We start from the raw sequence: 288,358 nt of genomic DNA, 5'->3' as shown, positions 1-288,358 counted from the left end.
CTGGCCGCGTCTCATTCGCAGACAGGTCAATTTCGCAGACAGGTCAATCTCGCAGACAAATCAAATTTTCCTTAGCTCTCGTTTCGCCGACCCTCAGTCTCGCTGGCCGCGTCTCATTCGCAGACAGGTCAATTTCGCAGACAAGCCAATTTCGCAGACAAGCTATTTTCGTCCGGCCATCAAGGCCAGTCTTTTTTTATTCCCGTCTCGCTGACCCTCAGTCTCGCTGGCCGCGTCTCATTCGCAGACAGGTCAATTTCGCAGACAGGTCAATCTCGCAGACAAATCAAATTTTCCTTAGCTCCCGTTTCGCCGACCCTCAGTCTCGCTGGCCGCATCTCATTCGCAGACAGGTCAATTTCGCAGACAGGCCAATTTCGCAGACAAGCTATTTTCGTCCGGCCATCAAAGCCAGTCGTTATTGATTCCCGTTTCGCTGACCTCCAGTCCCGCTGGCAGTGTCTCATTCGCAGAAAGGTCAACTTCGCGGACAGGTCAATCTCGCAGACAAATCAAAATTTCCTTAGCTCTCGTTTCGCTGACCCTCAGTCTCGCTGGTCGCGTCTCATTCGCAGACAGGTCAATTTCGCAGACAGGCCAATTTCGCAGACAAGCTGTATTCAACCGCCTTCCCAAGGCATCATTTCCAAAGTCCCCTATGGCATCCTTTCCAAAGTTCCCCGAGGCATTCCTTTCATGAAATTAATCTTCACAAAATCATTTCCTTTAATTTTTCCATCTTTAACCAAGTTTTCGGGGCAGGTCAAAATGCGTTGTCCTTGTTGGCTTTGGCATTCGTGTGACAAGCACCCTCTGCCAAAGAGGGGCATCTGTGGACACCCCATTTTTCCTGGCTTTAATCAACAAAGAAATTAGTGTGTCGTTGTCGGCTTCTAGTGTTTTCCATTTTCGTGTCCGTCCCTTATGCTTTCTTGATCTTTTCAATCATTTCCGCCATGTTTCGCATTTTTTTCCGTTGAGTGTTGAGAGTGGTTATTCGCGAGAATCAAAACAGGAGAGAGTTTGGACCTGTCGGTGGGCTCGCATTGAGCATTTGTTTAAATTTGGATCAAACGGGGGGGTCCGCATTTTATTTTGATGAAAGGCATAAACGAAACCAATATCCATGGAGGGCATAGCGTATTTCGTCTGGCATGAGCCCATTATTATGAAAAATAAAAATCTTAAGATGGCAGCCCATCAATTGGACAAGGTGGATCATTATACGGAGATAATTTCAAGGGTACAACTAATCACATCGCAGCCCACTATTTGAACGGTCAAGATCATCAATTGTGGCCCATCATTCGAACGGTTTGGATCGTCCTAAGGGGCTGATTTCTAGAGCTGCAGCATATTTACATTAAGGGTTGTCACTTGTACGGTTCGGATCATTCCATGACAATTATTTTAGGCGACTACGGATTGAAATGTGCATGTTTTGTTTTACAAGAAAGAAAGGATTTGAGAATTGTTCTAAATTGAGTTGGGCCCACCATGCATTCGGTCATTAGGATGGCACTCAATCTGGTGGGGTCTAATTCCTATTCTCTGTGTATGATGATAGTCAAAGGCAATTATTCCGGTTGGTGGATTATTTAAGAGAGTGTGGAGTGCCATCATGATGAGAGGCAAGTGGCATTTTGGGGTGGCCTACTTTCTCATACTCGGCAAGAGAAATGAATTTTTAATTTGTTTTCTTTATTAGAAGGCAATGATGATTTTAGCAAATAATTAAGAAGTTTGGGGGGACAAGGGGGGGACAGCAGCTCATGACTCCCCTCTTCATCATCACCATCCCCAACCTCTTAAACAGAGGATTCATTTGCAAGGGAGAGGGGACTCATTCTCGTAGGGAGAACCAGAGGGAGAGGAAAAAAAAGAAAAAAACAGCAGAGGAGGGAAGGGGAAAAAAAAAAGAAAAAAAATAAAATAAATCAAAACCATCATTTCCTCCTCCACCATTTCCACCTCCTCCGGGCACCACCGCACCTCCACCAACCTCCGGCCAGCCCACTCTCTTCCAGCCGCCTCCTCTTACCCTCTCTCAGACCGAATCCCTCTTCTCCATAAGTTTGCGTGGAATATCTTCTACAGAAATGTATGCCTTTTAGAATTTTCTTTTCTTTTCTATATTTGTATGATTGAGTGTTGTTTTGCGTATATTTTGATTGCTATCATGTTTAATTTCGTGCCGGTTTGGCCTTTGTCATGTTCTCACTTATGCTAAATATAATTAATGTGTTAGGGTCATTAGAACCTATTTGCGATGGGATTTTGAAATCATTGGCTTGTTGTTAGGGAATTTAGATTTGTTTTGGAAAAACAATTCAATAAAAAAAATTTTAGACGTATAAATAAAGGAAAACTTGGATTTCACATGAATCATCGAATCCCATTTAATTTGGCTTACAAAACCTCCATCTTTCAATTGATAACAACAGCCCCCACTCCAATTTGATAACAACAGCCCCCACTCAATCTCAAGAACCCAATATCCATAGCCCACCTTTTCAATTGATAAATACAACCCCTTTTCAAATCATCCCCAAACATCCCATTAGAATCCAATCACAACAATAAAGCCACTTTTGATAATAACAGCCCTCATTCCAAATTGATATTCACAACCCCATTCCAAATTAATAATAACAGCCCTCATTCCAAATTGATATTTGCAGCCCCATTCCAAATTAATAATAACAGCCCTCATTCCAAACTAATAAAAGTAGCCCTCATTTCTAATTGATATTCACAGCCCACACCCTTTTGATAACCCATTAATCACAACAACGACAACAGGAGTTATTACAAATAATAGGGCAAAACGTGGTAGTGCCAATATCATTCCCGCCATAGTGCTGGCTGCCCCGTCTTGTGACCCTATTTCTAACCTCTAAACCACAGATTCATAGAAAATGGTAAACTACAAAGTTGAAGCCCTTTAAAATATCTTTCCAACGCATATTTGTATGTTAGATTTGGCTAAGTGGTTAAAGAGTTATGACAGTTTTAGTGGGCTGGATTTGCTAAATCTTTAAATGGTTAAGGTTTTGTCGAATTTGTGCAATTGTCAAAACATTTTTGTGTTAATATAATTCTCTAAACCAAAATTAAAAGACATTAATTTAAAATATACCTAACCTTAAAGTCACAAATCTAAAATTTACCCATGTAAAAAACCATCGCTCTAAATCCATTAAAAGCCATTAAGCAAAAAACCACTAAAAATCTCAAGTGAAACTAAAACCTTGTAAATAAACAACTTTAAAAGCTACCAAACACACTAAATACCTTCAGATAATAAAAGCTTCAAGAAAACTCTAAAAGTTTCCACAAACCCAAAAGAATTCGAGATTCCCAAGAGCCGGTGGATTCAAAATTTCTTTAGGAACCCTTAGAGCCCAATTTAGGAACACTGGTGTCGTGTCGTGTCCTAAGTTTTAGGGAGTCCTAGAGTTAGGAGTCCAGCCTCATCACGGACGTTTGCTATGTATAGCAACCGTACCATAGGTCTAGTTACACTAGTCACCCAATCTTTCCCTAGGACAAGCCTAGTAAACCAGGATGTAGGCTAACCTGCATTAGTCTAAGGGACAACTTGCATTTAGATAAGAATCATATAGCATCTTAGATGAAATCCTAAGATAATAAAATCCTCAACTTGAATTAAATAACTTCTCTTAAAATTGTTGAAACAGTCATTCCCGTCTAAGTCGGTGTCTTAGTTGAGTTAGGCATAAGTAGCTTAGCTTAGGTGCACCGAACTACGTCGACTCTGATCCCAGTGAGGCTTGGGTACGTAGGCAGCTTGGATGTCTGACGGCATACCAACCGCGAGTCGGCACCACAACAAATTGTGGTGTTTTGTATATTAATTTTCTTGTAAATACTTAATCAAATCACTTAGGACTTTCCATGAAATTAGAATTCTAGGAGAACTGTCACTTAGATTGAATCCAGACAAATTAAGGAATCAAGACACACATTTAGGATCCACAATGAAATTAGATCATAGGATGCATGTTACTTAGTTCGCACATTAACATAGAGTTGAATGAGCCATTTAAAATAAATTTAAAAGAGTTAGCTTTTGGAATCGAAGACCGATTATCGGGCAGGAATGATGCATGTGGTGGATAACTCCCCATACCTTCCATTCTTGTAACCAGGTAGCGAGTCTAGATTTCTGGTTAATTACGGGTCCTAGATCCCACATTTAGGTGGCGACTCTGTCAGTCTCTTTCGTGTGGAATTCGGATTGCCTTAGTGATCCCAAGTTCACGGGAAAGATGAATTCAAATCAATATTAAAATGCACACGCCAATCGCGTGGGTACGAGAGACCAAGAGAGAGAGCGTGGCAGCTCGCGCCCCGCCCCCTCTCGCGGGATCGGGTCCCACAAGCGGGAATGGTCCTCCACGGCCCAGAAGGATTTACACTGGAATACGCCCTCAGGTTAGATTTCAAAGCCTCAACAACGAGGCCGAATACGAAGCCTTACTAGCAGGACTAAGTCTAGCCGCAGAACTCGGCGCGGGAAAGTTAAAAATCCATAGCGACTCCTAGCTCGTCGTCAACCAAGTAAACGGAATATACGAAGCCAAAGGCCCCAGGATGAAGAGATACCTCCAGAAGGTAAAAGAAAAGCTGCAAGGGATGGGAGAGGTAGAGATCCTCTAGGTACCGCGAGACATGAACAATCGAGCGGATGCATTATAAAAAATGGTCGCCGAAGAGACCCGTGACTTCGGCACCGTGCTCACAGAAATACTGCCCCACCCCAGCATCGACGAGGTGCAAGTTTTGGAGATCCCACCCGGACCAAACTGGATGGACCCCATCATGAGATACTTAAAAGACGGTATACTGCCCGTAGATAAACTGGAAGCCCGACGCCTAACCGCAAGAGCCGCCCACTACGGGGTCCACGGGCCCAGGCTCTACAAATGATCGTACACATGGCCGTACCTCCGATGCCTGGTGCCCTCCGAATCAGACTACGCGCTACGAGAAGTACATGAAGGGATCTGCGGGGACCACGGAGGCGGCAGGACTCTGGCTCAGAAAATTGTAAGGCACGGCTACTTCTGGCCCACGATCCTCAGGGACGCCAAGGAGTTCGTCAAAAAATGCAGCCCATGCCAAAGGTACGCGACCACCCCCGCCAACCGGCCACACCATACACCGTGATAGCAGGACCCCTGCCTTTCGCCATGTGGGGCATGGATCTGCTCGGACCCTTCCCGAAAGCCTCCGGGGGGCATACAATGTTATACGTCGCCATCGACTACTTCACCAAATGGGTCGAGGTCAAAGCTGTGGTAAAACCCAATTCGAAAGCAACGGAGAAGTTCTTCTATCAGGACGTGGTATGCCGCTTCGGCATTCCAAAGACACTCGTAACGGACAACGGTCCCCAGTTCACAAGCGCTGAATTCGGCAGATTCTGCGATAACCTAAGCATCGAGCACCGTTTTGCCTCCGTTGCGCACCCGTAGGCCAACGGGCAGGTAGAGGTAACTAATAGGATCTTGCTTCAGAGCCTCAAGAAGCAATTGGGAGAGGCCAGGAAAAACTGCGTAGAAGTGCTACCTAGTGTCCTCTGGGCTTATTGAACGACGCCACGGACCGCGACTGGAGAATCCCCTTTTAGCTTAACCTTTGGGGCCGAAGCGGTCATTCGGCTAGAAATTGGCCTCCCCAACTTCCGCACCGCGAATTATGACGAGCAGGGAAATTCCGAGCTCCTCCGGAACACCCTCGATCTCGTGCTCGAAAAAAGAGAGCAAGCCCTCCTCCGGACCGCCACCTACCAGCAAAAGGTGGCACGGTACTACAACGCCAGGGTAAAAAAGCGCTCGGTAAAACCCGGAGACCTGGTACTACGGCGTACTGAAAATCCGATATAGGGGGTCCCAAGTTATAATAGAAATGGCAACTATGAGGAGGGAGAATACGGTTGTTTAAGAAAACTAGAATTTACCAATTTGAAAAACTTAAACCGATTAAGAGATCAAAAACAATATTTTAAGCATACAAGTTAAATCTAATGGTGCAATGCAAATGAAAGAGCAAAGAGATAGAAAGAGTGCACCCGAGATTTAAAGTGGTTCGGTCCTCAAACTCGAGGCCTACTCCACTCCACCAACCAAACCCGTTGATGGCTTCACTATTTGATCTTCTTAACCTTGGCGAAGATCGGTGCCAATTACAATTGCTTTAACCTTGGTGGCAATCCTCACCACGGAGAAAAAAGGGCTCCGCTTCTCCGAATACTCGCCCGAATACAAATCTTGAAAGATGAAAGAAAGAACTAAAAGATCCCTTGACAAGGGTTACAAAAGATGTACAATTGAGAGCCTATGATCCAAATCCTAGAGTTGGTGATGAGAGGCACAATTGAAGCTTGATTCACTCTTGGGTATTCAAATGAAGTTTAAGAGTGTTAGGATTCATGGTTTGTATGTTTAGAACACTCATATTTATAGGAAAACCAAAATATGACCGTTCAATGGCATTGAGGTAATTCCAGCAACATTCCAAACGGCTCTTTTTCAGACCGTTGGAGTGTTCTCGGAGTTCCGAGAATAATTCTCGGAGTTCCGAGAATTCTCGGAGTTCCGAGAAGCCTCACAGAAATTGGAAAAAGTCTACTGGACCATTTCTCGGAGTTCCGAGAATAATTCTCGGAGTTCCGAGAAAACCTCTCGGAGTTCCGAGAAGCCTATGCAGAGCTGATTTTCAATTCTGTTTTTTTGGGCTTCCAGTTCTCAATCAAGATGGGATTGCTATGAGGGTTCCAAGGTGTTGGAACTCCACAAGTACAATCACTTGTTTATTTAGGGTGTGTGAGATTACTTTAATTATGCCTCTAATAACCTAATCTAGGTTTGGATCAATTACATTAAACAATAGTCTTCAAGATTAATTTCTTCATGTCTTCAAGTCTTCATGACTTCTTGCTTGATGACTTTGGCCTTCCAATTAGTGGTCCAATGTGGGCTTCTTGGCCTTCAATCCAAGCATCCTTGATCTTACTTTATCAAGATCTACAACTTAGACAAACAAACACATTAGTGATAAATGATCACTTGTGTTATTGGAATCATCAAAACAAGATGGGAATGCCAAGGTAAAAACCATTGGGCTTACAATCTCCCCCTTTTTGATGATGACAAGCACAAGAGATTTACAAATCAAAGCATATACTCTTTTCACATTTTTCTTACACTAGAGACTTTACTCTAGATTCTTCTCCCCCTTTGTCATCAACAAAAAGAAGGGGTAAGAAAAACAAGGGTTTAAAATTTACAATTTTAAAGCTCCCCCTTTTTCAAAGAAAAAATTCAATTTTAACTCCCCCTAGTTAAAATAATTTTACAATACAAGAGGGGTTATCAAACAAAACATACAAATGAAATATATTCAATTTTAAGTTCAAAAACCCCTAATCTACACAATATGAATATCATCATATGGGGGTTTTGGGAACCCAAGATTTCTTGGTCCCACATCTAGCCCTACTCTTGGATGCACATTGGAATTGGTAATGACCATTCATTCCACAAAAATGGCATCTAACAAGAGGGTTAGATACACTAGTCCTATCATGATAAGCATGTTGAGGTCTAAGACTAGTTTTACTTAGGATTATGTCAATTATTTTATTTCCATTTAGAAATCCATGTAAACATAATCTAAGTCTTTCATTTTCATTATGAAGATGGGATGTTTGAACTAAAAGCTCATTTCTTTCATCTTCATAAGAGTTGGAGGAGCTTGCCATATTTTGAAATTTTAAAAGTTGGCAAGTTTTCTCATCCAAGCTACCCTTAAGGGTATTAATCTCAAGTTTATGATTTTCAAGTGTAACTTGTTCTTGAGATATGGAAGAAGATAAATCACTTTTCAAAAATTCAAGTTCTTTTTCTAACTTTAAAATGGATTTTTTAAGAACTTTGTTTTTGGAAATTTGGGTATGCAAGGTTTCACATAATTCATCATAAGGTATACTATCACTTTTGCTACTAGATGAAGAATATGAGGGGTTAGAGTTTACCTCAACTTCATGGGTGATTGTCATGAAGCAAAGATCATCTTTTTTATTTTCTTCCCCTTCACTTGAGCTTTTGCCCGATGTGCTTAACGCATCCCAACCGGCGGCAAGAGCCTTATGCTTCTTCCAATCCTTCTTACCCTTGTACTTAGAGGAAGTTGATTTTAGAAGTGGACAATCCGGTCTTTTGTGTCCAATCTTCTTGCAATTGAAGCATCTTAAGGCTCTTTCAACATCACTTTCCTCTTTCTTCTTCTTATCTTTCTTATGCTTCTTTCTCCATAAGCTCTTGAATCTTCGTAAAGCTTCTTCTTCGTCACTATCCGCTTCACTTGATGAGTCTTCCTTGGAAGCCTTGAGTGCTAGGGATCTAAATTCCCTCTCCTTCTCCTTTGGCTTCTTTTCCTCTTGTCGGCTAGTAAGGAGCATCTCATGAGTGATGAGAGATCCTACAAGCTCCTCTATGGTTAGCGTCTTGAGATTTTTTGACTCTTGAATCGCGGTCACCTTTGGATCCCAATGGGGAGGAAGAGACCTAAGTAACTTACTCACAAGCTCATCGTTAGGATAAGATTTACCAAGATTAGCTAGTTCGTTAGAAATAATAGAAAAACGAGTATACATTTCCGAAATACTCTCGTTTGGACTCATTCTAAACATTTCATACTTGCTCTTTAACAAGTTTATTTTGGAATCCTTGACTTGTGATGTTCCCTCATGGGTAGTTGCAAGGGTATCCCAAATAGTCTTGGCGGAATCAAAAAGAGCAACTCTATTAAACTCCTCGGTAGCTAAGGCACAAAACAATGAATTTATTGCTTTGTAGTTCAAATTAGCTTGCCTTTTCTCTACCACATTCCATTCTTCAAAAGGATTGGAAGGTACATTGTATCCATTTTCAACAATGTACCAAAGTTCCACATCTATCGAAAGAAGATAGATGCGCATCCTTGTTTTCCAATGTCCATAGTTTGACCCATTGAAGAAAGGAGGTCTAGTTGTGGAATGGCCTTCCGGAAGTCCGGTTCCAATTTGGTGTGCCATTTCACAATTAGAAGTTGCCAAAATAAAATCTTTCCCTAGTTAGATTTTGAAATAATTTTAAAAAAAATTTTAAAATCTTTTAAGAGCCAAGGCTCTGATACCAAGTGAAAATCCGATATAGGGGGTCCCAAGTTATAATAGAAATGGCAACTATGAGGAGGGAGAATACGGTTGTTTAAGAAAACTAGAATTTACCAATTTGAAAAACTTAAACCGATTAAGAGATCAAAAACAATATTTTAAGCATACAAGTTAAATCTAATGGTGCAATGCAAATGAAAGAGCAAAGAGATAGAAAGAGTGCACCCGAGATTTAAAGTGGTTCGGTCCTCAAACTCGAGGCCTACTCCACTCCACCAACCAAACCCGTTGATGGCTTCACTATTTGATCTTCTTAACCTTGGCGAAGATCGGTGCCAATTACAATTGCTTTAACCTTGGTGGCAATCCTCACCACGGAGAAAAAAGGGCTCCGCTTCTCCGAATACTCGCCCGAATACAAATCTTGAAAGATGAAAGAAAGAACTAAAAGATCCCTTGACAAGGGTTACAAAAGATGTACAATTGAGAGCCTATGATCCAAATCCTAGAGTTGGTGATGAGAGGCACAATTGAAGCTTGATTCACTCTTGGGTATTCAAATGAAGTTTAAGAGTGTTAGGATTCATGGTTTGTATGTTTAGAACACTCATATTTATAGGAAAACCAAAATATGACCGTTCAATGGCATTGAGGTAATTCCAGCAACATTCCAAACGGCTCTTTTTCAGACCGTTGGAGTGTTCTCGGAGTTCCGAGAATAATTCTCGGAGTTCCGAGAATTCTCGGAGTTCCGAGAAAAAATCTCGGAGTTCCGAGAAGCCTCACAGAAATTGGAAAAAGTCTACTGGACCATTTCTCGGAGTTCCGAGAATAATTCTCGGAGTTCCGAGAATTCTCGGAGTTCCGAGAAAACCTCTCGGAGTTCCGAGAAGCCTATGCAGAGCTGATTTTCAATTCTGTTTTTTTGGGCTTCCAGTTCTCAATCAAGATGGGATTGCTATGAGGGTTCCAAGGTGTTGGAACTCCACAAGTACAATCACTTGTTTATTTAGGGTGTGTGAGATTACTTTAATTATGCCTCTAATAACCTAATCTAGGTTTGGATCAATTACATTAAACAATAGTCTTCAAGATTAATTTCTTCATGTCTTCAAGTCTTCATGACTTCTTGCTTGATGACTTTGGCCTTCCAATTAGTGGTCCAATGTGGGCTTCTTGGCCTTCAATCCAAGCATCCTTGATCTTACTTTATCAAGATCTACAACTTAGACAAACAAACACATTAGTGATAAATGATCACTTGTGTTATTGGAATCATCAAAACAAGATGGGAATGCCAAGGTAAAAACCATTGGGCTTACACGTACGGAGGTATCCGACCCCCGCAACACCAGTAAACTCGCACCTAAATGGGAAGGACCGTACAGGGTCGTTTGAGCGCTCCGCCCCGGGGCCTACCAACTAGAACGCCTCGACGGGACCCCAGTCCCTCGAAGTTGGAGCATGGACAACCTTTGAGAATTTTACCAGTAAAAAGACAGGGTAAGTTCCGTGTTTTTCCTAAAGGCATAACGAATGTTTGTTTTGTTTCTTTTTGTCTACTAGAAGCTGTAGACACCCCATTTTTACCGTGCCCTAAACCTTCCAATTTTGTGCAAAACCCCATCAAATCAATGAGTTAGGGTCCCAAGCTTCACCCTTAGCTAGGTCAGGGTCCCACCAAGGTTCCTGTAAAATTTCATCAAAATCCGAACGCGTTTGCCTAGCGAACGAGCCGAGAGAGTGCCGTAGTATAAACCAGAAGGGGTGTGCATTGTCCTGACCAGGAGGTGGCCTGGTGGGATTAAAGCGTGGGTATTTTGCAATAGATGGGTGTTCCTGGGTAATTAAAGGGGCATGAAATTTGTCTTTTATTTTCATTAAAAAAATTCTTCTTGTGGGCCACCGCATCTATCTAAAAGCAAGTTAGGATAATCCGAAAGGGGGTTGTCCCGAGCACATTTGGGGGTCGAAAAATTACCGAAAAAAAAGAAGCTATAGATAGAGACCGTGGGTCTCATTTGTAGAGATTGATTTTTTCGTTGAAAACCTTTAGAGAGAGAGAGGAGAGAAAAATTCCCAAATTAAAAACCCAAACCCTAGCTTAGCTTTCATCTTCTCCGGCAGATCTACCGGCCGGAATCTGAGCTCCGACCGCAAGATTCTCTGTTCAAAATAATTCTGATTCCGACGGATCTCCGGCCAGATTGCCATCTTCAGCAAGCTCAATCTGCAGGTGAAGTAGATCTGAGAAAAAGAATCAGAACTGAGAGAGAGAGGGAGAGAGAGAGAGAGAGAGAGAGAGAGAGGATTTTCTTCCCCGGTCAAGCTTGCCAGAGCTCCGATCATCCATTTCGTTGCATAATTTCTTCATCTTCTTCACCCTAACTTCTTCTTAGTTTTATCCTTGGATTTTACAAACCCTAATTACAGATCCAAATTTCTAATCCATCGGTCTGTTATTTTTCTTCTTTAAAATTTTCAAAAAACTTAGATCTAGGGTATATTAGCTCCGATTAAATCATTTTGAGCTCGGATCAAAGCTTTTGGGTGAAGGTTTTGGTTATTTTTCTTTATTAGCTTCATCTGTTTCATAGGCTGTGTTATGTTCATCTTCTCCGATGGAATTGCCGGAGCTCCGGCAGGAATCTTTGCCGAATTTTCGTTCTTAGAACCTTGTTCATCTTCTAATGCTTGTTTTCATTAGATTCACCTCTTGTTATACATCTTGAAACCTCGGATCTGACCTCCTCTACCTCCAAATTCCGTTTCAAGGTTTCTTCTCCGGTCGTATTTTCATGGGATTCCGGCTGTATCTTAAATCTCCGATCCATCTTGATAGAAGCAGATCTTGGCATAATACCTTTGCAGAAGAAAGAAAAAGGCTTGGATCTTCACAGAGGTAAAAGAAATTTCAGGTTTTTAGTTTTCCTCTTTACCATTAGCATTACAAGTTACATCAGGTTCTACTTGGTTTGGGGAGTAGCAATGACTTTGCTTGAGTCATCAGAGGAAAGGTTTTCGCTTAAATTGTCTGGAGCATGTGTTTGTATGTATAGATAGTATCTGTCGAAGTCTTCAAAAGCTCATTCCTACAAGAGGCATGCATTGAATGTTTAAGTAATACAATGGTACATGCACAACATCTGATTGTTATCATTTTAGTCTTTTCATTTGGTTTTAAATATTTTCATGGCTTGTGCCTTAAAATTATAATCGGGGCTATTATCAGTTTGAGTGTTTGTAGAATTTATCCACAGGTAAGGTGAGTTAGCATAGCTTTAGAAATTATCAGTGAAATCTTTCTAGAGAGTAAGTGCTTGTATGTCCATGTGTGGGTCCATCTGTGGGTAATTAATAATAGTGCCGACTTGCTATTTTCTCCTGTTTGAGTTTTTAATGCCAATTCCACATCTAATATCAAATGGTTAAAGGGTATGACTGAGAAGGGTCGTAGATAGTTAATAGAAATTTGTTTGGGTTACTATCATTTAGGTTTCAATGATATTTCTTTACTTCCGTTTTGTTTCAAAACACAATAAAAGCATATAACCTGTTAGATTTAAGACCCTTTTGAAATTGCACACAATCAGGTGGACCTAGGATTTTGAGTTGCGTCTAATTTGATGGTTTTAGACGGCACTATCGTATTTGCTCTTATCTAAATTTTGAGATGAATTCTTGGTTCCATATGTTGATGATCCAAATCTCAATTGTTTTCATCTGTTGACATGGTCTCTATTGTAATGATTGCTTTAAATTCTTTTTTTAGATTATGATAATTCCCACATTAAAGTTAATTCCAAAAAATTCTTTCCCTGTGCTATATTGTTATATAATAATAGTGATTTGAGTGTTGGTTAAGGAGCCAGGGCGATGAAGGCGCTAGCCCAAGCCCATCCTTAGGGGACTTGCTCAGTCCAAGTAGCATACCCCTCCTTTGTATATAGGAGACTTACCGTCTCATCAGAACCCTTGTTTACGTCATTTGTCTCAGAGGCAAGCCTTGTCTCATATAGAGAGTTTTCCCTTTAGAAGGCTTACCTAGCCTCATGTTAGAGCCCTCCTTTTTAGAGCGAGTCTTTGACTCATTTTCCCTCTCTTATAGAGCAATAGAGAGTCTTGGACTCATTTGCTTCCCATTTAGAGTTGGTTATCCTATATGGTAGGAGTTTGCTCCGTAGCTTTTTGGTTCATCTGTTAGATAGGAGTTTATCCTTTAAGATGTTTTTACCTACTAGGGATCTTAGATTATTTTCATTGTTCTTGGGGCACCAGTTACTTGTTGTAGGTCGTCTCTTTGAGGCGTTAGTTGCTTGTTCGGGGTTTCCCCTTTGGATTTAGGGCTTTGCCCTAGTTTGTGGTGTTACTTGCGTGTTCCCTTTAAGAGTGAAAACATTTAAAGGTCCGAAGCATTGCAAAAGCTTTAAAATAAAAAAAAAATATTAGAAATTTGAAACTCAAAAACATTTGAAAAACATTAAAACCGTTAAATCATTTGAAGTGTTAGGAGAGTTTGTTTCGAACTACGTTGGCTTGATCCTCTTCCACGAGGTACGTATTGCAGCTTGGGATTCAATCCCAAGTCCAGCCAAATTTTGTAAAATAAATCATTCAAACATTTTTAAAAAATACAAATTTTTTTTATACAACATGTTTTCGAAAAGCTCTTCCTCTAGAGTTAGGAGTCAGCCTGAAATCTCATTCTCCCTCTCTCTCTATATTTCTATTTTTTTTTCAAAACTCCATCTAACATCATCTCATTCTCTCTCTCTCTCTCTCTCTCTCTCTCTCATTTTTTAGGATATGAAAGGTTTTTTTGCTTGAAATGCACAAAATTAGACCCATCAACCTTCTGCCTAGTCAAATCTTTCTCAAAAAGGGTTTCGAGATCTCCCCCTCTTTTTTTCAATGCAAAAACAGGTACTCGAAGCGAAAACAGGATATTTGAAGCCAAAATTTACTTGATCGAAGCCAAAAATCACTTGGTCGAAGTGAAAAATGTGTTTCCTGTAACATTCGCCGTTGTGTTTTTCACTTCGATTATATTTTTTTAGGCTTCGAATAACTGGTTTTTTTGCTTCGACTAACATGTTCTTTGCTGCGACTAAAACTTTTGAATTCCAGTAACATTTGGAACTTTTTTGTTGGCTTCGACTATCACGTTTTGGGCTTCGACAAACTTCTTTTTTCACTTTGACTAACACGTTTTGGCTTCGACTAAATTTTTTTTATCTTCGACTTCTTTTTTTGGCTTCAACTAACTTTTTATTTGCTTCAAGTAACTTTTTTTGCCTTTGAGTAATTTGTTTTTTGGCATCGACTAGTTTTTTGGCTTAAGGAAATTTTTTTTGCCTTTCACTATAATTTTTTTTTGCTTCGACTATCATTTTTGGCTTTGAGTAACTTTTTTTTGGCTTCAACTACTATTTTTGGGCTTTAACTATCATTTCTGCCTTCAAATAATGCTTCTTATTTTGGCTTCGACTATCACTTTCTGGCTTTCAGCTATCGATTTTGGATCCGAATGAGTTTTTGCATTTTTGGAAAGTTTTGACAAATTTATTTTTAAAGGTTTGGCTGGACTTGGGATACAGATCCCAAGCTGCACTACGTACCTCGGAAGAGAATCAAGCCAACGTAGTTCGAAACGAACTCTCCTAACTACTACTTCTAAAAACACTCAACACTTAAGATTTTTTCAAGGTTTTCAAATATTTTTGATGTTTTAAATTTCTAATGTTTTTGAGTTTTATATGTCTTAACATGCTTTTGAATTCTAAGGTATTCAATGTTTTTTGGATTTTAAAACTTTTCAATGTTTTTGGATTTTGAATTTCTGATATTTTTGAGTCTTTTAAAATGTTTTAAGTATTCTTGGATTTTTAAATGCTTTCATCCTTTGGTCAAAGACCTAAGGGAAAACACAAAGCAACCCCCTAGGGCCAAACCCTAGGGCCAACAGGGGAAACCCCTAAACCAGGTAAGCTAACTAACAAAGATGACGAAAGGATCTAAGCTCCAGAAGGTAAAGCTCCAATGAGACTGGGCAAGTCTCTAACAAACAAGAGCGACGACAACACTAAGGAGAAGCTCTTAAAAACAATTAAAGGGATGGGGAAATGAGTCAAAAACTCTCTAATACCGCTATCAAGGACGAGCGAGTCAAAGACTCTTTAACAAGGACAAATGAGTCAAAGACTCCCTAATAAGAACAACTGTGGACCCTGATCCGAGATAGAGGTGAGGGAACGAGTCCCTAACACCCTCTGGATCATCCACGTGAATGAGAACTCTGCCAAGGAACTCTCGAAACGGATGCCACCCTCATAGCATAGCACGAGTGGCGATATAAAAAGAAATAGATATGTCTCGATCCGGAGCCGAGACTCGAAACCAAGACATACCTGAAATAAACTCAGAGTCGCCATCCATGGATATGCCATGGAACCCTAAAATCAAATCCTCTGTGCAATGGATAACCAGAAATATATATGGGTTCGTGCCTGGTTACGAATGGGGAAGCTCTGAGAGCACCCCCGATTCGTCCGAGTGCAAGCACTTGGTCTCTTATGCCATTTATTATTAACTCCAAAGAAATTTGGGTAAAAATCAAGTGAAATGGGAACAATCCTCAGGAGTCGTCTACCTCAGCATGCATTTCCTGAGGATAAAAATAATAAACACATATAAAATAAAATGAAAGATGTGTCACCTAAGCATAGCTAGGTTATGAGTGACATGCCTAATATGTGTCTAAGTTCTAATGTGCGAACACATGCATGCTACACCTAAAAGTATAGGACCAGTACAAGAAAGTAAGAAAACACATAAAAAAAATACAATAACAACACAATAAATCCTAAGACTTTAAAACATTAGCCCGAGTCCTCGGATGGTCTGGTATTCATCAAAGAAGCCTACGTATCCCCGCCTCCATGAGAATCAAGGCAACGTAGTTCTTCGCGCCTATTCTAAGCTAGGATGCCTAAGACACCTAGACCTCTATCCTAGACTCGATCTAAAAGACCGGACTAGTTATTAAAGTTTATTGTACGATTATTTAAATTCCAGTGAATTGTGGATTTTAGGACACCCTATATGCCCTAACTAAATGCAGATTAACCCTAGGCTAATGCAGGTGATTTCTACAACCTATGTGTGACTAGGCTGTATTTCCTAAGGAAAACAAAGGGTGGACTAACGCATCATATTCTAGTCATCAGTCGGCGATGTGAATCGCCCACTGACCGGACGGAGGCGCTCCTATAACTCTAGGACAGACCCCTAACTCTGAAACAAGCACACAACAAACAAACAAACAAACAACCTATCAAAAGAAAAACCCAACTCTTAAACTCTCTATCTAGGAGAAACTCCTAACTCTAGAGGAAGAACTTTTGAAAATGAGGTTTTAAAGGTTTACTTATTCAAAAAGATTTAAAATGTTATTTACAAAAGTTTGGCTGGACTTGGGATATGGATCCCAAGCTGCACTACGTACCTCGTGAAAGAGGATCAAGCCAACGTAGTTCGAAATGAACTCTCCTAACTAAAATTTAACACTTCAAATGATTTAACGGTTTTAATGTTTTTCAAATATTTTTGATATCTTTTAAAGTTTTCAAATGTTTTTGAATTTCAAATTTCTAATATTTTTGGATTTTTAAATTCTTCAATGTTTTAGGACCCTTAAATGCTTTCACTCCTACTGGGAACACGTAAGCATAACCACAAACTAGGGCAAAGCCCTGAAGCAAAAGGGGAAACCCCTAATAAGCAACGAGTGTCAAAGACACACGAATAAACCACAAACAAGTGAAGAAGTATCCCAAGAACAGAGAAAACAATCTAAGATCCCAAGCAAGGAAGGCTCTATTTGACTGAGTTAGTCTCTAATGAAAAAACTCCTAGCTAATAATACTAGGGAGGGAGTATAAATGAGTCAGAGACTCTCTAATAACACTACCAAGTCAAAGACTCGCTCTAAAAGAGGAGGCCACTCTAACATGAGGCTAGGTAAGTGTAAGCCCAAGGGTTCCCCATGGGTTCATTCAATCACCTTGTTTTGATGATTAACAAACACAAATTGATTAGTCGTTTATGGACTGATCAGTTGCCTTGAGTGTTGTGTCTTAGACAGGAACTTGACATGCTTGACATGTCATATCGCCATTACACAATGCAACACAACACATGCTTGAGGATCAACATGCAAAGGAGCTTGAACACATTAGTGGCATCATCCTTGGAAGATGTTAAAGCAAGGAGCTCAAGTGAAGATCCCACAAACAATCCAAGAACCACATTGAAGATCAAATGAAGATTGGCTCAAGAGTTCATTCAAGAGAGTGTTCAAAAGGGTAGTATGTATCACCTTTCTCTCTTGTGTTTTCTCTTGATCAAGGCACATCTTAAAACCCTTAAAAATATGTTTTTCAAAGAGACTAACACACCCTTTAAGGACTTAAATGGATAAGTGAATGGCCATGGTGGTGTACCAACATGTTGGGACCCATATGGCATTCAACACAAGAAAGAACAAAACAGAGTTCCGAAGCAACAACCTGGACCAGCAACTAAATCCTATCAAAACTTATTTAAAACATTTTCAAATATTTTTGAAAATATTTTTACCAGATAGCTCTCATTTTTCTCATATCCGTAGAGTATAAGAACGTCAAAATCCGACGAGAAATGAGGGAGATATGAATTTTACAAGTTAGGAACATCCTGCTGGAAAACCAGTCTCGGAGCTCCGAGAATTTTCTCGGAACTCCGAGCTCGGAACTCCGAGAAATCTCTCGGAGCTCTGAGAAAACAGTCAGGGACAAAAAATTATAGCCGTTGCGGCTACAACGGCTAGTGGATTTTTTGACCCTAAAAGTACCACTTTGCCCCTCAAACGGTCATATTGAGTTGGGAACCTATATATACAAGTTGTATGGTTTCAAAACATTAAGATGAACATTGTCCAACTCTAAGAAACCCTAGAAACACACTTGCAATCATTTTTGGGTTAATTTCTCTCAACCAAACTCATTGTGCCTTGATTAGTGAAAATCATTTGAGATTGGTTTAGACTTAAACTTGTTTATTTCTTAGAGAACATTGTGAGAGCTTCATTGTGCATTGTAGCCTACTTAGAGGCAAAGCTATCTATCTTCTTCGGAAAGCGCTTAGATCTCGGCGGTGTAGGAGAGACAAGAAAGGTGGAAGGGCATCCGGTGTTAATTCCCTTGGGTGGAGCGCTTAGAACTCGGCGAAGTAGGAGAGTCATTGTAAAGGTGGAAGGGCATCCTCATTTAATTCCCTTAGAGTGTAAAAGCCTCGGAGCCGGGCGTCGTGGAGGTTTCAATAGTGGAAATCCTCAAGTGCGACCTTGAGTAGAGTGGAGTAGGCCGTTTGCCGAACCACTATAAATCTTTGTGTCACTTGTGTGATTGGTATTTCTCTCACTCCCTCTCACTCTCTTATTTATTTGTGCTTGCATTTTTACATATTTAGAATTGAGTGAGTAGTTAGCATCTTGATTTTAATTAAATAATCTTAACCTTGCTAACTAGGCTATTAAATCACCTAATTAAGTTTGCTAATCAAAAAGGGTTTTGAACTTATATTAATTTGTATTATTGTTTTAAGTTCAACCATTTCAAACTTAATTAAACAAGGGATAAAACTAGGGTGAAATTAGTAAAAGTTTTTAAAAGGTAAAAGTTTTATAAACATCCTATTCACCCCCCCTCTAGGTTGCCAAACCGAGTCACCCCTCGGATTTCAGTTGGTATCAGAGCTTGGGCTCTTAATTAAGACCCTAACCGGTTAAGAGTTAAAAGATCAAACTTTTTGGCAACTTAAAAGATGGGATCTAGACTACCTATTTTGGATGGTTCGGATTATGGATCATGGTTGATCCATATGAAGACATACTTAAAAGGTCTAGATAAAGATATGGTAAAGATAATTGAAAATGGATTTATTTTAAATGCTAAATCTAAAGGATTAAATGAATATAATAAAAAATTATCTTTATTAAATACAAAAGCCCTAATTGCAACATGTTGTGCATTACCACCACACATTTATGAGAAGGTATCCTCATGTACTAATGCTAAAGAGATTTTAAACAAACTTGAAAAATCTTGTCAAAGTAAAATCCTATGCTTAAGTGGAATAATTGAGAAATCTAATGAAAATGCTTTGGAAAATATTGATTTTACATTTGAAGAACTACATTGTGCTTTTCAAGATTTGAATAAGAAACTTGAGGATCAACTAACTAAGAATTCAAACTTAAAAAATAATTTAGCTAGTATTCACAAGGAGTTTAGGTCACTAAAAATAGACCATGCACATCTTAGTGAAGAGAATGAAATGTTTGAAAATAATTTTATCGAACTAAGTGAAACCATTAAATCACTAAGAGAAGAAAATGAACTCCTTAAAGAAGAAGAAGATAAAATCAAGAATTCCTCATCTCTTGAAACAAATAACTTCAAAATGGAAATCAATGATTTGAAAATCAAGAATGAGAAACTTGAGTTGGAAAATTACAAACTACAAGAAAGTGTAAAACATAATTGCCATCATGACCATTCTTGTAGATCATCATGTTCATCCCGTCCATCTACCTACTCATATATGTCTTGTGATTTTTGTGGTAGATTTGGACATTACAAATCTAAATGTATGTTTAGATTTGTAAAAAGCAGTAAGTTTGTTTGGGTTAAAAAGGACTTATCACCTAGAGCAAACTTGCTTGGAACCAAGATAGTTTGGGTTCCAAAAACCCCAACATGATATGTATTGTGTTTATCTTAGATTAGGGGATGTGCTTTAATTTTATATCATATGAAAATTTGTTTGGATACAATATACTTGTCTTGCTTGAATGCCATGTATCCATATTTTGTGGTTCAAATGATCATCCTTGAAAATCCAAAGTCTTTATGCTTGAAACTTGATAAGGCTTTGATATCTTGCACTAAAATGTTATATCTATTGGAAAAGGTCCCCTAGATATTTTATGTTTAATATCTAGTTGATGTGTGCTTCATGATCAAATCATTTGTGACGAAACAACCTATATATACAATATACTTATATTGTTTGACTTGTATGTATCTATATGTATTTTTGCTAAGTGCACACACTATGATTTAAATCTTATCACACTTAGAATATGTCTTTCATCCACATGACAACCACAATAGAGCATTAATGTGAAAACCATAAATTGTGCTTACAGGATATTCAACCACACCTTTGTGCCCTTGTGTTCAAATTGTACTCACAAGTATATCATCATATTTGAACATTATTTTGGTAGTTGCTAGAAGCTAGGTTATACGATCTATCACATCTCTCTAGCAAAACCAAAAAGAGAAGAAACCCATAGGTTTAAAGACTTGAACTTAAATGGAAATTTTTTTTGGCAATTAAATAGTTTTTGAGTGAAAGTTGTGAATATGCCAAAATATTATTCTTTAAACTCTATTTTCCTTGGATCTTTCCCTAGAATCACAAAATGATATAATATGTAGAGAAGTTGAAACATGAATCTAGATTCAATGTATGACTTGAAATGACAATATCATAGATATTTAGAATCATATTTGGGCATTTACTCACTTGAGTAAAATTAAAATTCATTAAGGTGGTTGTATACATTAGATTGTGATGGGAACATGTGCCTCCCACACATTTTTGGTTTTCAATAGGGCTTATGCACCTTGTGCCTAATGCCTTGTCATTTTACATGTGGTTGTGGATGTAGATGTAATGTTTGGACCATGCACATTATGTGTTATGCCCTTTGTGTCCAAACATGGTAGATTATCCATGGAAACCTTGATGATCATATCTTTCTCATAAGGTATACTCTCACCTTCATGAATCATGGATGTCTCTCTAAGACATGGTATTTTATTGACCATTCTCACTATGTCTTAGTCCTATAGAATTAAACTCAAATTGGTATATATATATATTCTATAGTTATCACCCCTTGTTTGATAATATCTACACGTATGAGATGTTAAACCTTAATCCTAAAAGTCACTCAATTGGTGCCCTTAGCCTTCTTAGATTCTAAGAGGGAGATGGTACATTCACCTTAATTAAAATATCTAACAAATTGGCCTTGTGCCAACATCTCAAACATGAATAAGTATACATTTATATGTGATCTCCCTAGCTAGTTATGTATGTTACATACTTAGGGAAGTAAAGCGTGAATTTGAGAATATGATATCACATTTAGGGAGAGCATGAGCCAAAGATTGAAAATCTTTTGTGCTATGCTTGTTTATCATGATGAGCTAGACTATGGCTATCATTTTATCATGATAAACTGACACTTGGAGAGCAAGTGTCATTGTAGCCCAAGGGTTGAGTTTAACTTGGTATCTTTTAAAAAATATATCCAAAAACCTTTGGAGTCTATGCAAGGACATCCCTTTGGATTCATGCATTGCATGATTCATTTTCAAAGGGGGAGCTTAAAGGTAAATTTGTCCTTAGTTACTTATCATATGATTCTTAATGTGGTTATCACCTCACATATGATAAGTACACTCATTTGGAGCATGATTGCTCCACATGAGTTGTTCGGGCTTGTCTTGTGCTTTTATGTGTGTTTTAGAGTTTAAGACAAGAAGCCCATAGCCTAGGTCTTAGTGACATATTCTTCTAGGCTTTTTGACTTATCTTGGATGGTCTAATATGATATCATCTATTCCAAGAATAAGTTTTGGTGGCCAAGTATTTCATTGTCATATCTTTGGCCTATTAGGTCATGTCATGCCTTAAATCTTAGGTTTATCTAAGGCCAATGACAAATACCAAAGGGGAGAGCTAATTATTGCTATCTTTATGTTTATATGGATCATTGTAAGATGCTTACACTATCCATTCAAGCATTTTCTCACTAATTATGCTAAAAATTGCATATCATTAAATTTAAAAAAAAAGAAAAAAAAAAAAAAGGGGGCTTATCATGCTAAACTTTAAACTTGCTTGTTTTCTTTCATGATAAGTAAAATATAAGCTTTAACTTGCTAATCTATTATTATATTACGGGTCATAGGGTAGAATTATATTGGATATATATATATATATATACTAAGATATACCCTAAAAAGTTGTGCTAAATTTGGAATGTCTCTTTGTTTTTCCAACATAGGCTTGATTTGTTTTGTGTCATTCCTTTCCTATGATTGATTATCTCTTATCATGCCATATATACATTAATTTAATTGGTAAATCATGACAAGAAACTAGGGGGAGCATCATATTCTCATTGTATATCTTGATGCTTTATGTATTGTGCTTAAGTGCTTAATTCTTCCTTTTTGCTTATGCCAAAAGGGGGAGAATTTGTATAATTGATTAGATCCATTATCATATGCATTCTTGTATTATAACTTGTTGAATATATCTCATGCATATGTTGAGGGGGAGTAGTCATGATTAAATTGTCCATCTAATCCTCATAAGAGGTTCCTCCCACCTATCTAATCAATTTGGTTTGTCATCATCAGAAAGGGGGAGATTGTAAGCCCAAGGGTTCCCCATGGGTTCATTCAATCACCTTGTTTTGATGATTAACAAACACAAATTGATTAGTCGTTTATGGACTGATCAGTTGCCTTGAGTGTTGTGTCTTAGACAGGAACTTGACATGCTTGACATGTCATATCGCCATTACACAATGCAACACAACACATGCTTGAGGATCAACATGCAAAGGAGCTTGAACACATTAGTGGCATCATCCTTGGAAGATGTTAAAGCAAGGAGCTCAAGTGAAGATCCCACAAGCAATCCAAGAACCACATTGAAGATCAAATGAAGATTGGCTCAAGAGTTCATTCAAGAGAGTGTTCAAAAGGGTAGTATGTATCACCTTTCTCTCTTGTGTTTTCTCTTGATCAAGGCACATCTTAAAACCCTTAAAAATATGTTTTTCAAAGAGACTAACACACCCTTTAAGGACTTAAATGGATAAGTGAATGGCCATGGTGGTGTACCAACATGTTGGGACCCATATGGCATTCAACACAAGAAAGAACAAAACAGAGTTCCGAAGCAACAACCTGGACCAGCAACTAAATCCTATCAAAACTTATTTAAAACATTTTCAAATATTTTTGAAAATATTTTTACCAGATAGCTCTCATTTTTCTCATATCCGTAGAGTATAAGAACGTCAAAATCCGACGAGAAATGAGGGAGATATGAATTTTACAAGTTAGGAACATCCTGCTGGAAAACCAGTCTCGGAGCTCCGAGAATTTTCTCGGAACTCCGAGCTCGGAACTCCGAGAAATCTCTCGGAGCTCCGAGAAAACAGTCAGGGACAAAAAATTATAGCCGTTGCGGCTACAACGGCTAGTGGATTTTTTGACCCTAAAAGTACCACTTTGCCCCTCAAACGGTCATATTGAGTTGGGAACCTATATATACAAGTTGTATGGTTTCAAAACATTAAGATGAACATTGTCCAACTCTAAGAAACCCTAGAAACACACTTGCAATCATTTTTGGGTTAATTTCTCTCAACCAAACTCATTGTGCCTTGATTAGTGAAAATCATTTGAGATTGGTTTAGGCTTAAACTTGTTTATTTCTTAGAGAACATTGTGAGAGCTTCATTGTGCATTGTAGCCTACTTAGAGGCAAAGCTATCTATCTTCTTCGGAAAGCGCTTAGATCTCGGCGGTGTAGGAGAGACAAGAAAGGTGGAAGGGCATCCGGTGTTAATTCCCTTGGGTGGAGCGCTTAGAACTCGGCGAAGTAGGAGAGTCATTGTAAAGGTGGAAGGGCATCCTCATTTAATTCCCTTAGAGTGTAAAAGCCTCGGAGCCGGGCGTCGTGGAGGTTTCAATAGTGGAAATCCTCAAGTGCGACCTTGAGTAGAGTGGAGTAGGCCGTTTGCCGAACCACTATAAATCTTTGTGTCACTTGTGTGATTGGTATTTCTCTCACTCCCTCTCACTCTCTTATTTATTTGTGCTTGCATTTTTACATATTTAGAATTGAGTGAGTAGTTAGCATCTTGATTTTAATTAAATAATCTTAACATTGCTAACTAGGCTATTAAATCACCTAATTAAGTTTGCTAATCAAAAAGGGTTTTGAACTTATATTAATTTGTATTATTGTTTTAAGTTCAACCATTTCAAACTTAATTAAACAAGGGATAAAACTAGGGTGAAATTAGTAAAAGTTTTTAAAAGGTAAAAGTTTTATAAACATCCTATTCACCCCCCCTCTAGGTTGCCAAACCGAGTCACCCCTCGGATTTCAGTAAGCCTCCTAAAAGGGAAACTCTCTATATAAGACAATGCTTGTCTCCGAGACACAAATGACGTAAACATTTGATGAGACTGGGTAAGTCTCCTATATACAAAGGAAGGGAGCGCTACTTGGACTGAGCAAGTCCCCTAAGGATGGGCTTGGGCTAGCGCCTTTATCGCCCTTACAATGAGAAGGGTTCTAATGCTTAAAAGGCGTCTAAAAGACTACGCAAGTTTACTCAAAGAAAGAGGGGTGTACCCTTTTTGGACTGTGCAAGTCCCCTAAGAATAAAGGGCTTGGGCTAGTGCCCTCATCGCCCGCGACAAATGATAAATGGTCCGAGAATTTACAAAAGACAAACGCAACCATCAGATCAATGTTGCTGCTATTATGGCTATGACGTGGGCGTATCCCATTAGACTTAATCCATGGGCCCACTAATGATTCCATGCCGCTAGTGCTTCCAGGTTCCATACAATTCATGGAGAAATATGAATCCTCAAAATTCAAAAAAAAAATGGCCACATTTCGAATGGTGTAGTTCCAACTGAATTTTGTAACCAGAATCTTTTGGGAGAAGATCTAGCAAATGCTGTGTGCAAAACAGGGACCAGCACAGCTTCAGCTGGATAAGCAAATGTCCTCTCAATAACTGGAACATGATCTGCTAAATCCCCGATGGTATCAGAATCTGAGGGCAACCCTTTATCTCTTCCCATGACAGGACAGCCAAGAATAACTTCAACATAGCAATTTTGCCCCCTCAGTTGGCAATTAGAAGATTGGGCAACATGGAATGGAATACCAAGAACACTGGACTCATTCAAAGCTTTATTGACTTTGCTAAAATAAACGTGCTTCACAAGATCACTTGGACAACAACTAGACCATGAATCAAATCACTGATTACTCTAACATCCGAGAAGATGTCGGTATGATCAATGAGATCAAGATTCTGATTACTGGCACTTCTCACAAGAAATTAATAAAAGTCCAAGTGAGATTGAAACAGAACTTGGAATTCAAAACACTTATTCTTATCACACACCTCAGAGGAAATTAGCAAAGAAATTGTTAAGATCAAAATCAGGTCATGAAATTGAACCATTAATTACTGTCTTTCCTCACCACATCATAAAGAAAATCAATATCATGCATGAAATAAAAGTAAGATGGATCATGGATTCAAACTTCTGATTGCTAACACTTCTCGAAAATCATTGAGACCAAAACAAGGTTTGCAAAATCAAACACCAGCTCATTACAATGATAGCAGAGATCAAGCAAATCAATCCATGGGAATCAAAGTAATATTTGTAAAAATCCATAAAGAAGCTTTCAATCCATCTAAGAAAAGAAATTCAGAGATCAAGCAAATATAACCAACACATTCTACATTCTACATAAGAAATCAACAACAATGAAAATTACCTGACAATGACGATTATCTAGATCCAAAGAGATGGAGTCAGATCTTGATTTAAACCAGCTGAATCTCAGATTGGATAGAATGAACTGCAGAGATCTCTCTTTCTCTTTGATCTTCTCACAAATCTCTCTCTATTACTCTTGCATTTTTAGAAAATGAAAGGACTCTCGGCGATCAAAGCTCGGATTCTGACCGGTAGATCTGCCGGAGAAGGAGATCGGAAGCCGTCTGCAATTTTTCTCCCTCTTAGACCTCTCAAAATTTTTCTGATGAAGAAAATCCTCTCTTCTCAGATCTGAGATTTCAGATCTCAGGTCTGAAAAGAGAGATGGCGATGGAGGGATCGGATTCCGATAGATGATGAGGGACGGTGACGGTGACCGGAATCGCGTAAGGTTGGGGATGACCAAGCTCTCCTCCTCTCTTCTTTCTCCCAAACCCTCTTCTTTCTCTCAAACCCCCTTTCTCTGTGTATCCCTTACAAAAATGAGATCGATTTGAAGTGGGTTTTAATGGTATTTGGGGAAAGAAATGAGGTGGCAAGAATGGGGTTTTGAGGGAGGAGATGGGCGGAGATGGGATACTGGTCGAAGAAGATGGGTATCGGCCGGAGAAGGAGTTGGGGAGGTGATGATGGCTGCTAGGGAGGTGAAGATTTGGGGAAAAAGAAGAAGAAGAAGGTGGAGGTGGGAGATATGGTGGTGGCGGTACGATCGGAGCTCCGGCACCGTTGCCGGAGGAGAAGAAAACCTTCCCTCTCTCTCTCTCCCTCTCTCTCTCTCTCTCTCTCTCTCTGGCTCTCTGCGAGAATCCGATTCCCCTTTTTTTGTTCTTTGATTATTATTTTTATATATCTATTTGCAGGCTGCTGATATCGACACTACGATATTGATGGGCGCACAAAAATGCGCAAAATTTGATAAGCGCACGCCCGAATTTTGTCCTATTCGGATTAATGCAAGCTTTCTCCATTTTAACTTCAACCCCCCTTTCATGATAAATTCACCCCCCCTTTTGGTCTGCATTGCGCTCATTCTCTCGGTTCGTTCACTGAGCAAACGCGCTCGGATTTCAATGAAATTTCACGTGGATCTTAGGGAGACCCTAACCTATCTCAGGGTAGAAATTGGGGTCCTAACTCTTTGATTGGGTAAGGCTTCGCACAAACACCGCGAACCTGGGTCCGGTCAAAATGGGGTGTCTACACAAACGAAACAAAGACTCTCTAATAAAACAACTAAAGAAAACAATGGAGTCAAAGACTCCCTAATAACGACAAATGAGTCAAAGACTCCCTAATAATACTAACTAAAAGATGAGTGAGTCAAAGACTCTCTAATAGAAAACACCCGAAAGGAGAATGCTAACGAGACTAAGTAAGTCTCCTAAGAAAGGCTCCTAGTACTTCCATCATTGTCTTGGCAATGATTAAAGACTAAGGCAACTAACAGACCAAATTGGTCTCCAACTAGCAAGGGTACAAGTTGGGATACAACTTGGAAAAGAACCCTATAAATGAGGCAAGGCATGCCTCCTACGGGTATACTATCTATCAAGATCAAGGTGATTTCCCCGAGGGGCATACTCTAAACAACAAAGCTCGCCTTCAAGGGAGGATCGTCTGAATGAGACAAAGCATGTCTCCTATGGGGAAAACATCTATCATTAACGAGGCAAAGCATGCCTCCTATGGGGGACTCTTCTAATGAGACGAAGGTTGACTCCCTAAAGGGGGAGGCTCTAAGCAACGAGGCTTGTCCTCAGAGGAGAGCCTGCCTAGCGAGACAAATCATGTCTCCTAAAATGGAGGGATTAATGAATAAGGGTGTCTAAAAGACTAAGTAAGTCTACTAGTTGAAAGATGGGAGTGCTGCTTAGACTAAGCAAGTCGACTAATTGAAAGAGGGGAGTGTTACTCAGACTAAGCAAGTCCCCTAAAATAATGGGCTTGGGCTAGCGCCTTCATCGCCCCCATAAACAAGAAAGGCTCTACTAATCTCTAAGAGTAATTAAAAATAAGCAGCTAGACTAGAGAAGAAAGATTCTCATCTAAGGAACCTTCCTACAAATGAGAAAGCACTGACCTGGCTCACACTCAAATGAAGACTTAATGTTAGACAAACATTAACACAAACAAAGTAAAAATATTCTTATAGTACCATTATGAATATGAGGTAACAGCGCCCCAAAGAGGCCAAACCAGAGAATGACATAACAATGTCAAAGGATAACTGATACAACAATATGATTCTTAACCCAATCAAAACACATTTATAAGGCATAAACCTATAGGACAGCAGTTACCTTCCAAAGGACAGCAGATATGAATTTTGACCTCAATCAAATCACATTTATAAGCATAAACCTATAGGATAGCAGCCATATGAGAATGGACAGCAAATATGAATTTTGAACCAAGTAAAAAAAAACAAATACGAATGCATAACCTATGCCAAACAGAGACAGACTTGTGTGCGTGCACCGTGTTAAACAGGGACAGATTTGTGCGCATGAATTCGTGCTAAACAAAGACAGATTTGCGTGCATGCACTGTGTTAAACAGGGACAGATTTGTGTGCATGAATTCGTGATAAACAGAGACAGGCTCATGTATGTGCACTGTGTTAAACAGGGACAGATTTGAGGACAAAAACTTAGGAACAAACGGGGCAGATTTTAGTGCGTAAGTAGGGCGGGTTTGTGCTTAAAACAGGGACAGAATTTGTGCTTAAACCTGTGCTCAAATGGGACAGATTTGCTTAAAACAGGGACAGAATTTGCGCTTAAACCTGTGCTCAAATGGGACAGCAGATATGTACATTCACACATGATAAATTCCGGCTAACCCTGTGCAATAATCAAACTAATTAGGATCCGATGCTCTGATTATATATCCATCATTCTATCCAAATAGTTTGAATACCACCAAAAATGTATACATTAAATATATTATTATATGAACATGTAAAATTTAGTATTAACTACCAACAAATCTATCATAAAATACATGAAGATGGCACCAAACTATCCAAAAAAAATTTATAATTTAAACAGAATTATCATCCAAAGGTTCGCTATGTCTGTCATCTTACCCAATTTCCCATATATCTTCATCACAAGCATAACAGTAAACTTGCTGGATGGGGATAATTCATCGAGCATACGGAGGATAACAATGACGTAACAAAACTAAAATATTTCAGTAAGCGCTTATAGGATGACAAGGATATAACTGAATTGAGAAATTAACACATAACCACAAGTAATACATTATTCCTTTCAATAATAAAGAAAATGATATTACTCTTCCAAAGAAATTAATCCGACCCAAGAAAAATCCCCAGGGGCCAAAATTGTCAAAGATTGACTTACTCTAAAAGCTTGTAGTCTTATTGATTTAATTGGTTTGAATATCACAGCTTTTCCTATGAACCAGTTAAAAAAAAAAAAACCGAAATTCTAAACTATATTGAGCACCCTATAAAAATCTGATATGAGAAATTGGTGGATGCTTTTCCAAGGAACCCTCAGTGCACATATGGATGTTTATACAAAATATAACATCAGAGCTTTTCAAAACAGTGCAAATGTTAAGCTCAATGTAGATATTGCCCCAACATATGCTAATTACTGTATTCATTGAAGTATACAAGTAAATAATGAAATCAAATTTCCTTTTAAAAACTACTTACTACAGGTCTTAAATCCATGCTCATAATATATGATATCCATTAAAAACCCCCTACAGAATGTTCATCGAAAACAATGTTCAATATGATATAATATTGACATTAATTAAAGAAACCAATTATTTCTAAACCAGAATACCTTATTTGCTTATAACATTTGATCATTCACAAGATATGTAGAAAGAAACAATCACCGGCCTATGAATTATGAAAGTAATTTTCTTTGAAATAAATATGAGAAGGGCTGCTATAAAAGAGGAGAAAGCTGCTGCTGGTCACTACCCTACTCCATATAACAAAAAAAATGAAGGCTGATGATATCACAGTGAAGTGAACAATATGAACATCCCAGTAATAACATGGCTAGACATATCGAAAATAAGGTGAAAGGTGTGAACATCGAAGTGATTAGTGAGATCTACATATCAAAATAGTGAGGTGGCTGCCAATCAAAGGTTCGAAGAGAATTAAGATCTCCCACACTCGGCCATTAAAAAAATCAAGAAAAGAAGAGATAACAGGGAGATCAAAACCTGAACATGTCATTTCCCAAAATAAATCGCAATCATTCAAATGCATGCAGGTTTAGGTTCTAAGCAATCTGTAAGCCCAATGGTTTCCACCTTGGCATTCCCATCATCTTATTTTGATGATTCCAATACACAAGTGATTTATGATCACTAATGTGTTTGATTGTCTAAGTTGTAGATCGCATTGGTGCTAAGACAACATTGCTTGGATTGAGGCCAAGAAGATCAACATTGGACCACATCATGAAGGCCAAAGACATCGAAGTCCAAGACAAATGAAGACTTGAAGAATCCATTGAAGATCAAGTGATATTAGATTGTATAAAAGATCCAATCTTAGCTTTAGATTTTAGAGGCATAATTAAGTAAATAAACACACACCCTAAATATATAAGTGATTTTCTTTGTGGAGTTCCAACACCTTGGAACCCTCATAGCATCCCAACTTGGTGTTAAGTTGGAAGCCTAAAAACATGAAGAGAAAATCTGCTCAGCATAGGCTTCTCGGAACTCCGAGAGAAATTCTCGGAACTTCGAGAATTCTCGGAACTCCGAGAAATAGTCCAGTAGACTATCTTCCAACTTCTGTGTGTATTCCCGGAACTCCGAGATTTTTTCTCGGAACTCCGAGAACACTACAACGGTCGGAAAAATGGCCGTTGGGAATTTTGCTGGAATTACCACAATGCCATTGAACGGTCATATTTTGGTTTTTCTATATTTATGGGCATTCTAAACTTCAAGACCATCAATCCTAACACTCTAAAACTCCATTTGAACATCCAAAGAGTGAATCAAACTTGATTATGCCTCTCATCCTCTAAAGCTTAGGATTTGGATCATAGGCCAAATTTGTACATCTTCTACACTTCTTGTAAACCCTTGTGAGGGATTTTTTGTTCTTTCTTTCTTAGTCAAGAACTTTGTATCGGGCGAGTGTTCGGAGAAGCGTAGCCCACTCTCCTGGTGAAGATTGCCACCAAGGTTAAAGGTAGTCGAAATTGTAATCGGCACCGATCTTCGCCGAAGTTAAGAAGATCACATAGTGAAGCCATCAACGGGTTTGGTTGGTGGAGTGGAGTAGGCCTCGCGTTTTGAGGACTGAACCACTTTAAATCTCAGGTGCAATCTCTCTTACTCTTGCTCCTTATTTTGCATTTGCACTTTAGATTTAACTTGTGTGCTTGAAATTTCTTTTTGATCTCTTAATCTTCAATTTAGGTTTGAGTTTTCAAAAGATTAAAACTTGTTAGAAACCTAATTAATTTTCACTCCTCATAAGTTGCCGTACTCGGGACCACCCTTGGATTTTCACTTGGTATCAGAGCAAAGGCTCTTAAAAGATTTTCATTTCTATAAATCTTTGGTAAATTTTTCTTTAAAAATTTCAAACAATGGAAAGATCATAAGATCTTGGCAACTTTCTAATTGTGAAATGGCTGATAGAAATGGAACCGGACTTCCGGAGGGCCATTCCACAACTAGACCTCCTTTCTTTGATGGATCCAACTATGGACATTGGAAGACAAGGATGCGAATCTATCTTCTTTCGATAGATGTGGAACTTTGGTACATTGTTGAAAATGGATACATGTTGCCTTCCAAACCATTTGAAGAATGGAATGTCGTAGAAAAAAGGCATGCAAATTTAAATTACAAAGCCATAAATTCTTTGTTTTGCGCCCTATCTACGGAGGAGTTTAATCGAGTTGCTCTTTTTGATTCCGCCAAGGTTATTTGGGATACACTTGCCGTTACCCATGAGGGAACATCTCAAGTTAAGGATTCCAAAATAAACTTGTTAAAGAGCAAATATGAAATGTTTAGAATGGATCAAAACGAAAGCATTTCCGAAATGTATACCCGTTTTTCTAAAATTTCTAATGAATTAGCAAATCTTGGTAAATCTTATCCTACTGATGAGCTTGTGAGTAAGTTGCTTAGGTCTCTTCCTCCACATTGGGATCCAAAGGTCACTGCGATACAAGAATCAAAGAATCTCAAGACGCTAACCATGGAGGAGCTCGTAGGATCTCTCATCACCCATGAGATGCTCCTCACTAGCCGACAAGTGGAGAAGAAGCCGAAAGAAAAAGAGAGTCGATCTCTAGCTCTGAAAGCCTCCAAAGCAAACTCATCATCCACTAGCGAGGCGGATAGCAATGAAGAAGAAGCTTTAAGAAAATTTAAAAGCTTGTGGAGAAAGAAACATAAAAAGGATAAAACGAAGAAGAAAGAAGAAACTTTAGATCTCGTAGTTTCGCTGAAGGAAATAACGTCCAACTTCTTCGATGATGAGAATTTCTAATCAGCCTTAGGATTTGCACACTTCAATCAAAAATCTAAACCAAGAAGAATAGCAGATGCAGAGATCTAAGATTTTTGAGATGAAATATCATTCAGATCTCTAGAGAAATGAAGGATCTAAGACTCTAATTGAAATTGGGAACAGATCTGAGATTTCTGAGCTTAGATTTGGAATTTTATCTTGAATCTCTTCAAATTTCAACTTGACATGAATAGATCAGAGAAGAAGGAAAGATTTCGGTTCAAAATCTGTAATGAATTTGGTTAAAATATAAAAATTAAAAAAATTAAAAAAAAAAAATAGATCCAAGTCACCACCGATCGGAGAAGGAAGATGGGGATGATGACAGTAGAACTTGAAGAAGAAGATACTAAAATGATTTAATGGGGGAAATCAACTGACCGGAGAGGATCGGAGATCGGAAATAACTGGAATCTGGCAGATCCGATCGGAGGAACGATCGGCGCAGGAGGAAAAAGGAAAGAAAACGCAAATCTCCTCTGCTCTCGCTCTCTCTTTCTCTCTAACGAAAAAAAATCTGAATGAATAGTGTCATTTTCTTTTTGATTTTCTTTTATATATATATATATATATATATATATATATATATAAATGAAAGCTGATATCCGCACCCTCACTTGATGAGGTGCGCGGAAACTGATGAGGCGCGCCCATCACAGGATAAATCGCCCTCCCTCTCAACCGGATATTCCCTATTGCGGATAAATCACCCCCCTCTTCGGATTGCATTGCGCGCACCGCCCTGGTTCGTTCACTGAGCAAATGCGCTCGGATCTCGACGAAATTTTACGGAAACCTAAGGGAGACATTAAGCTACCCTAGGGTTCAATTTGGGATCTCAGCTCAGGCTTTGCACAAGCAACGCGAACTCGGGTCCGGTCAAAATGGGGTGTCTACAGAAACCCCTGAGTCTGAACTTCATGACCATGGTTTGTAGTTGATGGGCCCTCTATGGGGACTTCTTCTACCCCATTTAAGGGCCAATAATACCTTCTTCAATACCTTGTAGAGCTCCCCTATATTGCCCTTCAAAACCCTCTTTAGGTACTAGTAACCCCACCTAGGTAGTTGAAAACCCTTTTCTGTGAACTTGAGGACCATGGTGGGCAGTTGATGTGCCCTCTATGGGGACTTCTTCTACCCCATTTAAGGACCCATAACACCTTCTTCAATACCATGTGGAGACCCATGTAATGCACTACAGAGTCCCCCTTTACCTACCAGTAACCTAATATAGGTAGCTGGGAACCGTTGAGTGTGAACTTCATGACCATGGTTTGTAGTTGATGGGGCCTCTATGGGGACTTCTTCTACCCCATTTAAGGACTCATAACACCTTCTTCAATACCAAGTAGAGCTCCCTTATATTGCCCTTCAAAACCCTCTTTAGGTACTAGTAACCCCACCTAGGTAGCTGAAAACCCTTTCTGTGAACTTGGGGACCATGGTGGGCAGTTGATAGGGCCTCTCTGGGGACTTATTCTACCCCATTTAAGGACCCATACACCTTCTTCAATACCATGTAGAGCTCCCCTATATTGTCCTTCAAAACCCTCTTTAGGTATTAGTAACCCCACCTAGGTAGCTGAAAACCCTTTTCTGTGAACTTGGGGACCATGGTGGGAAGTTGATGGGCCCTCTATGGGGACTTCTTCCACCCCATTTAAGGACCTATAACAGCTTCTTCAATACCATGTGGAGACCCATGTAATGCCCTACAGAGTCCCCCTTTACCTACCAGTAACCCAATATAGGTAGCTGGGAACCGTTGAGTGTGAACTTCATGACCATGATTTGTAGTTGATGGGCCCTCTATGGGGACTTCTTCTACCCCATTTAAGGGCCCATAAGACCTTCTTGGATACATTGTAGAACTCCCCTATATTGCCCTTCAAAACCCTCTTTAGGTACTAGTAACCCCACCTAGGTACCTAAAAACCCTTTTGTGTGAACTTGAGGACCATGGTAGGCAGTTGATGGGCCCTCTATGGGGACTTCTTCTACCCCATTTAAGGACCCATAACACCTTCTTCAATACCATGTCAAGCTCCCCTATATTGCCCTTCAAAACCCTCTTTAGGTACTAGTAACCCCACCTAGGTAGCTGAAAACCCTTTTCTGTGAACTTGGAGACCATGGTGGGCAGTTGATGGGGCCTCTATGGGGACTTCTTCTTCCCCATTTAAGGACCCATAACTCCTTATTCAATACCATGTAGAGCTCCCCTATATTTTCCTTTAAAACCCTCTTTAGGTACTAGTAACCCCACCTAGGTAGCTGAAAATCCTTTTCTGTGAACTTGGGGACCATGGGGAGAAGTTGATGGGCCCTCTATGGGGACTTCTTCCACCCCATTTAAGGACTCATAACACCTTCTTCAATATCATGTGGAGACCCATGTAATGCCCTACAGAGTCCCCCTTTACCTACCAGTAACCCAATATAGGTAGCTGGGAACCGTTGAGTGTGAACTTCATGACCATGGTTTGTAGTTGATGGGCCCTCTATGGGGACTTCTTCTACCCCATTTAAGGGCCCATAAGTCCTTCTTGAATACCTTGTAAAACTCCCCTATATTTCCCTTCAAAACCCTCTTTAGGTACTAGCAACCCCACCTAGGTAGCTGAAAATCTTTTTCTGTGAACTTTGGGACCATGGTGGGCAGTTGATGGGGCCTCTATGGGGACTTCTTCTACCCCATTTAAGGACCCATAACTCCTTCTTCAATACCATGTCGAGCTCCCCTATATTGCCCTTCAAAACCCTCTTTAGGTACTAGTAACCCCGCCTAGGTAGCTGAAAACCCTTTTCTGTGAACTTGAGGACCATGGTGGGCAGTTGATGGGCCCTCTATGGGGACTTCTTCTACCCCATTTAAGGACCCATAACACCTTCTTCAATACCATGTCAAGCTCCCCTATATTGCCCATGAGAAGCTCCCCTTAGGTACTAGTAACCCCATTTATGTAGCTGAAAACTCCTGAGTTTGAATTTGAGGACCATATTCTGGATTTGATGGGCCCTCCTAGGGTACTTCTTCTACCCCATTTGAGGGCCCATAATCCCTTCTGTAATACCATGCACAGTTCCCCTCCATTACCCCTGAGAAGCGCCCCTTAGGTACTAGTAACCCCATTTATGAAGCTGGAAACCCCTGAGTTTGAATTTGAGGACCATGTTCTAGATTTTGATGGGCCCTCCAAGGGTACTTCTTTTACCCCATTTAAGGGCCCATAATCCCTTCTGGTGTCATTTAATTAAGAAAATATTATATCCTTGCCAGATCTAACATGTTAAACTAAGTTCTGGTAGATTTCATCTTTAAACTAGATTTGGTACTGTGATCTGTATACTTGAAATGCAATGTTCACTTATGTGCAATTATTTGCATGCTTTAGGCTGGTATTAAATGTACTCTAAATAAAAATGTTTTCATCTTCTTCTCATGTTTAAGTCTTAACCATATCATATACTCCTTTTGTAGAGAAGTTCTCAATCAGGAAGCTCATATTTTCTTCTTTCAGAACCACAGTTGTCTGGTTCACCTCCTCAACGTGTGCCTCCCAAGGTTTTGGTTAAGCCAGCCTCTACTTATTCGCCTTGAGAAGCCCCCTTTACGTAGTGGTTCTTATGATATCTTGTCAGCCCTTTGCAGGTCTTCGTAAACTGGCACGCACAATGCTTTCTCTACTGTTACACTATGATGGCATACTGAAGGATGAAGTTAATTGGGAATATGTTGGTGGTAGTAAGAAGTTCTTATTGGTAAGTCCCCGAAAGAATCTTAAAGAATTGGAGGCTCTAATCCACAGTCGAATTGGGAGTACTGGAGGACGGGTGTCACTATCCATCAAATGTCGATATGTTGTTGATCCATATATATGCACTCTAATCGACGTCGATAGCGATGATATCTTCCAAACGTTGGTTAAGGTGCTTGAGAAAGATACTTTCAACTCTGTGATGCTATACATAACAAAAATTGACAATGGCCTAAACAATGTCATACCTTCTACTTCCTTTTCACCGCGAAATCCCTCTCATAACCTGGTGTGGACCTCGATCCGGGAGAGAGGTGGGGGACGAGCCCCCAGCGGCCTCTTGGATCATCCATGTGAAAGGAGAGCTCTACCAAAGAACTCTCGAAACGGATGACACCCTCATAGCATAGCACGAGTGGCGATATAAAAGAGATATCTCTCGATTCGGGAACAAGTCCGGATTCGAAACGTACCTAAACAAACTCAGAGTCGCCATCCATGGTATACGGCCATGGATCCTCAAACAAAATATGCTCCGTATACCATGGATAACCAAATATATGTATGGGTCCGTGCCTGATTACGAATGGAGAAGGTCTGAAGAGCACCCCCGATTCGTCCGAGTGCAAGCACTTGGTCTCTTATGCCATTTATTATTAACCTCAAAGAGTTTCGGGCGAAAATCATATGAAATAGGAACAATTCTCATGAATTGTCTACCTAAGCATGCATTTCCTGAGGATAAAGAAATAAGCATACAAAATGAAATGAAAAATGTGTCACCTAAGCAAAGCTAGGTTATGAGTGAATACCTAATGGGTGTCTAAGTTCTGGTGGACATACACATGCAAGCTACAGCTAAAGGTATAGTATCAGTACAAGAAAGGAAATCTAAAATTAGCAGTTGATCATGAATAGTAAATGAAATAAGGAACAAACAAAAATGCCAGGCAAATAATAGAAGAATGAAATAAAACCTATGGCGTGCACATAGCGCCTATCTACAATGGGGCGAATACATAACGCCTAATATAAAATCATAACACATCTCATCTAGAAAGCAGTAAATGACAGATAGCAATTGCAGTAATAAAAAACCTACGGCGTGCACATAGCGCCTATCTACAATGGGGCGAATACATAGCGCCTAATATAAAATCCTAACACATCCCATCTAGAAAGCAGTAAATGACAGATAGCAATTGCAGAAATAAAAACCTACGGCGTGCACATAGCGCCTATCTACAATGGGGCAAATACATAGCGCCTAATATAAAATCCTAACACATCCCATCTAAAAAAGCAGTAAATGACAGATAGAAAATGCAGAAATAAAAACCTACGGCGTGCACATAGTGCTTATCTACAATAGGGCGAATACATAGCGCCTAATATAAAATCCTAACACATCTCATCTAGAAAGCAGTAAATGACAGATAGAAAATGCAGAAATACCGTAAAGTGTTACAGCTAAGAAGATAAACCAAAGCATGAGCATTCATAAACCAAGCTCACGTCTCCTGGAGCTCTTCTTCCTCATCCTCATAATCATCCTCCTCATCAGCTGTTGCATCCTGGTACTGCTGATATTCCGACACTAGATCGTTCATGTTACTTTCAGCCTCTGTGAACTCCATCTCGTCCATCCCCTCTCCCGTGTACCAATGCAAGAAAGCTTTCCTTCTAAACATGGCTGTAAACTGCTCCGACCCTCTCCGAAACATCTCTTGGATTGAGGTCGAGTTTCCAATGAAAGTCGAAGCCATGGAGAGTCCCCTGGGTGGGATGTCGCAGACACTGGACTTCACATTGTTGGGAATCCATTCAACAAAGTAAAATGAGTTCTTGTTCTGCACGTTGATCATCTGCTCATCGACTTCCTTGGTGCTCATTTTGCCTCTTAACATGGCAGAGACAGTCAAGTATCGGCCATGGCGGGGGTCGGCTGCACACATCATGTTCTTGGAATCCCACATTTGCTGAGTAAGCTCAGGAACGGTAAGAGCACGGTACTGCTGGGAATCTCAGGCAACAAGTAACACCACTCATTGTTGCAGAGATCAAGTGATTCAGATCACCGAAGCTAGGAGTAGTAAGCTTGAAAGTTCTGAAGCAGATCTCATAGAGTGCCTCATTATCCAGCACCATACACTCATCAGCATTCTCCACCAGCTGATGAACAAAAAGAGTAGTATTGTATGGCTCAACCACTGTATCAGAAACCTTAGGCGAAGGAAATACAGAGAAAGTGAGCATCATCCGATCGGGGTATTCTTCTCTGATCTTTGATATCAGCAATGTCCCCATTCCAGAGCCAGTTCCACCACCAAGAGAGTGGCACATCTGAAACCCTTGAAGGCAATCGCAGTTCTCGGCCTCCTTTCGCACGACATCAAGAACCGAATCAATGAGCTCCGCCCCCTCAGTGTAATGTCCCTTCGCCCAGTTATTCCCGGCACCGGACTGCCCGAAAACAAAGTTATCGGGCCGGAATATCTGTCCGTACGGTCCAGTTCTTACACTGTCCATGGTTCCAGGCTCCAGATCCATGAGCACAGCTCGAGGAACGAACCTCCCGCAAGAAGCCTTGTTATAGTATACATTGACGCGCTCCAATTGAAGATCGGAGGTTCCTGTGTATCAACCAGTCGGATCGATCCCGTGTTCGTCGCAAACAACTTCCCAGAACTTCGATCCGATCTGGTTTCCGCATTGTCCGCCTTGAACGTGAAGGATTTCTCTCTTTTTTTTAAAAAAGATTACTAGAAAGAGAACAGAATTGAAGATTTCAGGTGATCTGGAGAGCAGATCTGGAAACTATCAGAAACGAGAACGAAATTGAAGATTTCTTGTGATCTGGATAACAGATCAGGAAATTTTCTGCGATTTGGAGAAGAGATCTTGAAATTATCTGCAAAAATGAAGGAAATTTCCAATGCTCGGCGAAATGCCGGCGATCTGAGTCCGATCGGAGAGAAAAAAAAAAGGGTTAGGGTTTGAAGAATTTGGGTTTTCTCTCTCTCATTTTCTCTCGCATTTCTAACGAGAATGAACAGTTTTTTTTTCTCTTGTTAATTTTTCTTATATATTTAAAATAAAAGCTGTTGATATTGGCACACCCTAAATTAATGGGCGCACAGAAATGGTGGGCGCCAATATTTGATAAGCGCACGAATCAAGCGCGGCCCCAGATGGGATTATGCACCCCCCTCTTTCATGTTTACACTACGGTCCTCTCCTGGCTCGTTCGCTAGGCAAACGTGCTCGGATTTCAACGAAATTTCGCAGAGACCTTGGTAGGACTCTAATCTAGCTTAGGGTGAAGTTTGGGACCCTACCTAGTTGATTTGATGGAGTTTCACACAAACATGGGAGGTTTAGGGTACGGTCAAAATGGGGTGTCTACACCTGGCCATACCTTTGACTTCTGTACCACCGATTCCCACTCAAAATCCCTCTCATAATGCATGTATACCTCCTACTTCCATTCCACTGATTCCACACCTAAGATATCCACCGGAACGAGTAACTGTCACTCCCGACTCTCGTTCTGAAGTAGACTTACAAAGAGAATATGAAACAGAATTGGGTAATACAAGCATAGGAGGTGACTCGGCACAATTTAGTTCAAGGTATGTCTCGTAGAATTTTATTTATATTCAAGTACTCAATCTACTATCATGATTTTATATTGTTGAACTGTGTAGGGTTCGAGTTGACCTAAATGAAAACTTCTCGGACGATATGTATGGGAACCATATCTCCGAAGATATCATTGTCCCCGGGAAGGATGCAGATGTGCCGTTGGAGCATATTAATGTTTTCGAGGATGATTTTCATGTCTTCGGTTGTGATTTGGAAGAATTTAGAACTAAAGATGACAATGATGATGATCCTGCAGAGGATGATGATGAGGATGATGACGAGGCTGAGGCTGAGGCTGAGGTTCAGGATGAGCAGGGTGATGAGGCTGCCCATGATCCTGAAAATTATAATGGAAATCAAAATCATGAAGAAGATTCTGGTGAAAACCTTAGGCCAACAGAAGTGGCTCCCCCTACCGGCAATGGTCGGCCATTTCTACCTGCTGGCACAAGTCGGCCAGTCGAAGTAGACGACACGTATGTTGGGGCTGATGAGGTAGATGCAGATAATCTTGAGTTCGATGAGTTAACTGTTGGGGCTATGTATCCAAATATGAAGCAGTTTAAGAAGGTCGTTAAGGAGTATGCAATTCGGCAGCGATTCATGTTCAAGAAGTCACGGTCAACTCCCAAGAAGTATGCCGTTGTATGCAAGGAACCAGGTTGCAAGTGGCGTATATCAAGCATTAACCGTATGACTTATGTGTTAGTGAAGAAGTTTGTCAGCGACCATACGTGTACATCTCACTTAAATGGCAATGATAATCATCTAGCTACATCACCATGGGTTGCCGAGACATGCTTACCCCTATTTGATCGTCCAGAAGATGTCGGGACAAGGATCATAAGACAGTACATCAAGTCGCACTGGGGTATAACCATGACCTACCGTAGAGCACACCTTGCGATGAACATCATCCTTGAAATAAAGTGTGGAAATGTGGAGGACTCGTACCGCTTGCTGCCTGCACTGATAGTTGAGATGATGAGAACAAACCCGGGCACCTACATGCGTGTTTTTCGAGCGAGAGATCTACGTCCAGGGGGAGATGATAAATTTGCTCGCTTATTCTGGGCATTTGGTCCCAGCATACGTTCTTTCCAGCGAACACTCAGATCGATAGTTTTGGTCGATGGGACGCATCTACGTGGAAAGTATCTTGGAATCTTACAGATCGCAGTTGGGGTAGACGGGAACAACGGATTACTTCCATTAGCTTTTAGAGTTGTCGAGACTGAGAACGAAGATAGCTGGTGCTGGTTCCTCTATTTGGTGAAGCGGCACGTATTGCCGGAGGGGATAGGCGCATTCACCCTATGCTCCGATCGACAAAAGGGGTTGATGCAAGCAGTGCCTAAAGTAATGCCTATTGCAAACCATAGCTACTGCATGCGTCACCTCGCCGCCAATTTGTACACCGACTTCAAAGACCCTTTACTTAAGAAATTGTTCTGGAGAGCTGCTAGGGCTTTAAGAGAGACTGTTTTCATAGACACAATGGAAAAAATTAAGGCAAGGAGTGAAAATGCACACAACTGGATAGCCACTATTCCGAAGGAAAACTGGGCTAGTTTCTACTTCAAGGGAGATAGGTATGATGTGTTGACCACCAATAGATCGGAGAGTTACAATGCAATGCTAAAGGATGCCAGAAAATTGCCGATTGCAGCTGCGGTGGAGCTGACTCGTTTTAAGAGCTCCGAATACATACAGAAACGTCAAGCGATGGGCCATGAATGGCAAACAAAGTGCACGCATTATGCAGAAAAACATTTGGGTCTGGCCAGGGAACAGGGTCGCGGATATGATGCTTATCAAGTAGGTGTGCAAGAATTTGAAGTAAGGTCCCGTGTTCATCATGATGTCGTAGACTTGCTGCAACAAACCTGTACATGTCGTGAGTTCCAAACGCTTGAGCTGCCATGCGGACATGCCATGGCAGCCATTGCCATCACGGATTTTGATGAGTACGATTATTGCCATAAATGGTTTCGTATAGAGATGTATCGGGAAACGTACTCTGAGGTGCTTCACCCTACAGTAGATCGCACTCAATGGGAAGTGCCTCCAGAACCTCTCAACACTGTATTACCTCCAATAGCAAAAAGACCACCTGGACAGCTGCGTACGAGAAGATCTGACCGCGAATTTCAGAGTGGAGTGCATCGCAAATGTACGATCTGTGGAAAACTTGGCCACAACAGAAGGACTTGCAGATAACCTCCCATGGAGAGACAGCTGCCTGATGAAACTGTCATTGGACCCTCTGCCCCCGTTTTCAATAGGTACGTGATACGTAATTTATGGAGGTCAATAAGTAATATAAAACATCCCCGATTCCATACTTATTCGGTGTGGTGGTGGTGTTTGTAGGTCGGGTGTACCTTGTGCAGCTCCTTTTTTACGTAATTACTCCGCGGACAATGCATTTGAGGCTCCACTCGGATGAAGGAGGAGAAGTAGATTAATTGAAAGTGTGCACAGTAATTAGTTCCTGTATTTAATTTTTTGTTACGGGAAACCCTTTTTTGGTATACTGTAATTAGTGGTGTGCATATATTTATCTTTTTTTGTGTACTGTAATTCAAAAATTGTACTTGAATCCTAGTTTATATTGGGTTTGAGTCTATTTGACAGGGAAGAATCCTAAAACAAAATATTCGATGTCTTCAAACAAAATATTCGATTGCTTCAGAGAGTTCCTCTCCCATGATGACTATATGGGTCAGGATTCTCCCAATTTCAGTGCTCCCCAGATGCCGACCCCGATGACACACACTTCATCGACTATGCAAAATATTGGTAGGTCAATCCCGCTTCAGTCACCAAGTCCAATGGAAACGAGTTTGGGCGGTGAGGGAAGTAGGTCAGGTGGACGCAAGAGGCGAGGTTCTAGTGATTTGAAGTCAACTTTAAACACTTTCGCTGCCAATGTCTCACAGATTGCGGTTGCTATTCAAGAGAATACGGCTGTTGTTAAAGAGAATAATCAGAAGTAGATTATTCTGTGTGACCAGATCATGGCGGCACTAGAAGAAATTGATGGTCTTGATCGTGCAGCGCTCACTGACATATCTGAGTATCTAAGCACACACCTGACAGAAGGGCGATCGTTTATTCGCTGTGCGAAGGACCTCCGAGAAATGTATGTCGCTCGATTCATTCAGAGCCGGTCAGTTGGGAGGGAGTGATAGATGGAGTTGCCTACTTCTAACGTCAGTGGTGTTTTGGTTGATTTGTTGTTGTGGTTGCTTCTATCTTGTTGTTGTATGCTTCTATCTTGTTGTTGTACGCTTCTCTGTGTTTGACTTCTATCTTGTTGTTGTACTACTGTTGTTGTACGCTTCTTTATGGTATGAGGACCACCCCTTCCCCCCTATTACTGATATTAATGTAATGCTTGGATGCTTTTTTTTCAATGGTATAATGCCTGAATGATCTTCTTTCAATAATTGCTATAGGTCCACTATTTATTAGCCTGATTAGTCTTGAATTGGAGAAGAGAATATATTGTGACAATTGGGTTTTCTGTTGGCTGAACTTCACTTTCAATAGCTCTTGGCTAAAAAATGCCTTATTCCAATTTGGTTTTATGTTTCTCTTTTCTAGGTCTTCTCTATATTGCATTTGCTTCCTTTTTATCTATATAGCTATCGTTTGGATTTGCGTTTGTGCAGGTGAATGGCAAAACAAAAGTTCTACGTGGTTTTTAAGGGAAGGCAGGTTGGCATATTTGACAATTGGCAGGAGTGCCATCTTCAGGTGAACAAGTTTAGTGGAGCTTGTTACCAATCATATGGGACCAGGCAAGAGGTAGATGTTGCCCTTCATGCCTATTTACATGGCAGTAGTGGGTGCATACAAAATGAGAAACAGGAGAGCAGCATTCAAGGGTATTCACTAGCGTCAACAAGTTCTGCCTCGTCAACTTCCTCTTCTACTTAGATATGGTTGTTATGTTTGGTGCTGTTCTTTTCATTTTACTGGACATCTGTAGTGGCTGTAAATATGCTTGGGATTGTAAATATGGATCAAAACTATTTTTTTCCGCTTCACTCTATTTATATATAAACAACGTTCTTATGGCGTGATAAAATGTTAACCCTTTACAGGTTGCAAATAATGCGTAGGCAACGCTTTCTATTACGATATGCGAATGTTTTGTTCGAAGCAATCAATGGCAGAATGTGAACCATATTTGGTATGAGGTTTAGATTGAAGTCACCACAAATAATGCATGGCCTACCAATTTAATTTTCCATTCTTGCAATTGATCTCATGCTTCCAAAATGGACTAAAAATACCGCACCATAGGATGATCCACAACCGTCCATTGATGGACCACAATGTAAAGAGGTTGTGCCCAAACTATCATTTACGTGGGTTGATCCTAACCTGGGCACTCAATTTCTATTTTTTTTTTGTTATGGAGTTCATCTAAGGTGGAGGGCTAGGATCAATCTATGGAATTGTCTTTTGCCACACAACCTATTTAAATTGTGGCCCATCAATTGGACGTTTTGGATCATCCTATGGTGTGGGGTGGACAGTCCATTTGGAAAGAAGGGGGTGGTTGTTGTCATAAATGGTGTTCAATTTATCAACAAGTTTGAAGAAGAATTTTTTTCTTCCCAACAGTTCAAGCAACCAAACAAAGCACCGGATTTTTTTTTTACCGGGATTTCTTTTTTCCCACCATAGTCCGCTCAACCAAACATGGGATTTTTATTTTACCAGGTTACTTCCAGAGAGTTTTTTTTCCCACCAATCTCCCAGGAAGATTTTTGTTCCACAAAAGTCCCAAGAACCAAAAATATTCCAGCAACCAAACAGAGCATGTTTCCAAAGACTTGGGGGCAATTTGGGGCTCTTTCAAACAAAGTCCTAACATTTTCACCTACAATAAAAATATAAATACCCGGAAAAGCACAAAAAACAGGGATCCCATTGCCAACTCTGAGGATGAAAATAAAAACTAGAGAGAATAACCACAATTAAATACAAATAAATCATATGTCCATCCAATACAAATATAAATTCCCCCAAAAATTTCTGAACAAATATTTGATGATTTTCAAAGTCCTTTACCATATTTCACAATGAACCCAATGCCACAACCACCATCACTTGACAGAACTTGATTTTTAATTACAAATACATAATTCTCAGTATGCTGAGATACAAACAAACCCTCCCTCTGTGTCTCTACAGCCTGGTTTCTGTCCTATACATATGCGCCCAACAATTACAAATAAATTTACCCCATTTTATCCCATTTTGCTTACAAATTCACACAAAACTTCACTGGAAAGACCATCAACATCCATCCTGTTTACACCATCCATGAGAACTTGACATAATTTACCCGAGGTGGATGAATAAATGTAAACCCGATATGCGAAAGACATAAGTTTCTCAAGCTCTAGAGGTCTTCTTCATTTTTCACTCATATATCCCCCTTAAGAAAATCGCCGTAGTCCCCGAACTCTCTGCGCAAGAATCTTTCGCACAGCTGCAGCCGATAAGCAGGAATGTCACACTTGCTGAAAGTGAATGGATCCTTTGCATGCAGATGCTCGGTCGCTTTAAGCACGAACAAACCACAGTCGAACCTGCATAACAACGGTTGTATTGAGTGAATCAAATTCATACCCTAGAAAAATAAACATTTAAATATACTAACCCATTGGCCTGTTGTGGGAAATTGTCCATCTGAGCATATTGAAAATGGTCTATATCACAGCCCCTTTCCTTGAAGTACTCCTTCAACAACGCTACCTGCAAGTGGTTAACATTGACAGGTTTAGAAAACATAAGTGTTATACGTATAGATTTATAAGTAGGAAAACATTGAAGATGCTAAGCCACTTACGGTCAATCCTGCTCGTTCCTGGAATCCATTCCTTTACATGAATTGCATTCGTGGAAGATTTTGGTCACCATATCGACAATGAGAAGAACCCAGTGGCTGTCTTCACATAATGGTAATAGTACCATTTTTACTGCTTCGAGCTGGTGGTCTATAAGTCTACCATGCAGAGCGTCCTTCGTCGTCTTCCACTTTTCTACCCTCTGCTCCTCGGTCACTTCGCTCCCCACTGCAGTCAGAGTTCCCTATAAAAAAAAGGAATTCAATGGGATACTACAGATATAATCTTATGTAAACTGAAATGTGGGATGATAGAAATTACACTTACATGTACCACCAAAGGAACGAAGACAATTCCACCCCTAGGATCTGCTAACCCATCCTCGTTGGAGGACTGTACGTGCTTCCCCTATATATCCACGATCTTCAAGGAAGAGAAGTAAATGTGAGATGTAGATTATTACCTATGGTAATGTAGAATTTATTGATAAAAAATGACACTTACAGTGCCAGTGAGGTATTGTCTGACATTCCAAAGGTGTTGTAGGTCTTCGGCTATTAGGTGTACATCATCCTTTTCCATGACAATATCACTGCAAAATTGTATTAAATTGTTAGTTAATAATTTTCATTTCTGATCACCTTAAATCATGGTCTAATATAATTCACATCTACTTGTCTTTTTTCATGCTTTAGAAGTCTCTCTATCAGAGCTGTTCTCCTTCCCTTAGGCAACTTTCCGTCATCCCCTTTCTTCTTGGGGGGTGGTTTAGGTATGTTAAGGTCCTCCCCCTCTTTCTTCCCTTCCTTCTGCCTCCTATTTCGGGTCTTCCCTGATAAGTAGGGGCTTTTTCTGGCTCTCCCAGGTTTCCTACTCCTTCCATCCATCTTCACACCGCTTACAATGCTCCCTAATTCGGAATCCACCATCTCATCCCTTGGACCCCTCACTTTCAGCTCAACTTCAGTAGATGGTGCCACTTCCTTGCTCACCTCCATTTCGAACAATCGTTGCAAAGGTTTAACGATCACCCCGTGTGTGGTGCCGAATCTTTCTTCATGTGACTTGGGGTACTGAGACGATACATCTATTAGGGTGGCGGCTGCATCCATGTCACATCCAAAGTCAGCTAAATCCGTCCAATCCTTGTACAGCTACGAAGATAATCGTGCACCTTGAGATGCATTTTCACCCTTCCTCTCCTCCTCAACCCCCTCCATTCTTCCCCCTGTCCCTTCATTTGTTCTCCGCATACGCTCCCATCCTTTTTTTCAATTCCTCCTCTATCTTTCCGACATCTTCCTCTCTTTTTCCAACATCTTCCTCTCTTTTTCTTATTTCTTCCCATGCTGCTCTAATCATCTGCGACTGTCTATCCACTACATCTCTCTCTCTCGTCAAAATTTTTATATGCTTCCAGTCATCTTCACTACTTCCTTTCTTCAATTCACTTTCTACTCCCAAAACTATCCCCTCGGATTCCAACTGTTCCTTATCGGCTTCCATTGTCTCCTCAACATCCTAATGTTTAAACATGACAGTCAATGATCAAATTTAAAATATCAACAAGTAAAATAAAATAACGTAGGCAACATAGTTCTGCTCGACTGTATTACCTCATCCTTTAGGTACTGTGACTTCTCTAACAGAGATACTTTCAATGTCACTAGCACCTGAATTTTTGGAAAAGATAGTCAGTTAACAAGATAGTAGTATTGATATATACATTAACAAATTTTTAACATCTCACCTCCGATTTCTTTATCTTCTTCTGCTCCACTAATCGATATGTCTTTGATTCGTTTGCTTTCCAGTCCCATTTAAGCACACGTGGACGAGCACTTGGTTTGGTGGGAATCCAAAATGTGGTATGCTCGTATAACCATACCTGCATACATATGAAACACCATGTTAATCATACTATAAACAACGCAGTTAGAATATTAAACGTCATGAGTCCAAATTACCTAAATTACTAACAAGCAGCCACCAAGGTACCTGCCACCCTTGCTGACTCTGTCTAGGTAATCTACCAGCCAGTCATACACTGCCATCGCCCAATTATACTTGCCAATCTTTCCTATGTTGTCGATGTAGGGCCAGAACAGCTCGTCAGCTCGATGTGCGCTTTTTGTGAAAAGGACAGACACAAAAAGATACAGGAGAACATATTTGAGGGTCTTCTCTATCGAAGCTTGATTTCGTTCTCTAACTATTGCTGTAATCTCATTCTCGATAACCGATGCCTTCACGTTGGCCTCTGGAAATGGCCAGCCAGGCACTTTAGGTTGAGGTTTTGTCCTGTCGAATGAGAGAACCTCACCACCTCCATTCTCTCTCCACTAAGTGGCAGTCCTAATGCCAATGCAACATCTCTTGGAAGGAAGGGGACATTTATACTCCCTAACGCGAACGTCTTAGTGGCAGGAGTCCACTTATCGTGGATAGCTCTTATCAGAGGCTTGTGCATGATAATGTCCTCCATGCCAAACAGATGTCGAAAATGAGTCTTTTCTATGGCATCAAAATGGATTGGCTTCAACTTTATCCTGTCCATTGCCGATTTGAAAGAAGCTGGAGAACATCGTGCTGGGACGTATGGAGCCTGCAAAACAAATTACATCGCCAAAATATATGTGGTAAATGAATTAACTTACTATGATTGATACAATTAACAACATACACACTTACATGTGTTCGTCTCTTCTTCACAGCTCCCGTTTTCCTCTCCTCCCCTTTTAAACTCCTATCTGACCTTCTTGGAGGCTTTCTTACTTTCAGTCTATCACTCTTTCGCATCAACATCTTTCAAGGCTTTGCAATGGCTCCTGACCGGATAAAAACTGTATGGCAATGAACAACCAAATCAAAATCACCGAGATCAATTCATAATCCAAAAACTCAGTTATATTGACCATCATTAAAATTCTGATCCTCATCATCTCTAAAAGAAATTAGCAAGAAAATCAATAAAATCCAACCCATAGTATAAACTCATATTCCCAATCACTACTATTATGAAGAAAAGCTAGCAAGCAAACCAACAATTATTACAATTCTCATACTAAGCTGAAAATATGTATCATGTCTGTAACCTCTAAGGTCTGGCTTCTTAGATATCAAGCAAAGCAACCAAGAAACAAAAGAGCTGACCAATAAGTGCAAAGATCAGTGTTCTATATGAATTTTCTCAAAACACAACAACAAGGACAAACCCCCAAAACAAATTAGGAGGTCTGTTAAAATTTTGATCCACATATGCATCAGGCGAGTATTAGCTGACATGACTTTAAAAAAAAAAAACTCATAGCATCAGACCTTTTGAGAAAGAAAGCAGATAAGCACTAGCTATTGGAATTCAATGACCACCATTGGACCAATAATTTAATAAATGAAATCCAAGATAAAACAAATGAACCATAACTGCTTCAACAATGAACATGGGTCTCCACATGGTATTAAAGAAGGCCCATCAACTACAAACTGTGGTCTTGAAATTCACACTCAGGGGTTCCCAGCTACCTATATTGGGTTACTGGTAGGTAAAAAGGGTTTTGAAGGGCAATATAGGGGAGCTCGACATGGTATTGAAGAAGGTGTTATGGGTCCTTAAATGGGGTAGAAGAAGTCCCCATAGAGGGCCCATCAACTTCCCACCATGGTCCCCAAGTTCACAGAAAAGGGTTTTCAGATACCTAGGTGGGGTTACTAGTACCTAAAGAGGGTTTTGAAGGGCAATATAGGGGAGCTCTACATGGTATTGAAGAAGGTGTTATGGGTCCTTAAATGGGGTAGAAGAAGTGTAATAACCGGTAAAATATATATATATATATATATATGTACAAATAAATAAAAATGGCCTCATAGGTGGGTAATCATCGGTCATTACTCATTTTTCCCCGAGTTAATCGGGCATGAGGACATCTGGCATAATGGGGCGTACGCGATTCGAACCCAACGCTGAGCGAGGATTGAACGGCTTCCTACCACTAAACCACCGTCCCAGATGTCAACTAAAAATGAGTAGATACTTACACATATTAAAAATTACCAATAGTCACTATTCATAATTACTATTCACAATAGTCATTATGCAAGATTACTATGCAGAAATACTACGTAAGATTACTATGCAGAAATACTATGCAAGTTCACTATTGAGATAAACTATTCAAAATTACTATTCACAGTAGGACCCACCGAGTACTATACACAAGCGGGTCCCACATCAGCGGGCCCCACACAAGCGGGTCCTACCACCAGTGGGACCCACAATAAGCAGGACCCACAATTAGCGGGACCCAACGCCAGCGGGACCCATCACTAGTGGGAACCACTACCAGAAGGACACACCGCAACCACTTTCATTAACTCATTGGTTAAGCGAGTCACTCCACAACCACTATCATTAATGAGTAGTTGCGCTTCACCGACGAAAATAATAATTAAATAATATTAATCATCCTGTTACTATTCAAGCAGCCTTTATTATTCATTTATTTATACCTTTACTATTCCTATATTTTTGTAAAAGCATTTAAGAGAGTAGTTGTGAATTTAAGACTGTAGTTGAAAAAAAATACCTATAAATAGAGGAAGAGAAGAAGAAGAAAAATATAAAAAAGGAGAGAGAGAGAAAAGAGAACGAGAGAGAAGAAAGAGTAAGAGAGAGAGGGAAAAAGAGAGAGATGAGAAGGAAAAGGAAATCCACTTCATCACTACCAAGGTAAGTCTTTCATAGTTAAAGTATTTATTATGGGTAATATGGTTGGTTCTACCACCTATGTAAATATTAGGATAAAGCATGCATAAGAGGCGATAACTCGCTATAGATTATGCAAGTTTTATCATCTTATTTGAACGGTGAAATGCTAACATAGTAACCGTAAAGTAAACTTTAATCAAAGAAAGGCGAACTGCTGAGCATAGTAGCCCATCTTATTTGAACGGTGAAATGCTAGCATAGTAACCGTAAAGTAAACTTTAATCAAAGAAATGCGAACTGCTGAGCATAGTAGCAAAGAAATAAACTAAATCAAAGAATGGTGAACTGCTGAGCATAGTAACCTGTGGGGTCCACATGAATAGTAACATGTGGGGTCCATATGAATAGTGCATGCTGGGCCCCATGATTTTAAAATTTTAATAGAAAGAACACTGAACACAGGAAACATTATTTTGGACATAGATGGACATTACCTGGACAGAAAGGACACTGCCTTAAAACATGAATTTGATAAAATTAGAATATATCTACAGGTTATCCACTCCGAGGTGTAAGCTCAAACAAACCTGTGATCGGAAAGCTATATGTAAGGGTTTTCTTCCATTGATTCTCTTTTGCTATATGTAAGGGTTTTCTTCCATTGATTCTCTTTTGCTATATGTAAGAGTTTTCTCCATTGATTCTATTTTGATATACTGGATGTGAATATTTCATATTCTTTGATTCTCTTTATACGCAATTGCTGTAAGAGTTTCTATCCTTCTAAGATCCACAACTGATGAGAATCCAAGGGGGATCCTTTCTTTCAAACCCCATTCCTTTCAGATAAATGATTTTACTGATAAAGCTATAATTCTATTTTGTATCCTCAAAACTTGTTTCCATGAGATACGTTTATGTTTAGAGTTTATCTTGTGATACCCTAATTCTGAATATGGACTGAGTTATGATATGATGACGGGTGGACGCGTTATAGTCCTCCATGTGCACGTGAGTAAAGACGACTCTAGAGAGTGTAAATCTAGATGATTATGAGCCGAGGTATGGCTATGAATGGGCCGAGATATGGCTATGAATGAGAGCATCTATGCTTAATGAAGTCTAGATATATAATTCTATATATAATTCTTGATATCAAGTTCTGTAAGTTTTCTCTATACGTTTGGAAAGTATGTTGTGCTTATTCTTTCTTTCCATGTTTATAATGTGAGATGTCCTATCTGCAAAATATCATGTTCTTATGAGCTTGACAATTCTACATCACTTGTTGTTTATACCCTACTGGGCTATTTGAGCTCACCCCTTTTTCCTTGTTTTATTGTTCCAACCCCCAGGTGAAGTATAGATGAGAGATGAGGAATGCTAGAGTTGAATGCAGAACTGTTCTAAAGGACAAATATGTTTTAAATATGTATCAATTATGTCTTGAATTAAGATGTAATAAGTTAGACCTAATTTCTGTAAACCCTCTAAACGTAGTTGTTGTATTTGAGATCTTGGGAATAATGAAAGTTTTTGAGAAATATGATGTAATATTCTTCTACGCACCGAGTTGGTATTTTCAAAAATCCGGGGCGTTACAAGAAGTCCCCATAGAGGCCCCATCAACTACAAACCATGGTCATGAAGTTCACACTCAACGGTTCCCAGCTACCTATATTGGGTTACTGGTAGGTAAAGGGGGACTCTGTAGGGCATTACATAGGTCTTCACATGGTATTGAAGAAGGTGTTATGGGTCCTTAAATGGGGTAGAAGAAGTCCCCATAGAGGACCCATCAACTTCCCACCATGGTCCCCAAGTTCACAAAAAATGGTTTTCAGCTACCTAGGTGGGGTTACTAGTACCTAAAGAGGGTTTTGAAGGGCAATATAGGGGAGCTCTACATGGTATTGAAGAAATTGTTATCGGTCCTTAAATGGGGTAGAAGAAGTCCCCATAGAGGCCCCATTAACTGCCCACCATGGTCCCCAAGTTCACAGAAAAGGGTTTTCAGCTACCTAGGTGAGGTTACTAGTACCTAAAGAGGGTTTTGAAGGGCAATATAGGGGAGCTCTACATGGTATTGAAGAAGGTTTTATGGGTCCTTAAATGGGGTAGAAGAAGTCCCCATAGAGGGCCCATCAACTGCCCACCATGGTCCTCAAGTTCACACAAAAGGGTTTTCAGGTACCTAGGTGGGGTTACTAGTACCTAAAGAGGGTTTTGAAGGGCAATATAGGAGAGTTCTACAAGGTATTCAAGAAGGTCTTATGGGCCCTTAAATGGGGTAGAAGAAGTCTCCATAGAGGGCCCATCAACTACAAACCATGGTCATGAAGTTCACACTCAACGGTTCCCAGCTACCTATATTGGGTTACTGGTAGGTAAAGGGGGACTCTGTAGGGCATTACATGGGTCTCCACTTGGTATTGAAGAAGGTGTTATGGGTCCTTAAATGGGGCGGAAGAAGTCCCCATAGAGGGCCCATCAACTTCCCACCATGGTCCCCAAGTTCACAGAAAAGGGTTTTCAGCTACCTAGGTGGGGTTACTAGTACCTAAAGAGGGTTTTGAAGGGCAATATAGGGGAGCTCTACATGTTATTGAAGAAGGTGTTATGGGTCCTTAAAAGGGGTAGAAGAAGTCCCCATAGAGGCCCCATCAACTGCCCACCATGGTCCCCAAGTTCACAGAAAAGGGTTTTCAGCTACCTAGGTGGGGTTACTAGTACCTAAAGAGGGTTTTGAAGGGCAATATAGGGGAGGTCTACATGGTATTGAAGAAGGTGTTATGGGTCCTTAGATGGGGTAGAACAAGTCCCCATAGAGGAGCCATCAACTACAAACCATGGTCATGAAGTTCACACCCAACGGTTCCCAGCTACCTATATTGGGTTACTGGTAGGTAAAGGGGGACTCTGTAGGGAATTACATGGGTCTCCACATGGTATTGAAGAAGGTGTTATGGGTCCTTAAATGGGGTAGAAGAAGTCCCCATAGAGGGCACATCAACTGCCCACCATGGTCCTCAAGTTCACAGAAAAGGGTTTTCAGCTACCTAGGTGGGGTTACTAGTACCTAAAGAGGGTTTTGAAGGGCAATATAGGGGAGCTCTACAAGGTATTGAAGAAGATATTATTGGCCCTTAAATGGGGTAGAAGAAGTCCCCATAGAGGGCCCATCAACTACAAACCATGGTCATGAAGTTCAGACTCAGGGGTTTTCAACTACCTACATTGGGTTACTAGTAGTAAAGGGGGACCTGGATATTTTTCATTGGAGCATTGCCACGAGCCACCTGGATATTTTCTTTGGCTATTTTGACTAAAGTGAACCGTAGACTTGGCTTCCTGAATCTCAAATGACTTGAATTACCGTCAGACTTCAAATCGTGATTTTCTCCTACACATTGAATCTGCTATTTTCCTCTTTTTAAATCGCCACATGAGACTTCTAACATGAACATTTACATCTACTTCACGCCATTTATATAAATTACCATTCCTTCCGGGCACAGAAAAGCATACAAAAAAATAATAATAGCAACATTTCTTCTGTCCACATCCTATATGAAATGAAATCCCATTTCTCCATTCCACAAATTGTAAAAATAAAACCCTAGCATAAACAAATAGCAGACGAGCATTTGAATTTATTTTACTCTGTAGGTGGAAATGCGGTAAGTGATATGTACATGAAATGAAATCACATTTCTTCATTCCACAAATTAACGTAAAAAACAAAACCCTAGCATCAACAAGTAGCATGCACCTCTATTTTACTCTGTAGGTGGATTTGCAGTAACATACGCATATATGAAATGAAATCCCATCTCTCCATTTCACAAATTAATGTACAAAATAAAACCCTAGAATCAAAAAACAGCATAACATTTCTCCATTTCACAAATTAATGTAAAACATAAAACCCTACCAGCAACAAACAGCATTTACAAGCATTTACGACTATTTTACTCTGTATGAGGAAATGCAGTAACTGACATGTATATGAACTGAAAAAAATAAAAAACAGATTGAATAAAAAAGGATTCCCCCCCCCCTTTTGCATCTCTCTCAACCTGATTTTCCTTTAAAAATATAAATAAAAAACAGATTGAATAAAGGAAGGGAAGGAAACGACGTACCAGGTAGGGTTTGCTGTTTTGGAGGTTTGATACGTGCTTCACCATCGTCCTCACCGTCGAGATCGCAGTCGAGATCGCTGTTGCCAGAGGAGAGGAGGAAAAGAAAACAGAGACGAAAGAAGAGAAGAGGGAAAACTGAAATGTATTTTTTATTTTCAAAGTCAAATCACTGTTAGCTTTTCTGTTTCTGCCAGAGGGGCATTTTCGTCATGCAAATTTTCATAAACCGGGTTTTGACCCCCATGTGTGATTTTCGAGAAACCCAGACCCCTCTGATATTTTATGTATTATTTGTCCCCCGTAAGTCAAATCTTCTTTCTTTTATGGTAGTGATATTGGCACTACTATATTTTGATAAGTACACAATCATGGCTTGTCTTTTCTTCTTCATGGGCATTAAAAAGCATTTTGAGGTGAGATTTTTTTGTTCCCCGCGGGACGGGACGGGGCGGGGCGGGGCGGACGGGGATTCCCAGTCATCGCCGAAGCAGGGACGGGGAATTTTCCTTCTGGCGGGGACGGGACGGGGAAAGCAACATCCACCCCGCCCCGTTGCCAGCCCTATTTGAGAGGCAGTACTTTTCACATCGCCTGAGGTGTTAAAAGCAATAATTGTAGCCTTAAGAGCCCCCCACCAATAAAAAAAGAGAACCGGTGTTGGGTCTTGGGCATAAAGTCAGGGGTTGGCTCTTCCGCATAAAGTTACAGGTTTGCTCCCAGGTACAGTGGAGCACGTGGTTTGTGGGCCACTGATATCTCCATCTCTTGTACGAGACTACGAGCTATTAAAGGCAGTAACAACAATTGTACCAGCTATCGCCTGGTTGTTTGTCTTCTTTCTGGCTTGGAGGACTGTCCAGGAGGGGCTCCCGTTCATCATCGGCATCCTCATCTCCCTCACTGTCCAGGAGGGGCTCCCGTTTTTCCCACTCAAAAGTCTAAATGTACAATTGTTGTTACTGCCTTTAATAGCTCGTAGTCTCATACAAGAGATGTAGATATCAGTGGCCCACAAACCACGTGCTCCACTGTACCTGGGAGCAAACCTGTGACTTTATGCGGAAGAGCCAACCCCTGACTTTATGCCCAAGACCCAACACCGGTTCTCTTTTTTAATTGGTGGGGGGCTCTTAAGGCTACAATTATTGCTTTTAACACCTCAGGCGATGTGAAAAGTACTGCCTCTCAAATAGGGCTGGCAACGGGGCGGGGTGGGGTGGATGTTGCATTCCCCGTCCCGTCCCCACCAGAAGGAAAATTCCCCGTCCCTGCTTCGGGGATGATTGGGAATCCCCGCCCGCCTCGCCCCGCGGGGAACAAAAAAATCCCACCTCAAAAAATGATTTCTAACGCCCATGAAGAAGAAAAGACAAGCCATGATTGTGTACTTATCAAAATATAGTAGTGCCAATATCACTACCATAAAAGAAATGTTTCCTGTTCACAAAAAAACACTAAACCAATACTAAAATAAGAGGGTATTAATAATATCTTCCATATTGAAACGGGGCGAGGCGGGGCCATCCCCATCCTCGCTCCGGGGAATTTTTAAAATCCCCGTCCCCGTCCCCACTAAGATCGAGGAATCCCCCGCCCCAAGCGAGGCGGTCCCTGTTTTCCTACTCTCAAAGGTATAATTACTTCTACAAATGTTTTTGGGTTTTTCTATCAAAACATGTGTAAAATTTCTTTTCCGAGGCACCTTAACGAGTTAGCAAAACCCTATTTTAAAAATAGATTTGCTAGTGTCTATCGCAGAAGGCATTTCACAGATGGTTTGTTGCATCTAGGGCAGCACAAAAAACCGGCAGAACCGAACCGGGCCTTTCGGTTTGGTTCGGTTCAGTTTTTCTAGGCATTGGTTTGGTCACAATTAAGTCTTTTACCAAATGAACCAAACTGATGGGAAACTGTAGACACCCCATTTTTTGCCACCCCTGTAGATGCATATTTTTTGCCGCCGCCCCCCTTAACTCAAAATTGCACCTCCTTCTTTTGTCTTATTAGAGGGCATTTTTTGCCATTTTGGGTAGTCTAGGGGGTAATTCTGTCATTGTAGTCACCCTAAGGGTATCAAACCTAGATATAAATGCAACATAAAAGCCTCATTTGAACCAAAAACCGGATAAACAGTGAACCAAACCGGTCAAAATCTGTTCAGTTTGGTTCGTTTATAACCCCCCATCGGTTCGGTTACGGTTTGGATTTTCTCCAAACCAATGGGATCAGTTCACCTCAAAAAACCTCCCAAAACCGAGCCGGACCGAACCGTGTGCAGCCCTAGTTGCATCTCACATCAGCCACCTTATAAATGAAGACAAAATCTACTGAAAAGTGAGCCTACGTGGCTGCTGTGAGATGCACTAGACCATCCTTGAAATGCCTTCTGCGATGGACGCTAGCAAATCCCTTTTAAAAAATATACACACCTTCGTACAAACACCATATAAAGTGTATTTTAAAAAAAAGCAATTGGGCGACCTTGTTAAAAGATCCAAACCGTTCATTTGTTAGCCTCAACATAAATAAGCGTGCCCATAAAATCTTCTCCATAGGATGATCCTAATCCTCTGATTTGTAGACGGACAACACCATATATAAACCGAAAAAAGTGGAGTCCACTCTATTATGTTCAGTTCATATATGTTGTTGGCCAGCAGCACTCTCTAACCTTCCCATCCGTAGAGATTTCAACACGATGTAGTAAGTTATGATATGTTAAAGTGTAAAAAGATTGAAGAACGCCTTCTCCAACAACTTAAGCTTTTGAAGTAATTGGTAGTTTCACATGGTATCAGAGCAAATGCCTGGGTTCAAACCTCCTTGATAGCAACAAAATCCACATGCAATGGCCGAACCCAAAAAGTGAGGGTCACATGTGCCACGTGTAGGTCAACCCAAAGAAAGAGGGGCCACACGTGAGGGGAGTGTTAAAGTGTAAAAAGATTAAAGAACACCTTCTCCAACAGCTTAAGCTTTTGGAGTAACTCGTAGTTTCACATGATCGTCCAATAGAAACGACTTTTGCGGCATGACTTAGTCACATTGGGGCCACCGCAGTTGAAGCACCTAAAGGAGAATTTGTTGTGTTTCTGGTCAGTAATGGAAGCAATCGTCCCTACCGTCCACCACTCATGGAGTTAAGAGATACAATCACTGCCGTCTTGTGCGCCGCCAATTCCAATGCATCGGTGTTGCCTTTCCTGTCCTGCCAGTACAGGAGAGCCATTGGGTTCAGGTCCACCACCGAGCCGGTAGGGCCCGATGCGGCAGCAGCGTTTGCGTCGGTGGTATCAGTTTTAGAACCTCTGGTTCTGCCCAACATATGAATGGATTGGTTCACCGACCATATTAGAGTGGACCCCACTTTGTTCGGCTTATATATGGTATTGTCTGTCTATAGATCGGAGGATTATGATCATCCTATGGAGAAGATTTTAAGGGCAAGCTTATTCATGTTGAGGCCGAACAGTTTGGATCTTTTAACAAGGTGGCTCAAGTGCGTTTTTTTAATACACTTTATACGGTGTTTGTACACTGGTGTATGTATTTGTTTAAAATACAATGAGGCCGACCTTCAAAGATTTGCACCATTCAATTGGTCGGCCACACCAAGGGAGGGAGAGAGCTGTTGGGCCCACCAAGAATATAAAGGAGGGAGAGTGTTGTTGGGCCCCACCAAGGGTAAGGGAGAGAGGGAGCGAGAGAGAGTTATCTTCTGAACCGGCTAAAGGATGGTAAAGAGAGTGAGTCACCTTATTGGGGTAACCGGCGGAGGTTAACGCTTTTCAAGGCCAAAGGAGGGTAAGGAGAGTGGGTCACGTTATTGGGGGTAACCGGCGGAGATAACGCTTTTCAAGGGGCGAATTTATCCTACAAGGGGTGAATCACCGCCAGGATAAATTCACCTACGTTTAGAGGTTGTAAAGTCACAAGTTCACAACTGTTACGACCCTACAGTACACATTCTGGGGCAATGATATTTTCACCCCACTAGAGTACACATTCGCTCCCTTTAGGATCAATTATTGTTGCATGCTGGAGAGTTGAAAAAATGACGAGAAAATGTTGAGTTTTGAAAAAACACTAATAAATGCTACTTTATTTTTAAAAAAAAATTTAGGACGAAAATACCCCTAACCTTACGTTATCTTTCTCTTCTTTGTTTTTACACTTTATCTTCTCCGGCGATAAAAGCCTTCTTCTCCGGCGAAACATCTTCATTTCTCCGGCATATGCTCATTTGTCTTGAGAGGTTAGAAGGAGTTCTCTAGAGACGCCCCTTTCTCATTTTCTTTTTCTTCCTCCAAATATCCAAAATCTCATTATCTTTGTAAGTATTTCCCCTTTTCTAATGGCTGTAACCAAAATCAGTTGCCCAAAGTGCTTTCACTAGGCAAAAAGGTAGTGGAAGCCAAAATGGTACTCGAAGCAAAATGTAAGTTAGGCAAAAATGATAGTCGAAGCCCAAAAAATGCTAGTTGAAGCCAAAAAAAAGTTACTCGAAGCCAAAAATGATAGTCGAATCCAAAAAATAATAGTCGAAGCAAAAAAAAATGATAGTCGAAGCCAACAAATATTTCTCGAAGCTAAAATATATTAGTTAAAGACGAAAAAAGTTCCAAATGTTACTGGAATTCAAAAGTTTTAGTCGCAACAAAAAACATGTTAGTCGAAGCAAAAAAACCAGTTATTCGAAGCCTAAAAAAATTTAGTCGAAGCAAAAAATACAACGGCGAATGTTACAGGAAACACATTTTTCAATTCGACCAAGTAATTTTTGGCTTCAACCAAGTAAATTTTGGCTTCGAATATCCTGTTTTGGCTTCGAGTACCTGTTTTTGCGTTGAGAAGAAGAGGGGGAGATCTCTGAAAATAACTAATCATTTGATGTCCATTGGATAGCACGAAAATGATGAACATATGACTTTGCCATAGCATCTCTTTTACAAGTTTAGAAGTTAAGAGAGGTAGTGGAGTTTTCCATTAGCCACAGTAACACAACAAAAAATTATCAAATGGGGTTTCTCAACATGTCCATAATCCAATTTCTCCTTCTCATCTTCCCATTCTATTTTATTCCTCTGCTCACATGACGATATAAACACTGATAGATCGGTGCTCTTAGCTTTCAAGAAAGGCATAGCCGTTGATCTTCAGAATCCCTCAGAACAAAGGAGCATCTGCTGCCAGAGAAATGAGATGTTTCGCCAGAGAAGAAGGCTTCTATCGCAAGAAAATCTCGTTGTTTCACACAAAATGCGTTGGAGTAAAACCTAGAAATGAAAGAGTGTAAAACCTGCAAGTAAAAGAGTAAGATGGTAAAACCAAGAAGAGAAAGATTAAAGTAAGTCGAGGGGTATTTTCATCCCTAGCAACATTTCTTTTAATAATGTAGCATTTGTTAGTGTTTTTTCAAAGCTCAACATTTTCTCGTCATTTTTTCAACTCTCCAGCATGCAACAGTAATTGATCCCTCCCTTTATAACGTGAACAGGGGGCAACTTTAACGATTTTTGACGTCAAATCATATTAAATGCGGGGCATTAATTCCTTGGGTTATTTACTGTTACGTGCCAGAGAGTTGCATTATTGACATAAAAATGTCACTTGTCGAGAAAAAACGAATAAATGCAGATTTATAAAAAAATCAAAATTTTAGGAACAAAATGCCCCTAAGTACATTTATTCTGCTTCCCTTCTTTTTACAGTTTTACTTTTACCCTGTTTTTAACCTAGTTGAAGTGCTTCTTCTCCGGCGAAACCTACTCCTTTCTCCGGCAATACGTAAGAAGGTAAGCCTGAAATCTCATTCTCCCTCTCTCTCTATATTTCTATTTTTTTTTCAAAACTCCATCTAACATCATCTCATTCTCTCTCTCTCTCTCTCTCTCTCTCTCTCTCATTTTTTAAGGTATTCAAAGGTTTTTTTTGCTTGAAATGCACAAAATCGGACCCATCAGCCTTCTGCCTCATCAATTTTTTCTCAAAAGGGGTTTCGAGATCTCCCCCTCTTCTTCTCAACGCAAAAACAGGTACTCGAAGCCAAAACAGGATATTCGAAGCCAAAACAGGATATTCGAAGCCAAAATTTACTTGGTTGAAGCCAAAAATTACTTGGTTGAAGTGAAAAATGTGTTTCCTGTAACATTCGCCGTTGTGTTTTTTGCTTCGACTAAATTTTTTTAGGCTTCGAATAACTGGTTTTTTTGCTTCGACTAACATGTTTTTTCCTGCGACTAAAACTTTTGAATTCCAGTAACATTTGGAACTTTTTTCGTCTTTAACTAATATATTTTAGCTTCGAGAAATATTTGTTGGCTTCGACTATCACGTTTTGGGCTTCGACAAACTTCGTTTTTCGCTTTCACTAACACGTTTTGGCTTCGACTAAATTTTTTTTATCTTCGACTTCTTTTTTTGGCTTCAACTAACTTTTTTTTTGCTTCAGCTAACTTTTTCTGGCTTTGAGTAATTTGTTTTTTGGCTTCGACTAGTTTTTTGGCTTAAGTAAAAAAAAATTTGGCTTCGACTATCATTTTTGGCTTCGAGTAACTTTTTTTTGGCTTCAACTAGCATTTTTTGGGCTTCGATTATTTTTTTTGCCTTCAAATAACTTACATTTTGCTTCGAGTGCCTTGCTTCTTATTTTGGCTTCGACTATCACTTTGTGGGTTTGAGCTATCGATTTTGGATTCGAGTTACATTTTTTTAGCTTCAAGTAACCTATTTTTTTGCTATGAATAACCCGTGCGAGTACCATTTTGGCTTCCACTACCCTTTTGCCTAGTGAGAGCTCTTTGGGCAACTAATTTTGGCTACAGCCACCTATTTTGGCTACAGCCACTAGAAAAGGTAAAATACTTACAAAGATAATGAGATTTTAGATATTTGGAGGAGGAAAAAGAAAAGGAGAAAGGGGCGTCTCTAGAGAACTCCTTCTACCCTCTCAAGACAAATGAGCATATGACGGAGAAATGAAGATGTTTCGCCGGAAAAGAAGGCTTCTATCGTCGGAAAATGGGCCGTTTCACACAAAAAGGGTCGGAGTAAAACCTAGAAATGAAACTGTAAAACTTGAAAGTAAAAGTAAAAAAGTGTAAAAACAAAGAAGAGAAAGATAAAGTAAAGTTATGGGTATTTTCGTCCTAAAAAGTCATTTTTTTAATAAAATAGCATTTCTTAGAGTTTTTTCAAAAGTCAACATTTTCTCGTCATTTTTTCAAATGTCCAACATGTAAGAGTAAATAACCCTAATTCCTTCAGCCTTAATCTTTGAAAGCCAAATAAAACAATCTCTTTCCTACAGTTGGCGGCTGAGTTCTCAATTTGCTATCAAACTGACTGGTCATTCTACAAGATTTGATGATCAGGAAAAGGATAGCCTATCAGTGGAACAAAATTCTTTATTTTTGGTTGTAAAATATTACTGGAACGAAATTCCTAAACAGTCGGACAAGATAAACTTGTCTCATCACGAAAGTCGATCACTTTATAGAAAATGATTAGGTCCATTATAGAAATATGGCAGTGCGGATAACAGTCCCCTGTTAGATTAGTGTAAGGTAACATGTCTATTTGGTTGTTGGAGACCCACCTTTAATATTCTTTCTCCCCTTATCCAAATGTAATGCAATACATTGATTTGTCATGGTGGGCCCACAGGCCGCATTTAGTGCATCAACTACCTGCCAATATTAGCCAGTGTATGATGGAAAACTACAACTCGTCCCGTACGTTTTTTTTTTTTTAAATATATTAGGTGCAACCTTGTTGGAAAATTCAAACCATTCATTTGTGGGCCCCAATGTAATTATGCCATGTCAAATATCATCTCCATAGGATGATCCCAACCCTCCGATTCAGTGTGTTTGCCTCCGCCAAATGTGCACAAGGTCCCTTTTCTTTGTACTTGTGACCTACCCCTTGTCCGATTTGCTCTTGTCTTGCGCTTGCTTCCAAGATCCTCCATGGCTTGATAGGCCCGGACCGGCTTTGTCTTGGCTTGCCATGGCTTTCCAGATGCTCGGTGATATTTTGTATAAGTCTGATGCTGCTAAGAACATGTTTTCGTGTGCATAATCTTTGAAAGCCAAATAAAACAGTCTTTTTCCTACAGTTGGTGGCTAAGTTCTCAATTTGCTATCAAATTGACTGGTCATTCTACAAGATTTGATGATCAAGAAAAGGATAGCCTATCAGTGGAACAAAATTCTTTATTTTTGGTTGTAAAGTAGTACTGGAACGAAATTCCTAAATAGTAGGACAAGATAAACTTGTCTCATCAGGATAGTCGATCACTTTATAGAAAATGATTAGGGCCATTATAGAAATATGGCAGTGCGGATAACAGTCCCCTCTTAGATGAGTGTAAGGTAACATGTCTATTTGGTTGTTGGAGACCCACCTTTAATATTCTTTCTCCCCTTATCCAAATGTAATGCAATACAGTGATTTGTCATGGTGGGCCCACAGGCCGCATTAAGTTCATCAACTACCTGCCAGTATTAGCCAGTGTATAATGGAAAACTACAACTCGTCCCGTACGTTTTTTTTTTTTTAATATATTAGGTGCAACCATGTTGGAAGATTCAAACCATTCATTTGTGGGCCCCAATGTAATTATGCCATGTCAAATATCATCTCCATAGGATGATCCCAACCCTCCGATTCAGTGTGTTTGCCTCCGCCAAATGTGCACAAGGTCCCTTTTCTTTGTACTTGTGAGCTTCCCCTTGTCCGATTCGCTCGTCTTGCGCTTGCTTCCAAGATCCTCCATGGCTTGATAGGCCCGGACCGGCTTTGTCTTGGGTTGCCATGGATTTCCAGATGCTCGGTGATATTTTGTATAAGTCTGATGCTGCTAAGAACATGTTTTCGCGTGCATAATCTTTGAAAGTCAAATAAAACAGTCTCTTTCCTACAGTTGGTGGCTGAGTTCTCAATTTGCTATCAAATTGACTGGTCATTCTGCAAGATTTGATGATCTGGAAAAGAATAGCCTATCAGTGGAACAAAATTCTTTATTTTTGGTTGTAAAGTATTACTGGAACGAAATTCCTAAACAGTCGGACAAGATAAACTTGTCTCATCAGGATAGTCGATCATTTTATAGAAAATGATTAGGGCCATTATAGAAATATGGCAGTGCGGATAACAGTCCCCTGTTAGATGTGTGTAAGGTAACATGTCTATTTGGTTGTTGGAGACCCACCTTTAATATTCTTTCTCCCCTTATCCAAATGTAATGCAATACAGTGATTTGTCATGGTGGACCCACAGGCCGCATTAAGTGCATCAACTACCTGCCAGTATTAGCCAGTGTATGATGGAAAACTACAACTCGTCCCGTACGTTTTTTTTTTAAAAGTATATTAGGTGCAACCATGTTGGAAGATTCAAACCATTCATTTGTGGGCCCCAATGTAATTATGCCATGTCAAATATCATCTCCATAGGATGATCCCAACCCTCCGATTCAGTGTGTTTGCCTCCGCCAAATGTGCACAAGGTCCCTTTTCTTTGTACTTGTGAGCTTCCCCTTGTCCGATTCGCTCTTGTCTTGCTCTTGCTTCCAAGATCCTCCATGGCTTGATAGGCCCGGACCGCTTTGTCTTGGCTTGCCATGGCTTTCCAGATGCTCGGTGATATTTTGTATAAGTCTGATGCTGCTAAGAACATGTTTTCGTGTGCATAATCTTTGAAAGCCAAATAAAATAGTCTCTTTCCTACAGTTGGCGGCTGAGTTCTCAATTTGCTATCAAACTGACTGGTCATTCTGCAAGATTTGATGATAAGGAAAAGGATAGCCTATCAGTGGAACAAAATTCTTTATTTTTTGTTGTAAAATATTACTGGAACAGTCGAACAAGATAAACTTGTCTCATCAGGGGCCATTATAGAAATATGGTAGTGCGGATAACAGACCCTTGTTAGATGAGTGTAAGGTAACATGTCTATTTGGTTATTGAAGACCCACCTTTAATATTCTTTCTCCCCTTATCCAAATGTAATGCAATACATTGATTTGTCATGGTGGGCCCACAGGCCGCATTAAGTGCATCAACTACCTGCCAATATTAGCCAGTGTATGATGGAAAACTACAACTCGTCTCGTACGTTTTTTTTTTAAATATATTAGGTGCAACCTTGTTGGAAGATTCAAACCATTCATTTGTGGGCCCCAATGTAATTATGCCATGTCAAATATCATCTCCATAGGATGATCCCAACCCTCCGATTCAGTGTGTTTGCCTCCGCCAAATGTGCACACGGTCCCTTTTCTTTGTACTTGTGAGCGTCCCCTTGTCCGATTCGCTCTTGTCTTGCGCTTGCTTCCAAGATCCTCCATGGCTTGATAGGCCCGGACCGGATTTGTCTTGGCTTGCCATGGCTTTCCAGATGCTCGGTGATATTCTGTATAAGTCTGATGCTGCTAAGAACATGTTTTCGTGTGCATAATCTTTGAAAGCCAAATAAAACAGTCTCTTTCCTACAGTTGGCGGCTGAGTTCTCAATTTGCTATCAAACTGACTGGTCATTCTGCAAGATTTGATGATCAGGAAAAGGATAGCCTATCAGTGTGTAGACACCCCCATTTTGCTACGCTTTAAAAAGCCAAAGATTCGGTAGTATAATCGAGTCTTGATTCCGTATTTTACATTAGATTAGGCATCCATGCATTTTAGAGTAGATTTCATTTCATTATGGGAGTTTTGAAGTTGATTCGCGATCCTAAAGGTCTCTAGGGGAGTTCCTTTGGCCTCTGGAAGATGAAAGTTCAAGTTTCCAAGCAAATAAAAAAACCTGCTATTTTTGGAATTTTCAGGGTTTCCAACATTTTTGCATATTTTGCACTGCAGGGGTATTTTGGTCATTCCCGATGTGTCTCGTTTGACCCCCGAGTTATATTTGAGAAATCTTGAGTGATTTTATAAATTTTTAAAAAGCTGCTATTTTTAGAAACTCATGGGGTTTCCACATTTTCATCATCTTATGAATATTTCAATCATTTCTCATATGTCCAAAACCATCTCGAGGGTACGGCTGATGGATTATGAGTAATTTTGTAAGATTTGGGAAACCTGCTAAATTTAAATCTCTCAAGATTTTCTCTTAGTCTTGCACTTCGGGGGTATTTTAGACATTTCCAAACATATCATATTTGGTCCCTAAGTTGTGTCTAAGAAATCTTGAGTCCGTTCATAAATTTTCCAAAATCTGCTATTTTTAGAATTTCTCAGGGTTTTCCCTAGTCTCGCTAAATTCTAGCAACTCGGGGTAATTTGGTCTTTTCCTGTGTAATTCTTTTGATCCCCGAAATATGTCTGAGAGATTATGAATGATTTCCTGAATTTTGGAAAACCTGCTAAATTTAGAATTTCTCAGGAGTTTCGCTTAATTTGAAAATTCTAAGTGTTGAGGGCATTTTGGGTATTTTCAAGGGATACCAAATGTTCCTGTTTAATATTGCTCACCGAAAGGACCAAATTTTAAAAGTTTCTATTTTTGAAGTTTGACCACAAAGACTTTCCATTTTTAATTTTTTTCCTTTAGGGGTGAACGAATCTGAGGGTATTTTGGTCGCATTTGGATGTCTAACAGTCAAATAGGGGCATTTTGGTCCGAAATGTTATTTTCCAAAAAAATGGTCCGATCATGTGTGAGGGATGCACCATAAATGTCAAATGGGTTGGGTCCATATATAGAATGTTGAATTTAGAAAGATTTTATTGAATTTTTACAGAAAAACCCGAAACCCGTGTGAAATGGCCCATTGGGCTAAAGCCCGCAAAGATGGAGCTCATGTGGGTTCACCCATATGGGTCAACCACCATGGTGGGCGGCCCACACGGTTGACCCACATGAGTTGAGCACCCAACCTTGATGATCTCGCAATAGTGACATCATATTTGTTAAAAGAAAAATAAAAAGAATAAAAAATGAAAAGAAGGAAAAGAGGAATGATTGCTTAAAAAGGTTTTCTTCCAAAGAAGCAATGTGGAATGAGAATAGCATGTCTTGATTGACAAGAAATTAAAATTGGAATCAAATCCAATTTGGAAACAAGAAAGAAAGAAAGCAAGAGGGGAAAATTGGAAACAAGCCAAAAAGGGAACTCTCACATTGGAAATTACTATTTCTCTCTTAACTCTAGCTTTTTTTCTATAAAAATCAAAGCAAATAATCCTAGAAAAGATTGAAAAAAAATCCAAATTCGTCATTTTTCTCTCTCCTCCCAAGAAAAAAAAAAACCTCTTCTTTCTTGAAGTGTGTTCATATCTCTCAAGGGTTCTTCACAAAAGGGATTCTTGAAATCCCTTTTCTTCTTTAACAAATCACACATCAAGGATCTTTGGGGTATTCCTTGGGTCTTCTTCATCATATAAAAGGGTGCGACAAAGCGTATATCTCGGATCTACGCACCCTAGAGACAAGGAGCGCGATCAACGGTATGATCTTTATCTTTGTAATATCAAAAGTAGAAAAGCATGCTAGGGTTTTACTTTTGATATATCAAATCAATGAATTTTTTCTTGAAATTCCAGTATGTTATAATATAGATTATTAGTTTTCAAATTCAAAATTTCACCAAAAAATTAAATTTCCTCCATTTAATAATGATTTTCTTTCGTTTTTTATTTAATATGGATTTAAATCGGATTATCAAAGCAAGTGTTAGAAAACGTGGGTTTCTTTAAAAACTGATATTTTTTGGGATTCCTATAAAATAAAATACTACTGGAAACTTAATTTCCAATCGCGGTTTGGTCGTTTTATGCGTCAAATAGAAGGGAATTTTCATGTAGCTATGCAAAAAATACCATAAATCACCATAATCAAAGATCTAGTGAATGATACTATAGAAAAACCGAGAAATACCTTCTCGACAAGGATCAACCACGATGTGCAACAAAACACCAAAAGAACGATGCAAAGAAACACAATCACACAAGAAAACCAAAAAATACCACAAATCACCATAATCAGATATCTTTCCAATGGTATCTTTCATGCGTCAAATAGAAAGGAATTTTCAGGTAGCTATGTAAAAAATACCACAAATCACCATAACCAAAGATCTGGTGAATGATATTATAGAAAAACTGAGAAGACAAGGATCAACCACGATGTGCAACAAAACACCAGAGAACGATGCAAAGAAACACAATCACACAAGAAATACAAGATTTATGTGGTTCGGCACTGCCTACGTCTTCTACAGGGGGAAGATTTTCACTATTTCTGTCTAGGGTTACAAACTCTCTTCCTCTTGGCCAAGAAAACACAAAAGAAAAACCTAATCCCGTAACCCTAAGATGTGGCTTGTCTATCAATTTTCATTCTATTTTTCAAACAATAACCCGGAAAAGGGTTATTTCTTGATGAACGAATCCAAAATTATATCAAACTACGTCCAAAATTTGTGAAATCTTGTTTCCAAACTAATGTTTGGATTTCCAGAACACCCAAAATTTTTTGGATTGTTTTGAATTTGTTTAATCCGGTTTTAAATTATTTTAAATTTCGGCCATTTTTAATAAATATCAAAATATTTTAAAAATTGATGAAACTCTCCAGAATTAATGTTCAATAATAAATTGAATTTCTCAAGAAATGTTTTTTTGAAAAAAGATTTTTTTATTTGTTTTCTAATCGCTTTTTCTTTTTACGTACCGTAATTCTTTTTCGTATTAAATTAGTAAATTTTTGAAAATTTTCTTTACAAACCAGTAACTTAGGTTACTGGAATGTTAGATAAAAATTTTCAATTGGTTTTGCAAAGTTTTAATATGGTTTTGTAATTTATTTTAATAAATGGGTTTCAATTTCTAGGAAACAAATTCCCCTTTTCTATTTAAAAATCGATTTTATGGAGGAGATTTAATTTTTAAGTTTTGAAATTTTGATAGAAAATTTTATAATCTATTATATATCTACTGAAATTTTTTATTTGATTTTAGGATACTATTAGGTTTGCTTTTTAAGTAATTCTTTGGTTTCATCCGATTTTTTTGTGAATTTTAATTGACATTAAATCATAATAAAAGTCTATGAAAGTCATACAGTAGTCTAATCTCATTATTATCTTTATTTTTTGAAAGTTTGGATTAATTTGAAATTGATATGCTATAAGTTATTGTGTTAATATATGAACTGATTTGAATTTTGAGAAATTGGAAATTGATATCAAATCTTAATGAAAATTCATATAAGTTTTCCAGTAAGCTATAATAATTTAGATCTCTATTCTGTGAAAGTTAGGATTAATTTGAAATTGATATGCTACAAGTTGCTGTGTTAATCTATAATCTTATTTAAATTTTAGAAAATCAGAAATTGATATCAAATCCTAATGAAAATTCATGAAAATTTTCCAGTAAGCCACAATCATCCATATCTTGTTACAGGAAAAGTTTCAGCTGATTTGGGGTTTGATTGCTTTGGGTTTCTGTGTAATCCTAGCAATCTGGTCTTAATGTTAATAAATCAAATTTAATAGCAAATCAACACAAAAGTCAGTAAAAAACTCCAACAAATCTTAACTTTACATCATGAATTTAATCCCTAACTTGTTTGAAACAGAAACCTTAGGGTTCATAGATCCCCATTGTAAATTCGCTATACCGCGATAGTCCAACTGCCGAGATCGCAACTGTAATCTTATACTAATTGCGATTAATCCTGCATAATTGGAGTGCGTAAATTATAGTATGATATTGGCTCCAAGGTCCACTGTCCACAGAAATCCTGAGAAATATGTAAGGCAATAAGATACTATAATTTACGTGCTAAATTATACAATGGTTAAGAGCACGATTCCCTTCCATGATTGCGATTCGAGGCCGAAACTTGCGAACTATAGAACCTTTGGTATTCCTTAGATGTTTAGGAATCGAAAATCCTCAAAAATCAAAAATCATTAAGTTCAAGAAATCGAATTAACTCGATCCGCATCTTAGGAGCCGTTGGATTACGATCTCCTATCGTAGGAACCTTTAGGTCTCCTTAGGAACACTTATGTCACGTTGTATTCTAGGTTTTAGGGTGTCCTAGAGTTAGGGAGTTCAGCCTCATCACGAACGATTGCTATTATTAGCAATTGATTTATAGATCTAGTTACACTAGTTACCCCTTTTTCCCATAGGACAAGCCTAGTTACCTAGGATGTAGGTTAACCTGCATTAGTCTAAGGAACGTCGTGCACTTAGCTAGGACCATATAGCATCTTAGATGAAGTCATAGGACAATAAAATCTTCAACTTGAACTAAATAATTTCTCTTAAAGCTGTTGAAACAGTTAATCCAGTCTAGATCGGTGTCCCAGATGAGTTAGGCATAAGTAGCTTAGTTTAGGTTCACCGAACTACGATCGACTCTGATTCCAGTGAGGCTGGGATACGTAGACAACTTGGATACTTGAATAGCATACCAAGCCCGAGTCGGCCCCACACACAAATGGTGGGGTTTTGTACATTAATCCTTAAATTAAAAATAATTAAATCACTTAGGACTTCCCATGAAATTAGAATTTTAGGAGAACTTTCACTTAGATTGAATTCAAACAAATTAAGAAAATCAAGATACACATTAGGGAATACATTGAAACTAGATCTTAAGATGTATGTCACGTAGTTCGCACATTAATATAGAGTTAAATGAGCCATTTAAAAGAAATTCAAAATAGTTAACTTTTGGAATTGAAGACCGATTATCGGGCAAGAATGGTACATGTGGTGGTAACTCCCCATACCTTCCATTCTCGTAACCAGGTAACGAGTCTAGATTTCTGGTCAATTATGGGTTCTAGATCCCTCATCTAGGTGGCGACTCTGTCACTCTCTTTTGCGTGGAATTCGGATTGCCTTAGTGATCCCAAGTTTACGGAAAAGATGAATTAAATCACACCTTGCTAGGCTCAGCGGCTTATCCCTGCCCTTATGGGTACTGGGTTGCACGTTTGTTTTGTACCTTATGGCTTGGTTGCTGCCTGCTTGGTTGGGTAATTAAAATCAATAATAAAAAGCACACGTCATTCGCGTGGGTATGAGAGACCAAGAGAGAGTGTAGCGCCTCGCGCGCTCGCGACCCTCTCGCGGCATCGGGTCCCACACAGTGAAACAAAATGCTTTATTTTTTGTTGTAAAATATTACTGGAACGAAATTCCTAACCACTCGAACAAGATAAACTTGTCTCATCAGGATAGTCGATCACTTTATAGAAAATGATTAGGGCCATTATAGAAATATGGCAGTGCGGATAACAGTCCCCTCTTAGATGAGTGTATGATAACATGTCTATTTGGTTGTTGGAGACCCACCTTTAATATTCTTTCTCCCCTTATCCAAATGTAATGCAATACATTGATTTCTCATGGTGGGCCCATAGGTCGCATTAAGTGCATCAACTACCTGCCAGTATTAGCCAGTGTATGATGGAAAACTACAACTTGTCCCGTACGTTTTTTTTTTTAAATATATTAGGTGCAACCTTGTTGGAAGATTCAAACCATTCACTTGTGGGCCCCAATGTAATTATGCCATGTCAAATATCATCTCCATAGGATGATCCCAACCCTCCGATTCAGTGTGTTTGCCTCCGCCAAATGTGCACAAGGTCCCTTTTCTTTGTACTTGCGAGCTTCCCCTTGTCTGATTCGCTCTTGTTTTGCGCTTGCTTCCAAGATCCTCCATGGGTTGATAGGCCCGGACCGGCTTTGTCTTGGCTTGCCATGGCTTTCCAGATGCTCGGTGATATTTTGTATAAGTCTGATGCTGCTAAGAACATGTTTTCGTGTGCATAATCTTTGAAAGCCAAATAAAACAGTCTCTTTCCTACAGTTGGCGGCTGAGTTCTCAATTTGCTACCAAACTGACTGGTCATTTTGCAAGATTTGATGATCAGGAAAAGGATAGCCTATCAGTGGAACAAAATTCTTTATTTTTGGTTGTAAAATATTATTGGAACGAAATCCCTAAACAATCGAACAAGATAAACTTGTCTCATCAGGATAGTCGATCACTTTCTAGAAAATGATTAGGGCCATTATAGAAATATGGCAGTGCGGATAACAGTCCCCTCTTAGATGAGTGTAAGGTAACATGTCTATTTGGTTGTTGGAGACCCACCTTTAATATTCTTTCTCCCCTTATCCAAATGTAATGCAATACATTGATTTGTCATGGTGGGCCCACAGGCCACATTAAGTGCATCAACTACCTGTCAGTATTAGCCCGTGTATGATGGAAAACTACAACTCGTCCCGTACGTTTTTTTTTTAAATATATTAGGTGCAACCTTGTTGGAAGATTCAAACCATTCATTTGTGGGCCCCAATGTAATTATGCCATGTCAAATATCATCTCCATAGGATGATCCCAACCCTCCGATTCAGTGTGTTTGCCTCCGCCAAATGTGCACACGGTCCCTTTTCTTTGTACTTGTGAGCTTCCCCTTGTCCGATTCGCTCTTGTCTTGCGCTTGCTTCCAAGATCCTCCATGGCTTTATAGGCCCGGACCGGCTTTGTCTTGGCTTTTCATGGCTTTCCAGATGCTCGGTGATATTTTGTATAAGTCTGATGCTGCTAAGAACATGTTTTCGTGTGCATAATCTTTGAAAGCCAAATAAAACAGTCTCTTTCCTACAGTTGGCGGCTGAGTTCTCAATTTGCTACCAAACTGACTGGTCATTCTGCAAGATTTGATGATCAGGAAAAGGATAGCCTATCAGTGGAACAAAATTCTTTATTTTTGGTTGTAAAATATTATTGGAACGAAATTCCTAAACAATCGCACAAGATAAACTTGTCTCATCAGGATAGTCGATCACTTTATAGAAAATGATTAGAGCCATTATAGAAATATGGGAGTGCGGATAACAGTCCCCTCTTAGATGAGTGTATGATAACATGTCTATTTGGTTGTTGGAGACCCACCTTTAATATTCTTTCTCCCCTTATCCAAATGTAATGCAATACATTGATTTGTCCTAGTGGGCCCACATGCCGCATTAAGTGCATCAACTACCTGCCAGTATTAGCCCGTGTATGATGGAAAACTACAACTCGTCCGGTACGTTTTTTTTTTCAAATATATTAGGTGCAACCTTGTTGGAAGATTCAAACCATTCATTTGTGGGCCCCAATGTAATTATGCCATGTCAAATATCATCTCCATAGGATGATCCCAACCCTCCGATTCAGTGTGTTTGCCTCCGCCAAATGTGCACACGGTCCCTTTTCTTTGTACTTGTGAGCTTCCCCTTGTCCGATTCGCTCTTGTCTTGCGCTTGCTTCCAAGATCCTCCATGGCTTGATAGGCCCGGACTGGCTTTGTCTTGGCTTTTCATGGCTTTCTAGATGCTCGGTGATATTTTGTATAAGTCTGATGCTGCTAAGAACATGTTTTCGTGTGCATAATCTTTGAAAGCCAAATAAAACAGTCTCTTTCCTACAGTTGGCGGCTGAGTTCTCAATTTGCTACCAAACTGACTGGTCATTCTGCAAGATTTGATGATCAGGAAAAGGATAGCCTATCAGTGGAACAAAATTCTTTATTTTTGGTTGTAAAATATTATTGGAACGAAATTCCTAAACAATCGCACAAGATAAACTTGTCTCATCAGGATAGTCGATCACTTTATAGAAAATGATTAGAGCCATTATAGAAATATGGGAGTGCGGATAACAGTCCCCTCTTAGATGAGTGTATGATAACATGTCTATTTGGTTGTTGGAGACCCACCTTTAATATTCTTTCTCCCCTTATCCAAATGTAATGCAATACATTGATTTGTCCTAGTGGGCCGACATGCCGCATTAAGTGCATCAACTACCTGCCAGTATTAGCCCGTGTATGATGGAAAACTACAACTCATCCGGTACGTTTTTTTTATCCAAATATATTAGATGCAACCTTGTTGGAAGATTCAAACCATTCATTTGTGGGCCCCAATGTAATTATGCCATGTCAAATATCATCTCCATAGGATGATCCCAACCCTCCGATTCAGTGTGTTTGCCTCCACCAAATGTGCACACGGTCCCTTTTCTTTGTACTTGTGAGCTTCCCCTTATCCGATTCACTCTCGTCTTGCGCTTGCTTCCAAGATCCTCCATGGCTTGATAGGTCCGGACCGGCTTTGTCTTGGCTTGCCATGGCTTTCTAGATGCTCGGTGATATTTTGTATAAGTCTGATGCTGCTAAGAACATGTTTTCGTGTTCATAATCTTTGAAAGCCAAATAAAACAGTCTCTTTCCTACAGTTGGCGGCTGAGTTCTCAATTTGCTATCAAACTAACTGGTCATTCTGCAAGATTTGATGATCAGGAAAATGATAGCCTATCAGTGGAACAAAATTCTTTATTTTTGCTTGTAAAATATTACTGGAATGAAATTCCTAAACAGTTGAACAAGATAAACTTGTCTCATCAGGATAGTCGATCACTTTATAGAAAATGATTAGGGCCATTATAGGAATATGGCAGTGCGGATAACAGTCCCCTATTAGATGGGTGTAAGGTAACATGTCTATTTGGTTGTTGGAGACCTGTAGACACCCAATTTTGACCGGACCCTAAAAGTCCCCAAAATCGAATAAGAACTTAAAAAATCGAATGAAATTCCCAAATTCCGAGTCCCAAAATATGCTGAAATTAATCTCAAAAATTCCTGAAGGACTGGGCCCAAAATGAGAAGAAGGCTTGAGTTTTTTAGCATCTTATTGTGCGTATTCCTGGGTACAAATTCCCCAGGAGGTTGTTAGTACTCTCAGGGATACCCCTGCAAAATTTCATGGCAATCGGGAGAAAAATGTAAAGAAAGACAGGCGAAGTCTGTGCAATAATCAAAACTGGGTTGTGATAGGGCATGAATTATCAAAGCTTGGTTGTGTAGATATCACCCTCCTTTTTCTATAAAAGGCAAGATATTTTTGTTTGGTAAAATGGTAATTTGCCATCTTTAGAAGGGTGATGTTGTAATTATGATATTACTTTGGTTGTAAGCAACCCTTAGCAGCCATTGGATCAAATTAGAGGGTTAGGATCAGTTGAAGAGAAGAGAATTTTCGCCCAATTTTCTACCTGAGGCCCCCCTGGTAGTATAAAAGGGGTAGTCAAAATACACTAGGTGGTGGCTGTCCATGGAAGATGGGGGGAGGAAAATTTTATCATTTCCCTCTATATGTATCGATTTAGGGTTTCTCAAGAAAAGGGGAAGCCTCATTTTGCAAGAAAAAATCAAGAGAAAACCGAGAGGGAGAGGGAGAGAAAAGGAGGAGGAGTTCCATCTTCATTCCCCATTTCCGGCAGGCATCTCCACCACCCTCGACCATTTCTTCTCCACCCAGCCACCTTCTCTTCCATAGCCACCACCTTCTTCTTCCCCTTTCATCTCTGCAACTCCCGACCTCCGGCCATCTCTCTTGCTGTCGGCAAGCTCATCCCACTCCGGCCAGCCACCATTTTCCTCTTCATCTCCCCCATTCTATCCCCTCTATTTTCCACCATCCGAACCCCATCTTCACCCAAAACCCATTTCCAAGACCAAACCCACTTCGAAAAATCGCACACAGAGAGAGGGAGTTCGACCATCGAAGATCAGATCCGCCGCCACCATTACCTTCTCCGGCCATATTTCCGGTAGGAATCCGGCCATGTCTCCAATATTCTCACGGCTTCATCTCCTCTCGAAACCCCATCTTCTCCACCTCCATTAAACCCACTTTCCCCATTTCAACATCAGCCATAATCCCCATTCCAGCAACCCTCTTCTCTCCTCTCCATCACCATTTCCTTCTGAAACCCTAGAATCCGACCTCCAGCCCCATCTCCATCTCCTCCGGCAGATTTTGCCGGAATCCGGCACCCATTCCGGCCAAGCCTCCACCATAAACCCACTTCATCTCTTCTTTCAATTTCAAACCCATTTCAAAACCCCATTTTCTTCCCTAAGCCACCATCTCCACCCCAAACCCACTTTGGTTAGAAACAGGGGGATTCCCATTTCGTGGAAAACACAGAGAGGGGGAGGGGGTCTTTTCCCATCTTGGAGAAAATTAGAGGGAGCTAAGAGAGGTGGAGGAGAAGAGCTTTGCATCCGCATCTCCAGCCTCCATTTTCCGCCACCACCCGATCTCGGAACATCGACTCCGGCAAAGAATATTCACTCAATTTGGGTAATCTCTATTCCTTCCTTTCTATGTTTGTTTAGTGGATGTGTTGGTTATTCCCTTTACCCCTTTTTGGGTAATGTTGGTCTAGCTTGCTCCTCTTGATATCTAGATCAAATTTCTATTGGTGAAGATTTTCCTTCGAGCACTACTCAATTTATATTGAACCATTGTAACATTCTGTTTCTTTTGATGCCCATTGTTTTCATCTGAACTTTGTTTAGACCTTGTATTTCATAAAAAAAAAAAAATTGGTTAAATTTACATCCAGACCTTAGGCAATGGCACTGTAAGTTTTGTAAGTGTTGTTTTCATGTAACGAAAAGGAAAATCAGGTCTGGGAGGTAACTTGAAGGTCTTCTAGATATTTGTGTTAAGCTTTTAGAGGGAAATCAAATGAGATTTCTGTGGTTATTCGAATAAAGTGTGGTCCATAATCAGTTGCATTAGTTATCAGTCTCAAGGTTACTATGATTAGTCACTCTGGGTTAACTTAGATTTTCCTAAAGAAATGGCATCTATATTATCATTTTCTAAATAACTAAAGTGCGGAATATCGGCTGTGTTATAGCGTATAGCAAGGCAGTGCTTATGTCATTACTTGGTTTTGATGATGATAACACTCTCAAGCCCATCTCTTAATTGCAAGTTCTCCTTGTCTGCACGAAAGTTTATGGTATAGAGACCATCTTGGTAGAATAGCAGAGAAAAGTACAAACTTCCACTTGGTCTTATTTGGATTATTGGAATGATAGCATTTGATGTAGATGGAATGTACCAAATACCTTACTGGGAAGATTTTTTTTTTCCTTTCAGGGATATGTTGGAAGGGAAACATTTGAAGAGTTTAGCAGGTCCATTATGGTGATTTGTAACATTGGGGTCCATATGACCTTGCGTTTGTTTCACTTAGACCCACCTTTCTTAAATTTCAGTGAAGTGTGTTGTGATGACATGAGTCAAAATTTGATGCCATTCGTAAACTGTCAAGAGGAATCCTTCTCTCTTTTCCCTCAGGATCTGATGTTAGTATAACCCAGTATCTATAGGCGTGGGTTAATAAATTGCTGCCTCAATTTGGATTATTCTGAAGCTTTCCTTTTAATGACCCTTGGTGGTTGTCAATGCTCTCCTTTTCATTAACTATATCATGCCTTATTAATCTAGCTTGCATCCTGATGGGCTCATTTGGAGGATAAGGAATTGGGATTTGATTACTTAATTCAGTTTTCACTTCCAATGGTCTTCTCAAATATCTATTTGAATGATATGTGTAGCAATGATGACCCCAGTCCTTAGCTTCGGTCAATATCTAGTCTCATACTTTCTATGAATTCGCTTTGGGATTTCCTAGTGTGTGTGTGTATCTGAGCGATGTATGAATGGAGATGGGCTTCTTGAATCCATTTTATTACAGTCTTGATTCTTTTGGAGCCCAGGAAGAGAGAATGGCTTTGATGAGTCCTTTTTTTTTTCTTTCTTCTTATTCCCCTCCAGACTTGAATTTCATTTACGATTCTTTGAATAATTTTTAGTCATTAAGGGCTTTCATTAGAATCTAGAGTTCCACTGGTATTTGACTTACTCTTTGTCTCTCGAAATTTTCAGTCGGTTCAGGCTATGACGGAAGGCTTCTTGAGCCAACCCTTCCCTTCCTGCCTTAGAGTTTTCGCAGGATGAGGGGTCTCTTCCTCTTTAGGGAGAGGTAGGAGTCTGTCCTACCGTCATATAGAGTTAGGAGTCTGTCCTGCCTTTCATAGAGTTTAGGATTCTGTCCTACCTCTATAGTGTCATAAGAGTCTGTCCTAGCTTTATAGAGTTAAGGAGTCTGTCCTACCCTTATAGAGTTTAGGAGTCTGCCCTACTCTTTATAGAGTTAGGAGTCTGTCCTACCCTCAATGAGTTAGGAGTCCGTCCTGCTTCCTTAGCGTTTAGGATTCTGTCCACCCCCCATAGAGTTTAGGAGTGTGTCCTACTCCATCATAGGGTTTAGGAGTCTGTCCTACCGCCATCTTAAAGTTTAGGAGTCTGTCCTACCCCTATAGAGTTTAGGAGTCCATCCTAGCCCTGTAGAGTTTAGGAGTCCGTCCTAACCTTATAAAGTTTAGGAGTCCGTCCTAACCTTGTAGAGTTTAGGAATCCGTCCTACCCCTGAAGAGTTTAGGAGTCTGTCCTACGCTTATAGTGTTTAGGAGTCTGTCCTACGCCTATAAAGTTTAGGATTCTGTCCTACCTCTATAGTGTCATGGGTCCTATCCAACCTTTATAGAGTCATAGGAATCTGTCCTATTTTCATAAAGTCATATGATTCTATCTTACCTTTATAGAGTTTAGGAGTCTGTCCTAACCTTTTAGAATTTAGAATTTTGTCCCTCCTTCAGAGAATTTAGGATTCCGTCCTCCCATCTTTCAAAGTCAGTCTTTACATGTTCCTAGGCTTCGTAGTTTAGAAAATGTCCGAACTACGGATGGCTTGATCCCTAGCTGAGGGGTACGTAGGCAGCTCGGGCTTGCAGCTGGCATCCCGAGTTCAGTCACAACTTCAAAAACTTCTATAAGCTTCAAAACCTTTCAAACCTTCTAAAACTACAAAAATTCTTCAAAATAACCTTACCAACAATTTTTAAAATATCTTCCCATAGAGTTAGGAGTCTGTCCTGTTTGTGTTGATATGTTGAGTCTTGTCGTGTGAGTGTCCTCAGAGTTAGGAGGTCTCGAGTCATGGTCGGTTAGACACTTAGTCGAGCCGATGGCTAGACTAGAATGCGCTTAGATAGCCCATGGTTTTCCTTAGAATGCACAGCCTAGTCACACATAGGGTGTAGGGTCCACTTGCATTAGTTAGGGCATATAGGGAGTCCTAAAAATTACCATTCACTTGAACTTAAGTAATGGCGCAAGAAGCTTTAAAAACTAGTCAGGTCTAGTTGATCGAGTCTAGGATAGCGGTCCTAGAGGGTTAGGCATTGTAGTTTAGCATAAATCGTCGAACTACGTTAACTCTGATTCTTCCCGAGGCCGGGATACGTAGTGCAGCCAGGATGGATGGCCATCCTGGTCCGAGTCAAGTATTGCATTAGAGTCTAAGGTTTGTCATATTGTATGTTTTGCTGTGTTTTCTTACTTTCTTGTACAGACCTTATACCTTTAGCTGTAGTGTGCATGTGTTTGCCCATCAGAACTTAGACACCAATTAGGCATGACACTCATAACCTAGCTATTCTTAGGTGGCATGTCTTTCATTTTCTTTTGTGTGTGCTTCTTATTCATCTCCGAGACATGCATGATTAGCTAGACGTTATCTCGGGGATATTCGTTCCCATTTCGCATGATTTTCGTCCAAAACTCTTCAAAGTTAATAATAAATGGCATAAGAGACCAGGTGCTTGCACTTAGGCGAATTGGGGGCGCCTAACCCCTTCCCCATTCGTCATCAAGCACGGACCTTTTGTATCTCTGGTTATCTGTTGCGACAGAGCACAGCATGGGATCCAGGGCCTACTTCCTTGGATGGCGACTCTTTCCATGTTTAAGGTACGCCTCGAATCCGGGCTAGTCCCCGAATCGAGAGGTATCTCACTTTACATCGCCACTCATGCTGTGAGGGACACTCTTTCAAGAGTTCCTTGGTGGAGCTCTCCTTCACGTGGATGATCTAGGGACTTTCTGGGGGCTCGTCCCCCCGCCTCTCTCGGATCGGTGTCCACAAGACCCACCTTTAATATTCTTTCTCCCCTTATCCAAATGTAAAGCAATACAGTGATTTGTCATGGTGGGCCCACAGGCCGCATTAAGTGCATCAACTACCTGCAGTATTAGCCAGTGTATGACGGAAAACTACAACTCGTCCCGTACGTTTTTTTTAAATATATTAGGTGCAACCTTGTTGGAAGATTCAAACCATTCATTTGTGGGCCCCAATGTAATTATGCCATGTCAAATATCATCTCCATAGGATGATCCCAACCCTCCGATTCAGTGTGTTTGCCTCCGCCAAATGTGCACAAGGTCCCTTTTCTTTGTACTTGTGAGCTTCCCGTTGTCCGATTCGCTCTTGTCTTGCGCTTGCTTCCAAGATCCTCCATGGCTTGATATGCCCGGACCGGCTTTGTCTTGGCTTGCCATGGCTTTCCAGATGCTCGGTGATATTTTGTATAAGTTTGATGCTGCTAAGAACATGTTTTCGTGTGCATAATCTTTGAAAGCCAAATAAAACAGTATCTTTCCTACAGTTGGCGGCTGAGTTCTCAATTTGCTATCAAACTGACTGGTCATTCTGCAAGATTTGATGATCAGGAAAAGGATAGCCTATCAGTGGAACAAAATTCTTTATTTTTGGTTGTAAAATATTACTGGAACGAAATTCCTAAAAGGTCGAACAAGATAAACTTGTCTCATCAGGATAGTCGATCACTTTATAGAAAATGATTAGGGCCATTATAGAAATATCGCAGTGCGGATAACAGTCCCCTATTAGATGAGTGTAAGGTAACATGTCTATTTAGTTGTTGGAGACCCACCTTTAATATTCTTTCTCCCCTTCTCCAAATGTAATGCAATACATTGATTTGTCATGGTGGGCCCACAGGCCGCATTAAGTGCATCAACTACCTGCCAGTATTAGCCAGTGTATGATGGAAAACTACAACTCGTCCCGTCCGTTTTTTTTTTTTTTAAATATATTAGGTGCAACCTTGTTGGAAGATTCAAACCATTCATTTGTGGGCCCCAATGTAATTATGCCATGTCAAATATCATCTCCATAGGATGATCCCTACCCTCCGATTTAGTGTGTTTGCTTCCTCCAAATGTGCACAAGGTCCCTTTTCTTTGTACTTGTGAGCTTCCCCTTGTCCGATTCGCTCTTGTCTTGCGCTTGCTTCCAAGATCCTCCATGGCTTGATAGGCCCGGACCGGCTTTGTCTTGGCTTGCCATGGCTTTCCAAATGCTCGGTGATATTTTGTATAAGTCTGATGCTGCTAAGAACATGTTTTCGTGTGCATAATCTTTAAAAGCCAAATAAAACAGTCTCTTTCCTACAGTTGGCGACTGAGTTCTCAATTTGCTATCAAACTGACTGGTCATTCTGCAAGTTTGATGATCAGGAAAAGGATAGGCTATCAGTGGAACAAGATTCTTTATTTTTGGTTGTAAAATATTACCGGAACGAAATTCCTAAACAGTCGAACAAGATAAACTTGTCTCATCAGGATAGTCGATCACTTTATAGAAAATTATTAGGGCCATTATAGACATATGGTAGTGCGGATAACAGTCCCCTGTTAAATGAGTGTAAGGTAACATGTCTATTTGGTTGTTGGAGACCCACCTTTAATATTCTTTCTCCCCTTATCCAAATGTAATGCAATACATTGATTTGTCATGGTGGGCCCACAGGCCGCATTAAGTGCATCAACTACCTGCCAGTATTAGCCAGTGTATGTGTGGACCCCGATCCGAGAGAGAGGTGGGGGACGAGCCCCCAACGGCCTCTAGATCTCCACATGAAAGAGAGCTCTACCAAGGAACTCTCGAAACAGATGACACCCTCATAGCATAGCACGAGTGGCGATATAAATGAGATACCTCTCGATTCAGGAGCAAGTCCAGATTCGAGACGTATCTAAATAAACTCAGAGTCGCCATCCGTGGATAGGCCATGAAACCCCAAAACAAATCCTCTGTGCAATGGATAACTAGAAATATATATGGGCTCGTGCCTGATTACGAATGGGGAAGGTCCGAAGAGCACCCCCAATTCGTCCGAGTGCAAGCACTTGGTCTCTTATGCCATTTACTATTAAATCCGAAGAGTTTTGGGCAAAATCATGTCAAATAAGAACAAATATCCCCAAGTGGACGTCTACCTAATCATGCATGACTCGGGGATGAAATAATAAACACATACAAAATAAAATAAAAGATGTGTCACCTAAGCACAACTAGGTTATGAGTGACATGCCTAACCGGTGTCTAAGTTCTGGTGAACAAACACATGCATGCTACAGCTAAAAGTATAAGGTATGTGCAGGAAAGTAAGAAAACACAACAAAACACACAATATGATAACATAACAAATCTAGGACTCTAAACGATTTAACCCGAGTCCTTGGATGGTCTGATGTTCATCCAAAGAAGCCTACGTATCCCCGCCTCCCCAAGAATCAGAGTCACGTAGTTCTTCGCACCTATTCTAAACTATGATACCTAAGACATCTAGACCTCTATCTTAGACTCGATTTAAAAGACCAGACTAGTTATTACAGCTTTTTGTGTGATTATTTAAATTCCAATGGATTATGAATTTTAGGACACCCTATATGCCCTAACTAAATGCAGGTTAGCCCTAAGCTAATGCAGGTGGTTCCTACAACCTATGTGTAACTGGGCTGTGTGTCCTAAGAAAAATCATGGGATCACTAATGCATCTTAGACCTAGTTATCAGTCGGCGATGTGAATCGCCAACTGACCGGACGGAGGCGCTCCTATAATTCTAGGACAAACCCCTAACTCTAAACCAAACACACAACAAATCAAGGACAAACTCTTAACTCTAAAACTCTCTATCTAGAACACTCCTAACTCTAGAGGAAGAGCTTTTCGAAAACATGTTGTATAAAAGATTTTTGTATTTTTAAAAGGCTTAAATAGTTTATTTTATAAAATTTGGCTGGACTTGGGATGTGGATCCCAAGCTGCACTACGTACCTCGTGGAAGAGGATCAAGCCAACGTAGTTCGACAAAAAAACTTCCTAACTACACTCCTAAAACTTTAAGCTTTCAAAGCTTTTTTTGAATTTTTTTAATTTCTGATGTTTTTTGTTTTGAATTTAAAGTGTTCAAATGTTTTTTTTTTTTTTTTTTTTTTTTAGAATGTTTTCACCCTTTTGGTCAAAGACCCCAAAGGGAACACACAAAGCAACAAACCAGGGCAAAATCCTAAAGCTACGGGGAAACCCCGAACAAGCAAACTAATGTCAAAGACACTTGAACCAAACCACAAACAAGTAACTAAAATCCCAAGTAGAAGAGAAAGGATAAGATCTCAAACAAGTCAAACTCGAACAGGACTAAGCTAGTCTTTAAGAATAAACCTCTAAACCAAGCAACACTAAAGAGGGGTTACAAGCTAGAGAGGGGCTCTATAAATGAGGCAAGGCATGCCTCCTATGGGTACACAATCTATCAAAATCATGGTAACCTTCCTGAGAGTAGGCTCTAGACAACAAGGCTTGTATCTGAAGGAGATCCGCCTTACAAGACAGAGTGTATCTTCTAGTAGGGGCTCTAGATAACTCTTTCATTGCCCTTGCAATGATAGAGGAGATTTAGTATCTAAGGGTATCTAAAAGACTGGGTTAGCCTTCTAACTAAATAGGAGAGCACTATTAGGACCGAGCAAGTCCCCTAAAGATGGGCTTGGGTTAACGCCTTCATCGCCCTTGCAATGATAAAGGGCTCTATTTTCTACAGGTGTCTAAAAGAATGAGGCTAGTCTACAATAAAAAAAGTATTTTATCATACCCTATCATACCAACTTGATATAAAGAAAAAAAAATTACAAACCCTATAGCTGACTTTAATCGGCTATATGACCCATACAAAAGGTATTAGAAGAAGAACTCAAAAGTAATACACATGTTTTATGGTTAATGCCTTGCTATCTAGAAGTGAAATTACTGCATGCAATTCTTTTGTCTAAAATCAAGGAATTCACTTATTGGCATGAGGAACAAAATCATATGAAAAATTGAAATAAAATTATGCTTTTATGACAGGCATGTGTATATGCTCTAACCTGATGAGAAGAAAGATTACAGACTTATAGAACAAAGATAAAAACAATGAAGGACTAATATCACAGATGCCATAGCAAAATCTGAATGAATCAACTTATGGAAAGAAATATTATTCAGATAAAATCACTCAACACAAAACCTGAAAGGAATGAGAGTGTTTAAAGGAACTTCTACTCAAATCTTATGGCAATTTTCAAAGAGATTCTCAAATAAAAACAAGACAAGTTAGGTTAGTGCATTAATTGCATCATGATAGTGTCAACATCTAATGACCAAAACTCACATTCTAATGTACTAATGATATCATTTCTTTCTTTCTTTTTAAATCAACATGATCTTTCCTCACTTAATAATTAGTAATAAAAAATCACAATAGAAAAACTAAGTGAATCATGTCATCTTCCATTCTTTAACGCCATAACCATTTTCTGTTCATGCCTTAAGGAATTCTTACATAACAGATGTGATTGACATAAACAGGACAACTGGACAAGCCTCCACTATCAAGTGGTCAATATATGGCTGATCTATAATATTTGGTGACCCCAAACAATGCAATGCATATTATTTTACTCTTTAAACATACTAGGCCCATGTTACTTTGACAAATAAAACAGAGTAGGCTCACATCAACAGACGACAAAATGGATGACCTTACCTGACCTACCAAAGTGTGTTTTCAAGGCAATACATCATAGCATAATATTTTAATTGCATTGGCATCAAGGCATTAAAAAAAATCTAGTTCAGTTTCTCATGCCCTTATTTTCTTATGAACGCAATTATATTGCCATGATTTTCCTCAATATTCTCTAACAGAAATAAAACAATTCTTTACAAATACTAAAATTAAGCCATAACTACCTCCATGATTCAAGAATCCTCGTTTATATGATCAAATTTTGAAAACAAAGTTACATGCTCTATCATTTTTCCAAAAAATCCAATTGTGTAATTGGCGCTATCATTTTTCCAAAGATCCAATTGTGTAATTATCAAGCTTCTAGGGAAAAGAACACTTACTACCATCATATTCTTATCATGACATAATGCTACCTTACCACAGCATATAACATGAGTCTCATATATATATATATATATATATATATATATATATATATATATATATATATATATATATATTTGTATGGTAAAACCAAAGTTAATTTCAAATAGACAATTATATATTGAACGGTCAATATTCAACCACAATCGAAGAGGGGATAGAGGGGGTGTAATAGAAAAAGGGCTGGAAATATCAAAATGAAACAAAGGATGCGGTAAAAAAGCTGTAAATATCAAAATAAAGAGAAGGTTGCCAATACCGAAGTGGTAAGCGAGCTGTAAATATCAAAGTGTAAAAAAAAAAGCTGTCCATATCAAAAGTGATGAGGGCTATCCATATTAAAAAATAATAATAATAAGGGCTGTTGGTATCAAGAAGAGTGTGAGGGTTGCCATGGTATTGGAGTTTATAGAGGACTGTAATAGGAATGGGCTTAGGAGCTGTCGAGCATGAGTTCAGATTATAATATATGGGGAAGACTCTTTCTTGTCTTTTCTTTTGGTGGAATCACTCCCAATCATAAGTAACACTAAAGCATAGAAATAGGGAATAGTTCAAGTAGGATCCATAAAATCAACATGATGCTATTTGAACTGCCCAAACCAAAAGCAAGAGAGGTCTAAACACCATTTTCATTAAACTAAATTATAAACTACTAATGCTATTATTCACACATGGCTGCTCTACAAATTCCATTTTCACAAACATACACACAATCTGTTCTACTAGCAATGAGTATTCTTATTAATAAGCAATTGAAATAAAATCAAAGTTGAGACCTTTTCTTTGTAGCTTGAAGGAGAGAAAAAAAAATCGTAAGAGAAATTTATATTTGTATACCTTAAAATTCCATCAATTCAGTTTAAGGATACATAGCATATAACAATCTTTCTCATTTAATTCTACTCATCAGATTTTGTCAAATTTCCATGCCATTACCCAAACATATGCCTGGACTCTTTTTTTATATATATAAAATAAATGTACAGACCAATCCAAGCCAATATGCTGTCTTACTACTATCTCCTAAGTATATATATAAGAGAATGTTAACTACTCGAATGAGAACAGAAGTTCAAACCATATATTTCCAAAAATATATATTAAGAATACAAATGTCTGGAATATTTCCAAATGAAATAAATTCAACTATTTGCTAATCATTTGCAACAGTCACGCAACACTATACTATTTTGGACATATGACTTTTTAAAATAAAGAAAGACAAATTTGCTGTCACACCACTCTATTACACTATTTTCTCTCGTTTCTTATAATCCATGAAGCACTCAAATAAACTCACCCGGACTGAAAATCATATCCAATAACTGAAAAGCCAATTGAATTGAACAAACTGACAAAAACATTAGAGTATGTCGACTAAATTAGATTACTAACATAACTACCATCATAATTTAATGGTCGTTTTTTTTTATTTACTCAGTTATTACCATTTAATGACCATAAGAAAATGGACTAGCCTTTGTTTTAAAATTAGATCATTAGAATATATATATATTTTTTTTTAAGGACAACATTTATACTCCAAAACATAATATTTCAGCATTAAAGTTTCCCTTAGCAATTAAGCATAGGGTTTCAAAAGAATTTTTTTAGCTATTTATTAGCTATTTATTATGAAACAAACCAATCCTACTGCTCTTTTGACAATAAGATCATCCCGTATGAGTTTTCAAATAATAAGATATCACAAATCTAAAAGGAATTGGAAATTAGAATTAAAGAACATCCTTCCTTTTGTAAAAAAAAAATCACAACAGCAGACCTCTTTAGTTACAGCCATATTCAATGATCCTGTACACTTATTTCACTAAAAAGAGCCTAAAAAATTATAATTGAAATATTTGAGACTCAATCCTATGAAATTTTAAAGCATAGATCTACTCAAAATCAACCAACAGAGTTCAAGCATTTACAAATCTAACACAAATACATGCCTTTAGTAAAAATTAAACAGCTAATGGAACTTACCTTAGCAAATTATCTTATGCTCCTAAAATTCTAGCTTCGATCTTATCTAACTGCAAAAGGATCGGCAAAAATTCACTAATTGCAGAGTGATCGCCTGACTTTGGATCAGAAATTATAAAGCCTTCATCAAAACTGACAGATCTCCCCCAAGAAAGATTAAATCGAAGGTCTTTAGTATGAGGTAGGGTTTAAAAATTGCGAACGACAAAGCAAGGGTTTTAAAAGAACACGATGAAGAACATAGAAAGGAAAAGATGTGCTGATTTTCAACAAAAGAAGTAGTACTCAAAGAAGATCGATGACCGGCCGGAGCTTGGCGGAGAAGAAGTAGGGATAAGAGTTAGGGTTCAGAAAAAGTGAAGCTCGGTTAGGGTTTGGGTTTTTTTTAAAGATAACTAAAGGAGAAAACAGAGGAAGAAGATGAATATAATGAAGCTAATGGTAAAAATCATCACAACATAGCTGGATCCAACCGGAAAACTCGAATTTTCCGACGATTCTTCCGAAGAAGACAATCGGATCTACTTTCTCTCTCTAAAATCCTCTCTTTTCTCGCTCCTTCTCTCTCTAGAATTTTGAAAGAAAATCCTAAAAAATGAAAAGATCTCTGAAATGAAGGCCTTGATGTCTATTTATAGAGAATTTGGCTAATTTTCAACCCCTACAAGTTTACAAGACACCCCTTTTAGTATGTTTTAGCTTGATTTATTCCAAAATGGGTGTTCCTCAAGAAAAGCTTTAGTGAACAATTAAAAAGATTAATTAAGCCCTTCAGTTACACAAAGACACCCATCTACTGCGAAATACATTAACTTGACCATTCCCAAGCCGGATAAACCAACTCCCTTCTGCTACACTACGCTATAAACTACACTCGTTTTATTTGCCATTTCTTGTCGGATTTCGACGAAATTTTAAAGGGACCCCCATGGGATCCTAACCTACTCTAGGGTACAATTTGCGATTCTAATTCATTCATTTGACGAGGTTTTTAGTTAAACCACCTAATTGGGGTTCGGTCAAAATGGGGTGTCTACAGTATGATGGAAAACTACAACTCGTCCCGAACGTTTTTTTTTTTTAATTATATTAGGTGCAACCTTGTTGGAAGATTCAAACCATTCATTTGTGGGCCCCAATAATCATGCCATGTCAAATATCATTTCCATAGGATGATCCCAACCCTCCGATTCAGTGTGTTTGCCTCCGCCAAATGTGCACACGGTCCCTTTTCTTTGTACTTGTGAGCTTCCCCTCGTACGATTCGCTCTTGTCTTGCACTTGCTTCCAAGATCCTCCATGGCTTGATAGGCCCGGACCGGCTTTGTCTTGGCTTGCCATGGCTTTCCAGATGCTCGGTGATATTTTGTATAAGTCTGATGCTGCTAAGAACATGTTTTCGTGTGCATAATCTTTGAAAGCCAAATAAAACAGTCTCTTTCCTACAGTTGGCGGCTGAGTTCTCAATTTGCTATCAAACTGACTGGTCATTCTGCAAGATTTGATGATCAGGAAAAGGATAGCCTATCAGTGGAACAAAATTCTTTATTTTTGGTTGTAAAATATTACTGGAACGAAATTCGTAAACAGTCGAACAAGATAACCTTGTCTCATCACGATAGTCGATCACTTTATAGAAAATGATTAGGGCCATTATAGAAATATGGCAGTGCGGATAACAGTCCCCTGTTAGATGAGTGTAAGGTAACATGTCTATTTGGTTGTTGGAGACCCACCTTTAATATTCTTTCTCCCCTTATCCAAATGTAATGCAATACATTGATTTGTCATGGTGGGCCCACAGGCCGCATTAAGTGCATCAACTACCTGCCAGTATTAGCCAGTGTAAGATGGAAAACTACAACTCGTCCCGTACTTTTTTTTAAAAAAAATATATTAGGTGCAACCTTGTTGGAAGATTCAAACCATTCATTTGTGGGCCCCAATGTAATTATGCCATGTAAAATATCATCTCCATAGAATGATCCCAACCCTCCGATTCAGTGTGTTTGCCTCTGCCAAATGTGCACAACGTCCCTTTTCTTTGTACTTGTGAGCTTCCCCTTGTCCGATTCGCTCTTGTCTTGAGCTTGCTTCCAAGATCCTCCATGGCTTGATAGGCCCGGACCGGCTTTGTCTTGGCTTGCCATGGCTATCCAGATGCCCCCCCCCCCCCCCCAAACACACACTGACTCCACTCGGAACTCACCCGAGTCGAGTCCCTTTTACCTTAGCCACGTTCCGTATTGCATCGCATCCGCATTGTCTTCCATTGCACAAAGCCTTCAATCACAATTTAATCACATTTAAATTGCTTTAAACACTTTCTAATTATTGTTATTTTACTGTAAACTACCATTTTCGTTAGATAAACAACTATTTCACTACGATAAACCACTATTGAACGACCACTAAATGAGTGTTTATAAGTGGTTTATATAACTTCTGTGTTTACGCAACCTAAACCACTACTGACGATTATAAACCACTAAATGAGTAGTGGTTAAGAATCATCAGTAGTGGTTTATAATCTTCGGTAGTGGTTCATAATCGTCCGTAGAGGTTTATAGTCCCCAGTAGTGGTTTATTTAGGCTTAGTAGTGGTTTAGAGTGTTTATAAGTGGTTTATATAGGCTTGACAGTAGTTTAGAGTGTTTATAAGTAGTTTATATTGGTTTAACAGTGGTTTAGAGTGTTTATAAGTAGTTTATCCAGGGTAAGCAGTGGTTAATAGTGTTTATAAGTGGTTTATATAGGATAAGTAGTTGTTTAGAGTATTTACAAGTGGTTTATATTGGGTAAACAGTGGTTTATAGTGTTTATAAGTGGTTTATATAAGCCTAGCAGTGGTTTAGAGTGTTATAAGTGGTTTATACAGGGTAAGCAGTGGTTTATAATATTTGTAAGTGGTTTATATAGGGTAAGCAGTGGTTTAGAGTATTTACAAGTGGTTTATATATGGTAAACAGTGGTTTAGAGTGTTTATAAGTGGTTTATAGAGGATAAACAGTGGTTTAGTCTACCAGTGGTTTAGAGTGTTTATAAGTGATTTATATAGGGTAAGCAGTTGTTTAGAGTGTTTATAAGTGTTTAATATAGGGTAAGCAATGGTTTAGAGTGTTTATAAGTGTTTAATATAGTTTTTAAAATGAACCCAACACATAGGATGATCCAAACCGTCCATTTGATGGGTCACAAAGGTTGCATCCCGAAATATCATTTCCATAGGCTGATCATAGCCCTTCAATCTAAATAGAAACTACATATTATGCAACCCCCTCTCTCTCTCTCTCACCATACATCCAGTTTTTTTTCAAAATGGCCCACACCATAGGATGATCCAAGACGTCCATTTGATAGGCCACATCTTAAATAGGTCGTGTCCCAAAAAATCATTTCCATATCATGATCCTACCCCTTTGATATAAAGAGAAACTGCGTATTATGGAAACCTCTATAGATTGGAGGGTTGCGATCATCCTATGCAAATGATATTTTGGGGCACTACCGATTTACATTGTGGCCCATCAAATGGATGGTTTGGATCATCCTAATTCCTTCAGCCTTAATTATTATAAGGGTTATTTACTGTTACATGCTGGACATTTGAAAAAATGACGAGCAAATGTTGACTTTTGAAAAAACTCTAAGAAATGCTATTTTATTAAAAAAAATAACTTTTTAGGACGAAAATACCCCTAACCTTACTTTATCTTTCTCTTCTTTGTTTTTGCACTTTTTTACTTTTACTTTCAAGTTTTACAGTTTCATTTCTAGGTTTTACTCCAACCCTTTTTGTGTGAAACGGCCCATTTTCCTGCGATAGAAGCCTTCTTCTCCAGCGAAACATCTTCATTTCTCCAGCATATGCTCATCTGTCTTGAGAGGGTAGAAGGAGTTCTCTAGAGACGCCCCTTTCTCATTTTCATTTTCCTCCTCCAAATATCCAAAATCTCATTATCTTTATAAGTATTTCCTCTTTTCTAGTGGTTGTAGCCAAAATAGGTGATTGTAGCCAAAATCAGTTGCCCAAAGAGCTCTCACTAGGCAAAAGGGTAGTGGAAGCCAAAATGGTACTCGCACGGGTTATTCATAGCCAAAAAATAGGTTACTTGAAGCTAAAAAAATGTAACTCGAATCCAAAACCGATAGCTCAAACCCACAAAGTGATAGTCGAAGCCAAAATAAGAAACAAGGCACTCGAAGCAAAATGTAAGTTATTTGAAGGGAAAATGATAGTCGAAGCCCAAAAAATGCTAGTTGAAGCTAAAAAAAAGTTACTCGAAGCCAAAAATGATAGTCAAATCCAAAAAATAATAGTCGAAGCAAAAAAAAAATGATAGTCGAAGCCAAAAAAAATTTACTTAAGCCAAAAAACTAGTCGATGCCAAAAAAAACAAAGTACTCAAAGCCAGAAAAAGTTACTTGAAGCAAAAAAAAAAGTTAGTTGAAGCCAAAAAAAGAAGTCGAAGATAAAAAAAATTTAGTCGAAGCCAAAACGTGTTAGTCAAAGCGTAAAAAGAAGTTTGTCGAAGCCCAAAACGTGATAGTCGAAGCCAACAAATATTTCTCGAAGCTAAAATATTTTAGTTAAAGACGAAAAAAGTTCCAAATGTTACTGAAATTCAAAAGTTTTAGTCGCAGCCAAAAACATGTTAGTCGAAGCAAAAAAACTAGTTATTCGAAGCCTAAAAAAATTTAGTCGAAGCGAAAAACACAACGGCGAATGTTACAGGAAACACATTTTTCACTTCGACCAAGTAATTTTTGGCTTCGACCAAGTAAATTTTGGCTTCGAATATCCTGTTTTGGCTTCGAGTACCTGTTTTTGCGTTGAGAAGGAGAGGGGGAGATCTCGAAACCCTTTTTGAGAAAGATTTGACGAGGCAGAAGGCTGATGGGTCCAATTTTGTGCATTTCAAGCAAAAAAAACCTTTGAATACCCTAAAAAATGAGAGAGAGAGAGAGAGAGAGAGAGAGAGAGAGGGGGGGGAAGGAGATGATGTTAGATGGAGTTTTGAAAAAAAAAATAGAAATATAGAGAGGGAGAATGAGATTTCAGGCTTACCTTCTTACGTATTGCCGGAGAAAAGAGTAGGTTTCGCCGGAGAAGAAGCACTTCAATTAGGTTAAAAACAGGATAAAAGTAAAACTGTAAAAAGAAGAAGGTAAAAGTAAAACTGTAAAAAGAAGAAGGGAAGCAGAATAAATGTACTGAGGGGCATTTTGGTCCTAAAATTTTGATTTTTTATAAATCGGCATTTATTCGTTTTTTCTCAACAAGTGATATTTTTATGTCAATAATGCAACTCTCTGACACGTAACAGTAAATAACCCTTATTATAACAAACATACATCTCTCTCTCTCTCTCTCAAATGACGTCTGCATTCATTTGAGCAAGGATGACTAGAGGAAGAAAACAACATCATCCTAATGGTTACAGTGGGGCTTCTTTTGAGAACTTTTCAAGATGTCACTCTAAAGGGGTACTCCCTTGCTTCAATAATGGCATTCCACTCTATAAAAATAATGGAAACAGCAATTACAGTACAAATAGGGAAGCCACTTGTGCTGTTATCAATTTCAGGCCTATATGGAGTGGCCGAAAGAATAACACTTGCTTTCATCCGCAGTAGATACAATTTCTGTAACCTATATCTATACAAAAAAAAGAACCCAGATGGGGGTACATGAATCAAATTACAGCTATAAAATGATAAATGGATCTTACAGTGCAGATGTGGCGTCTGACAGGTGGATACTCTGACCGGACCAAGGTGTGACAAATGGGTTTCCAGAAGCATCGACGTCGATCATGGCGGTGTCACCAGGCTTGTAATCTCCGGCAAGCAACGCTTCACTTATGACATCTTCTATCAGGTGGGTGACTGCCCTCTTTAGAGGACGGGCACCATAGTTCCGGTCATAGCCCTGTTTACATACAAGATCCTTGATTGCTTGAGACACCTCTAAACCGATTCCAAGCGACAAGAGCCTGGCCTTTACCTCCCCTAGCATTATGTTCAGAATCTCAAGCATCTGAAACAATAACAATGGTAAATGTTATAATAACTGCAATGATGAGATTTACAGTAAAGAAGAGAAGTAACAATGCTTATAAAAGTGAAATAAACTTGGAAAGTCTGCTGGTTTCTGAGCTGAACTTGGCTGATTTGATTAAGAGTTGTAGACAGTGGGGAAAAAAAATTAACAAAAGGAAACATGGCGGCTCATATTCTTGGTTCCCTGGATAGGTAGGTTTAGCTATTCAAGATTCAGAGTGAAAATACGACTTTGGAACACAAGTTGTTGGATTTGGTTTGATGCCTTGCTGCTTCTATAGGTGTACCAAATATCCGGTCAATTAGATAAGATCAAGGGTGTCATCAATCAACTTTACTAGTAGTACTTTTATAAACCTATTTACAAAAACTTTCTGGGTAATGCAAGGTCTGTTCAGAAGATTATATCCCAAGATCTAACCATTGGATTTAGAAGTAAGATCAGACAACATTAGAAGTTGCTTAAAGTAAGGTTACATGAAAAGAGAAAGGAGAGAGTAACATTAAAGTAGTTGTTTAAAATTTCCATTCCCCAGAAAAGAAATTCAAGCAGAAACTGATAAGTGGGATTCCGATTTCCCCATTTCATAAAGTGAGATTTTGGCTAAATTCATAAAAAAAAAATGGCAAGCTGATTCCGTTGATTTTTATGACTCCTAAATGCCTCTTTTTATTGGGTGCTCAGTTTTCATACACTGACTTGGGAATGTGTCACTGCAATAACTAGCACAGAAATTGTTGCCTACTAACAACTAAAGTAAACGGGAGAAATGGTTCGGCAATTTCGCGGTCGGTGTGCTCCACGTGCGATCTGTTCCGTCCGCATATCAGATTCAAGGCGGGTCGTGGATCGGATATCCGTTTCTGGGTGGATCTCTGGATCAACAATTCTTGTCTATGTAATTTATATCCCGCAATTTACCGCTTGGCTATTGATCCTTCTGCTACCATTTCTGATTACCCGATGAGAAATAATGGCCTCGGGAATAATTTCTGGGATTTAAGACTAAGGAGGAATCTCAAAGATGAAGAAATTGTGAATCTATCGTCCTTACTGAATCTACTTCTTTATATCTGTCTCCTAATCTTCCGGATGAGTGGATATGGATCCCTGATCCCGAAGGTGGTTTCTCGGTGAAATCATTTTTTAAGACCATTACCGATGGAAGCAAACCTACCTCTCGTCGTTATCGCATATGGCACAATAGCATTCCACCACGGATACTTGTTTTTGCTTGGTCTGTAACACACCAGTGCATTAATACGTGCGACAGATTGAAGAAGAGAAAAATGATACTTGCCAGCTGGTGCGTTCTTTGTAGAAGGGTTGATGGAAACTCTTGACCATCGCCTGCTCCTTTGCCCGTAATCAAATTCTGTGTGGATGAGTATTTTCAGATTTTTCGGGATATCAACGGTTCTTCATAGGAGTATCACCAAGGTTATCCTTAACTGGGATGGAGCGTTTCATGGATGTTTTGGTAGATCTTTATGAGATGCTGTCCCTTACGCCATTATGTGGTTCATTTGGTGCGAATGGAGTAACCATTTCAGATAAGGCGAGGAGTTGGAATTATGTATCTTTGGACGTCAAACTTGCCATTATATTGTGGGCTAAATCAAAGGTGGGTATCCCTTACTCGGCATATGATATTTTGTGCAATTGGGGCACAGTCACAAATGAATGAATTGTGAAGGAAGTTCCGTCCATTGTGGGAGACGCCGCCGGAAGGAAGCTTCAAAATGAACTTTGACGGTTGCTCTGTAGGCAATCCTGGGATTGTTGGGATTGGTGGTTTAATTCGGACGGCGGATGAAACTATTTTTATGTCCTTTTCGGGGCCTGCTAGTATTTGCGACGCAAACAAGGCGGAGGCGACTGCACTTCTCTTTGGCCTAAGGTGGTATGAGAAGAAAAAAATCTTGGGCCTCTCATTATTGAGGGAGACTCGTCTAATGCTATCGCATGGGCATCAGGTCGTTGTTATGGTCCATGGCGACTCACCTCAATTCTAGATGAAATCTGAGACCTTGTTCGTCTCATTCGTCCTTCTCTCATGCATAGGCGTAGATCTACAAATGTTGAGGCAGACAGACTGGCTAAAGATGGAACCAGGCATGCATCGGTTTACATCGTGGTTGATGAGTCTTGCCTGGGGGCGGTTCGAATTGTCGGCTCAATACTGGGTTCTTATTAGGATGTAGCTGATACTGCCTTTCGGGGACATCTTGTCCCCTAAATCTTGTATTCATGCTACTTTGATTTAAATTAAAATAGTAACCTTTTAAAAAACAACTAAAGTAAACTGTAAGGGAACAAACCTGTGCCTTTTCAAGGGAGCGGAATACAACAACCTCGTCTATTCTGTTGAGTAACTCTGGGCGGAAATATGCCTTTAACTCTTCCATTACTAGAGCTTTCATCCCTAAATATGAACTTGACTCGGTATCATCTGCAATTAAGAAACCGATGGTGCTGCGTCGGCCCTTGGCAATGGCAGTAGAGCCTACGTTGGACGTCATGATAATCAATGTGTTTTTAAATGATACCCTCCGTCCCTGTTCAATCCAAGATTTTGAGTAAAAAAGTATATTTATAATCTTAAACCAAAAAATGGAAGAAGCGAGACAAGTGACAGAGCATAAGCTGCAGGAACACTGAACTAAAATCATGGCAAATGCTAAAAACCAAAACCGTACAGAATAACTTGTTATAGATGTACCCACCTGAGAGTCAGTGAGATGACCATCTTCAAAAACCTGGAGGAGTATGTTAAAAATATCTGGATGAGCTTTCTCAATTTCATCGAGTAAGACCACTGTAAAAGGTCGTCTTCTGACAGCTTCTGTCAGAGTGCCACCCTCTCCATAACCTACATATCCTGGAGGTGCTCCTATTAGCTTGCTAACAGTATGTCGCTCCATATATTCACTCATGTCCAATCTTAGCATGGTCGTCTCCTACAACAATAGCATGAACAACGTGTTAACTATGAAGCATTTACAGTGTCCAAATGAGGGTTAGTAATTATATAGATATGAAATGAAACAAAAACATCTATTGAAATTTGTAACCTTGGATATGCACCACCATGGCTATTCAGAATAAACCTTGGTTTAGAATTGCCTCATGTTTTGTATTATTACATAGTTGTATTGTATCTCTCTTTTATGCATATATTTTCCAATAGGCCATACCTTCATGAACTAATGTAAATCTAGAGATATATCTTCTATCATTACCATATAACAGTATGTGATTGATTCGTGTATCCATGTTTTTGTTTTGAAAGGTAATCAGGTTTATTAATAAATCAGAAACCATAACAGATACAATCCCACGGCACTATTACAACAACTAATCCCAGATATACAGGCCCAACTAGGCGCCCCACCCGCCCCACCCGCTCCATGCACTCAGGGGTATATGATGTCGAACTCCGTTCTTTCCACTCCGTCCTTTGCCAATCTGTCTGCATGATCATTTGGCAGATCGCTTTGTATGCACGAAGATACGGCGAATTTTCGAACAAAGGTCTCCCATTTCTGAAATGATGACTACCAATGTCCATAGACCCCTGACTTTTTACTAGCCCAAGCCAAAACATCTGGTCTTCAGTTATTAGGTACCCCAACCTATGAGTTGCAAACCACCTTAAACCCCATAAAAGGGCCTTTGCCTCCGCTTCATTAGAACCATACACGTAGGCCGGCCAGGGGAAATACAAGCGTGCATCCATTTTCGTCATGGAAAACTCCCCCAAAACCCGCTGTTCTAAGGTTTCCCTTTGGACTCCCGTCAAAGTTAAGCTTCACCCAACTGGCCGGTGGCGGCTTCCACTTAGGGGAAATCTTATCCCTATCCCCTTTTTCGACCATAACCGTTTTCCAGCCGGCAAGTGACTGCTGGTTTCTAGACCCATGGAGGAGTAAGGGAGGATTATATGGAGAGTGGTGTTGAATTGATGGCCACGATTTGGGCTATTTGGAAGGAAAGAAATCATATAATTTTTAGAGGCCTGGTAAAGATCTCGTATTGCCTGTACATGAAAATCATCTCCCTTACAATTGCTTGGGTGAAATTTCTCCCTAGTTTCAGATTCATTCCGAGTTCAGACTTAAGGAGACGTTGGAGGGAGATCTGAAATTCTGGGGAAAATAAGGAAGTTCTTGAACCTCAATGGTCCCATCCTGAGCAAGGGCTCTTGAAGTTATAAATTGACAGCTAGAGCTTGGGCAACCCAGGGCCACCGGCATAGGAGACCCCCTCAGAGATGACCAGGTCCGATTAGGTGGGCTTTCTCTGCTCCCCGGGATTACAAATTCCAATGAAGCAGAATTGAGAGCTTTCTTGCAAGGTATTGGAATCATTGAGGAAAGAGATATAAATAGGTTGATAGTAGAGCGACACTCGCTTAATATTTATCAGATGGATGGATGGTGGTCATCCCCACCCATGGGGATTTGCATACATGTTAGATGAGATCCAGGAGCGAGTGGCAGATTTTCATGTTCGCTTCTACCATGTGTAGAGATCAGCGAATAGTGATGCCGATAGGCTAGCCCGGGAAGGGGTTAACTTTGATCATCTTCCCCCTTGAGGGCCTTGTTTCGTTATCTTTGCCTTTTATCTTTCTGTTTTTTCCTTGATCTGACTATCTTGGTCGTGTATTCTTGTTTTCTTTTCCATTAATGAAGATTGCTTTACCATTTAAAAAAATTCCTTATATGTTGTAGTACAATAAAACTATCAACTTTGATTTCGCTTATTATCCTTCCAACCAACTTTAATTAGCATATCCATCTAAGTTGTGGTGCTTGAAAGGAATGCATAGAATGGTGAAAAATGTGAAACAAAAACAATAAAGCGACAGTAACGTGCTGACCTCTATTACCAACTTGGTTAATTACTATCCATTCTCTAAACAATAGAGAAGAAGGCTGAAATGGAAACCAAGCAATAGCAGGAAACAGGCTGACATCTATTACATATATATTACCAACAGTGATGATAATTGCCTGTTCTCTGACAGCATCAGTCCTCTGTTCTATGCGAAAAATAGCCATTTACAAACAGGAAAATAGCCATGTAAATACAGCATCATCCGATCAAGTGAATTGGATTACCCTCAGTCAGCAGAAGTGGCAGTAAGCAAGAGCAGGAGCGGTGAATAAAGGCAGAAAATAAACTATTTCAGCATTTTATGACTCAAAGCAACTGCAAAAGCAAGATTCTAATGGGAGTGGTACTTGATGCAGAAGATCCATGGAACTATAGAGCTGTTGTGAAAAAAAATTCTACTACTACTCCCACAAGTTCTCAACCTATTATAGCTGGTTTTTTGTTCACAATGCGCAAATTCATGCGACAGAATCTGCAATTTTGCAACAGCATCGGTTGAGGATTTATTAATCACTCAGGCCAGGCTTTCATTACTCTGTAAATGAAGAAAATGGAAAGGACATGAGGGGTTAAACTGGTTTGAGGATCAAATGTGACCATGTGCAGTCTATTATGTTTTGAATTTAGCTACTGGAAGAGGAAGAAGCCTCAGCAATTGAGAAGGTGCAGACGTATGATTAAAAGCAAGTAGAAAATTAGCAATTGTATGAGCTAGAGCCAGAGTGCATAGGAATTGAGGCAATGAAGTTGGAAAGACCCTAAATCGCAGTTTTGTGAAACTATATTTCTGGACATCTTGTAAGATAAATGGATTTTACTGAGAGAGAGAGAGAGAGAGAGAGAGAGAGAGAGAGAGAGAGAGATTAGAACTTACTGATCCAAAATAGCATGTTGCTAAAGCTTTTGTGAGTTCAGTTTTCCCAACTCCGGTTGGGCCACAGAAAATCATTGCTGCGATAGGTCTGTCAGGGTCCTTGAGGCCAATGCGGGATCTTTTCACAGCTCGAGAAATGGCAGTGATAGCATCATCTTGGCCAATTACACGTTGCCTAAGCTGCTCATCAAGACCAACCAGAAGCATTCTTTCATCCGCAGTGAGTTGCTGAATTGGGATACCTGACCATAATGAAGCAACGGCTGCTATTTCATCTGGTCCTACCATAACAGGTCTACAAGAAAAGAAAAGCAAAGACAAGAAAAAGGTGTCCAAATCAATGTTGAATCAAGACAAGAAATATTGGTTATTTACTTCATTACAAGCTTTGGAGGCTCGGTATCATACTCATTATCATCTAATGTAGAAGGGATAGGGGGCTCCAAGATGAGTTTGATGTCACCCTTTATGTCAGTAGCACCATCACCATCCCCACTGCCCTGATTGACAGAGTATTTCATTTTATTTGCCACCACCTGCACATAAAATGAAACGGATATCAATGACAAGTAAATAACTAAAGTGATTTTAACCCAAATACCAGGCAGTGTAAATCAAGAAACAAAGCCAATTACCACTTCATGCATTGCCCGAACAGCTCTTATTTCTTGCCAGTATTCATCTGGTGTCTTCGAAAGTATGCATGTTTGTTGTTCCTTCCTCTTCTTGAAAGCATCCATACGGGCTCTACTCCCAGCCTCATCAATGAGATCAATGGCTTTATCAGGAAGGTATCTATCAGCAATATATCTTGCAGAGAGGTACACTGCAGCATTTATGGCTTCCAAAGTGAACCTACACCTATGATAAGCTTCATACTTCTCACGTAGACCCAATAATATCCTTACGGCGTCCTCCTATGAAATGTAACAGGGAGAACAAACAGTGATTAAAATACAGAAATTGCACATAGAAATTAATAAATAACTATAATTTAGAACCAAGGGGGCTACCTGGCTAGGCTCATTTATGAACACAGGTTGGAATCGGCGAGCTAATGCTTTATCTTTTTCAAAATGCTTCCTATGTTCATCCATAGTTGTAGATGCAATACACTGGCCACAACATATTATAAGTACTTTCCAGATACAATAGATGACAACAATGGAGAAGCATAAGAACCTATTAATAATAAATACCAAATAAATATTGGAAAATCAAGTGAAGATATTTCTAAGGCCAAATTCCAGTGTTTGCACACTATCCTTAACGCAGATCGCGCTAAGCAGACTTCTAGATTGTTGAGAATTCCTTAACCATTTCTGAAATTTAGTTCTCTTAACAACAATAAAATGACCAGTTCATCTAAAAGATACTCAACTGACAACATCAGATACACAAGGGTTTTGCTAGAGGATGAACAATACAACATCCATACTATGCCGAAAGCATAAAAGCAAAACTAAAAAAGAAACAATATATGTCATCCTTCAATAATTCTTTCCCAAAGCCTTACTATTACCAACTCCTGTCATATTGACAATGAAAGGGGCCAACAGACTCTAACCAGTGACGTCTCAGTTATCTAATATTAAATACGATATTAGTAGAGAGTTTCTCGATGGGACCACTACCTGTAATTCGCCCCTCCCAAGTGCAGGTTTTATCAAGTTAGCAATGTCAAGACCTGATCCCTTGCTTCCTCTTCCAACCGTGCCAGATCCAATAAGTGTATGAACTTCATCAATAAACAGAATTATGTTACCTGCATTTTTGCATCACGTTATTATGGGAATGAGAAAAAGGACACACTTATGCGCAATCTAGACATTCAAGGAAACATGTTTGGCAACCTGCTTTTTTTACTTCACTGATTAAGTTAGTGACGCGGGCTTCTAACTCTCCCCTCTCCTTTGCTCCAGCCATTAATAAACCTATATCCAAGGACATTATCCGCTTTGACTGCATTTAGACAGTAAATGCATTTGGACAGTAAATTGAAATAAGTTTGCTAAAAATAACATCTTTCATATGAAACTGAAAGTAAAAATGGCCTTAGAAAAACATTACGTATAGAAAAAGGAGGTTAGATACAAATTTATAAGCAGTAAAGGAACATACATCATTCATAAAGGAAGAAAATAACACACCAAAAGAAAAAAAGGAACATCTCCATTCGAAATATTAATTGCTAGCCCTTCAGCAATAGCTGTCTTCCCTACGCCTGGATCACCCAAAAGAATGGGGTTATTCTTGGTTCTTCGGCAAAGGATCTGGACAATTCTCTGAACTTCAGTGTGTCGACCAATAACTGGATCAATGAGTCCTTCGCTAGCTCGAGCAGTAAGATCCACACAGAACTGAGCTAATGCACTTCTCTCTGAGGAAAAGATTTAAACCATCATCATTTGAAGCATTCTTATACTCTCCAAGTCAATGAGGAGGTACAATATAAACCTGAATAAATACGACGTTAAGTCACCAACCTTTCTTTCTATCAGGAGATTTTACGATGCTGGACTTTCCAGATGAAGATTTTTCACTTTTCTTACCAGACACTGCTGATGGTTCTCTGCCATCCTTGGCAAGCTCCCCTTGAAGTCTAAAAACTGCAATAGATGCTAAGTGATCTAGGTTCACTTCCAGTCTGCAATCAATGTTCACTTTACTTACATCATGGATGGATAAATGCAGTGATTGCTCAAAGTCTTTATCGCAAATACACAAATTAGTGCTTGCATATATAATGCCCTTTAAAAAAGAACATATAAGGTTTCAGAAAATTTCCAATCGGACATACATCTAAGACATGCTCGTGAGCTAATATTATTATAATGTTATATCTTTCACTGCCATCAAACAACAGTAGATGTGATAGCATGTTGCATTTCATGTTGTGTTTCCAGGCATGATGTTAGACAAATTGCGTATGTCAGATGTCAACAGGTTTATAATTATAAAAAACTTGGCACAAAATAAGTTTGCTAACCTAGAGAACCTTGTAGAGGCCTAGAGGGGCATGGTTCACATCCATGAAAACATAAATTAAATATTGCTTAATACACAAGGTTACTGATTGTATTAACAAGATTGAATGATTAACTATTCTAGTGGTAGCTACCTAGAGCAATTGGAGTGCAAAGACGTAGAGAGTAAGCATTGTTACAACCACAAGCTTCTAAGCACAGCTGTGGGCGCGTGGCACACGTCAGGCATAAAAGGGTATATTTAACCTTTGTTGCATATTCCATTTCCTGGTCTTATTTAGAAGTTAACTGGGTGAAGCTTCATAAACTCCTGATATTTTCATGAAATTAACACAAAATCTAGGGATAAATTCCTTGAAGCAGAAAATTACCTTTCTGAAAAGGTTCCTTCATATTCAATAGATTTCCTTCAAATGGAAAATCACCGAAACAAATGAACCAACTGACATTTGGGAATAACAAAGACATGTAAAGCACCAATTTGTCATGGGCTTCATGGTGAATACACAAGGCTGTGATGCTAAAGTTACAGGCAAATGGGATTGTAGAAACTTATTGATTACAATATTAAAAACAATCCCTGGGCTTCTCCAACTGCATTAATCAGCTTCATGAATCCATGATTTGCTTATGTGATACTGAATTGTTAGGATATGTGTCAATGTCACTTACATTTGTGTATCTTTGACCAAATGCATGTATGTGAGGTCTAGAATTTCCTTTCTAGTCTTTTGTTTCCTTTTTATGTTCGTTTCGCCTCTCATGAAATTACACTTTTTTTTTTAGAATGTAACCCGCAAAATTTTATTAATAAGAACAGTCAGAACAGTTACAAAGACAGGGGACAAGGAGTCCCATACAAAGTGAAAAACAGAAACATACACCCAAAGGCGCATAAACCACTGAGACCTACTACAGCCTAGAGAAACACCACTTGTTCCCTTTCTAGACCTTCTTTCGCCAACCTATCTTCCATTGAGTTAGTTGCCCAATTCATATGATTAAACTTTGGTTTCACTATCCGACAGAGATCACGAAATCTTCGTAATAATGCTGACCAGATTCCATGGTCCATGAGCTTTTGAAGCTGCCCAGGCAAGGGCATTTGTGGAATACCCTTCAATAATTAATGGACCTGAAAGTGCTTGGCTTCTGCCCCATTTGAATCACAAATTCCTGCTGGACCCGAGAAAGATTGGATAATATTCCCCGTATCGTCACGGAAAACACCACTAATTCCGGCCTTCCCGTGTTTTCCTTTTGAGCTACCAAAAGTTGAACTTTATCATTCCCAGTGTCAGCGGGGACCAACTAGGTGCATCTATATCTTTATCCTCTTCTCAAATAAGATTGATTTCCAATTACGAAGGATATCCCCCGTGTTGTAGCAAGTGAGTAGATTTCGTTGTCTTACCAACTCAACAAGGTCCGCCTTGATTTCTAAAATAATCCTTTTTTTTAATGGTATTTCTAAAATAATCCTTCCCATATGCTTTTCTTTGTCTTCAAATATACGCTTGTTTCGTTCCTTCCAAACGTGCCAAATGATAGCAAAAGGTAGAAGCCTCCATAGAGCACAACCCACCTCTCTGAATGGGTCACAAGTCTCCTATGAAATTACACTTTAACCCTTTTTATAGTAACAATTTAATTTTACACTTTTTATCTTTCTTTACTTGGATTAATGGTGTGATTAATGGGATAATAAGCTGAATGCTTATTCATTTATAGCCATTTTAGCCTTGATTGGTAAATCTGTTGCGTGGGTGTGAGTGTTTATCTTTGCAAAAGGAAAACACGGAAACCCTAAATTTCTATCTAATTCTTCTTTTCTTCTATTTATGTTGTTGAGCAAGTCGTGAACGATCAGTTAGCCATCATCTTGTGAGTGCACACCATTGCTGACAAGTAGATCGTTATATCCTGGAGGAGACAACTACAAGTGCTGTTGCACCGGACTTCAACCTATGGGGAGGCGATTTTGTCTTAAGGACAGCCTGTTCAAACATGTGCCTCGATCTGACTCACTATAGGCGTTCTAATCTTGTTGCTTTTACCTTGTTGCTTTATATTGCACACTTCAAAGTTTTCTATCATACATTGCTATACACCATTGTGGTTCAGGTTAGTCTCATTGCATCATTATTGGTTGTCTATAATTATCTCTGGTTTATATCGTAACACTCAATCAACACAATATATATTAGAAAGAGAACCCAATTTGCAATGTCCGAGAATATTAGAATATGTGAGATCCAATCATTGGACTGGGTGTAGATCTCACCATTGGATCATCTTAGTGGTAGATTAGGCTCGTTGGTTAAGTGAGGTAACCTAGCTAAATCAAGCAATTAGAGTGACTTAGAAATTAGGCTAGATTAGAATATCCTACTATCATCTCTTTCCATGTTTATCATGATCTACTTTCTATGTGCATCTGGTAAGTGCTCTACATAAGCACCATTGATTCACCTTGTAATTCATCCAATCTTAGTGGAAAGAATGGTGAAATGGCAAGATAAATATTAGAAAGAGAAAACCCAATTTCCAATGTCCATCATTCTATAGAAAGCATGGTGAAATGGGCATTGCAATCACATGATCTCTACCAATACAGCAAGGAATCATAGCTTACTGAATAAAATTGTAAGATCACAAATTATTTAAACAGGAACATGAGTAAATAATTTTCAAATGTCATCATTCTATACAAGAACGGGGAATTGGGTATCACCTCAGATGTTTCCTCTATGAATAAAAAAAGAACATCCAAACTACAGAGCAAAAGAATTAAGAACACCAAAATCTAACAATACAAAAAGTAACACAACATCCAATGCCATAATTCTACATCAAAAGCTTTGGCAACAAATCACAGCAAATAGAGTAGAATTACCTCTCAAGAACCCGACCAGCGCTCCCATCATCAACAGTAAATAGACCGATCGAAATGTGCTCTGGTGCAATATAATTGTGACCCATATTCCTAGAATACTCAACCGCAGCCTCGAACACGCGCTTACTGCTAACAGAGAAGGGGATGTCTGTAGCAGAGGTGGCACCAGACTTCGATTTGGCGTCCAAATCTTCGTCCTTCCAAATGCTCCGGACCGCATGGCGGGCCTGCTCGATTGTTATAGCGGACTCTAGGTACCCATTAGGAGAACGATCCTCAGCAATAAGACCCAGCAAAAGATGTTGGGTTAAAACTGTGTCTTTCCCCAAAGCCATAGCTTCTCTCTGAGAGAACACCACTGCCTTAATCGCTCGTTCTGTGAATCGTTCAAAGACAGCAGAAATGGGTTCTCTTCTTCGCCCTTTTCGACTTGGGAGAGAAGAAAATTTTCTCTGAGAGATTGAGAAACTGAGAGAAGATGACGGGGAAATGAAAGAACGAACAGGGTTTGTTGAAAGGAGCTTGCGGCGGCCATGGCAATCGATAGACGTCTTGAATTTGGCAGAAAAGATGGGATTTTGGAGAAGAAAAGGGGGTTTTGATCTGTTGTGGGTAAGGAGGAGGGATGAATCCATGAGGCGAATTGAGAAAGGGGAAGAAGAAGATACTGTTTCCATTGAGTAGTTTAGATTTTTATTGAGAAGGAAGTAAAGGCAAACACGGCAGAAGAAGAAAAGAAGAAAGGGAAGAGAAAGACTGGAAGAATCGCTGAGGCTGATTGATTTCTTCAACGGTAATTTAGGTGTGGATCTTTCTCTCCTATTTTCAGTTTCTTTCTCCCTTTCTTGTTTTGTACGGTGAAAGGTTCTCTTTTGAGTGGTTCTTGAGTTTAGCCCTTTTTAGGGTCTTTTGGACTACTAGGCTTTAATTTGAAGCCCAATTGACTCGTTTATCAAACTTTTACAAATTGAGGCCCAATCTTGGATCCGTAAATTGCATGGACCTCCAATGTTATATATAGAAGGCAATATATCTACTTGGTGCCTGAATATGACTCCTAAGGTAATCTTCATGTGCCATAAGCTGAATAATAGGAGTGTCAGCGGATCCAATTTGGATCGGATCCATCTATGCCTAGGATTAGGAGATCCCTTATTGGTTGGATCCTGTTTGGACTTATCTTCTAATCTCATTTTCAGAATCTTGGTCACGATCCATTTAAATTAGACCATCCATCAAAGTGTCCTATTAAGACATGTAAAAGTGAGTATAAATTAAAACCTTATAATTAATTTGATAATGTGCCTCGTATACAGGGAAAACTGATGCGGGTTTCACCACCGTTGTCACTGAGTGTGCCACCCAAAATTCGAATCCCACTATAGTAAACTAAACTCGGTGCGCTTGGTTTACGGGTGATTGCGCATCCATAGAGATTAGTCCGCCCTAAAATGGGGTGGACGGATAGCCTGTGAATTACAATTACTTACATGGTTGTATTGAGTGGAAGCAGCTTTCAGTACAGCCCAGGTCCAGCCTAACATTGGTATGAAGCCTACTAAGCCGTCTATGCCTATTATGAAAGTGTAGGCCCAAAAAGGCATGTGGGTTGTGGAGTTGAGCCCATTGAAACTTTGAAAGTGGGCCTGATGGGGATTGTTTTGACTTTGGGGAGTGGAATGGGATGGACGGAAGGAATCAAGAATAGGAGAAAGAGAAGAGCACGTTACGCACATATTTACCCCAGAAATGTGGGAATGATAATGATTGGCTTGCAACGTAGGACACTGAATTCCAAAATGCAGAGAAAGAAGGTCCAAACGGGTTCCCAAACTTAAGACCGCATGTGAAAAGCATGGGGGCGCCCTACGAACACCTTGGAAAAGTCGGCACCTACTTACTGTAGAAAAAAGAATAATGAGAAAGACTTAGGCGGAGAGCCACTTTTACAACCTCCAGTAATAAAATGTAATTTTTGGGTTGATTTTTTTCTGCATTAAATATCTTGTAATGTAAATTGAGAAGTGATAGACTGAAGGGCGCCCTTGAAAAAAATCAGCTTCAACGGCGCCCCTATTGGTTAGTTTCTGCAAAATGTGCGCCGAAAAAAGTGGATTGGGCCTAAAAGGGTGGAAACCTTGTTGACTTTGTAGAAATAAGCCAAAAAGAGCGCCCATTATTTTTGCCCCTTTGTTGTATCATTCCTCATCTAAATTTATTTAGGCTGCCACCTTGTTTTTCACATTTGCAAACACTTACGTTGTCTTTTATTATTTAACCGGCTGTCAAAGGTTATTCCAATTCCCAAAAACTTTTAGAAGCCAATTAAAAAAGAAAAAGACAAGGTGGGTTAGTGCAAATATCAAAACATGGTAGCACAAATATCAGTAGCCTTTATTTAATAGTTTCTTAAATATCTTGCATGAAAACGAAGCACCCCATGTTTAAATATGATTCATGATATAGTTTTAAAACTCTCCCACATCATTGCAAACTTAGAAAAAGCCCTACTTTTGGAAGTGAACTTAGAAACTAATCGTCTTCTATAGTCCGAAAAACCCCAATCAATCGCGGCGAAATATGCAATGCAAGGGAATGAGGAGAATAGGGTTTTAAGTGCTCCAAACAGCAACACCACCTACTTAGCTACCCTAAAATTCCACCTAAAATGCAAGAACATGATACAGGGGTTAGAGGAATGAGGGTAAGTTATGTGAGTTTACCCCTTAACCACCTCCCCCCCTCCACTCTCACTTTTCTTCCTTATTTTACTTTGATCAAATAATTACAACTACCCCTGATGGGCACTAACTGGCCATAGTGGCATGGAAATTAAAGAGCACCGTGAAAATAAAGTGCAACGACAGCTGTAGGTTGTTCGGACAAGAGAACCGTTAGTCTCAAGTCGGAACAACGTTGTGGTGGTTTCTAAAACGGGATCTTCCCGCTTAAATAATTTGAATATTACAAGCCCTTATTTTTACTCAAAACACCCCCTATATGCACTCAGCTGACCCTCTCTTTTTAACAGCCGAGGATTTATAAACCACGAGATGATAATCTATCGAGATCAACGGTTTTAAAATACAAACGTGTTTGATTGGGAATGTCGGTCGCTGTGCTCCACGTGGACCACGTGAGAGCGCTGAGCTGGAACGTAGAAGTTTCCTTTCTCATTCTTTCTCTTTCTCTATCTCTCATCGATTCCTCTCATTTTCCCTTCTTTCTCATTCCTTTTTGTTCTCTATGTCATAAAAAAATAACAGGGTGCGAATTATCCCCGAGGGAGTTGAATTTATCATCGTTTTCTGGCTTTTTAACCCATCGAAGAACAATCACAGCTTTCGTGTTGCATTTTCTTGATGCTCGATGGCAAATCAATACTATCAAGGTTCAATATAGCTTCGATTCGGCCAGTAAGGTATTCATCGTTTATTTTTCTGCAAAAAAATCCTATCTTGGTGGTTTTAAAGACAGAATAATTGCGTCAGCTCTTGATATCGTTGCCCTTTTTTGGTAATCTGGGTTTGAGCAAAAGAAACCCAAAATAAAATTCATGAAACCCATCACAAAATATATATATATTAATATTTTTTTAGGTTTTCCTAAAATCAATGAAGAAACCAAGCATGATCGGATACTCAAAGAATTGAAACTGTGAGCAAGGGTTTGCGAAAATGTGGGTCTAACGACAACCATAAAGCTTCAAGATTCAATCACCAGAGGTTCTGTGCTTCGATCCTATCACTATCTTTCCTTATCATTTTTTTGTTCTGTTCTTTTAATTTTCTTTTACAAAATATTTATCGTGAATTCTAGCCCCCTATCTTTATATTAGAAGGTCGAGTTAGGTAAAAGGTCAATTTTATTTTGCTATATCCCTTTTATTTTCTTTTATGCATCCAACAATAGCTTTGATGTCTCTCATGGGTTGAAATGCAAGCACCATGTCTACATTTTCTTTTCTTTTCATAATGTGTCAATGCATTTTTCGCTATGTTCCACTGTAAGTCATCTGATGATAATAGGGTTGTTTCTTACATGGGTTTGTGTTTTACTTCTTTGGACATGCCTACTCTTTTTCTTTCTTTTTATAATATGTCATTGCATTTTTCGTTATGCTCTGCTGTAAAGCATCTGATGATAATATGGTTATTTCTTACATGGGTTTGTGTTTTACTTCTGTGGATGTTCTCTCTGCTTTTATCTCTTTCTTTGCTTGTATCCTTTTCTCACTGTTGAAGCCTTTTTCCATCCATGCATTTATGTTTTCTGCTTACCCTTTTTTTTTTTGCCAAATAATTTTTTTTTTCATCACCTCTCTCAAAGATCGAGCTCTAGTACACAATAACTAGAATCATAAACGTCGAAGCCTGTTGGAAGCTTCCACCACCCAAATATGGCATTTTTTAGTCCAAACTGTTAAAGGATAATCTGAAAAAAACATAATGCATTTTTCCTTCCTCGGGTCGCAGCTACAAACCCTAATCTCAGGGTACTTTTTTTTGTACATAATATCCCTTTTTGGTATTTTGTAGAAACAAGTATGTTGGTAGAGTTTGAGTTGATCCTAGATAAGACAACTAGAGCAATCAAAGACCAAGGCCGATGCAAGATGGTCAATGTATATGGGAGAATTTGGATGGACTTAGCAGACTTCCACAGACAAATCGACATAGGTATTTACAAAGTGCAGTTCATAACAACTTTTCAATTTTTTCAATTGTTTCCTTTTAAGACTTGGGCTTAACCTTTCAGGCCATAACATATTGTTGAGGGCCTAATCCTTGACGGATTCTTAGGGAACGTGCAATCATTAGTATCAACGAAGCCCATTGACATCCTAAGTATTGTTGCCACCCTTCTTCCATTTGAAATTTCACAGAAACTTCCAAATAATCAAGTTTGATTGAGAGAAAGTAGGCAAGTTTTATCAAACTTGGATTTAAAGGAGGGATTTTGATTTTTTTGGCATATTGCTGTGTTGCGGCCATGAGGTTGGATCTCAGACATTCCCACCCTCAGTTTATCATCCCTTCCATTCATTCCAGTGTTTTTTGACAGACCCCAATTCTTAGTTTAGATTTCAAAGTGTATTTTTTAGTTATCAATCATACCGATTGTCCTAGAGATCAAGAAAGTTGATTAGCATATCCAATTCTCCATGTTGTTGTCATTCCTCAAACATACTTTGTACCGCAGAGGAAAAGAAAAAGCGGAGGAATTTGTTGTGACAGTTGCAACTTGCAACCAAAACAATCCTTCATGAATTACTTGGAGATAAAAACCGCATGCTACATGGCTCAAGGATGGCATAATTACTACCAGGGAGAAATATACAATAAGAGAGCAGTGGGCATCACACCGGAAAATTCTCATTATCAATTCTATTCCATATGACAGGAAAGGCTTTAATTCATGATAATTGCAAATAATTTCAAATGGATTTCAACTTACGGTTTACTATTCTGTTGACACGAGAGGAAGGGATCACCTATGGATTTATTTGGGTGCAATCAAAGATGGAATCTTCCATGATGTACTTGGGAAGAGATCAAAACTGCTAGATTCACCCATTATAAAAGTAACGGGGGCAAGTGCACTGCTAACAGTAGGATGCTGTCAAACTTTATTCAAAGCCATGAACTTATTTACATCCCAAAGGATAGTGTGAGATACATTTGGAGAAACAATCAGTTCTCTTCAATCTTCAATGGCTTGGACAGATTTTTGATCTCAAAGGGTTGGGAAGATCAATTCTTAGAGGTTGGAATGATGACACTCCCTAGACTTGTTTTCCACCATTGTCCTCTACTATTTTCAGAGGATCAAAACTTTGAGAGTAAACCATTCCTATTTAACTTTGCTTGGTGTGAAATCCATAGAATTGAGACTTAAATTGGTAACGAGGAAGATTGCAGAATTGATGGTTCAAATATTACACCCCATTGGCAAACAAAATTACTTTAAAGACAAGCTGAAATCCTAGAATACCAATTCATCTAAAGCTTGTACAAATCACATGGACGAGCTCTTATGCGTGATCAAGCATATTAACACAATGAGCGAAAATGTCAACACAATGAGCGAAAATAGAGACCTATCAGAGAGTGAAGCTCAGTTATACATGGAGGATTAGAAAATATGAATAGACACATCCTTACGTGGGAAGAAGTTAGTTGGACAAAAAAATCACATGCTACATGGCTTAAGGATGACATAATTATTATCTAGAAGAAAGATACAATGATTAGTTTAAAAAAAAGAAAAAAGATACGATGATTGCAGTGGGCCATCACACCAAAAAGTTCTTAGCACATATTCGATTCAAGATGTCAGGAAATGATTCGATTAAAGAAGATTACAAACAATTTCAAATGGATTCTAACTGGGGTCTGCACGAGAAGAAGGGATCGCCTATGGATGTAACTGTGTGCAGTTGCAATATGGAATTTTCTGTGATGTATTGGGGAAGTGATTAACACTGTCGGATTCACTCATGAGAAAAGTATGAGATACACGACTAGTAGTAGCAAGCAGTCAATCTTTATTCAAGATCAAAAACTTATTAACTTGCCAAAGAATGGTTTGAGATACACGACTAATAGTAGGAAGCAGTCAATCTTTATTCACGATCTAAAACTTATTAACTTGCCAAGGGATGGCGTGAGATACACTTGAAGTCTTGAACCTATAGTTAGTTACCTTCGATCTTCAGCGGCTTGGAGAGATTTATTATGATCTCAAAGGATTGGGAGGATCATTTCTTGGAGGTTGGAGTGATGGCTCTCCTTAGACTTATTTTTGACCAATTGGCCTCCATTATTTTCGAAAGAGCAAACCTTCAAGAGCAAACCATTTAGACTTGGCATGGCGCGAAATTCGTAGAATTGAGATTGGAATTGATAACTGGCGGAAAGAGTGCAGAATTGATGGTTAGAATGATGCACTTTATGGGCAAACTGAAATGCTTTAAGGAGAAGCCGAATTCCTGCTGTACAAATTCATTGAAAGTTCTTATAGATTGCATAGACGAGCTCTTAAGCATGATCAAGCATGTGAAACTACCATTACTCCAAAAGCTTAAGCTAAAGGAGAAGGCGTTATTTAATCTTTTATACTTCAACACTCCGCCTCACATGTGGCCCTTCTTTTTAAGGTTTGCCTACACGTGGCACATCTTGCCCCTCTTTTTGGGTTTGGCGATTGCATGTGGATTTTGCTATCAAGGAGGTTTGAACTTAGGACCTTTGCTCTGATATCATGTGAAACCACCGTTACTCCAAAAGCTTAAGCTAATGGAGAAGGTGTTATTTGATCTTTTAAACTTTAACAGAGCATATCAACACGAGTGATGATAGAGAACTATCAAAGAGTGAAATTCATCAAAGATGGAGGCTTAGACTACATACAAAGACACATGCTTAAGTGTGAGGAAATTAGTTGTAGATAAATATCGCCTAGTACATGACTTAAGGATGCCATAATTATTATCTTGAAGAACGTTACAATGAATGCAGTGGGCCATGCTCCCGGAAAATTCTAAGTATCTATTATATTCAAGATGACTTGAAAATGGTTTGATTCAAGGTGATTGAAAACAATTTCAAATGGATTTTAACCGGGTCCTCTTGACGAGAGAAGAAGGGATCTCCTATGGATGTATTTGGGTGCAATCCCAAGATAGAATCTTCCATGATGTATCATGGAAGAGAAACACTTCTAGATTCACCCATGAGATAAGTAATGGGGGCAGATACACCACTCGTAGTAGGAAGCTCTTGAACTGTATTCAACGTCATCAACTTATTAACATGCCAAAGGATGGTGTGAGTAAAACTTGGACCAACAATCATTACCTTTCAAATCTTCAGCGGCTTGGACCGATCTATGATCTCAAAGGATTGGAAAGATCGATACTTGAAGGTTGGATACATGGTCCTCCCTAGACTTATTTTCTACCATTGTCATATATTATTTTCGGGGATCAAAAGTTTGAGAGTAAACTATTCAGATTTAACTTGGCTTGGCGTGAAATCCATGGAATTGAGACTGATTTCATAACCGGTGGAAAGTGTGCGTAATTGATGGTTAAAAAAATTACACTTCAGGGCAAAGTTAAATATTTAAAAGAGAACATGAAATCGTGGAGGCTGGCTTATAAAATATACAAAGATACATCCTTAAGTGGAAGAAATTAGTTGAGGACAAAATCACATCCTATATGACCTAAAGATGGCATAATTATTATCTTGAAGAAAGATACAATGTATGCAGTTGGACATCGTAACAAAAAATTTTCATGAATGGAAATAATTCGATTCAAGATGATTATAAAAATTTCAAATTGATTGCAATTGGGCTGTACTGTCCCCTCTTGACACGAGAAGGGATAACCTACGAATTTAACTAGGTGCAATCCTAAGAGGGAATCTTCAATGATGTACAGGGGAAGAGATAAACACTGGTAGATTCACCCACGAGAAAAGTAATGGGGGCTGATACACCACTTCTAGTAGGAAGCTGCCAAACTTTATTTAAAATCATGAACTTTTTAACATGCCAAAAGATTGTGTGAGTTGCACTTGGACCAACCTTCAATCTTCACAGTGGCTTGGACGAGTTTATGGTCTCAAAGGATTGAGAGGAGAAATTATTGGAGGTTGGAATGGATGGCTCCTCCCTAGGCTTGTTTTCGACCATTTTCTGCTACTATTTTTGGAGGTTCAAAACCTTGTTAGTAAACCATTCAGATTTAACTTGTCTTGGCGCAAGATCAATGGAATTGAGACGGAGTTTGTAACCAGTGGAAAGAGTGCAGGATTGATGGTTAAAATAAATTCCTCTATATGGTCAAATTGAAATACTTAAAAGTGAAGCTGAAATCCTGAAATACCATTTCATTTAAATCTCTTATAGATCGCATGGACGAGCTGACGCAGGCCGGAGCCCACGTGGGATGGCTAAGCATGATCGATCCGATCAACACGACGAGCGAAGATAGAGACCTATTAGAGAATGAAATTCAATCAAAGATGGAGGCTTAGAGTCTTAGACAATGCACAAAGTCACATCTTTAGCCATAACACCCTTCTTCTGTTGACACGGAAGAAGGGATCACCTATGCATGTAAATGGTGCGATTCCATGATGGAATCTTCCATGATGTATTGGGGAATAGAAACATTGCTAGATTAACCCATGAGAGAAGTATGGGAGTCAGCTAATGTACCACCAGTAGGAAGCTCTCAAGCTTTATTCAACATCATGAACTCATGGACATACCAAAGGATGGTTTGAGATACAATTGGACCAACAATCAGTTCCCTTCTACCTTTAGCATTCTGGCCAGATTTATGACCTCAAAAGATTGGGAGGATCAATTCGTGGACGTCAAGATGATGGGGTCTCCCTAGACTTGTTTTCTACCATTGTCCTCTACTATTTTCAGTGGATCAAAACTCTGAGTAAACTATTCATATTTAACTTCGCTTGGCATGAAATCCATAGAATTGGGATTAAAATTGATAACTGGTGGGATGAGTGCAGAATTGATGGTTAAAAAAATTACGCTTCAGGGGCAAACTCGAATACTTAAAGGAGAAGCTGAAATCCTGGAATGCCAATTCATTTAAAAATCTTATGAATCACTTGGGCGAGCTCTTTAACATGGCTGAGCATATCAATGCAACGAGCGAAGATGAACCAATCAGAGAGTGAATTCAATGAAAGATTGATGTACAGATGACCCGACGGAAGTTTTTATTGCGGCGGGATTATTCAAGCTAGCTTTGAATGGAGTGGCCAATCACCTTGCAAGTGCATCTTACTGCTCAAATTTTTTTCATGGGCTAGTAGAAAGGTCACCTGCTGGGAATCTTGTAGGGGAGCTCACAGACCGCACATGTGGTTAAGCAGCCCAAAAATTATCATCTACTCTGATTTTCTAATTCTTCAGCATCCTGCCTTTGGAGTCTTTTGATTCTGGCGTGCAATTTCTCAAATTTGTCTCCCAAACTGATCTAAACCACCACTTGCATTTAAATTCTAATAGTGCTGTTCCTTAAACAAGGCAGTTCATGATTTAACCAAATCCTCAAAGGTTGGCAAGTCAACACACACTTTGACTTGAATAGGAAGACTATTCACTCCCACATTCTTGCAAATAGTTGGAGGGCTTTCCTTTCACAGTCGGTTCTCAGGATTCAAAGCACCACAACTAGAACTTAGATAATACCAAAAGAAAAACAACACTAACAAAGCATTAAATGGGAGATCAGCCCATTTGACCCAATTTGGCTCCCAAACAAATGAGAAGCAAGGCTAATATGAGTAACTGCTCAAACCTGTTCGGATCTAAAAATCCACCTTATCTATACCAGTTCCTTCGGATTTTCTTCTTCCCAAACTGACCTATAGCCTGTAACATAGTGACCGAGTGATTTAATTGCCCAAGTTCAATACCGATCCGGGAGGGTATGCTTATTAAATCAACTTTTTTTCAATTTTCACCAGCTTTGAAGGAGATGCTAATTCGAACCTGCAGAATTGGGAGTTCTCTTATAAAATGAGAGAATGTAGTAATTCCATACAATGAAGAGCTCTCTTTTAGGGTAGAATATCACGCTTTCATTAAGGAAAGGCCACACATCAATTTAACCACAAACCATGAAGCATTATATAAATCCATTAAATTGCTACAATAGGAGATAGAATTCAAACAAAGTTTGTTTCGTAGAGATGAAAAAAATCTGATTTCATTAACATGATGCTTGCTTGCAACAAGATAAAAGGGTAGATAAACTCAATGAAAAGAGGTACACGAGTTACGGGTTCCTGAGATTCATCCGTAGAGATTTTTGCTACTCGTAGTAGAGAAACTCTAGGTAGGATTTTAGCCCAGAACCAAATTACAATCTCAAAGTTTTGTTGGAGTCCTCTCTAAATGACAAGATATCCTCTACTTAAAACCCTAGTTACATAAAAGGACCAAAATACCCTAATTTGGACTATTACATGGAAATAATAAACAAAGAAAGCTACTCTAGAGATAATATTTCCCACTCTTTGGCTGGGACTTGCTCTACGTCAAAGATCGAGGCTTATAAAATATACAAAGATACATCCTTCGGATACTATGTTGCCTTCGGATATAATGTCGCCTCAAATACTATTTTGCTTTCGGATCCAAGGTCACTTCGGATACTATGTTGCCTTTGGATACAACGTCGCCTCGGATACAATGTTACTTCGGAAATAAAGTCGCCTTAGATACAATGTTGCTTCGGATACTATGTTGCCTTCGAATATAATGTCGCCTCAGATACTATTTTGCTTTTGGATACAAGGTTTCTTCGAATACTATGTCGCCTTCGAATACAATGTCACCTCGGATACAATGTTGCCTCTTATATAAAGTCGCATCGAATACAATGTACCTTCGGATACTATGTTGCCTTTGGCTACAATGTCGTTTCGGATACTATGTTGCCTTCGGATACTATTTTGCTTTTGGATACAAGGTCGTTTCGGATACAATGTCACCTTCAGATACAATATCGCCTCGGATACAATATTGCCTCGGATATAAAGTCGTCTCGGATACAATGTAGTCTCCGACAATATGTTGCCTTCGGCCTCAATGTCCCTATGAATACTATGTTGCCTTCGGATATAATGTCGCCTCGGATACAATGTAGCCTTAGAAACTATTTTGCTTTCGGATCCTATGTCGCCTTCGGATACAATGTTACCTCGGATACAATGTTGCCTCGGATATAAAGTCGCCTCGGATACTATGTTGCCTTCGGCTACAATGTCGCTTCAGATACTATGTTGCCTTTGGATATAATGTCGCCTTAGATACAATGTAGCCTCAGATACTATTTTGCTTTCTGATAAAAGGTCGCTTCAGATACTATGTCGCCTTCAGATACAATGTCGCCCCGAATACAATGTTGTCTCGGATACAATATTACCCTTCGGCTACCATGTCTCTTCGGATACTATGTAGCCTTCGGATATAATGTCGCATCGGATAGAATGTAGCCTCGGGTACTATTTTGCTTTCGGATACAATGTCGCTTCGGATACAATGTTGCCTCGGATATAAAGTCAACTCGGATACAATGTAGCCTCGGATACTATGTTGCCTTCGGCTACAATGTCGCTTCGGGTACTATGTTGCCTTCGGATATAATGTCGCCTCGGATACTATTTTGCTTTCGGATACAATGTCGCCTCAGTTACAATGTTGCCATAGATATAAAATCGCCTCGGATACAATGCAGCCTCGTATACCATGTTGCCTTCTGCTACAATGTTGCCTTCGGATATAATGTCGCCTCAAATACTATTTTGCTTTTGAATACAAGGTCGCTTCGGATACAATGTCGCCTCAGATATAAAGTCGCCTCGGATACAATTTTGGCTCGGACACTATGTTGCCTTCGGCTACAATGTCGTTTCGGATACTATTTTGCCTTGGATATAATGTCACGTCATAATGTCGCCTCGGATACAATGTTGGCTCGGACACTATGTTGCTTTCGGCCACAATGTCGTTTCGGATACTATTTTGCCTTGGATATAATGTCACGTCAGATACAATGTAGCCTCCGATACTATTTTGCTTTCGGATACAACGTTGCTTCGGATACTATGTCGCCTCGGATACAATGTTGCCTCATATAAACTCGCCTCGGATACAATGTAGCCTTGGATACTATGTTGCCTTCTGCTACAATTTCGCTTTAGATACTATGTTGCCTTCGGATATAATGTCGCCTTGGATGTTATTTTGCTTTCGATTACAAGGTCGTTTCGGATCCAATGTCGCCTCAGATACTATTTTCTTTCGGATACAAGGTTGTTTCAGATACTATGTCGCCTACGGATACAATGTCGCCTCGGATACTATTTTGCCTTCGGATATAATGTCGCCTCGGATACAATGTAGCCTCAGATACTATTTTCTTTCGGATACAAGGTCGCTTCGGATACTATGTCGCCTACGGATACAATGTTGCCTCGAATACAATGTAACTGGATATAAAGTTACCTCGGATACTATGTTGCCTTCGGCTACAATGTCGCTTCGGATACTATGTTTCCTTCGGATATAATGTTGCCTCGGATACAATGTAGCCTCAGATACTATTTTGCTTTCGAATACAAGGTCGCCTTCGGCTACAATGTCGCATCGGATACTATTTTGCCTTTGAATATAATGTCGCCTCAGATACTATTTTCTTTTGGATACAAGGTCGCTTCGGATACAATGTCGCCTCGGATACAATGTCGCCTTGGATATAAAGTTGTCTTGGATACTATGTTGCCTTCGGATACTATCTTTCCTTCGGATATAATGTTGCCTCGGATACAATGTACCCTCCGATACTATTTTTCTTTCGGATACAAGGTCGCTTCGGATACAATGTCGCCTCGGATACAATATTGGCTTCGGCTACAATGTCTCCTCGGATACAATGTTGCCTCGGATACTATGTTGCCTTTGGCTACAATGTCACATCGGATACTGTGTTGCCTTCGGATATAAAGTAGCTTCAGATACTATGTTGCCTTCGGTTACAATGTAGCCTTGCATACTATTTTGCTTTCGGATATAAACTCACCTCAGATACAATGTTGCCCTTCGGCTATAATGTCGCTTCCTATACTATGTTGCATTCGGATGTAATGTCGCCTCGGGTACAATGTAGCCTCAGATACTATTTTGCTATCGGATACAAGGTCGCTTTGGATACAATGTCGTCTTGGATATAAAGTCGCCTCAGATACAATGTAGCCTCGGGTACTATGCTACCTCCAGCTACAATGTCGCTTCGGATACTATGTTGCCTTCAGATATAATTTCGTCTCGGATGCAATGTTGCCTTTCGACTCCAATGTCGCTTTGGATACTATGTTGCCTTTGGATATAATGTCGCCTCGGATACTAATTTTCTTTCGGATACAAGGTCGCTTCGGATACTGTCGCCGTCGGATACAATGTTGCCTCGGGTATAATGTTGCCTCGGATATAAAGTCGCCTCAGATACAATGTAGCCTCAGATCCTATGTTGCCTTCGGCTACATTGTCGCTTCGGATACAATGTAGCATCGGTTATACGGTCGCTTCGGATACAATGTTGCCTCGGATATAAAATCGACTCGGATACTATGTTGCCTTCGGTTACAATGTTGCTTCGGATACTATGTTGTCTTCGATTTCAATGTCGCTTTGGATACTAGGTCGCTCCAGTTACTATGTCGCCTCGGATAAAATGTTGCCTTGGATATAAAGTCGTCTCGGAAATAATGTTGCCCTTCTGCTACAATGTCGTTTCGGATACTATGTTTCCTTCGGATATAATGTCGCCTCGGATACTATTTTTGGTTTCGGATACAAGGTCGCTTCGGATACAACGTCGCCTCGGATATAAAGTCGCCTAAGAAACAATGTAGCCTCGGGTACTATGTTGCCTTCGGATATAATGTCGCGTCGACTACAATGTAGCCTCCGGTACTATGTCGTCTTCAGATACAATGTTGCATCGGATACAATGTCGCTTCGGATACTTTTTTGCCTTCGGATATAATGTCGCCTCGGATACAATGTAGCCACGGATACTATTTTCTTTCGGATACAATGTCGCCTCTGATACAATGTTGCCTCGGATATAAAGTCGCCTCGGATACAATGTAGCCTCGGGTACTATGTTGCCTTCGACTACAATGTCGCTTCAGATACTATGTTGCCATAGGATATAATGTCGCCTAGGACACTATTTTGCTTTCGGATAGAAGGTCGCTTCGAATACAATGTCGCGGCAGATAAAATGTTGCCTTGGATATAAAGTCGCATCGGATACAATGTTGCCCTTCGGCTTCAATGTCGCTTTGGATACTCTGTTGCCTTCCGATATAATGTCGCCTCGGATACAAGGTCGCCATCGGATACAATATCCCCTAGGGTACAATGTTGCCTCGGGTACTATGTTGCCTTCGGCTACAATGTCGCTTCGGCTACTATGTTCCCTTCGGATATAATGTCGCCTCAGATACAATGTAGCCTCAGATACTATTTTGCTTTCAGATACAAGATCGATTCAGATGCTATGTTGCCTTCGGATACTATGTCGCTTCGGATACTATGTTGCCTTAGGATATAATGTAGCCTCGGAAACAATGTAGCATCATATTCTATTTTGCTTTCGGATACAACGGCGTTTCGGATACTATGTCGCCTCGGATATAATGTTGCATCGGATATAAAGTCGCCTCGGATATAATGTTGCCCTTCGACTAGAAAGTCGCTTCGTATACTATGTTGCCTCGGATACAATGTCACCTCGGATACAATGTTGCCTCGGATACTATGTCGCTTTGGATACTGTTTTGCTCTCGGATACAAGGTCGCTTCGGATACTAAGTCTTCTCGGATACTATGTTGCCTTAGGCTACAATGTCGCTTCGAATACTATGTTGCCTTGGATACAAGGTACCGTCGGATACTATGTCGCCTCGGATACAATGTTGCCTGGGATATAATGTCGCCTCGGATACTATTTTCCTTTGGATCCAAGCTCGCTTCGGATAATATGTCGCCTTCGGAAACAACGTTTCCTCGGCTACAATGTTGCTTTGGAAATAAAGTCGCCTTAGATACAATGTTGCCCTTCGACTACAATGTCGCTTCGGATACTATGTTGCCTTCGGATACTATTTTTCTTTCGGATATAAGGTTTCTTCGAATAATATGTCGCCTTCGAATACAATGTCGCCTCGGATACAATGTTGCCTCTTATATAATGTCGCCTGGGATACTATGTTGCCTTCGGCTACAATGTCGCTTCAGATACTATGTTGCCTTCGGATATAATTCAGCCTCGGATCCTATTTTGCTTTCGGATACAAGGTCGTTGCGGATACAAAGTCGCCTCGGATACAATGTAGTCTCCGACAATATGTTGCCTTCTGCCTCAATGTCTATGAATACTATGTTGCCTTCGGATATAATGTCGCCTCGGATTCAATGTAGCCTTGGAAACTATTTTGCTTTTGGATACTATGTCGCCTTCGGATACATTGTTAACTCGGATACAATGTTGCCTCGGATACTATGTTGCCTTCGGCTACAATTTCGCTTTGGATACTATGTTGCCTTTCGATATAATGTCGCCTTAGATACAATGTAGCCTCGGATACTATTTTGCTTTCGAATAAAAGGTCGGTTCAGATACTATGTCACCTTCGGATACAATGTCGCCCCGAATACAATGTTGCCTTCGATACAATATTGCCCTTCGGCTACAATGTCTCTTCGGATATTATGTAGCCTTCCGATATAATGTCGCATCGGATAGAATGTAGGCTCGGGTACTATTTTGCTTTCGGATACAATGTCGCCATCGGATACAATGTTGCCTCCGGTATAAAGTCGACTCGGATACTATGTTGCTTTCGGCTACAATGTCGCTTCGGGTACTATGTTGCCTTCGGATATAATGTCGCCTCATATACAATGTAGCCTCGGATACTATTTTGCTTTCGGATACAATGTCACCTCAATTACAATGTTGCCATGGATATAAAATCGCCTCGGATACAATGCAGCCTCGTATACCATGTTGCCTTCTGCTACAATGTCGCATCGGATACAATGTCGCCTAGGATACTATTTTGCTTTCGAACACAAGGTCGCTTCGGATACAATGTCGCCTCAGATATAAGGCTGCCTTGGATACAATGTTGGCTCAGATACTATGTTGCATTCGGCTACAATGTCGTTTCGGATACTATTTTGCCTTACGATATAATGTCACGTCAGATACAATGTAGCCTCGGATACTATTTTACTTTCGGATACTATGTCGCCTCGAATACGATGTTGCCTCATATAAACTCGCCTCGAATACAATGTAGCCTTGGATACTATGTTGCCTTTTGCTACAATTTCGCTTTGGATATTATGTTGCCTTCGAATATAATGTCGCCTCGGATATTATTTTGCTTTCGAATGCAAGGTCGCTTTAGATCCAATGTCGCCTCGGATACAATGTTGCCTCGGATACTATTTTGCTTTCGGATACTATGTTGCGTTCGCTACAATGTCGCATCGGATACTATTTTCTTTCGGATACAAGGTCGCTTCGGATACTATGTCACCTCGAATACAATGTAACTGGATATAAAGTTGCCTCGGATACTATGTTGCCTTCGGCTACAATGTCGCTTCGGATACTATGTTTCCTTCGGATATAATGTTCTCTCGGATACATTGTAGCCTCAGATACTATTTTGCTTTCGGATACAAGGTTGCCTTCGACTACAATGTAGCCTCGGATACTATTTTCTTTCGGATATAAGGTCGCTTCGGATACAATGTCGCCCGGATATAAAGTTGTCTCGGATACTATGTTGCCTTCGGATATAATGTTGCCTCGGATACAATGTAGCCTCCGATACCATTTTGCTTTCGGATACAATGTTGGCTTTCGCTACAATGTTTCCTCGGATATGAAGTCGCCTCAGATACTATGTTGCCTTTGGCTACAATCTCACATAAGATACTATGTTGCCTTCGGATACTATTTTCTTTCGGATACAAGGTCTCGGATACAATATTGCCTCGGATATAAACTAGCCTCAGATACTATGTTGCCTTCGGCTACAATGTCGCTTCGGATAATATGTTGCCTTCGGTTACAATGTAGCCTTGGATACTATTTTGCTTTCAGATACAAGGTCGCTTTAGATAATATGACGCCTCGGATATAAACTCATCTCAGATACAATGTTGCCCTACGGCTATAATGTCGCTTCCTATACTCTGTTGCATTTGGATGTAATGTCGCCTCGGGTACAATGTAGCCTCAAATACTATTTTGCTTTCGGATAAGTTCGCTTTGGATAGAATGTCGTCATCGGATATAAAGTCGCCTCGGGTACTATGCTACCTCCAACTACAATGTCGCTTCGGGTACTATGTTGCCTTCGGATATAATATCGTCTCGGATACAATATAGCCTCGGATACTATTTTGCTTTCGGATACAAGGTCGCTTCGGATACTATTTCGTCTCAGATACAATGTCGCTTTGGATACTATGTTGCATTTGGATATAATGTCGCCTCGGATACTAATTTTCTTTCGGATACAAGGTCGCTTCGGATACTGTCGCCGTCGGATACAATGTCGCCTCGGATACATTGTCGCTTCGGATACAATGTAGCATTGGATACACGGTCGCTTTCGGATACAATGTTGCCTCGGATACTATGTTGTCTTCGGTTACAATGTCGCTTCAGATACTATGTTGCCTTCGGATATAATGTCGCCTCGGATACTATTTTGCTTTCGGATACTAGGTCGCTCCGGATACTATGTCGCCTCGGATAAAACGTTGCCTCGGATATAAAGTCGTCTCGGATATAATGTTGGCCTTCTGCTACAATGTCGCTTCGGATACTATGTTTCCTTCGGATATAATGTCGCCTCGGATACAATCTAGGCTCAGATACTATTTTTGCTTTCAGATACAACGTCACCTCGGATATAAAGTCGCCTCAGATACAATGTAGCCTCGAGTAGTATGTTGCCTTCGGATATAATGTCGCGTCGACCACAATGTAGCCTCCGATACTATGTCGTCTTCAGATACAATGTTCCATCGGATACAATGTTGCCTCGGATACCATGTTGCCTTCGGATATAATGTCGCATCGGATACTATTTTCTTTCGGATACAAGATCGCTTCGGATACAAAGTCGCCTCTGATACAAGGTTGCCTCGGATATAAAGTCACCTCGGATACAATGTAGCCTCGGGTACTATGTTGCCTTCGACTACAATGTCGCTTCAGATACTATGTTGCCATAGGATATAATGTCGTCTCGGACACTATTTTGCTTTCGGATAGAAGGTTGCTTCGAATACTATGTCGCCTTCGGATACAATGTCGATGCGGATAAATTGTTGCATCGGATACAATGTTGCTCTTCGGCTTCAATGTCGCTTTGGATACTATGTTGCCTTCGGATATAATGTCGCCTCGGATACAAGGTCGCCATCGGATACAATATCCCCTCGGGTAGAATGTTGCCTCGGATACAATATAGCCTCGGGTACTATGTTGCCTTCGGCTACAATATCGCTTCGGCTACTATGTTGCCTTCGGATATAATGTCGCCTTAGAAACAATGTAGCCTCGGATACTATTTTGCTTTCGGATACAAGATCGATTCATATACTATGTTGCCTTCGGATACAATGTCACCTCAGATACTATGTTGCCTTCGGCTACAATGTCGCGTCGGATACTATGTTGCCTTAGGATATAATGTAGCCTCCGAAACAATGTAGCATCTTATACTATTTTGCTTTCGGATACAAGGGCGTTTCGGATAATATGTCGCCTCGGATATAATGTTGCCTCGGATATAAAGTCGCCTCGGATATAATGTTGCCCTTCGACTAGAATGTCGCTTCGTATACTATGTTGCCTCGGATACAATGTCGCCTCGGATACAATGTTGCCTCGGATATAAAGTTGCCTCGGATACTATATTGCCTTCGGCTACAATGTCGCTTCGGATACTTTTTTGCTTTCGGATACTAAGTCGCCTTGGATACAATGTTGTCTCGAATATAATGTTGCCTCGGATACTATGTTGCCTTCGGCTACAATGTCGCCTTCAGCTACAAGGTCGCTTCGAATACTATGTTGCCTTCGGATCTTAGTTATAAATTCCGTTCCGGTCGTCGTTCCGTTTTGGCTACTGGAATGAAACGTTCCGGTGTTCCGGCCGTTTCGTTCAGCGTTCCGGTCGAAACTTTCCGTTCCGGTTGAAAAAAATAGTTAAAAATATGAAAAAAATCCTAAAAAATTAGAAATTGTTAGAAAAATATAAGAAACACTTAAATGAACTAAAAGACATTTATTACTTAAAAACCAAAGTTTAATAACAAAAAGACGAAAAATGCCCTCCTAACAACTACAAAACGGTCACAAAATGAGGGCAAATGTGTAAAATACACTCCCCAACAGCCATAAATGAATTTATGTAATTTTTTGGATTTTTTTTTTTTGAATTTTTTTGGAAAAAGACGAAAAATGCCCTCCCAACAACTATAAAACGGTCATAAAACGAGGGCAAATCTGTAAAATACACTCCCCAACGACCTTAATAGCATTTTTGTAATTTTTTTGATTTTTTTGAATTTTTCCGCATTTCCGGCCGGAACAGTGAATTCCGGCCATTCCGACCGGAATGACCGGAACGGACCGGAATTCCTGCCGGAACGGAAAATATGCCCGTTCCGTTCCGGAACCGGAATTCCGGTCCGTTCCGGCCGGAACGGAACGGAATTTATATCTATGCTTCGGATATAATATTGCCTCGGATACAAGGTACCGTCGGATACTATGTCGGCTTCGGATACAATGTCGCCTCGGATATTATGTTGCCTTCGGATATAATGTCGCCTCGGATACAATGTAGCCTCAGATACTATTTTGCTTTTGGATATAAGGTTGCCTTCGGATACAATGTCGCATCAGATACAATGTTGCCTCAGATATAAAGTCGGCTCGGATAGAATGTTGCCCTTCGGCTACAATGTCGCTTCGGATACTATGTTGCCTTCTGATATAATGTCTCTTCGGATACAATGTAGCCTCGGATACTATTTTGCTTTTGGATATAAGGTCACTTCGAATACTATGTTGCCGTCGGATATAAAGTCGCCTTGAATACCTTGTAGCCTCAGATACTATGTTGTCTTCGGCTACAATGTCGCTTCAGATACTATGTTGCCTTCGGACATAAAGTCACTTCGGCTACAATCTCGCTTCGGATAATATGTTGCCTTCGGATATAAGGTCGCCTCGGATACTATTTTGCTTTCAGATAGAAGGTCACTTCGGATATTATGTCGCATTCGCATACAATATCGCCCCGTATACAATGTCGCCTCGGATATAATGTTGCCCTTCTGCTACAACGTTGCTTCGGATACTGTGTTGCCTTCGGATACTATTTTGCTTTCGGATACTATGTTGTGTTCGGGTATCATGTCGCCTCCGATACAATGTAGTATCGGATACAAGGTCTCTTCGGATACGATGTCGTTTTCGGATACAATGTCGCCTCAGATACAATGTTGCCTCGGATACTATTTTGCTTTCAGGGTCGCTTCGGATACAATGTCGCATCCGATACAATGTTGCCCCGGATATAAAGTCGCATCGGAAACTATGTTGTCTTTGGCTACAATGTTGCCTCAGATACTATTTTGGTTTCGGATACAAGGTCGCTTCAGATACTATGTCGCCTCGGATATAATGTTGCCTCGGATATAAAGTCGCCTCGGATAGAATGTTGCCTCGAATACTATGTTGTCTTCGGCTACAATGTCGCTTCGGATACTATGTCGCCCCGGATACAGTGTAGCCTCGGATACTATTTTGCTTTCTGATACAAGGTCGCTTCGGATACGATGTCGGTTCGGATAAAATGTTTCCTCGGATATAAAGGCGCCTCGAATACAATGTATCGTTGAATACTATGTTGTCTTCTGCTACAATGTCGCTTCGGATACTATGTTGCCTTCGGATACTATATTTCTTTCGGATACAAGGTCGCCTTCAGATACAATGTCGCCTCAGATAAATTGTTTCCTCAGATACAATGTTGCCCTTTGGCTATAATGTCGCTTTAAAAACTATGTTGCCTTCGGATATAATATCGCCTCGGAACAATGTAGCCTCAGATATTATTTTGCTTTCGGATACAATGTCGCCTCAGATACAATCTTGCCTTCGGATAAAATGTCGCCACGGATACAATGTAGCCTCGGGTACTATTTTGCTTTCTGATACAATGTTGCTTCGAATACTATGCCGCCGTAGGATACGATGTCGCCTCGAATACAATGTTGCCTCGGATATAAAGTCGTCTCGAATACAATGTAGCATCGGATACTATGTTGTCTTCGGCTACAATGTCGCTTCGGATACTATGTTGCCTTCGGATATAATGTCGCCTCGGATTCAATGTAGCCTCAGATACTATTTTGCTTTCGGATACTATGTCGTCTCGGATAAAATGTTTCCTCGGATATAAAGTCACCTCGAATACAATGTTGCCCTTTTACTATAATGTCGCTTCGGATACTATGTTGCCTTCGGATATAATGTCGCCTCAGATACTATTTTGCTTTTGCATACAATGTCGCCTCGGATACTATGTTGCCTTCTGATATAATGTCGCCTCGGAAGCTATTTTGCTTTTGGATACAAGGTCGCTTCGGATACTATGTCACCTTTGGATACAATGTCACCTCGGATACATTGTTGCCTCAGATATAAAGTCGCTTCGGATACTATGTTGCCTTTGGATATAATGTTTCCTCGGATACGATTTTTCTTTCAGATACAAAGTCGCTTCGGATACAATGTTGTCTTGGATAGAAAGTCGCCTCGGATACAATGTTGCCTTGGGTACTATGTTGGCTTCGGCTATAATGTCGTTTCAGACACTATGTTGCCTTCGGATATTTATTTTTTTCGGATACAAGGTCGCTTCGGATACTATGTTGCCTTCGGATATAATATCGCCTCGGATACAATGTAACATCAGATACTATTTTGCTTTCGGATACAAGATCGCTTCGGATACAATGTCGCCTCGGATATTAAGTCGCCACGGATATAATGTTGCCCTTCGGCTACAATGTCGCTTCGTATACTATGTTGCCTTCGGATATAATGTCGCTTATGATACAATCTAGCCTCAGATACTATTTTGCTTTCGGATACAAGGTCGCTTCGGATACAATGTCGCCTCGGATACAATGTTCCCTTGGATATAAAGTCGCCTCGGATATAATGTAGCCTCGGGTACTAAATTGCCTACGGCTACAATGTCGCTTCGGATACTATGTTGCCTTCGCCTATATTGTCGCCTCGGATACAATGTAGCCCCAAATACTATTTTCTTTCGGATACAAGGTCGCTATGGATACTATGTCGCCTCGAATACAATGTAACATCGGGTACTATGTTGCCTTCGACTACAATGTCGCTTCAGATACTATGTTGCCTTAGGATATATTGTCGCCTCGGATGCTATTTTGCTTTCGGATACTATGTTGCCTTCGGATACAATGTCGTCGCGGACAAAATGGTGCCTTCCGATATAATGTCGCCTCGGATACTATTTTGCTTTCAGATACAAGGTCGTTTCGGATACAATGTCGCCTCGGATATAAAGTCGTCTCGGATACAATGTAGCCTCGGGTACTATGTTGCCTTCGGCTACAATGTCGCTTCGGATACTATGTTGCCTTTGGATATAATGTCGTCTCGGATACAATGTAGCCTCAGTTACAAGGTCGCTTCGGATACAATGTTGCCTCAGATATAAAGTCGTCTCGGATACTATGTTTCCTTCGGCTAAAATTTCGCTTCGGATACTATGTTGCCTTCGGATATGATGTCGCCTCGGAAACAATGTAGCATCGGATACTATTTTTCTTTCAGATACAAGGTCGCTTCGGATACTATGTCGCCTAAGATACATTGTTGCCCTTCGACTACAATGTCGCTTCGGATACTATTTTGCTTTCGGATGTAGGGTCTCTTCGTATACAATGTCGCTTTGGATAAATTGTTTCCTCGGATACTATGTTGTATCGGATACTATGTTACCTTCGGATATAATGTCGCCTCGGATACTATTTTGCTTTCGGATAAAGGTTGCTTCGGATACTATGTCGCCTCGGATAAAATGTTGCCTCGGATATAAAGTCGCCTCGGATACAATGTTGCCTCGGATACTATGTTGCTTTAGGCTGCAATGTCGCTTCGGGTATAATGTCGCCTCGGATACAATGTAGCTTTGGATACTATTTTGTTTTCGGATACAAGGTCCCGTCGGATACTATGTCGCCTTCGGATACAATGTGACATCGGATATGAAGTCACCTCTGATACAATGTTGCCTCGGATACATTGATGCCTTAGGCTACAATGTCACTTCGGATACTATGTTGCCTTCGGATATAATGTCGCCTCGGATACTATTTTGCTTTCGGATATAAGGTCGTTTCGAATACTATGTCGCCTCGGATATAAAGTCGTCTCGAATACAATGTAGCCTCGGATACTATGTTGTCTTCGGATATAAAGGAAGTAATGCCACCCCCAAGGGGATTCCACGACTCACCCGCATGGGGAAGTCCCATGAGTCTCCCACCTCCTGAAAAAAAGTGCTGTGAGGAGCCATGTGTGACTAACACTTCCAAAAAAGAGGGAAGCAGTTAACTAGAGGGGAGGAGATGAAAAGAAAAAAACTAAAGGAAAAGAATTTAAGGAAAAGGATGGCTATGCACGTTCTCATTGGGAGTTTCACGTTTGTCAGTGGGGTTTGATAGTAAGATATCACACCATCGTCCACACAAACCAACCTTTGAGCTTCGTCGTCAAGGATGTCAAGGATCCTTAGGATGAAGATGTTGCTGAAGTCCATCATCATACAGTTAAGGAGGCCTCTTACGACGAACACTCGAATGGGCTTCAAGATGCTCTGCCTACCTTTGAAGAAGGGGGGCAAGCCACCATGGGCAAGCTCAAACAAGTCAACCTTGGTACCGAAGAAGACCCAAAACCTATCTCCGTCAGTGCCTTACCAACACCAGAAGAATAAGCCGAATACATGAAGCTTCCACTCGAGTACAAGGATGTTTTCGCTTAGAGTTACAATGAGATAACCGAACTCGGTCCAAAGATTGCAGTGCATAACTTGGCTGTTAAACATGGCGTCCACCCAATCAAGCAAGCTTGACACCGACATCGGCCAGATTTAGTACCACAGATCGAGGCTAAAGTCAGCAATCCTGAAGAAGCCAGCCTCATTAGAGAAGTGATATATCCCACGTGGATTGCACACAGTCCTATTTAAGAAGAATTGACAAATCCGGGTTTGCGTCGACTACCATGACGTGATTCAGGCATGCCTCTGAAACGACTTCCCTCTGTCGATTACAGAGCTCATAGTGGACGTGACTGCATGGCACGAGGCTCTCCTTCATGGATGGCTTCTCTGGTTACAACCAAATCCAGATGGCACCTGGGAGTGAGGGGCTCATCGCTTTTCGCACACCAAAGGGAATCTATTGTTATAAGGTCAAGCCCTTTGGACTCAAGAACGGTGGTTTCACAAGATAGTCGACGACCTTCTCCACAAGATAGTTGGGTGCTATGTTAACGACCTCGTAGTTAAAACCAAAAAGAGAGCGAACCACATGAGGGACCTTCATTTTGTCGATAGACTATGGGTGTACTGGCTAAAAATGAACACATTAAAGTGTGCATTCGTAGTTACCTCAGGAAAGTTCCTTGGATTCGTCGTACACAATCGGGGCATTGAGATAGATCAAGAGAAGATCGTTGGCATTCAAAATATGCCAGAGCGTAGATCTCCCCATAACTTGAAAGGCCTCTCAGGTCGGCTTGTATACATTCAAAGGTTTATTTCTAATCTGGCAGGTCAGCCCTTCACTAGACTGATGAAGAAAGCTGTGCCATTTGAGTGGGATGACGCCTGAGAGAATGCCTTCTGCAGCATCGAAGGAATATAATATTGCCGTATAAGAAAAATCCTTAAAAGCCCTTCTTGCTCAAACCTATGATGAGGGGAAGGAGAATAGATAAATAGCTTAGGAAAGTGGTGTTGGGTTTAGAGTTTCAAAGAAGGGTTTGAATTTGAAATAGGAGGGAAGTGGGAAGATTGAGGAAAAGATGAAGCAAACATGTGCGACATCAAGCAAGGCAAAATGACCAAATTGTCGTTGGAGGCAAAATTACATTTTTGTCCTCATTACATCCCTCAAAATAAAATAAAATAGAAACTAAATAAAATAAGCTTCCAAAAAATACACTTCAAAATTTATCACCCTTTGCATGCATGTGGGTGCATGGGGGCACCCTTGATGTGGCAGTGCAAAGCAGCACCTGGGTCCAGGTATGTCTGCATTTTTGTGGGTGTTTTTAAAGATTGTTCCACATATATGCACACTCATAGCTGTGTTGACTAGGGACTAAAAATTAGACAACAACATATTAACACATGAAAAAACTAAAGCAAAACATAAACACATATCTTACTAGACCTTGTTTATCGATACTGTCATATTTAGAACATAATGTAAACAGCACCAACATACTCCACAAAGAAAGGTTTTTGCTATTGTTTACGCTACCCTCTAGCGCTACACCACCACCGCCCCCACCCCCCCCAAACGGCACCCCCAGAAAAAAAAAAAAAAACCTTGGTGGCTGTTTTTTTCAACCAAATAGGCCCTTAACGGACATCTCTACCAAAATTAGTAAAAGATATAGAACATGAAAAATCAGAAGTGGATGGGACATACCAAAATAGATCATAACTTAGAAGAAGTAAAGAATACAGAACAGGAAAAATCAGAACTGGATGGGACATAACAGAATGGACCAGGGGTGATTTACAAGATTTGTTCCGCATATACGCACAAATATATTAGTATTGACTGTGGAATAGTCATTTTCATTTTTGGTTAGTAAATGCTGTCATGATAGTTGTCAGTGTGTTCTGTTTCTGTTTTGCTTCTGGAGTGGAACATTTAGGCATTATGCCCATTTTGGTGCTTAATTTTGCAAATGACGCAACATTTTTTTCAAAAATTTAGAAAAAAAATAAAAAACTAGCCAAACATAGAAGAGATGAGAATACTAGAAAAACCTACAGCAAAACATAAACATGTTGTTTATTAGTACCATGCTAACATCTATTTAAAAGTATCATCAACATGATCCACATAAAGAGAGGGTTTTGCTATTGATAAAACCCCAATTTGAACGAGATGTTTTTATCAACCAAATAGACCCTCAAGGCACCCAACTTTTCTAAAAAAAAAACCATAAAAATGTAAGAAAGGGGAGAAATAGAGCTGGCAGGAACATCCTGGAACGGGATCAGAACAATCAGAATAACTAGAACACGGGTTCAGTTGGCTGGAGAGCATAGTCTGGTTGGTGCAAAGGCATTTGACTGGTGAGGGAGTGCGTAAGGTTGGGTCTGCAGTCTACTCAGTATGAGTGGATCATCTAATGACAGTGGAACTAGCATGAGTTGAGTTGATGAAAGAGTATTTTGGTGCCCGTGAGCTTAAGTATGGAGACTTTTGGTGGCGGTAGAGGCTTTGAACTGGATTTGTGTTTGAAATTTATTGGTCAGCCTAATCTGTCCATTTATCCTACATTACAGTTCATGTTTTGAGGGACAGTTAATCGTTTCTTACTTCACCAATTGCATGTAACAGAAAAAAAAAAGCAGATATCATTTGTCACTCCTCATTTTCAAAAAAAAATAAAAAATCATTTGTCACTCCTCTGCATTGCTCTATCAGAGGACGGATCTAATCTTTTTGATCTTGGGTCTTGCAACATTGTTACTTAACATGAGAAATTCAATTGATGTGTAAGACGAAAAACCTAACAAGACTTGGTTAGACCTCAGACCATATGGGTGTTGATTTTCTCGCTCATACACAACCTGTCTTAAGCCCATGTTGTTAAGTAATGTCTATATAAGGCTGAATGAGTAGGTTATTGAATTATGTCAATATTCACTACAAATAGAGCTTCCCATGGCTCTAGGCCCAATTCAAATCTCCTTGCAAAATAAACTGGCCAAGAAAAATCAGCTAATGAAGCCTTCCAGCATGAAGTTTTCAAGCTGCTCAATGATCGTGGCATTTCTTAATTAAAATCTTAATATCCTGCTGTCATGGTCTAATGACAGGGTGGAAGATGCCATTGAGATATTGGAGTATGTCCTTAAGGTGAGAGACGAGAAACTTGGGACAGCAAATCCCGACGTAGATGATGAAAAGAAAAGGCTAGCTGAGCTCTTGAAAGAGACATGCAGAGCCAGGAACCGACAAACTAAATCGCTTGAAAATCTCCTCGATTCAAACTCGCAAAGGATGAAGAAAGTGGTAACAAAGAGATGGTCTGGCTTGGGTTTCAGAACCTAACAAAGAATCTCTCTCTCTCTCTCTCTCTCTAACATAGAAGAAGCATGTAAATATCTGGTTGGGAGTTTGGTTGATTTCCTATTTTTTTGAGCTTCTAATCCTCATTTGCTTTCTTTTTTCTTTTTCTTTTTTCTGATTGTTTATTTGAGTATTTGTGCTGTGATCGAAGCTCTTCATTGTCAAAAAATTCGGGTATGTTGGCAAATAAATATTTATATCTACTCCTTGTTTACCATTGTATATGTTTTCTTGTGCTGCAGTTTCCATGAATGAACAACTACAGCATTTCTTTTGAATGAATGACATTTAAGAACGATTCCAAATAAATGAATAAAATGTGAGACGCTTCGCTGGTAAAAACACAGTGTCTGTATATATCCCATGTATTTCACTACATTATAACCAGCATAATGGAACAGTCGGTGTTTCATTTCATTGGGTCGTATTACTCTTTTTATTGTGATGGTGAGATGGGGTTAGATGGGACCCCTATCTCATCATGTTCTCTAAGATCAATGGTCTGGATTGCACGTGCATATGCCCTTGCAGGACCCTAGAGTTGATAGTCACTATTGATCCCAACGGCATATTTTGATATTTTCACTTACCATCATGTCTTTTAGTATTTAAAGAGCTGTCTAGAGGTTATTACATTTCCCAAAATGCTCTCAGGAAGAAAAGACAGTTGGATTTGTGCAAATGTCAAAATATGGTGCTGATAACCTTTCCCTAAACGAAGAAGAAATTAAAACCTACATCCAGATGCTTTCATTTCAACCCAACATTAATAATCAATCATTAGCAGGAGTTCGTGGGGAAGAAAAGAGAAGGGATGGGTGAAACAATGAGTGAAAATGGGTTATATGATGAAAATGGGTTTCGATGACAGATGGTGTGGATGGGTGAAACAATGCATCTGCAGCCCATCTTTCTCGGTTATGATAAATGCAAGTCCGCGGGGCTACGTCAAAGCATCTAATGGGATTAGACAAGGAATTCCCCTGTCCCCTCTTCTTTTTTGCATCATTATGGAAATCTTATGTGGGATTTTATCTGAAGCAATCGACCTGGGCCACATTACTACCCCCTTTTCTAAGGGGAATATGTCAATCTCCCATCTGTTCTATGCCGATGATGTCATGTTATTTGCCGATGCAAATGTTGCTACTGCTAAAATGATCAGGGTATGCCTTGACAGGTTTAGTAGATGTACTGGTTTGGAGGCAAACATCAGGAAATCTGAGATTATATTTGCTGGATGCAACCACAGAGTTAAAGGTCAGATTACCAGAGTGCTGCAAATGAATGAAGGGGCTCTTCCTATGAAATATCTGGGTTTGCCTCTTACTTCGGGTAGGCTCACTAGTGTGGATTGTATCCCTCTGATTTCCAAAATTAGGGGGAAGATAGCCTCCTAGGCCAATAGGCTCCTTTCCAGAGCTGGCAGGGTGGAGCTTATAAAGACAGTTCTGAACTCTTTTAGCATCTACTGGTCCACTGCTTTCAGACTTTCGATGAGAGTCCTAAATGAAATTAACAGAATCATGCGCAACTTCCTATGGACGGGCTCTTCCCTGGCAAAATCCTACAATCCGATCAACTGGGCTAATGTCTGCTCCCCCAAAGATGAAGGTGGAATCGGAATTCGAAGTATTTATGAGGTCAGTAAGGCTCTCTCCAAATGAAATGCTTGTGGAGGATTCTGAATTCTAAAGGTAGCCCATGGGCAGATTGTTTCCATTGATAGTATGTTAGAACCAAGAACTTCTGGACAATCAAACCTCCCACGAATCCCTCCTGGGGCGCCAGAGGTATTTTCCAAATCAGGGATGAAGCAATGAATCATATCTGCTACTTGGTTGGGAATGGAGTTGGCAAGCCAACCATGGCATCCAGCTGGTGTGCTGAACCAAAGAAAGTTTTTTGACGCCCGAATCATCTCAATTCCCATCAACACCCCTATAAGCATTCTGATGGGGCAAGGAATTTGGAGCGAAAATTGTGCCAGGTCTGGGGGTGGTGAGCTTGATCAAATCATAAACTCTGCTCTCCGGGATGAAAATGAACCGTACCCTGTTGGGAAACCTGAACCCAATGGAAGGTTTACTCTCAAATCAGCATGGAAATCAATACGGCATCAGCGTCCAAGGGTTCCCTGGGCTTCTTCCATCTGGTTCAGAGGTCATATTCCCAAGCACAGTTTCTCTGCTTGGCAGGCCTTACAGAATAGATTGCTCACCCGGGACAGGATGCTCTTCCTTGGCAATTCAAGAGAAACCAGATGTGTCCTCTGCAATCCCGATAGAGAAACGGTTAACCACCTCTTCTTCAAATGTGCATTCTCTGCATGGATTTGGAGGTCAATCCTATGGCGCTTCAACCAGAGAAGAAGACCGAAGAACTCTCTTCTAGAGGAAGAGGAATGAATTAGAAATCAAATCTGGACAGAGCGAAATGCCAGAATCCATGGTAATCCCAATACTCACAAACAAATTATCCTAAGAAGGATCCTTGGCATCATTAGAGATAGAATTCTTCATCTGAAGTTGCCGGATGAGCCTTCACACTGGAACACTTGCTTTGCCACTCGTTTTAGATGCCCCCTGTTCAGTCCAATCTGTCCTCAACAGTTTTGCCAATGGGAAAAACCTGAGAGGAACATTGTTAAACTCAATTCTGATGCCTCTGAGGTTGGAGGTAATGCTGGAATTGGCGGAATTCTTCGGGACTTCACCGGAATTCTGATAGGATGTGTCTCCCTGAATGTTGATCCTAAACCTATTCATGTCCTTCAAATGGAAGCAAACCTTCATGGTTTGGATCTTGCTAAGAAGCGAAATATCAGCAATGTGTGGATTGAAGCAGACTCGTTGGTGGCTGTGAAGGTTATCAATGGCTACTGGGACTGCCCGTGGCAGGCCAAGCCGTTGCTTACCAAAATAGCCAAGCGATTGCAAACTTTTGAATGTTGGAAACTGACCCATATCTGGAGAGAAGCAAATCAACTGGCGGACTTCCTATCCAAGCCCAATTGCCCTTGCAAAGGTCTGGACATTGAAGCTATGGCTATTCCCTCGCCCCTCTCAGAACTCATTGTGCAAGATTCCTTGGGGACCCGATTTCTCAGAATGTGACTGTTAGGTCCCCTGGCATGTTCTGCAGATCTGATGCTATGTCTGCTGCTCAGTTCTCTGAAGCATTAGTTCCTCCTATTCTCTCGAGCTGCAATGGTGTCAAGAGGTCAGCCATCATCAATTCGAATGTTCTCTCAGATTATCCCCCTTGGGTTCAGAATCCTAGTACAGGGCAGTATGACTCTGTTTGTATCTTGTGTTTATCTCCTTGTTTGTTGCTTGTCCTGCCCTTGTGCCTCACCTATGTTCTCCGCTCTTTTTTTCTAATATATCTGGTAGGGGTCCTGCCTAACCCCAGCTTGCCCATCCAAAAAAAAGAAGAGAAGGGAATACAATGACCATGAAGAGGAAAAGATCCCTATGATAGAAAGTCAGCCGCCTTGTTGGTTTCTCTTCGATTTTGGGAAATTTCCAGAACCTGTCAATGTCTACAATGGCTGATAAATAAATGTATTACTTCTCGATAAGAGATAAGAGAACAATTCCAGATGCAAAAAAGATAGGAGTCGTTAACATCACAGAGCATATGTGATAGTAAATAGCTTTGACAAACCTAGAAATGTCGTACATTTTGACAGTTCATCCCAATCCAAAACTGAAATGCTCTACTGGCAACAAATTCTCAAACCTGAGCCTATGGCTTAATAGTAGAACAATCTTACAGTTGTTGCCTATTGAAATATCACCAAGTGCAGTTTTACTGTTCTAGCATTCACAATTTATAGTTCTTCTCTAAGATAAGTAGGCCCAGGTTTGAAGGGATCAGGTTCCATGTAAGCTTCTTCGCGGAAGAACCCAGCATCATTCACGCGGTTGCTGAGGACATGCAAGATGGCTTTCTTTGCCCCATACTCATCTCTGTTGTTCTCAACATACAATATCGCCTCCGCTGCCACTTCATTTACGAAATCAAACCTGTTATATTCCCTTAGCATCAGCCTCTCAATGTCCATTTTCAATAGCTTTCCCGAGTCCTTTATCTTTATCTTCCTCACTTGCTCTTCCAAGAAAGGGATTCGCTCCATCTTGTACCGTAACTTGTCATCTTTCTTTATCTGAAATAAACACAGATATAATTGTGCCCCTGGTTGATAATATAAAATAAATGTGCCACAGAATCTCAAATGCAAGTCCATCCTTAACAGTCTTACTAATGCAGCCAAGAGACAGGGTAAAAAGGTAAAAAAGAGCACAAGAATTATGCAATCTTAATTAAAGAAATCAGTAACAAGTAGCAAAAGCAAAGAGGAGGAGAAAGAGAACCTTAGCTGGTTTGTCTCCTTCAAAAGAACTGTTCATGTTTTTTCCTCAGTGAGAGGAAACTCCCCAATTTCTTTCACCTTCATCATGAAAATTTTCTAAAGGATTAATTAACTGACCCCAACAATCAAAATTACTGGACGTTGGCATTTCAATTTAGCCCCACTAGTAGACCTCGGATTAGTATATATGGATCATTCATTATTTTTTCAACTAGGCCCTCTTATATTAACTCATTATAGATGCCATTAATCATAGTATATCACTGAATATAATTGAAGTATTCATTTTCATTTTTCACGTAGCAATGATTCTAACAAGAGAAATGCCCGTTTAGGAAAAAGTTCTCCTTTTCATATTTATTAACCAAACAATGAAAATGGTTTTCAAGGAAAGTAATGGAAAGGATAAATTTTTCCGAAGAAAGCCCTTTGCTTCCAACCAAATGGACCCAAGAAAGAGAGAGAGAGCCCTTATAGAAAGAGATAGAGAAGGACCTTAGAAAGATCCCTTAGAGAGAGATCCCTTAAGGATCTGTTTCGTTGCACGGCATAGATTCAAAGAGTAGTGGAATAAATAGTCGGTAACAAGGAGACAGGCATTGGATTTGCCTAGAATTACCCTGGAGAATAGTGGCAAGTAGTGTTTGGTTGGGTGACATCAACTGAGAGAGTAGGGGAATAATTAGGGGTGTCATTACCTATATAGAGAAGCGAGCGATGTAGAGAGGAAAGAGAGAGAAAGAGAGTAAAAGGACCATTCCAAAGAATTTTCAAGCAAGATTCTACCTTTATGACTTAGATCTTCTGTGGGGATTGGAATGTCACTTGAGCAGACATGCAATAATTTCCGATGAGACATCTTGGGGAGTCTCCAAGAGTTTATGAGGGTGACATCTATACATGCAAGGAACCATTATTGGTGATTTGGGAATGTCATAGTGCAACAGTGCATGATGACATTTTTGCCATTTTTACTAAGAAAATTTCCTGTCAATAAGATGTTTGTGGTTTGGTCTAGAGGTTTTTGTGCCGAGTTGCATGGTCCAAATCTCCTTGTGGTTTGGTCGAGTGGTTTTTTGGGTCTTCCTTTCTAAAAATACATCCAGCCACAGGCCGACATCATATAAAAACTCTCACATCAGGTACCTAATAATTATTAAACAATGAACAAATTAACTCTTATAACTACATGAAACATTAGCCATACATGGCATTATTATTTTAATTGTGGACTTACCACACGTGGCACAGGAGCCCATGTCATCTCACGACATTCTCCTTAACACCACTGCTGTAATTTTGTATTTCTTCTTCGTTCTTTAATATATTTGGTTACCTTCTTCTTCTTCTTCTTCTTCTTAAAAATAATTTAAAAAAAAAGATAAGATAAAGAGTCAGCAGACCAGACTTTAGATTTTGCACTGGTACTTGCTATTCTTAGTGGGCTTTTTGACTTGAAGATAGATAATTGTACCCAATGGAGATTGAAGTATATTACTGGTTAGATTTCATGCTCTTTGTTCTGTTTATTTAATCCATCACTAGCTTTTGATGTTATCATCCATTTGGAATAAACAAGGATTGATTAGTAGAAGAACCCTAGCTGAGGTAGGCAAAATCCTTGATGAAGACTCCTCTACAATATAAAGGTTTAAGATGAATGATATTATATTAACTCAATCACATGCTACCTAACTAAATGAAAATCTTAACAACAAAATACTTTAAACTTTCAAGGTGTGCTATTATCATATTTTCATTAACTAAGCTCTAGGTCTCCCGATGCAGGAGAAATCCTAATCCAACTTGGATTAACTCAGCTCTTAGGTATCCCGATGCAAAAGAAATCCTAATCCTACTAGTTTCTCCTCGGTCGGAAACAAGACACAATCCAAACAATAATACCTGCACTACCAGCTTGTTTTGATAATGTTACTCCCCTCTTTTGTCAAATTTTATGATTGGATGATGATATTGTTTGGGACTTGAACAGCATGAAAGAGAACATTAGACAAGTGAGTCAAGAAAAAGAGTGCCAAGAGAGTGCGCTGATATCATTTTCCTAAATATATAGATTGAACACAATCATCCCACGAAAACACCATGTAGCCAAGAGGCACAAGGCATGAGTAAACAAAACCTCACCCAAAAACACAACAACTTCTTTCCAAAGGGAAGAGAAGCGTGGAGCCGATGGCAAGTCGAAAACCAAATGCAACACTTTAACGTTTTCCTACTTAACTTTCCCAACAAACCAACAAAACCTAATACATATATTGCATGGCCACTAGTTAAGTCTCCTGAAACAAACCCTCCTAACAAACCCAATACTTATCTCATGTACTTCCCTCTGCTACATGTTGCAATCTGGTCTCATGTCCAAACCTGAACTCTTTCCTTTTTTTTAATGACTATGAGCTAACAAATTAGGTCAAGAGCCCAAAAAATATTGAAACTTGAACTAGCTGTTTTTAACCTTTCATTACAGATGGATCAGATCTGGTCGAGAATCCAGTTGGCCCAGTTCATGTGGCATCTTGCTGAGAGAATACACGATATGACAAGAAGAAAACGAAAGTGTTTGGGGGAATTTGGCACGAGGAGGAACCATGACACCAATATTAACATTAATCAAAACCTGTAGGGGGGGGGTTGTTAACTCGGGTCGGGCGGGTTCGGTCTAATTTTTTACAGGAAAAAACCCGAGATTCATAAACCTGACCCTACCCAAGATAGTTTCTAGGGTTGGGTTGGTTTTTTATTTTTTTAAGGTAGGATTGTGACTAATTTTAAATATTGTAGAAAAAAAATCTTCACACTAAAAATCTCTAGATTTATGTCATCAAGTAGGGGTGCAAGTTTGGCCCTGACCTGCCCTGAGCCCGAACAGGGCCAGGGCTGGATTTTCCAACCCTGAGGGCGGGTCAGGGTTCATTTTTGTAGACCCTGACTCAGGTCAGGTCGGGTTATGGGTTAATGCCTCGGGTACCCTGACCAGGTCCAACCCTAAGTTTCTATTATAGAATTGAACCATCTGTGCATGTTTCTTTTGCTAATGTTTTCTATTATCTTGGATTGATGTTTCTTTAGATTATTATTATTACTTGTCTCTGTTGCCCGTCATGTTGTTGAATTCATATTGTCTTATTTTGTTCCCTTTCTCTGTTTATTGATCATTTTGTTCTATATGATAAGTGGTTGCTTTATTTTTGGCACTCTTAACAGGTATTTACACTAGGGTCAATTAGGGCCGGGCCGGCCTGGCCCTGCCCAATCAGGGCCAGCACTGAGCCCTGTAGGGCGGGCAATGGGTTGAGGTTTCTCGGCCCTGACCCTGGGTCAAGGCCGAGATAATGGGTTCCAGGGTTGGGTTAGGGTTTTGAAAAACCTGACCGTGTTGCAGCCCTATCATCAAGTGTGTAAATTTAAGAAGGAGACTATATTATTCACATAACAGATATGATCACTTCAATGAAAACAATTGTATCAATATATTGGAAAATAATTTTCTATGTTATTCAAGAGATATTTAAGATAGTCAAAGTACACTCATATGAGTCGGATCGGGTTTCGGTTTTTTATTCTTTAAACCAGAACCTACCCAAGATTGAGATGTTTCAATTTAAAACCCGGCCCTACCCAAGACCCATGATTTCAAAATCTGACCCATGTTATTTCGGGTCGGTCCGGGTCGGGTAACAAGTTGGAGAGAGAGAGAGAGAGAGAGAGAGAGAGAGAGAGAGAGAGAGAGAGAGAGAGAGAGAAGAAGTAGGTTAAAAGAGGCATATACAAAATATATTGAACTTTCAATTCTGAGGTGAGTTTCTTAGGTAAGACTCTTTTGGAAGGAAACACCACACCATCGAGACCTAATTACATCGCTTTCTACGAATGCAAGGAAAGGTCCGTGACAGAAGGACACCAACCACAAAACACTACGCTCCCAACTTACTTTCTGTCCACCTGGCAGCTTGTGAGCTCAACTACCTTGCCATTTTAGCATGGTTAAACCCTCCTTCCCAAATTTACCACTGATTAGATGGCTGAAATCATCTCATCTGATCATCATGATTTTTCGGTTAAAATCCATCCACTTTGTGGCTCATGTAGTCTTTCGTCTTAGATCTTATGTGGACAATCATTGATCTTAGCTCAATGGTCTAGATTGGCTAAGTTACTTCTTGAAATAACAGTAACTTGGGTAACCACTCCTGCTTCAGAAGGAAAGCCCACTAAACACAAATATATATTTTACACACACATATATATTTGATCTTTTTTATGAAAATTTTGGAGATTGATCTATAATTTTGTTGCGGGTCTCATGAGAATTTGGAACCTCGGCAATGCGTTGGGCCCACAATATAATAATATTACGCACATTATAGATAATTTTTTTTATATGTTAAATAAATCACTTCTAAATTTAAGGGAATTTTTAGATCCAATTTTTTCAAAAATTGAATATTTTCTAAATAACTTAGTGGGTCATGGGGTCAGTCGTCATAATCACGATACGGCGCTGTTTGTTTTGGATATTGAGAATGCAATTGTTAGAACAAAACTTACTATAATTCTAATTTAAACTAATTTGTATAACGGTAGACTCGAAGAAATTGAATTTCTAAAACCAAACATGGATAATATTAACATGACTTGTTAAGGTTTTTATATGATCTCTGTGAGTACCTAGTACCTACATGCACAGATTTTTTTAAAATTATGCCGGGTTCCTCCTTTAAAGATCCAAGCAATTCGTTTGGATTGCCCCGACCTAAATATGTTGTGCCCCAAATTTGATCTCAATAGGATGATTCCAACCCTCCGATCTATACATGTTCTACAATTTAACATACATCTACAGATCGGAGGGTCAGGATCATTTTATAGAGATGAAATTAATTTGGAGCACAAATATTTACTTGAGGCCAACCCAAATGAATGGTTTTGATTTTTTTTTGTAGGGCTCCACCGTACTTCTTGAAAAATACGTGCAGGACATCAGGTGGGGCCACGATCTGAGTGGGCAGTATCCCAAAGATGGTGGGATACTGCAATTATGTGATTGTAAGTAGAGTTCGACTTAAACTCGGTTTCACTTTTTTTCCCTCTATAAATTAAGGGGCGAAGCAACGTTTTTTGGGTGTGAGAAAGAAGTGTTAGCAGTTAGCGGAAATGAAAGCAAGGAAAGAGAAAGCAACGTTGAAAAGAAATGGTACCTAACTTCCTCCCCGTTCTTCAGCTACTTCTTCTATCTTTTATCTATGGCATTTTTTTTCTAGCTATGTGAATTTTACAATCAAACCCTATAAATTATTAAGGTTAATGGAAGAATGAAGTTAGACCGAGCTATGACCGTTTTGTTGGGACCCGGGTAGAATTATCCCTTAAACACCAGCAGTTAAGCGGAGCGTGCCCAAGTCCTTATCAGCCCATCCCCATCCATTCGCTTTCCAGGATTTTTTCTTTTGCGTGCAACCCCAAGGGATTTTCCCGTTCGCTTATCAGCCCATCCCCGGGTCTAATACCACTTATTAGGACCCAGGTAGAACTCATCCTTAATAGCTGGGCATTAAGGGGAGGGTGCCCAACTCCTTTTAAGCCCATCCACATCCATTCACCTTTCGGATGTGGCAGGGGTGGAGCCAGGAATTTACACTTGGGGGGTAGACTCATTTACATTTTGCCTGCACTGGTCTTCTTCTTTCTTTCTTTTTTGTGGTGGGGGTTCACTAACTTTCTGTAATAATTTTTGCACAAATCCTTTACTAAATACTTTCGCGATCCACCAACGGTCAATATACTTAGTAGCTTGCTTGTTATTTATATTTTATTGCACATCTACCCTTAATCCAATTTATGTTTCACTAGTTGTTCACATACCAATAAATCATTAGTTATGTTTCCTATCACAATTTAAATTTCCTTGTACTTTATCTTACCCCCACTTTTTATCGCATGTTCCCGTGCGTGGCCATCGGAGAGTACGCAATCCCTAGCCATTTCTCTTATAGGGCCTATTCACAAATAATCGTTGTAGAAATCCACATCTATCCACATTTCATGTGTTTTCGTGGTTGGCCAAACACACCCGCCACCCTATTCGGTTGTACAGCCCTAGTGAAGGGATTTTTCATCTTGAATTGATGCAGGCTATTTTGGTCATTTCATGAGAAGTGAAGATTGCCGGTAACAGGTACTTTTGTCAATTTAGACCATGCTCAAGGGTAGTTCAATATACTCACTGTTATTTGCCTCTATACCGAGGACATGTGGTGGCCTAAGTTTCTACCTAAAACTGCAGTGGTGTGGTCTCTTTTATTATTGATTTTGGTTTCATGTTGGCAGGAAAACTTTTTAGTCGGTAGTGAATAACATTCACTTGCTTATTCTCGGTTTTTACATTCTCACATATCAGGGATTCCCTCCATGTGGGATTTTTGCTTTCGCGTGAAACCCCAACACTTTTATCCAGACTGTATGACTTTTGAGTGAAAAAAACTAAGGGCCCGTTTGGATACCTTCCGTTTTGCATTTGGATTTGGAATTGAATTTTGAATACAAATTGAATAGATCCGGCAGCTCATGTAGAGGGAGACAGAGATGGAAGGGATACTTCTTAGTTGAGGGGAGAGAGGTTGAGAAGCAAAGAGGGTGAAGGAAACTCCCAAATGTGTGGATTTCCAATTTCTTATTTCCACTGCAAACTTAGAAATCTGATTTTTTTCATTGTCAGCTGCTGAATTAGAAATCCAAGAATTTGATTCGATCCAAATTACAATGCAAAAAGGGCTGCAATGTTAGAAATCCAAATCAAAATCTTCTCGGCATCCAAACGGGCCATAATTGGATTTTGAGGAATTCTAGACTAAAGGGAGCCCTTGCAAAAAAGAGGTGAAAGGGCTCCGCCAATGGGGCCTTTCAATTTAGACTTCCTGAAAATAATTGGTAAATATTTATATTTATAAATTCTTCAAAACATACTGTTAAACTGAAATTAAAAATTTTCTTTATTTTTTAATTTCCTTGAAGTTTTTCACTAGTACTTCATTTTTATTCTTCATTCACGAATAACTTTATTGTCAATTTCCCTCGATCCCATAACTTTGTAACTACGGCTGGGCATTTTCTGAATGATTTTCTGAATTTTTTAAAAACAAAAATGAGGGCGTGCTCTATCAAAACAAGGGGGTGCAAACACATTCCTTTATCATCTTATGATTCTTATCCTCCGTTTTTTATCGGCATATAAGTATAGGAGATTGGGAGTGAAGCTGGTCCGTCCAATTTCCCTTTTTTTAACTGAGTATATATTCCGAAAATTATATCGAGTACGTTCGAACCGACACGTGGCGGCCTGAGGGGAGCAAGTCAGGCAACTGCACTGAGCTGTGGATCGGTTACGTGGCGTCACGGACAGCGAGGAGGGTGGCCCGAAAGGCATCCGTGCAGAACCACATTAACCGCCACGTGTCTATATTTAGGGAAATTTCAGTCGTATCACTTGGAATGACTAAGATGCCCTTGCTTCTTTAACAGAATTCCCGTAGTACCCTTAACAAGTAAAAGAGAGAGACCTTGCACTTATTCGAGCGTGTTTAGAATAATGGGGCGGATATATCTCTTTCCAAATATCATTGATAAATATCGGGCAATAATAAATTCGCACCCTGTGTAGTACGATTCGTACCCCTTTATAGTGAATTCACCGTAAAAAGCGTTAGAGGCCATTTGGATACGTGGATTTTAGCTTAAAAACAGTGTAAATGAGGGTTCATGATCAAGCTTTGGATGTTGTCCTGACAGCATTTCTTGGATTTTATATAAGAAAACCAGGTTTTAGAAACTTCTCCCCCGTCACGAGATTTCTAAAACCTGGTTTTCTTACTTAAAATCCAAGAAATGCTACTAGGAGAGCATACAGCAGTTTGATCATGAATCATCTTTTACACTGTTTTCAAACTAAAAACTTGGATTCTAAAAGCCTTCCACATACCCCACGGGTGCAAATTATCCTGCAGTGGTGCAAATTTATCATCACCCTAGATATATCATTCCATTTTTTTTTCTTCGATCCATCTAAATACAGTGAAAGAGAAGCTTTGAAGGTGACATATTGAATTTTTATCAAAGAGAGGGCCAACAAAAATTATCACTTTAAAAAATGATTTGATATATTCGCCATTTTATACTTAGGAAAGCCTCCTCTAGTGTATTTTTTACTACTCTTTTATCAGAAGAGGCTGTCCCTAACTAAGAAAATGGGGGCGAATATATCATTTCCCTTTGGGTCCTATAAAGTGTGTTGTGAGGTGAAGACCATTGATCTAGTTGAACATGGGAGCTGGAACAAATGGTCTTGGTCCCATCCTAAATAGAGATCTCATGCATAAGAGTAAACTATTTAGCTTTTCTATGCAGGTTTGTAAAGGCAAACTATTTAGCTTTTCTAAGGGAACCTTAACCAAAGTTGATAGATCATGCACCTAATCTGCATCTTTTTAATCATTTTCCCTTTTAAAATTAGTTTTTTTTCTTTCATGGTAAGCGCTATTTTTATCATTTGAAACACAACATAATTAGGTAATTCATGACTTCGGCCCCACCCTAACTGTCTTCTAGGATGAATATAAAACTGATTTTGTTTTATCATTTTCCTTTTATCAAAATAGATTTTTTAATTCTCAGGGGTATTTTCATCATTTCAACTTCTGCCCCACCTTAACCTAACTCTAGCATATATTAAAAGGGAAAATGATATATTGTCCCCATGTCTTCCCTGATGGTGTAAAAATCGTAGTTTATAAATTATAAATACACTAAAGGGGGTGGTCTGGTGAAGACTAGCTAGGCGACGAATATATCACTTCCCATATTAAAAGTGCATGGGTAACCGGAGCCGTACATACAAAAGTGCAAAACCTAGTGGGCCCACTTCTTCTTTATCAGTGGATGCCACTTGGATATCCAGACCTTACCTCACCACCCCATATGTAGAAATTGTATGGTGGCGACAGAAGGGTAATAGAGTGGGCTCCACATATTTGGATGATCTAAACCATTCATTTCTAGGTCCCCTCGTGCCCTAAAAATCTTAACCAATTGATTTGTGGAGATTTCAATACGGATATCCTCTTTTGAATTTTCTGAGCCATCTATTTAAACCAAATATAGTGTATAGTTGCGATAATCTTATTCCCCATCTAAGGTGGGGCCATCAAACGAATGGTTTGGGTCATACAAACAGGTGGGGCCTACTGTACCTTTTCTGCACGCGCGGCCACTGTGTGAATATTCGAACAATTATCAAAGTGCTTAGAATTGCACCCCATCAAATTTGGTAATTCCACCCAAATCAGTTACAGATTGCGTATATAGGACTATAGTAGGATTGAACAGAGCCCGTATTCTCTCATTCTCTCACCTCCTCTCCTTTCCTACGCAATCCCGTCTCTCTTCATTGCGGATATTTCGCCCGAATCCAAAGGGATTGTGGGTTTTCATTCCTATATATATATACAACACAACAAAGATAAGGAGGAAAAAAAGAACGTAAAAATCAGTTAGAGGAGAAGAAAAGGAGTCTCCTTTCTTCCTCAGAACAAAATCCTCTCCAGATTCTTCAAAGTGACTCTAATACAGAGTCCTTTGCAGAGCCTGGAAGAGGGGGTGTTTTTAGATCTCTACATCTCTGAGATCTTTCGGTGTTGTTCTCCACATTTCTCCATAAAGAATCGATTTTTATTGTGTTTTTTTTTATAAAGGAATGGGGATGTACGAGCTTGTTAAAGGGGAGGAGAATGGGATCGTGGATCCGAACAAGAATTTTTTGATGATTGAGGAAGGGTATACAGAGAAAGAACTTGAGATTTCTCCCCCAAAATTCAATGCAGAGATCAAAATGGGAGAAGATGATCGTCCTAAGCAACGCCTTCGTTCGCTTGATGTTTTCCGAGGCATTACTGTTGCTGTAAGTTTTCTAACTTTACCAAATTTTTTATTTTCCTTTTTCTTGATTGGTTTTTTTTTTTTTTTTTTTAAAATTAAGATGATTATCTTTCTTTCTCTGTTATACGATCAGCATTGTAATGAAAAATGAAACATTCTGGGTTGTTCCCCAAATAGGTCTTTGAATCAATGGCTGCATTTTGTTGTCTTTGTGAAATTTTTTTTTTTCCATGCCAATAGATCGAAATTCTTCATTTTCTTTAAATTTTGGGTTGTTCCCCAACTGGGTCTTTGAATCAATGCCTGCATTTTGTCTTTGTGGAAAAAAAATTAAAATTTTCATGCCAATAGATTGAAATTCTTCATTTTCTTTAAATTTTGAATTATACATCTGAACATGGAAAGATTGCTCCATATGCCCTTTTTTATTTTCCTTTTTAGATCTTTACATATTTGGAATTTTTATTCTGTAAATTCCAGTTGTCTCTCACATCCAATACTTCTTTCTATTAGTACCTTATCATCGCCATTAAGATAAATTTCCTTATTTGACGTTTCTTTCCTCTTTTTTTGGCCTTTTGCTCTTTCCAAACGTAATTTTGAAGACTTTTCAGTTTTCAGAACAACCCATCTTTCAATTACTACGATTTTATTTATTTCCCTGTAATCTTTTGAATTGATTTAAATGCAGCTACTGCCAAAATTGTACATCAAAATGAAAAAATCTCTCTTTCTCTTTCTTCTTTATCTTTACCATTTGTGCATCGTATTCCATCTGTCTACGCATTAGAATTAGAGAACAAAACGTGCCGTTCCAATTTAAGAAGCTGTTTTGACCAAAATAGCCCCGGGGTTTTGCTAAATTTACAAAATGTACCATCTGGGGGCATTGATAATGGCCGGAGTATATTTTTTTTGTATCACATGCAGATGTAAATTTAGCAAAAGCCGGATGGGGCGGGGAGGGGGGGGGGGGTATTTTGGTCAACATGGATAATCAAGTTATATATGTCATGGGACGTATATACTTGCCTGGTTGACTCGGAAGTTGACGAGTCAATATGGTGAGTCAAGTTAATCCTGTGTTCAAACGATTCTTCAAAGCTTCGATTCTCTTACACTTCTAACAGGATAATAACAAAATAAAGAAAAATATTGGGTCGTCTCTTCTTTTTCTGTATGGAGTAGTTTTGCTTGTAGGTTTTAGATTTTCATTAAAAAATTAAATCATCTGAGTCAAACAGTTCAGGTTTTAGATTTTCATTAAAAAATTAAATCATCTGAGTCAAACAGTTCATGACTTTTCTTATCTGATTTATAAATTTCTTGGTTTGCGTGCAATAAGGACAACATGCGCTTCTTTTCATGTACTTGAATCTTACCTGAGGAGATGATATGACATCCATTTCTCTTGAAATAAATCACATTAATACCAACCCAAATACATCATTTACTTCCAAGTTCCAACCTGAAATCAGTTTCTCGTCCTTCCAGTTCTCTTCTGACATTTTTTCTCTCTTTAAGAAGGGTAGGTCTCTCTCTCTCTCTCTCTCTCTCTCTCTCCTCTGTAAGCTTTTCCAGTTTTTGTATTAGACAATTGGTAATCAAGTGCTGTTGGGCATCAGATCACATCATCTGTCTGTCTCTTTCTCTGTCCCTCTCTGTTTGTTTGTTGGGATTTACCACCTTGACGTGGAAGGCATATTGATTATGGGTGACCTTTATGTGGAAGGCGAAAATGCACGCCGAGTCAGTCTAATGAATGAGTGGAGAGAGAAGGGAAACGTGGAGTCTTCTTCTTTCAGCAATAAAATCTGAGATCTGCAACTAGTATCATCATATCTATAGACATTTGTCTAGTGTTCATGTTCGAAGAAGATACATCTGACATAAGTCCTTCTGATTAACCAAATACCATTTACACATTTAAACCAACATTCAAAAGAAATTGAATCATGGTGGGGGTTGAGTGTTCAATACCTATGTATTTCAGAGTACGATTACTGAATTTACGCTGGCTTGGTGAAATAGGCCATAAAGGTTGGGTTTTCATTGTATTGCACGCCACACCTTTCATGTTAGCTGCATTTACATTGGAGTACATGTTTATCCTGACTGGCTATGTTTAGGGCTGCAAATGAACCGAGCCGGATCACAAACATGTTTGGGTTCAGCCCATTAGAAGCTCGGCTCGGGCTCGTTCGTTTACTAAATGAGCCGAACCTGAGCCCAAAAATTAAGCTCGTTCCGAACTTGAGCTCTGTATAGTTCAGCTCGGACAAGCTCGTGAACTTTTTAGGCTTGGTTCATAAAGCCGAGCCGAGCTTAAAAGCTCGGATTATGTTTGTTATATATATATATATATATATATTACTTAATGGTATTTATTTGATTTTTTAGGCTCGGCTTATTAAAAGCTCGGCTCGGGCTCGTTCGTTTACTAAACGAGCTGAGCTCGAGCTTTGCTAAATTTTGACGAGCCGAACACGAGCCCAAAAAAAAAAAAAAGCTCATCACGAGCTGAGCCTCAAACTTAGCGAGCCGAGCACGTACACCCCAATGTTCGGCTTGGCTCGTTTGCAGCCCTAGCTATGTTGGTAGCATGGTTTTAAATTTCGGTTCCAGTACCGGTTTCGGACCCCACCGAAATCGAAATTTCGGCCAAAATCCGGCGAAACAAGATAAACACTATTTTATTCCATACAAAATTTATGCCGAAATTAGGTCGAAATTTCGCTAAAATATTTAGTTAATTAAAAAGCAGGTTTTTGGGTGAAATTTCGGGAAAAAACATTCCGAAATTTCGGACGAAATAAATTACCATGTCGGGTATATGTGATTTCAGTGTCGGTCTCGACCGAAATCCAAAATTTAAAACCAGGGTTGGTAGTGAGCAGAGGCAGTTTGTGTTTTAGTGCGTAACTAGTCTGCCCACGTTCTCGTAATCTACGAAAGGTTCAAATAAAAAGCAAGTGGTTGTTAATTCATGTTGGAAATTATACATCAAAATGAATGTGCAGAGGTTTGTGAAAAGTCATTGTAGTCTTCTAGGATGTTATTGTGTATGGAAAATATAAAGAGTCTTTTGTGTTTCCTAGAGTCTTTAAGTCTAGCCGATTATCAATGAGTCGAATGGTGAGTTCTTATGTAGTTGCTTAGGATGCCTAGATGGCTCATGGGAACTTCAACTTTGTGGTTAATGTATTTGCTATTTTTGTGTGTCTTTAGTCTATAAATATGGAGTCTTTGTGTAGAGATTGTGCTTAAGAACGTCAATGGAAAGTTTGGAGAGAAGTTTCTCAAGTGAAGGCTTAAGGGAGAACAAGTGTGGTAATCTCTTGTAAGTTGTTTTGATATATATATATATATAAAGAGTTCTTGTTTTGGTGTTACACTTGTTTTTTGGTGGAGCTCTACACATGCCCTTTGGCCGTGTATCTCCCAAGCTCCCTTACCTTGCTCTTTTGACCACAATACAGCATAATCGATCTATGTAATTGGGGCCAACAATTCAGCTTTCATGTTGTTGTTGCTGCTGGGAAAAATCATAACAGCCAATTTGCCTAGTGATAAAATGGACCAATTAGAACATGAAACCTGTTCGGATGTGTGGGAATGAAGAAAACCTCCTCTGATAGTGAGAATCCATTTATTAATAAAGCAAACCAAGCGTTGAAAATGTATTATTATGGTGATATTTTTCAGTTTGTTATATAGAGTGAGATGGGCAATTCAGACTATCAACATTGGAGCAGTATTAATGGGGAGCCTGCTATCTTGTGTTTTGCATATAAAATGCAGCCTCCTTATTGATTGAAGGCGTGAGAAATTCTGTTTCTCATCAATACATTCGTTCACAATATTCATTCACAATTTTCATGCTCATATCTACGCTAGGATTTTGATCATCTCTCATCCTGCCATGGTTGTCATTTCACTTTTCATCTAAGGATGCCCACAGGAGAAACATTGCAACCGATTGAGTTAAAATTTTATTTTAAAAGCATATGCTTTCATTTATTATCATGGAGATAACTGTACACATATTAAGCTATTGATCTTTAATCTGTAAAATTATCTTTTTCTTCTTCCTTCAAATTCGCAATGTGGAGGCCAGGGAGGTGTTTTTCTCACAGACAGACCTACTGTTAAACATTATAAAACACTAAGCTATGTCACAAATATCTCGGATATTTTCAAAATATCATGGTTTTATCATGACATTTTGATAAAACGACAAAATCCTGAAATAATCCCAAGATTTGAAAAATATAGCGATATTTTCATTTTTATTATAAAATATCGCAATAATATAACGATATTATTCCTATATTTTTATGATGTTTTTATTATATTTTTTCTTAAAATTTATATATTTTTATATATTTTTAAATAATTTTATTTTTATCATTTTTTCCCGATATAAACCCAAAATAATAATAATAATATATCCCGCTATTTTCCCTTGCCGAGAAATTCCCGAGAACGATATTTGTGACATAGACACTAAGATCCTGGTTTGAAGTACCAAAATTATTGGAATGAATTTCTGATATGTATTGTGCACCTCAAAATCTGATACATATCAGCTTTGTTGTGACCAACCTTGTCTTGGGCGACATGATATTGTCTTTTGGATGAACAGTGTATGTATGGGCAATATGCACTTTGTTTTTTGTATCATACACCTAAAATCTATGAAATATTGGGCAATATGTCTGGGGATCGGCCGAAACATTATACATACTATGAGTTCTTCTCCAATGAAAATCTACTGGCTGCAAATGAACTATTCTCTATTTAAAGTTGTTTGGAAAGGGGTTTTCAAGGCCTACTGGCTTAAAAAGATGATTTTTTTTCTTTGCTATCACAGCTATGAATATGTGAATTTTGTATGTAAGTGAGTTTACACACACACCGCACACACACACACGCACACTCTCTCTCTCTCTCTCTCATGATCATGACGAGGTAGTGGTTGTGATATGCAAAGCCTTTGAAAATGGCAATGAGAAAGTGCCTAAACTCTCCCATGTATATTATATTTGACCATGTATGTTGGATCGTAGGCGAGGTGGTGTTGCTAATCAATTATCATTGCATCATTTCTCATTTATTCTCCATCTCTTGTCATTCTTTGTCTTTGATAGTTATACGTCCTTATTCTTCACTGGATTTTCTTTAACAGTAAAGTTTGATGTGCCGACTCTCATGTATGTAACTAACTGTATACTAGCCGATGCCTGTTGGATTATCATTGTTTTGAGTTATAGTAATGTACACATAACTGATTTATCTGGTGTATTTCTTATGCTTTGTGTTATCAAGTTGAATTTATGGGTCTCATATGAGTAGACAGTATCCTCTGTAACAAAGAATTGTTATCTTATGACTTCCTTGTGCATTTGTTATTGCAGCTCATGATTCTTGTAGATGAGGCTGGTGGAATTTTCCCTGCAATAAATCATTCTCCATGGAATGGTGTAACCCTTGCAGATTTTGTCATGCCATTTTTCTTGTTTATTGTAGGAGTTTCACTTGCTTTTGCGTATAAGGTATATCATCCAATTATATATTTCCTTATTTTTTAGGATATTATATACACACACACAATATACATACTAAAATATTTTCATCCACACCACCCATTTTAAGATTTTATGCGATACATTGTGAGATTGGAAAAAAAGGGGAAGATGTACATTGTTTAGTATTCTGGGAAGAATCCTATCTTAGAATTTATAGATCATTTCAAAATTAGTTGTAGGCTGTGTTGCATGGATTCAGATTCACATGCCAGGACCTGACATGGATTTGAGGTGTTAGATTCGGCAAACCCCTAAAAGTAGAGATCTGTAGATTCGGTGATTTTTATTAAATTAAATAAAAAATTTAAAATTTAAAAACTAATATACACACACATGACAAATGTGAGGGTTAAGGTTCTAGGCGTGGGGATTTTTATTAAGAGAGTCGAACAAGGAGGGGGGAGGGAGGTCAATGTTCGAGGGTGGAGGGTCAAGGTGTTAGAGTTTTTATTAAGAGAAGACTAGCTGTGCTTTTTAAAAATAAATAAATAAATAAATAAATCCTAAGAAAACATGTTTAGCGGTTAAATGTATAAGAATTAGCATTTTAAAAGAAACAACGATGTATCAGATTCACCTGAAAAAATAGGATTCGTGTGGGGGCATGACTACAACGAGAATCTAACTGTGTACCGTGTGAATCCATGCCCAAATCGCGTGTCAAAACATGTTGGCACAGATTCGTAGGGGGCAAAGAATTCATGGAACGCAGCTTGTTGGGATTGAAAAACTTTACACATTGAAAAGTTACTGTGAGGGTAGAACCAGAGCTTTTGGGCTAACCACAATCTGTCATGTATATAGAACGTGTCAAACAAAGTTGTTGCAACTCGGACGGCTATACTTCGGGCACTGAAACTGTTAATCATTGGTCTTTTTCTTCAAGGTATAACTTGCTCTTCATTTTTACTAGAACCTGTGATTTTTTATTTTAATATTTATTTTCTTACATTCTAATTAGGACTTTTAAATCAATACAATATATTCCATGTGTAATCTCTTCTAAAATGCTTGATATTATATGTAATTCCCTTACTTTGTTATTCTTTCCGTGCACACAGGTGGCTATTTTCATGGCCTCAAAGATTTAACTTATGGAGTTGATATAGCAAGCATACGATGGATGGGTGTACTACAGGTATGCATTTTCAGAGGCATGTTTTATATATTTGTTTGGGTTAGCAATTAAATGGTATACTTACTATAGTCTTGGAAAGAGAAGCTGCGGAAGTGTCTAATTGGTGACTCTTAAAGTGTTGACTATATGGAGATTTATTTAATATTTCAGCCTTTGAGTGGCCTATAATCCAGGATGGAACTTTCCACAATTTCAATTAAATTTCCTTTTTGAAGGTTAAAGGCTGCATTTGGCAACCATTATTCGGAGCACTTTTTCTCTTCTTATCGCTCCAGAGAATACGTGGCAATCACGAATCTGAAATAGAAAATGGGAGAAGACATGGTGGTTCATTTGGGAGAACCGGTCCCTCGTACTATAGCACGAAATTAGGCTATAATCTTCTCTCCCTTTTCATTAAGAGATAAGAACATATAAACATCTACAATGATCTCAAGTTTCAACGCAACTAGGACTCTACAACCAATCAAACTAAAGAAAAAACAAAAGATAACTAAAAGATAAATATCAAAGATAGCTTAAACCTAACAAGCCACCGTCAAGAGTTGGTTATTGAAATCCCTAAAATCCGGGGATTCAACACTCCCTTCCCCTTGAAAATTGCCTTGTCCTCAAGGCAGATGCTCTTGTTCGCGAGTTTTTTCTTCTTCCTCGTCATTGCCAAGAACCTCAATTACCTGAAATGGGGGAAATTTGCACTTGTGGCCAAGAACAAAGCGTTTGTCACAATTGTAGCAAAACCCTTAAGAATGTCTCTCCTTCATCTCACTTATTGTAAGCCTTCAAGGAACCTTCATATCTGATGTTGGGGTACTCATATTGAACTCAATCGTTGTAGCCTTTTCAAATATTTGACTATGTTGGATTTTCTCTTCCATCATTTGTGCCAACCCAATAGCCTCATTCAATGTCTTTGGACGGAAGATTTGAACTTCACTCGCCAACTCATCCTTGAGGCCTCCCCAAAAGTCCTAATCAAGGCCTTCTTAGTAGGGGTGCAACTTGGGTCGGGCTCAACCCGAACCCGACGGGTTCAACCCGATTTTGGCTCGGGTTGGGTTGGCATTTTCTCGGGTTGGGTTGGGTTAGGGTTGGGAAAAGCCAACCCGATTTAAATTCAGGTTGGGTTAGGTTTGAGGCCTTGGCAACCCGACCCGAACCCGTCGTCCATCTTCCAATTCTATCATGATTTTCTCAAGATTGTGTTTTTCTTTCTTATATTTTTCTGTTTGGTCATAGATGACCTGATCCCAACCCGACTTAACCCGAACCCAACTGAACTCAACCCGACCCGATTTGGAGGCAGGTTGGGTTAGGGTTGGCCATCCTCAACCCGAGGCTTGGGTTGGGTCGGGTTAGGGTTGAGGGAATGCTATCTCGGGTTGGGTTAGGGTTGGCCTCAACCCGACCCAACCCGACCCGAGTTGCACCCCTACTTCTCAGTCCATCCTTCCACCGTATTTGACAATTTTTCGAACTGGGTCTGATGTTCTCTAATTCTACTTGTCTATCGCAGCTTACTAAGGGCTGAGTCGAAATCCTCAAACTCTCAGTAGGCCCAAATCTAACACATAAGGCTATCTTCAAGTCCTTCCACTCCATATTTTTGTGTACTTTCTCGTACCATTGGAACCATTGTAGCGCTTCAGTCTCCAAATGGAACAATGAAAGAGGTATCTCATATCTTCTGCAGTTTGATGGAAGCCAAAGAATTGTTTTGCGCGATATACCCTTCCTGTAGGATCTTCTAAACCATCAAAACAAGGAAACTCGAGTCTGGTGAACCTCGTTTCGATAGATCCTCTTGTTGTTCCAGACTTTGATGCATCTCTTCCTCCTAATTTCATGTTGGAAGAGGTACCCTTACCACGAGAAGCCTCATCCTCAACAGATTTCTGGTTTTGACTTTCATAAACTTGGAAAACATTTCCATCAGATTGTTAACAGACTCTTCCAAATTCTCCACTCTTGCTTGCATGGCTGATTTGTTCTTGGGTGGACTCCTTTTTGCCATGCCAAGATCAACCAAGCTTTGATACCAAAATGATAGGTACCGAGAAATAGAAAATGGGAGAAGAAAAAGTGGTTCATTTGGGAGAAATAGTCCCTCATACTGTAGCATGAAATTAGGCTAAAATCTGCTCTCCCTTTTCATTAAGAGATAAGAACATATAAATATCTACAATGATCTCAAGGTTCAACACAACTAGGACTCTACAACCAATCAGAATAAAGAATAAAAAAAGATAACTAAAAGATAAATAAGAAAGATAGCTTAAACCTAACAAGCCAACGCCGATAGTTGGTTATTGAAATCCCTAAAATCCGAGGATTCAACAGAATCTAGTTTGGAAACCCCGACCAGCTCGTCCCACTTCTGAAAAGACAAAAAAGCAGAAATCATGTGGCAAAGTGTAGTTGCTTCCACAAATCCTTTTAATCCAATTTGCCAGTTTCAAGAATCATCGAATGAGAACCACTGCCAACAAACCCTAAGGTTGTGTTCAGTAACCATTATAAAATGGACTTCCACCTCTTTTTTATGTGAGGAGAATAAAAAAAAGATAAGCATGGCTAAAATCTCATTCGGCTCACCCGGCCCATACAGCCCGTTTGGGTATTTCCTCATTTTACGTTGACTAAAATCATGGGATTCTTCGGTGCGACTCAGAGTCACTTCCATGATTCTCATGCTCCATTTCTGTCCATCCAAGATTCACATGCTCCATTTCTATCCGGCTTCTCCGGAAATAATGGGAAGCCTTGCCGAACACGCCCTAAGTAACCAGATTTTACACCTTTGTCATACTCTAAAGTTGGTTTGCTGACCGCGCAAAGAGGGTGGCCTTAGGATCAGGAGGTTAAGAGGGAGTGAGCAAGGAGTTACTTGGAAAATGAATTTGGAAGTATGGCGAGGATAGACCATAGAAATCTCCTGTGGAGAAGGCTGGTTTATACTAAATATCGTTCAGGACCGTGAGGTTGGGCATCGGCTGATGAGTATAGATATCAAGGGATTCTCTTTAGGATAGATTTGTCAAGGATTATATTTTGGGTGGACATCTAGTGTGGAGACATGGCTTTAGAGGACGATTTTCCCTCATTATTCAACATGGATACCCATAAGGAATTGAGTGTGGCTCAACTGTTATGAACAAATAACGACAGGGATTAATTGGGATTTTAGGTTCAGGAGGAGTTGGATGAAGTCGCAGCCTTTCTTGATAGAATCAACCCAATTTACATCCTGTCAAAAGGCGGTTGATTGGAGAGTTTGGATTTGGACACCGCTTGTGAATTTCCCTTTGAAATCCTTCTATAAGTGGATGGTTAGTATCCTTGCGTCCTCCACTGCTATGTTTGGTAAATTAAATCCCCTTTTAGAATTAATGACTTCTATTGTTCAGCTTGTCTAGATAGAATTCTCATGGTCGATCACCTTTGTAAGAGAAATATCAAATAAGCTTATTGTTAATCATTGCACCCTTTATATTTTCAATGAGTCTGTTAATCATCTCCTCATCCATAGCAAGTTTTCTCGTGAGTTATGGTCCATCGTTTTCTTCCTCTTTGAAGTATGTTGGGTTCTCCTTGAGAGTATCTTAGATCTTATTGAGTCATGGATTTCTCTACTTGGCCTCCCAGAGGCAGGATGCTGTGTTACCTCTTCTTATCCGGCACTGTATGAAGTACTTGGAAGGAGAGAATAGGAGAGTTTTCAAAGGCAAATTTTAGGAGTGCATGCGGTTCGGGGACAAATCTTACATCCTGTCAAAAGGCGGTTGATTGGAGAGTTTGGATTTGGACATCGCTTGTGAATTTCCCTGTGAAATCCTTCTATAAGTAGTTGGTTAGTATCCTTGCGTCCTCCACTGTTATGTTTGGTAAATTAAATCCCCTTTTAGAATTAATGCCTTCTATTGTTCAGCTTGTCTAGATAGAATTCTCATGGTCGATCACCTTTGTAAGAGAAATATCAAATAAGCTTATTGTTAATCATTGCACCCTTTATATTTCCAATGAGTGTTAATCATCTCCTCATCCATAGCAAGTTTTCTCGTGAGTTATGGTCCATCGTTTTCTTCCTCTTTGAAGTATGTTGGGTTCTCCTTGAGAAGAGTATCTTAGATCTTATTGAGTCATGGAGTTCTCTACTTGGCCTCCCAGAGGCAGGATGCTGTGTTATCCGGCACTGTATGAAGTACTTGGAAGGAGAGAATAGGAGAGTTTTCAAAGGCATATTTTAGGAGTGCATGCGGTTCAGGGACAAATCTTCGCGATCGTGATTCAGTGGGCTTCTGTCCCCTCCCTGTTTAGTGGCATTTCGGCGTTTTCCTTCCATCGGTCCTGAGAGGTAATCAGGATGAGCACTATTCATGTGGATGGCCCTTAGCCCAGCCCAGGTGAACACCCCCTCGTCCCCGAAGGTTAAAGTATTTTGATGGATCGGGTCTGGGAAACCCAGGTCCAACTTGGGTTGGGTGGCTTGCTTAGAAATGTGCAGAGCGAGGGAATTTGGCCCTTCTTGGGTCCATTAGTCGAGAAGGAATCTATCGAGGCAGAAGTCGGAGCATTCCTAAGCAAAATATAAGCAGCCTCGAGGGAGCAGGTACGACAGCTAATCATAGAGGGAGACTCCCTCAATAAGATCAGATGGGTGAGGGTGGGGGCTATTTGCAGATGCCATTGAGGAGATTGTTGACACATTGGAGGGTATGAAAAGAGAGATTAGATACGCGTGGAGATCAGAAAACCCATCGGCGAATTCACTTGCACAGGGAGGGATCGACTGAGAAAAGCTTCAGTTGTTTGACTTTCTTCTACCCTGAGGGGCCTCTGGGGGAGTGTACTTGGGGGTGGGAGTGGGGGAGGGAGGGGGTGTCTGAGTTGTACATTTTAGTATTGCATGTTGTATCGCTCTCGTTTGATTGTACTCCGCCTCTTGACCATCTCAGTCATCGGTTTTTATTAATATAATCATTGATCAAAAAATAAAAGCTTACCCCTGGCTCGTGCGCGGCCCATTTTGTAACTTTTAAGTCTCGACTTTGTTGGTGACCTTTTTCTATTGTAGATACTAAGAAGCCAGAGTCAATGATTCTAATACTTCATCACTCTCATTTTTTTTATTATTGGGGAGACCGAACTTTCACTCCCTTTTTTTTATATTGCCAGCCCTCACTTTATTTAAACCTTTGTTGGCTGCTGATAGCTTGTTGAGAATTGTAGCAGCCAATTGGAGATGTTAAATAAAGAGATGATTGCCAATATTAAAACAAATGAATGCAAGAATCACTTTCCTGATTATCCTTTTTGTTGTTATTATTTTGGCACATCTAGTTACATTCCAAGAGAAATATATTAAACTCGACTATTGTGAAAACAACACTGGGTGGGTGTGGGAGGTGATTCATTCCCTATTCATGGCTTGCATGCTAAAATAAACTGAATTCTGTAAACCCCTGGCATAAGTTCTGCATATGTTTCTGGTATAGAAGGATATTGATGGCTTCTTGTCTCCTGCAGAGAATAGTAGTAGCATATTTGCTGGCAGCGATATGTGAGATTTGGCTCAAGGGTGATCACGATGTTACTTCTGGCTCTTCATTACTGAAAAAGTATCAGTTCCAGTGGTAAGTTTGATTAAATCATCTTCCATACCGTTACATAATTCTGTAAAAATTCTTCTTTTTCAATCCTATGTGCAATATGTTCCGAGATTTGTTCTCGTTTAGTTTTTATGAGCTTGATTTTTTTTCTTTTTCAGTTGTTTTTTTGGTAGTTGACTGTTAAAATGTGGGAATTCTTGAAAGAAACTAAACCTGTACTTTTTTAACCATTCTATGCAAAGCTTTGTGGCGATAAAGATCAATGTGATTTTCTTTTTCAGATATCTGAAGCTGTGATCCCCACAAATATTTTTTACTTCATTACATTCTTTCCAGTTGATGTTATTCGGTTTTTAGAGTCAAGTGAAAATGCTATCTTAAACAATTAACATACAGGGTAAAATTGTTATTTCATGGTGGTAAAGCGGAACTGCCAATTGGAAGCCAAAACATAACTTTTGTTGGTGATTCAGGAGATCAAACCCTGTACCTCTCGCATGCAAATCAGCATTATCTTCAATCTACTAAATATTGATGTGAAGGTTTTTTTTTTTTTTTTTTTGAAATAAAAATATTGATGTGAAGTCACAAAAAAAGAACAGCCATGGCGGTCTGGTGACATTTAGAGGTATTAATGTGTAAGGGTTTACATGGATACATTTTACATGCCGCCTTTTTAATTGTTCAATGTCATTTTTTATGCTGTACCTTGTCACATAAGATGATTTGCCAATTTATGGGACATTTGAATGTTCTTTTGTATAGTCGTGCTCAGATTCTTTATTAAAGAACTAATTGTGGAAAAATATGCATGCACACATTGTTCGTTTGGTCCTAATTGCCTGTTACTCCATTTTTTTCTTTAGGTTGGTGGCTTTTATTCTTAGTACCATGTACATGTCCCTATTGTACGGCTTATATGTACCTGACTGGAAGTACCAAGTACCAAGTGGAAGCTCCACTGATGCACCGAAGACATTCTCAGTGAGTTTAAGATTTGTGTTTTACGGTTTTACCTCATTACGGCAGTGATAGACTAGTATAGGTACTGTTCATATGACCATAATAATCTCATCAGAGGACAGGTTGATCACTTATGGTCCTTAGTGTTATCGTAGGAGACTCATCAATCATTCTGTTTTCTTCTTTATAATTAATCATAATTTATGGAGAGAGTATGTTGTATCAGATATATCTTCTCCTGATGTTTTAATTCTAGCCTTTTCTATCTTAAGGTGGAATGCGAAGTTAGGGGTGACACTGGACCTGCTTGTAATGCTGTTGGGATGGTTGATCGTAAAATATTTGGCATTCAACATTTATATAAACGACCTACCTATGCGCGGACAAAGGTTTGAATCGCTCGATTGCATTTCTCTTTCTTTTTTTTTGTTTCTTCTTTTTAAATCATCAATTTCGTGGTTTACTTTTTGTTTGCAGCAATGCAGTATCAACTCCCCAGAACATGGTCCACTTCCACCTGATGCTCCTTCATGGTGTCAAGCCCCTTTTGATCCTGAGGGACTCTTGAGGTTTTTCTTCTTTATGCCTTTTTTGGTGGTATTTTGCTTCATTCCTTTCAAATTTTATATCACTTATAAAGTAGTTTTCAACTTTAGTGAGCACATTTATTGTGTGCTGCATCCTGTAATATTCCACCATTTACTTCTTAGACATTTGCAAGAGTCTTTTATTCTGCTTCTTCGGAGGCTTTTATTGTGAAATATATGAGAAAATTGTATTTTCTGAATGGATATCCTCTCATCCACCTCCCTTAGAAGGTGATATTTACATGATTTTACATGTAGACAACATGATGCCTCAAACTACCCACATTTCATGTTATCTATAGAACGCAATGCTTTAAGAGCAGTCTATGTATATTTTTACGACGTAGTTAAATTTCGATGAGATTAGTGCTTTCTTAATAACTTACTTTTCTTAATTATCTGATCACAGTTCAGTGATGGCCATTGTTACTTGCTTGATTGGATTGCAATTTGGGCACATTATAATTCATTTTAAGGTAATAACATTTCTCCTTAATTTTGGTCATCCTCATCAGTAGATTTCCTTTTCTTAAATTTACAAATTTGTTCTCTCTCTCACTCTTTTGCAGCATCACAAGGATAGGATCATCCAATGGATGATCCCCTCATTCTGCCTTGTATTCCTTGGCTTTACCTTGGATTTTTTTGGTAAGAAATCCCCTCTTTTTTTGTCCCAATGGATTATATCCCAATTCGGAAGCAGCAGTAAACGTTAATTGTTGTTGATTTAACCTCAACATTTTCTTGATACAGGAATGCATATGAATAAGGTTCTCTACTCATTCAGTTATACATGCGTCACTGCTGGTGCAGCTGGCATTCTCTTTGCTGGAATTTATGTGCTGGTGAGATTCTAAATCTCCCTTCTCATGGGAGCTCTTGCATTTTAACATGCCAAGCTAACCATTGCTTGGATCTGTAACATGCTAAACTATCCATTTCTTGAATGTGACATGAATTAAGGTTTAAGATGTTATTTTCATTCCTCTCTCTTGCTGTTTCCAAAATTACAACACTTCTGTGTCTTTTTGGTTATTGATTTATGTAGATGTATTTCTTGGGTCAATGGCGAGGCCTCAATGTTTTCTTACTAACAAGACCAATAGGGACGTTCAGATTTCTTGGCTTATCAGACATGGTCAAAGGAAACATACCTCATTTTATTCATTTATTTTTTTAACATCCTTGACCGTACTATGCTTCGGGAAATATTCAATGGAACTTCAACTTCGTTTTTTCCCCTATTGCTCCAACTTAGATATCCCTCTACTGTGACTTTTATGACATCTACCCCTGCTTCTACGACTGATATTGCTAGTTAAGCAGCTGACGGCTAAAGTCATAACAATTCAGAGCTAGTAAATGAGGATTATATGGTTTGTTTCTTCCACAGGTTGATGTGTATGGATATACGCGCCCAACCATGGCTTTCGAGTGGGTCGGGATTCATGCCCTGATGATTTTTATCCTAATAGCCAGCAATATCTTGCCTGTTATACTTCAGGGGTTCTACTGGAGGAAACCTCAAAACAACATTGTAAATTCTCACTCCCTTGCTCTCTTGGCACTACAAAAATCTCTCTTCCTCACAAGAATGAATATGTTCTGATGTCTGATTGATTGCTTGTTACTGTTGTTAACAGTTGAGCTTAATTGGAATTGGGACCTGATGTTCAGCTCAGAGGCTCATCTCATTTTCTTTCAAGGATCCTCCATGGGAGGGAACCACATCTCTTCCCTCATCGACAGCTCAAAATTCCTACCATTTTTTGTTAAAAAAGCGAAAGTGAAGAAGGCTTAGCCTCAGTTTTGTACATATAAAAGCAATGGCATGCCGCTCTCCACCGATATGGTAGTATTCTTCTTTTTTGGAGAAGTGCTCTACTTTGTGAATCGGGAACTGTAAAGAGCTGATTCAGTATGTGAATTCAGCTAGACTGGTACATCTAAATCATATATTACATAGTAGATATCAAGATTAATTCGCATCATCTAAGCTTCCTCTATCTGAATTCTGCACACAGCTGAATAGCATTGATTGAATTTCTCCAACAATATGTTACATGGGTAATGATGCTATGTGATGTTTACCTGTGAGACATTCACATTAGATCGACCCCCTCAGGAGGCTCGCCCATGATTAGGGCTGCCTACCTTGTGGTTCCCAACTCTGAAAGGTTCATAACTTAAACAAAAATTGCACTCACTAGATGATCTTTGATTGGTGGTTTGTGACAGAATAGCACCGGTCTACATTCAAATATTTCGAATCTTTTAGGTTATGTTATCTACATGGTTGAGCCTACCTGATGAGCTGTATGATTCAAGTGAGCATTACTTAACGATCAATGGGTGGTCTTTGCTGCTCTTTTTTATTCCTGTTTTTCAAATCTCTCCATGCACAGATTGAATGATAGAAAATCATCACCTAGCTATCCAGTGTTCTTGGTTTCATGAATGTTGACCCCTATATTTATGGAATCCCTTTGCGTGAAAATTAGTAGGCAAATTCGTGCAGCAAATTCAAGAACCGTAAAGCCTAACATGCTAAGGAGCTTCAAAGATTCTAATGCACCAATGATTCTATATTGATACATTTTTAAAATGTGGATTAAGGGTTCTTGGAAATGCAAACAAACAAAGAATTGGATAGATAATACAAATTAAAAATACAAGAGATTTACATGGTTTGTTATGTGAATATGTTTTTGTGTGGAGGTGGCACATAAGTCTATGATTGATACCTTGAATAGAATTCCAACCCTATTCCTAGTATAACAATTTCATCGATTGCATAGAAGGCCAAATTCAGTGTGGCAAATTGTGCTAGGTAAAATAGTGCCTTTTGGGGTCACTCGAAATTCGAAGGCGATCATTACGGGTTCCATTCCAAAGGAAAAGGGGTTAGCTATTTGGAGACCCCCCTCTACCTAATTTTTTCAAGCTCAATGTCGATGGTTGCTCCCATCATTTATGTCTTCTCTGGGCTGGTTGGAATAATAGATTTGTACTGAAACCGAGGTTCGAGCTCTTCACTAAGGTATGAGCTCATTTAGGAATTGATTGAAGGCAATTTAGAAGTAGAAGGGGATTCTTCCAATGTCATTTCTTGAGTCCCTTTCAAACCAGAAAGCTAATAACTCCCTTTTTGCGCAGATGATTGCCCTTAAGGCACCGATGGACCAACGCCTTTGTCTATCACCCGAGAAGAATTGAGCACTAGTAAATGGTCCATGGAGATTAGCCAAGTTTTTAGATGATATTAGTTTTGTGATTAACCATAGCTTTCTTTCTTTTGCTCATTTCCTTGAGTGCCAATGATCTAGCAGATCAATTGGCTAAATCTTGGGAAGTGCTTAGTTTACTCAGGGTCCTCTCTCCCCCATTGATGTGAATGTATCTCTTTCATGCTTGGAATATAGTAAGGGAAATGATATCAACATTGCAATGTTTCTATAAGAGTCGCTTAGTATTTAAAGGGTTGTCTATGAGCCCTCTAAATACTAAAAGACAAATGCTCTCGCACATCTTATAAAAACATTTGGAATGCTGAAATCATTTCCCATACAGTAATCTTTTCAAAAAATCTACCCCCGTATATCTTACGTAGGGTATTGCAGAGAGACAGAGATGGGGGTCGATTTAAGATAGTAGGGGGGGTGGGGGGGTCAATTTAATTTCCATATTGCAGTGGACTCCTATCTAATCTGCGCTCAAGGCTTTATACCAACCCATAAAAAAAACAAAGGCTTTATACCACCTCTTTCATGCATAGGAAAACCTCATGGGGCGCAGTACGCCAGTATCATCTTCTCTACTCCACCGCTCAAGAAAGCCCCTCTCTCCATCCCAACACCTTCATCTCCCTGCTAAACCAATGCAAAACCCTCAAAACCCTGAAATCAGTCCACGCTTCCATGCTCAAATCCTATCTCGACCTCAACCTATTCCTCTCCACCAATCTCATCTCCCGTTACGCTTCCTTCGCCTCCATGAACTACGCTTTTGCTCTCTTTTCCTCTTCCAAAACCTCCGATGTTTTCCTCTGGAACGTCATCATCAGAGCATTCGCAGATAACGGGCCCTCTGAAAGAGCCCTCCTCCTCTACCGTCAGATGAGAGGGATTGGCATCGAACCCGACAATTTCACATTCCCTTTCCTTCTCAAGGCCTGCTCTAACCTTCATGACCTCAAAGCGGGGGAAAAGATTCATGGGGATGTTTCTGAATTTGGGTATGACTCAGATGTTTTTGTGGGTAACTCTTTAATTAGTATGTATGGGAAATGTGGGTGTTCTGAGCTTGCTCGGCAAGTGTTTGATAAAATGCCTGAGAGAAATGTAGTTTCGTGGAGCGCAATGATGGGCGCTTATGTGCAGAATGGGTGTTTCGAGGATGCGATGGTGTTGTTTCCGCGGATGTTAGAGGGGAGAATTAGGCCGAATCGGGTTACAATTTTGAATTTGATTCCATGTGTTTGTAGGAAGAATGAGGCTGATGAGATTTATAGGATTATTGTAGAGAGTGGGCTTGAATCAGATATATGTATTCAAAACGGGGTCATGGGGATGTATTCGAATTGCAGAAGAATCGACATTGCTCGGAGATTTTTTGATGGGATTCCGGATAAGGATTTAGTGTCTTGGAGTTCAATGATTGACGCTTATGCCAAAGCAGATTTGCCGATGGAAGCTTTGGAGCTGTTCAAGCAGATGAAGCTACGGAAAATTCGTCCTGACTATGTAACCATCCTCAGTGTTATTCGTGCGTGCTCAAATTTAGCTTCCCTTAGGCAAGCTCGAGTAGTTCATGGGTTTATAGTTCGGAGTTTGTTCAAACATGAATTGGTAGTAGAAACTGCGGTTATTGACCTCTACGTGAAATGTGGGAGCTTGGGATATGCGCGTAGAGTTTTTGATAGAATGAAGGAAAGAAACTTGGTTTCATGGAGCACCATGATTTCTGGATATGGAATCCATGGTTTAGGAAAAGATGCACTCAAGCTCTTTGATCAGATGAAGGGTTCGATGCAACCAGACCACATCACATTTGTTTCAGTGTTGTCAGCTTGCAGCCATGCTGGATTGATCGAGGAAGGGTGGGAGTGCTTTAATTCTATGGTAAGTGATTTTAACATTATACCAAGAACTGAACATTATGCGTGTATGGTTGACCTCTTGGGTCGAGCTGGACGGCTCGATGAGGCTCTGGAATTCATCAATAGCATGCCAATAAGGCGGGATTCTGGTGTTTGGGGAGCTCTACTTGGTGCCTGTAGAATTCATTCAAATGTAAAACTTGCTGAATTCGCAGCAACATCACTATTTGAATTAGACCCAGAAAACTCAGGACGGTATGTCTTGTTATCTAACATATACACATCTTCTGGCAAGAGAGATGAAGCTGATAGGATAAGAGCTCTGATGAAGCGAAGAGGGGTGAAGAAAACTGCCGGTCACACAGTTATAGAAGTCAAGAACAAGGTTTATAAGTTCTTGGTGGGAGACCGAACAAACCCACAGACGGATATAATCTACAAAGAGTTGGATAAATTAATGGAGAGGATTCGAGAAGAGGGATATGTGCCTGATACGAATTTTGTATTGCATGATGTGGAGGAGGAGATGAAGGAGAAGATGTTGTATGTGCACAGCGAGAAGATTGCCATTGTTTTCGGTCTCTTGAATTCAGAGCCCGAAAGTGTGATCCGAATCAAGAAGAATCTTAGGGTATGTGGGGATTGTCATACTGCGACTAAGTTCATCTCTAAGGTTACAGGGAGGGAGATTGTAGTGAGAGATGCTCATAGGTTTCACCATTTTAAAGGAGGGGAATGTTCTTGTGGGGATTATTGGTGAAGAACTTGTGTATTTGATGGATCATGGTCATGGTGGCTCTTGTAGCTCTTTGTATCATTACCAAAATGCTCCATGCTTGTGATTTAACACAGTCAAAATGCTTTCAAGTGGGGTAGAAAGAAAGAAACCTAGTGGCCAAATTGATGCCAATTAGTCTATTCGACTACATTATCTCTGAGAGTCTACGTAAGGCAGAGGGCTTATGTTATACAGCATATCTGTAATCCACTGAGCTTCTCTTTTCAAGTTGGTAATTCGAATTCAAATGACTTGACCAAATGGTTGTCACCAGAAGTCGAGCCAGATCTTCTCTGCCTTCAATTAGCATGTGATTTTTGAGGATGCTGATACAGTTCACCTCTAATGCGGTTACAAATGGTAGTGCACTGCAAATTCCTATACTACCTCCTGAGCTCTCCGCAACGGAAGATCTTAGGATGAGTTTGGATGTACACTCAAATTGCAATAACGGCCAATGAAGAGATCAATTGGTTTGTAAAGGGTCTCTAATCAGTGAATTGGTTTCCAAGTTCCAAATGCTGGTGATATGTGCTTGCGTTTTCTCCGGTTAGGAGCTATGGCTTGCTTCGAGGGAAATCCTGGCCCTCCTTTTGTCAAATTCATATTTAATTTCTCATGGCATTTCATTGAATGATAGACTATTTTAACTACAATGACTATGCCACATGGCATGACTCTATTCAACTAAACCAACTATTCTCATAAAAAGCTCTATTTTCACTCAAACAAGCACTCTACGTAAGACTCCTAAGACTACTATTTCTTCTCATGTACTTATCCCTATCTCGAACCAACAAACTCCGACCTTTATTGGACACCTAGAAGCAAAACCTTTCTGCAATATCTACTCATTCACCATGTAGGACACATACACATCACTCTCCCTCCCTTCGAAGAACTTGGTCGTCCAGATTAGCATCAGCATCCCCAGTTTCTTTCTCATCCACTTCTTCTGGCCAGGAACCCTCCATCAAATAAAGCCTTTGTGTCTCGCACCTGTGTCCCGAAGAGAACCTTTCATCGCAATTATAGCACAATCCTTAGGCACGCCTCTGAATTTGGGCTGGAGTAAGTCGCATAATAGTCGGGTGGGGTGATTTGGGGGCAATGATGCTGGGTGGGGTGATCTGGGGGCAATCATGCTGGAATCTTCCTAATTTTTGTCACAAACTCCGATTTTTCTTCTTGTAACCAAGCAAGCCCAATGGCAGCCGACAAGGAAGTAGGTCGAAACATTTGAACATATAACCGAATATCGTCCTTAAGCCCTCCTACAAAGCAAATGATCATGAAAAGCTTCATTTAGACCCCATATGATTAGTCAAGAAATCAAATTGTGTGTGAGTCTTGCACATTGGAGACTTGTCTCAACTTAGCTAATGCGGTTGCCAGATTTTCGTACTCCATAGATCTGAAATGTATTCACAATGCTTGTGCCAACTCCCGCCAGTTTACCACAACACTCCACTTCCCCATCCACCTATACCACTAAAGAGCAAGTCTTTCAAGGTGAAAAAAAGAGATGATATGCTTATTTTGGTCTGGGCATGGAGGAACTGGGGTCGTTGCGGTACAGGAAAGACCAATTTTTGCCAATCCGACATTCTGCCTATAAGCAGCCATGATCATGCTTAGTGGGGAAAGCACAATCCCCGTGAAACGAATATATGATGAACTCACGGGAGAAGCACAACCCAGAGGGAGAAAAACAGGGGGTACACCCAGTGTAAGCAGGGATGATGGGACACGAAAAGACCCAAAAACAAGAGAATAAAAAAAAGGGAAATATTATCAGCACTACTGAATTTTGATGAGGGCACTCCTCACTTTATTAAAATGTACGATATGGCCTACACCATAAGATGATCCAAACCGTCCATTAGATGGGCCACAGCCTAAAGGTTCTCCCCTGATCCTCTGTATCGCTCTCTTACTACTAGATAAACTAATATTCCATTGGGAAAAAAAATCATTGTTGTCAAAACATGGCTTTAGATACTTAATCTCCACGGCTCCCGTGTTTTGTTTTGAGCCCTACTTTTGGCATTTTTTCCAAACTGCACACACCCTTTAGATAGCGAAGTTTGCATCCTACTTTTGGTATTTGTTTAAAAAGGAGGAAATTACTAAAACCCCCATTGATTGAAGTTCTCCAGCTAAAATACTCATAACGGTGCATCTATAATAGCACTGAAAAAATATAAGGGCCCGTTTGGATACCTTAGATTTTGTATTTGGAATTGAGTTTTCAGTAGAAAATGAATAGATCTGCCAGCTCATGTTGAGGAAGACAGAGAGGGAATGGAGTAATTCCTGTAGCAGGGGAGAGGTTGAGGAGCCAAGAGGGTGAAGGAAACTGCCAGATCTGTAGATTTCTAATTTCTTATTTCCACAGCTTATTTGAAAATCTGATTTTCTCAACTGTCAGTTGCTGGATTGGAAATTCAAGGATTTGATCAGGATCCAAATGTCAACTCAAAAAGAGATGCAACTGTGAGAATTCCTAATCAAAATCTTCTCGGCATCCAAACAGGCCCTACATGTACAGAGCTGGCAGGGCGCCCATTTAGTGACATGGATCCATCGGGGGCAGCCTTGCGGTTGATTTTTTGCCAGGGCGCCGATTTAGGATTCTTACAATTACAATTTTGTTTGTCATTTTGATTAGGGTTTTAAAATGTTACCAAAAAATATCCCTAGTGACTGACAAGACATAAATGAACGAAAGTACAAAAAAAGATAATTTCATTGTGATATGGATCCAATGGATAATGTATGTCACTAGGTGGCTGGTCTGCGAAATGACTTTTGGGATGGACGCTAGCAAATTAGCAATTCCCGATTGGTATTTTAGTGCAACGGAAGAGAAGGGCAAAGTAGTCTCCACGTTTAACATTTTTGGCCACTTTAGCCTTAGCGGGTTCCTGGACGCAAGCTTTTAAGAAGAAAAAAATGTTCCGAATCCGTTGATGGCGTGGCAAAATATGATTGGTTTTGCCACGTAAAATCCGCGTTCGAGCACTAGCGCAAGAACTTCACATCTGCGCCGTTGATTTAACGGTATCATTTCGTCCGTCCTTTTTTCTTTATCTCCAGTGTTTATTGGGCGTCGGATCTTCGTTTTCTTGCTTCCCCCTTTCTCCTTTTCCTTCCACCGCTGACTCTTGAAACCACAGATCGCCAGTCAGTGTTAGGGTTTCTGAGTTTTTGCATCTTTTTTTTTTTCCTTCGATCGGTTTTTTTAGGCTTGTTTTAGATTTCTGATGGACGTCAACGGGATTCTGCTGAAATTTCTTCTGCTGTTGATTGCATTCGAGACTTGCGCTTCGGATTCGGTGAGTTTTTTTGCTTATTTTTTTTCTCTGATTCGAGGAAATTTGCGTTGATTTGTCTGTACTGAATCTGAAAATCGGTCGTCTTTTTCAGCTGTTTTATGAACCGTTTGATGAATCATTTGAGGGGCGATGGATCGTGTCGGAGAAAGATGAATATAATGGTATGATTTCGGATCTGAAATGTCTCGGGATCTTGTTTGGCAGATCTAGTTCGTAGTCATCTTCATAAAATATTATTTCACTGATTATTAAAAGAAAGAGTTGATTTGAAATAGAAACCTATTTCCTTAAGAAATAAAGTATTACAAGTGCGCTTCAGGGGTAAAGATGCTCCAGATTTGAATAGGCGATCAGAAATGAAAGAGAAGCTTCTTTTTTTTTAATGATAAATGAAAGAGATTTTTTGTCTATGATTTTTTGTAGATCAGCTAACAACTGGTTAGATTGAACTGAAGGTCATAGAAAATTGTGAAAGTAGATTGAATTACTCGAGTTCATGGTTCTTTTGAATGAATTAGGCTTGCAGTAGTTCGTTTCTTTATATTGTATGCTATTGTACTAATCTAACTTCTCTTTTGAACTGAGATCATAGCTATAAAGCTCGCATCTTTAATTGATTTTTGGTAAATCAGGTATGCTTTGTTTACGATAGTTGTGAGAGATCTTAACATAAAGAAAACCTCTAGAAAAGTTCAAAAGAAATGAAAAGACCTAACTTTTGAGTTTGTCCTTCTTTCTTACAAAGTAGAAATGAAGTTCCTTCATTCTTTCTTGTGGTGTTACTTCTCTTCCAACCTTAATCATAGTTCTGAGATTTGGGATTGGATCTTGATTACTCACTAATCTGCTTTTTATCTTGAAAATGCATCTTGATGAGAGCAGCTCATTACTTTTGCACGATTTACACAGCATATGTTGCCTTGTCAGCTATACTGGCATGGTTTGGGTTTTGTTGATTTTTCATGTTAGCTACTCAATTTGCCCAGTTTTGAATCCATGCAGATCTCTTTTTTTTAGCTCTGTCGTTAAAGTCTGGTATAAAACCCTTGAACTTCTATACAATTTCCTCCTGAGAAAAAGTAAAAAGTAAAATTATTTCATCCAATGAAATTCTATGCTTTGATTAGTTGTCTCAGCTTGATTGCTAGATATCCTAGCTCTTCTTGAACTTCTAGGTTGCGTGGATTGGAATTTCCACTTTGTTATATATTCGGTAGGACATTCAGCTTAACAGGGCTTGAAACCATTGTTACAGGAAATGCTATGAAATGGTGGGAAACATGTTTTCTCAGAAATATTTTTTTGACATTTTGAAATGGAAACGAAACTAATTTTAAAAAAAGTGGAAAGCACATGGGAAACGCCAGGGAAACACGTGGAAAACGCCAGAGAGATGTGTTGGAAATGGCAGATAAATGCGTGTCAAATGTCGCAGAAACGCTTTTTCGTTTTTTTGAAGTCAGTTAACAGATTGTAAGCTATGTCCTGGACAATTGTAGTATGAGACATTCATTGCCTTATTTGCCCTTAAGAAACAAAAGGCTGCATGTTTTGTGCAAGTTGTCGTACTTATGCCAGTTGTAGTTGTGGTAAGATTTTAATATTAATCAGCACCATTTATGACTAACAGAAGCTTCTCTTTATTCTATTAAAATTCTGGCACGTGTAACCTTATTTTCTTTATGCTAGGGTTAATAATATTTTCTTTTCTTTTTTTATTTTACTTGGCAATAGAAGGATTTAATATATTGCCTAATGGAAAACGATTCACAAATGTTTTTCTGTCCATGCGATAAAAAAGTTGCTTTGTGAAGAATTCCAGTTTAGTGTTTCTAGAAAAAAAGCATCCTTTTTAATTATTTGTATTTGTTTAATCTTGACTTGTAGTTCTTTCATTCTGGGCTTATTGAAATAAGGTTATGATTGACTGTATAGCTTTTTGCATTTAATTTTACTGCTCATTGATAGTGGGGTTTTTAATAAGAAAACATGCAATTAATTTTAAATCCATGAAATATTCAATCTAGTTGGAACAACCCCATTGAAATTAGCCTTTTTGTCACGTTTTGTATGCATTTTCTCTTACTTTTCACGTACGGTTTCCTCTTGTTTCCCTCACGTTTCTAATATGTTTCCAAAGGTGTTTCTCATTGCATTTCACATGTGCTTTTCTATTACGTCCCTGTTTCTCGTTCACCCTTTGATTTTTTCACATATTTCGTGCGTCACATTTTGCTGCCCAAATTTGCTTTCCGACCTGGGAACTATGCTTGAAAATATATGCTTTTTTGCCATGTGCATGTGTATGACTAAGTTGTGATTTTAATTTTTACACTTTGAATCCTAGCAGCAAGGACATCAGACTTGCCCGACCCATTTGGATTTTAAATTGTATATAGTGGTTTGATATGTGTTTTGATTTTAGGTGTATGGAAGTATGCAAAAAGTGAGGGACATGAAGATTATGGGCTTCTCGTGAGTGAGAAGGCAAGGAAGTATGCGATAGTAAAGGAGCTTGATGAGTCTGTGGATCTCAAGGATGGAACAGTTGTCCTCCAATTTGAGATTCGTCTCCAGAATGGGCTTGAATGTGGAGGGGCATATCTGAAATATCTTCGGCCCCAGGAGGCTGGATGGAAATCCAAGGAATTTGACAACGAGTCTCCTTACACAATCATGTTTGGACCCGATAAATGTGGGTCTACGAACAAGGTGCACTTCATTTTCAAGCATAAAAACCCCAAGACTGGCGAGTATGTTGAGCATCATCTCAAGTACCCTCCTTCTGTCCCGTCAGACAAACTGTCTCATCTGTACACCGCTATACTGAAACCGGATAATGAGCTGCAGATATTTATTGATGGAGAGGAGAAGAAAAAGGTAAATTTTCTTTCTGGTGACGATTTTGAGCCGCCTCTTATTCCTGCGAAGACAATTCCAGACCCAGATGATAAGAAGCCTGAGGACTGGGATGAGAGGGCTAAAATTCCAGACCCGGAAGCAGTAAAGCCTGATGATTGGGATGAGGATGCGCCACTAGAAATTGAAGATGAGGAAGCTGTGAAGCCAGAAGGATGGTTGGATGATGAGCCGGAGGAAGTTGACGACCCTGAAGCAACTAAGCCTGAAGATTGGGATGACGAAGAGGATGGCGAATGGGAGGCGCCCAAGATTGACAACCCAAAGTGTGAGGCAGCCCCTGGTTGTGGAGAATGGAAGAGGCCAATGAAGAGAAACCCGGCTTACAAGGGAAAATGGCACGCTCCATTGATTGATAACCCTAACTACAAGGGCATTTGGAAGCCGCAGCAAATACCAAACCCTGACTACTTTGAACTTGCGAAACCTGACTTTGAGCCTGTTGCTGCTATCGGCATTGAGATTTGGACAATGCAAGATGGAATTTTGTTTGACAATATTTTGATAACAACCGATGAGAAGGATGCAGAATCATACAGGGACAAAACATGGAAGCCAAAGTTTGAGGTTGAGAAAGAAAAGCAGAAAGCAGAGGAAGCAGCTGCTGGACTTTCGAATGGCCTTGTGGGCTTCCAGGTGATGTCACTTTTCCCTATTCTATTCATCTGTTTTTATATTAAGATTGCCCTTCATCCTCACTTTGCTCTTTGGATCTTGCAGAAAAAGGTATTTGATGTCTTCTACCAGATAGCAGACATTCCTTTCTTGGAAGCCTACAAGCTCAAGATCATTGTATGTACCACAGTTTACTCATTGTCTTGTATTGGCCCATTTGATTTTTTTTTTCATCCATAGTTTTTGATTGTTTTTCATCCATGTTGTTTAGTTTTTTTAGCTTCTTTTCTACAACATAATTGTGGTACACTGCTAGCTATCCATGGTTCACCATGAAGTTGTTTTTGATGATGGTATTGGCTCTTGTTGTGCAGGATGTCATTGAGAAGGGAGAGAAACAGCCTAATCTCACTATTGGGATTCTGGTCTCTATTCTGGTGGTGATTCTAACTGTCTTTTTTAGGGTTCTGTTTGGCGGGAAGAAACCAGCTGTGAGTTTTCTGGATATCATTTTCCTCTTTCGACTCATTTACTGTTATCGATAGGGTAAAAATGGGACCGCCATATCTCTTTTATCTTTTCTCTCTTTATGTCTTTATGATTGTTAATCCTGTATAGGCTGCTCCAAAGGCCACCGAGGAAACAAAGAATGCTGCTGCTGCAGAGGCTGATAATCAAGGAAGTAGTGGTGAAAAGGAAGACGAAAATGAGAAAGAAGATGTTGCTGCTCCTCGACCACGGAGGTCTAGGCGGGAAACTTAGTTCAGTTGGACATGAAGTTTTGAGATGAGTGGTTTATGTACCTGATACTTTCTTCTCTAATGTTAGCTTTTTGAAATTACAAGGATACGAGTGTAAATGAGATAATCTGGTACTCTAAACCTGATTCTTGTCCAGCTTGAAGAAAAAAAAGGTTTTTCTAATGTGTTCTTCAATTTTTTCTAGTTTTGATTTGTTGCTCCCCATTTACATGTTAACTGCTACTTCTTTTGCAAAGTCTTCCATAAGTCTCATTTTTTGGGCACCATTCAAACTGTTCATGCAGTCTTTTTTTGACTGAAGTCAGTCCTCAAGCTCAAAATTTCCCTATGTATTTCTATGTACTTTCTGATTGCAATAACTATTGCTAGATAATTTTTTCTTATTTATATCTATATTTTTTTATTGCATATCTACGTATTGCTTTGTTGTTGGCACATGTATGAGTGGTAGTTCGGTATGTTGATTGTGTCTGCAGTTGACTGATTGGTTAGTTGAAGGTTATTTATTTTATTTGAAAAAATTTTAGTTCGGTATGAAGCTCGCTTCAAAAGCTAAATTCTTCTTGCTTTCAAATGTATTCTTACACGGCATTTCCATAATTAAGAGTGTCTTTCCTAATTAGGTGATTATTTTCCCTTTAGTATATTCTCCTTTTTATAAAAATTTAAAATCTTTTCATAGCTTTTAAATAAAACTTGTTGATTAATAATTAACAGTTGTACACACCTAAATCATGTAAGATATAAATTCTTAATACTGATTAAAATGCGACCTCTTTACTAATCTATAATCCTAACTTACATTAGCCCCCTTCTTTCCTAACTATAATCTTAATCTCTTTCTCCATGCTGTCTGTTTGCTTTAAGGGAGGCTTATTAGATGCTTTATATTGACTTATGATGATGTTGCCTGCATATAACAATTCTTACATGTTAGGCCTTGCTATACACGGCTCGTATTTATCAAAATTCACTCTCATCAAACAGTCCTAACGTTTCAATTTATGGTCATGAAATGGAGGGTGAGAAAACAAGGCAACAGGTCACAAACTGTGGTTGTATGAGCATGGTTTAGCTTGTTATCAAGATGCCCCTGGGACCACAAATGCTGGGACAATGAACCAATGGGACTAGGAAACTCCCATTCGGGCTTTCTAAACTCCACATACAGCAATTAGACCCAGGTTTCCTGAGAACAGCCATCAAAATTCAGTTTCACATATCCCGTTGGAGGAGGGATGAGGTTCCGAGATGGCTGTCCTCCTTCATCTTCTATCACCTAAAACCTCTCAATTTCCGAAGAATTCCAAGATGGGAACCCCATTAAACTTCTCTTGTTTTCAACATCTCATGAAGGAAGAAGAAAATTTAACCTCTCATATCAATCCTTAGACCATCCAACTCCTACCTTCAACGTATTTTGGTATTTTTGCATTTACGAAGTCCTTGAGAGGTTGGGGAAAACCTATGACATTTAGAACCACTGCAACACCGATATCGAAAGTTCAGCTGCAACCAAACAACGTCGGAGAAGATGTCATGGCGATTCTCCATGATGTTTGCATTGGATCTATCTATTTGTTAACTTGAAACCATTGTTTGTGTATAACATCCAAAGTGTTGCAACCCCCCTCCACATTTCTGAAGGAAAAAAACGTGCGAAACATGAAGGCTATTTGTTAACTTGAAACCATTGTTTGTACTAACATCCAAAGTGTTGCAACCCCCCTCCATTTCTGAATGAAAAAAAACGTGCGAAACATGAAGGGAGCACTAGCAACCGCCAACCAAAATCTACTATCTGTATCTGTTGTGGGCGGGTAGACTCCCACAAGGGAACACATCAACTCAAGAAAACTTCATGACTTAGACTGCCATTGATTCCTACAATAGACCCATCCCAAACTACTGTTCCCCGCGCACTCCCAAAACAATTTGACACCCTTACTCTTCTTTGATTCTAACAAGATTAAAAAGGTCTAGAAATGCATGGCACACCTGAATCTCTCCAAACCACAAGTCTAAAGCCACTTCATTAGGCCCCACCTCATTTCTTGAAATGGTGTTTTCAAATCCCAAGCTCTCTTCGGTCGCTTGTCTCGCACACCGTTTTTTCACTTGACCAAATGCTTTATTCTTATCTCCTTTCTCTTTCCTTCTCATAAGAAATTTCTTAATCTCCTCAATTTTCTATTCGACCGCTTTTAGTATTTACAATATGAACATGAAATATATTGGAAGATTAGCTAATGTCACTTTAATTAAAGGTAACCTTCCACCAAACGAAAGATAACTATTTTTTTTTCAGCTGCAAATTCTTTTCTATCCTCTCTACCAGTGGAACCCACAATGTCATCGATGAAATACCAATACCTATAGGTAGGCCTAGGTATGTTAGGGAAACCACTTTGCAACCAAGCAAATTAGCTTAGTGAATGACCCTATCTTTTGGTGTGCTAAACTCCTATATGGAGCACTTACAAATGTAAGACGACACAACCTCAAACCACCTTGCGACATCTTCCCAGCTGACCACCTTAATCTTTGATTCCTGACCAAACAAAGTATGCCATCTGTAAATTGTAGGGAGAGATCCACGTTGTCTATCCTCAAAGGAACGCACCCTAAATCAGCCAGTATTGGTTTGCTAACCTACTAAAAGCCTCTCTAATGACGGTAAATAGGAAAAGGGATAAGGGATCCCCTTATCAAAGCCCCCTTAGAGCTAGGGAAGAAACCAACACGTTTCCGATTCTTGATTGTATGATGCTAGCCATTTGATCAATTAAACCTCGTTTAGGGTTTTGCTAAGAAAAGCAAAACCACTTATTTCGTAAAACTTAATCTTAAGACATGGAATTTCTATCTGGCATGGGAGTAAGGCCATGTAGTTCGCATCATGAAGGTCTACTAGATCAAGGATCTCGATCTAAATGACATCGTCCTAGTAGCAGGGGTATTGTTAGGATGGCATAGAAATAGTGATGGAGGTCCACTACAAGTATTGTATAAAACAAAGTGTCATTTACCACAAAACACATACATCAGTACTCATGCCAAGCATTATTTGTGTATATTACATGTTCCTTATTACAACAAACCTTTATTAATCAACCCTCACAGATAAGAGATTTGATTCTGCATGATTTTGTGAAAATGACTCCTCTTCTGAATCAGTTGAAGATTGGATGCTATCCATTTGTGTCGCATCAATTTCATCGGTCACATGTTGTGGAGAAGATAGAAAAGGTTTGGATGGAATCCTTAGAAGCTCCACACTTCCCTCTAGCATCTCCAACACTTTACCCATTGAAGGACGATCTGCAGGCTTCATCTGTATGCACCATAGTGCCACTATAATCAACTTCTTAGCGATTTCTCTTTCATCGTCCATAGCATTCCCTAATCCCATATCTCCTCCCTGACTAACCTGGTCATAAATCCATAATGGGAAGTAAATTTCACTCGAGTTCGCTGCCGTCGCATTCACATTCCTCCTCCCTGCCATTTCCAAAAGAAGCATCCCAAAACTATAGACATCAGACTTGTAGGAGACACCCCCTATATTTTTATAAAACAGTTCAGGGGCCATATATCCTAAGGTTCCTCTTACAGCTGTGACGGAGACAATGCTCTGTTCCGTTGGATAAAACTTAGCCAGTCCAAAATCTGAAACTTTCGGGATATAATTCTCATCGAGAAGGATGTTGTGAGGCTTGATATCAAAATGCAGAATTCTCATGTCACAACCTCGATGAAGATATTCTAACCCTCTTGCTATTCCTAATGTTATCTTGTACGTCTTCTCCCAACTCAAAGGGTTTATGCTTCCTTGTTCAGGAAAAATGTATTTTTCTAAAGACCCATTAGGCATGAAGTCATAAACAAGAGCCCTTTTCGAACCCTCAGAGCAGAATCCGAGTAGTTTAACGACATTGACGTGATGAATTCTTCCAATGGTAGCGACTTCGTTGATGAAATCTTGCCCGTTACCTTTCGACATGGCCAACACCTTTACGGCCACCAAATGCCCACTTCGGAGCTTTCCTCTAAATACAGAGCCTAAGCCTCCTTGACCTAGTTTCTCTTTGAAACCTTGGGTCATCTTTTTAACATCGGAATAAGAGTACCTAGTTGGCGTATGATATCTGTACTTACTCAAGAACTCTTCAACTGTGGCATCCATCCATATATGTCTCTTTTGTAGTTTATAGACCAAGAAGATAGCCACGCAGAATACCCCAATCAATGTTCTTGCGGCCAAAAACGCTACATGCAGACTATGTATTAGTTTTGACAATGAAAGCATAGTCCTAATTGTAATTTGGGATTTGCTAAGCTCGATCGCAAAAGGCTTTTCGCGGCTGGTCTGTTGCATGTCAGACCAGCCACCTCGTTAATGGAGACAAAAGCTGTTGTCTTCATCAACGAGGTGGCTGGTCTGATGTGCGACAGACCAGCCGCAAAAACCCTTTTGCGATGGACGCTAGCAGTTCCCTTGTAATTTTAATTGTTAAAGATCTTACATGCGATGTACACCGCCAACGAGCTACATATTATCGCTATAAATTCAACTCGACCTGCATCATCCAACTCAAATACGGATTTTGTTAGATTCATCACGCTAAACTTGTCCTATTTATACCTGAATTCTATTTATACTTGCAAGCAAATAATAGTGGTATTTTTTCATATAAAATCTCAGAGTTTTTGTGTTTGGGTGCAACTATTGTCCTACGATTGGGGATGGAATCCTATTTTAAGTGTTGATGGTAGACCTTCTTCACCTGTGGATAGAGTTATAGAGCCTTATGTACCGTACAATTTTTTTGTATTCTTGATTTTGTTTTCTTTCTAATCTTATCCGTTTCTTTTGTATTCCATCGTATCCTAAATTGAAGATTTCACAAGAGACCTTTCAAGCTAATAAATTCGGTTCGTGTCTTTATTCATTAGAAACTAAGAAGCCAATGGCACTACCACCTTCTATTCGGTATTATGTCTTTGTTCTGACGGTTAATGGAAGTTTGTTCATCTTGCCACCCTGGCCTTGTATTTGCAGTGGCGGTCCTGGCACTCTGCTAGTAATCCTTATTTGTTATTTAGCAAAAGCTTAACCAAACCTTACATAAGTTGCAATAATTATAGAGGTCCCAATTCTGGATTGCAAATGAACGGTATAAAAGAAAGTATGAATCCAAGTTGCACCCCTACCTACACTATGTTTTGATCTGACCGAGTTGAAAAACATAAGGGTCTAATGTTGGTACATATAACACTTAAAATTCTTCATGTTTTTAGTACTCAGATTGAGTAGATTCAAAGTTTCCACTGCAAGAACTAACGCACTTCCCTTCAAGTATTATACACCCTATCCACGGTAGAGTACATAAATTAAAGCCCTTTTGAGAAACATTGCCTACATGATCACGCTATACAAACTGCTGTTCATCGAAACTGAACATTTCACTAAATGAATATTATTCATACTCGTCCTAGAAAGAGAGTAATAGAGTATGGAGGAATGGCATGCTTGAGGAGGGCATAGCATGTTAAGTAATAACGAGAAAGAAGGTATGGATTGCGTATTATGTTTAGAAACTGACAAGCGTCTGGAACTTCCACCCTCTATTGGGTGTATTATGTTTTTGTTCTGACGGTTAATAGAAGTTTGTTTCCAACTCCAAAATCCAATCTACTATGGAAAACTACTTGACACACCCAGAGAGTGTGTCGGTCTCAGATGGCCACTCCTACACACTCTGCTAGCAGTCTTCATTTTTCATTTAGCAAAAGCTTAACAAAACCTGACATAAGCTGCAATAATTATAGATGTCCCAATGGCGGATTGCAAACGTACCATATAAAAGAAAGAGTACTAATCCAAGTTCAACATCATTAGTATAAAAGATTAAATAACACCATCTCCAACAGCTTAAGCTTTTGGAATAATTGGTTGTTTCACATCATATAGCACTTAAAACTCTTCAAATAAGTCTTAATTCTTTTGAAAGACATATAAGTCTTAAGTTTCGAGTACTCACATTCCTTAGATTGAAATGATTGTTGGCAAGAACTATGGCACTTCCGTCTTTTCGTCAGTAGATTTCTGTAACCAGAATATTCTCTACATAAAAGCCCTTTTGCGAAGCATTCATGACATGATAGGGGCTCCTTCCAAGAGAGCTCAAAACCCATGAGCAACAGATCATGAATCTGAGAATAATTTTGTTTTTGAATTCCGCGTAGCTCTGTTTGTATATGGGTCTTCCCTACAAGCATGCAGGACGTGTGGAGATCTGACCATTTCATCACATCGCTGATGACATACAAATATTTCTGACCAGAAGTATTGAAGCAAGGAGCAGTAGCTGTATACAAACTGCTGTTCATCGAAACTGAACATTTCACGAACTGAATATTATTCACAATCCTCCAAGAAAGACTCCTCCAAGAAATAAAGTATGGATTGCCATACTCGAAGTCATCGTACGTTAAGGAGTAACGAGGGAGGGAAAAACAATCATCTCTTTGTAGACCAGAATCGACGATGCGGATTACTTGATTCTCGTAAGATATTTCCTCCACGTAGTATTTCTTAGAAGAATTCAGATACAAAACGGTTCGATGACTTTCACAATATAGCTGATATTGGGCGTCACCGCACCCTTGAGGGTCGCTGTTTAAGCGAAATGGGTAGGTGATGTTTCCCACATTTCCACATGAAGAAGGTGGGCAATCTGGTCTCACAGTGTTGCAACCACTTAGAACAAAGAAGATAGAAAGAACAGAGGCTAACAATTGGACTGAAAAGAATCTCCTCTTCATGACGAGAGCATAGAAGAAGAAAGAGGGAGTGAGAATTTGTTTCTCTCGATTATACTATATATTCTGCATCTTCGATCAAAAACTGTTTCTCATCACAAAATTCTTTCAACTGTTTGGATAGAGCAGGACTGTAGTGGTGGAATGGTTTTGTGGTTGTGACTGCAAAGTATGGTTTTATGGCCGCCTTTTGAATCGAAGACCCCCGAGGAGTCTTCTTCACACCTTGGCCGCCTGTCTGGACTCTCAGACTTTTGCCAACAAGTCCCTAGACTGCAAAGTATTTGTCACCTACTAACTCAAAACATCATATTATCTAATAAGTTTGCATTATCAAATAAGTTAGCAAAGGCAATTTTTCAGACCCTCTTTTACCGTTTACAGGGAGAGAAGTGCCCCCTCATATTGAATAAAACAATTTCAGCTATGAGATGTAGGGCTGCAACTCGAGCCGGGTAAAACCCGACCCGCATCGACCCGACCCGAAAATAGCCTGGGTCGGGTTCAGGTTTCATGGGTTTCGGGTCGAGCCGGGTTCAGCATTCAAAAGCCCGCATGAATCTCGGGTCGAGCCGGGTTTGAAGGGGCCCGACCCGACCCGACCCGAGTTACATAAGTTATAGTATGTACATTTTTTTCTATTGTTAGTTAAAAGTTAAAGGGATAATTAGATTTACACCCCCCTCTAGTTTCTGACACATCTACTTCCACCCCTATAGTTTAAAACGTGACAAATACACCCTTGTAGTTTCAATTTGTTTAAGGTAGGCCCCCTCAGCTGAAGGTTCGTCCATAGATTGAAGGGTTAGGATGATCCGATGGAGCTGATTTTTTTGGCACACCCTAACTATGTCAGGACCCATCAAATGAACGCTTTGGATCATCCAAACAATGTGGGCCCACATTATTTGGATGATTTTTTGGTAGTGTTTGGATTCGGGTAGGGGCCCACATTATTTGGATGATCCAAAGCGTTCATTTGATGGGTCCTGACATAGATATGGTGTGCCCAAAAAATCAGCTCCATCGGATCATCCTAACCCTTCAATCTATGGACGAACCTTCAGCTGAGGGGGCAAACCTTAAACAAATTGAAACTACAAGGGTGTATTTGTCACGTTTTAAACTATAGGGGTGGAAGTGGATGTGTCAGAAACTAGAGGGGGTGTAAATGTAATTATCCCAAAGTTAAAAGTGAAAACCCACGCACCCACTGTTACTGTATGTGAGTGTAATTTCTGCTTCTATGAGTTGAGTTGATTCAAGTGTTTGATTCAGCATTGTTTGATTGTAATTACAACATTGTTTGATTCAAGTGTGATGTGAGTGTAATTACATCATTGTTTGATTCAAGTGTAATGTGAGTGTAATTTCTGCTTCTATGAGTTGAGTTGCCTTGCCAAACAAGAATTTTCCTTAAAAATTTGTGTCAACGTGAAAAAACCCGACCCGACCCGAACCGACCCGAGATTTATCATGGGTAGGGCCGGGTTTGGGAATCGTGGGTTTTCCGAAAAAAAACCCGACCCGACCCGAGATATTTCTCGGGTAGGGTTGGGTTCTCCAAAACCCGACCCGCCCGACCCGAGTTGCAGCCCTAATGAGATGGCTCTTCTCTCTCCAAAGTGAGGAGCAAGCGAAATGTCCTATGAGAAATTGCCTAGCAAGCTAGTTTGAAATGAGAAAATAGATACATATATGTTTGGACACTGATGCCTATGTCCATGACGATGGTTTACAAGAGATAAGCCAAAAATATATAGCTGTCAGATGTCAGATCAACATTGATTTTCCACGATCTTTGAGTAAAAAAAAGTGTATGGCTTTCTTGAGACTTGACTCTTATTTTAGACTCCACAACGACCGGGATTAATGCCCAGTTTATTCTGAGAACCGATTATGAGTCCAAACTGATTACTGACCCAAAATTAGATGTAATTTTGAGTCCAATAATTGGTTTTGGACTAACAACCAGTTTTCAAAATCCAAAACAACTAGGGCTTAAATTTTTTTTTTTTGAAAGGTAACAGTAACAATATATTCTAAGAAAATATGATACAAGAAGAGGGACAAGATGTCCCAAAAACAAAAAAATATCAAGTGGTCAACGCCACCGAAGAGTTAAATGCAACAATGTTTTCATGAAGGGCCACCCCTTCTTTAGCTAAACGATCAGCCAAACAGTTTGCCGAACGCCTTTTATGTTTTAGGGTCGGCTGTAAAAGTTGCACTAGATCCCGAATCTCATCGATTTCTGGAGCAAGACGCCATTTGCCCCCACGACGGTGAGATGCCCAGGCAATGACATTTGAAGAGTCCCCTTCCACTATTAAGGATCCCAAATTGTGAGTGCGAAGCCATCGAAGGCCAAATAGTAATGCTCTAACCTCCAGTTAGATTTTGATTTTCAAAATCTTATTTTTGGTCAAAAGAAACTGTTTGGAAAATGTTTTCTAAATGTGTTTTGGAAAACGAAAAACTTTTCTTTGGAAAGATTTGCTTTTTGCAAGAGAAAGAGAAGAGTGCAAAAGTAGTGTGAAAAAAATAGTCTCGTACCGACTCATAAGAAAAGAAAAATTGGGCTTGTAAAGCTTTACTCTTTTCTCTTCTTTATTATGGTGCACAACGAGTATTAGCCATGGGTTGAACCGCGGGACGGTGCAATGCACACGCGCGCGACGTGGACAATGGGCAATGGGGCGCATAGCCGCACTTTGCACGCCGCATCGTAGCGAGGAGCGATTGGAGCCTTTCATTTTTTCCGATTTGATCCGGACCGTTGGATCAAGATCAACTTGGATCGGTCAAGTGGGTAGACCAAATGGTTCGGTCAGGTTGGGCCTGAGTTCGGGCCCAACAGTTGGCCCGGCAGGCCTAGGGGTTCCAATGGATAGTGCGTGAGCGGGTGCGATCCGAACCGTCGGATCGTGGTGTAACAGCTAGTGGATGATGACCATTGGATTGTGTCTCTTCTACACAACGGTCAAGTTCCTAAAGAGTGCAATCTGCACCGTGGATGGGAGATCTAGCAGTTACGGAGTTAAAGGGTGCAATACGTACCATATAAAATTGGCATAGAAAGGCAACCATCCACATTTCTCCGCAAATCAAGGGTTAAAGATTTTCCCACTTGACGGGGTGGAGTTTTAAGCTTAGAATTAAATGGGAGGTTCCTAAAACGATAAGCTTAGAATCCCGTAGTTAATGCTCGCTTAAAGGGAAAATATAACCGCCATAACTTGTAATCCCAGTTGCGTCAAAATGAGGTGGACCAATGAGGTCGCCCTTTCCTCTTAATTATGCAAGGGCGCCTGTGTATCTAGCATCCCTTTTTTTTGTTTTTTGTTTTTTGTTTTTGTTTGCTTAGAAAAGCATGACCCGCACAATATCCTAGCCACAAGCATGACCCAGTACTTTGTTAGTGATTTTGCATTTTCAAAATCATGTATATTACATGTTTTAGTGTTTTGGAAAATATTTTATCAAAAGCGTTTGGGAAAAAGAAAATGTTTTCTTGGAAATATTTGCTTTTACAAAAGGATGTAGAAGTGTAGTTGAAAAAGATAGTTCCACATCGGATGAGAGAAAAGAAAGAGAAGGGCTTATAAAGCACTACCTTTTCTAACTCTTGTTGATTGCACATTGGGTTGAACCCATGGTTGGACCCGCGGGACGGTGCAACGCACCGTTCGCACACGCGCACGCGCACGCGCGCGCGGCGTGGGCAATGGGCTATAGGGCGCATAGTGGCACTTTATTGGCGCTTTCACCAGATGGTCTATAAAAATGTGCAAACTTCAGTCATTTCAAATTGAAATTGACTGATTTTACACTCTCTTCTACACTCCTACAAAAATCCCCAAGTATTTCTACATACTGTTTTTCTTTTGTTTACTGTTCTAGATACTGTTTTTCTGCAGAAACAGAATCTAGAGATTTCTCTAAGGCTTGAGATTTCGGAAGGGCATTTCGGGTTTGATTCCGCTAGTGCTACGCGTCATCAAACATTAGTAGGGCTTCCCTACTAGGCTTCATTGTATCTTGGAGGCAATTCGCGGATCCCCTTTGCACACTACTAGTGGGGGCGAATCTTGTCTTAAGGAAAGTGATATCACGCCTTGAAGCAACAAGTTTCTGTTTTCTATCATCAACAGTGCCCTCAACAAATTTTCCAAACTTAATCCCTTTTAGGAACTTATTCCTTACTGGACTTATTGACTTCCATGATTCGAAACCCTTATTCCTACTTAACTCTCTACATGCCATCCGCTCCATTTCCCCATATTTTCCTCCAATGACATTTCAAATTTGTTGGCAACAGGCCGTTTGGATACGCGGATTTTAGAATCCAAGTTTTTAGTTTAAAAACAGTGTAAAAGAGGGTTCATGATCAACCAGCTGTATGCTGTCCTGACAGCGTTTCTTGGATTTTAAGTGAGAAATTCATGTTTTAATTAAAAATCTCTCCTGAGTCCTTAGATTTCTAAAACCTGAAAATAAGGGAGGATCTGCTACTCTCTTGCTGTTAGAAAGAAGGGCGAGAAGTCAAAAACGATGGCTGGTCCGCTTCTTCTCTTGTTGCTTAGCTACAATTTTGAAGAAATCCCGGATTCTAAAATCCGCGTATCCAAATGGCCCCTAAAGGTACTATTCCACCAAATGAATGCTAACTTTTTTCTTTTCCAACTGCCAACCAACATCTTTTACATCCTCAAACACTAGAGCCCGCAAAATAGGGAAATGATATCAACACAACCACGTTTCGTTGTTTGCAGGGTTCTAGCTTGCCTTTTTATATGTGGGCAATGGCAGGTGAGAGATCCATATGGTAGGTGAGGGATTCCTAAGTGTATCATGTGCAAATAGTAGGTGAGAGATCCATATCGTTGCATGTCTAGCCTCAAGAAACACAACCTAAATCAGACACTATTGTTTTGCCACCCTTACGAACCTACTAAAAGCCTCTCCAACAATGGTAAGGATAAGGGATCCCCATGTTGAAGACTCCTCCCTAGACCTAGGGAAGAAACCAACTGGTTTCTGACTCTGGATTGTATGATACTATACTTTTGAACCAACAAGCCTTATTTAGGCTTTTGCTGAGAAAAGCTAGACCCGTGATTTTTTGCAAACCTAATCATAATACTTGGAATGTCCTTTTGGCATGGGACCAAAACCACCTCATGCCAGTCTACATGCCCTCGTTCTTGGACCCAAATATTGATTGTTAGAATGGATCTAAGCTGTGCTGTCTTTGTAGCCAGATGTATATTATTGGGATAGCATACATAATATGATGGAAGTCCGTTACAAGTATTGTATAAAACAAATGTCATTTACCACAACACATACATGCAGTTTTCATGCCAAGCATTACCTCTGTATGTTACATGTTCTTCTTACAAGCAATCCATTACTAATCTACCATCACATTACTAATCTACCGTCACAGATAAGAGATTTGATTCTGCATGATTTTGTGAAAATGACGCCGCTTCTGAATCAGTTGAAGATTGGATGCTATCCATTTGTGTCGCATCAATTTCATCAGTCACATGTTGTGGAGAAGATAGAAAAGGTTTGGGTGGAATCTGTAGAAGCTCCACATTTCCCTCGAGCATCTCCAACACTTTTTCCATTGAAGGACGATCTGCAGGCTTCATCTGTATGCACCATAGCACCACTATAACCAACATCTTTGCGATTTCTCTTTCATCGTCCATAGCATTCCCTAATCCCATATCTCCTCCCTGACTAACCTGGTCATAAATCCCCAATGGGAAGTAGATTTCGCTCGAGTTCACCCCCGTCGCAGTCACATTCCTCCTCCTCCCTGCCATTTCCAAAAGAAGCATCCCAAAACTACAGACATCAGACTTGTAGGAGACACCCCCTATATTTTTATAAAACAGTTCAGGGGCCATATATCCTAAGGTTCCTCTTACAGCTGTGACGGAGACAATGCTCTGTTCTGTCGGATAAAACTTAGCCAGTCCAAAATCCGAAACTTTCGGGATATAATTCTCATCGAGAAGGATGTTGTGAGGCTTGATATCAAAATGCAGAGTTCTCATGTCACAACCTCGATGAAGATATTCTATCCCTTGTGCTATTCCTAATGTTATCTGGTACGTCTTCTCCCAATGCAAAGGGTTTATGCTTCCTTGTTCAGGAAATATATATTCTTCTTAAGTCATAAACAAGAGCCCTTTTTGAACCCTCACAGGAGTTGAACAACATTGATGTGATGAATTCTTCTGATGGTAGCGACTTTGTTGATGAATTCCTGCCCATTACCTTTCGACATGGCTAACACCTTTACGGCCACCAGACGCCCACTTCGGAGATTTCCTATAAAAACGGAGCCGAAGCCTCCTTGGCCTAGTTTCTTTTTGAAACCTTGGGTCATTTTCTTAATATCTGAATAAGAGTACCTTGTTGGGGTTTGATATCTATACTTACTCAAGAACTCTTCAACTGTGGCATCCATCCATATATATGTCTCTTTTGTAGTTGATAGACCAATAAGATAGCCAGGCAGAATACCCCAATCAATGTTCTTGCTCCCAAAAACACTACATGCAGACTATGTATTAGATTTGATAATGAGAGCATAGTGCTAATTGTAATTTGAATTGTTAAAGATCTTACATATGCTGAACCACATCAACCCCCAACATAACCACACTATAAATTCAATGAAACCTGCATCATCCAACTCAAATACGTATTTTGTTAGATTCATCACGCTAAACTATCATATTTATACCAGAATTCTATATATACCTGCAAGCAAAAAATAGTGGTATTTTTTCATATAAAATCTCACAGTTTTAGTGCTTGGGTGACTGTTGTACTATGATTACGGATGGAATCCTATTTTAAGGGTTGATGGTAGACCTTCACCTGTGGATAGAGTTATAGAGCCTGATGTAGCGTACAATTTTTTTGTATTCTTGATTGTGTTTTCTTTCTAATTTTATCCGTTTCTTTTGTATTCCATCGTATCCTAAATTGAAGATTTCACAAGAGACCTTTCAAGCTAATAATTGAGCTCGTGTCTTTATTCATTAGAAACTAAGAAGGCTATAGCACTTCCACCTTCTATTCGGTATTATGGCTTTGTTCTGTCGGTTAATAGAAGTTTGTTTCCAACTCCAAAATCCCTGGCCCTGTATTTGCAGTGTTGGTGCTGTCACTCTGCTAGTAATCCTCATTTGTTATTTTGCAAAAGCTTAACCAAGTCTGACATAAGTTGCAATAATTACAGGTGTCTCAATTCTGGATTGCAAATGGACGGTATAAAAGAAAGTATTAATCCAAGTTGCACCCCTACTATGTTTTGATCTGACGGAGTTGAAAAACATAAGGGTCTAATGTTGGTACGTATAGCACTTAAAACTCTTCAAATGAGTATTAATGTTTTTTATTCTGAAAGATAAATGAGTCCAAGTTTTTTAGTACTCACATTGAGGAGATTCAAAATTTCCTCTGCAAGAACTAATGCACTTCCCTTCGGGTATCCACCGTATCTACACTACAGTACAAGTTTTATAGCAGAATATTCTGTACACAAAAGCCCTTTTGCGGAACATTGACAACATGATAGGGGCTCCTTCCAAGAGAGCTCAAAACCCATGAGCAACAGATCATGAATCGTAGAGTAATTATGTTTTTGAATTCCCCTTAGCTCTGTTTGAATACGGGTCTTCCCTACAAGCTTGCAGGACGTGTGGAGATCTGACCATTTCATCTCATCGCTGATGACATACAAATATTTCTGACCAGAAGTATTCAAGCAAGGAGCAGTAGCTGTATACAAACTACTGTTCATCGAAACTGAACATTTCACGAAATGAATATTATTCATACTCCTCCAAGAAAGAAAGTATGGATTGCCATACTCGAAATCATAGCAATAACAAGGGAAGGACGAACAATCATCTCTTTGTAGACCAGAATCAACAATGCGGATTACCTGATTCTCATACGATATGTCCTCCACGTAGTATTTACCAGAATTCAGATAGAAAACAGTTTGATTACTTTCACAATGTAGCTGGTATTGGGCATCCCCGCACCCTTGAGGATCGCCCTTTAAGCGAAATGGGTAGGTAATGTCTACGACATTTCCGCAGGAAGAAGGTGAGCAATCTGGTTTCAAACTGTTGCTACCACTTAGAACAAAAAAGATAGGAAGAACAATGGCTAACAATTGGAATGAAAAGAATCTCCCCTTCATGAGGAGGGCATAGAAGAAAAATGTGTCGCGTTTTCTTGAGACATGAGACTTCTTTTTACAAGGGATGAAAGTATAGGTTAGGACGACTTACTAAAGCCCTGTTCGTGTTGTACTTAATATCTACAACGAACAGGGACTAAAGCTCGTTCATTTTATTGAGAACCAATTTTGAGTCCAAAATTAATTCTACACTTTGGGGCAGTTTGGATACGCGGATTTTAGAACCTTGGATTTCCTCAAAATTGTAGATGGGAGATGAGAGAAGAAAGATACCAGCCATCGTTTCCAGATTTCTCTCCCTTCTTTCCAACAGCAAGAGAGCAAGAGATTGTCCCATGTTTCCAGGTTTTAAAAACCTTAGGATGGGGGGGGAGAGATTTCTAAAACATGGGTTCATACTTAAAATCCAAGAAACACTGTCAGGACAGCACACAACAGCTTGATTATGAACCCTCTTTTACACTGTTTTCAAACTAAAACATGGATTCTAAAATCTCTGTATCCATACGGCCCCTCAATGTTTGACATAATTTTTGTTAGATTTTGATTTTCAAAATCTTAATTTTTGGTCAAAAGATAGTGTTTGGAAAATGTTTCCTAAGTGGGTTTTGGAAAAGAAAAAACTTTTCTTTGAAAATATTTGTTTTCTGCAAGAGAAAGAGAAGAGTGCAAAAGTAGCGTGAAAAAGACAGTCCCATACCGACTCATAAGAAAGAAAAAATTGGGCTTATAAAGCCTTACTCTTTTCTCTATCTTATTATGGTGCACAATGAGTCTTAGCCTTGGGTTGAACCGTGGGATGGTGCAATGCACCGTTCGCACACGCGTACGCCCATGGCGTGGGCAATGGGCTATAGGGTGCATAGTGGCGCTTTTTAGGCGCACTTTGCACGCTGCATCATAGCGATGAGCGATTGGAGCCTTTCATTTTTTCCGATTTGATCCGGACCGTTGGATCAAGATCGACTTGGATCGGTCAAGTGGGTAGACCGAATGGTTCAGTCGGGTTGGGCCTGAGTTCGGGCCCAACGATTGGCCCAGCAGGCTTAGAGGCTCCAATGGATAGTGCGTGAGCGGGTGCGATCCGAGTCGTAGCGAGGAGCGATTGGAGCCTTTCATTTTTCCCGATTTTATCCGGACCGTTGGATCAAGATTGACTTGGATCGGTCAAGTGGGTAGACCGAATGGTTCGGTCGGGTTGGGCCTGAGTTCGGGCCCAACGATTGGCCCAGCAGGCCTAGAGGCTCCAATGGATAGTGCGTGAGCGGGTGCGATCCGAAGCGTCGGATCGTAGTATAACGGCTATTGGAATATGACCATTGGATGGTGTCTCATCTGTTCAATGGTCAAAGGCCCAAAGGGTGCGCGATCTGCACCATGGATGGGCAATCTAGCGGTTCAGAGTTGGAAAGGTTTTTACACAAGCCAACGGTCACTCCAGGATTGATCTGAACCGTAGAGTTGCGATTAGACGCGATTTAACGGTCAAAATTCAAACCCGCTAAAAGGATGTCCAGAAAGGGTGTTTTCCAATGGGAAAAGCCACCAGAAGCTCTATAAAATCAGTAGAAAATTCTCATTCTATATAGAGTTCAGATTTCTATTTTGGTATACCCAAAATTGCTATTTTGAGCACAATTCTCTCTCTCTCTAATCCCCTACAAAGTTTTTGTTTTACTGTTTTTGTTCAAGTGTTCTGTTTTCTGCAGAAACAGACACTTGTGTGTCTCAAATCCTTACAAAATTCAAAGGTGATTCAGGGCTTGATTCTGTTCAGTGCAGAACGTCGTCAAGCAATCGGTTTGAAACCGGGCTTCATTGTATCTTGGAGGCGAGTTCGTGGTCCCCTTTGCACACTACTGGTGGGGGTGAATATCGTCTTATGGAAAGCGTTTACGCGCCTTGAAGCATTTTCTTATCTTCTTCTCAACCAGTACACATAATTTCTCTATCAATTTTAAGTCCAATGGAGTGTTAGTTTAGAGTGTAACATCCGTTGTTTTTAATACACTGGTAGGGGTCCCGCCAAACCCCAGCTTACCCACCAAAAAAATTTGAAGTCCAATGACTCTGATTGGTTTTGGACTGATATATGGGAGAAATTATATGATGAAGGGCAGTATGAACACGGAGAAATTATATGATGAGAGGACGTATGAACAACCCATCCTTGATATTTGATCCAGCGGCAGCTCACAGTTTGAGGAGCTGCTGTTGGATTAAATGTCAAACGTGGTACTTCGGCCGTACCACCTTTACTTGCTTATAAGGCTTTTCATCATATAATTTCTCCACAAATGATTCTGCCTTCGGCCTAAACTACCAAGAAATCCAACACCGTCTAATCACCAAATCAAATGATCGTAACCCTCCAATACCTACTTAGCTCACAAAATTGGCATTGAAAAGCAATCATCCACATTTCTTCACAAATCAGGAGATTTAAGAGTTTCCCACCCATTCTTCTGTCATACAAGGAAGGTGAAGAGGAAAGGATGTTTGGATCTATGTAAAAAATCAATGGAAAAATATTTCATGGAAAAAATATTTCAGGATCCGTAGGTTTGCAATTTTTCATGAAAACAGGGAACAATTTTACCCTTTGGAAAAAAATGATGAAAAATGAATTTACCAAATGTTGGCAAATTCATTTTCATTGAACAAATTTCAATGCGTCTAAACGACCCAAGAGTAGTGGAGGGAGATTTTGAAATCTCAGCTGTGAGTTGCTATTTTAATATCCATAAAAACAGTGACAAACAATTCCATCTTGACCGGAAGCCATCAGACGTGAATTTCTGGGTGTTTGTGACTGTATACCCAAATACTGTCCTGATCATTTTGGATTTGGAGTCCAATAACCAGTTTAGGACTCAAAATACAAAACAAACTGGGCCGGAGGGAAGTCCGCAAACAGTTTTGGCCACGAAGTTTAAGTTAATGGTGCAACTCAGGTCGGGTCGGGTCAAATTTTTTACAGGAGAACCCGAGATTCGTAAACCCGATCCCTACCCAAAATAGTTTCTAGGGTTGGGTCAAGTCGGGTTTTCATTTTTTTAAAGCAGGATAGTGACTACTAATTTTAAAGATTGTAGAAAAAAAAAAAAAAAAGACAAATCTTCACACAAAAAATCTCTAAATTTATGTCATCAGTGTATAAATTTAAGGGAGACACTATATTTTCACATAACAGACATAATCACCTCAATGACAATAATTGTATCAATTGGAAAATAATTTGCTGTGTTATTCAAGAGATATTTAGGAAAGTCACAGTTCACCCATATGAGTCGGATTTTCCAATTTAAAACCCGACCCTACCCACCACCCATGATTTCTAAACCCGACTCCAATTTCTACCCACAACCCATGATATTTAGGTAAGTTGCAGCCCTAGTTTAAGGTAATGAGTTGATTGAGAAAGTTAAGGGAAGTCCAAACTCCACACCCAATAGCTAACCCCGTTCCGAACTGCCCCATTTTGGCATGAGGTTCTCAAACCCAGGTATTGCCAGTCGATCGCCAGTAAGATGCGAAGGACAAAATGGTCCCACAGAAAACTAGAACAATGATGTATTTGCTCATATGATGGCGGCATTTGGCCATCTACCCCCTACCCATTACAAAGTCACTGGGAATTGCCCATTTCAAGGTCACGCAAGGAGAGCTAAAATGGAGGGATATCGCCCTTGTAGGGGTTGTCACACCCAGATAGTCCAGTGGATCCCGATCCAACGGATCGGAACATTAATGAAAGGATTTGGGCACATCAGCTGGATCCACCCTACTTAATTAAAACCACAAACAATTAAGATCCGAAAAGAATGGTGTGTAACACATAAGTAGGACCTAAGACACTCTGATGGATGGTCTAGATCCGAATGGATCGTGACCCAGGCTCAAAAATTAGGATCCGAATGATAAGGAATCTGAATGGGATATTGGCCAAGACAGATATGGATCAATTGACACCTTCCTGCCCTCCTCGTGTGACTGGCAAGACCAGGAGTGAAATAGGAGAAAAAAACAGAATGAGTGCTTCCTGAAGGCAATAGAAATTCGAAAGAAAAGTTGCCTGTGTTTGTAAAGTAAGAAGTAAGGCAGTATGTAATTACAAATAGCAAAATATTGAAAATCAATCCAATATTACTAACACTGCAACTTCAACATAATAGCCTTCTCCAGTCTCCGAAAGAGTGCCAGAATATGAGATTCACCTTATTCCGAGATGTAACAACAAATGTTCTAGAAACAGTAAAAAGGAGAAAGGGATCAAAAAGAAAATTAATACAAATAGCCCTCTCTTTGCATGTTTCTACTGCCGCAGTCTCTCTTTAAATATTTCTTAACTGGTGATTTTAACTAAGATCAACTCTGTTTTGGAGTTACATTTACCGGCGACTGGTGCCGGCTTTCCGTACAGGCGCAACGGAGTCTTCCTCGTCTGACTGGATATCTCCATACTGCCACATCTTCAGCCTCTCACGCTTTGCTTTTGTTTGGTGTTCTTCCAAGTTATCAAGGGCAGACTGTCTTTCCTTTGTGTCCCATCTCTTCCGTCTTTCTAATCTAGCAAGCCCCTCCTGCAACAGAAAGAGGTTTAAAGAAACAAACTAGAGTACACAGCTAGTCATGATGATTGAAATACCAATAACTCACAATCGTTATTTAGAAATCGGTCTTTCCATTTATTTATTTTATTTTTTATTTTTGTTTAGCTCAACGTGCGAAAGCGAATGAAAAACTCAATGACATGAAGTTTGAAGTTTGTACATGTTCACAGAGATCATACAAACCAAGTCAACTGAGCATATTCGAAGTCAATCAGAAAGTTTAAACAGTGGTAAATGGATTTAGAACTGCTCAAATGAATGATGGAAGTACAGTTTTCACTAACCAACCAGGAAAGGTGGTTATTGCAGAACAATGGTTGAAGTGAACAAGGAGATTTTTTCTGTTCTACCATTTTACTAGGTTCACAAAGTGATTCTGGATAGAGAACTTTTTTTTCATAAGCTCTCAGATCGATTTGGAAGGAAGGCGAACCAGGTCTGCATTCCAATTTCATAAATAGTTATTTGGGCTGAAGATCAAATTGATAGATTTCAGATTTGTGAAAGATCGGTGAGTTGTATAAGGAAATAGAAAAGCAATTTTAAAGTCTATTCAAGCCCTCAAATCTAGGTTCAAACTAGAAATCCATGAGTTAAAAACACATAATAACACTGCTTATGCAGAGGCAAACCTCAGTTCAGAATGTCAAAGCTGACGCAGTCAATTTCTAGTATCAAGTGCAAGGAATCAACAATCACAAAGTTCTAACCAACTCAGAACTCAGAAAGTAGACTAGGTTTAGCTGTAGTCTGATTACTCTTTATACTTCATTTTACACAGAAAAAAGGAATCAGTTCACCCTTAAATGATTGACTATAACCATCTTTTTATAAAGAGAATATAAAAGAGAATGGTGGGTTTTCAACATTTTGGTCAAGACCAGTTTCTAAAATTAGAACCAAATTCCTGAATTTTTCAAATATTGGACATAGTTGGACCAGCTCATGAGAAATCACGGCACTCATTTTTAACATTGAAAAACTAGCTGTTTCATACAGAACAAAACCAGAATGGGTAGGTTTGGATGGGCTCTGAGAACATTATCAGGATTCCAATTTATAAACAAGAACAGAAAATTAGCTATTTCTTCATTTGACCCAGGCGAAGCCTTACTGAGAAATCAGAGTCGTGTCCGATTTTTAAAAATTGGACTACTAATAGAAAATTATTGTAGAAAAGAGATAGAAAGATTCCTACCTGCAACATGGCAGCATTGATACTGGAACCAGCTTCAGCATCGACAAGAGTTACAATAAGTACCGTACCAGTTCCCTGTCCTTTCACTTTTCCTCCTGAAGTGTCTCTTTCTTCCACCATTGCCCTGAGCTCTTTAGAATTGTTTAGTGTGCACTCACTCAGATACTCTGCTGCTTCCTGGCCAAAATCCTCCTCTAAACTAGGAACTTTTATGTATGCAAGGCTACACAGCTGGGCGAGCCCTGCTGCAGCAGAGACGGCGGGATCAAGAGGCCGCAATTGACTGTATGGAACTGTTTCTTGGTTCCCATAATCGACATAGAAGACTTCGAACTTGTCCTTTGGAGATTCAACAGCTCTTCTCGGTGCATTGACAATCTTCAATGTGAAGAACAATTTCAGTAACAGTAACAAAATTGAAGTGATGACCAACATTTTCAGATTTATCCAAGAAAAATGCTAAAAAGTTGATACTTGACCAACAATTAGTTTTACTGATGCATCACCTTTCTGATGTGTTAAAATAATACCTCAGGCAATTTCTTGGGGAACTTTAAAATTACTCTAAATAGATTAACGAATTAAAGTTAACAGCAAAAGTAAAACTAATAGACTACAGTCACTACATGAACAGTGGAGATATCTAGATTTTTCAAAGTAACAAAGAAACAACTCTTCCAATAATGACTAAATGGAAAATGCTAAAAATAAAGTCACTTTTTCACTCCATCCCCACCCCCCTTTTCCTCCCTCTCTTTATCTCCATGTGGCCCTGATTTTTTTGGGTAGTCGTTCTCTAACTAAAGTGTTTCACAATAGTGGATACGTGGGTACTTTCTATACACTAGTAGGAATCAGTACCTTTAGGTTGTTTCCTAGGATCAGTGGACATGGATTCGTGTGTCGTGTGTCGAGTGTCCAATACGACAACCCCAAGAAATCTAGATACAGGGACACACTCGTACACGTACATACATATAAAATTACTGATCAGTAATCATAATTTGCAACAAAATATCCAATACGACAACCCCTAGAAATCTAGATACGGGGACACACTCGTACAGATACATACATATAATATTACTTATCAGTAATCATAATTTGCAACAAAATTAATATGGTATTGATTTTACAAACTAATAAATCTTAGGATTAAGCAACTAAAAGTCTCAAAGAAACATGAGATAATCAAATAACAATGCATTTATCAATCTAATCTAGTTATCCAATATGCATTGAGAAATATGCATCTAGAAAGAGAGACCAATAGGATACAATGAATATAATATTACAAGGGTGCTTGTTTAGAGTTTTAGGTTTAAGGAAGGGTGAATAACAACAAATATTGCTAAAGAAGAGTTAATAAATAGTATTTCACTTGACAAGGTCCAATAATATCTCGACGCGCCCATTCAAAAATAATAATAATACCTCTATGCGCCCACATTTAGTTAGATGTTCAAGCAATACGTTTACCAGTGTCGAAAAGAGTGTTGATTCGTGCTGACACATGTTGACGTGCTAAATCATAGGTTTTTTCTTCAGCTAGCATGATAATCAACTGCAACAATTAAGTTCACCAACCTCTAAGACTACTTCAGGCTTATAGAGGGTTTCATACAAGTTCATTCTTCCAAAAATGATTCATAGGTATGCAAAGATTGAACGAGGAAAAATGAAAACTTGTTTTTTTCCAAGGCTATTATTAGAAAGAAAAGAAAAAAATAGCAATCCTATCAGGCTTTTAATAGGAAACAGAAGATATCAGAATATGGATTTTCCGACTCCTTTTGGTAGAGATTCTCCACTATCTTGCAAGACCTCCATTGAAGCTCTCTTGTGTGCAAGCTAGTGATCTGTCCACTATGTGCATGCATCCTCAACATGGTATCGTATCTTATGGATCTGTTCATTAGCTCTCCATCTGTCCGCATTAGAAGAATCTTTCCAAGAAGATGGCCGGGAGATTGGACTGGAGAAGGAGTGGAGGTTTCAGGGATTCTGAGTGGGGGAAGAAATATGAGTGGATGAAGAAATATGAGTGGAGGAAGAAAACTGTTCCAAATAGCACCCCTCCCCCCCTCCTCAAAGGTGATTCAAGAAGATGGCCGGGAGATTGGAATTGTCCATATTGTCATTATCATAACTTCAAATGGCGTAAGAAATGCCGGTGGTGTTCCCATCTAAAAAAGAAAAGAAAGAAACCGGATCCCCCTCCTCCTGGACACGCCAATCAACAATCTTGAGCCACCATCAATGATGAGGGGGAATCTTGGCCGGATTTTGGAGAAATCTCCTTCCAACGGAAAAAAGGGATCCCGTCCCTATCGGTAGCTGGAAAGGAAGTGAGATCTCAAATTAATATCTTAAAAGCATGTTCGGTCGGTAGAAGAAAGGACCCAAATGGGACTCTAGATGAGCTATGATTGTGAGCAAAAAGCTTGTAGAGTATTTTGTCTCTTACATGCCCCTGTTTGTTAGCAAAGGATGAGATCCTTTTTATTTTCGAATCTGAAGATCAGGTGTCCCAAATCCTGGCCAAAGGAGGGGAAGCATGTGGCAACCAATTATTATCCCTCTCAGCTTGGTCTCGAGATTACATCCAGGGAGCAGATGAAACCTGGGTTAACTTTTATGCCTACATGCATGGGCAATCTCAACTGTGGAAGCTCTGGGAAGTATCTTTGGTTAGGTTCTGAAGGTAAGGATGGAGGGAGAACATAGGCAGTGTATGAGCTTTGTTTCGGCTAAAATTGTAGCCCCTAGATGGAAATTCTCTTCATTTGTTCTTCTTTGGGTCTTGGATGAGGTTTTTACTATAGGCATTGATTTTAGCGTGGGACAATCCTTGGACTCCCATAGAACTTAAAATTATCCATCGTCGATCTCTCTAGAACTGCCATCTTTGACTCGTCCCAGTGTTCCTGGTTTCCGGTCGCCGCCCTTGGTTTCACCGGAGGGGAGTGAAAATCAGTCGCTGTCCGGCTGGAGGTTAACGAGCAAAAAGACCGTTGTTCCTATGGGTCCCTCTCTGTTGAATTCAAATTTCAAATCCCATAGGAAATTTAGTATTCCCACTTTGGCCTTACCTTCCCGTCTCCCTTTCTCTGTCATGGCAAATATGTCAAGGGAGGGGTATCCGCCGAGCATTCCTCCAATGAGGCCTGTGGGGCCCATGCGTGATTGGATAACTAGTCCTGGAGGTATTTACCTTTAGGAGCTATCTTATGAATTCTATTTGGCTTAGGTTTTTGGGAATTCAAAAAGTAAGTCAGTCGTGTTCATTGGAAAGGACAAAAGGAGGTGAGACTTTCCTTCTAAAGGCGGCAGAAGCAATCATTATTTATAGTAGATCATTTATGGTGCCTTGGGATATCTGAAGGGGATGATTTGAAGCATGTCAGAGTCCACACTGGGACCTTTCTACCAATGCTTACATTAATATAGGATTTTTTGTCTTATTATCTTTGGAAGTCGGAAAGGTAGTATCTTTTCGACTTCCCTTTCCGACTTCCAAAGATAATAAGACAAAAAATCCCCTGTAGAAGGATTGGGCTCCATAAATGCTTTCAAATCAAATATGGGGCCCCTGCCTCGTGAGATTTGGGGGCGGTTATTGGTTTTAGTAAATGACTTCTGATTTTATTAGGCAGTTACCTCTTTAATATAATAAACTTTGGAAGCAAATCACTCCAGTCTTCAGACAGTAAGGAAAATGGAACATCATAATCAACCCTCTCCCACCCCTTCCTCTTCCTCTCCTCCGGTAAGTCTGACTCGGAAGAGGAAGCATCCTTCGGATCAAATGGAACTGGAGGAGTTTTTACATCGGATTAGGGGCATGAATTATAACGAAGAACAAGCATCAAAGTTCTCTCCAACTCCTAGGGAGAAAATCAGTGAATTCATAAAAAGACAATGGACTCTATTTAAGAGAGAAGCTAATAGGAGAAGGGAAGTCTTTTTTAGCTTATCTGGGACTTATAAGGTGAAGGAATCCCATCAGCCAATGCATAAACACCCTTTCTTTGTCAAGTTCATGATGGACGAAAGAAGAGAAATGCGGCAGGATTGGGAAGCGAAGAAAGAGGAAGGAGTTCAGAATTTGGAAGAAAAGATCTTTAAGAGAAAAGGTTTCGAAGAGTAGGGCTTTAAATGAAGCAGACCAAGTTTCAGAAGAAACTTTGTCCTCGGAAGAAACTTTTTTTGGCGAAATCAAATCTCTTCTTATGGAGTTGGAGAAATGCTCAGGTTAAGGGTGTTTCTCTTTGACGGTTTTTTATGGTTTTTTTGGTCTATTGATTGGATAGATGGATAAGGAGCTTTTGGGTGTATTAGCCTTTGGTCTTACGAACATTTGATGTTTTGTTAATATTGATGCCAACAAGATTAATGGGTTTTGGCTTGTAAAAAGGACTGACGATATAGAGAGATGTTTTTGGGGTCCCAAAGTAAAGTATGCCAATGACATGGTTAAAGGAAAATGTGATTGTAATTGAATTTGATTTGTTAGGTTTTCCCTTCCCTGGTTCTGGGTATGCACGGTCCAGGTTTATTGATATCTTGTAATGAAGTACGGGACTCCTGGTCCCCAATGCTTTCCTAATATCAATGAAATATGTCATCTTTCAAAAAAAAAAAAAAATGGCTTTCCAAATATTAAGACACGAATAGATTGAAATACAACAATGCCCGGTTGATAAGAATTTATGAGGATAATTCACTAATTCCAAACGAATTTGAATCTTATTGTCTTGCGTTAATGATTCTCCTGGAATTACGCAATGATGCTGTCCACAGATCAAATTATTTTGAGGATTGGGTTTCAATTGACTATCTAGGGCTCAATTGTGTGTGCTCAGGATAGAAGATTGTATAAATGTATCGCTGTGTTTAAAAGAATTCAGTTACACTCCTAGAAGAGTTTAGTGACCCTGTTAGTGTAATAAGGGGACAAGTCGGTTATTTAGGTTACTCAGTGAATGCACAGAGAAATCTAGCTACTCTCCTCAGTGTGGGAGGCAGTGATTATTTTAAGTTACCCTTTTTTTTTAACAAATGATTATTAAGTTACTTTCTCAGTGTGGAAGGCAGTGATTATTAACAGTAAAAGGAATCATGGTTCTTGCAACGGTAAAAAAGATCTTCAGTAAGTTACTCTTACCATAGCTCTATTCCATGAATTATCCGCACTGAACTGAGCAAGGACGATGTCTCCCTTCTTAGGATTAAAAGCACCAATAATAGGGGCTTCTTGGAGGTTCAGTGAAGCAAGCTGCTGCTGGATAGAGGCTACTTTCTGATCACCAACTGTTTGGGCGTAGAACTTACCACCACCCAATACTTCAGTGACCACCACCTGAATTGAAGATCAGAATTAAAATTATTTAATTGACTACATAAAGATACAAAGAAAGTGATTTAAATGAACCAATTCCAAAAAGCACCTTAAGCACTTCCTTCTGTTTTGTTTCAGCTACTGAACCATTAGCATCTTCTTGTCCTTCAACATAGCTCTCCCATATCTGCGGCAAAGAAAAACGTAAGCAATACTGTAAGAAGCAAAATAGTTCTAATCATTTGAAACTACTCACTTTTAATTTCTGTTTTTTTGCAGACTGTTCAGCCTGTGCAAGGAGGTGAGCATCTGGGATCCTGTCTGCACCAAAAGCAGTTTGAAGCTTTGCCAACCCAGCTTCCAGAAGAGAGACAGCCACGTTAGTCTTCGACTCCCATAATGACCCCAAGAAAGTTCCAGTTCTGTCAACTGTTTCTACTTCTATCTGCGTAAAACCCCAGAAAATTAGTAAGAGAATATTAAAAAAAAGCTCTGAGGAGGATAAACCAAAGGGAGAACGAGTACCTCCACATCCCTCTGCAATATCTTCCTTCTCATGAAAGCAATCGCTTCATCTGAGAAGGGTTCATCACGACCAGGGCATCTAACACCAGAAAATGAGAAAGCAATGCTGCAGGTTTCCTTAGGAATTAGCAATTTAAACCGATGACCACTGAGGACATAATCCACAACAGCAGGTAGCCTTCTACTCCGTTGCAAAAACGGTAAGAAATCTTTGGCTTTTTTAGCTGATGCCTGAAATAGTTTCATTACAGATATGGTCAATTAAACAAAACCAAATGTATTCATTAAAAGATTCAGGAAAAATGGCTCCACTTCTGACCGTTAGCAGGTCCGTTATGTGCATCACAGGAGGGTCCTTGGCAGAATGCATTCCTTTCTTTCCATTGATGGCACGGGACTCGGCAGCGAGCAATGCTTCATAATAGTTTGACCGTTCCTCAAAATCTCGATGTCTGATAACGGTGCCAAAACCACGTGCAATAACCAGTTCAGCAATATTTACTCCCACTGGTTGGCTGCCTGAAGAAGTTGGAGCAGGTTCAACATCGTCACCCTCAATCTTGGAAGATGGTGTCACCAAGAAGACTGATCCAAAATCCATGATCCTAGAATCTGATGCACCACCTGTAGGCACGGCATTGGGTCCATCAGCCATGCCGACCTTTCTAGAATATTCCATCGAAACATTTACCTGAAATATGCAAAACATTATTTCACAATTTTTTATCCAACCAATTTCAATAGACTATTCATGGAGACATTGGAATGCATACTTGGCGGCCAATAAGGCGTGTCCGAAGGAAATCCCTAGCTTCACGGGCATAGGGAGCAGGTTTTTCATCTCTACGAGGATTGCCCATTTTAGGAGACCGGATACTGGAGAGATTGACTCGACGTTCAGCTAATGGGCTTCCAAAAGGGACAGCATCATCTGCGACAATAATGCAGTCCCCACTCACAACCTCCACCACCTGGATAAAGACACAACCACACAGAGCCACAGAAACATATTTAGAGGATTAAAAGGAGGGAGTGATCTTCCTTTCAAAAATCTTGCTCGGAAGAATACGCTACCTTTCCAGTGAAATTTTGGTCATGAATTGCCTTCGAATTTGTAGCTGGCGGAACATAGTTTGTCCACATTCTCAACCTATCCTTCTTAGCTTGAAGTTCAGCAGCCTTCAACTGCCGTTTGGCGTCCTCCTCCATCATGTTTGCACTCCATTCTACAAATTTAGCCAAACCCTACATAGAAACAAAGAATACATCTTTAGCATAATTGTTTGGACTTTGGAAAGCCCACACTAACAAATTAAAACATTGGGCTTTTCTGAAAATGAAAGAGCCGAGAAGACTTCGTAGAAAACCCACGCAGATTATAAGCTTGAAGTTACTAAGACAAGTTTAATACTTCTATAACGTGACCAAAATTGAAACAGGCTTTTCATGCTAGCAACAAGATGAAAATCTAAGGGTCGAAAAAAAAGTAGGGGCAAACAAGAAAAAGGCAAAAAGCAAATATCATTCCAAGAAAGAACAAGCAATTTAAAAAAAGAATAGAGCGTAGACATGATAAAAATAAAAAGGTAAGCAGATTTCAATCATAAGAGTAGGCTTGAATGTTATTTTAAATAAAAAGCTTCACGGTTGGACCTGAAAGTTAACAATACTCCCCACAGGACAGTTATTGGAAGGAACATCTTTCAATGGAACATGTATCAGTGAGAAATTATTTATTTTGACAAGCAAGCATGTTTTGAAAAAAACTGTATAAAATGGTAGAGAAACTCTCCCAAAAAAAGAAATGACCGACATTTAAGAAAAATGTCACATGTCTTCACTCTTCACCGATCAACACAAAAGGTATGAAGAAGCAAATCTTACATTCCAAAGATGTTTCCTGCTGTTGTCAGTGTTGATCAAGGCCTCATGTTCCCGAGAGTGTGGCCGTGAAATACAGGTGGTGTCGGCAACTATGAGCAACAATGTTATAAATTTTTCAGTGTGGTTGGAGCACCCAAAAAAAAAGAGAAGAAATATTGGAAAATCAGTCATCAACCCTTCTCTATTTTCTGTCAGGTCAAGTAGGAAATACTGATGAGACATCGATAACGGAAGGACAATTTTATGATATAAAATACTTTTAAGATACGAATGACAAATACATTTCTCTGAGGATAATCTAGGTATAGTACCAACTCAACTCAAGTAAGCCTTTGTCCCAAACCAGTTGGGGTCGGCTAATGAATCCTTTAGAAAATTTTCTAAATTTTCACGATGAAGGTGAAAGAATCTACCCGGCTCAAATTGACTAAGTCCAATACTGACACTAGTTGGGTTCATTTACATGGATCGTAGGTATAGCATCACTAGTTTATATTTTCCCTCAAGTGAGGAACATAAATCGTAGTCGACTCGGAGAGACGCGATCGAGTACTGAGTTGATGCGGCCAAGTACTTAGTTGACGCGGTCCTAACTCATGAGAGTCAAAGGAGTTTTGATGGACTCTGTAAAGCAAAATTCGGACTTGGACAAGAATGCAGCCAAGGTAAAAGGGAGTCAACTCAAGCGAGTCGACGATGACGCGTGAGAGTTTTAAAACTATGTTCTAACATAAATATTTCACATGTTTTGGAAGTTGATGATCTGTCAGTTCTTTTACATTTTCAATTAACTAGTCCTACTAATAGAATGAGAATCAATATTTCTTGGATATATGGGATTTTTTTATTTCATGGGTGCATGCAAGGAATCACACCTTGGACTTTGGTCGAGAGTTACTTCGGACTTCGGACCCCATGAAAGTCGACACATGTCAGCCAAAATCAAAACGTGTCGATGGAGGTTTAAAGCTATGGATATCTGCAACTCGCAACTTTACACCAAGAAGCTAGGAAATATATATAAAAAAAGGGATAAAGTTTGTGTGGGAGGAGATTTCATATTTGACTTAAAGAATGCTTAAAGTCAATGCCATCAAAGCACACATCCTTCAATGTAGTTCAAGCAATTTCAGTTGGCTAATTATAAAAATCCCCAAGCATAAAATCAAGTTCATTTCTTTCTATAAATTTCTTATTTGGGATATTTGCAGCACATGTAATTCCAAGCAAGCACAAAAAATCTAATAATAAAACATGGTTTTTTTTTTTTGAAAATTAATAATAAAACATGTTCAATGTTAAAAGGAAGCAACATTTTTCAAAATTGAGGGATCGAAACTTAATTATGACATAGTATCCTCAAAGAAGCTAGCAACTAATCTTGGAGATCATCTGCAACAATTTCTTTTATGAAAAACCAGAAACAGTGACATTTGGCTTACCTATACCAACTATTTCTGAATTAATGAATTATAAAATATAGGATCACGTGTTTTCTACAAGTGCCAATGCCATAGTATACCCTAGAAGCAAGATTAACAGCAACAAAATTGTATGGAAAGCCTAAACCAATGTCTTTAGGCTTCACTGGGCCAACTATTTCTGAATCAATGCACTATAAAAGAGAGGAGCATACGTTTTCTACAAGCTCCAATGCCAGGTCCTTTGCTGAATCGCCTTCCGGATAATATACCGAACCAATCAGATTGCTGAATTTGTCTACACCCTCTAGTACAATTCGGACCTGCCAGTTCCACCAAAAAAGCCAGGATCATTAACAGGGCATCAGATGCACAAGAAAAAATAATCTGAAAATAGAACCCAACTCACATTTCTATTTAAAACACGGATCTCTGTGAAGTGTTTAGCTTCCCTTCCGAATGGATCTGGAGAGACTTCTCCAGATGATGCATTGGAGGCCATAATTCTTTGTGCTGAAGTTAGTGCAGGTCGAGTGTCAGTAGAAACTTCTCCATTAGTGTCTTCGGAGGTTATTTCAGGCTCCACAATTGTTTCTACTGTAGCCCTTCTTCCCATGGATGGGGCCTAATTTTAGTGAATCTTTTATCAATATAAGGTAGATAAACCAGTATGAAACTTGATAAACCTCGACATAATCCAACATAGGGTAGACTAAGAGAGTTTTGAAAATCATGGTGATGCCATACCTGTACTCCTGCAACAAAAACCTGTACGAATTGGAAGTCTGGGAGCAAGTAGACTCGAACAGTGCTGCCATCACGAACCTGCTCGACAATGCCTTGCATTGGACTGCCTTTATTTGCAGCTAGGAGGCCCATCGCATCCAAATTACTAGGATCCCCAATTGCAGAAGGAGGTAAATCTCTAATAGATGCCTCTGAAGCACCAGGTGTCTGAAGCAGAGCAAAACAACCACGAATATCATTTAGCCAGTCAAAATTCTAAACTTTTGGCTCAACATTAATTTTTCCAATGAGTTTTGCTAAATGTATGCTCTGATGGAAGAGGACTTCATAACACGATTTTTTAGGAATGCTTAATTTAATCCTCTTTGTGGTGTACATAATATCCAGTGTGCAAACATTCATAGATAAATCACATATACCCCAAGCTGCCAAGCAAGTGGTGGCTCCAACTTGCTGGAGACATTAGCATGCTTTGTAGACAGAAGATGAGAATACCCCTTGAATATTTGAAAAGGATGGGATCCATTAATGGGAAAGCCCATGAGTGACCACAATCCTTTTCAAAAATGCAAGGGAAGTAAAGGTCTCCTCTTGATATGAGATGAGGATTTGAAATTCTTTTTTTAATTTGCAGTCATGATTAAAGCACAAATAGAAAATGGACACTAGCCTTGCTCCAACGACCTAAGCCTTGCTGCTTAGCTTGCTCTTCAAGACGTTGCAGTTCTGGTAAGAAAGGGCTTGCCTCTCCTTTCTGTTGACCTTGCTCTCTAACCTGCATGAATAATACTCGTTCAATCCCAACAAGCTCAAATTCAAGTCTGGTACTGGTAGAAAGGAAATAAGATTTTGTAAGTAAATAACATGCATACAAAAAAGTGTTACCTTTGCCCAGCCTTCAGCAACAACTAGAAGTGCAACATTTTTGTCCCCCAGAAAAACAGAACCGAATTCTCGTCCTATGGATGGTACAGTGTAATCTACTCTGAATGTGACCTCCTATAGTAGTCAACAAACATCATCTAAATCAGATACAGGTGTCATCCTGGAGAAGCTCACCACATAAAGACTGGAATCTTTCAACAAAAAGTACCTTTCCTATGCATAACTTTCTTAAATAGTCTCTGCTATCCCAGGCAAATGGTTCATCCACACCACCTCGGCGAGCCTACACATGAGATAGTAATTGAAGAAAAGGATCAGTGTCAGCCCAAAAATTAAATATGATGAATGGATAAATGCGGGAACTTAAGTAGTGGCTGGTTCAAATTTTGTAAAAATCTTTTTGGAAGGTAACGTAGGCGAACTAGGAACCATGCAATTTAGTAGCAAGCATAGAACCATGCAATTTAGTAGCAAGCATAACTCATAGGTTGTAGATTTAACTTACTAATATGCGAACTAGGAACTCAAAGTAGTGACTCGTTAAATTTGAAGAACTCTTTTTGCCATGTAACTTGGGATATAACCTATGACCTAAGGATTATAATGCAAAGTACCATGCAATTGAGGAGGCATAAGATTTAGATTTAATTACCAATATACCGAGTTTTAAGAATTAGACCTTGTTTTTTAGAAAGAAAACTTTGAAGAATTAAACTAAGTCAAGTGAAACAATATGAAAACTACGGCCATCTCTGGTAGCCAGGAATATTTTTTCACGATAAAGTATCGTCTCCAAGGAGTGAGAGAAGGGTAGGGCAAGTGCGAGAAGGAGAGAGATTTGAGAGGCCACGATTAAGATGAGGGTGAGAAGTGGCTAAAGCTCAGGAAAAAACAGATCCTATTTTGAGTAGAGTTTTTTATTTCCTGATTTCTCACCACTTGGAGACACTAGTTTCCTGATTTTTAGCCACTTCACCCGCCCTCCCCTCTCTCACCACTTGGAGACACTGTTTATCATGAAAAAAAAAAATCATGGTAGCCAAAGGTGCCCTAAGTGTAAAAAAATGTTCAAAACCAGCAATAGTTTAAAAAAAAAATGCAAAATGTAAAACTAGTAATAAGGGAACTTGTGTAAAAATTTAGTCATATTCATATGTAATGGAAAAAAATGGGACCCATGTCGTCAAAAAAAAAAAAAAAAAAACAAGAACGCCACCACAAAATACATAAACGAGAATGCCACAAAAAATACAAATGGTAGCCAAAGGTTGCCTAAGTGTAAAAAATGTTCAAAGCTAGCAATAGTTTAAAAAAATGCAAAATGTAAAACTAGTAATAAGGGAACTTGTGTAAAAATTTAGTCATATGCATATGTAATGGAAAGAACATGGGATCCATGTTTTTTTTTTAAAAAAACAACGCCACCACAAAATACAAATGTGTGTTCATATGCTACAAATATCATACTATTAAGAGAAAGAGAACATAAAATGAACAAATTCTGATGGTAAACAAAATATAAGGGGACTAGACAATAATTCTTAGTAAGGACTAAGGATTATGGATGACCAGCATCCCAGGGGCTAGTACATACCAATCTAGGAGCAACAAGAGACGACAAGGTGATCATCTTCTCCGGTGGAATATCTGCCTTTGTGCTCCCCATGATCACCAGACAATCACCTGAAGGAACAGCTTTCACTTTTCCTTTCAACCATCCTGTGGCTGAAGCTGGCGAAGCCATGTCCAATAGCTAAAACCTGCATCAATGGAACACCCTCCAATAAAATATGGGAAAGCAAAATATCTCCACAATGGAATCTTTTTGTGTTTTCATATTTACAACTCAAAAGAACACCAAAGATCAAGAATTCAATTATAACACGTCATCTAGTACTTAAAACAAGAGGTAATCAAGAAATAAAAACAGCACGACTTAGAAACATTACATCAAACTGTTATAGAACTGGATGGATGATCCAATCCATATTAATACAAAAATACAATCCAATTTTAAAACTATGTTACGTGCCTAAATGGGACCCACTTGTCGTGGAATAAATTAATATGCTATTTTAGAGAATAAGATCGAATCTTACCAGATCTTATATATTTAGTAGTTACGATAGATTAGGACACTAATTTAGATTAGGATAGCCTTTAATTAGTTATTTATATTCTTACCATATGATCTTTCTATGTTTATCTTTGAGTGCTTAATATAAGCACATGTTATTGTTAATGGAAATTAATGAAGGAACTTATTCCATAAATTGTCTTTGCACAAGGAGGAACGACCGTTCCCTCGAAGTGCATCAACAGGGAGATCTTCTCTCTAAGAAGATCAATCCTGTTGCAAATTGATTGGGGTTAATTAGTGGTATCAGAGCAGCACGATCCGGCCTAGTGTAGAAGTAAATCGAATGAGCAACGGATCAGTGGGATGAGAATATAAGAGAGATCCTAAGGCATCTAGCTTCTATGAAAGACGAGTTCAACAAGATAGCATTATCTCTTTGCGTGAAGACAGAAGAACCTCCATGTCTGCAGAAACGAACAAAAGAGTTCAGTGAAAGCACCGTCGAGAAGGCTTGCACAGTGAAAAGGAAACGGTGAAATAGAAAAAGAGAAGAAAAGAAGAGAGAAAAAAATCAGCTAGAAGAAAAGGCGAGAAAGTTCGTTGCCGAGGAGTCTACTGTTCCTCTCAAATTGTCCAATGCCATCGAAAAAATTCTCACCCACAACCATATGTGGGTCAACATCCAAATCATTCCAGAAAAACACAACGAATGAGCTTTGATGAACACCGCATTGAAATCGGTTTGAAAATGGAGTTTTCTCAAGCATTGAGGACGACATACCGCAAGACAAAGAGAAGAAGAAAATGAGGAAGGCGGAAAAAGACTTTCGAAAAATGCGCAAGATTTGATTTTTCACCAATTGGTCGTCCAACTTTTGGGGACAAGGTTGATTTCAAGGCGAGTGGAATGTTACGTGCCCAAATGGGACCCACTTGTGGTGGAATAAATTAATATGCTATTTTAGAGAATAAGATTGAATCTTACCGGATCTGATATATTTAGTAGTTAGGATAGATTAAATACTAATTTAGATTAAGATAGTCTTTAATTAGTTATTTCTATTTTAATCATAAGATCTTTCTATGTTTATCTTTGAGTGCTTAATATAAGCACATGTTATTGTTAACGGAAATCAATGAAGAAACTTATTCCATAAATTGCATCTTTGCACAAGGAGGAACAACCCTTCCCTCTAAGTGGGTCAAGAGGCTGATATTCCCTCGAAGTGGGTCATAAACTTATTCCTATTGTGAACCGATTTGGGTTTGTAACAAACTACAACCTCAATCCAGCTGCATGCAATCGATGAACACAAAGCAGAGTGTAAAAATCATTTTTTTCTTAATTATAAACAGAGAGCAGCATAGTTCTGATTCGAGAACTGGAATCCATATATCACAGCAACATAAGATTATCTAAATATCATAAAACAATCACCAGAAGGCACATGAAACGCTAGTATTTCCAGATCCAGTAAAATCAACAACGAAAAAAAAAAACAAATCAATCTCCTCAAGATTCACATCAAAATATCCACCAAATCCAATCACTCCGATCACCGAGACTAGTAAAACCGATTCACGGTATAGAAAGTAATCAACGGATCATCTACAGCCGATTCAATTTCATTAAAAGATTGAAGAAAACGCATAAAAAACAAGCAGATCGATAACCAGAGAAGATTCAATCATAAAAAAAAAAAGAGAGATTTGAGAATGACTTACAAAGATCAGATAGCCGCAATGCTCTCTAGATTGATCGGAAAAAAAAATCTCGATCGCTTTTAGATCCCTTTCTCTCCCTGTCAATCTCTTTCCTTTTGTTGTGGAATCGATGAAACGAAGAGGATATATTTTTATAGAGAAAATATATATATAAATCTATCTCTCTCTCTCAGCGGCTCTATCAAAGAAGGGTAGATAATAAGATACGCCCTATAAAAGCACGGAATTACTAAAACTGACAAGACTCGTGCTCTAATCCAAATAATCCAATTAAAGAGAACCCGGACATAGGACAGAGGATCGAAATTACTAAAAAGGCCTCGGTTGAAATAACAATGACATACTGATCATTTCATGGGGTTGACTTGATGTGACACTATGCTTGAATCGTTTGCCGAATGTCAACTGATTATAAATGTGGGCTCTTTTTAACCACGGGGAAACCGTTAGATTTTGATTTTCAAATCTTATTTTTTAGTCAAAAGAAATTGTTTGAAAAATATTTTCTAAGTGTGTTTTGAAAAAGGAAAAACTTTTCTTTGGAAAGATTTGCTTTTTGCAAGAGAAAGAGAAGAGTGCAAAAGTAGTGTGAAAAAAATATTCCCGTACCGACTCATAAGAAAAGAAAAATTGGGCTTATAAAGCTTTACTCTTTTCTCTTCTTTATCATGGTGCACAACGGATCTTAGCCATGGGTTGAACCGAGGGATGGTGTAACGCACCGTTCGCACACGCGCGCGTGCGGCTTAAGCAATGGGCTATATGGGTCAAGTTCCTAAAGGGTGCAATCGGCACCGTGGCTGGGAGATCTAGCGGTTACGGAGTTGGAAGGATTTTTACATAAGCCAACGGTCACTCCAGGATTAATCTGAACCGTAGAGTCGCGATTAGACGCGATCTAACGGTTAGCATTCAAACCAGCTGAAAGGATGTGCAGAAAGGGTGTTTTCCAACGGGAAAAGCTATCACAATAATTTCTGTTTTTACTGTTTTAGAAGTTCTCTTCAAATATTTTGTTTTCTATAGAAACAGAACACTTGGGTCTCAATTACTTGAAAAATTCAAAGGTGATTCAGGCTTGATTCCGTTCAGGGCAGAATGTCGTCAAACAATCGGTTTGAAACCGGGCTTCATTATATCTTGGAGGCGAGTTCGTAGTCCCCTTTGCACACTACTGTTGGGGGTGAATATCATCTTAAGGAGAACGTTTACGCGCCTTGAAGCATCTTCTTATCTTCTTCTCAACCACTTCACGGATTTTCTCCAACAGAAACTTTTGTGAGCCTATTTATTTCTAAATTGTTCGATCAATAGCTTGCAGATAGAAGATTAACAAAAAAATGAGCTTTCAATCATATGGTTTGGACCATTTGAGGAACATTGTATAGGCTAGATGATCCAGAAAAGACCATATTTATCATGTTAGGTGTATACAGTATCATTTCTTGTGTTCAAAAGCTTGAGGTCCAATTAAGTTGGTTGAAACCACTAAAACTTGGTGCCATAAAAAATATTCCATAATTATTTGCAAATAAGATTATTTTAAGTTAAGCTTATTTGTAAAAGGTATATTAGGGCCACTTTGGTAGCCATTAAATAAGGTAGTTATAAAAGTATTTATTATCATTATTTGCATATAAGATTATATACAAATAAGAGTACATGCATATAAGATGATGTGCAAATGGATTTAGTGGTATCTAAAGAGGCAATAACTAATTCCCAACTTATTTAATTAACCTAACTAGTTATTTATCTAGTCATTAGGTCATAAGTTGGATTACATTGATAATTATATGGTTTTTGCATGAGAAATTGATCCTTATTTGCAAATAATATTCTTCAATATAACCTAATTTACAAGTGAAATATTAAGACAACTTTAGAATCCAATAATTATGTTATTTTTAATATTATTACAACCATTAGTTATTTTCAAATAAATCACATTTAACTTAAAAATCATGTGTATATAATATTACATGCAAATGATACCTCAAGGTATCTAAAGAAGTATTTTACTAAAAATGTAGCATATTACGTGCCATGTATGTGTTAGAGCGTGTGCCCTAAAAGCCACTCGTTGTAGTTTGAAACCGTTTTAACTAATAAAGTATTTCGTTTGATGAGATTTATTGGGTATTATTTAGGAGTGTGTGATGTGCTTGTTCCCTTTTTACACACGTTTTCCTTAGGCAGCATTGTAGGAATAATCATGCCCATAGATTCACAGATCCTAAGGAGCGAGGAGATATAACATTCCAGCACTTTGTAGATCTAGAACGTTCCTGGTTGGGGTTGATGCTTTATCAATTCGACTGGATAGTCTATTTTAAAGGCCTACGCTGAGATCGAAACCGTAAATGACTTTCCTCTCTAAGGGAGGTAGAGAAGCCAAGGCTAATAGGAGGGTCCACGGACCAATATGATCCTCAGGACATATAAAAGGTGCTGACTAATAGAATAGCCTTATGCAATTCCTTGTCCACTGGCTATTCTGGAAATGATCTGGTTTAATGCGTGAAACAGTCAACGCACCCATGCTACCTGCTTAGGGTTCACTACGCCAGTGGCTGAGACGAGCCACCATGTTGGATGTATGGAAGTAGGTCTGATGATGGTTGTGTCCAAGAAGGAGTTTTATAAAACATTTGTTGCATTTCAAAAGGGACTTACAAATGCATTTGCCGGCCCAGACTGATTGATCGAAAGGTATACCATTGGTGGGCCTAAGGGGGTTATTTAGTGTCCACCCTCCATAAGACTCAGCCCGATAAATGAGGATTGGAAGAAGGATGTACACATTGGATGTGATTAGGGATATTCGATGGTTCGGCGGTCATCTTCAGGGTAATGTCCTACTGGGGGCCACTTACCTAATGTGATTGTAGTTTGACTGCAATGTGTGAGGTCGCAGTGGGGCCCATCTTAGGTTCTGCAGGATCGACCATCGAATCCTTGGATCGATCCCACTCAAAACTTGTTTGATCTGTTATGATCCTTAGAGGATCAAGGTCCCGAATTTATAGATTGGATGGAAGGATTAGATCCGTTGTATTTGGTAACTCATTCTCAAGTGTGGAGAATGAGTTATCCAAAAAATCACGATTTTCATGAAGCTCGGTAAGGTCGTGTTCGACAACGCTTGTTGAATGCATTTCCCCAGATTTGTTAGCTTTGGAGAATAACAAAAAAAAACAAAAAGACACAAAAAATGTAGTTTGGTTACTTCGGCCGCAAAACCCGTTTTCGCCTTTCTCCATTTTTTCTAACTAGTTAATAGGATTTTTCGAAGAATACCGAGTCGCTTCTCGAGATTCTCGTTAGTCTGTTTCTGCCCGGGTTTTCGAGAGAGAATGAGAAACCTTGCTGAACACACCCTAAACTGACCCCCAGGACTAATTCTTACGATTCTGAATTTTATCACTTTAGGGCGTGTTTGGCAAGCCTTATAATTCTCTCTGACATAATAAGGCAGAAACAATTGATGAGAATCTAGGGAAGCGACTCCGGATCGCTCCACAGAATCTCATCATTTACTCACTACAAAAATATGAAACAACAGAAAGGGGCTTAATGGCCCGTGTTTGTCGAGCAATTTTATTTGTGGAAAGATCCAGAAAATGGTTACACTAAATCTAGGGCAGTGATAAATTGACTCTCAAATATCTTAAATCGACCCCTGTTGAGATAAAGACGCATGGGGGGTCGATTTAAGATATTTGGGAGTCGATTTATCACTGCCCTAAATCTATCATGAAAAGAATTCATTGTTGCCAAGCATGGCCTTTAAGGCCATGGCTGTCAGCCAGGAATTTTTTTCATGATAGATTACTATCTCCAAGTGGTGAGAGAGGCGTAGGACAGTGGGAGAGGGAGAGTGATTTGAGAGAGCACGAGATGAGAGTGAGAAGTGGCTAAAAATCATGAAAAAGTCTATTTTATTTTGAGTAGGGTTTTTTGTTTCTTGATTTCTTGCAACTTGGAGACCAGTTTCCTGATTTTTGTTTCTTGATTTTATCCACTTCACCCGTCCTACACGCCTCTCTCACCCCATGGATGGAGTGAGTAGTTTATCATGAAAAAAGGGCAGTGATAAATTCACCCCCTTTTTTCCAAAATGGACTGTATAGCCCACACAATAGGATGATCCATACCGTCCATTTGATGGGCCAAAACGTAAATAGGTTGTACCCCAAAAATCAATACCATGGGATGATTCTAACCCTCCGATGTAAAGAGGGATTCGCATTATGGGAACTTCTATAGATCGGATGGTTGGGATCATCCTATGGAAATGATTTTTGGGGCACAACCTATTTACATTGTGGCACATCAATTGGAAGGTTTGGATCATCCTATGGTGTGGGCTGTACCGTCCATTTGGAAAAACAGGGGGTGAATTCATCATAGAAGGGGGCGAATTTATCATTGCCCCAAAAAAAATAAAAATCATGTAGCCAAACGTGCCCTAAAGGGGTGGAAGAAAGAAACATTGTTTGGTTTGTCTTGCAAATATTGGAGGAATTTGGGATAAGGGCAAAAAGATCTCCCCAAGATCTTCTCCACAATTTTCATCGATTTGAAGAAATTTGGAGAGAAAATCTCGAGCACGCCACATTACCGACCGTCGCCGATAGCGCTATTGGTCAAAGACCTTAAAAGACAACCAAAAAATATCAAGAAGATCTCAAGAAGATGTTCTCCCTTCAATCTCCTTAAAAATAGGCAACCAAACCGATCTCAAGAAGATGTTCTCCCCTCGATCTCCTTAAAAATAGGCAACCAAAGAGAATGTATTTTTAGAGAGAAGGACATGAGATACACGACTTTAATGCTTCCGTAGTTGACTCACTTTAGGTACTTCTGTAGTTTTCATAATAATTGTGTCTGTTTTAAAATCTAACGTAAGGGTATTTTGGGAAATCAAAATTTCGGATGGGAACGAATTTAAAGCCAAAAACCAACCAACGACCAATGTATGGAGATGTCCCCGTTAGGCGCATGCGAACGGTGCGTTAACTCGCCTAACGCCGTCAAGAGACAAACGGAGAAGCGCGGTGTAACGGTCAGAAAAACGAGGGCACAAACGCGGATTCTTGTCGACTCTTATGTGACACGTGGCAAAGTGGACGTCCGGATCCTGCCATGTGGGGGTATTGGTACGGTCCTCGACATGAGCGAAAATCCACAGAATTGATTGAAAACATATGGAAATTGAGGAAAGTGTCTCTAGTCTCTCCCCTAGATGAGCTTATCTACTCCTCCCTTTAAAAAAACACAGTGGGCCCACGCTGTTTGGATGATCCAAAGCATTCATTTGATAGATCCTAACATAGATAGGGTGTGCCCAAAAAATCAGCACCAAAGGGTCATCCTAGAACTTCGTTTTGTGGTGCCTTGTGGTACCCAAAATGGACACATATAGACGTCCACGTTTATATGCGTCCATTTTGGACACGGTGTGTCCCACAAAACAAAGTTCTAGGATGACCCTTTGGTGTTGATTTTTTGGGCACACCCTATCTATGTTAGGACCTATTAAATGAATGCTTTGGATCATCCAAACAGCGTGGGCCCACTGTATTTTTTTAAAGGGAGGAGTAGATAAGCTTATCTAGGGGAGAGACTAGAGACACTTTCCTCATGAAAATTTTACTGTTTTAGATAAAAGCTCGTTTTAGGAAAATAATACCAAAACGAGCCAATTTTCAACCAAAGTAAGATGTCGTTGGCTATTATTTTCCTAAAACGCGTTTTTTTTCATGGAAAACAAATTTTGCCGCATTTGCTTAGCTAATTTTCATGGATTTTATGGAAATGAGTGTTTTCCATGGAAAATATTTTGCCAAAATAAAAAAAATTATTTTTTTTTTCTTGGAAAATTATAACCCAATTAGACCTTAGATTTTATTTTTTTTTATTGAAAATTGTTTTTACATAATTTTTCCCGGGAAGTGATATATCCGCCCTTTTTGATTACTTGGGACACCCGGCAGCAGCGTATCAGTGACCGTAGAGGGGCTGATGTATTTCACGTTAGAAGCAAGTTTCACTTCCCTTTTTCCCTACATCCAAACGTAAAATTTTCTAACTAGCCTTCAAAGTCTATTACAATTCCAAAAAGTAAGGGATGCCATTGGACCAAGTTAGGATCGAAAGGATCCGAATGTAAGCAAACATGATTTAGGCACAATTTTTGGATCCGATCATATACATTGAATCCATTTCTTAAAGGGTCAAAATTATTTTGGATAGTGACGCAAACATAGCCACAAAAGCCCATGGAATGCACTAGATTTGAATGTAGGGTATCAATGTAAGAAAATACCATTCATATTTTCATTCTCTTATGCATGGTATGTCCCTTCGAGATAGGAACAATAAGCTGAGATCATCACCAACTAACTAGTAACTACATGTACATCCTCTCAATAACTACAAAGCCAAACGCAAAACAGGTATCGTCAAAGGATTAATGGTTCTCATGGGCTTGTGACATTCGTACAGCGCTTTAAACTAAGCTCCATGTCAACCCAAACCATAATAGCCGTAAGGCAAGAAGATTACTTAGACTCTCACACAAGGAAACGCACAATAGTGAATGAGAAAAAGACTAGTATTACTCCACAAAAAGCTTACAAGGCTTGAAGTTCCAAGGAAGCGGACTATAACGAATGAGAAGACCTGTAATATTCTGTGGAAAGCTTACAATGGCTCGAGTTTAAGGTGATATTTAAAATACCAGTGATGGAGTTTTAGCTGAGTTATATTATCCAGGCACAAAGATTAGGTCAACTTGATTCAAGAAAGTAGTTTTTTAGTGGTGTGGATATCAGTATGCATTGCATTTGAGATGACTTTTCCTCCTCTCCAGCATTCCTTTGGTGTGCAAGGTAGAACTGAACCCATGACTTAAGTTTCAAAGACTTGAATTTGAACTCTCCTTCGCTGTGCAGATGATTTTTTAAGTGGCAAAAATAAGAGAAATGATATGATGAACGGCCGTATAGACACTTACTCATCATCCCATCCTTGATATTTGATCCAACAGCGGCTCACTTTTTGAGGAACTGCTGTTGGATCAAATATCAAGGGTGGTACTTCTATCTTACCACCTTTACGTGTTTACACGCCCTTCATCATATAATTTCTCGCAAAAATAGTACATGGAATCCAACTGATGTCAATAAATAATCAAACAGTCAGAGATGATTTCTTAACACTGAAGGCAGGACCAGTATTCAAAGGGGTAATAGACTCCAGTAACAGCCCTTGCTATCAATACAACAGCAATGCCATATGATTTGGCAGAAACCCTCTGAAAATGTAGACACATCGAGCAAGCAAGTTGAGAATCCTTGTCCTCTCTCATTTGGCTCACAACACACAAAAGCCTTAACCAAACCATCACTATGGCCTGCCCCACCATGCATTCTACTCGTCTTTTTACGACCATCTCTCATATAAAGCAGTAACTCTTCATTCAAACTCACCATTTCATCAGTCATCACAGTTGGAAAGTCTGACTGGATTTTGCCTTTACTTTCTCTGCTTCCTTTTGGTAGGCAATCCAATGGCTTAGCAGCAATGATGCAGTACAGCTTAAGAACACGAACACGACACTTGGGTGTTGTATTATTCATTTGGATGCAGAGATTCAGTGAGAGGCAGAAGCCTGGTGAGACAGATATTTCATCCGAATTCTGGGCATCCGCATTGAAAGCGAAGAGCTCAACACCAATACAAGGCCTAAGAATATTACAGTGTTCAAACAGTAGATATGGTTAGAAAAAAGTTTTTGGTTGATCAGAAAGTTGTATGCACATTCAGGAAATAAGAAATATGAAGATTAATACATGGAAATTAATTTTTAGCAAGTCAAGCTTTTAGGAATGGGCAGAATGCAAGCCATTTCATTAACTAAGACACCCTGATCTATACAAAAATACTAATATACATCTATATTTATGGAATCCAGTATCTTCAACAGCATACTGTTGCCTCAGAAATAAAGAAAATAACAAAGTGAAATTTTGGTTATATATAATGACATGATCACAGGGCCAACTTCTACAACTCTGCAAAGCCTTTGTCCCAAACTAGTTGGGGTCGGCATCACAGGGCCAACCAATGTTCAAAAATCTTGGTTTGTAGAACCAGAACATGGCACTGCAAATCATGTGGACCAAATTCTTAGTACAAAGTCTGAACGATTTGTAAAGAATCTTTCAAGTACTATTACCGTTCTTGATCAAAAGCTTAGTTATCGATTCGGTTCCGGTGGCGTTTCGTTTTGCTCCTAGATTGGAACATTACAGTGCTTCAGTTGTTCCAGTATTTCATTCTAGAAAAGACGCTACAGCTGGTGAATTTTTTTAAAAGTTGAAAAATCAAATAAATAGGTTTGCGAAAGTGTGAAAATTAGGGGGTTTGACGTGCTTTTAACCCTCTCATTTGTTTGGGAGGGTTAAAAGACATCAAGTGCCCTCTCAAAGTTATAAAACCATCACTAAAAGAGGGTAAAAAAGAAAAATCCCCAAATAAAATCCAAAGAAAGCATTTCTAGAATTTTTCAGAATTCCCAAAACAGACTAGGAGTGATCAGAATAAAGTGAAACACAGGGCAGAAAGTTTCATTTTGCATTCTGTCCAGTTTTCCACTCCGGAAAAAAAACATTCCACCTGTTTAGGATGAAACATAATGGACTTTATAAGTTATAACTACGATAAAAATTCAAGTCCGAGTTTTGAGACAAGGGACTAATTTGCTAGCACTGTGTAGGACAGTTCCTATTACCAGTTGATAAATAAATGTTAAAAAGTTTAAACCCATTTCAAAATTCCCAACTTCTTGATCAATGAATCTCCCATATGAAGCACCAGGAATATATAGTATAGAGTTAGTTTAATTGCATACCTTACTCTAAAAAAATACTTGGGAGCCTGGAAAGGTATATATATCGATTTCCTAACAATGTCTGACAGAACTAGCAGTCCAGCCCTGAAAACCAAGCAAAGATTTCCCTCATCTTTGGCTCCCTTTGCCTCTTCTTGTATGTGGAGAACATTTGATATGGCAAACCTACAAACATTTAAAGAAGCTCTCTCTCCATGGCCAGAGTGAGATATTCGTGTTGCAGAATGTACATAACTGGAGATTTGTACTGGTTTCACTGTCAATATGCCTCAAGCGCTCAGCTAGATCTTGTATCAGCTTTAACCGTGAATGTTTTTCTAAGTTTTCTGAAATCTGGGTCATGCCATTGTTGTAAGCTGGAAGGTTTGGGAAGTATAGAGTAAAGCCAGTGCAAAAGGCTAGTAATGAACAGATTAGTGAAAGCTTGAGATACTTCTAAAGCTCTCACCGTCAATGTCCATGAAAGATGTGGCGAGAAAATCAAACTCTTTAGCCAACTTCTTCAACCGAAAAGAGATAAACCTAAAATGATATGCCAAATAATGCACAACCAGTACAGGAGGACCGGCTCCAGTAGGTCTGTCAACCCCCCTGTCTTCATCAATGTTCCCCTCAATACATGGAATGGAACTCAAGAGCCCAAATACATCTACCAAAATTTCAAGAAATTTAACTCTTAGACTCAAAAACCACCTCTGAAAATAGAATGTTCTGCCGGCAGTTGCCAATATTTTCTCTGCAGAACAAACTCTGGTACAAGCCCTTGCAAACTTTCCTCCATAGTCGTGCAAATCAGCATTGACAGTAACACCTTGATCAACTAACCCTGTAGAATGCCCATAAGGTTTCCTCCAATCACTGTCCACCTGTAATCCATTGATTAACTGGATGCCTTGTTCTGGAAAAACAGCAGTCGGATTTCACTTTCAGCACCAGAGAATAACGCCAGAGACTTCAACTAGTAACGACAGGCATCTGATTCCACCTGTTTTGTTAGTAGCCTAAAAGTAAATGTAGCTGAAAACCAGGCACCCTGACAAGCGGCATATTTTCCTGTTTTGTAGGCTGCCCAAAAATCGGCTTCCCTCATCAACTTCTTAACAAATTCGAGTGTCATCCATTCATGGTCAACCCAAAAATCATCCTCAGATACGCTTGAGTGAGCATTGACTTTTGATTTATTTAAAGATATGTCCACACTGCTGCTGGTGTTATTCCCATTTCCAGAACAATGCCAAATGAGACGAAAATGTAAGAGAAGCGAGAAAACTATGCACATATCATGAGAAGAAAAGCCACTTAGTTGTATGCATTCAATAAGAAGCTTCACTGTCTGATATACTTCCACAGAAACTGCACCGGCTTCATCAAGTGTTCTGAGACAAGCTCCGACAAACCTGCAGAGGCAAAACACAAGCTCTCCGGCAATGGGAGATTGGCCTTTGCCTTTGAATCCTGTGAATCTGCTAACATAGGAACTGTGTATTTCACCATCCATGTCCATTGCAGAGACTTCCCCATTGCTACCATCAGCTTTGATGTTGGAACTATACATACCCACCAGTGATTCCAACAAGCATCTGACTCTATCCAGTACCGATGGGGCTAATGTAGGATATTCTTCAACCAAACACAGAATAAAATTGAGCAAGCATAGGAATTCTTGCTTAACATCTCCACAAGACCTTAGTTCAGGGTTAAATATTGGTCCTCCACTATCAGGCCCAGCATTTACTTGCTTCACCAGCAAGGTGATCTGATCCATAACTAACAGGGAAACATGATTTGGGAAAGGCACAAGACCATTTACATCAGATATCAAAGCTACACCACCTGAACCATCTTCAGAAGGAACATTTGTGACTGACCATTTCTCATGACAACGGTACCATAGTCCTCCCCTCATCCTTTTCAGGTTGCATGATATCACTACAAGCAGGCCAATAGCTAAAAATCTCTTTAAAGTGACCGGAGATTGAGCAGCAGTTTCAACAATCAACATTTTTTTCATGAATTCCGGCATATCCATGAAAGGCATGCATGGTAGAGTACAAATGATCTGCAAAATCTCCATGAATACCATCCTTTCTCATTAGAAATATAAGAAGGCTATTGATATTAGCACCACCAGGTTTTAACAATTGCACAAACTCAGCTTATCTTTTATTATTTAAACAGGTATCAAAGGTTATTACAGTTCTCAAAAAGCGCTCAGAAGCCAATTAAAAAGGAAAAGACAAGCTGACTTAGTGCAATTATCAAAACATGGTATTGACAACATCATTACCCGATAAGAATCATGAAAAGGTAAATTAGACAGAGGAATGTCTTCATGCGACACGTACACTGGTGTCAGACATCCCCTGGAAAACTTCAAAAAGTTAATGCAGTAACATTACACGACAAGTTTATATAAAATGATTGTCCATAAAACCAAACTATAACGACAGAAGTAAGATATTTTCTTTTAAAAGAAAGAAACAAAGAAAGGTAAATTAAGATTCATTTCCTATTGCCCATGTCAGTGTCCAGCACGTGTATCTGATACTAGATCTGGCATGTCGGCTTTTTAGAAAGAATATCTTTGGTATGTGTACCATGAAGTAGAAATAGAGTGACGGAAAAATTGAAGTAGAAACTGGAGCAGAATGACCATCACCTTACGCAAAATCCGTAAAGCTTCAATCTGTGAATTGAGTGAAAAGTTGGCACTGTCTAGTACATGGAACAATGTTCTGAGTACATTTGCATTAACAGGTAAATGACAGGCTCCCCCTCCTGAGAGAAAGCACAAACATCTCAACGCCTTAGAAGGTATGGAAGAAGCAGATTCCCCATTAATAAAGGATGAGAGCAACTCTACCTGCATCACAACGTATTGAATGAAAGCTTGTGTGACATAAAGTTTCAAATAAGCTGCTTCTTTGCATATTAGATGGAGTAATTACAATGGTAAAGGACGACATTTTCCAAGAAATTTCAAGAAATCCACCACAAAACGTTAAGAATTTTCTTTATGGAAACTAAAATTATTACAAAATTTTCATCATAATAGTTCAGGACTTGCTACCAGCATCAACAGTAGTAACTATTTACCTCATTTATGAGCCTACACAAAGATATAGATCCAATCAGTGTTTCAAAATGCAGATGTGGGTCAAAGAGCAGCAAAGGCAAATCTTAGCCGGCTCGGCAAGCAGCAGTTAAGTGTTTGGTTGACGCGGTCATAACTTGGGAGAGTCAAAAGAATTTTGATTGATTTTGTAGGGCAAAATGCGGACTCAGAAAGGAACACGGCCAAGGTAAAAAGGAGTTGACTTGGGAGAGTCCAATATGACGCAGGGAAGTTTTGAAACTATGGATCCAATTATGTTGACCAAACAAAATAGGATGGAACTCTGATGGTGCCACACAGTCCGTGTGTCTATTCAGGATCCAAAGATAATTATTTACTAACTAGTACATTGAAAAGCCAATACAAAATATCAGAGAAGGCAAAACGCGGACTCAGACAGGAACACGGCCAAGGTAAAAAGGAGTTGACTCGGGAGAGTCCAATATGACGCAGGGAAGTTTTGAAACTATGGATCCAATTATGTTGACCAAACAAAATAGGATGGAACTCTGATGGTGCCACACAGTCCGTGTGTCTATTCAGGATCCAAAGATAATTATTTACTAACTAGTACATTGAAAAGCCAATACAAAATATCAGAGAAGGCAAAACGCGGACTCAGACAGGAACACGGCCAAGGTAAAAAGGAGTTGACTCGGGAGAGTCCAATATGACGCAGGGAAGTTTTGAAACTATGGATCCAGTTATGTTGACCAAACAAAATAGGATGGAACTCTGATGGTGCCACACAGTCCGTGTGTCTATTCAGGATCCAAAGATAATTATTTACTAACTGGTACATTGAAAAGCCAATACAAAATATCAGAGAAAGCAAAGTCTAAAATTTATGCAAATTCATGATGAGAAAACTAGAAAGTAAAATTTAACATACATGTTTGATTTGTCAGAGCAACTTTTTCATAATGAAAGATTTTTCTACACTAGCTTCCAATATAAATTACGTTTCATGAGAACGGATATGTTGCACACTTTTTGAAACGAAAATTAGAGGTGGTCAAAAGTACAGGTGATCGACCAGTTTGATGATCCAAGACATTCATTTCCTGAACCCCATTATGGATGGACAATGCCGTAAAAATACTCCTTGGACGATCCCCTAACCCTTCAATTTGTGGCATGTAAACAGAAAGTTTAAAGGCAGCGGCTCACATCCAGTCAGAAAATCACAGATGGAGGGTTGGGAATGTTCGACAGGGAAGATTCGGTAGATCACCTATTCATAATGGGGCCAGGCATAGAAAATCATACTGCAGAGATTCATTGGATAAACAATCCATGGTAGGGCCCATCAGATGAATGCTTTGGATAATCAAACTGATCCCCATCTGTACTTTTGCCCTCTCGGGCTCACATTTTCCTTGGGAATTTTTTTCTGACACCTTATCTTTTCTCAAGTCGCAAAGATAGGAATATAAATGATCTAATCTGCAGGCATTAGAAACTAAATATAAATACCTACATATTTCCCAAGGCCATCTTCAGCACATCACTGAAAAAAATGAATATAATGATCTACACTGAGCTTTCTATGGTCCTTTGCATTTTCTGTATGATGGGATCGATGGAAGTACTTCATGGAGACAAGTGGGACTTTTGTAACAGTTAAAACTGAACCAGATGGAATCCAAAGAGAGAAATTGGAGAAAACTGGGCAACAAAACAGTTTTAGGATGTAGGGGTGTCAATATCAAAATTTGGACTGATTTAATGCCTGGGAATTTCGGACAAGATCCAACCCTCAGATCTTTTTATAGTTCTTAATACAACTAAACCAATCCACAAATTGAAGGGATTTAGCAAATGGGACAGCAATCAAGTCAGATTAACAGTTGGGTTCTAGATCAAAAGTTGGGTATGAGAATTTATTCAAATTCAGTTGTTGCATTTAAGGAAAGATCATTAGAATCTTTAGCACAATTACTGTAAAAAATGCATCTCACGGGAGCTACTGAATTTTAGAATCACAAAAACATAGTAAAGAACTATAGATGAGAAGATAGATGAGAAGAACGATCGATCACTTGAACCTTTAGCATGATTGACGTAAAAAAAATGTCTTTTTTTTTAAAGAAAAAGAAAAGAAAATGTCTCATGAGAACTTTAAATTATTTGCAAAAACTGAGAAGTTTAAAAGTTTATAACAAGAAGGTGGGAGAAAGATTGTAGAATACCTCTGAATAGATGGATTGAAGAAAACAAAAGATCTACACGGCATCACACCATTGGATCCCAGGGCATCACACATGTAGGTTGATTGAAGCATCCCATCAAGATTGATGGAGAATCAGAGATTCAAAGTTGCACAAAGCAAAGTGTCTTCTCTCATTCATAATATTCACCATATGGTGGCCCTAAGGCGTTTTAAAATATATACAAACCTTCACTTCACGCCTTCAAGAATCTTCCAACAGCTTAAAAGACTCACATGTAAACCCTCCTAACTAAAACCCTAAAATCTAGAAAGTTTCCATACAAAACCCAACGAAGAAATAATGCCTCCTCACTTAAATATGTTGTGGGATTTGATCGGCCTTAACCCCTATCTTCATTACAAAATTCAATTAAGTGACTCAAGAAGAAAAGGATTGAAATACCCCTATTGACTTAGAATGGTCATTTATAACCCTAAGATTAAAATAAAAAGACACTTTTAGCACCAATGATGGGCCCATCATCATATTTAGTTTCCTTTCTAATCTTGGGACAGATTTATAGTTGAGAACTGATTTTATTTCATATTGATTAGTTACTTCTTCATATTGATTATCAATCATCTTCTGGGCAATGGTAAAAGGTAAAATCCCGTACTCTACAGGGATGGCTCTAAGAAACTGGAAGGAGGCGTTACATGAAAGAAAGTCTCGGGTCACTATCACTCCGGGATGGGAGGCCCCGGGAGAAGGGTGGTTAAAACTCAATTTCGATGGCAGTTCTTTAGGCAACCCCGGACCGGCTGGTTTTGGGGGATTGATTCGAGATTCCTCCAGTAGTACTTTAGTATCCTACTCCGGATCAGCGGGAACTTGCGACGAAAACGAAGCAGAGGCTAGGGGGTTGTTATTTGGCCTCCGGTGGTATGCCAATCATAATTTAGGCCCGTTAATCGCGGAGAGAGACTCATCAAATGTGATAGCCTGGGACTCCAATCTTGGTGGTGGGCCGTGGAGGTTGCAGTTTATCCTCGATGAGATTCGAGACCTTGTTAGGAGTATTCATCCTCGCTTAGTTCATCGCAGGAGAACGGCAAATTTCTCGGCGGATGAGCTGGCAAAAGCAGGGGTTTTTCTAACGGGAACAAATGTGACTTGTATAGAATCTCTACCTTCTCAATAGGCTGATGTCTATTGAATTACAAGTTGTATTTCTCTGTAGGGACATCTTGTCCCCATATTCATTCTAATAAAATTCACTGTTAATTTAAAAAATAAAAACTTCTTCAGTTCTTCCTGGGACTTATAGTATGGAACGTGATATGGATAATTTAAATTTAATGGATGACTGAAATTTCTAGCCTAGAATTTCTTTAAAATCCTTTGCTGATTTTGATTATTAATGTTATGTTTATGCTGATTGGGGAACACATGCTGCTGTTATAATTGAATTAAAACCTTTTATTAGCCCCTAAATTCCCAGTAGTCAACCTTGCAAACCCTAGGGTTGTACCCATTTGGTATCAGAGCCTCTGGGGTTTGCATTAGTAAGAAAGTTGGATTGTGACGGTTCCCACTAGAGAAAACAGGGCCTTTGTAGATGCTTTTTGTGAATCAAGAGCATGATGGTTTTACATTATTATGAGCTCCTGCTTGGTACAACGATTGTGATATGACTGATGCTGAGGTTTGCACGACAAATGTAAGATTCAAACAAGAGATGAAATGTAGGAGTGTGGAGTGGATCATTGAGAACAGATCTCTAAATAAGTAAATATAGCCTGCAAGGAAAACAAGGGATCCTATATCGCATGTAGGATAGCAAAGTTTTCCGCAGATATCTTGGACTCAATTGGGGACTTGGAGGAGCCACAAGATTTATCAACAATGTCCCAGGGATAATGAGCCATGGCGGACAGGCTAATCTGAGAATTGAGCTGGTTTCTCTTTGTACAACAGGCTTGACGTTAGTTGAGGAAAGCATATTTGCCTTCTATTTCTTTCTTAGTTCAATAAGATCTTATTTGTGTGTATAACTTGTCTTTGTCACAGGCATAACTGAATTAGATTAATAAATAAACTGAAAAGTTAGATATGTGGATCAAGTTTATGTCACTTTATTTTTTTTTTCTGAAAGTCGACACATCTATTGATAATAACAAATATACATAAAAGATTGGGGACAAGTAGTCCCACCCCATTACATAATAAACCCAAAAATAAAATAACCCAGGGGATATAACCCCCCAACCTTACAATTCCAAATTGGAAACTAGGATAAAATGATGACTCGATACGCAAAACACCAAGGTCTCTCAAGCACATGAGAAATACAATAATTGAAACCTATTCCACTGTCATGTCTGAAAAAGTTTACGTCACTTTATTACAAACAGAAATGGTAGACTCTTAAGCAAAATAGGGGTATAAACATGGCATTGAAGTGCCATCTGTGGACCCCGATCCGAGACGGGGCGGGGGGACGTGCCCCCACGCGAGTCTCAGGATCATCCACGTGAAGGAGAGCTCCGCCAAGGAACTCTCGAAAGAGTGCCCCTCACAGCATGAGCGGCGATGTGAAGTGAGATACCTCTCGATTCGGGGACTAGCCCGGATTCGAGAGGCACCTTAAACAAAGAAAGAGTCGCCATCCAAGGAAGTAGGCCCTGGATCCCATGCTGTGCTCTTTCGCAACAGATAACCAGAGATATATAAAAGGTCCGTGCCTGATGACGAATGGGGAAGGGGTTAGGCGCCCCCAATTCGCCCAAGTGCGAGCACCTGGTCTCTTATGCCATTTATTATTAATTTTGAAGAATTTTGGGCGAAAATCACGCGAAATGGGAACGAAGATCTCCGAGATAACGTCTATCTAATCATGCATGTCTCGGAGATGAATAAGAAGCACAAAAAAGAAATGAAAGATGTCACCTAAGAATAGCTAGATTATGAGTGCCATGCCTAATTGGTGTCTAAGTTCTGGTGGGCACACACATGCATGCTACATCTAAAGGTATAGGATCTGTACATGAAAGTAAGAAAACACAGCAAAACATACAGCACAACCAATGACTCGACACGACACACCCTAAACTCTAAGGTGATAATTGACTCGGACCAAGATGGCCATCCATCTTAGCTGCACTACGTATCCCGGCCTCGGGAAGAATCAGAGCCAACGTAGTTCGGCGACCTATGCTAAACTACAATGCCTAACCCTCTAGAACCGCTATCCTAGACTCGATTAACTAGACCCGACTAGTTTTTAAAGCTTCTTGCGACATTACTTAAGTTCAAGTGAATGGTGATTTTTAGGACTCCCTGTATGCCCTAACTAATGCCAGTGAACCCTACACCCTAGGTGTGACTAGGCTGTGTGTCCTAAGGAAAACCGTGGGCTATCTAAACGCGTTCTAGTCTAGCCATCGGCTCGACTAAGTGTCTAACCGACCACGACTTGAGGCCTCCTAACTCTAGGGACACTCACACGACTGGACATGACAAAGCAACACAATCAGGACAGACTCCCCACTCTACGACACCCCTAAACGGCAACGGAACCAAGTTAGTCTCTGAAAAGAAAAATGACAACTGACGCTTATGAGACATGACATGTCTCCTATAGAAGAGAGGACAAATAAGGGTATTAACACCATTTGCAAGAGGGTTGCACATACCAAAATGATGTGAGGGCTGTCATTATCAAATAAGAGTATGGGCTGCCAATATCAAAAGAAAGTGGGTAGCTGTTATCAAATGGGTGATATTGGGCTGCCAATATCAACAGAAAGTGGGTAGCCATTATCAAATGGGTGATAGTGGGCTGCCAATATCAACAGAAAGTGAGTAGCCATTATCAAATGGGTGATAGTAGGCTGCCAATATCAACAGCAAGTGGGTAGCCATTATCAAATGGGTGATAGTGGGCTGCCAATATCAACAGAGGGTGGGTAGCCATTATCAAATGGGTGATAGTGGGCTGCCAATATCAACAGAGAGTGGGCTGCCATTATCGAATGAGTGATAGTGGGCTGCCAATATAATAGTGTGAGGGCTGACAATATGAAGATGAGAGGGCTGACAATATCAAGATGAGAGGTGGCCGCAAGTATCAAAGTGAGGGTATGAACTTGTACCACCACTAATACGCATAGTGCTGACACTGTCTATTATTTTTTACGGCTGTTTGGAGGTTAAAAATGATGATTTTTATCACTATCAAAGTCTCTTGACAAAGTCTCTTGATCATGAAAGTCTCTTGAGGGTCCGCAAAACACAACAAAACAAGCATTGCCACACTTATTGCATATTCAAAGAGTGCAACTAGCATTTAAAGAAAAGCCATTTATGTTGACTTTATCAAAGCATTGCAATCATAGTGTTTTGCAAATTCAATACTACACATACGTCTCTTTTTCTCTTAGGAGAATTTGACCATAAATGCTGGTTTTTGTTTTTTTTTTTGTTTCGTCATACCGAATTGTATAAAGCAAGAAGGCTGCCAATATCAATTGGAAAGGAGGGTAAAAAGGAGGGTTACCAATTTGCAGATGATGGGATTCAATGGTGGAAATGAAGAAACGGTGGAGATGATAGCTTGGGAGGCCGGAGCTCCGGCGAGACACCGGAGAAGACACGATCGGGCCGAGCCTCCCTCTCTCTGTTTTCTCTCTCTCTCTCTCTCTCTCTCTCTCTCTCTCTTTTTATTTGTTTTTTTTTTTTGCGATAAATATCGCCAACAACAGAGAGGGAGGTGCGGCGGCTGTGGGGGAGGTGAAGAAATTTGGGTTTTTGAAATGGGTTGGAGAAAAGGGCAGAGGGTGGCCGGTGGTGATGGTGGCCGATGGGGATGAGGGAGGAGAGGAGGGCCGGTGGGTCGGATCCTTGGGTTTGGGTTTTTTTTTTAAAAAAAATAAAGAAAATAAAAATGGTGGTGGTGGTGCCGAGGGTGGTGGAAGAGAGGAAACGGGGAGGGTTGCGGTGGTGGCTGATGGAGACAAAGGGGGGAGGCACGGCCGGAGTGGGTCTTCTTCTTCTTCTTCTTCTTTTTTTCTCTCCTCTGTTTCTCGGTTTTTTTTTTTTTGGGTTTTGGGTAAAAGAGGGGGTGGCGGTGGAGAAGCTTGGTGGGGGTGGTGGTTTAATGGAGGTTGGGCATGGTAGAGGATTTTCGAAGGGTTTGGGTGGCTGTTGGTGGTGTGGGTGGTGGCGGTTGTCGGTTTTTTTTCCGAAATGGGTTTGGGTTGTTGTCTTTTTAGAAAATGGGTTTTGGTGGTTGGGGATTGGTGCGATTGGTGGTGGCTGTGGTTTGTGGTGGTGGGGTACGGTGGCTGAGGGTGGAGGTTTAATGGAGGTGGCGGCTCGGTGGTTGGGTTTTTCGAAAGAAATGGGTTTTTGGGTTCGGGAGAAATGGCAGATGATGACCGGTGGTGGCTGTGGCCGATGGAGATGAGGGAGGAGAGGATGGCCGGTGGGTTGGATTCCGGCAAAGTCGCCGGAATCGATGGAGATGGGGTTCGGAGCTCAAAAGGGTGGTTCGAGGGTGGTGGTGGTGGCAGTTTTGGAGTGGGTTTCGGTTAGAGGTGAAGGTGGAAGCGGTGGCTGACGGTGGCGATGATCGGAGATGGTAAGCGTCTGGAGGTTGAAGATGAATGGTTTGGTTTTTGTTTTTTTTTTGTTTAGAAAAGGGGATTTCGGTTTTGGTGGGTTTTGATGGTTTGATGGTGGTGGTAAAAAAAATGGAGGAGGAAGAAGGGGTTGTAGGCTTCCCGGATTCCGACAAGCTCGCCGGAGAAGAAGGTGGCGGCTGTGGTGGGTTTGGGCAGGATGGGTTTTGGTAGTGGTGGTTGGCTTGGGTTTTGGGTTTCGGGTTCGAGGCCGGATTCCGGCAAGCTTGCCGGAATCAATGGAGATGGCGGTCTCTCCCTTGGTGGCTGTTGTTGGTGGGGGTGGAGGTGAAGAGGAGGATGTTGGGACGAAAAATAAGGAGGACAGGGGAGGTGGCTGGCCGAAGAGGCTTGGGTGGCCGGCGGGAAGGTTTGGGTTTGAAGAGGGTGGTGGTTCGGTGGAGGAGATGGGTTTAGGGATGGTTGAAGAATGGTTGTGAAGAAGGGGTTTGGATAGTGGCTGTGGAAGGGGAGGTGGAGACGATGGTGGTGACTTGCCGGATTCCGGCAAGCTTGCCGGAGAAGATGGTGTTGGCTGCCCTTTTTTTTTTTTTTTTTATCTGCTGAAGAGGGTGAGAGAGAGTGGGAGCTGAAAACAGAGGGAGGATGAGGCAGAGAGAGGTCAGGAGCAGAGTCTCCCCCAGAGTGAGAGGAGAGGATCTCCATATAGAGGTAGAGATGGGATCCTGTGGAGAAGGTGAGCCGTCCTTGGAAGAGGACGGATTTTCCGGCTTTTGAGAGGGTTGTTGGGAGACGTCATTGAGCTGCTCAGCAGGAAGACCGAGACCAGACTTTTGGTTTTTTTTTTGTTAAAAAAAAAAAAACTTTTCTTACCTCTATCCCCTCTACACATGGCTTGTAATCATACCATATATAAAAAAAAAGGAAAACACCCCATCAAAACAGTAAGAAGTCTTTGTTCCATACAACCGTCCAAAACCAGTGAATAGAAACTATTGTTGAAAATATAGCTTTGGTAGGACCCACTTATTCCATGCACGTATATCTTTTTTTTTTTGTTAAAAATAGAAAAGAGAGAAGCCTCCCCCAAATATCCCCTCTTTCATTGCCATATTTCAAATGAGAGGAGAAGCAAAAGTCCAACAATGTTTCTTTTTATATTATAAGGATGACGGTTGTCTTTTCAAAAGTGTCTTCCTTTTCTCATTGGATCCCCTCAAAATAATTTTTCTAATAAAGAAAGAGAGCTCAAAAGACTTTGCTCATTTAGCCGTTTCACAAACAATTCTAATAAGCTTTCTTTTACTTGTCTTTTTCTTGGTGGGACCCACAAAAAATGCCTTTACAATGTGCGGGCCCCCCTGTTTGATCCAAATCTAAACAAATGGGGCCCACCAAACGGATCCAAATTCTCTCTTGCTCGGATTCATTCTATTCATTTTCCGCCTTGGTGTTTTGGCATACAAGCTGGTCAATGGCAATGACTTCCAACGAAAAAGCGAATCATCAAGATGGAGAAACAGTCTTCAACCAGGGCAAAATCTCGGAGTCCAAGTAGTGCCAGCAAGCTTACTTTAACATTCCTCTAAACTGGTCCTACCAAAGCTATATTTTCAACAATAGTTTCTATTCACTGGTTTTGGACGGTTGTATGGAACAAAGACTTCTTACTGTTTTGATGGGGTGTTTTCCTTTTTTTTTATATATGGTATGATTACAAGCCATGTGTAGAGGGGATAGAGGTAAGAAAAGTTTTTATTTTTAACAAAAAAAAAACCAAAAGTCTGGTCTCGGTCTTCCTGCTGAGCAGCTCAATGACGTCTCCCAACAACCCTCTCAAAAGCCGGAAAATCCGCCCTCTTCCAAGGACGGCTCACCTTCTCCACAGGATCCCATCTCTACCTCTATATGGAGATCCTCTCCTCTCACTCTGGGGGAGACTCTGCTCCTGACCTCTCTCTGCCTCATCCTCCCTCTGTTTTCAGCTCCCACTCTCTCTCACCCTCTTCAGCAGATAAAAAAAAAAAAAAAAAGGGCAGCCAACACCATCTTCTCCGGCAAGCTTGCCGGAATCCGGCAAGTCACCACCATCGTCTCCACCTCCCCTTCCACAGCCACTATCCAAACCCCTTCTTCACAACCATTCTTCAACCATCCCTAAACCCATCTCCTCCACCGAACCACCACCCTCTTCAAACCCAAACCTTCCCGCCGGCCACCCAAGCCTCTTCGGCCAGCCACCTCCCATGTCCTCCTCATTTTTCGTCCCAACATCCTCCTCTTCACCTCCACCCCCACCAACAACAGCCACCAAGGGAGAGACCGCCATCTCCATTGATTCCGGCAAGCTTGCCGGAATCCGGCCTCGAACCCGAAACCCAAAACCCAAGCCAACCACCACTACCAAAACCCATCCTGCCCAAACCCACCACAGCCGCCACCTTCTTCTCCGGCGAGCTTGTCGGAATCCGGGAAGCCTACAACCCCTTCTTCCTCCTCCATTTTTTTTACCACCACCATCAAACCATCAAAACCCACCAAAACCGAAATCCCCTTTTCTAAACAAAAAAAAAAAACAAAAACCAAACCATTCATCTTCAACCTCCAGACGCTTACCATCTCCGATCATCGCCACCGTCAGCCACCGCTTCCACCTTCACCTCTAACCGAAACCCACTCCAAAACTGCCACCACCACCACCCTCGAACCACCCTTTTGAGCTCCGAACCCCATCTCCATCGATTCCAGCGACTTTGCCGGAATCCAACCCACCGGCCATCCTCTCCTCCCTCATCTCCATCGGCCACAGCCACCACCGGTCACCATCTGCCATTTCTCCCGAACCCAAAAACCCATTTCTTTCGAAAAACCCAACCACCGAGCCGCCACCTCCATTAAACCTCCACCCTCAGCCACCGTACCCCACCACCTCTGCAACTCCATACCCGAACCTCCACCCTCAGCCACCGTACCCCACCACCACAAACCACAGCCACCACCAATCGCACCAATCCCCAACCACCAAAACCCATTTTCTAAAAAGACAACAACCCAAACCCATTTCGGAAAAAAAACCGACAACCGCCACCACCCACACCACCAACAGCCACCCAAACCCTTCGAAAATCCTCTACCATGCCCAACCTCCATTAAACCACCACCCCCACCAAGCTTCTCCACCGCCACCCCCTCTTTTACCCAAAACCCAAAAAAAAAAAAACCGAGAAACAGAGGAGAGAAAAAAAGAAGAAGAAGAAGAAGAAGACCCACTCCGGCCGTGCCTCCCCCCTTTGTCTCCATCAGCCACCACCGCAACCCTCCCCGTTTCCTCTCTTCCACCACCCTCGGCACCACCACCACCATTTTTATTTTCTTTATTTTTTTTAAAAAAAAAACCCAAACCCAAGGATCCGACCCACCGGCCCTCCTCTCCTCCCTCATCCCCATCGGCCACCATCACCACCGGCCACCCTCTGCCCTTTTCTCCAACCCATTTCAAAAACCCAAATTTCTTCACCTCCCCCACAGCCGCCGCACCTCTCTCTCTGTTGTTGGCGATATTTATCGCAAAAAAAAAAAAACAAATAAAAAGAGAGAGAGAGAGAGAGAGAGAGAGAGAGAGAGAGAGAGAGAGAGAAAACAGAGAGAGGGAGGCTCGGCCCGATCGTGTCTTCTCCGGTGTCTCGCCGGAGCTCCGGCCTCCCAAGCTATCATCTCCACCGTTTCTTCATTTCCACCATTGAATCCCATCATCTGCAAATTGGTAACCCTCCTTTTTACCCTCCTTTCCAATTGATATTGGTAGCCTTCTTGCTTTATACAATTCGGTATGACGAAACAAAAAAAAAACAAAAACCAGCATTTATGGTCAAATTCTCCTAAGAGAAAAAGAGACGTATGTGTAGTATTGAATTTGCAAAACACTATGATTGCAATGCTTTGATAAAGTCAACATAAATGGCTTTTCTTTAAATGCTAGTTGCACTCTTTGAATATGCAATAAGTGTGGCAATGCTTGTTTTGTTGTGTTTTGCGGACCCTCAAGAGACTTTCATGATCAAGAGACTTTGTCAAGAGACTTTGATAGTGATAAAAATCATCATTTTTAACCTCCAAACAGCCGTAAAAAATAATAGACAGTGTCAGCACTATGCGTATTAGTGGTGGTACAAGTTCATACCCTCACTTTGATACTTGCGGCCACCTCTCATCTTGATATTGTCAGCCCTCTCATCTTCATATTGTCAGCCCTCACACTATTATATTGGCAGCCCACTATCACTCATTCGATAATGGCAGCCCACTCTCTGTTGATATTGGCAGCCCACTATCACCCATTTGATAATGGCTACCCACCCTCTGTTGATATTGGCAGCCCACTATCACCCATTTGATAATGGCTACCCACTTGCTGTTGATATTGGCAGCCTACTATCACCCATTTGATAATGGCTACTCACTTTCTGTTGATATTGGCAGCCCACTATCACCCATTTGATAATGGCTACCCACTTTCTGTTGATATTGGCAGCCCAATATCACCCATTTGATAACAGCTACCCACTTTCTTTTGATATTGGCAGCCCATACTCTTATTTGATAATGAGCCCTCACATCATTTTGGTATGTGCAACCCTCTTGCAAATGGTGTTAATACCCTTATTTGTCCTCTCTTCTATAGGAGACATGTCATGTCTCATAAGCGTCAGTTGTCATTTTTCTTTTCAGAGACTAACCTAGTCTCACTGGCATTGTTCTCTTTTTTTTTTTTTTTATAGAGCTATTGGTTTTAAGCTGTCCTTAGCCATAGAGTCAGTCTTTCAAGAGTCGGTCTTATCATCATAGGGGTTAGGATTCCATCCAACCTTTCATCAGATCATGTTCCTCTATCCGCTCTTGCAAGGTATAGGATGCTGTCCAACCCTTGCAGAGTCGTGTTTCTGTCTTTTTCTCCCGCAAAGCATAGGATGCTGTCCGACCTTTGCGGGATTTCAGGAGTCTATCGTACCCTTATGATGATAGGGTTCTGTCCTCTCATGTCAAAAATTCCAAAAAACATTTCAAAAACACTTGAAAAAATTAAAAAAAACATCCGAAAAATCAAAAATCTCAAAAATCTCGAGTCATTAAGAGTAGTTAGGAAAATCTGAGTCCGAACTACGGATGGCTTGATCCCTAGCTGAGGGGTACGTAGGCAGCTCAGGCGTGCTGCTGGCACCCTGAGTTCAGTCACCATTTATTTTTCACCAAGTTTTTTACACACCCTTTTTAATCACCATTTTGCAAATATTTCCCACAACTTCATAACTTTCACAACTTCAAAACCTTCCAAAACTACAAAAATTCTTCAAAATAACTTTACCAACAATTTTCAAAAGATCCTCCCATAGAGTTAGGAGTCAGTCCTAGGCGTTTGGGGGTGTCGTAGAGTGGGGAGTCTGTCCTGATTGTGTTGCTTTGTCATGTCCGGTCGTGTGAGTGTCCCTAGAGTTAGGAGGCCTCAAGTCGTGGTCGGTTAGACACTTAGTCGAGCCGATGGCTAGACTAGAACGCGCTTAGATAGCCCACGGTTTTCCTTAGGACACACAGCCTAGTCACACCTAGGGTGTAGGGTTCACTGGCATTAGTTAGGGCATACAGGGAGTCCTAAAAATCACCATTCACTTGAACTTAAGTAATGTCGCAAGAAGCTTTAAAAACTAGTTGGGTCTACTTAATCGAGTCTAGGATAGCGGTTCTAGAGGGTTAGGCATTGTAGTTTAGCATAGGTCGCCGAACTACGTTGGCTGGGGGAGGCACGGCCGGAGTGGGTCTTCTTCTTCTTCTTCTTCTTTTTTTCTCTCCTCTGTTTCTCGGTTTTTTTTTTTTTTGGGTTTTGGGTAAAAGAGGGGGTGGCGGTGGAGAAGCTTGGTGGGGGTGGTGGTTTAATGGAGGTTGGGCATGGTAGAGGATTTTCGAAGGGTTTGGGTGGCTGTTGGTGGTGTGGGTGGTGGCGGTTGTCGGTTTTTTTTCCGAAATGGGTTTGGGTTGTTGTCTTTTTAGAAAATGGGTTTTGGTGGTTGGGGATTGGTGCGATTGGTGGTGGCTGTGGTTTGTGGTGGTGGGGTACGGTGGCTGAGGGTGGAGGTTTAATGGAGGTGGCGGCTCGGTGGTTGGGTTTTTCGAAAGAAATGGGTTTTTGGGTTCGGGAGAAATGGCAGATGATGACCGGTGGTGGCTGTGGCCGATGGAGATGAGGGAGGAGAGGATGGCCGGTGGGTTGGATTCCGGCAAAGTCGCCGGAATCGATGGAGATGGGGTTCGGAGCTCAAAAGGGTGGTTCGAGGGTGGTGGTGGTGGCAGTTTTGGAGTGGGTTTCGGTTAGAGGTGAAGGTGGAAGCGGTGGCTGACGGTGGCGATGATCGGAGATGGTAAGCGTCTGGAGGTTGAAGATGAATGGTTTGGTTTTTGTTTTTTTTTTGTTTAGAAAAGGGGATTTCGGTTTTGGTGGGTTTTGATGGTTTGATGGTGGTGGTAAAAAAAATGGAGGAGGAAGAAGGGGTTGTAGGCTTCCCGGATTCCGACAAGCTCGCCGGAGAAGAAGGTGGCGGCTGTGGTGGGTTTGGGCAGGATGGGTTTTGGTAGTGGTGGTTGGCTTGGGTTTTGGGTTTCGGGTTCGAGGCCGGATTCCGGCAAGCTTGCCGGAATCAATGGAGATGGCGGTCTCTCCCTTGGTGGCTGTTGTTGGTGGGGGTGGAGGTGAAGAGGAGGATGTTGGGACGAAAAATGAGGAGGACAGGGGAGGTGGCTGGCCGAAGAGGCTTGGGTGGCCGGCGGGAAGGTTTGGGTTTGAAGAGGGTGGTGGTTCGGTGGAGGAGATGGGTTTAGGGATGGTTGAAGAATGGTTGTGAAGAAGGGGTTTGGATAGTGGCTGTGGAAGGGGAGGTGGGGACGATGGTGGTGACTTGCCGGATTCCGGCAAGCTTGCCGGAGAAGATGGTGTTGGCTGCCCTTTTTTTTTTTTTTTTATCTGCTGAAGAGGGTGAGAGAGAGTGGGAGCTGAAAACAGAGGGAGGATGAGGCAGAGAGAGGTCAGGAGCAGAGTCTCCCCACAGAGTGAGAGGAGAGGATCTCCATATAGAGGTAGAGATGGGATCCTGTGGAGAAGGTGAGCCGTCCTTGGAAGAGGGCGGATTTTCCGGCTTTTGAGAGGGTTGTTGGGAGACGTCATTGAGCTGCTCAGCAGGAAGACCGAGACCAGACTTTTGGTTTTTTTTTTGTTAAAAAAAAAAAAAACTTTTCTTACCTCTATCCCCTCTACACATGGCTTGTAATCATACCATATATAAAAAAAAAGGAAAACACCCCATCAAAACAGTAAGAAGTCTTTGTTCCATACAACCGTCCAAAACCAGTGAATAGAAACTATTGTTGAAAATATAGCTTTGGTAGGACCCACTTATTCCATGCACGTATATCTTTTTTTTTTTGTTAAAAATAGAAAAGAGAGAAGCCTCCCCCAAATATCCCCTCTTTCATTGCCATATTTCAAATGAGAGGAGAAGCAAAAGTCCAAAAATGTTTCTTTTTATATTATAAGGATGACGGTTGTCTTTTCAAAAGTGTCTTCCTTTTCTCATTGGATCCCCTCAAAATAATTTTTCTAATAAAGAAAGAGAGCTCAAAAGACTTTGCTCATTTAGCCGTTTCACAAACAATTCTAATAAGCTTTCTTTTACTTGTCTTTTTCTTGGTGGGACCCACAAAAAATGCCTTTACAATGTGCGGGCCCCCCTGTTTGATCCAAATCTAAACAAATGGGGCCCACCAAACGGATCCAAATTCTCTCTTGCTCGGATTCATTCTATTCATTTTCCGCCTGACCTTGGGATTTCATTCGAATACGCGGTTTTAGGGCCCTGTCAAAATGGGGTGTCTACACCATCCTGTGAAGCACTTGTCCCTTTTTTTGCATCTACACATCACTCACTTTCAATTCATTAATGAATGTACATCCTTCTTTTGTGAGTTTATACAAGGCATGCCTTCAGTCAGATTTGTAAGTTAATCTAGAATCATAGTCTTGTCCCCAATATCAACTCTCATAGGGCATGGGCATTAGCCTGGTCTTCATGAGCAGCAATTCACAACAAAGTTAGGAAGTGGGATACGGTAGGAACTGCCTATATATAAAAATTAATAATTCTATGTTCAGAAATTAAGAGTTTTTAATAATATTGAGAGAGGGAGGAAGGGAGATTAGAAATAATTTTTTAAAAATGATGTTATTAAAGAACATCTTCAAGATATCGTTGTAGGCTTGTATCCAGTAAGAGAGACTTCAATGCAGGATCAGGCTATTAGATAGAAGATTCCTGATACTAAAGAATGCACTACATATCCACTTATTTGATTTTTTTCGGCCTCCTATGAAATCCCCATTTGTTTCCCAGCTATGGCTCGTATATGATTTGTAAAAGGCTCCACATAAAACATGTTTTTTCCAGCATGAAAGGAAAATTTTAACATTAAAATACATTCAAACCTGTTTTTAGAAACAAGACAGCATGCCATTTTACAATTTTTCCCAAGAACAATATGTGGAACTAAGGAAAAATCAAGAATAAATGTTCTTATATCAAATAGAACATGCATACCAAATGAAATGTAAATTGGATTCATGCATGAATCCCCCACATATCTGCATGGATGAATGGAATGAATACCTGTTCAGGAATCAATAGCATTGATTTGAAAGCAAGTTTTGAGAGTGATAAAAGCATCTCAGCCACAAGTTCCTCCTGTGACGAATCCAGCACCAGCTTCTTGCCAGCCTGGGATGGAGCAGAAATGGATGGTGATGGTATGACTATAGTCAATACTGGTGAGAGGCACTTCAAAATGTATTAGATGAAAATTATTTAGACAATTTTTATTGTATCATCAAGAGAGACCTTCTACAAATTAGCACATTTAAAACAAAATATGATTAGCACAGGGGTGATCAGCTGTAACCTTGCATTGTCTGAGTAAATGACTTAAAACAAAAGAAATTGAAATACCGGTAGGCAGAATGGGTCTTTGCAAGATAGTAGGAGGCTAGGAGCGTAAGAACAATGATTAGAGTGGCCAGGCAAGCAAGTCATGTTTAAAAACCAACGATCAATGGTTTCACACTGTGATATAGTTCGTCACTTTGATTGGTTCGGGTAATTGGTTATATCAATATTTAGATATATTTCAAGTTACCTAGCCCAAATCAGTATGATAGGCTGGAAAAATCCCCTGTTTCAAGTCACATTCTTCATAGCACAAAATCAAATGAATACAGTAAACTAAGAATCAAGATCAAATATGCATGAATACCATGAAGCATATATGTTACCATTCACTAACTTTTCCTACCCCAAACTAAAGAGGGAAGCATGATAAAAATGACATGGATGACACAGAAGAGCTGCTCAGCACCGATCACATTTTAGTGATAAAAACTTTGCCTTCACTACATTTACAAGAGGCAGCACATGAAATGAAGTTATTTGTGGGTGTGAGTGTTTATCTATGTTTCAGATGGGAGTTGAAGAATTGCAGCACCTTGTAAGCTCTACTTGCAACTAAAGATGAGCACCGCATTTTTGAGAAAACACGTACAGCTTTCAACTTCACATCAGAGGCTGTTTTTGATGAGGTTATCATGTGAATTACAATCTCTAGAACAAAAAACGAAAATTCTTCTGAGAATTCACAAAAGCAGCCAGCAGCAAATAATGATGCTTTCACCTGTAGACATCCAAACACACATTGAATTAAAGATTGAATTATGTATATCTCAGGGACTGGTATTCTGAATTCAATCAAGAGGTTATATCATCTAATTTGAAAATGCGACAAATTTCTTAAAAAAAAAAAACCCCATAAACTATGAATGTTCCTTATATGTATCACTTCACTCCACCACAACGCATAAATCACACATATAATAAATGCATTGTCCAGATTAGTTCATAATTTAAGTAAGGAAAAATTTGAGCCAAAAGAAAATCATAATGATTAGTTTCAGATTTTTAATATCTTCATCAGCATTCTGTGCCCCTAGCATAATGCTTACTCTTTCATTTTTCTTATTTTACTAAAGAAAGTGTTTTTTTTTTGGCAGGTACGATGGGATTGAACCTCCAACCTCTTAGTTGATGAACAAAGCATCTTACCAATTGAGCTAAGGCTCAACCCTAAAAACCATCTAATAAAGAAAGTGTTAATAGTAAAGAAGCTAAGTTGAGGTTATGTGAATCAAATTTACAGTAGATAAAGAAAATGGAATGGAAAATCCAGAGATGAATTAGTAACAACAATATCTAAAAAAGGCACCAATGGCGAAGAGCTACTAACCTTACCTCCAAAACGTCACATGACTCCAAACTAGAGAGTATTATATATCGTATTTCAGCACTATCCTTTGCAAGATCAGCCCAACAACCAAGGAGACGTAAAGTTAATGCTCTAGATTCAATATCACCAGTGTCGAATACTATCTTTACTCTTTTCAGCAGTTCTAAATAGTTGGGCACCCTCAGCTTTGCCAAAATTCCTTTATATTTTTCACCCTTCTTCTTACAATTTCTCATCCCTAAAAGAAAAACATTCAAAATACATGCCCTCATTTGGTTGTCCCCAGTCCTAAATGCATCCGCCAGACTATTGTGTTTGCAAACAACCTATCCTCTTCAGGGACCAAGCCAAACATGTTTGACATTCCCATTGTAACAATTGGCTCTTTACTCCACTGTTGAAGTTTAGGCCCAAGCTGTAATATAGCCTCAATTGGTCGACCTGAAACAGCAGAAAAACAATATAACAATGAGAGTATAAAAGCCATGAGAGTATGGATAATGACAAAATGAGAGTATAAAAGCCATGAGAGTATGAATAATGACAAAATGAGAGTATAAAAGCCAATAAAAAGATAGATTAGCCGGAACTTATAAGGTCTGTGCAATTGGTCTGCACAAATATCACCTGGAAAAATAAAATAAAATGAAAATGTGCGTTGAGTGCACTGGGTTGCTCAAGAAATAAATTCTTCAACAATATTATGATAAACAATTGCATCAACAAAACTAGGAAAAAATGTAAGAGACGAGACACAGGTAATAGAGCTCTCCAAGCTATGCAATGTAATGCTCAACTGTCCCGAACAAAAAATCAACAAAAAAAAGAGCCCAATGACTGCATGGAAACCAATCAAGTATTCTATGCAGTTCTATCCTCTTTCTATGTAACTTGCTTTTGGAATTCATTGATTGCATCCAGTGTTCTAAAAACTGACTCTAATCATGAAAATCTGATAAGGAGACACAAATGGGTAGCAACAATGGCTCATAAATAGTAAGGTTTTCATTTTTCTTATAGAATTACTAAAAAAATAAAAATAAAATTATAGCATATTTAAAATACAACAATATCCTAACATTCCACTACAAGTTTTAGTTATTTTACAATCATTTCTTTGAATTATGGTGAATCAGTTAACCTAAATTATTGTAGTATGTTACATGATGCAAATGCATTTCATCTCGCGTCAATCCATATATTAACGAACTTGCAAGATGAATATAGGTTTCATAAAGAATCATTGTTCCTGACCCTGATTTACCTTAATTGTTATTTGAACAAAAAGATGACAATAAATTTTAGTAAAACTTACATCTTGGTCCGAAAGGGGATAACATTTCTGTTTCATTTTTTCCGTAAATTGAAGGATTTAAGTATTGAATCACTTAAGCACATGACATTAGCAACAGTTACTGCATCCAAGACACTCAAATTCAAGCAAAATAATCGCAAAAACTGATAAGTTTAGCTCCTTCAGAAGTGAACTAGGGCAAATTTCGATTTAGTTATAGAATATTTGAAAATGATGAGTTGATCGATGTTCTGAAACACGATCAAATTCACAAATAACGAGCTTTACTTTCTAACCAAGGTTTATGAACATTCTTGAAAGGAATCAAAGGATTCAACAGAGAAAGGGCTAGGGTTACTGACCAGGCTTTTTTGAGCGGAGGCCTTTCTCGAGCTCGATGCTCCATTCCATGGCACAAGCTGCAGATATTCCTTCCATCTTTCCTTCCCACCTATCTTCCTGACGAATTTTTCATTTTTATGCTTATATACCGTAATTTTCAAAAAGTACTGTACGGACCACACTATAGGATGATCCAAACCGTCCATTTGATGGGCCACAATGCAAATAGGTTGTGCACAAAAAATAAAAATAAAAAAATCATTTCTATAAGATGATCCCAGCCCTCCGATCTACAGACGAACTACATATTATGAAAACCTCCATAGATCGGAGGACTAGGTTCATCTTATGGAAATGATTTTTTGTGCACAAACTATTTACATTGTGGCCCATCAAATGGACGGTTTGGATCATCCTATAGTGTGGTCCGTACAGTACTTTTTGAAAATTACGGGATATAAGGGCTTACATAGGTTGATCCCAACCCTCCATAATTTTAAATAATATGAAGTTCCTCATAGACCGGGGGCTAGGATCATCCTATGGAAATGATCTTTTGGGCACAGGCTATTTACATTGTGGCCCTTCAAATGGACGGTTTGGATCATCCTTCATGAAAAATACTGGACCATTCGTGCTCAGGCCATATAAAAACTCGATTAACTCTGTCCCCACCGTATCATTTTGATGATTAGGAGTAACTTTTGTCTCCATCTTATCCGTATTCATTTTTCCACATCAGCTCAGCTTCGTCGAAACAAGAAAAACAAACCACTAAAAAACAAGTGGGGATGATGTTTTCGCCCCCACTTTACGATAATACGCCCCCTCTAACGTGAATTGTGGGAGACTTTAACACTTTTTAACGTCAAATCAGGGGGCGCATTATCCTACATGAGGGGCGAAAAAATCATGGCAAAACGTGGTGCTCTTACATATATAGCAGGTGCCCTTTCTGTTCTCCAAAAGACCCACCTCCTTCTTCTTCCATTCGAAAACCCTTATAATCGAAGAGAAATCGGTTGCAGTTGAGTAGGAAAAAAGGGAGGAAGATGGGAAGGTTGGGGCGATTATCTAAAGTGGCTATCCTGGTTGCGATTATAGCCATTCTCAGATCTGCGAGCAAGCAGTACGGATGGGAAACGGACGAGATTATGAAAATCTTTCGAGACTTGAAGGAGAGATTAGGGTTTTGGGCGATCCCTCTCTACATTGCAATGCACACTCTCTCCCTCTCATTGTGCCTGCCTTATGCCGTCTTCTTAGAGGGCGGAGCTTCCCTCCTCTTTGGCTTCTTTCCGGCCGTGGCCTGTGTCTTCTTTGCCAAGATCTTAGGAGCTTCTCTCTCCTTCTGGATTGGAAGGTATGATTTTTACTCAAATTGCAATCTGGATTTGATTTGGACCTCCGTTCTAGATTGCAAATTGCACCCAGATTGCGATTTGTGTTTACATCCTGACATTTTTTAATCTATTTTGTTTAATTCTGGTTTTGCTTTTTCTTTTTTTACCCGAAATTTATCTAGGACCCGGGCGCAACTTAAATTTTATTGATAAGAAAAAAATAGTTACAAGAACACTAGAATCTTGCCTCAAGCCATCAAGATATAGGAAGAGGATAAATAAAACCCCTGTATAAATTATTACAAACAATATTTATTTGGTGAGAATATAAGGGTTACTTAGTTTGTTGCATCTAACAGCTCCTCTAGAGTTTTTGGGGAGAGTAGCTCAATCCCAGTAAACTGCATTAATGTTCGTATCACATGCATGATTGGCCAAGCTATCCGCAACAAGATTACCTTCCCTGAAAATGTGAGTAATAACAAAATCCAAAAATCCATAGAAGATGGTATATTTCTTATTTCTTTTAGAATATGGTGAATGCGCCATGGTGTTCTATTTCTTTTAGAATATAGTGAATGCTTTTGATTACTGCTTGAGTGAAACTAGGAGCTTTTAACTTAGTTAGATTTATTGCGAGTAGTTTGTGAATGCAGAATTAGGAGGATAATAGACTTTGATGCGAATTGTTAGATTAGGAAAATTTGCTGAAGTTTGAGTTTTGCTGATGGTGATCGGTGAGTTGGGAAGCTTTTGATAAGAATGAGCTGTTAGGTTTTGGTTGGCTTGGGAGAGTTCATTGCATTTTGTGTTTTTGTTGGAAGTGAGAGATGTGAGAAATTATGTTTTGGAAGGTTTCGATAAGAATGAATTTTCTGGGTTTGGTTGGTTATCTTTTAATTATTAGGATTTATCTTGATTGGAGATTCATTGTATTGAAATGGTGTTACAATTGCATCTGTGGTAGCTTTTGAAAAAAAACAGCGGGAGAATGTTGTGATTCAGAAGTTTTCTGATTTATGGGAATTCGGTTTTAGTCGTCTTTGTAGAAATTATAATTTTGAGACTGGTGAAATTGATCGAAACTAACCAGGCTGAATGCTTCAAGAAATTTGGTAGTTAAATCTTTAACTTGTGATTTATACTCTTTTGGATGTGGAAACTTGGCATTAAAATCTGTTCACCTGGATCAGTTGTGATGACGAAAAAGCCAGTTTTGGCAAATAAATAGGTAAAGACAGGTAAAATCTTATGCGGGTTTCTTTCCCCTGGAATAGTAACGTCTGGTGTGATATGAGCTGTCGACTAGATTCATCTTTTGTGGATAAGATATCTTTTAGACATGAAGCACCCAACTTTATATGGCTTCATTTTAGTTAAGTTGTTTTTTTTTTCAAAAGGCTTCAGGAGCTGCCTTACTAGATCAATCAGCATACCGAATGCTGCCTAATTATCGTACTAAGATGCAAAGAAAGGTAGAAGACTTGATTGCAAAAGGGTTGGTGCGTGAAAGAGCCCATGTGTTACCGACTGTGACTACTCTGCAGAAAGACAGTTCATGGAGGATTTGTGTGGGCAACCGCACAATTAATAAGTTAACCGTTAAGTAAAGGTTCCCAATTACAAGGTTGGATGACATGTTACACATGTTGGTTGGTTCCAAAGTGTTTGCTAAGATACTTTAAAAAAAAAGTATTCTCTAAGATTGACCTGAGAAGTGGTTACTACCCGGTGGTGAGTAGAAGACAGCCTTAAAGATACTGTATGGCCTTTGTAAATGGCTCGTGATACCTCTTGGCCTTTCTAACGTGTGAAGCACATTTATGCAGGCTATGACAAAGGTACTTCGTTCTTGCTTCGGTTCATTTGTTATAGTTTACTGTCATGACATTCTGATTTATGCTAAGGACATAAATGAGCACTTGTTTCATTTACATCAAGTCATGGAGGTTCTTCTCAAGTTGAAGATCTATGTCAATCTGCAAACATTCTCTTTTCTTTGCGACAATGTTTTGTTTTGGGGTATATTGTTGCTGTTGATAGGTTGATACCTGATCTAGAAAAGTGGAAAGCTATCCTTGAATGACCAGCACCTCAAAGTATGAGAAATATCCTCAGTTTTCATGGCTCAGATTCATCAATTGGAGATTCATCCGTAATTTCAGTGCTACTATGCTCCTATTACTGCATGTTTGAAAGGAAATACTTATGTGGGGTCCAAAGCTGTGTATAAGGAATCCAGCTTGGTTAAGCTAGCAATGACTGAAACACCTGTATTGGATTTATAGGACTTTGAGAAACTTGTCATGGTGGAATGTGATGCATCTCATGTTGGAACAGGGGCTGTTCTCAGCCGACATCGTAGACGAGTAGCCTTCTTTAGCGAGAATTTGATAAATGCTATGAAGCGCCATTCCGTTTGTGACCAACGTTTCAAAAATGTCAGTTTCAGTACGTTCTTAGTCCATACGAAAGTGGATGTAGTTCCTAGAAGCCTGTGGAAATCAAGTAAGAATCGTAGAAGTTTATGGAAATCCATGGAAATCATTGAAATTTAAGATAAAACTTTGCGAAATGTTACAATAAGCACAAATACACACATAAAAGCCATGACATAATCAAGACAACCATCCATTCTGATTTAACAATATCAAACACCTAGTAACATGCATTGTCGCAGATGTTTGGAACAGTAAGGTTCATTCTAAACATTTATATTTCACGTGGTTTTGAATGTTAGTGATCATGCCATTTCTTTTACTTTTAAACTTTTGTCTTGTTAATGGAATGTTATTAATATTTTCAAATTGATGCAAGTTGGTGGGAGTTTAAAACTGTGCTTATGACTTGGAGTTCTCGACCTTAGTGTGGTGTATTACAACATTGGCCTTATTCTTTAGTGCATCGGGAATTTGTTGTTTACTTCTACCACAAAGCACTTATGTTATTGAACTTACAAAAGAAACTCAGCCCTCCGCATGTGATTGCATCAGTCCTAGACATTATATGGAGTTCTTATCATCAAGAGTTCACATTCTCATTGAAGCATAAGTGAGAAACTCAGTCCTAGACATGGTATGGAGTTCTTATCTTCAAGAGTTCACATTCTCATTGAATCATAAGTGGATGGAATCGAATAAAATGGTTGATGCACTTAGTAGGCGCTCTTTACTATTGTATACCATGCATCTACAAGTTGTGGGTTTCAAAGAGATGACAGTATTGAAGTGATCCTTTTTTTAGTTGTATATTGAAATAGATGAAAAATGTAGTAGGTGGGTGAAGTACTCTTTTCTTTTCTTTTTTTGATAGGTAAGCTGGGATCGAACCCCTGAACTCAGGGTGAAAGATGGTCAAGTGGGTCAAGTACTTCTTTTTTTTTGTTGTACATGATAGCTATTTGTTTAAAGGTCACCCGTTGTGTGTATCAGAGGGATCCTTGCATGATCAAGTCATTAGAGAACTGTATGGAGGTAGACTTGGATGTCATTTTGGAAGGGGTACAACCTTAGCTATGATGGCTAACCATTACTTTTGGTTGAAGATTCAATGTAATTTTGAAAGATTAGTGAAGAGGTGTTGGATATATTAGTTTGCAAAGTAACAACCACAAAAATGCAGGTTTGTACGCTCCTTTTCTAACATCTACTTCACCATGACTTCATCTTAACATTGATTTTGTTTTGGGCCTTTCAGAGACTGCTCAAATAAATGATACTATATTTGCGGTAGTTGACCATTTCTCAAAGATGACCTACTTTATTCCATACTCAAAAGTAGTTGACGCAGCTCAAAGACATCCGGTGTGTCACACGTAGTTCTTCGATGAGGTAGTCTGTCTTCACTGAGTTTCTTCCACTATAGTTTCAGATCGAGATGCCAAAGTTCATGGGACATTCTTGGCATACTCTATGGACGAAATTGGGTACCCAGTTGAAGTATTCTGGCACATGTCATTCGCAAACAGATGGGCAAACAAAAGTCCTCAACGAAGCCTTGGTAACTTACATTGCATTGTAGGGGAGGACTATGTGAGAACGTGGGATTCGGGTTGAGTTTGCCTATAATCCTCGGTTAATCGCACTATCAAGAAGTCTTTGTTTGCCTATAATACCTCAGTTAATCGCACTATCAAGAAGTCTCCGTTTGTAGTCGCTTATAGGCATAAACCACAGCAAATGGTTGACCTGCCCCGTTGCCTCCTCAAGATGCACATGTGAGTGAGGATGTTGATGCTCATCCTGATCACATTAAAGACATTCCTGAAGAAGTGTGTGCATCCATCAAATACAGCAATGAGCATTATCTAGAATTAGCACTGTCATTTCAAAGAATTTAGCGAAGGCGATTATGTTTTGATGCACTAAATGAAGGAACGGTTTCCTTAGGGATCTGATCTTATCTAAAGTTGAAGGCTAAAGATTGTTCTATTCAAGATTTTGAAGAAAATCAGTTCTAATGCTTACATTGTGGAGTTTTCTGATGTTCTCCAGATCAGTCCTATACTCAATGTAGCTGATTTGTACAATTGTCATGGGTTTGATGAAACCAATGATCTGCCTAAACTAGTGATTGAGTGATTAACTACTCAAGAAACCTAGGGAGGTAATTAAGACATGAAAGGGGCCTCTTCCTATCGACTATCGAGGTAATCAATATTGGCAATTCCTAATCAAGTGGCTAGGGCAACCACCAAGTGAAAGCATGCAGATTTTGAAAGAAGATTTAAAAAAAAATGTATCTCTTCGTACATCAGCAATACTTGCAGCTTTTTCTGTTGGAGGTGAGTTATCTTCATCTCAGAGGAGGGAATGCAGGAGCACCATTATAATCATTGACGAGGATTTCTGGCATACAACCCTCTTTTCTTTTTCTTTTTTGGGTTTTAGTGACTTAAATGATGGGGACCATCAACATACGTTATTAGCTTAAATAACTTAAGTAATAAGTTAGTCTTTTAATAACTTTATTAGTGGATTATTTTTATGTTACATCACTTATGGAGCTCTGCAGTGTTGAGATTGGAATATTTCAAGAGTTCTGATTGCTTTTAGGGTTAAGTATAAAGGGGTTTAGTTGATGAAAGAGGGGTCATTATTGGAGATTAAAATAATGACGAGTTCTCTCCCCCAAACTGACCGTACGACTAGCAAGCATCCGTTTTAGTGTGAATTTCGATGTTTCGCTCTCCTCTTGGATTTTCTTCCCTAATTTCTTAGATCAGGTCCACGTGGTACCGATCTTTTAGCTTATTGCTGCATCATATAAGGTCTCAATCATAGATCTCTTTGGGTATCTTGTACTTTGCAATCTTCGCTTATAATGGAAGCCCTTGGATCGCCTATGCCCGTGGATGAATGTGACTAAGACTAACCATGTAAATCTCTCGTGTCGTTGATTTGTGTTTTTTGTCTGATATTTCTTTTACAGCTTCATTGTTAAAAGATCAATCTTATAACTGTATGGAGTCAAGCATGTATAATTTGACACTTATGAAAAGAACAAAGCATTTTTGTTTGGAGGTGCACAAAATGTAAAGCTTGCATCATTGGATTCTTTGGATAGATCACAGGATAAGACAAGGGATTGGAAGACGATTCCTAAGCCTGCTCAGAAGGCATCCATAGGTACTATAATCAGAAGGCTTTTCATAGGCTCTATATATTTCCATTAAGGAGAAAGGAAGAAGAAGATGGTAGGAGAGAGGTTGGTTGTGGGAAATCAGCATCCCTATTTTTTATATAATTATTGAATGTAAATACAAATATATAAAAGAACTACAAAATTGGTGACCGGGGAACCTATGTTTGGGTTTTTCTAGTGTCAATGAATTCAGGGTCATCATCTATCACTCTTTTTCAGTTTTTTTAAAGTTCTGTCATTCCCTCCTTAGTGCTAACTAGTTGGCTGATCTTCGGGTTAAGAGGGGTGTTTAAGAATTCTTTATATGTAGGGCAATCTCTGCCCCTTTGTAGTTTTCTGGTTTTATTCAATGAATCTACCCATTTCAAAAATCAAGTTACATGCCAAGCAGGGATTTATCTAATCGTGCATTCACTTATATTTTCAGTTCCGTCATTCAAATATTCATGGGAAATGAGGAGTTGGTGATTGCTTTCAAAGCAACAGACCTCTTCTCTACCCTGATTCTCAGGGCCCCATTGATTCACAAAAGGAATTGTGGGGATTACAACTTAACTTGAGGAAGCAAAAATAAGCAAGACTGATGAAAAACCACGCACATTGGTGGTGTAGCTGGGTAGAAGGTCTCCATATCTCCTACCTAAATGCACAACTCCTTCACGCTTTGTGACCTAGTGATGAACCCTTTGGCTTGGCAATTTGGTTTGTAGTTTGACTTCCCATCTTGTGGCCATTGGTACTTTATTAATATCACTTTATTTTTAAGTAGCAACCAGCAAAAACAAATAGTCATGTTGTTGTGATCGGATGACAAGAGGTCAGGTGACCTAATTCCCTCTCACTAGCCAGAGGTTTATGGAACAAGGTTCCCGTTTTCGGTTTCGGTTTGTGTTTTGGTTATGATTGAAGTGGAAACATGTTTGTTTTGAATAAAAATTTCGGTAAAAATTCTATAAATTTACGAAAATCTATGGAAACATATGCAATGATGGACATTTAAGATGAAACATAAGGATATGCTCTGTAATCGGGGTTTGCTGTAAAGACTATTACATCAGTGGGATGCCTTGTCCCTTCGTTTAAATAGATTTTCCTTTACTAATAAAATTGTTATCTGTCAAAAAAAATAAAAATAAGTGCTTGATTAAGTCCAAATACACACTAAAAAGCCATCAATCCATAATTGTTTAACAACATTGAACACCTAGTGACATGCACTGTCGCGTATGTCTGATAATTCAATACATTCCGAATTTCACATGCAATTTTTATATATATATATATATATATATATATATATATTCTCTCTCTCTCTCTCTCTCTCTCTCTCTCTCTCTCTCTATATATATATATATATATATATATATATATATATATATATATATATATATATATATATATATATACGTACTACATGCAATTTATGTAAATATAATTATATAACACATACCGGTATAATATACCACTAATACCCTTACAGATTTAGTTTCAGTTTCAGTATATGTTTCGGTGGGAATGAAAACAAACATTTCGGTTGGTTTTGGTTTCTTTAGAAATTTTAAACTATGTTATGGAAAGAGAAGATAACTTCCCAGAAAGTTTAAATTTCCAAAGAAGGAATCATGCTTATTTGAAGCTCCCCATCCGATTTTTGCTCTCCTTCACCCACTTGTAGTGTAATTTGATAGACCATTTGTTTAGGAGCTGCTTTATCTGGCATGCATCAACAGTTGATACAAGCTAGTTTACTCTTGTTTGAACTAGTACATGTGTAATAGCATATCTTGCTATTGAATAAGCATGTGAACATAAGGAGCTTATTTCTTTTTATTTAAATCTAAGAAGAGTTGTTGCTGCTCAATTTTGTTGATTACTCATTTGATTGTCATCTTGGATTTGTTCAGGGCTGTTTTTAGGAGTTCAAGCTCGGCATCAGAGTGGATACAGAAAAATCAGTATTTTCATCTCCTTTTGAGAGGAGTTGAGCGAGATGGCTGGAAATTCGTCCTTTTAGCTCGTTTCTCGCCCATGCCCTCGTATGTCATCAACTATGCTTTGGCTGCTACGAAAGTCAGATTTCTGGTCGATTTTCTGCTTCCTACAGTTATTGGCTGCCTGCCAATGATCCTACAGAATACATCTATGGGCAGCCTTGCTGGTGCTGCCATTGCTTCCACCACTGGCTCTCAGAAATCTCAGGCCCTTTCTTACCTTCTTCCCTTACTTGGTATGTTATCAAGCATTCTCATCTCCTTACGGATTAAGAAATACTCATCAGAGATCTCTGTGGCTAAGGAATTAAATTCCGCAAAATCCTCGTCAGGTGACAACATTGATGAATGTCATAACACTGTAAACTCCTCTCGAGCTTCATCAGATTAGAAAGTGGGTGAGGGGCTGACGAAAAGAGAGCAACTTATTTTTGTTACTTCTCTTTTATTTGTCTTCTTAGATATAAAAAATCGATTGTTCTTTTTTTGGAAGCGATCTAATTGCTAACAATGACATCTGATCTTGCACTGATGGGTGGTTAAGTCACTGTGCAAATCGTCCTTATGATACTTTTTGTTTTGCTGAAATGACATGAATACTCTAAATCTATGTCAAATGCTATTTTTTTTTGTTCTTTTCCAGAAAATTATATCCACCCCAACATGTTTTTCTATGAACTGATTGAAATTCCACAGTTCTGGTGTCCTGATGATGGACTTTTGACGATGGCCCAATATCTATTACTTTCCTGTTTTGTCAGGAAAAACTGGTCTAGTTGGACATCTTTTCTTGGAAAGTTTTCTGTAGCTTGGATAGACCAAATAAATCTAAGCCCTACACGGAGTTCTCCTTCCCCCATGATGCATTGCATAACTTCCTCATCCAATGCAATTCTTATCAATTGAACTGCAACACAGTGGTTCAATCCTTTAGGGGGATCAGCCAAGTGGACAATACCTTGGCTTTCCTGTAGCCAATGAAAAACTATCCAGTCCAACCTTCAGTTACCTGGTGGACAAGTTGCAGCAAAAATTTTAAGGGATGGAAGTGTAAAACTCTATCAAAGGCAGGTCTTGTTACCCTCATTATGGCAGTCACCTCCATCATCCTTTACTATCTGTTTGCCACTTGCCCTTCCCAGACGGTCACCCTCAACAAATATGAACAACTTCGAAGGAATTTCCTGTGGTAGTACAACTCTTGAGTAAAGGTTTACACCTATTGAAATGGAACATAGTTTGCTCTATATTAGAATTTGGGAACCTTACCGCTGTATGGGCCAAAGTACTTTATAGAAAATTCATTATAAACACCACACCAAATAAGCCAATAATCTTACTTGGGGAGTCAGAGAGATATATTGCATTGTAACTGCTGAGAAAATCCATCGGATAAATCGGATCGGTTCGTGCACAATTAAACCGAAAGTAAAAACAAGAAAAAAACCATAAGAAGTAGACCACAAGATGAACGCCGAAATTTTACATGGTTCAGCTGAGATGCCTACATCCACAGGCGAGAACCAATCTTCCACTATGTGAAAAAAACAAAATACAAGTATTACAACGGGACCACCTTGCAGACACGCAAACCCACAGACCACAACCCTTTCTTTGCCCTCTCAACCAAGACCATACCCGAGAGCAAGTCAAGAGAAAACCCGGAATGAAAACCCAAGAAAAAACCTTGAGAAACCCATGATTGGGTTTTTCTTTGTACCCGGCATACATTCTAATCATTGCAAAACAAGGTGCTTTTATAAGTGAGAAAAGTGTCGGTGCACTCGTACGCATGCTCAAATGGTGCGCTTAAGTTTTTTAAAATGTTTCCTATTGCGCTAAATGTTTGGGTCCCACATATAGGAACCAATAGGAAACATTTTAACAACTTGAGCACACCATTTGGGCGTGCGCTTAAGCGCACCAACACTTTTCTCTTTATAAGTAGTGCTGGGGTTCCACGCAAAAGCAAATAGTCCTACATCAGAAAAGTGAGATGGATGGGGATTGGTTATAAGGGAATGAGCACCCTCCCTCTAACGGCTAGCTTTTAGGGGTGAGTTCTACCCGGTTAAATTCCCTGCAGATGATATCAGAGATGGGGCATGGGATCTCGGTGATCCCAATGTTCCTCCGAGGACGGTGGAATTCCCCTGGAGAAGATCTCGTACTTCCCACTTCGCCAATCTATGGAGGGTTGAGATTGTTCACGTTGCTCCCGCGTGGAGAGGGAGATTGGTAAAGTGAGATGGATGGGGATAGGTTATAAGGGAATGGGCACCCTCCCTCTAACGCCTACCTTTTAGGGGTGAGTTCTACCCGGTTAGATTCCCTACAAGTAGGTTTTCGAAAAAAATCTATAATGACTCTTTCCTGTTTTAGTTTCCCACCAACCAAAACAAATTTTCTTTCGGAATACAGTTCAATTTTCCCCTAATTTCTCTAGTGGATTCAAGGTGTTGCTTGAGGTTGAAGATGTGATCTTCTATTTTGCATTTAGAACTATGCTAATATTGAATACCGACTAGGGTCCACGGGTCTATTATCACTTGCCAGTTGCCACTTTTTAAGTGCAAAGGAAAGACACGAATCGAGAGGTTAATTATCATCCTATGGAAAAGATTTAAGGGCAGGTCTTATCTACTACGAGGACCAAATATGTGGTCTCTACTGTACTTTTTGTCTGTTAGTGTAGCTACACGCAAGACCACTGTACAAAAGTTCCTTTTTAAGTGATATTACGTCTTAGGTCACTTCTTTTTCCTAGCTCAATATGACACGTTTTGGCCTATACAGCCTTCATATCTTTGTTAGGGTGTACTTTTTTAGTGTATAATTAATAGAGGAATGCTAAATTGAAGGGCGCCCTTGCAAAACTCTAGTCACAAGTGCATCCCATTAGATCTGCGTCGCCCAATCTGACTTGGCATTTTTCATAGCCGTTATAAATGCATTTGGGTGATGCAGATCCATTGGGGGCGTGGGATCCATCGGGGGCATCCCTTCATTTTAGCGTTCCTCAAGTTACTACTACTTTTAAATATAGCTTTACAAATAGGCATTTGTGTAGTGGTCTCCCTCTGTAGGACCCCAAAACTTTCCTACTTCCTTAAAATGAGAAGTTTACACCCATTTTACAAAGAAAATTGGGTATAAAATTTGTTTTACGCCAAATTTAAATTAGAAGTGATATATTCACCCCCTTTTCTTCCCCATGCAACCCCCTCATAGTGCAAAAAGAGTTGTCATAAATACACTAGAGAGGGTCGCCTGGGAAGAAAAGGGGTTGAATATATCCCTTTCTTTTGATTTAAATCCAATGCTTGTCTCCTCTCTGTTTACTACTTATGCCACTAATCTACAAGGTAAATGACTGCAACAAATGAGTATTACTACTTATGCCACTAATCTACAAGGTAAATGACTGCAACAAATGAGTATACTCTCTCTGAACTGACTAGTCTTCCTGAGGATTGTAGAGGAGCTGTTAGATGTGATCAACTTTGTATCCCCAATAATATTCGCAGCAAATAATAGAGTGCCTTTTTCTTTTAAAGGGGGTTTCCCTTTTACTATTATTATTATCTTCTTGTATTGTTAGAAGCAAGGGTTTTATGTCCTCCTCTTATAATTATTATTCTCTTATTAATAAAATTTAAGGTGTCGCCTCGGTTCCTGGATAAATTGCGGGTTAAAAAAGATGAGTACTCTCTCTCTCTCCTTTGGCCCCTATTAGTAATATGTTGGCCATCTCAATTCCTCTACTTTTTCCTGGCACATGCCATGTCTTTTCTCTATTGCCACACGATCACTTGTCGGCACCCTCGGCCTAAGAAAAGGTAAAAGAAAAACTGTACTCAAATAGTGTTTTCCCTAGAGTTTTTTGTTTTCAAATTTTTTTTTCTCAGCCACTTCTCACCTTTTCCTCGCAATTCTCTACCTCTCCTACTCTCCTACTCTCCCTACCCTCTCTCAACACTTGGTAATCTAATACTCCATGAAAAAAAAGAACTCATGGTTGCCAACCATGGCCTTAGGCCAAGTTTAGATTGCGGAAAAGTTTGGAAATGAAAAATATTTCTAAAATTTTCTAGTTCTGTTTCAGAAGAAAAAGATAACTTTAAGTCTTTAACCTACCCAATTCAAATTTTACTTAGAGGGACCTCTTCAATTTATGATAATATCACTCTAGATTAAAGATAATCATGTCATTTTCCTCTAAATCATAGAAAGAAAGAAAAAAACGGAGAAATAATTTTCCATCAAAAAATGTTTTTCTTGCAATCCAAACAGGGCTGCATAAAATTCTCCACTCATTTTCGTGCATTACGTGGGAGATCAAGAAAAAATAAAACTTGAGCTGTCGCTGTTCTAGAATTTTTTTTTTTTTTCCATGTGTAATCAAACAATGGAAAAGCAGGAAATTCTTGAGAAAAAAAATCTTTTCTAAACTTCTCTTTTAAAAGTGGGCCTGATATCTGAGATGTGCCCGAAACAAATCAGGCCTGGTTGGGGCCCACGTTGTCGGATCCGTAACTATGGCGGTACCTCTGGACTTTAGCTTTTTGGCGATAATTCTTAAATGGGATTGGGCCCACTTTCACCGTCAAACACCCATCACTTTCACGTCAGAATCCAACCTCTCTTCTCTCTCTCTCTCCTTCTTTCCCCACTTGCCCTTTTACACACTATGTTTGTGGGCAGGCCCACAGCCATGAGGTTGAAAGGAGAAGACGAGTGTCTGCGGAAGAGTTCAAACAAAGAAGCAAAGTTTCTGGTTCAGCTTTTTTAAAATCTATACTGTTTTATTTCCTTGTAAGAGATACTGCTGGGATGGGGCCCACTGTCCATGCCTTTACCCTGGTAAAGGTAATGAGATTGGGCAGCCTGATATTGTTTCTTATTATATGGTTTTGGGTGCAAGGTTTGCTTTTAATATTGATCTGTGATTTCTGTGTCATTATCAACCTTAAAAGCTCTATTTTATTGTTGATTTTACTTTAAGATTGTGTAACCAAAGCATGTTTAACTACTAAAATATTTTAAATAATATAATAATATCTAGGAATAATATACAATGGGCAATGATAAATTCATGGTAGGACAATTCGCACCATGACTTTAACGCCTTTTTTTTACTTGAAAGGGGTGTGAATTATCCTACAAGTGGTGCGAATTTATCATCGCCTTATATAATATGTAAAAATGGCATCAGAGGAGCGGGCACATGACACATGGTAGTCTGAGGATCAGACTCCTCCATGTGGCTTAATCTTTATTCTTATTAATTTCAAATAATTTAGTTAATCAACGTTAGGTTGACGGATAAAAAAGGAGGTGGGGAGGGGGTTTTAATGTGCTGTGAAAAGGGTCAGATTCAAAATGTTAAATTAGTTTCTTTGTTCCTTCAGGACCACCTCGGTTCTGTTTTTATATATATATATATACATATATATATATATATATATATATATATATATATATATATTCTGTTGCCCTTTTCAAAAAAAAAAAATGTTAAATTAGTTAGTGCTCTCTGGTAGCTACACACTTTAAGTTGTCTATACAAATTTGTCCTTCAATAAAAGAGGAGGCAGACAATATCATCTTGGGGGTCGTATGCAAATGAAATTGGATAGATTGTACAACCTGGGTTACTTTTTTTGTGTGTTTTGACATCAAGTGAACAATCTTCTTCTTTTGAAACTCATCTTCTCCCTCCAACCTCGTTGGTTTCATTCCAACAAAGTCGTATCAAATCATAAGTTGAAGGTTGATCACATCAGTGGTTACTAGTTACATGGGAAATCCATTGGAATGTGATAAAATGGATTCTCAGATAACTTGCATGCACGATAGAATATGATTTTTTTTTTCATTAAGAAAGGACTTCAAGAGAAGTTTTGGGTATGTAGATGAAAATTATGCATGAGACTTCAATGCTAGAAGGCCTTCGACAATTTATGCATTTATACTTACAGGTGGATCAGTATGTTAAAATACGCTATAGTCGAATATGCGATCATCCACAATAGAAAGCGGGAGGCGAATGAAGTTTTGCCCGTTGAAGGGATTGATGAAATTCTTGGGATGAAACAAGGTGTAGTTATGTTATGACAATTAGAATGTCATTTTACTCAGAGAAGAATTAGTTAACATACTAGGACCAAAAGATTTGAGAATCGATATCTTCACTTCACGTGAATTACTGTGAGTTACAAAAGAGTCACACAAAAGACAATGCAGTTGACATGTTGACAATGCTAGTTCCTACAGACATATTCAAGTTTTGCTTGGGACTTGATTCTCACAATGTGTTAACAACTAGTAGAGCACCTTAGAGCAGAGGTACTATAAAAGGGTACCTCTTAGCTAGGTACATGGATAAAGACATCTACAAGCTTATCTTCAAGGTGGCTTATCAAAATTCAAGCCAAAGCGGAGATTTTTGTGATAGGTGTCATGTATTCTATTGGTGAGTAGCTAATAAGTAGTACTGAATCTAATTAGTGGGGCCCAAGATAGTGCCCTAGTTGGGAGTTGTAGGGGAGAGAGGTTTACCATGTTATTTGAGGATACTTTTAGTATTTGTATCGAGTGGGGGTTCAATTTAAGATTATGCGTAACAATTTTAGTTTTGGATTTTGACACTGGTGAGGGAGATAAATTAAGCTTGTATCCCTAATTATAGAGATAGTAGGAGTACTTTCATCTCCTCAGTAGATGTAGGTACATTGTTGAAAACTAAATGAATACATTTGGGAAGGCTATCCTTCCAATTTGTTATTTCTTTCTTCATTACGAGCTCCGCCTTTTTGCCAATATAACTAAGATGTTGTTCACCCTATGAGGTTGGTGGGAAGCTTTTCAGTGGCCAACTTCTTAAAGAACGAATTGATCTTGTAGGATTCCCAAGAAATTCGTCGATTTCTTCCGGAAGCAGATGATTATGAAGACATCAATCCTCTATAACCATGTTTAATTGTCATGATTTGACAGGCACTTAGTCAAAATAAAATATGGTTAATGCTAGCCCTATTAATTATGGGATCACATATAAACTGCTCTATATTTCATGCTAGGTCCGTGTTAATGGCAGTTCGTTATGGAAAGACATGTGGTCCTAACATTGCTGATAAAATATTTGAACTTTCTATACAGTAAATGAAGGTATACTCAAGCTAAACAATGAAATGAAAATTACAAAAGAGATGAATACCTAGTAATGTCTCTTGCTTTGATATTGTACTCCTCACTTTACTAAACACTTCAGTTATTGGCTGTTGATAGCTTTTTATGAGCTAGCCTTCAACAAGCATTTAGGGAAGTGTAAAATGAAGAGAGATGAGTGCCACTATTGAAACAAAGTTGTTCAAATATCCTTAGACATTACCCATGTAATTTCTTTGTGGTTTTAATTTGTTGATTAAGGAGTGAAAAAAGAGGATGTTATTGGTTGTGAAAGTAGAGGATGGTATGTCTCCATCACTTTATGTGAAAATCTAAGTGCAGCATCTAATGGAAAAATGGGATTGACCTCTAGCTCAATTGGTCATGGCTTTATTATTCTTTAACCTTGAGGTAGGAGGTTCAATCGCATCTTACCTACCCAAAAAAGAAGAAGCAACTAAGGGAAACCACGATAAGCATGATCATAGTTTCAAAACTCCTCACATCATCCTTGACTCGCCAAGATGATCCCATTTTTCCTTGGAAATATTTTTATCTAAGTCTGCATTTTTGCCCTACAAAGTCAATCAAAAGTCTTTTGACTCTTTCAAGTTAAGCCCACATCAATCGAGTACTTGCCTGCGTCGACCAAGTACTCAACTGCACCAAGCCGAGTCGACTAGGATTTACTTTGGCTGGGTTTTGTCCGTATCCACTATTGAAATAAAGTCAATAGTGGATATGTATTCCACACCCAATACCCCCCACCCCCACCCCCCACCCCCCACGCCCCTCCCCACACACACACACACCCCACACCCACGCACCAACACACACATCCACACCCACACCCACACACAAAAGAGGTCTTTTCTCTCATTTTCACAAAGAAAAAGAGTGGTGCTAGGCTTATGTGGTCTCTTATGCAATTTTTTTTATCATTGCAACCATAGAAATGATGTCTGTAAAAGCCTCCATGAAGAGGCATGGATACTAGAATGGGAATATGAGCCACCCGCACCCAAAAAGAGATATTTGTGCTAAAAAAAGGTCTTGGATGAGATGTTTTGGATGTTGTTAGTCAAATTTGGGATTGATGGGAGGCATTGAATTCTCATTGGAATCTAGAAATTCATTCACATGATTTCAATTCACATAAGCCTAAGCTCTTTTTTTCTTCCCTCTTTTCCTTTTGTCCAAGGCAATCTAGTGCATTGCACTTTCTTTTGTAGATATGATTCCCATGTGGTGATAAAAGTGGGAAAAATAGTGGTAATAGTCTTCTTGGTGAGGGAACAAATAATACACACTAGTAGGCTGTTTCCTATCTTCTTTCAAATAACCTCCCTGGCATGTGGATTCCCTAAGCAGAGAGGTAAAATCATGATAGCCTAAGTTTAATGATTTCAGCATTGAAATTATATTGATTGGAAGTCAAAACCCTAATGGAAGAAATGTAGCCATCGAAGGTTAGTCATAAAGAAGAGGAGAGACCCACTATAAGAAGAACAAGTGGGTCATGTATATACTAGAGGAGTGCATCAGTAGGTCGTGACCTCATTGTAATACAATGTGACATACCAGCTATTATGGCAAGTGGGTCGCACTTTTGATTGATCCATACAGCCTACATGATGGGCCTCTCTTTGGATCTCCTTTTGTCCAAAATTTATGCTAATAATGCAGTTCATAACATCAAATATTGCGCATTTTTTGCAGATGAATGTGAACTGTTGCCTATATCTAGTTTTTGGCCAACGATTGTTCATGCGAAAAATGTATGTGTATATAACTAAATTTTTATAAGGTAAAAATAGATTTGGAACTTAAAAATATAAGAGACCGAAGAGCTATAAAGGAGTTTACATCTGTATGGTATTTAATAACTATAGAGAAATTTACTTAAATATGTAATAGCTACAAAGAAACTTGCTTTTAAAAGATATTTTATAGTTAAAAGTTGAAGAAAAATTTACAATTATAAGGTTTTAAATAAAGGTCAGGTGTGGGAAAAATTGGGTGAATGGGTGGCCACCTGAGTTTATTTGAACCCTTATAAATGCAAAGTTAAGTATTAAATAACTATTCAATGTAAATTTTAGCTATTAACTTTCTTATACATGTAAATTTCTTTAATGTTATTAAATAACTCATAGATGTAAATTTCATTATTGTTTTTTTAAGCTCTAGCTCTATTTGTACCTCTTAAGAATTCAGTTATACGACCATGTGTTTTTCCTATGAAAATTGTTTGCGCATACATCATGTCGTTTCAATTTACCTTGTGAAAGAACTACTTCCTGTCATTCACATTACAAGAAAATCAAAGACTTCTTATTTGTTTAGAAAGCCCAAATCTAGAATATTAGAGAATTCAACATAGGATTTTAGAAATTTGATCTCTAAGAAGCAGATGGGAACACAATATTTTTCTAATAATTTTATTTCTCTTTCAACATAATGTGGCTGGCAGAAAAAATCTCAACAAAGCAGACATTGCTTTTTCAACCCTGGAATTCTAGTAGAAGCATGTGAGAAACAAAAAGCATCTAGCAATTCAACTATCCATACTATTGGTAATTGAAAGGTCACATGCCTTATCTAGCTCTAGAAGACTTGTGTACATAAGGTCACCACTAGAATCGATCAAAATCGTGATGTAACATGTGGGTCATGCCAATTTGCAAAAAATCAATCCCTAATTAAGGCCATGTAGTATTGCCACCATGAAAATATATTCCATGGAATACTTGTGGGGTCAGGTTTGATGAGATGCGCTGGAGATAGAGAAAGTTGAGAGGGTGGTGAGGAGCATAAAAAGCTATTAAGAATAGGGAAAACAAAAATTCAATTCTAAATAAGTATTTTTCACCCTGCGTTTTAGGAATTTTTATGCAATCTCTATTAGTGATTTTCAAAATAAAAGTGTTGTTGAAAATAAATCTTGAAATAAAAAGATTTTACTTTGGGAAAATGAGTGTTTTAAAAGAGATATAGACAAGGTTTGTGGGAGACAAAAATTTTAGTCCCACATAGGAAAGTGAGAAAAGTGGAAACGGGTTAACAAGTATCCCTCCACTCTTCTCTCTTGTTTTGAAATTCAACTTTTTTGCAAACAGTGGACCAGTGCACTGTCCGCGTAGGTATGCAGTATGGGCCGTAGGTCACGATAGAACGAAGAATTCGAGATTTCATTGTAGGAATCAAATTCTAGTGATTTCCAAAGACTCTTCTTCCTCTTTAAAGATTTCTAAATTCTATTTTTATTCCCCTTCAATTTCTTTACATGCGGTTATCAGGTTTTTGTGAATTGCTAAATCCAAAGGTGTTTTGTTGTTGTTTTCGCTTGCGTATAGCATTGACAAGCATCAGTAGATCCTATATGTGGGCTTCATTGTATCTTGGAGGCAAACTTGCTGATCCCCTTTGCACAGATCCCCTTTGCACATTATTCTACTGGTGGGGGTGGAAATTGCCTTAAGGAAAGTGACATTGTAATGAATCTTGAAGCATCATTTTCCTTTACATCTCCACTAAGGTCATCTGCAATACATTTTTTCCTACAATCTCTAACTTCTGCCCACTTGATTCTTTCCTTCTCCCTTCTCCTCTACCCATCCCACATATTTGGGCTTACAAATGTTTCACAAAATAGATTTTCTTGTTCGCCGAACATGGGGAATAAATAAGAAAAAAAAAGTAGGGAAAAAATCTCGAGTTTATTTAATAGAGGTACAATAAACAAGATTGACAGAATTCATTTGGCTAAGCATAACATAGGAGTAGAAGGAAATCAATGGATTCCCATTTATTTACTTTCTTTTCTTTAGGGTCTATTTGGTTGCACAAAAAAATGAGAAAATCGAAGTAAATATTTTCCTTTCATGGCTTGTTTGGTTGCCATTTACTATTAACATGACAGTCCTTATCTCTATGAATTTTCAATATGCAAGCATTTTTTTTACTGTTTAAGTTTTCTCACAAAAAAAAAGGCGGCCCAGTGCACAAGGCTCCCGCGATTGCGGGGTTTGGGGAGGGCTAGATGTACGTAGCCTTACCCCTGTTTAACTCCTCTCACAAATCAGGAGAAAATGAGAAGAAATGGGAATCTACATTATTATTTACTTCCAAACAGTTATTAATTTGAGAGGAAAGTAAATTAGTAAAAACAACTTGCATTTGGATAATTCACAACCGAGGATATATTGCCATGTAAATAGCAAATAGCAACGAAACAATGCCAGGAAAAGGAAAATATGTACTTTCACTATATATGTTTTACCAAATTTTAGTGTAACCAAACAAACCTTAAGGTTGGTTTGGATGAATATTACGTATAAGTAGAAAGTGTTGAATTTTTCTTTAATTTAACAATAAATTTTATTTATAAATTCAATTTAAAGTCACATATTTTAAACTAAACAGCAGTGTCTCTCCAATGTTCCGCTTCAATTCCTACAAATATACATATCTATATTCGTTTTCTTCAAGTTTTTTTTTCCTCCAATTTACTCTCTCTCTCTCTCTCTCTCTCTCTCTCTCTCTCTCTCTCTCTCTCTCGTCAAGGCAAAAATAGGCATGTTCACAAGGCCGTCGGGCTGTTTGGTTCACATTACTGGAGTGCGTTGTTCTATCTTGGAGGCATACACTATAAAACCCATATGCACCATTGATTCGTCAGTTAAGTTGTCGATGAGAAGTCCATTATGAGTAAGACCTGAAGATAACAATGTCTTTTCATTGATCTAAAACCAATGCAAAATATACAAACCATTTTATGCCATCTCACTAAACCCTCTTACTTCTTATTCACCCGAGATCATTCTCACTACTACGGCGATATATTCCTTAAGGTATACTTTACTTATACACACATATAGAAGATATAGTTGGGGCTCTGATAATTAATGCCCCATAAATTTATAATCTCTTATATCTTTTTGCTCAGTCCAGGAACCAACATTGTTCCAATGCTAATAATTTATACTCTCTTTATTTCTAAGACTACAAAAATCCAATGATATAAGACATGAGAAAGTACCTTCTTGGGAAACAATGTTTGAAGTACATATATGTGAACAATAATGCTATTAAGAGTACATATTGTATGTGGATACAAAGGAAACCTTCTTCATTCTCTTAAGTGGAATTCGTTATGGTGGTTGCAGTAGCCATGGACTCTGGCATGATAGTGACAATAACACCAATAGCAGATGCGGGCAGGGCAACGTGGCACCGACTCTCCCCAATTATTTTTCTTGTCATGCATGCAGGGTTTTAAATTTCAACTGAAATCTGAAATTTCTGATTTCGGTGAGGATCGAAACCGAAACGTACCGAAATCAAAATTCTCAAAATTTCATTCGAAATTTCTAATAAAATATTAATTTTTTATTCCATTAAAGAATTTTGATGGAAATTTTGTCCAAAAAAACCGAGATTTCATACGTGAATACCAAATTTCTCCCAAAATTTTGGTTTCGGATAAGTCCGAAATTTAAAACCAAGCATGTATGTAGACAAGTACAGAGTTTGGTTCACTAGAAATGTATGTAGGACAAGGGCAAGGAGTTTAAATTTTTCCTAGTGTCATTTGTCCAGGAATAGGAGAGGTAGACAACACCTACCTTGTAATTATTACTCTTTGGTAGCTTATGTAAAATGCATCCACGAATAATATTAATTATTGGTCTCTCTCTCTCTCTCAATCAAACTAGGAAGCTACAATGTACCCACGCTTTTACATACCATATAACAAACACACGTTTTTCCTTGGTTCCATATTCAAACAAAGAAACTGTAAAGAACTATTCAAACAAGGAAACTGTAAGGAGATCGAGTCCTTCCACTTCCAAAGAAACAAGACACTATTCCCGATAGGAATGAGACCCATTGCTTAGCTATGAAGGAATTTGAAAATACATGGGCTGTGGTTAATTTGTTGAGACAAACCCATTTAATAGAGGGCCGTTGATCTGAAACAAATAGGGATTTAAAGGGGTCATTGTCTGGTAGCTCGAGTAGGTGCTACAAGGAAAGGTATTGTTATTGCTGCATTTTAATATTCTTAGAGAAACAAAAAAGGATAAGAAAATGGGAAATGAATATATATGAGAGTGGGTGAATTCAAGTGATGAGGACAGTGATGATGTGCATGAAACTCATCCATCACGTAATAAATAAATTGAAAAACTTTTTATAAATTACAGATTGAATTAATTTATCCCATCCAACTTTCTACAAATTTCAATCGAATCGAATCCAAATTTGAATTCGGTGCATAATTTATAGAATCCGTGCTTCAAGATTTGATTAGGATCAGATGATTATAAATTCATATTCGGGATCGATCAGAGGGCATGTATGAAAATCTGACTAGGGTCCGATGATTCACGGAAAATACCCTAACATGTTTCATATTGTTAGTGATAGTTAGATAGTTTTTTATTTTGTTGTTGGATCCTACGGTCTAAATCTGAAAAAGAGTTGTATTCAGATACGGGAATGTAGGATATGATCAACTAATTAAGATCCAAAAGGATCATAGCAGTGAATATGTGTTCACATTGAAAAACATCATCACTTACAAGTTACAAGTGGGGCCGACCCATCTGATGATTGTGTGAGGTTCCATTATAGATTTGGGACACGCTCTGAAAAAAATTTCAAATCCTAATATCCCGATGCAAGTGAAACAATTGAGGAACGTGCGATTTATTATATAGCTATTTTTATGTTTAACACAGGTATAATATCAAGAAATTTGTCATAATAATCAGGGTAAAATCTTCCCAACAGAGTTGATCCATTGATGTTTGGGCGATTGTATATATTTCGGGGCCATTTGGATACGCGGATTTTAGAACTCTGGATTTCCTCAAATTGTACATGGGAGACGAGTAGAAAGAGATCGACCGTCGTTTTTTGATGTCTCACCCTTCTTTCCAACAGCAAGAGAGCAGCAGATCACCTCATTTTTCCAAGTTTTAGAAATCTTAGGATGCGGGAGAGATTTCTAAAACTTAGTTTTATTATTTAAAACCCAACAAACACTATCAGCGCAGCATGCAGCAGCTTGATCGTGAACCTTCTTTTACACTATTTTCAATCTAAAACTTGGTTTCTAAAATCCGCATGATCAGACGGCCACTTTTATGCTCTGTATGGTTGCCAGGTTTTTTTTGTTCCTGGGAGTTATGTGGGAGAAAAAAATACCCTGGGAGATAGGTGGGAAAAAAAGAGTCCTGGAAGTATCCTGGTAAAATAAAAATCCCATGTTTGGTTATGTGGGAGAAAAAAATACCCTGGGAGATATGGTGGGAAAAAAAAAAACTTTTGTTTGGTTGCTTGAACTGTTGGGTAGAAAAAAATTCTTCTCAAGCTTATTTTTGGTTCCTGAGTTTATTTTTGTTCCTGGGGTTATCTTGGGATGGGATGAAAAGGCAATCATTACAAAAGTGGGATTAAAAAATTCACCCCACAAGTAATCATTACAAGAGTGGGATTAAAATAAACCTAGTGTTAAAAGGCAACAAAACATGAGATGAGACCGAAATTTAACTTACTCTCCCACAAAATTCTCAGGAACAAAAAAAACCTGGCAACCAAACAGAGCATTAGGATTCACCGAAGGAAATAAATCTTGAGCAATCAAATGTGTCATGTGTACACTGGGGCCTGACTATGGTATTATTTCATGGCTTTTAATGAATGTAAACTTGCATATTTCGTGAAAAGAAAGGACGAAGGTTACACTTTCGAGTAGTTCCGAAGTTACATGAATACAGTAATTATTTCCATAATATTCCTGTTTGACCCATAGGGCTGGGTCCCACCTTAAACCACGAATTGACCGCCCAGTTACAGACCGTGCCGTAATTTATGGGGCTTACTGCTGCCCGACACAACGCCAGGTCAGAACGGGCAGGAGAGAGAGAGTGAGAGGTTGTGTCGAGAATTTCAATCCTCTCGAAAAAGTTATCTGAGAACCAGAAAAAGAAAAAGGGAAAAGAAAGAGAGAAAAGACAAAAGCGGTGTCAGCGGCCGTTGGTCATATCAGCACCCGACATATAAATACGGCAACCTAAGCAACCCCAATTCTGACACCCAAATGACCCTCCACGTCAACCTCTCGTTTCCGTGCTGACTGAGCTTGCCGGCAATGACGTGGACCAGAGAGAGAAAGATAAATACATTGGGGTTCAATCAAAGCGATCCACTCTGGCAAGAAGAATATTTTATCGGTGTGGGCCCCACAGATTACTTGGCGGGAAAAAGGATAGAGCCATATGGGGGAAGAGGTGTCCTTACTAAAAAGAGAGGTTCCGCCGAATTAAGAGAGGTGGTCACTAAATTAGAGAGAGATATGAGCAGGCGCGTGAGGTGAGGTGACACGACACGACCCTTTTTTTTTTCCTCTCTTTTGGCGACGTGGACGTGGGTGGGGGCGTGGTTTTTAAAGGAGGTTAGAATCTCCTCAACCTTTTTTCCTTATAAAAATATTATTTAAAAGCCCCTTGTTTTACTAATGCACACCCCCTTTTTCAGTTTTTTTTTGGGTTTACTTTTCCGCTCGTTTCCCGTGTTGTCTCGTTTGACTGTCCGTTGCAACAGCAGGCGCACCATCATCGCTCCCATACATATTTATGTTGCCGTGTGAATACACCCTCCTCCACCACGCCCTCCAATAAATACTCTCTCTCTCTCTCTCTCTCTCTCTCTCTTATTTTTTCAACCTTATATAAGACCCAATCCTCCTTTCGAGTTCCTCATTTTGCTTTCTCTCTTGGAGATTTTAAAAAAGGCTAAGAATCTTTCATCTTTACAATGGCTGTACAAGCGCAATACCCGGAGAATGCTTTTAGGTGAGCGTTTCTGTTTCTTCCTTCTCTTCTTCTTTGCCATCAGCGATTGAAGAAATAATTCTTGAGATTTTTACCAGGATAGAGTTCATATTTCCTTTTCTGGTTCTGGTTTGGATTTTAGGGTGCGGAATGGCGTTTTCGAAGAGATACAGTTGCAGCAGTATCGGGAAAACCAGAGCGCGAATCTGTTTAAAGGTTACAGCAATTACTGTAAGTCCTTGAAACCGTCCGGATGATTTTTATACCTTTTCGTTTATTTTTCGCTGCCGTTTTATTTGATTCTCTTCTTTCATTTGATGCAGCTGGACAACAGATCTTGAACGGAACGGTTTTCAGTGATCCTGGAAGCGAATTGACCTGCAATGTATCTGGATCCAGGAAGAGAAATCGAGACGATCCAATGCCTTCTTTCACGGATCATCAACACCAGCAGATTTCGAACCAGCTCCGATTCGTCAAGATTCCTAAAGTTTCAGACCCGATCTCAACCGGTTTACAGCTATGTAACGATGTGAATCGATTGAACGGATCCGGAATGACATCCACGAGTGGAAGATCCGCTCTCGTTTCTCCTCTCTCACAAGATCTCGCCTCCTTCATTTACCAACAGAACATCGAAACTGACGCATTGATCCGTCTCCAGGTAATTGAATCGAACTCCTCCATTTTTTGTGTTTGTATGTAGATTTTTTTCTTCTATGTATTCTGTTCTAATCGTTATTTCTATCTCTATTTCCAGAACGAGAAGCTTCGTTTGGGATTAGAAGAGACAAGGAAGTTGCACTGCAGATCTCTGCTCTCTATATTAGAACAACAAGTTATGAAAAAGCTAACGGAAAAGGAGACAGAACTCGAGAACGCGAGCAGGAGGAACGCGGAATTAGAAGAGAAGGTGAAGCAGATGAGTGCCGAGAATCAGATCTGGTTCAAGGTCGCAAAAAACAACGAGGCGATCGTCTCTAACCTCCGAACGAGCCTCGAGCAGGTCGTCCTCCTTCAGAACACCGGTCTGGCAAAGGAAGGTTACGGAGACAGTGACGACGCGCAGTCCTGCTTTTACGGAGTTAAAGATACGGCGGAAAATGATGATAAAGCGATTTTAGAGAATCAAGAGCTAAAGAATCGGAAATCCTGCAAAGTTTGCCGGAAAAATGATGTGTCCGTTCTCCTCCTCCCGTGCCGGCACCTCTGCCTCTGTAAGGAATGCGAATCGACTCTTGATTCCTGCCCTATCTGCAACTCCATGAAGAACGCTTCAATTCAAATCTTCATGTCCTGATTCTCGTGGTTTTTTCGTAACGGGCCGATCCGATACCATTCCGGAGCCTAAATGTCGGTAACAGTTTTTTTCTTTTCTTTTCTTACCTTTTCAGGGCGCTGTTTGATTCGCAACTGTACTGTATTGATATGCCCTCTCAGTAAAGATCGGTCGCCGATATTTTTTCCGTCCATTTCGGATTCGTGATTCTGAAAATCTTTTTCTTTTTCTGTTTCTGATATGCTTTTCTTCTCTTTCTATTTTTGAATTTCTTGAATATTCAATTCCTTCATTCAAAGAGTGGAGTTTAACGGCTACCGGCGTCGTACGTACGTGTTTCTTGAACGGATTCTCCTGCACCCAGAGGGTGATCGTTGTAAAATGACATGTTTACCCTTTACACAACCACAGTACTCTCTTTGGCATGGTTCGTTTGTGGAAATGGTAACCGGGCGAGTTGACTCAGTAGCGAATGGATTTTATAAAGAGGAGCGATTGAGGATTTTGGCATTAAGTTGTTACGCAGGTGGTATCTTATTCAGTGGGCCCCATTATCAGTGGACCAAGGCTTAACACATCCATTGATCCATTAATCTCAGCCATCCACATTAATCGAAAGATCCTAGCCTTCCAATTGACTAAATTGGAATTAGTCCGCGACTGGGGTCCACGCTCGATCAATGGTCCCGATAGAAGAATGAGTGAATTGCGTTCTTCAAAGCTTCTCGCTCTCCCACTTTTTCCGATTGGGGAGTCACTTTTAGTTCTGAGAATTCAGAAAAAAAGAAAAAAGCTCAAAAGTGCTGCCTAGAATATGGTTAAAGAACAAAACAAGGTGGCTAAAATTATAGATTATATCCTTTCTCTATTATTGAATAATTCCTTTTTAAAGGCTTGAAAGTTATTTAGACAGGAACAATGCCGGGTACTGGGGCAGAATACAAAATTTGAGGAATGCTAAACTGAAGGGCACCTTCCTAAAACCAAACAGCACGGGTGACCCAATTGGGTCCATATCATCAGAGCGCATTTGACTTTAATCTGACTTCGATCCAACTTTTTCAGCGCCCTAGCAAATTAATGGTTTGGATCTTAGAATAATGTGGGCTCCACTAATATTTTTAAATACTTGCACGTACAGATCTCCCTAAAATACGTGGGGAGGTCTAGGTTGTGCGGAGCCACGGTTGTGCACTCATTGTGTCATTAAATGATAGTTATCTCCCTAAAATGTTATTCGAAACTCTTGGGTGTGTTTGGATGCACAAAAGCCAGGATAGTTTAGGGGTTTTACTCTGCATTTGGTTGCCTTCTCAGCAAAATCTCTTATTTAGCTTCCAACGTAGCATCGAATAATTATTGCTTGTCTGGTGATGTTGCATCCATGTCTCTTTATACCTTCCAAATCAAATTTCTCAAAAAAAAAAAGGTGAAATTTAGCTTGAAATTTTTTGCTTCTCTTATCTTTCCATATTGGTAATGACAATCCCTCTCACTACTCTGAGAAGTTGGCAACCAAACACTACTTATCACTATCCTACGAGGTAAATAAAAAGTTTGTCTCCCCCCTATTGACTACTTATACCACTAATCTACAAGGTAACTACCTGCCAAACGGCAGCTCAAGTGCTTATCTCCGTAGATTAGTGGTGTCAGCAGTCAACAAGGAGACAAGCCTTGGATCTACCTAGAACTTACCTCGTAGCAAAGTGGTAAGTAGTATTTGGTTGTGAACCTCGTAGAGTAGAGGTATGAGGTATCATTACCAACAGAGGGTACCACACCAGCACACATGTAACGGTTAACTAGGAGACATGGGGTTCGGCCTCTAGCTCAATGGTTGAGATTTTTCATCTCAACCTTGAGGTTGCATGTTCAATACTAACTTACCTACCAAAAAAACCTTGAGGCACCTAGTCTCTATGGATGTCAATGCTATATTTGCAACCAAACAAGGGGTTCTGTTGACATTGCACCCAAAAGCTAGGCAAATTAAGTCCCTAAGCTATCCAGGCTTTTGTCCTCCACAAATGGAGGGGTTAGGATGATCCTATGAAGCTGATTTTTGGTACACCCCCCATCTATGTAAGGGACTTTCAAATGAATGGTTTGGATCATCCTAACAAAGTGGGCCCCCATGTGATTGGGCAAGCTAGCTCACCATAAGTTTGGTGTCACCAACAGTTTCCTCTACACAGTCATATGATCTGCATCCACCGAGATGGTCGCTCATGATTTGTTTGAAATCTCCTTAAAATAATATGTGAATCTCTAAGCAGGGTGGTACGTCTGGATGGTGTTAAAAGGAGTCAATTTCCACCCACAATGACAACTTGTCTGACCTTTTCTTCAAAAGAAAGATAAAAGGGTAGGCAAAATGAGGATCAGTTGTTCAATGAACCAGAACATTCAACTGTTTGATAGTCACCTTGATAGTTAGTAGACTAAGACTCAGGAAATAAAACTTCCCTATTAAGCAAACTTAATTCTTCAACTTGTAGCCTACATACCCAATGACAATCAAAAGAATAGGATTTGGATTATCTAATGCAAGAGATTTTTTCAGTATATAATAGAGTGATGGTAGGCCGAGGACATTGAATTATTTGGATGACATGCTCTGATTTGTTAGCTAGAGTTTCATGTTGGAGAAAGGCACCATAAATTTTAGGCGGTGCCACCCATATGAATCTGTTCATTTTTTATATCAACAGATACGACAAGTTGAGATGGGTAGAAGTACGTGGGTAGGTTTAAGGGTGACAATGCTTTTTCCATTTTCGTTGAAAGAAAGATGGAGATAGTACAATTCATGCCGGCCATTGTGCATTTTAGTTTATTTCTACCACCTCTGTTTTCTATCGAGAGAGTGAGAGGCTAAAGCGTCATGTACTGAGCAAATGGGGTTGTCGGTGGTATAAGTTTTGGGACGGCCTGAGTGGTGGGGCGGTCCCCCCAATTAATGTGTATAGTAAAAATCATTCTTCTCCACACCATCTCTGTACACCATTATTGTTCTGTGTCTTTCCTCATTCATGCATCTAATCATGTCAAATACCAGAAAATCTCTCTCAAAATAAATATATTTATAATGTTTTAAATAACTCGGGGGATTGGAGATGAAGTCCTCCCATAATACATCTTTAGCTCAGAAGAAGTCTATCAATCTACAATGTGTTTCTTTCCAAAGAAATTTTTTCTGAGGTGTATTTTTTCACACCATATGCATAGCATGAGTGGGGTAACCACCGTACCATCATTTTACACCCTGCATTACATAGCAGGGGTGAGGCCTACCATTCTACACCTCATATTTTGATTTGGTAGTAGGCCTACCCTTCTCCTCATAAACCCATGCATGCGATGAGACCAACCCATTTTGCACCCATGAGTGGACCCACCATCTCCACTCAAATCCAGACATTGATACAGTGGGTTCCATCAACTCCACTTAAACCCATGCATTGGGTGGGCCCGCCATTTTAACTCATGTTTGGATGGAGTGGGTCCCACGATCTCCACCCAAGCCATTTCCAGCAGGTGGAGTCCATTATTTATACCTCATGTCTGATGGGTTGGAGCCTATTATTTTACAACCACGCATAACATGGGCCAAGAATGCTAGTGACACATACTGAACGTGTGTGTTTCGATTGTTATTCATTTTTGTTCATGGAAAAATTTTCATTGGAAAACTTTCACCTCATGCATGGCATGGGTGAGGCCCATCATTTTACAGCATACGTTTTGATAAGGTGATGCCCATCATTTTATACGCATGCATAACATGGATGGGAGCCATCAGTTTACACCTCATGCTTTGATATAGTAGGGCCCACCATTTCTACCCAAACCCAGGCATATGGTGGGATCTAGTATTTTATACCCATTAGTGGGCCTACCATCTCAACCCAAATCCATGAGTAGGGTGGGGTCCACCATTTTACACCTTATGTTTTGATGGGTTGGGGCCCATTATCTTACACCCACTAATGGCATGGACCAAGAATTCTTACTATATATACACCCATTTAAGAACTACCTAAAAATTTACATTTAAAATGTTTTAATTAACTTGGGGGAGTGGACATGCAGTGTTCCCAAGTGAATTACGTTCAAATGAATGTGGTTCCCTTCTTACCATCTAACTTTAATTGGATCTAAAGCTAGCAAGCGTACCAATGGATACCAGGGACTTGCAAGGCAATTTCGGAGAGTCATTTCACGGCTCACTTTTTTAGGAGAAAACAGCCACCCTAGATGAAATTCAATGAATAAGACCAAAATCTGATAAGAGATGGGTGTTCACATGAAAAAGTGAGCAGCGAAATGGCTTTTTTGATAAATTGCCCAGCAAGTTCCTAGCTACAAACAACTTTCTCTACAACTTTTGCTGATGTACCTTTATATTGATTAATTTTTCATAGGCCGGTGAAAGGATAAAACCCACAAGTAGAAACACCCAACAACTTCTCTGCCCATCTATTATCATATTGCTTGATTTTGTTTTTTTATTACAAACTAGTGAAATGATAAAACCCACAAGTGAGAAGCTTGCAATTACATGGAGACCTCATTTTTTTATTTCTTTCTTGTTTTCTGGCTTTGGTTTGGTGAGAAAAAACTTGGGGTGACCCGACTGGACATAAAGAAAGAGACCCATGGCTTATTTCTAGCAAAAGATGCCAGTAAAACGATGTGTACAGACCCCCTTATCCCATGGATTATATTCTTCTTCTTTTTTTAATGGCAATGTATTATATTCTTTATAGCCTAGTGGAAATGGTTGAAAACATCAAAGTGAAAGAAGCTTGCAAATGCAAGGAGACAAGGAGTGAATGAAGGAAGAGAGGTGTGGTGGCATTTGTGCATCAGATGTGGGAAACCCAATGATATAGACAGTCAATAGGATAATTGAGTGGGACAGTGACTTGATGAAGGGAGCCTTTTACTTAAATAGAGTCTGGTGGGCCCCATGATTTGGCAAAGTTTGTTTGCCTCTTGATATTAGTTGACTTGTCCATCTTATGTTATGTAGCTTTTTCTATAGTTTTTTGTCCACAAGAAAGTAATTAGCTATTGCTGCTTTTCTTTTCTTTATTCAGAGTCTTGCTAGGAAGAAGCATACAAAGCTAAATACAAAAGGTTTCCCTAGAATCTCACAACACTGTCCATAGAAAAGATCAAAAATATTTTAAAAGTGTAAGAGGTTTTACTTATATGGGAATGTGGGGTGTGTCTTTATCCCATCCACTGTCTTTATCCCATCCACTTTTAGGGGAATACTCTTTTTGGGAATTGGGTAATGGATGCCCTTATTCATGCTCCATTGCAATTTTCTTTTGTGAAAGGGATGGCTTGTTTCACCTGTTTCTGAGAAAGTAAATGAAAAGATGGGACGGTGTTTATTGCGTTGGTTATGTTACTTCCTTAACTGCACATTTAATGGGGGTGTCTCTGCCATTTCAAAAGTGGGCATCCAATGAATATTCAGATCAGATGATGCCTTCAGAAGGGACAAGAAAGGAGAGAGAGAGAGAGAGAGAGAGAGACGTGTACACGTTAGTTTTTGTGGGTTGTTACTTGTTGTCCTCATCCAAGAAGAAAAAAAAAAAAAAAAAATATTTGTATTTTTTCTTCATTTGTGGGGATTTATAGTTGAGACTTTAGAGGTGGGAGTGCCTTCCATGGTGTCCCCACTTAAGAGAAATCTTGAAATGAAGATGCGTCGTACCATATCTCTTTTGTTTAATTTTCTTCTCTTTCTATGAATCTAACTTTTGCTCGGAACAAGTTTTCAACTCCAAGTGGAATTTATTGGCTGAAATGTTAAAATAAAGGGACAAGTTTCCGAGGGTACTAACATGATTCATAGGAAATTGTAACGTGGAAGCAGCACTGGTGCAGATTTTTAGTTGCACCAATAGGATCCTTACAAAGTTTTTTGCCCCCAACCCATTATCAAAGAAGAAGAAGAAAATCTTTCAAATTTATAGAATAATGGTGGGGCTTTTTATGCTTCTAATTTTAGTTACATACATGCACTGAGAAACCATTTCTCAATAAATCGAGAAAGTAAAGCTAGTTGAACAGCCAAGGAAGCCTCGGAAGGTAGGATATTAAATGTTGTTTGTTTGTGTGTATGTGTGCCAGACAGAGAGAGAGAGAGAGAGGTTTGTTTGTATGAGAGAGGGAGAGAAAGAGAGAGAATTGAATGCTATCTCCTAACAGATCATGGGCAATCATACAAGCCATCTGGCAGAACAAGGAAACAATGTCTTCTAGTTGAGGAGTTGAAGTGAAGAAGGGCCCTCTGTTGGAATGTGAACTAACTTTTACATGATTGATGGTTCTTTAAGATGCGGACCTAAGCCCTCACATGGACCTCTTTAACTGATTTCTCTATTCAATCCTAAAACCTCTTAAGCTTATAACTATTACTCTTCAGTACCACTGCATAATATAAACCTCAGATTATTCCCTCCGAAGGTTGGAAAAAATAACCCAACTCTCTCTACCAAATTCCAGTAACCCTTTTCATGGCTTGATCTTTAATACAAAGCATAAAGGAATTGACCCTTATTAATTTGCCCCTTTAGTAACAGAGATTTATCGTCTAATCTTTAGTACCATTCCTGTAAAGCAATGGGTACTGTGTGTGACTTGGATACCCTTGATTGGGGTACCTCATTGTCTTAATAAACCAATCCCGATGTGACCTGTTGGAGGGGGCCACGAGTGATGAATCTCACTCAATTATGGAAAAGACTAATTCTATGAGCCTTCAGGTTGAAGGCATTTTGTGTGGTGTAAACACTTGGTAATGTTGGTGGTGGTTAATAATTTTGTTGAACTTGCTAGTCTAAGAAGGGAAGGAATAGCTAATTTATATAGTAATCTTTGAATTATTGTATGGATGGAGCTTTTACAAAATGTGGAGCTATGATACGGAGTAAGACACTGCTAAGCCACTCAGATATTTGTACTAGTGTCTGAATTTTGTTGGAATGAAATCAGCCAAACGGAGGGATGATGAATAAGATTTTAGTGAAGAAAATTGTTCTCTTGATGCCAAATACATAAAACATTGCAAGCAATTTATTAAATCACTTAAACGGCTTCAAATTTCACTAAAATGACATGTTATAGAAGAGGATACTCCACGCCAGTAATCCAAGCCAATAATCCGAATTTAACATATTTACTTGCTCTTACATTTCCTAAGCAGCAACATATCCTCAACAAAGGAAAAGTAAAAGTCCTATATTTACAATGCAATATTTAATGGTACCAAAAGACAGTTTAAGTATCAAGGCTTGCTTAGATTTCCAACACAACCATTTAGACTTCCAAGGGCTAACTTAGTCCCTTCAAGCCTTCCACATACCGAACTTCTTTATTTTTTTGAACATTTCAAACTTCAACGCCTTAGATAACCACAACTTGATCTAGATTCTTGCAAAAAACGAACATCGATTTCTCCATTCTTGACTGAGTCACATATGAAATGATATATGATCTTAATGAGCTCACTTTGCCATAAAAAATAAAATTCTTTGTAAGTGCAGTGGCTGAACTATGAGCGCAGAATAATTTTGTTCCCTTTAATTTGTGGATGTTTGATTTCTTCTAACATTCAACTTTCCAAAAAAGCTTGGCAACTCGTTAAAGTTATTGAAATCTCTTTTGCTTTTGTTATAGAAAAAGCAACAGCAAATTGTTTCTTTGATGTCCATGAAATTGTACGCGAAACATTGTTAAAAACATAGTTGAGAGATTTATCAACATACATCATCACTTCAAGAATTTCAAGAATGCCGATTTGACATCCACTAGACAAATCTTCTAATTTTTTGAGCTGCCAAAGCTAAAATCATCTGAATTGTTTCAACATTTAGCGTTGTCTTATATACCCATTTCACTTAATTAATTATTCCTACTTGGAAGCTTCATTATCTCCCCAGTCTTGTTCCTTCAATGGAATATCGTTCTCCATCCGTTGATTACTTCTATTTTTATTCTTGAGATGCCTCCTCAAATCCAATGGATCATCATAAAAAACTAAAATTAGACAACTCTCCATCGGATATTCTTCTTGACTCTTTTTTTTTTTGACAGAAGGGTCCTCTTGATGAATTGGGGTCTTGTTCTATAAGATAATTGTCTTAATCATTTTTAGATCTATGAAGTAAATAATTAAATACACTTTTCAGTCTCCCTAATCCTCATCTTTCCTTACAAAATTCAAATGAGTGGATCTCGCAACTTTCCAACCGAGGATAGAAGAAAAAGAAACCTTTTTTAATTTATTGGTGGAAGTTGCAACAGTTTGAAGCAAAGTGGATAGCATTTTCTGTAATGAGTTGTTATGTGGGTGTATTGTTCTCTCTTTTGGGATCTTCCCTTGTAAACCTTTCTCATTCCCATCTATTTTGTTTGTGGTGGTGTCAAGGGCCCATACCCCGATTTGATGATTATGCAGTAGGCAATTACATACAAGAAAGCAGATTAAAAAGCAATCTTCCCAAGTAGAAAGAGAAAAAAGAAAACACATACATACCACAGTTACCCTTGATTTTAAAAGAGAAATTACATAATCAAGGCCCAAAAGGGTTTCAATTCTCATTACAATTTGACAAAAATAAAAATTTAAGAGGGAAAACAAAAATTAAGATGCACCCACCACCCGGGCAATCGATCACTTCCAATTGTTCGCGACGATGTCAGCCAAATCCACCACCCTCTGTGAGTAACCCCATTCATTATCATACCATGCAATCACCTTAACCATGTCATCCCCCATGACCATGGTTAGCGAAGAATCAACAGTTGATGATACATCAGAGCACCTGAAGTCAACCGAAACAAGGGGCTCATCACATACAGCGAGGATTCCTTTCAATTCCTTGTCAGCGCTCTCTCTGAAGGCAGCATTGACCTCTTCGGCGAATGTCTTCTTAGAGACCAGGATGACAAGGTCGACGACCGAGACGTTGGGGGTGGGAACACGGAGAGCAATGCCGTTGAGCTTGCCCTTAAGGGAGGGAAGAACCAGGGCGACAGCTTTTGCAGCACCCGTCGAAGTTGGGACGATGTTGAGGGCTGCAGCTCGAGCACGTCTGAGGTCACGGTGGCTCGCGTCAAGCAGCCTCTGGTCTCCAGTGTAGGAATGAGTGGTGGTCATGGTGCCCTTGATGATGCCTGCCATATATTTTGCATGGTTACATCCCATTAAGCATTTTTGCCTCTCCAATTATGAAATGATGATCAAGCAAAAAATTGAGGGTGTTGGTGATATTAATAAGTGATAATCATTTGGAATTGCTATTTTCTTCTCTAATAATATTTCGTTACCTTTAAAAAAAAAATTGGAATTGCTATTCAAATCAATGGACTAGGATAGATTTTAGCCCATAGAAGACCCAAAAAATCAGAGTGGTCTGCCGAACCCAACCTCTTGCCGAGTTGGACACAGAAGCCCAAGCAAATGCAAAGCCTTTTCGGCCATTTCTTGAAAAGCAATGTTTATGCAACAAATAAAACGTAAGATCAGGTGGTGCTTGATGATCGGATGCCCTACAACAGGCAAAGACGAGATGGCCCACACAGCCACTTGTGCACAATAGCCTGTCACGGCCCATCAAGGGCCATTAAGCCATCAAGCGCTGCTGTATACAAGATAAAACCCAACCCCAAATTTTGAAGAAATAAGTGACTAGAACTTTTCCTATGGAAGTTTTCCTAATATTCACAAGAACAAGTCTTACCCATAACACTATTGTGTGTAACGCATCAAGATTTCGGTAAGGAAAATACTTAAACAAGTTAAAATGCCAAAACTCATTTTAAAATGAATAAAAAACTATCATCATCACCATGTTGTACACCATTAACCATGTGGAGCTATACATTGTGCCAATGTGCCAAGCTATGCACACCTGGATGATGCTATAATATGTGCAAATCAAGGTCATTTCTGACCAAAGAATCTTCATAAATCTGTCTTTTTCATGCACAGTTGCATCAAATTCAGAAAGCAATGTCCTCCATTGTTCCATTCAACCAAATTTGACACATTCTACCTTGATATTTCTGAACTACAACAAGCTTGGCAAGCAAATCAGTCTTCTTCGTACACTGATGCTATGGACAATATGCTAAGGTTGTTCACAAACATAGGTTTGGAAATCAAATGCAAAAAGATTAGTCAAAAACTCATCACCTTAAGTAAATCGATCTCAAAATCAGAAGGCAAGGGCATACCAAAGTCCAAAATATATAGTAATGAAATAAAGGGTCTCAACCAAGGTTGCCAGAGCGGGAATCGAAAGGGGAATCGAAACTGGAATCGAAAGCGGGAATCGAAGGCTCCCAGGGAAGAATCCTGCTCAAGGTTGCCAGAGCGGGAATCAAAGGCTCCCAGGGAAGAATCCTGCTTCTTTGGTCTCAACTGTCTTCATCACCTTAGATCACACTATCCATCCCGGTTCGCTGGTTTGGATCGTGTGACTGCTAAATGGTTGTGAACATGATCGCAGGCAAATAAAAAATTCAGCTGAAGTTCAATATGATTATCAGAAACATTCACTCACTCCCTTCCCTCAATGACTGGAAAATCTCTCGCCTTTACAGAGGGGAATGGATGTGTTGACTGGTGCACAAACAAATGTATCAGGCACACATGCACACACATGTTTCTCAAGAGAAGATTATGCCAATTCAAATATTGATTAACCCCTGTATTGTTTCATGCTGTATTCTTTCTAAGAGAAGCTTGTCTGCTCTTTTCGTTCTCTCTTTCTTTCCATCTAATAAATTTTGCTTACCAGCAAAAAGAGGCTAAGAGTCGCGATGGGTCTATTATTAGATTATCAACATAGGGTGCAATTCTGTAAGTACTAATATGGCATGAAGACATCAATGAAAATATTCTACACTTTTAGGACCTAGTAAACCTCTAATTTGAATGGTTCCCTAGGATTATGTCTTCTAAAGAAAGTTGGAGATGAGCTGAAGTCTGACTAAGCTTCCTTCATAGTTTGTAACATAATTAAGTTGTGTAATCAAACAGTTGAGAACTTAGAACTGACAAGCTATGTTTTGCAAAGTGGTAGTCACTAACAGCGTTGAAAGAGGCAAATGCCAGTCAGCAAGGTCAAATATCAGTATAGCTAGCAACAGCTCTCAATGGTTATTCATCACATAAGACTGATATGGCTATTCCATAGAAGACAAGTGCAGGAACTTGTTAGTAATAATAAATTTACAAAGCTAAACGAAACATTACTAGACCATTACGGCCTAGAACAGAGTATCTTGATGACATCACATGCAGAGTTGTAGCATTCAAGGGGATAGTTATTCATCACATAAGACTGATATGGCTATTCCATAGAAGACAAATGCAGGAACTTGTTAGTAATAACAACTTTACAAAGCTAAATGACACACTACCAGACAATTACGGCCTACAACAGAGTATCTTGATGACAGCACATGGAGAGTTGTAGCATTCGAGGGAAGTGACAGGTCAACAAGAAGCCTTATGGAGGACGTGCTTGTTAGACCACTTGGCTTCCACACAGCCATTGAGAACCTTAATCTCAAGCTGGAATGTATAAGACATTTGGGATGTCAGAATGTGTAAATCTAATAAATTGGTTTAACTTGAGCTGGCAAAGCTCATTGTAAGTGTCCATAGTTAGAAATAATCACCAACTGAACATCTCGAGACAGTTAGCCATCGCATTGTTTGGTAATAATAACAAACAAAATCAACAAATATTGTATCGAGGCATCCCATTTTCGATTGAAAATTTACAGAGAGAGGTCTCTTCATTTGGGGTGAAAATACAAGGATAGAGAGACGACCGAATCTATTCTTCTTCGGCAGATTTTGCCGGAATCCAGCAACTGCTCCAATCTAGACGATATCGATGGCGAAAAAATTGCCGGGGGACTGAACTTGCCCTAAATGGTTACCACAACTTCAGATGGCAAAAAAATTGCCAATGGTGTCCGACAGTAATATCTTTGTCGTCTCCATCACCAATCCCACAATTCCCCAAAACTCCATCTAAGAACGAGAATGGGGGCTGGCCTGATTCAGGGGTAGTAGCAACCGGTTTTGAGGAAGGAATTCCAGTCCTTTCTATATCTGGTAAGGAAGTGGGTGAACGTACACAACTTTTAAATGCCTGTTTAATTGGAAGGATAAAGATGAAGGGTTGGATACTAGATGACCTGTGGAAATGAGCAATATGGTTCTGCGACATTCCTACCTTAACCAAGCCCAATATTCTCGCACAAAATGAGGTGCTTTTCATGTTTGAAAACGTGGAGTTGGCTTCCAGGATTTTGAAGATGGGGGGGAGGGGGTGTAAGGCATATGGTAATTATCTCACCTCTCATATCAACAAGTTAAATTTTTTGGAATTCCTCTTCATGCATGGGCAACATTAACTATGGAAGCTTTGGGGAATCTTTTTGGACCGGTTCTGGAAATAAAAATGGAAGGAAACCATGGTTATTGTATGAGCTACGTATCGGCAAAAATTTACACAACCGAATGGCAGCTATCCAAGCCCTTTATCCATCTTCGGATTCAGAATAATAGCTTTAAAATAGGCATGGAAATTTCTGATCCTCCGGGATTGAAAAGATTAAAGCCTCCGATCCCTGTAAATATAATCAGGGAAGCTTCCCTTAGAGCAGAAGAGCTACCGGCGACAACCATGCCAACTTCGGGGTTGCCGTTGGCGGGCTCTAACATGAGTCGGCCTATCTTTCAGCAGAGGCGTGGGATAGATCCTGGCTCTTCTTTGGTCATCCAAGACAAGATGGCAGAAGGTAGGAGAATCATTGATCTTTCAGCCACTGGGGGATACACAAAAAGTGTTCAAATTTCAAATCGCAAATAACGGGTGGAAATCCCAAGACTATAGTACTAATAAAGGAGCCGTTGTGGGTAAGCTTCAAAATCAAGAGAAAACGGATAATTCCTTATCATTTAAGTCGGCCCCACCTCCTAAAGCTATATCCAATGCACAAGTGGAACATCCTTGGAGAAGCAAATTGAGGCGCCATAAACCAGCATTATTGACTCAAGCAACATCGCGACTAAAGGATAAAAGGAATCGAGCACTGGGCATCCTGAAAAAGCATACAAATAGGTTTACCCTTGATGGATTGCTCCGACGAATAATTGGGGGCCAACTGCGTGACAAGATCCTTGAAAAGAGACTACTTTCAGGTATGAGGGAGCAAGGCGAACAAAAAGCTGTTGCCCATCTGATTGGCCCAAGCATATTTTGGCCGGTTTTGATCCTGGGAGAATTCCTGTCCATATTAAATCCCCCCAGTTGTGCGATGTCCTTGGTTGATTGGATGGTTGAGCCATTGAGAGGTTCAACCCCGCTCCCATTGAGGCTGGAGTGCTCGGCAGTTTGATGACTTCGGGAATTAGGGGGAACGGTGGAGATCATAGATCTTGATAGTTTAGCCCTACCTTGGGGCTTGAGCAAATATAAGATAATGGGAATTATTATGCAAATAGCCTTCATTGGGTGTATTCTTCGGAGGATTAACTTTGTAATGCCATCAGGGTACTTCAATTCAAGATGCTTAGGATGTTGGGAAGTAGAGAGAAGAAAAAAAAGTGAGAGAGAGGGGGAGAGGAAGCTTTCGTTAAATTGAAAGCATCATTCGCTAAGTGGTGCCTGATGCAGGGTATTTAGGCACCGTATCTTTGGAATTGATATCATGAAGGCAGCGCAATCCTTGGAACTGACGTCTGTCATGAATACCGAGGTTGATTTCCTTCTAAAGGGAGCTAACGAATTGTTCCTAGGCCTGATTATTTGTCAATTTTGAGTGACTAAGGGGTGCCTTTCTTGGTTTTTACCGAGAGGTGTATAAAAAACTGGTTGATAGAATTAGTTGTTTTTTGGGAGACCTTTTGGGGATGTGAGGTAGGGGTCTTTTGGGAAATCTTATTGGCCTTCCTGTTGGCCATGGGATTAATCCATCATGGTTTTTCTGATGTTATGTTTTGAGGGACTATTGGTCCCCAATCTCTGTAATTATTCTATTATTAATAGAACTGTCATCTTTAAAAAAAAATCAAACAAATATTGTGAAACTTGAGGTAATAATAGAGACACTTCAAGACCAAGAAGTGCTTCAAGCTTGCTAGTATCCTGGAATTTGAGCTATGTGAACAGTAAGGCCATAAATCCAAGGTTGAACTAAATTTCCAAAGCCCCACAATTTTTTACAACCTGTAGGGATGGCATTAGAACCTCCTAGCATGTGGATTCCTTCCCCATATGTAGCTTATCTATCATGTAGGCTGCATCGATGGGAAGTCATTGTCCCAAGATATTCTCACTCTAGATGCAATGTATTTTCCCATGGGCAAACTACTTTCTCTAATCATTTCAAATCTCACGAATTTGTAATGGGCTAACCACTGTGAGATAGTCAATTCATCTCTAAGTTCCGTTACAAGCTATGGAAACATATTTGACCACCTTACGATAGCCAATTTATCAAGGATTCGAAGATATCAGCATACCTAGGCCAATTCTTACTCTACAATGGAAATAAATCAATAAACATCAACATCAAGAAACCACTTGATGTTGTTAAGCACCATTTGGCCTTGCAGCCACAACATCTAAGAGGCTTCCTGTTAACTTGCTGCTAGCCTTCCTAGTGCTACACATGCCATCAAGGTACTCATTGACATGTCACAATTGTCTAATGCAATGGGCAGTTTTGAGAAAGTGGCCATTAATAACAATTAACAAGTTTTACTAGTTATCTAGAGCAGAATTTTCACACCAATCTCCAAAGCAATAGCTAATAGCCAAGAACAACTAATGCTAGTTCGACAACTATCTATCCTTGTCCAAAGGCATAGAGTCACTGTTACTATACTAGCTCGACAACGTATAGAAATCCAATTTCAATTCTCCACATACATGGACAAATCACTTTTCCAGCACCACAGGAGTAGCTTAGTTACCCTCAGTTTCATCTTAAACCTCCACCAACTTTACTCTTGAAAAAAACTCTATAGATATAATGCCCAAAAAAAATCAACATGTTCACATATTTCAGATCCATACTATACTGCTTTGAATTATACAAGCAACCTGCTCAAGTGCTAGTTACTGAGATAATCTTGGAATTGTACATGTAAGGACTCCTAATTCCTACTTGTGTTTCTTCTTACCGCTGAAGATCTAAAACTAAAATCTCTTTTAGATACTGGAGGGTGAATTAGCTTCTTTGATACTTGCATAATCTCTGTTCCTTTACGGTTTTTATAGCGATTCATGTAGAAGGCCGAGAAATGGATTACATGATCCCCATAATTCCTACAAAAAGAGACCTTCCCTACCATTCCAATTATTTCCACTCTATTGGGTTAAAAAAGAACACTAGTTTCTGTTGTTGTACAAGTTTTGCAGGAGAGTGAACTATAAAGTCAACAATTTTTCAAGATTTGTGATGCAGAAGTAGCAGATATTAGTATAAACTATAAAGATGACTCATTCAATGCTATGGCATGCATCTTTGAACTTTATATTTCCTATAACCTATGGACATCGCAGAAACCACTAATCAGACCGATGAGTTGCTAGCCAAGTGAAAATTATGATGCTACATAAATTCCATATCACAGCAAGCAATTGCCGACAACCTACATCTATCATGACATTGCTAGCTCTGTGTCTGTTCATATGTTTCCATTTGAAGGTAAACTCACAATCTATTCTATATCACAGGAAACAGTTGTCGACACCCTACACCTCTCATGACATTACTAGCTCTATATCAGTGTGTCTCTTTCCATTTGAAGGCAAACTCGCAATCTAATAATTCATTAGAGTTCTCTTCAAAGGAGTAAAAGGGTGGTTATGCAAATCTAGGTCCGTGGCTATCAGCTCCCAGTAGAACTTTTGTGTGTGTGTGTGTCCCTTTCTCTAATTAATTTCAAGTGAAATATTTTAAGAGAATGAAAGGTGCAAGCCAATCCTAATCAATGACGTAACTAAAAGCTCAAACAACAAACATTTTTAAGAATTTTGACGCTTCAGATTGGTCACAAGGAACCTCCCTATAACTAAGAACTGCAATGCTTGACTTCTGAATTGAAATGCAGTGCGACTTCTTACGTGTATGTGGTTCTTGTTTTGAGAGAATTCCAGTCCTGGTCAAGGATGTAATCAGAAACCTGTAAGTAGGTGAAGACGCTTCGTTTATTAGCTTTGGTTATTTTTAGTAGTTGAAACCTAATACATTTGTCTTCAAGTTGTGTATATACTCTCTTCTTGTAAAACCCTAGTGAGTGAGTCAAAATGCAACCTTGTGTTTTCTCCTTCGTTAGAACAGAGTTCATTGATTTGTGGGTATTCTCTTGGTTCAATCGTAGGTTTTGCTTGTGGGATCACTCCATTGGAATTGTACTTTCTTCCATTTGTAAAGAAGAAGATGAAATATGTGCCCCGCGGACGTAGAACCACATAAATCTTTCATCTCTCGTGTCTCGATATTTTCTTTTATTTCGTAGCTTGTGTTTCTCTACATCACTACAGAGATATGGTAAATTTGGACAGCACTCCATGGTTTAAAGAAAAATATGTGTCCATTTCTGGCATCCATCTCAGAGCTACCATGTGTAGTAGTCACAGACCCACAGAGTCTTCCAATAATTAGTTCCTATTCTCACCTAGTGACGATCTTTCGGAAAAAAAAAAAAAGAGAAATTATAAATAACCACCACAGGTTGTTACATTGCCATAGAATAATATCCAAATAAAGGACTTAAATTACCAAATTCATCAGGAAACAGAGTTGGAGTGGAAGAAATTCTGAAATAAGCTAATCTGAGACCCAAATGTAAAGGAATCACGGGATCCCAAAGCAAGAGCAGCATCCTAGGTTGAAGCTCATGGTGCGATGAATTAAATAGTGAGCCATAAAGTGCTTACCAAACTTCTGGTCGAGAACTTTGACGAAAGGCGCTAGGCAGTTGGTGGTGCAAGATGCATTGCTGATGATGGTATCAGAGTGACTGTAAGCATCAGCATTCACTCCAACTACATACATTGGAATGTCACCCTTTCCAGGGGCTGTGATCAGGACTTTCTTTGCTCCGGCTTGAATATGCTTCCCTGCACCCTCTCTGTCGACGAACACACCCGTCCCTTCTATCACGAGATCAATTCCCATCTCCCTGAAACAAAACACATGGAAAGAATAACCCTGATTACCTTGATGACTTCCTAGAGTTAGCTTGGGACTTTGGTTGTGAGCAACCCACTTGGATCTTGGGTGCAATTTCTGTGCAATCTGGAATATAAAAACCCTATTGAGGTTGCAATTTACACATAATTGCACAGAATAACCCTAATTTGGATTCTTAGGTGCAATTTCTGTACAATCTGCAATCTAAAACCCCTATTAAGGTTGCAATTTACAGGCAATTGCATGAAATAACCCTAATTTCCTTCATGACTTCCTAGAGTTAGCTTGAGACTTTGGTTTTGGACATCCCACTTGGATCGTGGGTGCAATTTCTGTGCAATCTGCAATCTAAAAACCCTATTGATCTTGCAGTTTACCCACAATTGAACAGAATAACCCTAATTTTAACCCGAATGACTTTATAGAGTTAGCTTGGGCCTTTGGTTGTGGGCAACCCACTCGTATCTTGGGTGCAATTTCTGTGAAATCTGCAATCCAAAAACCCTATTGAGATTGCAGTTTACACACAATTGCACAGAAAAACCCTAATTTTCTTAATGAGTTGTTAGAGTTAGCTTCGGGACTTCAGCTGTGGGCAACCCTCTTAGATTCTTGGGCGCAATTATGTGCAACCTGCAATCTAAAACCTCTATTAGGGTTCCAGTTTACACACAATTATACATCCAAATTGACCCATCTAGTGGACAGAGAAGTAATCCTTTTTTTGTAGAGAACTGATTTGGGTGTTATCTGTTTGTCAATTCACATATCTGCATGTATATTACTCTCTCATACACTACTAATTCAATAGTTAAATCAAAGTGAGCAAAGAATGAGCTTACTTCCAAGGGAGATTGACAGGGTTCCTGTTAGAGACGACCTCAATAATCTTGCCATCGACAGAGATGGCCTTATCGCCGAAAGGCTTAACGTCGGCGTCAAAGATGCCGAGAGTGGAATCATATTTAAGAAGGTGGGAGGCCTGCTTGACGCCTCCTGTGTCGTTAATGGCAATGACATCGAGAGGAGAGTCCTTCCTCCCATGCCAACACCTCAAGAAGTTCCTTCCAATCCTTCCAAATCCATTAATGGCCACCTTGATTTTCGCCTCCACCACTCCTCTCTTGTACCCACTCCCCCCAACCTTCAACAAAAACAGTCCATCATAGAACAAACAGAACACTTGCATCAACTTCTCCGTTTAAGGCATGTTTGGTTACTAAGCAATTAAGCATGAAAAAATTGTTTCATGAATATCTGTGGGCCCACATGTAAAAGATAGAGCTGAAAAATAAGAATCCCCTATTTTTCCCCTGTTTTCAAGGGGCTTTTCAAGTGTCTCCTCTCCCCAAGTAAAAGATAGAACACTTACAAACAGAACATGGTTGCTGAGCAATTTGTTTAATTTTCAGTCCATCAATCAGTTTTGGACTCAAATCATTTCTCAAAAGTGAAGTGATATATTCGCCCCCTTTTTTTCTCTGGGCCACCCCCTTCAGTCTATTTGTTACTACTCTCTTTACACTGAAAAGGTTGGCCGGAGAAGAAAAAGGGGTAATTATGTCATTTCCCTTCTCAAAATCCAAGATAAGCAGAAGCTTGACGTGGGCAAGGGGCCCGTGACTCGTAGATGACACAACATAAAATCATCCATTCAATTATAGAAACTTGAGTGTAGATTGATTGTTCATTTTTTTTTCATCATTATCCATTTGCATACCATTGATTGGGTAACCCTGATCACCCATTGAGTGTCATCTTCATTGTAGAGACTACCAAATGAAGGGTCTAGATCATGCTAATGTATCTGGGTCATAACAGGCTTCTCATACTAGCATACCTTGCTAATGAATCTGTGAGCAAAACTACATGATAGGAGATGATCCTAACCTTTTGATTTTTGCAGTTTTTCTATACCAGCCCAAAAATGGAGGTCACAAATCAAAGGATTAGGTTCATCCTCTATCTTCATTTTTTTAAGACCATAGTAGAGAATTGAAGAAAATGGTCCATGTTGACGAACCCAACTAGTGTCACCAGTAGACTTAGTTAATTTGAGCCGGGTAGACTCTTTCACCTTTTTCATGAAAATTTTCTAAAAAGTTCATTAGTCAGCCCCAACAAGTTTGGGGCAAAGGCTTAGTTGAGTTGAGTTGAGTCTGTATGTTACAAATCATTCATTCATATGGACTCTACTTAATATTTTTAGTACTTACATCCACCTTAAGAACACAAGTAATAGATGCATGGCGTTTGAGCAAAGTACTGTGTATACTCAGAAAAGGTGCACCACTGTGTGGTTTGTTTCAGGTTCAGGTTAAGGTTCATCCAACCAAGGTTCAATAAACCTCGAGCTTGAATTAGATGGATGAATCATGAATGAACAAATGCCAAAATAGAAAGAATTTATGATCGCTCAAAGTCGCAGAGCAGAAAGTTCCAATTGCTCTTCAAACAAGAGGACTGCCTGTATCAATTTCCTAATAACATGACAGAAGTACCCCTTCAAAAAGCCTTGCAATTCCAAAAATCTTTTCAACAGATGAGGATATTATATTCATTATCCTAAATATGAGTCCAGATTCAAGAGCCTCATCCAATTTCCAGTTGGTTAGAGAAGAACAGAAGAAGACGAGAACTCACTGCAGAGGTCTGGAAAGAGATGACAGAGAAGAAATCATCGGAAGTTTTGGTAGCGAAAGGAAGAGAGGTCGTCGAGTTTCTGAGCCCGGAGAAATCAGAGAATCCCTTTCCATTACCCTGAAATTCACAGAGAGAGAGATATGTTCTTAATACTCAGTTCTAGAGAGTATACACAATTAGAAAAGTAGAAGTGTAGAACAGTAATAGACGTAGAAGAGAAAAGGAGAGAATTGGACCTGAAATGAGGGATTGGCTACTGAAAGAGTAGCCGAAGCCATTCAAAGTGGTCAGAATGAGAGGAGAAGGAAACAGAGGAAGAAAATGTAGTTGGTACAAAAGAAGAGGAGGAAAATGGTGGGTTTTCAAGGGAGGTGGGAGAGGATAAAAGTGAGGATTAGATTGTGGATAGCCTCTCGATGAACGAATGGCCCTCTCCCTCTCTCCCTCTCTCTCATTTGATGTTGGGCCATATATTCCTAGCAGAAGTACTTTGGACAAATGAAACATCGTCTTTTTCAACTTCTGTTTCTGGGATTTGCTAGGGACCGTCACTAAGGCATTTAGCGGCTGGGCTATTGCATGTGAGAGCAGCCACACAGGGTTAGGTTTTGTCTTATTCATTTATTCATATGAGGTGACTAATTAATCAATGATTCCTCCAAATACCAGAGGAATGATATTGCCACCCTCATTTTTTAAGAACTTGCCA

General features: G+C 39.5%; 11 protein-coding genes, 1 long non-coding RNA gene and 3 pseudogenes across 16 annotated transcripts; 6 read left to right on the top strand and 9 right to left on the bottom strand.

The window, feature by feature from the left end:
- Window positions 1–37,733: 37,733 nt before the first annotated feature.
- LOC143892011 (tubulin beta-1 chain-like) lies at window positions 37,734–39,137 on the bottom strand (annotated as a pseudogene).
- A 52,982-nt stretch (window positions 39,138–92,119) lies between these two features.
- ERD1 (Clp ATPase) lies at window positions 92,120–105,203 on the bottom strand. The gene is made up of 12 exons (XM_077356244.1): window positions 104,344–105,203; window positions 100,947–101,107; window positions 100,611–100,840; window positions 100,314–100,422; window positions 100,095–100,225; window positions 99,474–99,575; window positions 99,096–99,377; window positions 98,869–98,996; window positions 98,461–98,755; window positions 95,411–95,644; window positions 95,006–95,242; window positions 92,120–92,660 (listed from the first exon to the last, which is right to left on the bottom strand). Exons 1-12 carry the CDS (start codon window positions 105,018–105,020, stop codon window positions 92,349–92,351), a joined length of 2,898 nt encoding a protein of 965 aa, XP_077212359.1. The 5' UTR covers window positions 105,021–105,203; the 3' UTR covers window positions 92,120–92,348.
- Window positions 105,204–107,528: 2,325 nt separating this feature from the next.
- Window positions 107,529–132,663, top strand: LOC143847426 (uncharacterized). The gene is made up of 3 exons (XR_013235041.1): window positions 107,529–107,764; window positions 107,943–108,068; window positions 132,189–132,663. It is a non-coding gene; the product is annotated as an uncharacterized LOC143847426 (long non-coding RNA).
- A 3,613-nt stretch (window positions 132,664–136,276) lies between these two features.
- On the bottom strand, window positions 136,277–138,083 carry LOC143892010 (protein PLASTID TRANSCRIPTIONALLY ACTIVE 7-like). Its single transcript, XM_077396488.1, has 2 exons — window positions 138,057–138,083; window positions 136,277–136,612 (listed from the first exon to the last, which is right to left on the bottom strand). The coding sequence occupies exons 1-2, from the start codon at window positions 138,081–138,083 to the stop codon at window positions 136,277–136,279; spliced, it is 363 nt and encodes a 120-aa protein (XP_077252603.1).
- Window positions 138,084–141,966: 3,883 nt separating this feature from the next.
- LOC143847424 (uncharacterized) lies at window positions 141,967–162,643 on the top strand. Its single transcript, XM_077356243.1, has 14 exons — window positions 141,967–142,034; window positions 146,584–146,789; window positions 152,185–152,322; window positions 153,160–153,241; window positions 153,417–153,493; window positions 159,020–159,126; window positions 159,969–160,086; window positions 160,338–160,454; window positions 160,543–160,634; window positions 161,062–161,128; window positions 161,222–161,300; window positions 161,406–161,497; window positions 162,046–162,189; window positions 162,296–162,643. Exons 1-14 carry the CDS (start codon window positions 141,995–141,997, stop codon window positions 162,320–162,322), a joined length of 1,386 nt encoding a protein of 461 aa, XP_077212358.1. The 5' UTR covers window positions 141,967–141,994; the 3' UTR covers window positions 162,323–162,643.
- A 1,643-nt stretch (window positions 162,644–164,286) lies between these two features.
- LOC143847423 (pentatricopeptide repeat-containing protein At1g11290, chloroplastic pseudogene) lies at window positions 164,287–167,232 on the top strand (annotated as a pseudogene).
- Window positions 167,233–169,641: 2,409 nt separating this feature from the next.
- Window positions 169,642–174,344, top strand: LOC143847421 (calnexin homolog). The gene is made up of 6 exons (XM_077356240.1): window positions 169,642–169,866; window positions 169,958–170,027; window positions 172,292–173,421; window positions 173,506–173,577; window positions 173,775–173,891; window positions 174,019–174,344. The coding sequence occupies exons 1-6, from the start codon at window positions 169,795–169,797 to the stop codon at window positions 174,160–174,162; spliced, it is 1,605 nt and encodes a 534-aa protein (XP_077212355.1). The 5' UTR covers window positions 169,642–169,794; the 3' UTR covers window positions 174,163–174,344.
- Window positions 174,345–177,151: 2,807 nt separating this feature from the next.
- On the bottom strand, window positions 177,152–181,242 carry LOC143847422 (rust resistance kinase Lr10-like). Its single transcript, XM_077356241.1, has 2 exons — window positions 180,146–181,242; window positions 177,152–178,430 (listed from the first exon to the last, which is right to left on the bottom strand). The coding sequence occupies exons 1-2, from the start codon at window positions 180,987–180,989 to the stop codon at window positions 177,268–177,270; spliced, it is 2,007 nt and encodes a 668-aa protein (XP_077212356.1). The 5' UTR covers window positions 180,990–181,242; the 3' UTR covers window positions 177,152–177,267.
- A 5,179-nt stretch (window positions 181,243–186,421) lies between these two features.
- Window positions 186,422–187,601, bottom strand: LOC143892009 (rust resistance kinase Lr10 pseudogene; annotated as a pseudogene).
- Window positions 187,602–188,523: 922 nt separating this feature from the next.
- Window positions 188,524–189,228, bottom strand: LOC143892008 (LEAF RUST 10 DISEASE-RESISTANCE LOCUS RECEPTOR-LIKE PROTEIN KINASE-like 1.2). The gene has a single exon (XM_077396487.1). It carries the CDS (start codon window positions 189,226–189,228, stop codon window positions 188,524–188,526), a length of 705 nt encoding a protein of 234 aa, XP_077252602.1.
- Window positions 189,229–193,354: 4,126 nt separating this feature from the next.
- Window positions 193,355–209,813, bottom strand: LOC143847418 (ribonuclease TUDOR 1-like). Of its 2 annotated transcripts, none has more exons than XM_077356238.1 (17): window positions 209,648–209,813; window positions 207,437–207,602; window positions 206,051–206,125; window positions 205,843–205,956; window positions 205,628–205,732; window positions 204,958–205,164; window positions 204,620–204,835; window positions 204,426–204,533; window positions 201,980–202,150; window positions 201,679–201,876; window positions 201,225–201,596; window positions 200,906–201,136; window positions 200,637–200,825; window positions 200,490–200,567; window positions 200,207–200,401; window positions 195,040–195,417; window positions 193,355–193,811 (listed from the first exon to the last, which is right to left on the bottom strand). In XM_077356238.1, exons 2-17 carry the CDS (start codon window positions 207,584–207,586, stop codon window positions 193,620–193,622), a joined length of 2,979 nt encoding a protein of 992 aa, XP_077212353.1. In that variant the 5' UTR covers window positions 207,587–207,602; window positions 209,648–209,813; the 3' UTR covers window positions 193,355–193,619. The 2 variants fall into 2 exon arrangements, with proteins under 2 accessions (XP_077212353.1, XP_077212354.1); XM_077356239.1 differs by having other exon boundaries at window positions 207,437–207,595.
- A 7,006-nt stretch (window positions 209,814–216,819) lies between these two features.
- LOC143847417 (uncharacterized) lies at window positions 216,820–241,619 on the bottom strand. 4 transcript variants are annotated; one of them, XM_077356236.1, is made up of 7 exons: window positions 241,502–241,619; window positions 239,846–240,286; window positions 239,051–239,236; window positions 238,183–238,290; window positions 221,227–221,430; window positions 218,568–220,626; window positions 216,820–217,399 (listed from the first exon to the last, which is right to left on the bottom strand). In XM_077356236.1, exons 3-6 carry the CDS (start codon window positions 239,150–239,152, stop codon window positions 219,526–219,528), a joined length of 1,515 nt encoding a protein of 504 aa, XP_077212351.1. In that variant the 5' UTR covers window positions 239,153–239,236; window positions 239,846–240,286; window positions 241,502–241,619; the 3' UTR covers window positions 216,820–217,399; window positions 218,568–219,525. The 4 variants fall into 4 exon arrangements, with proteins under 4 accessions (XP_077212351.1, XP_077212349.1, XP_077212350.1 ...); XM_077356234.1 differs by having other exon boundaries at window positions 239,851–240,286; XM_077356235.1 differs by having other exon boundaries at window positions 239,108–239,236; window positions 239,851–240,286.
- An 815-nt stretch (window positions 241,620–242,434) lies between these two features.
- On the top strand, window positions 242,435–251,094 carry LOC143847414 (uncharacterized). Its single transcript, XM_077356229.1, has 2 exons — window positions 242,435–242,844; window positions 250,372–251,094. The coding sequence occupies exons 1-2, from the start codon at window positions 242,534–242,536 to the stop codon at window positions 250,847–250,849; spliced, it is 789 nt and encodes a 262-aa protein (XP_077212344.1). The 5' UTR covers window positions 242,435–242,533; the 3' UTR covers window positions 250,850–251,094.
- Window positions 251,095–266,305: 15,211 nt separating this feature from the next.
- Window positions 266,306–267,943, top strand: LOC143847413 (putative BOI-related E3 ubiquitin-protein ligase 3). Its single transcript, XM_077356227.1, has 4 exons — window positions 266,306–266,492; window positions 266,614–266,702; window positions 266,795–267,135; window positions 267,232–267,943. Exons 1-4 carry the CDS (start codon window positions 266,455–266,457, stop codon window positions 267,769–267,771), a joined length of 1,008 nt encoding a protein of 335 aa, XP_077212342.1. The 5' UTR covers window positions 266,306–266,454; the 3' UTR covers window positions 267,772–267,943.
- Window positions 267,944–276,303: 8,360 nt separating this feature from the next.
- On the bottom strand, window positions 276,304–288,081 carry LOC143847412 (glyceraldehyde-3-phosphate dehydrogenase A, chloroplastic-like). Its single transcript, XM_077356226.1, has 5 exons — window positions 287,886–288,081; window positions 287,650–287,766; window positions 285,849–286,150; window positions 284,751–284,995; window positions 276,304–276,951 (listed from the first exon to the last, which is right to left on the bottom strand). The coding sequence occupies exons 1-5, from the start codon at window positions 287,925–287,927 to the stop codon at window positions 276,449–276,451; spliced, it is 1,209 nt and encodes a 402-aa protein (XP_077212341.1). The 5' UTR covers window positions 287,928–288,081; the 3' UTR covers window positions 276,304–276,448.
- Window positions 288,082–288,358: the final 277 nt, after the last annotated feature.

Source organism: Tasmannia lanceolata, unplaced genomic scaffold (assembly GCF_043159265.1).
Source record: "Tasmannia lanceolata isolate RefF3 unplaced genomic scaffold, GAP_Taslan_0.1 ptg000015l, whole genome shotgun sequence".
NCBI lineage: Eukaryota > Viridiplantae > Streptophyta > Magnoliopsida > Canellales > Winteraceae > Tasmannia > Tasmannia lanceolata.
Note: the sequence above shows the minus strand (reverse complement) of the source record. Positions and strands in the feature narration are given on the sequence as shown.

Excerpts from the sequence above, each read along its gene's own strand:
- LOC143847424 (XM_077356243.1), top strand. The coding sequence starts at position 141,995 with ATGAAAGCAAGGAAAGAGAAAGCAACGTTGAAAAGAAATG. Across the intron at positions 153,242-153,416 it reads CATTGGTCTTTTTCTTCAAG|GTGGCTATTTTCATGGCCTC; the intron begins GTATAACTTGCT and ends CCGTGCACACAG. Across the intron at positions 161,129-161,221 it reads ACATTATAATTCATTTTAAG|CATCACAAGGATAGGATCAT; the intron begins GTAATAACATTT and ends ACTCTTTTGCAG.
- LOC143847413 (XM_077356227.1), top strand. The coding sequence starts at position 266,455 with ATGGCTGTACAAGCGCAATACCCGGAGAATGCTTTTAG. Across the intron at positions 266,703-266,794 it reads TAAAGGTTACAGCAATTACT|CTGGACAACAGATCTTGAAC; the intron begins GTAAGTCCTTGA and ends CATTTGATGCAG. Across the intron at positions 267,136-267,231 it reads ACGCATTGATCCGTCTCCAG|AACGAGAAGCTTCGTTTGGG; the intron begins GTAATTGAATCG and ends CTCTATTTCCAG.
- LOC143847421 (XM_077356240.1), top strand. The coding sequence starts at position 169,795 with ATGGACGTCAACGGGATTCTGCTGAAATTTCTTCTGCTGTTGATTGCA. Across the intron at positions 173,422-173,505 it reads ATGGCCTTGTGGGCTTCCAG|AAAAAGGTATTTGATGTCTT; the intron begins GTGATGTCACTT and ends TGGATCTTGCAG. Across the intron at positions 173,578-173,774 it reads CCTACAAGCTCAAGATCATT|GATGTCATTGAGAAGGGAGA; the intron begins GTATGTACCACA and ends CTTGTTGTGCAG.
- ERD1 (XM_077356244.1), bottom strand. The coding sequence starts at position 105,020 with ATGGAAACAGTATCTTCTTCTTCCCCTTTCTCAATTCGCCTCATGGAT. Across the intron at positions 98,997-99,095 it reads TTCGGGCAATGCATGAAGTG|GTGGTGGCAAATAAAATGAA; the intron begins GTAATTGGCTTT and ends TTTTATGTGCAG. Across the intron at positions 95,645-98,460 it reads CAACATGCTATTTTGGATCA|GAGACGACCATGCTAAGATT; the intron begins GTAAGTTCTAAT and ends CTATTGTTGTAG.
- LOC143847417 (XM_077356234.1), bottom strand. The coding sequence starts at position 240,117 with ATGAGGGCATGTATTTTGAATGTTTTTCTTTTAGGGATGAGAAATTGT. Across the intron at positions 239,237-239,850 it reads AGTCATGTGACGTTTTGGAG|GTGAAAGCATCATTATTTGC; the intron begins GTAAGGTTAGTA and ends GGATGTCTACAG. Across the intron at positions 221,431-238,182 it reads TGCTATTGATTCCTGAACAG|GTAGAGTTGCTCTCATCCTT; the intron begins GTATTCATTCCA and ends GTTGTGATGCAG.
- LOC143847414 (XM_077356229.1), top strand. The coding sequence starts at position 242,534 with ATGGGAAGGTTGGGGCGATTATCTAAAGTGGCTATCCTGGTTGCGATT. Across the intron at positions 242,845-250,371 it reads CTCTCCTTCTGGATTGGAAG|GGCTGTTTTTAGGAGTTCAA; the intron begins GTATGATTTTTA and ends GGATTTGTTCAG.
- LOC143892010 (XM_077396488.1), bottom strand. The coding sequence starts at position 138,083 with ATGACATGGGCTCCTGTGCCACGTGTG. Across the intron at positions 136,613-138,056 it reads GGGCTCCTGTGCCACGTGTG|ATAAAGAAAGATGACAAGTT; the intron begins GTAAGTCCACAA and ends TGTTTATTTCAG.
- LOC143892008 (XM_077396487.1), bottom strand. The coding sequence starts at position 189,228 with ATGAAGGGGAGATTCTTTTCATTCCAATTGTTAGCCATTGTTCTTCCT.
- LOC143847412 (XM_077356226.1), bottom strand. The coding sequence starts at position 287,927 with ATGGCTTCGGCTACTCTTTCAGTAGCCAATCCCTCATTTCAG. Across the intron at positions 284,996-285,848 it reads CCTGTCAATCTCCCTTGGAA|GGAGATGGGAATTGATCTCG; the intron begins GTAAGCTCATTC and ends GTTTTGTTTCAG. Across the intron at positions 276,952-284,750 it reads AGTTCTCGACCAGAAGTTTG|GCATCATCAAGGGCACCATG; the intron begins GTAAGCACTTTA and ends AATATATGGCAG.
- LOC143847418 (XM_077356238.1), bottom strand. The coding sequence starts at position 207,586 with ATGGCTTCGCCAGCTTCAGCCACAGGATGGTTGAAAGGAAAAGTGAAA. Across the intron at positions 201,597-201,678 it reads CACGCCTTATTGGCCGCCAA|GTAAATGTTTCGATGGAATA; the intron begins GTATGCATTCCA and ends TGCATATTTCAG. Across the intron at positions 201,137-201,224 it reads ACATAACGGACCTGCTAACG|GCATCAGCTAAAAAAGCCAA; the intron begins GTCAGAAGTGGA and ends AAACTATTTCAG.
- LOC143847422 (XM_077356241.1), bottom strand. The coding sequence starts at position 180,989 with ATGAAGAGGAGATTCTTTTCAGTCCAATTGTTAGCCTCTGTTCTTTCT. Across the intron at positions 178,431-180,145 it reads AATTAAGACTTATTTGAAGA|CGTTTTTGGCCGCAAGAACA; the intron begins GTTTTAAGTGCT and ends GTCTGCATGTAG.